Source organism: Molothrus aeneus, chromosome 6 (genome assembly GCF_037042795.1).
Source record: "Molothrus aeneus isolate 106 chromosome 6, BPBGC_Maene_1.0, whole genome shotgun sequence".
NCBI lineage: Eukaryota > Metazoa > Chordata > Aves > Passeriformes > Icteridae > Molothrus > Molothrus aeneus.
This window is the reverse complement of record NC_089651.1, coordinates 46,432,781-46,693,561: the sequence shown is the minus strand read 5'-3', so window position 1 is coordinate 46,693,561 and position 260,781 is coordinate 46,432,781. Positions and strand designations below refer to the sequence as shown.

The following is a 260,781-nucleotide window of genomic DNA, read 5'->3' as shown; positions in this document are numbered from 1 at the left end:
AATCGGGCATTATATCCTGCTTCCTACAGAAGATGGCTTTGCATAGCAGTGCTTCCTATGAAGGGTTGTTTATTCATTTCCTTTCTTACATCTGTTTTCAGATGAGCCAGTTTCCTTTCGGGCATTCAAAGCACCAGGTTGACGTTTAATACATAAATGTATCAATACAAATAGAAATAAGAGAAATGAGAATCTGAGGCAGGATCACAGGGGATCACACCCAAGGGTAGATGAGCACTTCGTTTCTGGATGTTGTAGATGGCATGGCAGGTTCTGTGCCAAGCACAAAAGGCAAAGCTTCAGTGGTTGGGCTTTGTGAGTATATACCAGCCAGTTTGGATTTAAATAAAAGTGTGTATTAGGGAGAAATTTTTAGCCATCTTTTCCTCAAAGAGTTCATTTGTGATCACTTTCTGAGGTTGTGTTTTTATTATGTATTTGAGATGTCTGTGATAGGGCAATTCTCAGCACTTTTACAGAGGTGAGGAGTTATGCGCATGGTCACTACAGGATTAAACACAATTCGCTGCTGCAGGCTGAGTCCCCATCCTGTTGTAACAAACTGTCTGAAATTTAATTTTTGCAGCTTTGGTGTCAGAGCAGACATTGTGACAAGGAAAGCTGCAATTTTGCAGGTTTTCTTAATTAGTCAGAACCTAAATCCAGCTCAAGATGTCAAACTTTTCTTGAGCATAAAGCTCTCAAAATACATCCATACAGTCATCTGCAAGTCTTGCAGGCTCTGTCTCAGGAAATCATTCTTCTGAGTTGGTCAAAGGAGCACTTTTGTTAAAGACTTTTTCTGTTCCTTTAGCAACTGAGTGCTTGAATCTTGTGATGTTTGATGCTGCAGTCTTCCAGACTTCCAGATACTTTCATAATACTTGTAAGAATCTTGGATTTTGAAACATTACTTTAAACAGAAGTATTATGCTGAAGTTACTGGTCTTGGTCAAAATAATAATGAAATCAGGAACTTTTTGAAATTTTTATATTTTTATATTTTTATGAAGCTCTAAAAGGCTGGTAAAACATTAGTCTGCACATCTTTTAATGCTGTCTGACTTGTGGTTGGATGGTTAGTTGTCTTCCCGGTTATCTAATGCTCATAGCCTGACACGACGTGTCTGCACTGACATAACATATTCATGGAGTTTGGAAGTAGATGAATGGTGGGTATACTCTTGCACAGTGATGTTCACTTTTGTATTTCTGGAAATCTTGAAATGTATTTTAGGGGAAAAAACATACTAGGATTGCAAGAAGTGATGGATAATTTTTTTTAAGAGTGGGTTTGAGTTTATAGGTGGAAGAAATAATGTTAGGAAACAGTACCTGTTCTAGATCATTCTTTGGGCTGATTTTTAAAACCATTTGTCCTTAATCCCAAGAGACCTACATGTATGTTGTACTAAGCACGGCTCAGTCAGCTTAATTGCTTTTTAACTGTGCCCTGAAGTATGGTTTACAGGGCAAACCCTTCAGTACTTACAGGCAAGAGCAGGGTGTTTAAATCATCCATACAGACCCCTCTGTTCCTTCAGTGGCTGAAAGACTTGATGCTGATTCCTTGGGTTAACTTCCAAGCTTTGAGCCTAGACTTACTGGGAATACTAGACAGAATGTATATGAACTACCTGGTCCCTCAAAGAACCCACACACTAATGAAAGAAATTCCACATGATCTGGAATATTTCCAGATTTTCTTCTAATGTGTGCAGAGTGTGGCTTCATTCAGGTTAACAGTGCACATCAGCACAAAAGAGATCTCCTGTATCGTGAAGGTGAAAGGATCTTAAACCTGGTGTATCTAAACAGTGACTTGTCTCTAGAATGTGCTATCTGTAATGTGCCTGCTTGGCAACAAAGATCAGGCTATTCACTCATCCATCTGTCCTAGCCCACCCAGGTGAGGCATCATGTTCTCATGGAATGAAGTGCCAAGTAGGCCCAATCCTTTTAATGTGCTGAGGATGGAACTGTTCAGATCAGGTTTGCCTGTGGTTTTGCATCCCTGCAGAGATGTTTAATTGGAGCAGTGGTGGGGCTCTGTTCTCATGTTGCTGCTGTGGTGCTGTTAGGCAGGCAGCTGCCTTTGCAGCCCAGCACAATGGCATTGGTTGCCTTGCTAACTGATGTTTCCTGGCATCTGCAGAGTGGCCACCCAAGTTCAGCCTTACCCCTCACAACCATTCTACAGCTGCAGAGGCATCCTGGAGCAGTGCTGTGGATGCCAGAGCAGCACTGCAGTTCCCCTGCCAGAGCAGCACTGCCGTTCCCCTGCCTTGAGAACATCAACTCCCGTTCCAGGTAAGTTGTGAAAGCAGGAGATGAGATGGGTCACCCACAGCCTACGTGTAAAACTGAGCAAACGTTCAAAGAAGAGAAGTTGTCCATGTGCATGTTCTCCACTACTTTGTCTTTTTGGAGTCCAGAAGAAATTAAGGAATATACAGCTCATAGTTCATCTCAGAAAGGAGCATGTGGGCATGCTGCAGATAAAGGAAAACCTCCTGTGGGAGGGCCTGTAATGCCCACCTTCAGTCAGAGCCATAATTGAATGTCTTAATCCATGTGAGAGAGACATAACTTACTGTACTTTAGGTTTGTTTTGTACAGAGCCAGAAGCTGGATTCAACTCTTGTGGGTCCCTTCCAACCTGTGATATTCTGTGGTTCTGTTCTATGATTCTCTCCTATGATTTTCATCAGTGCCTGCCTACCTGATGAGCTGGTAGATTTGATTTGATACTGCTTTAGTTGCAACCACATTCTCTGGAGTATGAATCTTACGAGGGTTTAATATAAATTAATAGAACAATTGAAAGCTGAAATGAACCCTTGTGGACTGCTGGAAAAAAAGAAGGCAATTAAAAGAGGGAGGGGGAAGATGCCATCTTCTGTATGCCAACTGTATTTATGAACAATGTAAAAATAATATATAAACCAGTGGGTAATGTTAAAAAAGCAAAACGCTACTGGCAAATGTTTGAAATAGCCACTGATTTACAGTGACCTCAGATCTATACCCGTGGCCTTGCTGTGCACTGTAGAACGTAGAGTATAAAGACAGGTAGGAGATATGAATAGCTAAGTTAAAAAATGGAGTTGAACAGTATTGTCACCACAGGAGAGTCCTTGTGTGCTCTGCAGTGAGTCTGCAGTCACTCTAGCATCTGTGAAATACCAGTGTTACAATGCAAATAACAATTCTCTAAAGCATCTGTAATTAAAAAAGTCTCACTTCTAAGGGAGTAAGTCAAGTCCATGTGATTTAAAGTCAGTTTCTGCCCACACTGACCTTCTCTAAATAACATTTTTATAAAATTCAGCTAGAATTAAAGGCACCTTCTGTATTTCTGCACATTAAGTCAGTGCACATGATACATAAAGTACTGACCACCAGTTTTTACCATAATCTTGTCAAACAACTATATCTATCACTGGACAACCTTAGTTTTGTGCCTTCTGTCACAGCCCCTCAAAACTGGAGTCTTTCATTAGTTCCTCAAATTCTTTTTCCCAAATCTGTGGCTCTTGCACACAGAAGTGTGTTTGGGGTGCTATTTGAGCAGGCAGCAGGGACACCGATTTCCTCTGTGCCATATTGTTCACTGTTCCAAGAAATGGCTCTGCCTTTAGTAGGTATCAGAGGTGGTGGTCCCAGCCCTGCTGCCATCCATCTCCCTGCTGAGGCTTTGTTAACTTCTCCCTGGAGTGTTTTTCTTCCTTTGAATTTATACTTTCCTTCAACTCCAGCCAGCCTAAGTATTTCCCAAAGCTGCTTATAAAACTTTTGGCTGTGCTCGCCTATTATTTTTACCTCACCCCCAGTGTCATCAATATAGATACTGATACACTCTTGTAAACTAAAGTGGCAAAACAGCTGTCTGAAAACCTAAAATTCCCAGAAGTGCTGGACCTTCAAAATCACATTCTGTTTTTATAAGGACATTTGCTAGTTATCATTGATAGGAATTGGTACTTATAATTTCAAATATTTTTCATATTAATAAAACATTTCTTCTCTCTTCTTGCAGGCCCATGGGCATTCCTCCACGGCTGTGACACTCATTGCCTCTCTGAAGGGTTCAAGTCAAGGAGGTTATGTCACCATTTTGTGTTCGCCTGGGATGTTGAGTACTCCTACCTTCCTTTAAGTTCATGCAAAGAGCCATAAACTGCTGGTGCCCCTTCATCTCCTCCCCATATCTTTTGCTTGTATTAACTTTATTGTTTGCCTTGTCTATTTGAGTCTCTATTTATTTTCTATGGACTCAGAAGTTTATGAGATATTTATTCTGCCTAAACTCACTCTCTTTGTATTTTAGATTCTGTATTATGTTAGTCTCTTCAGGAGCCTAAGCAGCTGGCTTATATTTCAGCACTGAACAAACATGTGCTGAAGGTTAATTCTAGGGTTTTTTTCTGATAATTTCTCTCTGAATGCTTCAGATACCAGCCATAGACTGTAAATCACTGGAATCCCGCCCCCCCCCACCCCCGGCCCCGCATTCAGATTGATCCAAGGCTCCAAGGCACATTAGCAAATACTTCTAGGGTTTTATTTGTGTTTTGGTGGCACCTACAGATTTGTGTCTTTTTATTCTCATTTAAATTTCTTTATTGCTTTTCTCTAAACAAAACAAACAACATTGAAAACAGCATTTCAGAATCGAATATTTTGAGGACCAAAGCTACCTTCTGACCACCTTCTTTTTCTCCTGGCACACATTATTTTACAGCTCCAGAGTCTACTTAAAGCAAACTTGCTCCGTAGCTGAGAAGTTGGTTCATGAACAGTCAAGTCATATTTACAAGAAAGCTGCTTAACGACAGTCCCAAGCAAAGGAGGAGAAAAAGCTCTTTCCTGATTACCATGAGTTTAACTCCTGTATTGTAACCTCATGAATTCTGTTATTCCCATCCCTCAGCAACTTACACTTCAGACAACAGATGAATGGTGGAGCTTTGTTGATGGTTGTACTCGTTGCTAGGGGACAGTCTGAGGGGGGTGAATCACGCAATTTACAGTCAGCCTAAAGGAACATTTGGAAATGTTTGAGCTTAGAAAGTTCCCTCTGTAGTCTGTCCTTGGAAATCGAGTGCTTTGTGGCTGTGAAAACTGCTTTAGAAACAGACATGATGATGACGAAGGCATTAAACACACTGGTGTCTTTAGTAGCTTGTACCTATGTCGGTATCTTAAATCACAGTTCTGGTGCTTTTTAATTGTTTGATAATTATGTTCTTAGTTAAAAGCTGATCATGTGAAATGGTATCAAATCAAAATTACTGCAAGTCACATTAAAATTAAATACTACAAATTTTCATCATTGCTCTACTGTAAGAAGCATGATTTCTAAATGCAATTGCTTGTACATGTCTGGATCTGAACTTTCTTGGATATATTCATTGGTATTTGTTTTATTTTAGCTGCTCTGGAAAGGCGGCAGCTTCAGGTACCATCAGAAAGGAGAACTTGTCCTGTAGTAGGTGGGTGAGGTTTAACAAGATACATCTCCGGTGGAACACAGGTGGGTGAATAAAAGTGCTCCCACTATAAATGCTAAGGCACAGTTTGGAGAGGACGTGGAGGAAGCGCACACCCAGCTGGGGCTGACAGGTATGGCACAGAATTACCGAGGGGAAACCCCTCCGCACGCATTCTGGGGCTCGTAGCCAGGGTAAGTGTTTTGCCCAAGGCGGGCAGCCTGCCCTCCGCAACCCCGCGCCCAGGGCTGCTCTCGGCGGAGCTCTGGGCAAGCCTGGGCTTGTTGTGCCCGGGGCAGCGGCGCTCCCCGCCTGCGCCGTGCGGCTCGGGGGGTGCGGGAGGCTCGCAGCCACTCAGCATCTCCCAGCGTGCGTCCCCGCGGCCTGCAGCCCTTCGCAACAGCGCATCCCGCTTGCCCCGTGCGTGTTGAAGCAGTTCATCAGTATTTGCCGGACTACATCAGCGCTCCCAGCGCGTTTCAAAGCGAGCCAAGTGTTCCTGCCCGCGGCTGCTTCGCTTTCGGCATCCGAGCGGAGCGCGCAGCCGCTTCCGCCGCCAGAGGGCGCCCGGCCCCCGCCCGCCGCGGCCGAGCCGGCGGCATCCGCGTCCCCGAACCCATCCCCGACCCGTTCCGGACCTCATCCCCGACAGAATTCCCGACCCCGTTCCCCATCCCATCCCCGATCCCGTTCCCGACCCCCTTCCCGACCCCATCCCCGTCCCGCTGCTGCGGCTGCACCTCCAGCACCCGCCTCCATACTGCCCCAGGCCAAATGTTTCCTGTAACGCAGGCAGTCACCTTGAATAACGCGCGAGCATGTGGCAGCTAACAGCATCCCCAGGAACGTTTCCTGGATAGGAAATTTGGGGTTTATGACCGTGCTCCATGATGCGCCCTCCCTTTCAATTGTCTTACTACTGCAGCTGTTGCTTCTTTTCAGGAGTCTGTCCTACAAATGAGTTGCATCCGAGTTGTGAAAAGTGGGGAGGCATTCTTGCATCTGTCTTCTGTGAATAGCTCTACATAGTTTTCAAATGCTAAGGTGTTTTGCTTTTGATTCTATTGATTAACACTCACATCTGTCGTAAGCACTGCAGTAAATGCTTTGAAAAATTATTTAATAAAATCTTTCCACAAGACAGAAAATCAAAAGGCTTTAAGAAATCAAAGTACGGCAGTCCATGTCTCTGAAGTGTTGAGAAACTATCAACCATTCTTTTTCTCTCCAAGGCTGTTACACTTGAAAGCATACTTTTTTCTCCATCCATCTACAACAGATGGTTTGCTTGCAAAACTTCCTTCTTTTCAGGTCCCGAAATGACTGGAGTACATGACTCACATAGTAAAGGGTTAATTTAACCACTTGCGCCCTCCTGGTACATCCTCTCAAGAAACTGAAAACAAGTTGCAATTCACAGGAGAGGGAGTTATCTGTCCTTGTCTACAGGGCTGCCTAAAATGAGGATCCGCATGAAGCAGATCATTAAACCTGATCTTTAGTGGCACAAACAGGCCTCTGCAATGAACACCAGTGTCTATCATTTAGTAATCATTTGCTTGCAAACTTCTCTGGTCCCTCAGGCACAACAACAGATGTCTCTCCCTCAGTCGATGCACAAGAACACATGTACCCAACCCCTTACCAAAAATATGAGTTGAAGGTAGGTGGTTAATAATAACCAGAACTTCCGATGTCTCGCCTGACTGTGCAAGATCCAAAATTTATTTCGTGAGTTCAGTATGATCGAACAAGAAACAGGCAGAATGCACGAAGAAGTGGCTGATGCACAGACTGATAAATACCAGAGACAAACGATTACATTTGTGAAAAGTAGAGCAAACTGTCAAACAGAAACCCTGACACAACCAAGCCCCACTGTGTCACACCCTGCCTTACACTGTTCAGCTTCACGGCTAAATTATTCCTCTTCAAGTTCTGAGCCTGCGATAAATAAAGCAGCAATCATCCAGATTACCTGGCATTGCTTATCTTCCTAACTAAAGACGGGATAAATTCTGGCAGCCGGTGGGCGCTGTGGCAGACAGACGGACGGACGGACGGACGGACGGGGCTGTTGGCCGGGCTCACCGGGCTCCTGTCCCGGCGCGGGCGGGAGCGCCCTCACGGGCACCTGCTGCCGCTTCCTTCCGAGCGGGAGCGCAACAGGCTGTGCCGCTCGCCCTGCTCCGAGCTTCCCTCTTACTTCTTTGAGTTGCACTAAGGGCTTTACACTGCACGTCTGGAAGCGCTCCTGTGATGATTCTCCTTGGTGGGGAATTTCGTGCTTTTTAAAGCGTAAACTTCGCACCCGCGCGCTCCCGCTCGGCGCTGGCGCCGTTCCCAGCGGAGGAAGGCGCGGAGCCGGGTGGCTCCCGGCAGGTACAGCCGCCCCCAGCGCGGCCCCGCGGGTGAGTTTGCTGGCGAAGCCGCGCATCACCCCGGTTACAGCCGGAATGAGGCGCAGCCGCGGCCACCCCCGGGGCCGCCCACGCCGGGCGGGCAGAGGCCGCGGCCGCTCTCGCTGCCGCGTGCGGACGATGCCTCGACCCCACACCGCGGCCCGCCCCCGAGGCCGCCCGGGACTGTCGCCCATTGGCCGGCGCCGTGCTCCTCCGCCCGTCCCATTGGCCGCGGCCGCTGCCCGTCACGCCGCCGCCGCCGCCCGGGTCTAATTGCCGGGGCACGGGCGCGCCCCGCCACAGGTACCGGGGCGGCCGGAGCGGAGCGGCTCCGGGGCCGCTCGGAGCTGTCCCGTCAGAGCTCCACGCCTTTGCTCCCGGCCCTCGGGCGTTCGCCGTGGCGGCTGGGTTGAGCTCTCTCCCGGCGTGGCTCGCTCTTGCCTGGGGAACCTCTTCTGTAGCCGCGGAGCGAGCTCGGCGGGGAAGACCGGCCTGTTGCCGTCGGGAGGAGGGATCGCGGCGAGCGGCCCCGCGTGTGCCCCCGGCGCGGGGCGGGGGAGCGATGGGCCGCGCATTGTTTGCCCTGTAGGCAGCGCCCGGCGGGCAGCGGGGCGGCGGGCCATGGGCTCCGCGCCTTTGTCTCCCGAGTGAGCCAGCCCCGCGCCCGCAGCCTCCCGCCGCCGCCCGAGCCCCGGCGACATGGACGTGACCGTCTCCGAGCTCCTGGAGCTCTTCCTGCAGAGCCCCTTGGTGACATGGGTGAGCAGAGCGGGGCGGCGGGGAGCGAGGGGGCAGCCCTGTCCTGCCGGGGGTGGCTGGGTCCGGCCGCCATCCCCCAACCCTGCTGTCCTTCCTCCGGCAGGTGAAAACCTTCGGGGACCTGGGGAGCGAGGACCAGGACAACCTCGGCGTCTACATGGACCTGGTGGATGGCGTGGTCCTGAACAAGATCATGTTGCAGATGTGAGTGGGGTCGGGGGGCAGCAGACGTGAGGGGGCAGCGCCCTGGCCCTCCCGCGGATGCCGGGCTCCGGCCCAGAGCTTTCCTCAGGCGCGGGGGCGGCCTGGGGCCGGAGCGCTTTTCGTTGTGCTTGCTCTTTGAAATTAACAGAAAACAGTGGGGGGGAAAAAGCCCCGAACTAATCCAGGTCCAGTGTTCTTTAACTTGTTTTCCTAATATTTTTTTGCGTGGTATGTGTGTGGTTTTCATATTCTTTTCCTTTTTTTCCTCCTAATTATCTTAGTCAGTGTTACAGTGGAAGGTGTGTGGCAGTAAAAAGAAGGAAATGAAAGTACAGTATCAAATAAAGCTTTACTGGGAGGGTTTCATCTGAACTTTGTCTGCTCTTGTGTAAACTTCGATACTGAATACATAATTTGGAAAAACCTTTTAGTGCTACCTCTTTCCGGCGGCACTGTAAGGCCATGTGTTGAGGGGAACTTAAAAACTGGTTAAAAGATGGAGTGTTGAAAATACCCTGACACCGAATTGAATTGTCGTTAGGACTTGTGCTGTTTTTAACCACATCCTTTCCTGTTGCTGATCTACTATGCTGTGTGCAGAGCCTGACTGTTTTTACTGTATTTTATTTTAAATATTCTGAAATACATCTGAGAGAGAGTTTGTAGGGACAAGTGTCTGGCTTTCAGGGGAGGAGAGTTTGGAAGTCACTCAGTTTTGGCAGTGTGCTCTCTTAAGTGACTGAAATCAATTGAAGCTCGGCCAGTGGTTTCTAGTGCTACTCCAAGCATTTAAATGAAGAATTCCTGTTAGAAGCCTTTAAAATCTTGAGAAATAACATTGAATCTGGCAATCAGTGCCTCGCCCACTCAGATTGTGAAATTTTGTTACCTTCTGGTACCTGGCTGCTCCAGGTGAGAAGGTAATAAAATTTTCTTTTGATTTGATGTTACCAGGAGTGAAAATTGTGAACTGAAGCTTAAACAGTGAAGCTGGTGAAAATCCACGATTCAGAACAGAATGCAGATCAGCCAGCACATGGAGATAACATAAAAAACTAGTGGTGTAAACTAGCAGGGATAGAAGCCTCTTGTAAAGAGAAGGCATAATTTCTAGAATCTTGAAAGGAATAATTACACTTCAAAAAGATTCTTTTCTGCAAATTAGAGCCTCAAGTATGAACGTTTAGGTCCATGCTTGTAGCTTTCCAAGACGTGAGAAGTTAAATTTTGTTAAAAGAAGTTAAATGGTCAGTAAAACACTGACCATTGTGTTTGGCACAGTGATGACCAACGTAACTGTCAAAGAACAGCAGCTGAGTTGGCTGCAGGTTTAACTAAACAGCACTGTTATCTAATACATTTATAAAATTATAGGTGCATTAGTAATCTTATTTCAAAACAAGAAAAATTCACCAAGTTGTAGTTAATAATGAATTTATGAAGTGATGTGGCTTTTGAATGACTGTGGCATTGTTAGGAGAGTTTTATTAGGTGGTGTGTGCAAACTTAAATATTTGTAATTGGCCATTGAACTATGTCTGAGGAGTTAAGAGTTGGTAAACTCTTGTTTGTTAAACTCGAGGGAGCCACTGAACAATGGTCTGGGGACAAGGGGACAATTCTAAGATCTCATGGAAATAAGGAAGAGAAGCATACAGGCTGAGTGCAGTGACACTAGTTGGCATTTTGTCCGATCTCCTGTGATTGTGAGAGGTGCCCTGGCATGTTCACGAGTTTTAAGCTGTCAGGTGAATAAGTTGGTGAGGATTTGGTTTTTCTTTCTTTGCATTTTTCCTCAACAAACATCTCTGGCAATGTTGTCTCAGAAAGTGAAGTGTTGGAGTCTTTTAGGCAGCTTTAGCAGTGCTTCTAATGGTGACTAAAGAGCTTGAAACCAAAAGCTTTGTACTGAGACCCCAAGATTGTTTAATATAGGAAGGATGGCAGTTTTATTTAGGTCAGTGTATCCTGACCTAGCAAGGCACTCAGGAGAGGTGCTGACTGACCTTTACTTTTCCTTGACTTTAACTTTTGAAATTGCAATGCAATTACTGCTTACATGTAAGTCAGGCAAGTCTTGCAAGGCATGTTTCTGCCCCACAAAGCTTTCAAAATAAAAAAAAAGTGTTTTTAAAAATTCTTACTCATCATTTTTTTTAAATCCTGGTTCCTGAAGATGGCTTTCAGTGCTTGGCTGGAGATATCTTCCTGCTAAAAGCCTTTTAATGAGAGCCTTTGATAAACCTGGAATTGGATTTGCCATGCCATGATAGTGTTGATTGCTTGAAAGCACAGATGCAGGCACGCACACACATGTAGAGAGTAGGGGGAGGCAGGGTGAAGGAGCTGGGCTCCTCATATGGGCAGCTGCCTCATCACTTGTGTGTTGTTTCACTTGGAATTTTTTTTGTCCTGCTTGCCTGATTATGGGAACAGAAATAAGAGTGGCATGTGATCTTGCATCTAAACACCAGGTGTGATGCAGTGCTTTGCTGCAAGTCAAGCTGTTTCTTTCAGTGAAGATTTTGAAAGCCAGATTCTTGGGAAATTCATTACTAAAAATACAACATTTCTGCCCTGCAGCAAAGCAGATTTTAATTCAGGAGACAAAGACAGGTGGATCTGTGAAGAAATCCAGATACACCTGTTGAGTGGAGATTGCTGAATGAAAGTAAGGCTTTAGCTGCTTGAGTCGTGGGGGTGCTGTAGGAGTTCAGTCAGCCCCTAATTTCTGCTGTAATACTTCAGGTTTTTCCAAAACGCTGTCTGGCAGCTTTGGGTGGAGAAGATCCCAGCTGCTTTGTGTTGCAGTGTCAATGTTTTTTCGGTGGTGGGTTCATCTCAGCAAGGCAGCTGTGTCACCAGAGATATGTGACAGCTATATACTGCTTTTCCAGCCTGCCAGGTCCCTGCTGGCTTTGTGACAGGAGGTGAAAATAGGGCTGTTCCTTGACTTCATCCTCTTCAGAAATGAACTGCCCCTGGGAATGCCAGCCCAGAATAAAATGGGGTCTGCTCAGGCTTGCCAAATGTAGCTATGGCACAAGGGCAGAGGGGGGGAACCTGGCCTGGGCTTTGGCAGCCTGTAGTCTGTAGGACACCAGCTGTTGGGCTTGGCTGGTGATCCCTTTGCTTACTAGTGATCTCTAAAACAAGCAAGACTGTTTCTAAGAAAACTGAGCATTGTTTTTTCCCAGTAGGGGCACCTAGGTGTTAAATGTGTAAATTTAGTAGCAAGAGTCAGCAGTGTTTGACTTCCCAAAACTTATTAGAATTTAAAACAAGATAAATGATTTTTCAAATAATTCTGTTGTAAATGAATGGTTTCCTTTGCCTGTGTCCTGCTCAAGTGTATATCCTAACCTGATTGTGCATGAAGGACAATGTTGATTTTTGCAGACTTGCACTACTGGCTGAATGCATGCAAAAATGTTAATCTTCAAAGTGGAAATGCTGTGTTTCAAGCTTGCGTTGCTGATGGATTTATGTGTACCAGGTCAATGATATTTTCTGCAGACATACTTTAAAGAACTTTTTACAGATGTCTGTGTGTCACTTCCTGGTATGGAATTAGCACGTGGTGGCACTGCAATGACTGCCTTCAGTGTTACAGTTGCAGCTGTGGCATAATATCTACGAGCATAAGCAAATATTTGCCTCACTTCCCAAATAAAACTTCCTGTAAGAAATTACATAGAGGTTTAAGCAGGCACATAAGTGTTTTCACTTTGGCTTGTTCTAATTATTCTAATTGAAAATAGACTGCTCTCCTGTCAAAACATTTAGCAAACAGGAATGTGTGTTAGGAATACTGCTTTGTGTTAAAATCCTGTTATAACAATGCACAATAATAGGTTTCTCCATTTCAATTGCTGTCATGGTTTGTGGTACCATTGATCTGTTGTCTTTAGACCACGTGACAGGAGCAGCCACATTGTGAGTGCCTGCTCCTCGTGGTTTGTAGCAAATGGCACAAATACCAGAAGATGTGTTAGAGATGTGCATCTGCTTAATTTAAAAATCTAGAATACTATGTAGAGGTGCATTCTTCCATTTTCTTGGCAATTTGGGAACCTGCCAGCCTTGGTAGCATCGTCTCATTTGACAGAGGAAGGAGTTAGACTAGCCCTGCTGTGGGTGCATTTTTGGTTAGGCCTTGCCTGCAGAGTGAAGTGCCACAGGATGCTGGGCCACTCAGTTCCTTCTGGCATCTCATAACCCTTGGGCCTGGCTTGAGGGCTTTCCCCTTGCTCCTCAAAATGGCTCGTCAGAAATTGTAGGAATGGGATTGTCATTTTGGATTTTAAAATTTAATTTTTTTTTAATGGTTAGTTTTATGACTTCAGGGATTGCATTATTGTGCACTTGTGTTGGTGGCCCCACACCTGCTGAACTTGTTACTTGATCTGTGTCTCCTGACCCTTTCTTTCCTCTCTGTTCCTAGAAGAATTGAGCATGTACAAACCAGACAACTTCTTTAAAATGTTCGGGTATATAGTGAGGTTTGAGATTTTTTCTGTTTATTTGGCTTGGGTAGGTTTTTACTGGTTTGTGGAGTACTTCCCTAAGTCACACCTCAGCCATGCTGTCTCAGTCTTATTTAGGTTACTTTTTTGATCTTGAGAAGTAGGTGGTTTTAAAAAAAAGAAAGAAGAAATGTAGTTTTCATTATATTTGTGTGTAAGGGAAAGACCAGACATCAAAGGACTGAAAAGGCATCTGAGGTGGTGTTTGGGGATTTTTTCAGATAAATCCAAACATGAATTTGTTTGGGTTACCTCATTAGTATTGCCAAAAAAAAAAAAAAACCAAAAAAAAAAACCAAAAAACCAACAACAAAAACAAACAAAAAAAACACCCCTCGCTTTAATTTTCAGTGTGATCCTTAGAGTTTCTTTCTAGAAAATTCTTGATGAACAAATTTCACCATACAGGCAAGGGCTATAATGTTCAAAGTGTAGTACCAACAGCCCTGTCTTCTTTAGGGTAGGATTGTCTTTAAGCACAGAAAGAAGAAACGGGATCTGGCTTGTTGAGGAGGCATTGTTCCATTTTCCTGTGAAGACAATAAGCTGTGGCAGTTTGAAGTGTAGGCTGCACTGGATTTCCACATCTTGTCAGAGGGTCCTCTCTGAAGTAAGCTGGGGTGCTTTGTGAAACTGGTTACTCAAAGTGTTCAGAAAACACGTTTTTGAGCTACATTCTATTTTCAGAAAAGCTTTTAACTTTCTTGTGATGGAGGAGTGCCAGAGCTGTGCTGTGCTGCAGCTTGGCTGGAGGTTAAGAGGACCCTGAGGTCAGTGGCATTAAGGGCTCTTGGAGCAATCAATTACCCTTAACGAAGATGATAGGATAAAAGCTCTGGAATTGCTCCTGAGGGCCTGATCCTGCTGGTGCTTATGTTCTTGTAACACAGTCTCCACTGTGGAAGAATGAGCAGGTCTTGCCTAGGAAGCAGCTGTTCTGTGTCTTATGTGCCTTTGAAAACATCATCCAAGTCCTGCAGTTCCACTGCTGCAGCTGTTGAAGAAATAGCCTCTGCTTTCCTGTGGCTGGTGTCCTGCGTTTTGTGCATTTTTGACCCATTTTTTGCAGGTCTGGGAAGGATTGTAGAGTAGTGACTGCTAACCAGTCAAAGATGTCAATTCCTGGCTACAAAGCTGGGAACACTGCCAGACAGTGCCCAGTGGCGTGGCAGTGTACTCAATTCCATGAGCTTTCACATGGAAATGAAAACTGTAGCTTGACCCTTCTGTTTGGCCAGCTTCTCTTTACTGAGTGCTTCTTCCCTTTTAGCTTCCCACTTTGTTGTCATGGCCTTGCCTAAAAAAGCTGTGTCCAGCCTCCTTTGGGGTACAGCATCTGCTCAGAGTGCACTGAAGGCAGGCTGCTGTCTGAGCTCAGGCCCAGGTGGCATTTATTCTTCTCCCTCAACCAGGACCCATCCTGTCAAACTGTTACCAGTATGGCTTCTGCACTCCTCTGTCTGAGCAGCAGTAACATGGAATACTTACTACAGATTTTACTTTAAAAGCTTGTTGCAATTGCCTCTTTTTGTTCTTTCATAATTTATTATAGTATAAATGTGTATACAAAGTCTTTTGTTGCTGGAAAGGCTGTGTAGTGTCTTGCTAGTTTATGCCAATATTGGATGTCTGCTTAAATGCACATACATAAATACCATGTCAGATGTTTCCTGCTGTCAAGGCAGTTTTCTCTCATCTCTGGAATATCTATGTATTTTTTTCATACTTATTCACATAGCACTGCTTTCACTCGAGGTGCTCTGGACTGGTCGTGCATTTTAAAAAAAGTAAACATATTTATGTAAACTCTTTGATATACTTATGTAAACGTTGGCAGATATATTTTAAAAATAAATATTGGATCAGTTCCTCTTTTATTTCCTTGTCAACGCCTGAGTTCAATAGTTGGCCCTGGAAGAGCTGTTAATGGCTTAATTAACAGCCAGAGCAGAGCTCTGGGAGGCAGGTGTTTGGATTGTGTAGGAGTCTGCTGATAAGAGTCATCATTAGTGGACAAACATAAATCTTTGATCTGTGCTATTGGCAGATAAAGATTTTTGGGTTCCTTTTTTTTCCAGAATCGTAGAGTGAGTGTATGGAGATGATCCAAAGATGCACGTTTGTATGAAATAGTTCGCAGCTTTTTTCCTGTCTTACTTTTTATTTTAGAAATAAAATTCCTTCAGGTACAATTTTGATTTGTTTTTAAAATCAAACAAAAAACATAGCATGTATATTAGAGATCTAGTAAGATGGTATGGGGGGTAATAAATGCAGTATTTTTTTTCCCTTCAGTTTAGGATACATCTGGTCTTTGAAGTTTTTACAGTGATCACCAATCAAGTATTAATACCCTTTTCTTGTCATAGAACACCAAAGCCAAGGAAGGCATGATAGTATTTCCTAGACTTGCCTTTATTTGGATAAGGAAAACCCCATCTTATCTGAGACAGCTTTGATCTAGCTTGCACAAACTAGATATGCTCTTTTTTCAGGGCAATATGGGTAAGAAGGGAAGCTGACCTGAAATCCTGTGTGGGTTGCAGTGTAGGGTACTTTGTGACTCACAGGAAATATTTCCAGCTTACACATAGGTGCAGAGATAATGAGCTTATTCTATCATGAATTAATGCTTATGTACCCTGTATAACTCAGTGTATTTAATTAATAAACTTAAATGTGCTATTGAGGTGTTAAGTCTTAACACCAGCTTAATAATATTTTATTTTCTTCCTTTTTAATAGAGATCCTCGACCAACCAACCAACGTGTCAACAAGCATGTAAATAATGATACCTATCTTCGGGTTCAAAACCTCACCATCTTGATCAGAAACATTAAGACTTACTATCAGGTGAGATTTCTGCTCTCTGCTCATTAATCTGTGGTGACTGCTGTACTGTTTTAGCTTGTGCAGGGGCTGGGGGCTCAAAGAAGCTTGATACAGGAAATGGAGAGGAAATTGTGTTTGTGTAAAGTACTTTCAGCCCTGCTTATTCTTCTGAAAATGACAATACGGTTATCTTCATCTATTCCTTATGGCCAGAGGCTGCTTCCTTGCCTTCATCTTTTTTTTTGAAGAAGTTGTTGTCCTCAAAGACTGTCAGCATTTGGAGATGTATGTACTAAAAGGGCTGTTTTGTGGTAGGGTTGTGTATGTGAAGGGGTTTGCTGAAATGGAAGTAGTGTTTCTAGGCATAAGACTTCTTTAAAACAGGAAACCATTTCTTAAAAGGCTGCTAGAAAATAGAATATTGATGAAGAAATGTTTTTAACACTAGACTATAAATCTTGATAGGAAAAATAAAGTTTTTGCTTAGCTTGAAGGTAGACTTCTTACACTGTACTTCGGTGTTCAAGCAGCTGTTTGTTCAGAACTCCTCTAAGAGAGCCAAGTGCAGGAATGACTGCAGAGTCTCACACTGCACTTGTTGGATGTCATTCTTGAGCTGTCAGTGTTCCTCTACTGTAACAGTGCTCCCCTAAAACCAGGCTGGTGACAGCTGAGCACTTTTGCAGAGTTACAAGCATGTTGGCTGCTGCTGGAGAGCCATAGCATGAACTCAGTTTCTCTAAATAGAATTTCTGTATGCTCACTGTTGCGTGTATTTGGACTTCTTAGTGAGGAGGTAACTGTTCTACTGTTTCCTTCTACATGTCTTTTGCCAGATTTGAATGCTGTACGGTATATAAACCAGGCTGAAACCACTTAGGATTGTAAAAATGCTTCTGTGTGTCTCAATCATATAATGAACAAGCCAGCTAAAAACTGTAGGAGTTTATGCCAGTGTGTTTACCCAGGACACTTCATCTTTTCTCTATATATAGAAGGGACTGTGTATTGGTTTTGTCGTCAAAATACAGAAGATATGTAGAGTAGTGCCTTTCCATGCCGTTCTCTTCCAAAGTTGCCCACTGCTCTTTCATGTGATTGCCACAACTCTGCTCCTGGATTTGCCTAGGGAAGTCTGAAAGAGAGGCTCATGTGAAAAATGACAGAGTCAGATGTGCTGTGTGACTCATCTGTGCAAGTTCCAGCAGCCTGCTGGGAAAACAAAGTAACTCAGGTTTGAGATGGTGTAGGGGAGGATATAATCTATTTCTGAAGATAACTGATCTGTGTCTCTTGCTGAGATCTGGAGATGCTGATGCAATGTGATGTCATTCCTGAGACTTGTGATTTCTAAGGGGAAATTCCATTTGATCATGACTAGAGGCTGAAATTTGGGGTTTAGTGGGTGCTTTTTTGGTTTGTCTTCTTGTTGCTGTTTGTTTCTGTAATTCGGTAAATAGTTTAAATGTATATGGAGTCTACAAGAGAGACTAGTCCTAACCTTCTTTCTCCTTGCCCCCACAAGATTTGCTGTCTGATAGTCTGGTCCTTCAGGTGTTGAAGCTTTCATGCACTAGCTTTTTTTTCTTTTTTCTCTTTTTTTTTTTTTTTCTTCTTTCTTGAAGCTGATACTCTGACCTCTTTTAAAAGTACCTGGAGCAAGATCAGAGTCAGGAGAAAAGTGATTCAAAGTCATGTGTTATGTTGCTTGTTGACCTAGCTGTTGAGCTAATCCAATAAAGCTAGTAACAAGTAAAATAGGTTAGACACAGAATTTTCAATGGAAACAGTAGCTGAGGCTTGCACTAGCAGCTGTGACAGTGATGTTCCTATTGTAGTCCAGAAATTAAATACTGTGAATCTTGCTGCCTGAGGACTGTATATACAGTATGTAAACAAAGCAGTTGTGAGAGAGAGCTCATCAGTCTTTGTATTTGGTCCTGAAAATGTAATTACAACAAAGTTTACAATAAAATAACTTTTTTGTGGCAATAAGATTATATAAGAAACTTATTTTTCCTTGACACAATCATATCTTCAGGGCAAGTCCAAGGTCTTGATGCTAATCTGAGATTCCCTTTGATGTGGTGTGTGCAGCCTGCAACTCTCCATCAGTCTGGGGGTAACTGAGGCCATCTATGCTGTAATTGACCTCTGTGTGAGATTGATGTGGAGTATAATGTTGCATCTCTACTCATGTCTCTGTCAGATGTTTGGAGGTTTTCTTGTCATTTAGTACATGATTTAAGTAGGTTTTACTAGGGTTTTTTATTACATGCAACCACATAGGTGCTTTGGGATATTAAATATTCTTAAAAATTAAATGTTATGCTACTTCTCTCCTGAATAGTAGAGATTTTTTAAATAGGCTGAAGTTATGGGCATTGTTTAATGAAGCAGTATAAAAACATTAGCCTAAGTTAAAGTGAGGGTAGTGTCTTACTGGCTGGAAACATGTTTGCAGACTGTGAGGGAGAAGTTCCTGACAAACAACAGGAACAAAATTTTCTGCTTGCTCAAGAGAAACAAAAACTCCTAAAAACATGATATTGGACTTGACATTTTACATTCCTCTTCACTTAATGGACCAAAGTCAAGTTTATGGCATAATTGCTGAATTTGGAAGATCAGATCATCTAGAATGAAGTGGTATTTTCCTCCTCCTTTTTTGAAGGACATTGGTATGAAAGAATACTTGCCCTTCTCTGTACTGGGCAGGAGCAACCAAGAGTGTGACATAAATTCAATGGTACTGTAAACAGTATCTGAGGAAGGTGACATAAGTGCCTACTAAAATTAATGCTGATATTCAGAAGGTAGTTGACATTTCAGATCATGTAATTGTCTAGTCTGTTGATGTCTAATATCAGATTTCTCTGTACAGCTGTATTGCTGATCTCTTCATTAAAGCAAAATTCTCATTAATACAGATAATGCTACTTCAGAAAACAAGGACAGGTCTGTTCCAGAAGCATAATTCCAAATATTGCAATGTTTTTTCAGCACTTTCCTGATCTCATAAGCTGAGAGTTTCTGCTGGAGATACGTATAAGCAAGCCAGGTTATTGGTGGAATTTGGGTTTGAGTTAAGCTTTAAAGATCAGCCCCTGTATGTGCTTCACCAGACACAACTTGTGAGGGGTTAGTGCAATGAAGAGACCTTTTTTTCTGTTTGAATAACCTCTCTATTTTAGAAATTTGCTAACTGAATTTGTTCATTTGCAATTTTCTGAAAAGGTGCCGTCTTGCAGCTTTCAACTGCATGAGAAGTTTCAGTTGCTGGTGGCTACTAAGAAAGTGTCAGGACTCTTAAAATGGAGGGCAACACTGGTTGTTGCTGGCTTTGGTGATTTTTAAATTTATTTGTTGTCTATGTAATACATGTTATCAGTGGTACCATGCAACATCTTTGCATTTCCAACTTCCTCAACATTTGTACCTTTGCAGGTTTTATTGACTTGAGAGGGCACCTCTTTTGAAACAGAGCATGTGACTCATTTTGCTGTGGGATTTTATGAGCTTTCAAGAGAATGTCATTAATTGCATTTAATAACAGTTATACTGCTGGTTCACTAGAGAAATGGCTGATCATAAAACTTCTGGAATTGGTGCCATATCTTGGAAAAGGCTGAACACAGCAGAAAGTTTGCTCATAGTGCAAAGTTTATGTGACTTTTTGCTCTGAATTCTAATGCTTGTCTGTCTTTAGACTGAAAGCAGATGGAAGAATGCTAGAAAATCTGAAGAGTATTAGCCTCTCCCTTTGCTGTGTTGTAGGGAATATTTAAATAGGTAGGTGCTGCTACTTGAAGATTCCATGTAAGAGAAGCACCTGATTTCTGCAATGCTTGGATAATATGCTCATACCTGTGGAGTTTTGGAAGAAGCCTAAGGCAGGCTGGCAGGCGAAGCTTGAACTGGCTTTATTGAACTTCTTCTGCTCATGTGTCAATCTTTGGTTTAGTGTTTTTTCTAAGGAACAAAAAATCACTTTGATACCAGTAAATAAAACAGTTTTATGAAAGGGTCTGTTTTGAAAACAACTAGCTTCCTAATCTTCAAAAATGCAGTAATCGCTCCAACAGTATATAATGCTCTCTCAAGCAAAAATTACTTGCATTTACATGAAAAACTTGAAGCTGACAAAGAAAAGAATGTGATCATCCCTTGGCTGTGCCTGGATGGGTATTATGGTCACATCTGGAGTATGTGGATGATAAATGCTGTTGGAAGAAATGCTAGTATGGTCATGGCTGTATTTTTGTTGCCTCTATTCCCTGCAGTTGTGGCTACTAAATACCTGACAGATTACCTCGTGTTTCTAAAAGGTTGGAAATATCTCTTAATTAAATAAGTTGTACTGAGGCACAATTCTGACAAGAGTTGTGACTGTGTGGCATGTGCAACTTCAGTAAGAAACTCATAAAAACCCTAAGTGTTCTCATTAAAGTGAGGAGGATGGGTAAAGGGAAGCAATTCACTGCATTTTAGAGACTGTTACCACAAATCCTCCTGTCCCCACCTAAATCACTTAGCTGGGCCCAGAGATCATGGAGGGCAAGGATACCTTACTTTTAAGGCATATTTCTTCAGACACGTGTCCTCCTTTTGCTTCACTGCTCCATACTTGTGTAAAACAGGTGGCAAGCAGCAGAGTTTTTATCAGGTGTGTTAAAGGATGTTAGCTGCCCATGAGTTGCTGAGGCTGTTTCTAACCTTTGGAATAGATAGGAATTTGTTTTCAGGCTGAGGCAAATGCAGTTTTTCCCTGTGGATCAGTGAAGGTCTTGCAATACCAATAGCTTCCAGATCAGTAAACAACTCCCACTTCTGTAGTTGAAGCACTGAGTCAGGTTTAGAGCTCTTAACTGAACTGCAAAGAGAAATTCCAACTTGGAGCTCCAGATTTGGGCACAGCTTAGGGACTGGTGACTGTACTCAAGCTATAAATAAAGTTCTGGAAGTAGCAGTGTCCTTTTTTCTGAGCTGGCATCTTTCCCCACTAGGCAGGCTACTTCTAGTGGGCTAGTGATCTAGTCCTTAGCAAAGTAAACAGCAAAACGTTAGAAATGCACATAAATGCACACACCCTGGAGCCAAAAAAAAATTTTTCTGTTCTTAGGGGAAAGTTTGTACCTGCAGTGGCCTGCTGAAATGGAGTAAAACTGAATTTCTGTTTGCTAGCTTTGTCAGTTTGATGGGTTAAGCTATACTGTGCCTGAGTGACTGCTTTCATTTCCTGTTCCCTAAGGAACTGTTTTGGCTTAGGGCCAACCTTTCTTCATCTTGAGCTTTAAATTCCAAAATTATTAACCGAGTGTCAACTTTCTCATGAACAAAGATATCCATACAAAGGTATCCAAAGCTTCAGCAGAAACTTTTTGATTCAAATGCTTTGCTGATGTCATGCACTCCTAAGTTCAGTTCTCTCCCTTTTCTGTACAGCTGAGTGGGCTGTGTTCATAGAGTCTCCACTATTTTCTGCACTGGGAGTTGTGCTGCTCCACCTACCAGAGGCAGTGTGCATGTTCTTGTGGCCTGAAGTTCCAGCTGCACAAAGCAACAACAGGGAGCAGCCATGAAGCCTCTGTTTTTCACAACTCTACAATAAATAAACCAACTCCTGTGAGAAATAATGATTTGTAAGGTGCTGTTGTAGGGATGGCCTGTGTTTCAGTAAGGCAGTGGGCTTTCAGGACTTGAGATTCTGCCACTGGCACGACCTGGAGTGGAACCTTATTAGCTGTGTGTTTGCTTCTGCTTCTGTTCATTTGACTTCTAGCTAGTTTAAACTTGCTACAGGCACAGACTGTCTACATGTATTTATGCAGTACTTAGCTTAATGAAGCTTTCTTGGTTCTGCAGTGACAAAAATGTTTTGAGTTAGGCTTTCTCTTCTGCAGGAGCATGATCATGAGACATGTAGGTTGCATGTAAGACTGGTATTGTCCACAGTGAATTGTGAAGACATTCACTTACTGTAGTGCTGTGTGCAGGGCAAGGGAGTGACTGACCTTGGTGCTGCCATTTGGGAAATGCTGAACCAGTGATGTTAGTCTCTGTTTTAGTTCTTCAGCTGAAAATGGGTACCCACTCTGCTGCAGTGGAACAAGCACAAGAATCACAAAAATCATTATCATTTTGTATAGGTTCTGTAATCAGGTATTTCAGTGGGAAAGAGACAGACAAGTGACTCATCACTAGCAGCCAGACTGTCTGATGCTTTGTTAGTGAAAATGGTCTTGATCATTTCCAGAAGAACTAAACAAACATTGCTGCTTCAGAGTTGAAATAAGTTTCTGCAGAGGTCAGTTTTAAAAGTGTTCCCAGGCTGGTGAGAGGTACCATTCCAAGTGACTTAGTAGCATGCTGTTGGCCACCTGATTGAGATTACTGGGTTTGATTCCAGGATGCATTTTGGCTGATAGATTGAGTTCTATCTGGAAGTTCAAGGGAGGACTGATTTTAGAGACCTGTTTTTTTTCCTTGAGGCTCTATGTGCTTTTGAATGCAGAATAAAATGGTGACCTCAAAGAGATGGAAGAGAATGGTTTGATTTTTAAACTACTTTTCTCCTGGAGCTAGAACAGGGGAAAGGGCAGAATAACCTGACATATGTCTGCAATCATGTCTTTGTTTTGCCTAATAGGCTAGAGGGGTGTGAATGTATTGTGCAGACAAATGAAGAAACTGAGCTAAGAGAGGAGCAGTGTCCTAACATACAGTGGCAGATGGAGGAGACCTGTAAAATTTTACAGTATGGAATAGCTGTTTGGTTCCCACACAGCAGCATTTACTTAACCTCTGACATGTTAATTGAGAGCAATTCTTGGGATGTCTGAACTGCAGAACACACTCACAGTGTCCTTTGTATGGCTTAAAAAGAGTTATGTGAGAGTGTGTGTGACTTTCCTTAACCAAAGCCAAGGCCTGATGTTAATCTCCTTGACTGTTGCTGTTATTACCAATGCTAAAGCCACAGAATATTTCAGTCCTCTACCACTTATGTATTTTTGGATATTAGGTTTGAGATGTAAGTTGCTGTTCAGAGAGCCATGTTCACTCCTGCTGCCTCAGCTTAGGGCAAGTGTTCTATTTTTGTTAGCTGAAATTTTGCTAAGGGGTGAATTAAGTTTTGTAGAGCCTACCAATTTTGGGTAAGTTAGAAAACAGCCTGTGTGCTACTTACAGCTGCAAATAGCTTTGAGGTTCATTTTTTGAAATAAAAAATAAAAGCTAAAGATAACTTTATTGCCCGTTTCTGTAATGAGCTCCATATTATTAAAAACTTTTCGTTAAAGTCTTTAAAGAGAGAAAATGAATTCCACAAATGTATAAAGTATGATTTCCAAACAGTCCCCTAATTGCATACCAGTTCCCAAAGCAAATAACTTCTTCTTTTTAATGGCAGGTAATAAAGGAAATTATTTACATTCTAATTTTATTGGCATGCTCTGCCTGTAAAAGTGTTATTTAATCCAGTGTCACTTTCATTGAGGTTATTGTCACATTCTGTATTGTGATACACAGGGTTCAGTCCACAGCTTTGATTTCACAGAGGTTTGGTGTCCAGGCTTGTTCCAGGCAGTGATCTGTGGAGCAGGCAAAGGTGTCTCTTTGTGCCTGTAACTCAGCTGGCCTTGGCTTTCCACTCAACAGCATCCCAGTTCAGCTGTTGATACGAAGCTCTGGAATGAACTTCTACCTTTCTGTACACTGTTCTTTTTAGTGGCTTATTAGACCTGTAAGCAATTCTTCCACAGTTCATTTCCATCTCAGACAGGTATTTGAGGTGTCTTTTAAGCAATGCTTCGCTGTCCTTTTGAAGGAGTATTGGGTTTCAGAACTGTGTGGGAGATCACGGATCTAAAGCAGAGTTTTATTTACTTCTGAAAGCTTTTGTGGTTTGTGTTGTAGAGGTCTGCTTGAGTTTATGTTGACCTTCCATTTTTTTGGCAAATGTGAGTGTTCTTGGGCCAAGAAATGGTGTGAAAGTTGTGGAGACACCTATCCTGGCTAAGAATGATGGGATTTATCCTGCTGAGCAGGTTGCTGAACCAGAGAAAGTCACAGACCTGGGGACAGGAGGGAGTTTTAGTGTGCTAATTTCTTTGCTAAAGATAGCTCACAGGAAGGGGTATATTTCCTACTTTACATGGTGCATGGACTTTACACCAATGCAAGTTAAGAAAGGCACCTGCTCATGAATGCACAGAAATTGAAATGCTGTCACTTCCTCATGCATGCATGCATCTCCTATTTGCACATGTTGGTTTTTGAAGAGAAGGATTTATAAAATGAGCAAACTCGAAGGAGCAAATAAAGCAGAAAATTAAAGTGTGTGCACATTGTACTTTGAGTAAGCAGAATGACTTTTTGAAATAGCTGTTCAGATGGGCTGTTTGAATATAAGCTGTGTGAGCTTGTGCCTCTGTTTTCCATTATGATTAAGACATGGAGTTGAAGTGTTTAAATTCTGCTGGGTCCTCATATGGCCAGTAAAAGTGCCTAAATAAAAATCTGCTCAGCAGACAGAAATGGCCCCTGTGGAGTTGCCACTGTCTGTTCTCTTTCATAATTAGCACTATTAAAAGTCTCTAGATGTTTATTTAATTTGTTTTTTAGACTTAAAATGACATCATTTTGTGTGTGTTAGGTGATCAAGATAACAGTGATAGACATCTGCTCCTTTGGGAGCTTGTAGGAAAGACTTGTCTTGGCGCAAAGGAAAAGTACTGTATTTGTATCCATTTTCACAGGACAGGAAGACATTTATTTAGTGGGTTATTAATATTTTTAAACTACAGTAGGTGATGCTTTTTCTCTAAAGAACTTGCTTTTATTTACCTTACATAAACAAACTGATTTCAAAAATGTCTAAGTTGTTTGCTGTATGTTTAAGAAGCAAAAGAAACGTTCCTTTTGGAACCTTAGGTTCTTGGGTGTCTTGCTTTGGGTTTTTTTTGGTGGGTTTTTTTGTTTGTTTTTTTAATGGTGCTCCTATTGTAATATATCCACTGGAACAGTATTTGCAAGGGAGTGGAGCATCAAAATTATATCACAATAAGACCTGTTAGGTGTGCAGTGTGTGTTATAGGGGAGGGGAGGTTGGTGCTGAGTTTAATGCCTGGTTGATTTTGGAGCAGCTGTGTTACAGTAAAGCTAAATTACTGGGGTCCCTAGGAAGGCATGGGCATTTACTCATAGAAACTGGAAGGAGGTAAATTTCTTTCAGAATTTTTTGATACTATGGGCAGAGCTAAGTCTGTTAAAATGGTCATTTGTCAAGATGAAGTTTCTGAAGAAACAGTGTCAGTCCCAAGAAGCAGTTACTCTAAAAGTAAAATACACTTCACTTAAAAAAAACCTAAGCCAATCAAGCATTAAAAAAAAATCAAAAATTATAAAGAACCCCAAGCAAAACCAACCAACCAAAAACCAACAACAACAAAAACAATCCATCAAAAACTGCGGTCACCAAAAAACCCCTAGAGTCAAAGCTCTTCTAGTTTGACTAGTAACCTGTTTGAGGTTGGAGTTAGTTGGAGTCTCTCAAGACTGTGTAGTTACTTCAAAGCAAAACAACAATTCATCTACAAGGAGCTGCCCCTTTAAGGTAATAAGTGTCTTAAGGCCAGTTCTTCATTGTTGATATTTTAAAAAGTGAAAGAAACCCCCAACAACCAAACCAGAAAAGCCCCACTCTCTGTGTGTTTGTTCTGTGTTTTCCTGAATATTCAAAAGCTGTGTGTCAGTATTGAAAGCTTTCTCTTTGTTTTCTGAGTTTGTGGCAAATGCTTATCTGAACAGCATGTGGATGTATTTTTACAGTTTTACATGCAGAAGGAATGATCTGTAGTAGAGGACCACAAAAGCTGCCATTATTAGAAGCCTTGCTTACACTTCAGTGCTCTGGCACTTAAGCTAGCTCCCGGCTTCCAGTCATGCAGAAGGAACTAAACCAGAGTGCTCTAATTCTCAAACTTGGTAGAGCTGTCTCACATTTCTTCCAGTATGCATTTTCTTTGTAGCCTGAGCCAAAATCTTGATTGCAGAGGTGATTTTCAAGCCCCTTTTTTCACTTAGCCCATTCTCTTTTTATGAATTGCTAGGTCCAAATTCTGTGCAATTGAGGGATTCAGATTTCAAAACATTTGCTGTTGCTTGAAGATTTGTCTTCCCTTAGGTGCAGCTGCAGTTTGGCCTTTTGTTTCCTAAAGCATTTCAGTTAACTTTCAATTGTCCTTTCTTTGTATGGCATACGACCTGATTTTAAGTGACACTGACTTGATGGACTAGAGGTGCTGAGCATCTTGCATAGTAGGGCCTTCAAACAGTTTTGTTTTGAAACCCTTGGATATTGTGCTGTCTGCCAGATCATTATTTGTTTTGGTTCTTCTTGACATATTGCAGCATATTGCAGCTTTTACCAGTGTTGAGGTATGTATCACACTTGATCAGCACTTGGAGGTTTTGTAGTGTTTATGGCAGCTGCTTGAGTATCCAAAGAAGATAAACTGCCTTGCTTTCCCAGTCTTGAGCTTAGCAGGACACCTCATTTTGGGGGCTTTGAATGCTCTGCCAAACCTGCTGTAAGAGAGACACACTGAGATGGGAGTGCTGAGTTGGCATGAGAGAGTAAAAAGCAGTTGTTTTTATAACCCAGTAAATTGCTGTGCTCTTCTAGCACACAGCCCTTGCAGTCAGGCTTGTACTGTCACCCATTTGTAAAGGACAACTCATTTAAAGCTTCTTTTCAGTAGGCTTTTAAACAAGTAGAAAATATTACCAATAACTCTATATCTACTTAGTTACAACTCTTGAGATTGTAAAGGAATAACCTTAAATACCAAATACATTAAAAACTTCAGCAACAACAAAAAAAAAAAAACCCAAACCCACAAGCCACTTTGATCTTACTGATACTCATGCAAGTCTCTCCCTTCAGGGTGCATTAATCTTAATTCCCCTAAGTATTTTGTAAGTTAAGTAAGTTAATGGTGAAGAGTGATTTATTTTTAGTTGGTTAAATGCTTCTGAATGGTGCTTAAAACACAAAGTTCCTGAACAGTTGCTTTTTCTGTAATAGGTAGCATATAATTCCCAGCTCAAAACTTGAGCAGTAACTCAAGTAAAATACTTCAGTCACTTCTACCAGCTATGTTTAATATGCAAAGGAGGTGAGAAGCAGATTGGCCTTCAGCACATTTATTTTAAATAAGCTTTTCTATGTGTGATAATTTTGAATCAGTGAATCTGGGATTTTAAAGCAGCTGTCTGACTAGTGTGCCGAAGGAGGTTACCAGGTCAACACTAGATTTAAGTCATTATAGTGGTGGGTGTTTTCTGTGTGTGGGGTTTTTGTTTTTGTTCTGTGTGGGATGTTTGTCTGTTTGCTTTGTTTTTGATATATAGTGTTGCAGTTTGAGTAGTTTGTGTAACTGGTAAAGAGGTGCTGAAAGATATATCTGCATAGGCAGAGGCTGGGAAATACTCAGTCCTTGTTTATCATCCCCAAAATGAAGCCATATTGAAAATGAAATCTCTCTCACACACACTCCTCCCTGCCCATAAATTTACAACAAAGACTAGCTTTCTGAATTGTGCATTTGTGTGTGTAGTTTTTGGGGTAGTTGGCTTTGGTTTTAGTTGGTAGTTGGAGTAAATGCACACTGCTGGTATGTGCTGTGACCTTGCAGTTGGCTCCCTGTTTATCCTCTTTGGTGCCTGTGGTGGGGAGTGTTTGCCACAGTGTCCTTTTGTTGGGATGTGTGCAACCTTTGTCTTTCCTTTGCTGAGATGATAAGGAATGGGTCCTGCCTAACCTGGTACCAACAAATTGTGAAAGGGACAAGTGTACAGGTCTGAAGATACATACCTGGAACTCCTTTCTCTCTAGAAATGGAGTTTTCTGGTACTGTCAAGTTAGTCTGAGAGTTACAAGGAAGGGTGCTTGAATGTAATAAAGGGAGGTTAAACTGCAAAAATGTACTGTTTGAAATTTCATACTGGTCAGTTCAGATGTGTTTGAGGTGTTAAATGTAACACTTGTTTAGTATTTCAAACATCTCTTTCATTCTACAGCAACAAAAATAATGTATGAGTACATAGGATGGATTTTAAAACTATTTTCATGCAGTGTAATAATTTTGTTTTCATTGTTGTCTTACTCCACTTTCAACTAGGGCTCTGTCTTTTATTTAAAAAAAACCCTTTCCTACTTTCTTAGCCATCAGATGAAAGTTTAACTTGCCCCAAATGAAAGATTTCAGGCTGCTTGTAAGAAAAGAGGTAGTTTCACAAAATGAGAAAAATGGGTATTAAAGTACCTCTGTGTGACTCAGGTGAGAAGTTAAGAATGTGAAATAAATTAAATGGAGCAGTGGTCAGAGGAGAAGACCCCAGAATATCTGCCCTCTAGATATTGATAGATTTACCTGGGAGAAGGGGGGCATCTGAGATACAATGCCATTTGTTGGATTTGAACTTTGAAATCTTTGCTTTATTACCAGGTAGATGTGCTGGTGTTGGTGGTGATTTTGACTTCCTTAAAGCATGAATCTGTACAGACTGAAGGTACAGCTTCCCACATTCTGAGACTTTGCAGCACAAGTCTTCTGTCAGATAAATGCCATGTTCTAAGGACTGGTTTTCTGTCTGTTGGGTGTGTTGTGACTGTGGTGGGCAGAAAGCCTTTCCAGCTGGGCTCATGTGGGGTAGGGGACAAGACCTCAGGCACAGGGACCGTGCCTGGAAGCAGAGGTACCAGTGAGGTACAGGGAGCTCAGTTTGTGTGTGTTCCCTTGGAGTGCTGACACCCACATACCTCTAGAAACCACAGCTTTGCCATCTTGCAATACAAAAGGAAGTTCTCACTGAATAGATTCCCCCCCCCCCCCCCCCAAGTACAATGGTTGAGAATTGCAGCCATGGACAGCTGCTTCAACAAGGCATCTCCTCCCCACAAACACTCATAAGCCTCAATTTGTTTATCTCAGAATAATCTGTCCCTTTGGTATCAGGCTGGCTGGCATAAGGCATGTAATTAATTAACTCCCTGTCCATGTGAAGCAGCATTCAAATGTCATGATAGATAGTAGTGCAGTGCTTTTTGGTTGGTGTTCCAAGGAGCCTCCTAGAAGCATATTCTGGACTCCTTCTGCTAGTCTTAAATTAGGAAAGGATTTAAAAATTTTTGTAAGCTGTGATGCAAATCTTAAGGCCTTAGGGAAGCTGTGTGTTAATAAAAAGTTAGAATTTGGCTCTTAGTGTTAACTGAGATCAGCTCACTGCTCTTGCTGGGGGAGATGAAGGTTTTTGCACTATTAGTCAGTTTAAGCACTTCCAGTTTGTTTAATCATCTTTCTCTCTGTGTGTGATACAGGCCCTTTTGAGTTCCACATATTTGGCACACACTGCTGCTGTATCAGAGAAATGATGAATTAAGTGAACTGGTTTCCTGGCACTTGGGAAGCCATCAAAGTTTGTGCTTAACAGAGCAACCATACTGGGTAATGTAATACAATATTAAATACACAGGCACCTAAAATAATTTGTTTGCAGAGTGGGGGCAAGCCTTTTTTGTTTATTTTTTAGCATATCATCAAAACAACTATTAAAAGGGAAAAATAATTTTTTTTTAATTATTGTCCTTCCAAGGAACCAGCTAGAAGAGGGTAGTGTTTAACTACTACCTCTCACCTTTTTAATGACAAGTCATTAATTTTTCTTTGATATTCAGAGCAAGTCTGTTCCAGTTCCCAAAACATAGGCTGTATGCCCTTGAGGAGTAAAGCAATTAAGAATTACAAGGAGTATTATGCATTGCAGATTTAAGCAACCTGCTGAAATAGTAACCTGCCATGTGCTCCTAAGTCTGTCTGTATGAATCAGGGCTTTAAAGTGGTGACTGATACATGAGGAATATGTCATCTTTGAGATTAACAAGACAGCTGCACTTGAGAGGAGGAACACGTTTTCATGTTCTGTAACACTGACCTTCCTTCATGCAGGAAGATTCAGGCTTGAGTAACCACTGAAACTGCTGCCACAATCCTTGAGATAATATTGCTCTTCTGGTGAGACAAAGCAGGCTACAGATTTAGCTGCACATACTTCATTACACTGTAGCTCTAGCACCACAAACTCTCACAAACTCTCATTTCCTGACTGCATTAACTGCCTGGCATTCTTTCTGAGACTTCCTCCATTGCAGAAATAGGCCATTTAAACTAGTCTTGCTTTCTTGGGTAACTGGTCTCTGCAATGTTTTCTCTAGCTTTCTCTCAGTTGGATAAGTAACCCTGGTTCTTAAGATGTTTTAATACCCCATGGTATAGCAGTACCTCCTGGTATGGAGTAGCGTCTCATTCTTGGCCACTGGATTTTATGCAGACTGGTTTGGGAAGAGCTTGGGAAGGCAGTAATTCACTTTGAAGAACTGCTGTGGATCTGTGTTCCATGTCTGTCTGGACTCAGGAATTCAAACACTGTCTTCTGTATTAACCACTGGATTGCTGTCTTCCTCAATTACATGTGAAGAGCAGAACACTTGACGAGGCAGATGCACTGGAAACACATCAAAGTTTATTAAAACACACATCAACATTTAATAAAAAAAATTGCCTAGTGAAAAAAGTTAGTGTTAATTAAAGAATTTGTGAGTATTAAGAGTTCAGAATTTCAAGTTCTTGTTGCTTGGCTGTCAAATCTCACAAAAATAAATTCTATGAAATGTCCAAAGAGTAAGAGTTTATGCATCTGGCTCTCTATAACTGAGATATTTTTAATCCATAATGAGGAGTGGTGTGTTACAAAACAGTGGAAAGCACTTTGCATTGTGTGCATTCATAAGGAGCTGCTCATTAAAAATGCACTTTTAGTCACCACCTGTTATTTGTTTAATTTGGTGCTTTACTGCAATGCTGTATTATTTTTGTCATCCTTCTTTTCTGAAGCACATTATTCATCGCTTTGAACCATATGGCCAGAAATATATTCTGAACATCTGATTTCTGTACTGGCCATTCCCTAAGGAAAAACCCTCGTGTCCATGTTTATGACCAACCAGCCAAGCCTTTCCTGTCATCTTTTCATGAGCATTTCTTACCTTTTGCATACTAAAGATGCAATTAGGAGACTCACAGCTGTGATACTGCAAGGCAGCAAGGGGGTTGCACTTGATTAGACAGAAAAGGCCTCTTTGCTCAAATTCATAAATAAAAACCAAGTATGATGGGAACAAGGGAGAGCTTTTTACAGATCCTATGTCTTCCTCTTCCCTTGCTGTTTCCCCATGGCACCAGGCACACATGGCTGGGGGTGGGGTGTGTGCAGCGAGGTGTGCAATGACCTGGCTGCTGCTTGCTATGGCAGCCTTTGCTCTTTCCTTGCCTGGGGTGATACCCAAGGGTCTCCCCGGGAAAAATTTCACAGAAACCTGTACAAGTTTGATTCCTCTGCATTGGTGTCATAAAAACCAATATGAAAGATGCCTGTGGAATTGTTATAGTTCCTTTTCCTTGTCTACTCCAAATGTTCTGTAATGTGCAAGCATAACTGGGGATAAAGAGCCCTATTAAATGTGCTGCAGCCCTGCATTTCAGCACTCTGGCTTTATTGACTGTGCATATCTCCTCTGTTTGGAGATAAGATGTTGGCATGGTGCTGTCTCCCACTTATCTTTTCTGATAGCAGTGTGTCCAGTAATGCTTGCATGAGTTATGCACTCTGAACAGGGCATGTGTACAGTGTACTACAGTGAATTTTCCTTTAAATGGAGGGCAAGGGAATGAATAGATGGTGAAGTGTCCTTTTCTTTCAGTCTGGTGTGAAATCTTGTATTTAACATGACTAGTGGGCAGGTTTCATTCTTATTCTTCTGTCCTGAGCACATATCAAAAACCTGCCATACAACCTGGTGTAATCAGCAGTCTGCTCACAGGAGGCCCTAAGTTTGAAACAGCAGGAGTTTTGCAGCTTGGAGCTGAATGGTGTTGGCAGAGCTGTTTGAAGAAGTTTGCTTAGTTCCTGCCTGCATTGTGCTGAGCCAATTTCAAAGGGCCTGTTCCCTCTACCTCGTGAGAATGACTTCCAGTCAAAATTCACAAGGAATCATGTATCTACTAGTCTGAAATGCAGCAAATGCTCTTTTTAGTTTCAGTTGTGCCTGCTTTTGTATTGCTGCTTAAAAAGTAACATCAGTGAATACAAATTTAACCTGGGGGAAATTCTGGTCTTTACTACAGTGTGTTAATCTTCAATTTAGCAGATCATCTGCATATTTCCACTGTCAAAACAAATTGCCTCGTTTGGAGGTTCAAACTAAAATGCCTGATTTTAGCACCCTGTATTTACTGGGTATCTTAATGTTGTGAAAATACAAACTGTGTTTTCTGAGATTTAAAGGAACAGTGGATTTGGGTACTGCAACTGAGGTGCCAGAGTACCTAGACTTGTGTTAAGGTACTGTATTATAACTGCTGGATTTCTCTAATTGCTTCCTCCAGGAAGTAAGCATCTATTTATCCCTTTATAATTTGTGGGAGCTGCATGTTTTCTGAGCAGTGTGAAGTAAGACCATTAGTTTGGATGCCCAGCTTCAAAATGCAGACCATTACTATAGGTTTGAATTTGTTTTACTGTAACATTCTTTTGGTGAGTGACTGCGCCAGTTCCCATAGGGCTCCAGTTTCTGATGGGCCATTCATCACTGAACTAATTCATGCTACTCTGAGACAAACTGGTTTGTCAGAGTAATTCGATGCCTCCACTGAAGTATGTTTAAACAATGATGCAGAGCCATTTTAATAAGTTTTTTGAAAAGCTGCTACTAAACTAGGGGATGATAGTCCTTATTCCAGCACTTAACATCATTGTCATTCCAGAGTTTGCAGTGGAGCTTGCATGGCTCCTTTTTATGTTTTATAGTGGAACTCCTTGCCAAGGTCTTGTACTTTACTGAGGTGAAGGGTGTAAACACTGTCTTTGTAGATAAAATACTGCTCGTGCTGCATTTTTCTGATTGTAGTGTCCCTGAAAATTTCATTGGAAGCTACTTCTAGGGATCAGGCTTCTTCCAGACCACTGAGGATGTTTCAGCATGCTTTGAGTGCTGCTAGGCTTAGATCTGGTACTCAGTAGATGCAACAACAATATAAACATTTTTATAACCTATATCATCTGAAATACTAATAATCTTTATTTCTACAGAGCAGTGCAGCCCAGATGTGCTGGATAGGAGGTGTTGCTGTTCTTTGCAGCCTGAGGCTTGAATTTCTCTTGCCTGGAGCAATTTTTTTGGGGAGTTACTGTCCCCTCCTCTGCTTCCAGCTCATAAGGTTGCACTGCTGTTGTTTTGTGATCTGGTTGATAGGGAGCTCCAAGTCACTTGATACTTCATATTGGGTTTCCCTCCATTATGTTGCTTAAATAATAAACCTGAGCTCTGCTGGTGGAGGTAAGGGATATGAGCCACATGTGAGGCAGCTTGGAAATTGCTGAGAACCATACATGCCTGCCACCTTTGTGTGCCCTTCAAGGACACTGAAAATTAAGTAGCATGATTTAAAAAATTATGCTAGAAATAACGAAAGGGGTTGGTAGTATGCATAGTTCTGCTTTTTCTACCTATAGCCAAGGCATCTCCTTGTGTTTGGGGACCCTTGCTGACTTTAAATTTTTGTGACCATTTTTTAAGGTTTTCCTCTGTAAATACAAGGTCTTGAAAGTTGCTTTTTCTTTCAGCTATAAATGAGGCTTTTGTATGAACATATGATAGATTAGCATTTTCCTGAGAGAGGATGTCAAACATCACAGCTTAGAAGGAAACTGCATTTTGTTGAAAAAAAAATCAGTGGTCAGAAGCCTAAAAACTGGCATAGTAGTGTTAGAAGTTACTTTATCTGAAATGTTAGTAATAACACAGTGACACAGCTTTTGTCTATTTCTGTCACAGATAGCATAAAATAGGATTTTCTGGGATGCAGCAGTATCCTTTACGTTTTTTCTTTTATCATGGGTATTTCCACGGTGTTGTATGCTTTGAGTGTGAGCTGTAACTACTGATCAGTAATGAAGAAGTATTATAAAATGTGGGGAAAAGTCTTCTCTTAAACCAGTGTCATTACTTTACTGAGTTTTCTGATACAGAAGCTGCCTGCTAGGGCTGTAGTGAAAGAATGCTTAAATTGAGCTCTGTGCTATGAGGCTGGTGGGGGAGCAAGAAGGGTAAAGCTCTGCTGAGTTAATTAATGTTAACAGTTATGAGTTATCTGCAAGATTCACAGTAGATTACACAGATTGTATTAAGCAGGGTTAATCAGTCCTTTCAGATACTTAAAGGAGCACTGTTAAGCTCTGGCAAGACTGAAAGTTCTTCTTGAGAGAATGTTTGCATGAGCAAGTATGCATATGTGTGTGAATGCATAGTCTGGATTACCATTGATAAGTAAATTTTGCCTAGCAGCTACCACCCAGGGATATTGGCTATTTCCTGTTCTGTGTATAGGTGAAATTGTGGCAGCTGTTGGAAGGGACTTTTTCCTTTTACCTATTTTTGGTCATAACTCTCTTTTTGTGAAGTATTTCCCCCGCTGTGCAGTAAGGAGATCTTTGCTATCCTGTGATACTAACTGCTCTTTGAGTTGTGGACTCAGTGTGGCTTCATGGCTTTTCAGCATTAACTTTTGATGGTTTTCTCTTGCACATCTGTGGAATAGAATGTGGAAGGTGAGTGGGGTTTGTAAGTGTGTAGGGGGTGAATTCCTCATAAAGAAGACTTTGATAATTGCAGATATAAAGTCTTGATGTACCACAGCACCTTGTGCTATGATTTTCCATATTTGTTCAAAGTGTTTGTGTGTTCATTTTTTAAAGCAAGTGTTAAAGCAATTATTTTTGGTGTAAATTCTCAGACTTGAGGTAAGTTGGATAACTGACCTGACCATGAAAGACTGACGTTAAATTTTATCAAGTATACAACGTGTCACAGTGTTTTTTCAGCCTTTTAGCAGCCTTTTCAGTGCTGTGTTTAGGAAGCCACCTTGTTGCTGCTGTGTGGTGTGGGGTAAGACTCCTGATGCTCTTGCTGTTGAGCTGTGGGGACTCCAAATGATTGAATGTGGGGGACACTCTTGCATACAACAAATCCCATGGGGCTTCCAGGAGGATTTTGCCTGTTTCTGGTCTGAGCAGTTAGAATAATACCGGAGTAGTCGGTGGGACAAATAGCAGAAACGCATATACACAAAACTCAGTATGTGTACATGTATACAGATATATATATGTATATTTAGAGGACGGTATTTCTGTTACTCTGGGGTGCCCAGAGGGCAGGGACAGCAAGTGAACTTCCGTGAGATGGGGATGGCACGGCAGAGGGCAAGTCCCCCAGTGTCCTGGGATGGATGTCCTGGAGCTGCCCCAGGTCCCCTCCTGGACCCGCTCGCTTCGGGTGGGTGCGGAGCACTCAGCATCGTGAAGCGCCATCGCTTTTTGCCCTGGCAGCCCCAGGCTGGCAGTTTACGAAGGGATCAGATGCCAGCGAGGGGTCTCCGTGGGCTGGGACTGAGGACGAGCCCCTGTGTCACCTCCCCGCTGGCAGCGCGTTGGGTCAGTCAGGGAGGCTGTGCTCGGCAGCTTGACCCGGCGGTTGCCTCCGTTTTGCGCCTGACCTGGCTTTGCCGAGGTGCAAATTGCTGGCAGTAAACTGTGAATACCCAGCGTCAACTGCAAATAACTGTGTTTCCTCTCCGTAGGTACCCGTACCCCCCTCCGAGGGGGACGCAGTAACTTTCCAGATGGAAAGGTTGTTTGCCTTTGAAAACAAATGAACATAGAAAATCTAGAAAGGGAACGAATAGCCTAGAGGCTGTTTTGAGGACATGGCTTCCTTTTCCTTCCCTCTCATTTTATTCACTGCTAGATTCCGTGGTGGTCATCTTTCTTTTTCTCCTTTATTTCTTCTATTGTAACTGCAGTTCAGTGCTAATGGTAAAACCGATGATTATCACAGTAAATGCTGGGAGTGTTTTCCTTCCAAAGGTTGCTTGGGTTACCTTGAGAAAGTCCCGTGAAATTTATTGCAGCTTCTCCGCCTGTACAGTGGAAGAAGTGTTGATGGTCTTGAAAATTCTCTGCGTGTTCCCTACCTGGGGCAATCTGCTAGCTATAAAGAGAAACACCACTGTACATTTGTGCATGGGAGACCCATCTGATCTGCCTTGAAGCTTCTCCCTTAACTTAAGAAAAAAATTGAGACTGTTGCTGCAGTGGCAAAGCACCTGGCAAGGGATGTGTGGGTGTTTGTTGAACTTGTTAATATTGGGTAAATTAAATGATAGTGATAATGCAGTAATGCACTGAAGTAATGGTGTGTTGGATATAAATTCTGTTTCAGAGTAGTTGGAAAGCTTGTAACATTAACCTGCAATAATACCTGTTAGAGGTTTTTTAGGAGTATTTGAGAGGGGCATGCCTGAACTGCAAGGACTCTCTCTCTGCATTAATGGTACTTAAGTTTTTAGTGCCCTTGGTAACTGGTTGGTAATGGGAGTTTGCCTACAAGAGGCCATCAGGTGGTTGTAGCAGAAAGCACCTAACACAATCAAATGTTTAGCAAGTATGGACTCTTTTGTTTCAACTTACACACCTTCCCAAAAAAAAACTTCCCCAATCACCTCATTTGTCCCATAGCACTGTACTGTTGGATCAGGCATCCTTGTAGGGTAGAACAGCTTGCTCCCTGTACCCTCTCCTCTTCAGACCAGTTGGAAACTTTCCTCTTCTGTAAATCCAACGTGGATTTTTGCATGGTCATCTGCAAATGCCTCAAGGACCCATCTTGCCCAGGCTGCATTCTCTGTTGCAGTTAGATAATAAGCTGATGGCACAGTGACTGTGTGCATGCTTCCTGAAACATTAATTTGTTGTCCAATACTAGGTTGCATGTAAGCTGCCCAAACACAAGTTTCAAGCTTGTGTGGAGACTCATGGTTAAAAATCTTTAAATTAGCTTTTGGAAATTAGTTGGTTTAATTTAAACTTAATTGATTTTTTTTCCCTTCATATTTATAAACATGCTGGGTGGAAAAAGTAGGACAAGTGCTGACACACCAGTTGCTCAGTTCTCTAACAGGTATTCTTCAAGCACTGTCACAACTGTTTTCTTCACTGGAAGAAAAAAATTGTTCTGGAAACACTGAGTTTCCTGAGTTAGAGACAAAGATTTTCATGCATTTCAAAGTGATCTTAGCAATAACCTAAATGTTTATCCCATAAAATTCCTGTTGGTCATCACTTCGTGAATAGTGTCCATGTATTTACAGTTTGTCAGTTTCTAGGTGTCATTTTCTGTGTTGCTCCAGCGCTACCCATTTGGGTCTCTGAAAATGGTTTACCAGTGTAACGTTAATTAAATCTTGTTTGTTCAGGGACCATTATCCTGGGAAGACCAAGCATGTTTGTGCTTGTTTCTGAGCCTTTAACTGCCTTATATTTGAGCAGCTCTGAGGATGTTTGGATGTAGTGAAGGCAAAGCATGGAGCCTTTTGCTAACGAGAAATATTTTTCTCTGTGAGCTCTGACCCCATGGCAGTCAAGATGGCTGAGAAAGTAGGATGTTACTCAGCATTAGTAAGAGTGGCAGGGTAAAGCAGCTTGTTTTGTTTGGTGACTGAGAGGTAGATCAAAGGTTGTCATGAGTTCCTGCTTCAACCAGGACATAAGAGTATCAGATTGGTAACAGTCAACTTTGATGTTTGTTTTACTTCTATTACCCTTAGTCACTGATGAAATTTGACTCATGCATTCACATTAAAGTATTTGCATCTGTTAGGCCTTCTGTTTGCTAAAATATTTTTCATAATTCTAGAAATCATGAAATTATCCCATTTTTTGTCCCCTCTCTGCTTTATTAATTTTTTCTAGTTTGACAGATTTGTTTTCATATTTAAACTTCAGCTTTGATTTGGCTTTTCAATATTTGTACTAGAGAAACCTCAAAATTATTCCTGTTGCACATGCCCCTTTACCCTCACAGGATTAACAGTTTGTTTTAGAGTTTTCCCCAAGAAAACACATTCTTTTTAAAGCAATATTTGTACTAATAAATTACAAAAAGTATGCATTTGTGCTTCCAACCCCCTGCTCATTATTCATCTTTGGGAAAGTAGTATTGCTATAATGTGTAGCTAGTATTCCTATATCTTCCCATCTTTGACTCCTTTTTTCCTCTACTTTTGGCTGCTGCTTTTTCAGGAATTGTGTCATAATTGTCAGTCTGGTGGTCTCCTGCTTCTTAAGAGTCTTAGCACATTGTCAGAGCCTGGACCCCCACTGCAGTGTTGGAATTGCAATACAGATCTTAAGTTCTGAACCTCTATAAGTAAGCCTTACAACTTGCCATGCACTTGCCTTGGGTTAATGAAGTTTGGTCCTCTTCATGACATACAGCAATTGTGTTAAGAAATTCAGTGTATTTTATGTGGACTGGTATCATGTGCCCAGTTAGGTGTTTGCTGTGTATGTTTCATATAAACACATAAGCCCCCCAAGTTTTAGAAGTGGTTGTAATAGGAGAAATGGTAAAAAACAGATCTTGCACACAGTCTTCCTTAGAGAAGCTTTTATTGTGTTGGTGTTTGTTGCTTGATAACAAGCTGTATTTTAATATAATTGTTTTCACTCCAGTGATCAAGGGCAGTGGAGCAGAGTTTGTACCTCAGAGCTCTGCATGGCTAATGTGTTTTGGTATCAGGCTTCAGTGTTAAGCTTAAATACAGTTGCTCAGTTTTAGAGTTTGATGTGAAATTTTTTGATTATGCCAGTAAAATATGCCCAGTGTATGGGGAAAAACTGACTTCCTTTTAAAACAAGTGAGTGTGCTTGGTGCTGAGTTTCAGGGAATTCAGTGGTGCTTTAAGTCTATTCTGATGGCCTGTGGTGTTTTTTTTACTGTGTTAAGGTGAATTTGGTCCTTAGAGACCACTGTAGATTAGCTGGGAGTGTGTTCAACAGATGGGTTGCATTTTAGCTGGTTAGATTTGTAATGTCAAGTGACAAGCCTTTAACACAGAACATTGCATACTCCCAGTTACTGCATAAACCACCTCAGGACAAATCTAAGATGAAATAAAATACAAGTCAAGAGTAATTTGTCAGGACACTATTACAAACATGTGTAGTCACTTGCACATGATTTGAAAAGAGAAGTTGAGGATAAATCAAATAGGCTGTTTATTTGCAGCAAAAGTAGATAAATTAGTCAAAGGTGCTGTTGGCAATAAAAGCAGGAAAACACAGCGCTCCACAATTGGATTTTCTACTCTCTGGGTCAAATCAATATTGCCACAACCGTAGGGCTGTATGTTTTATTAACAGAGATGATTCAACCTGGAGTTAGTGAAACTAGGATAAAAAATCCACTGCTATACATGTCATTGTTCAGAAGTAAATGTACACTTTTGTATATAGATTGATTAAAAAATAAAATTTGTGTGACTGATGTGTCAGCTTCTTCATTATTTATTCCACTAAACTAGAAGTAAAACTAATTGTGTGCTATAAAAGTACCTTTATTTAAGTACACATAGGGGTTTTTTTGTGATGTGAACAATGTGCATTGTGAACAATTTCATCGTAAAGCAAAATGTGTTTATCAGGACTTGTTTTGGTTCCCATACCCTCTGATATTTGGAGAGATGTAGTTCCCTCCAGCCAGTTCATAAAGCAGTAAGAATGTACATGGCCAATCATATTATAGCCACAGAATCTTATTTTCATTTCCTTCCTCCATTGCTTGTTACTTTTTTCCCCCCCTTGTTAGTAGTTTACTGATACTTGGGTATATATAAAAAGTTCTTTGTTCCAGGGATGCCTCACTGTTTCTACAGCTCCAGTGAATCAGATTTTGCTCCTGGATGAGACCTCTGCACTACTTGAATACAAATAACAAAAACCTGAGCAATGAATTGGGTGGATGGTTATGCCTGGGTCCTTCTGGGTATTTTGAGAGGTTTTATATTATGGTCTATTATATGCCATCCAAATTTCATATGTGTAATTTTTTAAAATAAAATCTGTTCTTACATGGTGTACTTACACACTGATAACAGTTTTGTCATTTGTTTGGTTGTCTGCACCTTGCACAGACTGAGCACAATTAAGACTAGGTATGATTCCTTCACATCCCCTCCCACTGAGATTCCAGTCTACAATTGTCAGAACAGATTATTTTCAGCAGATGAGGCCACAGTTATTTTAGTGGCTTTTGGGTTTCCACTTGAAGGGTCTTTAGAAATGTGCTTTGTAATTTGCTGGTTTTCAGAAGGAAAAAAAATCCATTTAAAGACAGCTAATCCTCTAGTCCATCACATAATGAGTACAATTGTTGCAGAGATGAGCAAAGTTCTTAATCAAATTTTGTCATGTATATAATGTGTTGGCAGGGAAACAGTACTGAGTCACATACATGGTGTCATCAGGCGTGCTTGCATGGTAAGATGTACATGAAAAACATGTCAAGAAACCATTTGTGTTTCACTTCCTTGTAATTTCTGGCAACAACTTGTTTCATCTTGTCTAATCTTCCCTAAGACCCTGCCATACAGCTCACAGAATCTTGCTGTGATTTCTCTGTCACCATTAATAACTCTTCAGATAATTACAGCAACCCCCCAACCTTTATGAAGTTTATATCTACTGGAAGACAAATATATTTTTTTATCTAAAATATAACCTCTTTGTAGGCTGCAAAATAGCTTTTCATTATTATTTTTATACAAAACTGGGAACTTTGAAAGAAAATACTTAAAAAAACAATCCCTGTGTCACAAATTGCTATTTAAAATGTGTTTTATTTTAAAGTTTGTACATTAGCATGTTTGCTCTTCCTTTGAATTCTGATTCCAGAAAAATTTAGGTTTGATTGTCCCTTGGAGTGCACTTTGCCTGGGAAATGCAGCTCCCAGCCTGTCTTTGTGGCAGCATCCCAAAGGGCCCTTAAAATGTGTAGGGGCAAAGCTGGCACCCCATCCTGCTGCTAGGAGGTGTTGGGCTGGTGCAGGTGGCCACTGACTCCTGCTGAGACCATCTCTAAGGATTCAGTGTTTCACCAAATGTTTGTGAGATCAGATCCATACTGAGGTTATCAGAGGAAGGTGTTGCCTGTGCTGCACAGATAGGACTCTTCTTTGCTCCTTTGTTGGCCTGAGTTGCAGATAAAATGTAAGCCAAATTCCCTGGCTAGGTACTGTTTGCTTTTGCTGGTATAAATAAAGCTGATGATGGTTTTTCCTCATGGGCATTTTAAGTAGGAAAGCACCATTTGGCTCCCAGTCAGCTGGGCAATTAGCATTTTATAGCTAAGCAATATACTTAAATGGAATTGCTTGGCTTGAGCATTGAATTACAATGACTGTTAGACTGCCTCTCTCCTTACATAATTTATTTAGTACTCCCTTCTTGTTTAGGATTCAGGCAGAGGTTAATTTAATTCTGCATGAGAAACTAGTAGTTACTCTACATTAATGCTGTGCTGTATGGTAATGCAGGGAAAGGTTTTTGTGTAAAGCTTGTGTTTGCTGGGTCTCTCAGCCATGAAAAGGATAATTTTACCTACTCCTTTCCTAGCAATTCATTCATTGCAAGAGCTGTTGGCACACTTAAATTGGGACTAAAAAAGTGCATCCAAGAATAATACCTTAAGACCATTTTATTCCATGCTGTTGTTGCATGTGTATTTTTAAGAAGCAAATACGTATTGAAGTATAGTATGGACCAAGGAGACTTTGTTCCTACAAAATTACAAGAGGCCCACTCTATCCTGTTACAGGTAAATAGAATGTTAATATGTGACCATGGAGATTGAGGCAGAGCTTCTGCTGCATCTCTGCTGAGGATCTGAGGCAAAGAGCAAACATCCCGTGTGGGTGATCTTGGAGGGATAAAAAGAGGATGTAGAATATGCCTCAGCACTCCAAGAATGATTAGAAACTTTCAGATGGAGGGAATGAATGTGTTTATTCATGCATTTAGTAAGCCTAAATGCTTAATTTGGTGCTTAGAATTTTATCCTTAATCTTGTATGGGTCTTGATTTTTCCTAAGGCCCTTGACTGTCTGAATCAATGTGGAGGAATTTTGGCTTTATTTTGTCTTAAGCTTCTTTTTAAAAAAGTGATTGCAAAGAGCTTTCAAATGTCAAGCAAGTTCATAGCAGGGGCTTAGACACCAGAAGGCTGCTGAGAGAAACAGAGCATTTATATTTATGTTTACCTTAGGATTTCTAGGTAACTCACTGATGTTTCTTGGTGTACCAGCCCTTGGTGCTTTCAGCAAAGCTTACCTCTGACTTGACAGTGTCCCTCTTGTTGCTGGGGCACCACGATTGTCCCAGCCAGCTTCAGGCTCCACATCTGTGTGAGCAAGCACAGCAGTCGAGGTCTGAACACCCAGTGTGACCTTCACTTGAAAAGCTCATGAGAATGGAGAGAAAAATACATTCATGAAAAAATATAGGGTCATGTAACTGCTTACTCAAACCTTTGTGGTCTTTATCTACTGAGTTTGAGTGCCTGGCTCAAGGAGTCTGAGACTTGGCTGCTGATCCTTATATTTTGTGATCATGGTGTTGGATGTACTACCTAGAAGTCTCCGGTTTTGCAACTGTTACTGCTGTCAAAAGACATTGGACAAACCTCCTCAAGCTTAAAATATCCTGATCTTTGGGTGAGGAGCATTTCAGAAACCTACAGGCACTGCACTGAGCACTGACAGGGCTTTGTTTTGATTCCTTAAATAACACTTCTGATACCAATATTATTTTTTCACAAACTGTAGTCTGAGGGAAGGTTGCTGACTTGCAGTAGCTGGCTTCTGAGTTGGTTAAGCTGTAAATCTGGCAACTCAGTTTCTAATGGTTTTAATAATCTGGGAAATTTTTACCATGTGTTGTTGTCCTAACCTTTACTGTTTTAACCAAGCTTTAGTTGTGCTGTAAAAATGATTCAAAGGCTTCTCACTGGAGGAATTAGACTTTTTGCTTGTACAGTTGCTCTCCAGGGTACTCTGGGTTGCTGTGGGCTATTTAAAATGTTTGAAAACCCTGCTTCCCTCTCCAGCAGCTCCTGCCTGGTTGTGTTGCCCCTAGCCATGCTGGTTGCTTGAGGCAGAAGGATATGCACACACCATGTCTGCCTCTGCTGCTGAGTCTTACAGCTGTGTTTGATTTCAAGCATAACATTTATATGTCATACAATAATGCAGCTTGCTGCTCCTGTGGGGAAATGGGTCATTTTATCTCCTATTTCTTTTTTTGTCCAGGTTAAGCCAATGCCCAGAGTAGCTGCATCCTGGGAGATGGTTGGGTCCACGGGGCCCTTTGGCTCTTAGTGCCAGCTCACAGGCTGGAAACAGCCCAGCTCCCTGCCTGAAGCCAGAGTTTGGCTTCATGTGGTCTTCAAGGAGGAATGATAAGATCTGAGGGGAGCTGAGAGGCCAGGCTGAAGCACAGCATTTTACTTGTGTAAAATGTTTTTATTGTGTAATAATCTGTGTTATTGCTGCTTCAGAGAAGGAAAACAAGAAAACATTGATAAATTATAGAAGTTGAAGAATTCCTGATTTGCTTTTAGGTGAGGACGATGTTAGTTCTATTTCCAGATGTGGGATTTTGGGCAATCAATCTGACACATGGTCACATTATCCCTGTCAGTCACTGAGTATCAGCTGAGTTTCACTAACTTTCTGGGATTTCAGTCTGGACAAAATCTGAGCTAAATTCATCAGTGTGGAGCTTTCCCTTGACATGTTTTATCTCATGCTTGTGGTTGTGTGAGTGGATGATTGGTTCACAGATGATAGTTTATTAAACTCAAGTAACTCTGTTTTTCTCACTTGCTTTCCTGAGCTTGAAAATGAAGAGCAGGGGCATTGACCTTCCTTTATAAAGTGTTGAGCTCTGCTGGTGAGCTGCACTGTAAGTTAGGTGTTATCATCACAGGCCCTAATCTGAAGGCAGAAGCTTTTAGAGTAATACAGATAATTATCTGTTTAAATATTTTACTTTAAAAATAAACAGGTCAGAGTATCACCTCTTGCAACAATCAGAATCTTTCAATCTGAATTAACAAATCACTCTTCCAGGCTTGGGGCCATTTCAGCTTCTATTCAGTGACTGTCAGATTCTTGCCAGAAGATACTGAGCTCAGACAATTACGAGAGAGTTCAGTCATGGTTGTGTCGGGTGGTATACTCAAATAATTTTGCGGGAGGAGCTCATGGGAATGTTAACAGCATAAAGGTTAGCAGTAATGTCTTTAGTTAAAAAGCTAGCGATCTGATGGTTACACAAAGACAATGCAAATTCCTTATGCATTCCTGCCTCAGTGCTGCTCCACGTGCTGGGTGACTGGAAGCAGAATTCTTTCTCTTTTTTGCCATGGAAATTGCTGGTTAAAGCTCAATACTTCAATATATGCAAAGTCTGATTTTTTTTGTTTAAAGCCTCAGTGCCATGCTGTGTTGTCATAGCACATGTTGCAGTCCAGCCATGTGTTCTTACATCCAATAGATTTTGCACCTGTTACAGTAAACAAAGTTTGTTTAATGTGTCTCAAATGCCCAAAATAGAAAATGCATTTGGCTAATGACTCAGTGAATGTTTGGTCTGCGGTAGCCAAGCTTCACATTACATAAAGGACTATAGAATCTTTTTCCTTAACAGCTCCAGAAATCCTATTAGCTGTGACACAGATATTTCTACTTTTTCCAACAAGGAGTGTGTTTTGGTATGGATCAGAAGAAAAAAATGAAATGTGTTCTGTCCAAAACATTTTTTAAAATATGCACTCTGATTGCTTATCAAAGGCTGCAGGCTCTCTGAATTATTTCCTCCTTCAATCAGGCTTAATTTTCCTCCTGTGGTATAACTTTAAAAGCAGAGAAATAACAATAGGTAGCGGGGAGGGGAAGTGTCTGGGTGAATGGGTGATTGTTTCAGGAAGTGTGTTACTTTGCTGCGCTGTGGTGCTTTTCCCCCTGGTCTGAATGCTTTGCAAGTATCAATGCATGTGCCCTTCCACTGGCCTGGGGGTAGTCTGGGAAGTGGAGACAAGCCGGAAAAAGGCACCTGCCAAACATTTGGTTGAGTTGTATCTGTGAGCTTTTGTTTCCTGAATCCCAGCACAGTGTTTCAGTAATACAACTGTTTTCCTCCCCATCTTTTTATGTGAAATAAAAACCCACCAGCAAAATGTTTTATCCAGATCATCACAAGTGGGGGTGCTGGAAACTGCAAGTCAAAGCTAACAACTGTACTGCTCTCCTCTTTGTTTCTGGGCTGCATGGCTGATTGTATTACTGTACAGAATCCCTTTTGCAATGTATTTATTTGAACAACTTCAAACATTTTGCCTGCCCCAGGGCTTGTAGCCTTTCTTCCCCCTTTAAGCCATTCTGTGATTTCAGAGCAGCTTCAGACAGATGATCATTAAAATGTTGAACCTGATGTACATCCCCTTTCTATCATCTCCCCCAAAATAAAATGACCCTTAAGTATGTAATGAACATAATTTAATTCTGTTTTACTCCTGATTAAAAACAATGCAAATAAATCTAGAACTTTATATCCAGCTTCTCTGGGCAGTGCCAGATGCCTGGTCAAGTGCTTTTCCCTACACCCACTTCCCCAGCCCATCCTTAAATTTTCAGACCCATGAAATAATTTCAGCAATTATTTGAGTTACTCAGACTTCACAGAGTGGCTTAGGTATGTTTGAACCAGCTGCATTTGTATGCCCTGAACCATGGCAGCAGCTGTATGCTGCACATCAGATGAATACAGGTCATGCCTGGGGTAGAGGCATGAATGATTGGTGTGCCTGGCATGGTCATGCATTTATCCTGATTAGTGCCATGGGACCCTTTAAGTTCCATATTAGCCATTGTTAAAAGAAGTGATTAGTGTATGTTAGCTGTGCAACCTGATGCTATCTTCAAATAGTGATGCTTCTCTCAAGTGGGGCTTCCTTTTGTGACCTCTGACCTAGCAGTATGTTAAAAGCTTTGTAACTGATGGAGCTTTGTATTCTTTGTGGTGGGATTGATTTGGATTCCTTCACACTGAAGTTTGTCTGTTGTTCTCTTTTGTTTAGGAGGTCCTTCAGCAGCTGATTGTAATGAATTTACCAAATGTTTTAATGATTGGCAAAGATCCTCTTTCTGGTGAGTAGTTCATTGGGTTGAGTTCTCCGTCCTCCTCCTCTGTAATACTAAATAAAGTCTGGTTTTTTGGGGTTTTTTTGTCTTCCTAAACAATGCTGTAATTCTGTTCTAATTTAGTAGGAAAACGCTTTAAAGAGTCCAGCCCTTAACACTAAACTATGTCCCTAAGCACCACAAATGTGTCTTTCAAATACTTCCAGTGATGGTGACTCAACCACTTCCCCAGGCATCCTGTTCCAATCCTTGACCACTGTTTCAGTTAGGAATTTTTCCTAGTATCCATAAGAGTATTCTTAAGCCTCCCCTGGTGCAACTTGAGGCCATTTCCTCTTGACCTATTGGTTGTTATATGGGAGAAGAAACCAACCCCCACCTTGCTACAACATCCTTTCAGGTAGTTGTAGAGAGCAATAATGTCCCTCAGAGCTTCCTTTTCTCCAGGCTAAACACCCCCAGCTCCCTCAGCAGCTCTGTGTCAGACTAATGCTCCAGACCCTTCCCCAGCTCCATTGCCCTTGTCTGGACACACTTCAGCCCCTCAATGTCTTTCTTGTGGTGAGGGGCCCAGAACTGAACACAGGATTTGAGGTGTGGCCTCAGCAGGGCCAAGGTGGTGTACAAGTACAGGGGGACAATCCCTGCCCTGGCTCTGCTGGCCACACCATTGCTGGCACAGGCCAGGATGCCATTGGCCTTCTTGGCCACCTGGGTACAGCTGGCTCATGTTCAGCTGCTGTCAGAGGGCACCCCCAGGTCCTTTTGCACAAGGGCCACTTTTAACCACTCTGTCCCCATCCTGTAGCAATGCCTGGGATTGCTGTTGATCCAAGGGCAGGACCTTTACTGCTTGGAACCTCATACCACTGGCCTCAGCCCATGGATCCAGCCTGTCCAGATCCCTCTGCAGAGCCTTTCTGCCCTCCAGCAGATCAACACTCCCACCCAGTTTGGTGCCATCTGCAAACTGACTGATGGTGGCCTTGATTCCCTTGTCCAGATCATTGATAAAGACATTAAACAGGACTGGCCTCAATACTGGGCACTGGAGAATCCCACTTGTGATTGGCCACCAGCTGAATTTAATTTTTTGGACTGAGAGTTGCTCCTAAGGGACTCTGGCAACCAGTCTCCTAAGCAGGCCATAATGCAAACATGATTTTTAGTAAATTGTATGTATTTGTAGGCAAACTACAAGTATTTGAGCATCTCTGAATCTCATAACTTTATGTATCTAGGATGTAACACTGAGGTATTTATATACCTGTACATTTAAATATACATGTGCATTTGCATGATGCATATGTAGGTGTGATGAGTGAGTTCTTGCCAAAGCCAGAAGAGCAGCTGTTTGTTTGTTTGAAAGTTGTGTCTCTTCACCCCTTACTGCAAGTGGCCCAGGATGCAGTCTGCTGTAGCACAAAGATGTGTTGTCCTCCAGGTGTTCTATGTGCCTGTATAATGAGTTTAGTTCTTGCTATATGCACACACCAGAGTCTTGCAGAATTGCCATAAGGTGTGAAGGAACTGTTGCAAATGACATGTGAGAAGAAATATAAATGAGAATGGAAAGAAAAATACATACATGAAAAAACCAGGAAGAAGTGAGGAAGAGAATGGACAAAAAGAAAAACATTTTTGTCTGACCATGTTGTTTAGACAGTGATATCTGTTGCACAAAGCATCACATCAGAAGTAGGGTGGAAGCCAGTAAGTTCATGTCCAGAGTCCAGTGCTTTTGGTGAGACAAAAGAAAGCCATTTAACCTGAAAATTGAGTTGACTTCTTTGAAACGCTTATCTGAAATGGAAAGTTTTGTTGCTGTGTTTCTTACTTTTTTTCTCTTTTTCCATGCCCATTCTATCTCTCCCTAAGTCCAGTGCTAGTGCCAAGGACATTGTATTTGTTTTTACCAAAGAAGGTAAACTGAATGAACCCTGTCAGCACTGATGGGGAATCACATGCTAATTAGCATCTCCAGAATAAACAAATGGCAGAAACCTTGGCAGAAGATTCTATTTTGCTGCTCTTAGGAGCTGACAAGTGCATATGTACAGAAAAGCATTTGTCAGAAAAGAATATTAGCCAATGTTGAATCACTGAATCTCATAGTCTTGGCACTTCTGTGTTAAAATCAAACTGAGAGTAAAAAATCCACTTCTTCATCAAGAGTTAATTGGGCTGTACAGGCTACTGTTATGGGGAAGGAAGAAAGTCAAAAGACAGGAGCTTTGTTCTTGTCCATCATAAGGGCAGTGGGCTCCTTAGCATCAGGAGTGCTTCTGAATAAAGTGTCTGGGCCAGCAAGGCAGTATCTCTGCTGGCTAATGTCAGTGGGAAAGGCTGGCTGGTTTCTTGTCACAGCCATTCCTGAGTGACAGCTGGCAGGAGACTCATAATGTGGTAAATACAGTTTTGGTTCCTGGGAAAATGCACATTTGAAAGCTGTCCTGTATTCAGCTATAATTTGCTATCATTGGCCTGCTGGCTTTTGTCAGCACCTCAGATCTCTCTTTGAGGAAAGTACCTGTGTCTCTTGTAGGGAAGACACTTGGTCATACATGTGTTGCTGTCTTCTAGATTCTTTAATTACAACCAAAAACGTTTCTTCTCTTTCTGAGATCTTTTAAAGAGTGGTGGTTTGGGGTTGTTTTTTTGTTTGGTTTTTTTGTGTTTTTTTTTTTTTTTGTTTGTTTGTTTTTTTGTTTTGGTTTTTTTTTTTTAGGGGGGTGTGTTTGGTTTTATTTTTAATGTGATCTTTCAAAATTGATTTTCCCCATTGCTGACTTACCACTGGCTTTATTTGGACAGAACATGAGAAGAAAGGATTAAAAAATATAAAAGTGTAACTTCTGGATTGTAATGTCTAAAACTGGTAGGTTATGTGTACCAAAAAAACCCAAATTTCCTGTCATATTATATAACAATTGTGGAGAACCAGTCCCAGCTTAGACACAACAGACTAGGTGGTGAGCAAAGGAAGACTCCAGATGTATGTGCTTTAAAGAATGTACTTAAGGAGGAGAGTGTCTGAAAAGCTCATCTTAATTTTAGTGTTGGTCAGGCATTCACTGGTAAGATGTGCAGGGGAAATGGTTAGAGAAGTGGAGAACTGGAACTTCCCTCAGGAAGAACCTGGCTGAGAGTTGATGGGAAGCTCAGAAAGGGGGAACAGGAATGAGATGGCTGAGGCAGAGGCAGTAAAGCTGATGCAAAAAGCTGAATGGAGGAATAGGCTGTGATGAGCAGTGTGAGTGATCACCAGGTGATGATGTCTTGGTTACTGTCTGTGCAGAGAGGAGTCAGAGGAAGGCAGGAACACTTGGGAGGGGAAAAACAAGGAAAACAAAGATATTCTCTCTCTCTTAGTGAGGCAGTGATGAAACCCCAGTTTTGCCTTCCTCATCCTGTAGCTAAGTTATCTCACTGAAAGGTCCCTCTTGATCAGAGGAAGAAGAATCAATTCCACGGTCACATTCCTGGAACAAATCCAGTATTGCTTTGTACTGTTTCAGCTGGGAAGGCTCTTAGTGACTGTATTGTCTCCACAGGTCCAAGACCAGAGAGCCATTAGATGTGATGCACTGTGTACAATTTCAGTGACTTATTTCTTGTAACAAGCCCATGTGATGTTTTGTTATGCATGCTTTTCAGGAATTTTACTTTTGCCTTCTAAAATACAGCCAAAAGGGTGTTACAGGCATTAAATGATAAACTGAACAGCTCTGAGGCTGTGAATGCTGTTCTTGCTATTTAGCTTCCATTTGGCACTCACCAGTTGGGACTGCTGAGGGCTTCTGCAGCTCTGCTTTGAACATGAGATTATTGGAAAAACAGAACTACCATTACAAAAAATGCAGTAGCACTTGGGCTTTTGCATAGGAAAAGGTACATGTCTGCTGGGTTTATGAGCTTTATTTACTTGCTTTCATGTCCTCTAAACAGTTCCAGGTCATGGCAAATTTGCCTACTTTATTTGTCTAAGAGCATAAAAATAGCAGAAATATTTGTTAGAAGATGAAGGCTTGACTCTAGAATATAGGGAGCTAAAAATAAACTTGGAAGTTTAATTAAAGGATTTAAAAAATTTTCCCAGGAATTTGACTTGCAGAATGATGCAGCTGATGTCAGAGGATTTATTCTCTTCACTGCACTGTGTGGTAGACAGCTATTACCATTAAATTTCCTCTTTTGAGTTTCTGTCTCTTCTCAATTCTTTTTCTTGCTGAACAGCTTTTTCAATTCATTACTGCACCACAAATCCCCCTGTGTTCAATAAGAGAATCATCAGCCTACTTATCATCTATGACATTACTGTAATCACTTTTTCATATTATGTCTGGTTTTAGCATGCCTTATAAATGGCCACTCATTCATGTGGCCACATGGGGAATATATCAGTAATGGTTGGGAACCTCCATTTTGATGCATTTTAAAATTTCTCCATTTCTAGACATTCTTAGTTTTACACAGCTAGTGAGTGTACTTGGAAATGTATGGCAGTTAATCTTTTGGAACAGACATAATCATGAGGGTAGAGAGATTTTAGCTTGTTTAAGATCAAGGATGGAAATGAGGTTTTACTTGCCTAAAATAGTCTCATTTCTGTCCCTTCAGACAACTTTGCTATTTATATACGCTTTTCAAATCACATGTTAAGTTTGTGAATGGGAGGACCCCGAAGTCCCTGCTAACAAGTGCCTATAGAAATCTAGTTTTCATTAAAATTGTAAAAGTCTACTCTCACTTGGGTATGTTTCATGTATGGTTTCCTTCCTCATTTTGTTTCACAGTCCTCCAGAGGCACAACGGTTCATAAAATACCACGTTTATAACAAAACACTGCCTCAATAGTGTAAATTTAGCATTCAAACTTTTCTCACTGAGAATCTTGCTGGAGTGGGGAAAAACAGCACTTGCATATTTCACCCTCCCCACATTCTCTGCACACCCTCCAGCTGTATGTGTGGCACTCCCTTTCCTGTGCTGGATGGAGTAACATCAGAGTAGAAATATGGAGAAACTGGAAGCACATGCCCAAAATTGCACTTACTCAGACCCTCTTGTTCCTATTTCCTCTGATTATCTTCCTATCCCCCCCCATTTTTATCATTGTTTGTGTTCTCTCTGTACCTTGATCCTCCTGTTTTTGTTGTTGCATCTCCTAATCCTTGTGCCCGCCTTCTCCCTGAGTGCTGCCATCTGTTTCCCAGCCTCCAGCCCCATGAGAGCAGAGGGATCTTCTGGCTCTGGCACAGGGAGGCTCCCAGGCTGCACAAGTGGTGTCTGGGCTTTCCCTGCCTTTATTTTCCAGGAAACCTGCTGGCCCTCTCTCATGGCTGGGAGCAGATGGGCTTTCTGCAAATGCTCCAGGTGCCTGGCTGGCTCCCTTGCAGCACAAACACGGGGCCTGAGAGATCTGCCCTGGAATTTTAAGAAAAGGAATAATAATAAAAAAATGTTTATTTCTTAATTAGCACTTTTCTGTTTAAGAGATAGTTTGACTCTTGTCCGTTTTTCTTGTGGATACCTCTCTGCAAGGAACTACCCTAGACTGAAATGTTTGTGTCCCAGGTCTCAGGAGGACAGTGTCTTGGTAAGATCAGCTGATAAGCATGAGGACACTCAGCAGACTTTCTTCCCAGCTGTCTGGGAAGGATTTGTGGCATCCCAGCGAGCCAGCACAGGGGAGACAGCACATTCCTGCTTATGAGATTGCACAAGGAACTTTACCATCTTATAAATAGGCACAAATCAAGCTTTTTGAAAAATATGAGAACTGTTTAGAAGGCATGATTGAATCAGGGATGAAGGTCACTTGCCTTTCTTTAGCATTCATTGTAGGACAGAGGCACTGTCTGGAATGTAGAACTTCACTCCAGCACTCTGTAGTACTCCTAGAAGTACTTCTGACTCACTTTGTCAACCTGGGCATTCCACTCAAGTGTGTGGTAGCTCAGCTCTCCTGTGGGTGAGATGAAAGGGCAGAGGAGTAATTAATTCCTTCCTGGCTTGTTTTGAAGTTTAATTGAAAACTCTCTCTGAAGCACTTTAGGTTGGTAGAGAGGTTTTTCATACTCGTACCCTGTTTTTGCTAACAATCTTCTGTAAATAGTGTTATTCTACAAGGCTTTAAAATGTCCTTCAAACCTAGCTTGAGAATGAGTGATCTGGGAGTGCCTTTATGTCAACAAACTGTCTCCTCCCCATGGGAAACAACTTCTGAATGAAAGCCCAAGGAATGGAACTTTCAATCACACATGATCTTCTGAAACACTTGTGTGGCCTTAGAAGTGCTTCTAGTGGGTAGTACAGACTCACTTTTATTACATGATGTAGCTTGTCTGCAAGCATAGAAAAATTTATTGAAAAGGAGACCTTGGAATAATCCTGACTGCTAAATTTTCTCTGCAAGCTGCCAGGGGAGAGAGAGCAGACTGCCAAATGCTCTGTTTAAAGCATTAAGAAACTAGTAATTAATGATAATCTCAAGTCTTAACTTCTCACTCTTTTCTATAAAAGAGCTTGTCCAAGCTTTCCAGATTGTCCATCCCTGCTATGGATTGCCATGTCTGCCTCCACTTCACTTCCTCATGGGAGGACTGGAGTGGGGTAAGGTCTCACTCAAAGTGACTTCACTATTTCCAGGCAAGGTCAGTCCCTGTTGGGGTACCAGGGCTGACCTTGGTAAGTTACTTTGCTGTAATAGCCAAAGGTGTTTCACATCACAGGGTCATGCAGCAACACCAATGCCCATCTTTACCTCACTGAGAAAATAGCAGAGCCTTGGTGCAGAGAGGTAGGATGTGGTTTGAATGGCTTTAAGTAGCTCACTTGTCTTTAGGATGGTATAGGTGCTGTCACAGTTGGGAAGTTGCCCTGGTGTTTCCTAAAAAGAGTAATTTCATGTCATTGTGCTCACCCCAAGGAGAATTGGGATGCTGTGGTGCACACATTGGAATTTATGGTTGACAGATGAAGGTGCCCAGAGCACCCAAGGGTTAGATCTTGTGTCTGGCATGATCCAGAGCAAGCAGTCTGACTCCTTCAATCTCTCCATGGAGATGTTCTGCCTCAGTAAGTTTAGGTCAATGAGAGACATGCTCACATCGCTTGGTCTCCATAACTTAATGACTGGATTTTGTATCCCACAGGCATGCTCTGTATTTAGTACCTGGTCTGTATTGCTTCAAAGCTGATGTAGAATGAAACTCAGTGCTGAAATTACTGAGAACTCAGTTTCTTTAAAAAATACCTTCTGACCAAAGTAATAGTCTCCCAGTAGGGCCCTCAAAGGAATTGTTCATGAAGTAACAGATTTTTTTTTTTTTTTTTGCTGTTGGTGAAGGATTTGTGTCATTGTCTATGCTTAAGATTCTGTTATTGAGATTCCTACAGAACAATCAGACTTTCACAGACTGAAATGGAATTTGTAAATTAAATTGTAACTTTTCAGGAAAGAGGAGGCCTTGTGTGCTGCTGCATACGGGGAGAAGAGTAAGAATGATTATATGTCTTTCAAAACCAGTTTTCAAATATTCTGCAGGGGAATAAGCTCATATTTGCAGGGTGAAGTGTGAGCTAGCATGTCTTAAAGATGGCTGTTTCTATTGAGGAGAAGAATTTCTGCTTGCAAAATCTTAATGGTTACTAATGCAGGACCTGGATATTGAGAATTGTAGTGTTCATGCATACAGTCTACTGATGATTTTTGTAGGGCATTCTTGAGACATTATAAAGATGAACATATGTAAAAGTTGTTGAAAATTTTGTAGGTATGTTTAAAGACTGGTTTAGGACGTTTGTGTGCCCGGAAATCAGGAAACAAGTTACTTCCTAAGCTGCCTGCACGTGGCTGTGCTGGCTTGCAAGGTTGTGGGAATGGCAGAGCCCCTGTGGTAATTTAGGTCAGTGCCTTTGTGCAGCTGTGGGGCTGTGGCAGCTTAATTGATGAGTCAGATTAACTCCCCTTCCCTGGCCTTGGGTCCTGCACATGCCTCTGACTTTCTGCCAGGGCAGCCTCACAAGGGCATGGTGTTGGTGGAGGAGCACAGTTGCACTCAGAAATTAGTATCTATTTAGTGATAGGAGCAATTGAGTACCCAATTAAATCAGGGTATAAAATGACATGTTAGTCCCACAATTACACACTCAAAAAGAATGCAAATATGTAGGGATGAGAGAAATGTGTATGTGGCCTGTTTTGTTTCTTTGTTTCTCTTTCCTCATCTTCCCCCAGTATGGATGAGGACAGGCTTTTCCTGAACCTAGCTCTGTAAAGATGTTTTATTTTCTCATTGAAACTCCTTGCCTTCCTTTTGCCCTCTTTGTCTTGCCCTTTCTCTAACCTTGACATAGATAATTTCCTTCACCATCCAACAATCCACATAAATTTTGTTGAAACAAGCTGGTTCTAAGCTGCACCCGTTCCCCTTGAGGAACTTGAGGCTTTCCCTCTGCTAACAGTGGGGAATGGCAGGCAGGGCTGCTGCTCACAGCAGGATTCCCTGCAGCAGCAGCAGGGCTGTGTCTCCTCTCCCCAGGGCTCCCAGCATATGGTCAGTGTCCCTCAGCCATCCCTCATTCTCTGCCCTCTTACCACATGGGGTTTAGCTTCAAAGTGTGAACAGGCTTTGATGCACAACAGGCAGAACTTATTTGCTGCAACGTCTATCTCAGAGAGAATTCATATGCACAGAATGGTATTCAGCTTTGGGAAGTCTGACTGGCAACTGTTTTACAGAAGAATTTAGGGCAAGTTCTTTGTGAGTAACCCTCCTTTGCCTCGCCCATGATGTTTTTGTTTTATTTTAATGGGGTTTTTTGGAAGGGGGAGAGCTGTTGGTGGTTTGCTGGTGTTTTTTGCACCCTTATTAATCACAACACAAGAGACAAGTACTGGTCATATGCATTGAACTATTTAAAGTAATTTTTTTGTGATGTATTGATCAGAAAAGCCCTAGAAAATTATAGGTTAGGATAGCATATCAAGTGAAAAAATGTCTTGCTGGATTTGGGATTTTAAACTAATCTATGACTGTACTGTTGAATAGAAAATATGGTAACTTTATAACAGGCATATATATATATATATATATATATTGTTCAGGCACTTGTTCAAAGGTCTTTTTGTTTTAGGCACGTATTTTGGAGAGGATCACTTGCAAGTACTTATCTGTTATACATATGTACTGATGACTTTTTTTCCTCTCCAGGTAAAAGTATGGATGAAATCAAGAAGCTGCTGTTGTTGGTTCTGGGATGTGCTGTGCAGGTGATAATTCATGGAAATTAAGATTTTTTTGAATCTGTTTTTTTTTCCTGGAATGAGAAAATCTGCCCAAAGATCAGTGCTGTATGAACAAATCTTGAGCTCAAGGCAGCTCATGAGCTAAATTGTGAGAAACACAGTATGTGAAGGAAAGAAATGCAGGGGAGAGGAAGCACATTGTGTGATAGCAGTAGCCTCAATTTGTTGCCAGTGCTTAATCAGACACAGGATGTGTACTTTTAAACTTCCATAGCACAGTGGGACGAGATAAGTTTTGAACAGTGTTCTTGATATCAAGATTATTGTTGGTTTATTTTCTTATTCTTTTAAAATATAAAGTGGAACAGTACATGTTAATGCCAAACAAATAGTTTAACAAGTCTAAACATTTGTTTAATGAATCATAATTTTATTTGCACAATATTTTGATATAATATTATGTGTTGAAAAGACCAGATTAATAGATACTTTGTATATTAGTGTGGGGATCTTGATGTGACATTTGTTTAAATAAATAGAGAGACAATGTATATGGCAAACTCTGGAGAAATGCACAGCAGTTACCAGATAAAGAAATCAGTGTTCTGCCCACCAAACCTCTGAGGCAGTAAACAATGGCCTTGTTGCAGGCAGGCCTTTGCTGATAATTGACCTTGTTTGTAGATCTGTCTTGTGGGTTTGCCCTGCCTTGGGACACTTACCCTGCTCAGCTATGTCAGCTCAATTATGTCAGGGTAAAGCTGTCTATGTATTGCTGCTCTGACCTATGTTAGTGTTGCATGGCAGCACAAAGAATTATTTTGGCTGCTGAGCATCCTCAGTCCTCATTTGCTGGTCTGAGGTTCTTCCCAAGGAAATAAATGGTTGAGTCTCAGAACCAGGCCCAGAAGGACACTGTAAATGAGTTTAAAAGCACCCTTTAAAATACTGCTTAAGTTCTTCACAGTGCAGTGTTGTTACTAGGAGGCAATAACGTTCTTAGTGCACAATCACAGATAGAGAGATAGCAGATGTCTGCCTCTTCTAAAGCCTTAAGTAAAAGATTTACTAAAATCTGTTTGTCTGAAATGTCACTCATTTTTATCCAGAATGTTTCTTGTTTTTTATCTAAAGCATATGTTGATTTATTCCAACAAACAAAACTGAATGTTGATGTAAATAGTATCTAAAGTGATGCATCTCTTTTCATTGCCAAAATCAAACAAAATGCAAACAACAAGGCAGACAGGTTAAATGACGCAGTGTAAATGAAGGTTTACATTTGTGCAGCTCCATTAATGAAGCTGTGATGATTTCCTCTGGCTGTTTCCCCACCTCTTGATGACATTGCATGTTGAACTTGTTTTTAAGAGCAAAATCAGCCATTTAACTTAGCCTTGATTGTACTGACTAAAAAGTTTAAATAATTTAATGCATAATTTGGTTCATGTTCCATATGGAGCAGTGAAGTGTTATACGTTCTAGTGTGACAAAGTGTAGATCTTGAACAGTTTTTTATTGGCAATGTAGGTTGTTTGAGTTCAGTGTTTTTTAAAAATTTAAATGAAAAATGAAGCAGTAAGTTTTAGGGTATGTAGCACTGTTTCAGGGTATGCTTTCTTTTAACAGTGTGAAAGAAAAGAAGAGTTTATTGACAGAATAAAACAACTGGATATTGAAACCCAAGCTGCCATTGTGTCACACATTCAAGAGGTAGGATTCTTAGTATTGTCTATTTTGGTGTTGTATCTCTCTCTCCCTTGACTTAGCAGGATTTTTTTTGCTATAAATTGTTAATGCTTGGAGTTTCACAATGGATACATAAATTTCCCAAAAAAGAAAATTAAATATGCTGCTGCACTCAAACTGTAAGATGAAAATTATTAGTGTTGGGATCATTGCTTGGCTCAGTGGTCTTTTAAAGAGATGCAGTGGTAAATGCCTTGCTTGCTACTTATAGGTTATGCAGAAGGAGTTGTTGTAAGGATCCATGTGCAATAGTGACAAAATCTATGTGTGTCTTAGAAAGCTGCACATTCCCCAAGCCCTGTGGGAGGTGACACAGCCTGCCTAGTGACTTCCTTCAGACAGTGGCCTCTGAGCTAGATGGTCTTGAAGAGGTGAAATTGGACATATGCTCTGTGTAAAAAGGTGTTTGATCCAATGACAAACACTCTTGGGTTTCTAAGGCTTCAGAAGAAGGCATGACTTACTAAAGAATACAGAAAGTTTCTTATTTTGGTGAGCCAAGTGGAAGTGGCCCTCACTGGGAATATATGCTGACTGTTCCCAGGTGTCAGTGCATGCAGGTGTAGAAAGCCTGGTACACTCAAATTTGAGGAACAAATAGGGAAAGTCTTAAGACAGGAACTTTTTTCTTAACATTTAAAAAATAGTTCATTTTTTAGGAAAGAAAAGAAATCGTGATGAGTTAAGCACATGGTTGTAACAAAAGCTGGAACAGTCATTAACTGAGCTTGAGAGATGTGCCTGATGTTTCTGCTAAACGATTCAGATTAAATCAATTTAGGTAGGGTAGCAGTTGAAAGATACACTGCTGGCAGCAACCAGAGGTTTTTCTGCAGCTGATATAGCTCCTCCCAGCTGTATCAGCTGCAAATTGCAAATGCATTGATATCAGGGGTTCTTCTCAGTAATGCTCAGTGTGGGATTAGTCCCCTAATTAGTCCCCTCTGTGTGGAAATCACCTCTGGGTCAATAAGACAGCTGCACACTTCTAATATGTGAGTGCACATACCATTGATCATAATATTTATCTTTCAGAAATCAGACATAATAATTATTAAAAATGGAAATACCAAAAATTTCTGGGTAGTGCTAGAGTTACAGTAGTTGCATTTATTATTTGCAGCCTGGATTTGGTAAAAAGAATATGTTTTTTAATTTATGGGTAGAAGAAATGGGGGGATGATGCAGATACGGTGAACAAATTTTCAACTCAACCAGTGGAAAGACATACTTTTTTGTTCCTACTCCTAGGTGACTCACAATCAGGAGAATGTCTTTGACTTGCAGTGGCTGGAGCTCCCAGATATGGCCCCAGAAGAACTAGAGTCTCTCTCCAGGAATATGGTTTTCCACCTCAGGAGGCTCATTGATGAGAGAGATGAATGCACAGAAGTATGAGGACATATCTCTCCCATACAGAGCTCATGAGAAGCAACAGTTGTGGGCTCCATTCCTTCTCTTGTGTCTTGTTTGTGCACTAGGTTTCTATTTCTTCTGGACCTTTCTACTACACCTCTGAAAATTTGTAGAAAGATTTTGACTTTTCCATTGATTGTTGTGTAAGCACTAAGATGTGGTGAAATGATTGGTAAAGAGCAGTTGAGCAGTGTCTCCATGAAGTGGAGACCAAATGTCTCTGCATGCCTGTCCAGTCATTCAGGCAGTGCTTGCTAGTCTCTCCATTGGCATCTAGCCATTGGGCTCCATTGTCTTCTCTAGGTTTTGTGATTCATCAATTCCTTTCCCTTCAGATCTCTGGAGAAACCTTGTCCTCTTCTTTAGGCTGTTAATCTTCTGTCATGCTTTTGACTGCAATTGTGTTAGTTAAAACTGTTAGTTGTTACAGGTTTGTATGAATTCTTCAAGGGAAACAGACTACTTATTTTGAGCATTGGAAGGGGAATGTTTTAGTGGTTGGAGCATAGTGGAGATTCCTTTCCTCTTCTGTGAAACCTTTACTCCTGGCTGTCTCTTGAATTCTGTATCATGCCAGATGAGTAATTTCCCAAATAATTTTTAGGTATTTTTAAAACAATGTATAAATACACCATTTATCTCTTGGAACAACATAGTTTTCTGTATTTCCAGGTCATTGTAGATCTCACTCAAGAAAGAGATTATCTGCAGTCTCAGCAACCACCAAGCCCTCTGAAAGTACCAAGTCCAGATTCTTCACCAAACCCTGCAAACCCTCTTTCTAATGAAGAAAAGCAGCACCTTGCAGTTGAGCTGGCAGACACAAAGGCTAAATTGAGAAGAATCCGTCAGGAGCTGTAAGTCACCATTATTTTGTGCTTCTAGAGAGACGTGCATATTAAGTCTTGTATATCCTGAAAGTGCAGGAGCTTGTTGGCTCCAATACACTGGCTTCCATAGGAGCTCTCAGAATCACACCTTTCAAATCAGAGCAGTAGGAAAGTAGTAGTGTGTTCCATCTTTTCTTCTTTCATAATTGGCCTTTAAATGTAGAGTGATGGCTACTTCCATTCTTCTTTTTGTGTCTCATCTCTCTCTTCCCCCCTTCAAAATACCAGCTGCTAGCTCTGCTTTTTAACTTGAAGTGGAAGCTATCTATGACAGCCTGTGTACCAATGAGATTTGAACACAGAAACTTAGTATAAAAACAGGGTTGCAAATTTGGATCCATGATATGTGTATAGTATCATGAGAAAATGATGAAGCTGTCATAACAAAGAATATGTTAGGAGATTTTTCTCTTCCTTTACAGATTCCTGGCAGTGTCCATATAATCAATATTGTTTTAGGAAAGAAAAAAAAATTACTAAGATTTTTCTAATCCTTTTCAGGGAAGAGAAGTCTGAGCAGCTTGCAGATTCTAAACATGAAGTTGAGCAGCTCACCCTAGAGCTGCAAAAAATAAAGCAAGAGGTGAGATGGGCTCTTTTTATTGTGACAATTTTCCCTATTAAAAAAAAAAGCCTGTTTCAATGTGAGGCTAAAATTACTACTATGCCTGTTTTATAATGAGGAAATCAACTTAGTCCAGAAAGCTGTTTAAAGATTATGGTTGTGGCATAGCAGTGCTATGCTTCCCACTTAACTGGTGAGAGCAGTCTCATCTGTTCAGCTTGCAAATAGCCTAGTAGCGCCTGAAGCTTATGCAGCATCAGGCATGCTGCATCAGGCATAGTAATGTCAGAGGTCCAACAGGCTGAAGAACCTCTCTGTCTTGTAAAGAATTTACTGGCTACTAGGAGAATTCTTACTCCTTAACCAGAGGAATACTGTTTGTTTATGCTTACAATCAGTAAGTAAATACAAAAAATAACGTTCCAAGTACACGCTTAAAAGTATTTAGATTTTTCTCCCTGCTTATCCTTCACAGAACATGCACCTTGCCTCAGATGCTCGCTCTGCCCGAGCCTACAGGGATGAGCTGGATTCCCTGAGAGAGAGGGCAAACCGTGTGGAGAGACTGGAGATGGAGCTGGTTCGGTGCAAAGAGAAACTTCACGATGTGGAGTTCTACAAAGCCCGTATGGAGGCAAGTGAAAATTCAGAGAAAGATTTGCGGAGTAATTCTTAATGTTTGGCTTTTGTTGTGTTACTGGTTCATGTGTCATTTGTCATTGAGCTGACTGTAGCAGAACATCAGAGCAGGTAGAAGTTTCTTAACACACATTGTAGCTATTGACTGAGCATTATTAAAACTTCTTTCAGTAGAGGAAGTACTTGGTGCACACAAAATAAATGCCCTTAGTTTTAAAGAACTCTGCTTAGTTCAGCATTATGTGGCTAAACAGGACAGACCTTTTCTGGAGTCCAGATCTTTAGTTTAGCTCTAGGTAAATTCTCTCTGTTCCAAAGTTGTTCCTTGGACAAACATTTTAAATAGCATTTCTACGTTAGTTTAGTGAATGTCTGGGTGTTTTTCCTTAGGGTTTTGGAGCAGATGCAACTGTTAAGATTTTTAAGGATGACCTCAGATGACAAATTCTAGCAACCCCTTTTTGCAACTGTTACTTGTAGTAGAAAGGAGAAAAAATTTGGATCCTCCCTAGTGTCATAAGTGGGGTATGTCAATGAGAAGTGTGTGGTTTTGTTCCAGTAGTAATGTCAGTTGCTTAGTCACCTGCAGCTATGCCCATCCTGGAATTATTAATTGAATTAGGTTGCAAAAGACCTTGGAGATCATCTGGCCAAACTCATTGGCTCAGCATGGCTGATGTTAAATTTAGGTAGGACCGCTCTTACTTTCTGTTCTTTCAGTTCTTTGAGGAATTCACACCAAAACTCCCAGTAATCCACATACAAAACACTTCAGCCAAGGTCAAATAAATGTCCAGGCTGCTGAACCAAATGGAGGTTCAGTAATTGACAGCCTCACTATAATTAGGTAAAATTCCATGTCTGAGGTAAAGAGTAATGTTGCCAGGCCTCTGGCTGAGAGCACAGACCTTATTTTTCTGCTCTATAAACTCTACTTTGTAGGTTATTTTTTTCCCCTTCTTTAACCTAAGGGGGCAACTAGCTGCTGCTTCTTATGAATAGGTTCACTAAAATGGATGGTTATTAAATGTAGTAATAGACTACAAAAGCCTGTCCTGCCTCTCAGTAATTCCCAGTTTGCATTAGGAAGAGTGAAGCTCTGCCTCTCTCTGTTTTCCTCCCTCAGGCTGGCAAATCAGTCATGCTCTGCCCTGGCACACTGGCTATCAGTGAGCCATCCTGGTGTTCCCCTTCTGGCTGTGCACTGGAGGTGCTTAGCTGTGCCTGCTGCTCAGATCATTTACCTGGAGCTCGGAGAGGAGATGTTGTGTCCCCTCATTTGAGATCAAGGGAGTAGCTTTCCTGATTGTCCCAGAGCCAGCAGTTTCCTGGACTGCTGTGTTCATGTCCTGCACTGCTAATCTTGCTTAACATAGCATTCAGTTAAGAGACCTTCACATTAGTTTCAAATTTCTTCTAACTCTCCTTGCTCTCTCTTCCATCCTGTCAGTTTTTGGTGGAACTGCAGAATGTCAGAGATTAGTGCTGGCTCTCCAGGGATACGTACCTCCCTGCATTACTGTCATGGTTTAATGCCAGCCAGCAGCCAAGCCCCTTGCAGCCACTAACTCACTCCCCACCAGTGAGATCAGAGGGTGACTTGGAAGGGTAAATGCTGGAGAACTCATGGGTTTAGATAAAGATGGTTTGGTAGGGAAAGCAAAAAGCACACCAAGGAATTAATTCACTGCTTCCCATGATGGGCAGGCAAGTGTTCAGCCATCTCCAGGAGAGCAGAGCCCCATCACATGTAATGGTGACTTGGAAAGTGAAACACAATCACTCCAAATGTCCTCCCCTTCCTTCTTCCCACTTTATATACTGATGCATGATGCCATATGGTCTGGAATATCCCTTTGGTCAGTTTGAGTCACCTGTCCTGGCTGTGTCTCCTCCCAGTTTCCCATGCACCCCCAACTGCCTTGCCATCATGGCAGCACAGAAAGCAAAAGAGGCCTTTGCTCTGTGTGAGCTCTACTCAAAAATGACAAAAACATCTCAATTAACACTGTGTTCAGCCAAATGTAAAACACAGCCCCATAGTAGCCATTTGGCCTACCCCAGCCAAAACCAGCACAAATACAGTAGTGAGACCAGGAGTGTTTCCCATTGATCCAGCACATGTCTAATTTGGAGCCACAGTGTGGCCTTTAGCAAAAGTCACTTTTGTAGGAGCTGAGCTTTTCTAACAGGCAACAGGATTGCACAGCTGTGTGCAGGGTGCTGTGTGGTTTAGAATAGACATCAAGTTTCACATTCTCACCACTCCCTCTGGCATCATTGATCAAGTTTTGAATCCAACCATGGACTGACAGCATTGAGCAGCAGGCAAACTCCACTGGTCACAGGCTGGTGCATTCAGAGGATTCCACAGGGCCCTGTTGTGTATTTTTATGGTCACAGACTAGCATAAAGACTGTTCATACTAGCCAGTATCCAGCTTTCCACGGGGCTTCAGTTTTCTGTCAAATCTGACTCAAGTCCTCTGCCTCTCTGAAAGAAGAATTAATGTCTGGGGTCAGTATAGTCTCTGCTTAGATTTGTTCAGGGATATAACATGGTAGAGATTTTTACCTCTAGACAGTACAGTGATTATTCATTTCATGGCATTTACTGGTTGCCAATGGCTTGCTAAGCTCTAACCCTTAAGACCTGAACAAATCATCCAGAGCACACAGTGAAAATGTAGGTGTGTTCAGCCTCAGCTGCTTTTCTGTGGTAATGTGATACCTTAGGGCTCATAGGGTCTTGACAGGGTTGTTAATAAGCAGTGCCAGATTGGTAGGTGAGAAGAAAAAGAGGATTTAATGTTGTGCATCAATGCAGAAAGCTATTAAATGAGCCCTTAAAAATCTTTTCCTTCCTGCTATTGCAGGAGGAGTGCAAAAGGTTGAAATCTGTATGCCAATGTAACACATTTAAGGCTTGTGTGGTGTTCTCCTTCTCTCTATGTCTTGGCAAATTATTCAGGAGTGACATTTTAATTGAACAATCATTCAAGGAACATGAATGTCCTCTGGAGCCTTCCTGCTGGGGTTGCTTAACGAGGTCACAACTGTGAATGTGAAGGAGCAGCTCAGTGCTGGGTTTCCTCCATGGAGTTGCTTCTCTGCAGTGCAGAGCTCCCTTCCAGGATCATCTCCACTGAACCTTTTGTTGTTCCATGAGATGAGATTATTTTCTACGGCCAAGCAGTACGCCTTGCCCAGTTTTTCTTCTTCTCATCATAATCAAATTTCTATGCAGGATGATGGGAGAAGTCTCTTGTCAATTAAAAAAAAAAAGGCAAAAGCATGTCTTGTGTCTTGTATGTTGTCATATAAGTGTTCAATGTTTGATTGTCACAAGATGTTAACTGTTATGGCTCAGCAGCAACAGCTTCTGAACTGCCTGAAGGCAAGGGTTTGAATTGGGCCAGATGCATGTGAAAATTCTTTTTTTTTCAGATTTAAACAATCTCATTGCTACTTTAGTTTCTGAAAATGTTTCCCAGTGACTAACACACCCTGATTGTGCAACCACTTATCCGCAGAGTTAATTGTAACCATCTGAATGCACAGTGCACATTGTTAAAGCTATTTCAAGTTACAGTTGATAGGGCATCAGACCACAATATGTAATTCATTTTAGAAAGTGCAAAAGCTGAGTTATACCCAGTGTATTCAACAACAAAAAAAAATCCACAGCCAAATGTTTTTGTTGCTGATTTTAAATTAACCTTATAGTTTTAAAATAATGTTGGTTGTTTTTTATATTTGAATTATATATTTGGTTATTTTTGTATTTGAATTTGTTAATTTGATTAAAAATGAACTTCAATTCCAGTGGAAGCAGCACCACCCCATGACCACCACCTGCTGACTGTCTAACAAGTGTGATTTGTAGCCAGTTAGATTTTTAGGTCAGCTGTGTTATTCCAGCAACTTCTGGGAGATGTTAGTGCTGACATGTGTTAGTTAGGACAGCTTTTCTTCCCATGGAAAGCTTCCATGGACTAATTATTTAAATTATATGAACTTTTCAGTATTAAGACAACCTCAGATCTGAGAGTGAGCAATGTCTACCTCATCACAGCAAGCATTTCCACCTGGTTATTAATTTAATATTTCATCAGAACTACTTTGAACTGGCATGACTGCCCATCCTGGGTGCTCAATGGAAAGTGCTTCAGTTTTCCATATAGTGCAGCTCCCACTGGTTTGTGGTTTGTACCAGAGCCTGCATATGTGTATGTACTTGGCACATAGTTTGGCTCTTGATGAGACACTAAAATAACTGGTTCTTGCTTGGTAGGCAATTTTAAGGATAGTTATGAGGTCATGTCTTTGAGGTCAGACACCACTTCAGTTCTTAGGGCTGTGGTCCAGATTGAGTGTGGTGATCTAGCAAAGTAAACTCTTGGCACATTGCTGTTTCATTACAGATATTCTGGCAGCTTCCATAACACCCAGCAGTTTTTGTGCCATGTACTTCTTCTGGTCTGTCATCTGTTCAGTGTCAACCTTTTAAGTTTGCCCACCCTGAAGTGACCCTGTTAGATCAGACTTGGCCCAAAATGCAGGTTCTGTAACCTTAGTGTTTCAGTATTGTTATTTTAGTTACTAGCATACTCAGACATTTTAATTGAAGATGAACCTCTTCACAAACACTGACATACTTGTCCTTTTAATGCTACTATAGTAGGGAAATTTTTTCTCTCATGATTTGCAAGTTGGTAGCTGACCCACTGAGAGATCAAGGGCAGTATGGTACTGCATAAGGTAGACTTTCCATATTATACCATATACAGTCAAGCTGCAACAAACAACTATGATTATGAAAGGTCTTTAAATGATGGCCCCCTGTAGTACCAAAAGGCAGGGGGAGTGGCTGTCATCAGACACTCTTAACTCATTCTTTACATCTGTCTTTTTTTCCTTCTTTTCTGTTTGCTTTTTAAATAAAAGAGCTTATATAAGGCTTCTTAAGGCTGATTACACCCCAAAAATGAGAAGATAGTAACTGATTAAGTTGTGAAAGTGATTTGCTCATGCCTCGTGATCTTTCAGGAATCTACTTGGTTTGGATGTTTGTGGTCTGAGAGACCAGACATGAACACTGTGTCAGCAGAGACATCACATTTGAAGTCAGTTATCCAGGAATAAACTTGTCTAGCAGTTTGTCCTGTTTGCACATTTTCTGGTTTTGTATATTTCATTGGAACAGCAGAGTGGATGGGGAGAGAATGATGAAGTTTCTGTAGAGATTCAGTCTGCTTCTTGCCCAGTTGTAACTCATCTGGGGAAAATTCCTTACTATATCCATTTAATCTTGAAATGCTGATGAATTCCTGCCATAGAACATGCGTCTTGGATTCAAGACTTATCTGAGGATCAACTAAAGTAAAAGCTAGCAGTGAGGTATTATAGCTTAAAATGAGACATTTTTGATAAATGTGTTTAAAACATGACCAACATTTCATGGCCAGATTTAGTGCTTTGGCTATTTCATGTTTCCAGAATAAGATACTTGAATGAGCAGAGTTTCATTTGATTTGCTGTTTGCAAGGAGCAGTTGCAGTGCAGTATAATTCACCTGTTTCTAATGCTGTGGCTACAACAAAGGAATAAATTAAACTTCTACTCAGTAAAACCAGATCCAGAAGCTGTAATGAGTAAGTGTCATGGCTTGTGCAGTTCATGCTCATGTGTTTAGTGGGGAAGTGGCAGGGAGTGTTAAGTGATAAAGTGTTAAGTATAAAACAACTTCTGCTGTTCAAGTGAATTAAAATTCTGTTCATGAGAGAGAGAGATAAACTTTATTTAACAGACATTTGCACATGAGTGTACTGAAACAGGAATGTGGATCTTGAATGTGTTGATGGATACTGTACCCCATCCCTTGAAAGTAAATAATCTGTTTTGAAGCTGGGAAAACAAGGAACTATGATGAATTGGCAAAGGAATTATAACAGTGGAATTGAACAGTTGCTCTTTTCTGTGCACCTTTTGATCTAGCCTCATATAAAGCAAAGAAACTGTCAAGCTTGTAAAATTCAGGAAAAAACTCTAAGAAATATTAGATTTACTTGTATAGTGACTCAAAGGTAATAAAAAATACTATCATCTCTCATTAAAATATTAAGTAAAAGTCTTTCTACGAAACAAACATGTCAGATTTCCTTCTTGTTTTTTTGCAATGTCACTTCATTAAAATCACTTGGTCCATGAAAAGTCAGTAAGAAATTAATAATGTTACTTTTTTTCCCTAGGAATTAAGAGAAGACAACATTGTATTAATTGAAACAAAAGCCATGCTAGAAGAACAGCTAACCATGGCAAGAGCTCGTGGTGATAAGTTGCATGAATTAGAGAAGGAAAATCTGCAGTTGAAATCCAAACTTCATGATGTAGAGCTGGTATGCACTTTTTCATTATGCTAATTTTTTAAACTTCCATTTTTATCTTTACATTACAAAATCAAGTCACAGAAACTGGTAGATGCAGGCAAATAAATCAATAGTGCTTTTGAAGAGGTTTTTAGATTGAACTTTCTGCACATGAATTCTTGAAATAGTGCAATGTTAACAGTGTAGTTATTGCCAATGCTACATTGTATGAGACTGAAGGTTTTTTATGCAGAAGGTATATCACAATTTTATAGTAAGGTCTGCTTTCACACATTTTGCTAATGGAGATATTAAAATCTGTTTAAGTAGAAGTTTCTTAGATTAGGAAATTATATCTACTGTAGTTAATAGTCTTTCTTGTTTGAAACAAAATCCCCAGCCATTGCAGAGTCTTTAAGAATCCATTACCACTGTAAAAGACACAAAATTCTAGAATTGCTTTATGTGTAAATCAGAGATACGTTTTATTGCTTCATAAATAAGGAAAGGTAGTAAGTAGAAGACTATTGCCTACAAACAAAAAGCAACATTGGACTTCATAAACCCACTAGAAATAATAAGTACTCTTTTATCTCTTGTATTTTACTTAACAGTCCTCCTCTTATCCCATCATGATTTGAATTCTTGGAGTTTATCTATAGAGGATTTTCAACTGGTTCTGTTGGAAATAAAAATGTGGAGGATGCTGTATGGGATGACTAAATCTTGATGTACATCAGTGACAAGGGGTGTCCCTCAGGGATCCATACTGGGACCAGTGTTACCTAATATCTCTGTCATTTATGACATTGTCAAAGCGGTCAAGTGCACTGTCAGTGGATTTGCAGGTGACACCAAGCAGAGTGGTGTGGTTGACACATCTGAAGGATGGGGTGGCCACCCAGAGGGACCTGGACAAGCTCAAGCAGTGGGCCCATGGGGATCTCATGTGGTTGGTTGAACAAGATCTAGTTCAAGGTGCAGCACCTGGGTCAGGCAACCCCCGGTATCAACACAGGGTGGGGATGAACAGATCAGAGCAGCTCTGCTGATAAGGACTTGGGGGTGCTGCTGGGTGAGAGGTTGGTCATGACCCAACCATGGGCACTCACAGCCCAAAGAACCAAATGTGTCCTGGGCTGCATCCAAAGCAGCATGATCAGCAGGGTGAGGGAGGAGATTCTGCCCCTCCATTCTGCTCTGCTGAGACCCCCCTGGAGTGCTGCATCCAGCTCTGGGGTCCCAGCACAGGAAGGACATGGACCTATTGGAACAAGTCCAGAGGAGGGTCTCCAAGATGATCAGAGGGATGGGGCACCTGTCCTGTGAGGAAAGGCGGAGAGAATTGGGATTTTGCAGCCTGGAGAAGAGGGGGCTCCAGGGTGACCTAATTGCTGCCTTGCAGTACCTGGAGGGAGCCTAAAGCAGGATGGTGGAAGACATTTTACAGAGGCATGTGGTGATAGGACAAGAGAGAATGGCTTCAAACTAAGAGAGAGTAGGTTTAGATTAGATAATAGGAAGAAGAAATTCTTTAATGTGAGGGTGTTGAGGCACTGAAAGAGGTTTCCCAGAGAAGTTGTGGGTGCTTCATCCCTAGAAGTGTTAAAGGCCAGGTTGGATGGGGCTTTGAGCAACCTGGTCTAGTGGGAAGTGTCCCTTCCCTTGGTAAGAGCTGCACAACCTTTAGTGTCCCTTCCATCCCAAACCATTTTATGATTCTATGATTCAGGATATTATAAAGATCATGTAATGCTCAGCTTCTCCAAAGTTGCTGGAGATTTTGCATACTTTTCTGGTGACTTGATAAAATTTTGAGTTTTGGTTTCTGAAAAGCTGAGAACCACTGAGGCAGCATTTCAGTTCCCACAAAAGCAAGTGGCCCAAATAGTCACAAGAAGCAGCAGTAGATTCATTCTCCAGGTCTGTTTTCAGGAGTTAGGATTCAAATTATGAGGCAGGTGTTACTTGCTTATCTATATGACTGTGTCCAAGTTTGATGTGATGAGTTGAAGCTCTGCAGAATTCAAGGTTCTATCTGAAGAACTTCCAGTGTGTCAGAGCATGATGATGCATGTTTTTGAAGAGCTTAGCTCTGGAGACATCTTGAATCCGGTCTGCCATACTAGTCCTGGCTTGCAGTGGCCCTGTCATCACCCAGTGAGTTCTCACTGCCATTCCCCTCTCTCCAAATGTATCATGGACCAGAGCTGGTGCTAAACGGGGCCAGTTGGGCTTTGCTTTCTGTGGCTCATACAGGTAGCCCACTGCAGACACGTAGTGCTGAAGATGTATTTCATTATAAAACCCCAGTGTTTAAGGAGATTCTTGTACCCTCAGCATACACTGTGCTTGCAGCAGCTCAGCCTGCAATGTTAGAGATCACACTTTCATTCACGTGTGTCTTGCACAGGACCGGGACACAGACAAGAAGAGAATTGAGGAGCTGCTGGAGGAGAACATGGTCTTGGAGATTGCACAGAAACAGAGCATGAACGAGTCTGCACACCTAGGCTGGGAACTAGAACAGCTGTCTAAAAGCACTGATCTTGCAGATAGTGAGTACCACCTGTGGTAGCTGTGGTGTTTGTGATCTGTTTCAGAATAAACAGATTGGTTCACTGGGAACAGAAGTTGAATCCAAGATTGGAAAGCTTCTCTCATTCAGACACTTGACTTTGACCTTCCTTTTTTGAACTTTTAAAATGTATTCCTCTTCCTTTGACTCTCTTTTGAAAGCATCAAAATGTTTTCCTTTTGTTATGTTCATCACTGAGAGAATGACTTTTAAGTATTACACTTTAATAAAAATTAAAAAATAAAGAAAGCTTTGCAAACGACACAGCAGAAATGTCACATTGAATATTTCTAACTGAATGGTTGGGTGGAGTCTGTGATCTTTAGTATTCTTTAGTACAGTTAATACAGACAGTTATGTGGTCTTTTAAGTCCCAGGAAGTAATGTATGCTGAAGTCATTTATTTTTACAAGATACTGAAAAATGTGTGCAGTTAAAATAACTGGCTGATTTTTTTTTTTGGAGTGGTTGATTTGATTTCCGTAGCTATCACAAACAGCTTATTCTTTCTTCACTGGACAGGTTTTAGCATTGGTTCCTGTGTTTAGCATTTCTTCTGTCTATTACAGCAGCCTAAATAACAATTCTAAGTGGAACTTGGGAAATATAAGCTATTTCTTCTAATTCAACATGCAGCTTTGAGTATTGAGTATTCACCTTATTTTGCTAAGATTTGCATATTTGGCTTTGTGAGCCAGGAACAGTTGAACTTGAAAACAAAGGAATAAATTAGAGTGAGCAGATGTTAAGTTTTCAGTGAAACTATCTAGAATAGCTTTGTTTTGTAAAACAGCTGCGTGTGTGGCTTACACCAATTGTGAAATCTTCTTGCTGTCTAGGATCTGAGTTCTCTTCACTAAGATTAATGACTAGTTAATTGTTACTTCTAAATAATAATCTTGCAAAGCAGATTATGTTAGCATGAGAAATGAATGTCACTCTATTATTCCTTCTGTGTAATCAACAACATTGCTCATTGTGTTAGTGGGGGGAAAAACACAGTTCTCTCCAAACTTAAAAATTTTCATCAAGAGTATTTCAGGAAAATATAAAAATATCTAAATTTTATGGCCCGTTTAAAATACCAAGTTTTCTTCCCTTCCTGATTTGCTTTCACTGTTGATGTAATCAAAGGAGGAATGCTAGTTACCTCTTATTAACTAATTTCTATCAAACATAACTTTAAAAATTTGCTTGAGTGATTTAGCACTGCACTGATGTGTAGCATTTTAGCACTGGAGCTTCAGAAGCTCTCTGATTAACCAAAGAAAAAGAATGAGGAACTGAGAGCATTCATAAATTTGTATTCAGTAGGAAAATAAAATGGTGAAGGAAGTGGATTTTTTTTTTTTTTTAAAGAACACATAACTTTGGACTTTGATTTAATGGAAGTGCTGTTCTGACTTTACAATAATTCTCTGTAAGAAGTTTTATTTCAATCCATGTTGCTGTTCTGAATGCAGCTTTTTTGTACAAATAGAGTCAGACTGCAAAACTCTTCTAGAAAATCTCATTCCTGGCTATCAAGTAGAGTCTGCAAAGGTGGCAGATAGAAGATTTTACCAGCTAATTTGGTATTTTTTTATTAAAAATAATTTAAAAAATAAGCATGAGAAAAAGTAATTTAGGTGGACTTCACTTCAGAACAGAACTCAACTGGAGTATTTAGTTAGTAAAAGTTAAGTATTTGAGTCTTCACTTGACCAAAGCTTTCCAGGTGGTGCTCTGCAAAAGAGACAAACAGAATTTTACCAATCTCAGAAAGTTGCCAGCTTAAAGTACTCAGTATGCCATAGTGCTTATTTAGAAGGAGTTACTAATTTTCTTAGGTTTAAAGACAGTGTTAAAGTCAATTTCATGTGAAATGTGATTTTGAGGTGATGGGTAGCAATTATTTCATGTGTACAAGAAGGTTGCTCTTGTAATTATTCAAATGCTGGGCAGAGAAATTAAGAGAGCAGTGAGGCTCAGGTGACGGATTTGAGGCTGAGAGGTAGTGAGACTTTTGATCTACAAGCATTGAGTAAAACAACAACTCTGTTTTAAGACTTGAATAAATTTAGTTCTGAGATTTCAACTTCAGACACTTCTCAGATCAGCATTATGATGGGTGTCCCGTGCCTGGATACCTAGTAGTAAATTATTCTCTGTGCTTCAGCATACTCTTGATGAAGAAGCTATAAAGATAAGCACTGGAATTCTCTTTTGTAAGAATCTTTTCTATAACTGAATGTGATTGAATACCTGAGTTTTCACTAGCTCTTGTAAGTGCACCACCTTGCTATTTTAGCAAGAACTTAGCAGGGGTTTACTTTCTGCCTCAATTTATTTCTATGATGAAAGTATGAGATAGTATCACAGTATATTTTGTTACTAATATTAGACATGCTCCCTACATGACTAAAGCAAATTTAAGATGAATTAAGAAAGTAAGCAACTTTTTAAATGGCTGGCTGTTCAGATAGTACTCTATTTATTGAAGGTGTTAATGGTTGTCTGTGATAATGAGTTCTGTTTTTAACCAAGTATTTACTTAGCAGTCAAGCTGAAATTGTAAGACTGACAGCAATAATCTTCATCCAAGTGGATCTTGTGCACCTCAGAAGGAGACATTGGTGAATTGATTAGTGCCACCTTCTGCTTCTCATGTTTCAACAGCCAGAAAGTCCTTTGTGTTTGAGTTGAATGAATGTGCTTCGAGTCGAATACTGAAGCTGGAGAAGGATAATCAGAGCTTGCAGAACACAATCCAAGAGCTGAGAGATGCCTCCTTGACCTCCAGAGAGAGCAGCCTAAAGTTTGTGGAACTGGAAAAGGAAAATCAGCAGCTTAGCAAAAAGGTAATTTGCTCACAGGAGCAAATGGAGCTCTCAGATTTTTTAAACACAGTGCACAAAGGGCTGTGCAGCATTCCTGAATGATGAGAGTTTTCAGGGAGTTCACTCATGATCCCCATAAGACTGACCATGATTTTGGTCCTGTCTATTTAATTGCATTCTAATGCAATTAAATTCTAATAATTTTATTTAATGCCTTCTACTTCACTGCCTGCTTATGTGCGTCATAGTAAGAAAAAGTGACTGTTCCTGTTAAATAAAAGCTGGTTTTTAGTGCCTGTTTGCCCCTGTCAGATTGTACTGTTGATTGTGTCCCTCTCTGTTGTCTCACAGAAAGGAAGCCATGGTCACATTGAACTATTTTTGTTTTTTGAAAGTTAAATAATTTTTACATGTAAATCAAATCAATTACACAGATGAATTCAGGTTAGTATATTTTAAATGTCTTTCTTGCTGTCCAGAGTCCTGGGCCGGTTTTTCTTGTCCTCTTAGCTGTTACAAATTCTTTAGTGTTTCTCTCTGTCTGTAAAGACCTCAGCTCTTTCCATCTTTGTAACAAGCATGTAGGTCATCATTTTTTAATTTTACTTACATGTACATGTGTTGCACTCTGTTATTAACTTTGATTACCTTTAGCTCAAATGCCACTTCAGTCCTTGTCCTTGTGAAATACACTGCTCCAGTTCACCTCCAACTACCAGCCTTATTTTTGTCTGACTAGTTACTTGATTCCTCAGGTCTGATGAATTGAGCCAACTGCTGCTGGGAAAAAAAGGATGCTTCCTACTCTACAGTATAAAACATTTACATGTTGGATTTTTCCACATTCCTACCATTCATAAATTATCCACAATATAAGGCTCATTTCTCCTTTTTCCATTACTTCTGTAACCTGTGTGTGTGAGACATTGATGCAATGATTTCAGTTCTGTTTGGCTTGCCTGTGAGCTAGCTGAATCCTTTAAAGAACAAGGGAGGGAAGCACCTACATAAGAAATACTGCTTGTGGATTCCTAGATTGTAACAAGCCCATTTCTCTGCTAGGGAAGGCAGTATCCAGCACTGGATCATTCCATCTTCTGCAGAGATTCATTTTCTAAGCTGAGATCAGTTCTGCTTTTTTTTTTTTTCTTTCTTTTGTGAAAAAGGAATACTGCAAAGATTCTGTTTACTCTAATTTTCCTTCCACACTTCTATTTATGACCTGTTCTGTATAAGTAATTCAATCCAGCTCTAATTTACATGCCTAAAACTGGAGATGGAGGCATAGAAAGCACTCAGCAGATACCTGTGGTGTACTGCAATTTAAGTCACTTGAACAACTGTGATCAGCCTCTGGCTTTGTCCCAGGCAAATTCCTGTGGCACCTCCTGTTATGGCACTGTATTGGTGCTAACAGTTGTGATTCCCTTCAATTAGAATACAGTGAGGTGTGCCAGGGGAAATAATAGGCCAAGTCTCAGATTTGTTGCAAAATGTTTGCTACAGTGGGCAGGGGAGAGTGCAAGACCTCTGGAGGAGTGTTAAAGTCAAGCATGTGTAAGTCAGAGGGCAAGAGATGAAGAAGAATTTTTCTCAAATGTTTTATGTCTTTGGGGTTCTTTTGGTAAATTTCCTGAGATATCCATAGTAAAATCCTGTCTCCCTAAAGTTGTTTAACTGAGCTGAGATTTCATCCATTGTCTGAGACTTTCAAAAATTGTTGTTTGATTATGCTTGTTTATCTGCTGATCTAGTGGTTGGTGGGATCATGTAACTGAAGCAAGATTATTCAAGTAGCACCAGAGGAGATGCTATAAAAAGTAGTTATGTACATTTTTTTTTCCCTTTTTTACAAGGTTTTCAGAGGAGCTGGTAGTAGAAAACCCTCCTTTCGGGCACACTCAAGTAGTAGCAGTCAAAGTACCTGTCTTTTGTCTCTGCCTTTCTGACTTACTGAAAAGAGCTGTAAATAGTAATGTCTTACTTGCCTCCAGTTTTCTGGGAAGTGCAGATGCCGATCAGCTATTGGTGAGCTACTGAGTTTGTTGCTGCTTTCTGTGAACAGCTCCTTTCAGACCAATGAACCTCCACATGGTTACATTTCTGGCTGCTGAGCCCTCCTTATCTCCAATCTGGGCAGCCCCTGCTTGTTTAAACACTTCCTGTAATGAGGGGCATGTTGACATAGGCAGAGCCCAGCCTCCAGCTATTTCCCACTTGGAAGAATTAGGTTTAATACCCCTTTCATTGACATTTTCACTCTTGGCAGAGTTGATAATACCAAAACAAAAATGAGCTGATACTTGTGCAGAGCTGTAGGTGCTCACAGTACTTTGCAAGTTTAAAAAGGAATTATTTCCTGGCTTGGGGAGTACAGTTCCCAGAACCTCTTGGTTCTAAGTACTGAAGAGCTACTGCTTTTCTGCTTCTCATGCATTACAAGTACAGCTTTCAAAATGAATAATAAGAAAACTTTATTTGTTGTAGGACTGGAGCCTTATTCACAAATCTTTCAAATGGAGTATTTTCACCTGCTGGGGAAGAGAGAACACAGAACAGAACACAGGGAGTGGGAGCATGAACTTGGTCACCCAAGTGCTTTAGTGTTTTTCCTCTCTTCCTGTTTTAGGTTGGAGTTTTGGTCTTTTAGTGCTGTTGCTCACTGAAGTGTCTTAATAACTGCCTGCATTAACTGGTACAGTAAGACCATCAGTGATGGAGAGGCTAGGAGGAGGCAAGTTCCTCAGGAAGGGGAGCACCAGAAACTTAATTCCTGTTGACAGGGGCACAATGGGGCATTCAGCGGGCAGGTGAACTAAACATTTCTTACTGCTGTGCCTTATATGCTCTGATCTTTAAAGGCATGAAGAAGATTCTTAGCACTGTGAGAAAAACAAGACAGTCCATTTTCTCCTCTGAGACTGGTAACTGCAGGAGAGAGGGATTTAATCTTTTAGCCATAGTCCCCATCTCATTTCTCTCAGGTCTTCAAAATGACTTAAAATGCAGACAGTCCTTGTGTCCAGCTGTGGTTGATGTGTTTTGGTGTGTTCTCTTCACACAGATTGAGAAGTTGCAAAATCAAATTGAAAAAGAGAAGCAAAGCAATCAAGATTTGGAAACCTTGAGTGAAGAGCTGATAAAAGATAAAGAGCAGCTGCAAGTTGTCATGGAGACTCTAAAAGCTGACAAAGACAGACAGGTGCGAATTTCTCAAATGTAATATAACAACATGTGCTCAGTAATGGTAATTCAGTGATGCCATTTACAGCCTCTGGTTCTCTCAGGGACATAAGGCAAATTGAGAGCTATTAAGTGCAGGTTGAACTTGTTCAAATCTAGGTTAAAATCTTCTGCAAGTGAAAAGCCCAGCATGTTTTGCTGATTCCTGCTCTTGTTACCATAAGGGGATCTTTAGGCTATTATATGAACAGACATTCCCCCTTGAGTGAAAAAAGCCCTTGGATCTTACTAAATGGAATACCAACTGGTTTCAGGATGTGCAGATAAATCCCCATTTTGTTGCTGAAGGTTGATCTTCTACCACCTGTATGGCATGATTGGTTTGGTTGAGGTTATTTAGCCACTCAGCCTTTTTGCTCTATTTAAAAGAGATGCTGAGAAAGTATTTATATTTTCTAGATTGACGTTTTAGTTGCCCTTCAGCTTTAACCACTGTGCTGCAGTTCATGTGCAATGCTTGAAAACTCTCCTATTACAGGTTTGTGCAAGTATCATCTGCACTGATTTGACAAATTAAAAAAATACAGACACAGATCATTAGAGACTGGTCTGAATATTCTCAATCTGTATTAAAATCTACTCTTAAGTTTTTGTGAGGTGAAAATTAAATAGCAAAATGTCTAATTTGTGTAGTTCATTTCAGCTTGAAGAATTTTTACCCAGACTTCTCCCTAGGAAAATGCACTTTACAACAAAGTCTTATATTTTATTTAGAACAAATACAGACTCTTTGTGGCAGGAATTAATAGATGGTTTGAAAGTAGGGCAGGAAGTGAAACCGGAAATATTCCCAGTTGTTAAAAAAGAGTAGTTTGTGGTTTTTTTCAGGTCTAGGCCTGATTTGTGTGGATGTTGTCTAGTATAAAAATCAAATGCAAATTGCAGTCTAAATTACAATTGCATCAGCTGAAATTTGACCAGTGGGGTAAGTGTACTGTCCTTACAGGAAGTGTGTCTTTAATGACATCTGTAACTGCTCTACATTTTCAAGTATTGTGAGGTTCCTGGCACCTTACCAGAGATAATTTCAGTCTTCAGGTCCCCAAGATGAAGAGAAACCTAGATTGAAAGATACCCTCTATTAATAATGATTTGTAACAAAGCATCTTCTCCAAGGTGTTCTCTGAAGGTCCTCTGTCTGCTTTCTCCTTCTGCCCCTGCCTTCTTGGATGGTAGCAGGAATGTAGCACAGTTTTTAATTTATTAAAATAAATTTTTTAAGAGTTTGGGTTCTTGGTTACCAAGTCAATAATTTGCTGAGAAATTTGTCTTGGATTAAATTGATTTTGATATGATATGATTTGTTAACAGTCATCTCTCTGCTTTAGGACTAATTTGTACCACACTTGTAAGTAGATAAGTAACATTTGCACAAATGTTTATGTAGATAAAGGACCTTAAACAAGAAAATGATCACCTTAATCAAGTTGTCCTATCCCTGAGACAAAGATCACAAGTGAGCAGCGAGGCAAGAGTGAAAGATATTGAAAAAGAGAACAAAATCCTTCATGAAACGGTAACTGAGACAAGTAGCAAACTGAGCAAGCTGGAATTTGAGAAGAAACAATTGCAAAAAGATTTTGACCAGGTTAGAGAAAAAGTGGAAAGAGTGGAAGAAATGGAAAAAGAGCTCCACCGGCTGGAGAGGGAAAATGAACAGCTCACAAAAAAGGCAGCAGTGATGAAAATAGTGACAGAAAAAGTGGAAGTTCTTGAGCAAGAGAATGGTGATCTGGAAGTGGAAAATAGGAAATTAAGAAAATCCTTGGACACATTACAAAATATTTCCATCCGTCTTAGTGACCTGGAAAGGGACAACAAGCAATTGGATGAAGAAAATCTGGAGCTTAGAAGAGTGGTAGAGACCATGAGATTTACTAGCACAAAAATGGCACAAATAGAAGCAGAAAATAAAGATTTGGAGAGGGAGAAAGAGGACTTAAGAAAGAATGTGGAAATGTTAAAAGCAATGAACAAGAAATCAGAGAGGCTGGAGCTAAGCTATCAGAGTATCAGTTCTGAAAACCAGAGACTTCAGCAAATTGTGGAGAACAGCAGTAAAAAGATCCAGGAATTAGAAAAAGAAATTCAAGGAATGGAGAGTGAAAATCAGGTCCTCCAGAGGAACCTTGAAGAGCTAAAGGTTTCTGCCAAACGGCTAGAGAGCTTAGAAAAGGAAAATAAAGCCCTAGAACAAGGAATGTCTCAGCTAGAAAAAGACAAAAAAATGCTAGAGAAAGAAACCAAACGGCTTTGGCAGCAAGTGGAGCTGAAAGATGCTATTTTGGATGACAGTACAGTAAAGCTAGCAGTCGCTGAGAAGGAAAACAAGACACTAGAAAAGGAAATTGCTCGATTCAGAGAGTCATCTTGTAAACTGAAAGAGTTTGAAAAGGACAATAAAGACCTCCTAAAGCAAGTTACAATTGATAAGAGAACACTAGCTACACTGAGAGAGGTAAGCAAGTTAATTCTACTGGGTTCTATGCTGCTGTTTTTTGTTTTTTCAGCTCAGTGAACTACTAAAGGGATATATCTCTGTCCCACAGGAGATCTTCACAGCCTTAACACAGCCTTCACAGTCATTTGAAAGTGTTGCCTTGGAAAGTGGAACAGGCCAAGAACTGCACTTGGTGCAGTTGTGCAGTGTCCACTTTGTGTCCACAATACAGTCTCTAAATTACATCTTTTTTTCATGCAGAATAAAATTTTACAACAGCTCTTATGTGGTGCCTGTTAACCAAAGACTTTGATACTTTCCTCTAACCGTGGCTACAAAATTTTTTGCTAACTTGAGAGCTCCACTGGGGGAGATTGACTCTCAGGCCTAGAAATGTCTAGCACTTGTTGAGGACACAGAGACATCCCTCTTCCCTCTTCTGAGACAAAACCATCCCAAATGAGCAACCTAAACCAGCTGCACCAAGATTTTGCTTTACAGCTACCTTACAGCATCTTTCCCCAAATGTTTCCCTGCTGGATGAGAGCGTGCCTAAGCAGCAGCGATCTCTCCCTGTGCCAGGCATTAGGACATGGGCAATCTGAGGATGTGTGTGCTAGAGCCTGGCGCTCTTACAAGTGGCCTATGAGCAGATTCAGATTATTGCAGCTTGCTCTCATTGCCTGTCCTGGCTGCTGTTGTCCTGCCAGCACCAGGTTTCCTGTGAAGGACTATTAAAATGAAAAAGGGTTGTGCTACAGTAGCTCAGTGAAATAGATAAGTTTAGCAAGATTAATATAGTAAGCAATTGCTTACTTCAAGGTTTAGTTTTATTTCAATTTTGAAGCATTAATGTAATTTTGAGGAGGAGAAAAAAAGTCTGTCAGAAACACTTGACACAGTCCCAAGTTATGTTTCTATCCAACTTTCCTTAAAAATTATTAAAACAATATAATTTCTGAGAAGGCTCCTCTATAATCTTTCCATTCTCAGATTTTGCAGATTTCCAGTGGTGCACACCCATATAATAGCCCATCTTCTTTTCTTTAGTTATTTTCTATAGATCCTGCAGAAGGATGGATGTTAAAGGGACCTCTTTACAGATCACTGGACTGGCACTGACCTCAACCATATTTTTTACCTTGCCGTGTGAATGAATTCATGGCTAAATTTGTGATGTCAGAGGACTATTGAATACCTACAGTTTGACAAAGTATTTTTATAAAATTTTATTCTTGATTCTGTTAGACATTCAGGATAATTTTTTTTAATTTAAAGTTCTTCAGTAGCTTTTTTGTTCTTCATGTGTTGTTTAAGAAAACTTTTAGCAGAAACACAAGCAATGTAGATCTCTATGGTGCATTTGTATTTCAGAGAATTTTGAGTGGTAGGGATCTTCATATCTAGCTATGCACCAAAAATAATCTGTCCTTTTTAGAAGTGCTGGTGGCACTACATCTACCCAGGCCATTTCCACACAGACCACTTTACTGGCACAACAGCAAAGCATTTACCATATGTGAGAAACTCAGTGCATTATTCACTGCTGACCCTGTTACCACAACCCTTGGTAATAACATAGCTACAGTACCTCAGGAGACTCCCATACTGAAGTCCTTTTGCTCCTGAGTGTGCACCGGTGCTGGCAGGGCTTTTTGTCCTAGCTGAGAGATGGAAACTCCCCCTGCTGGTGTCCCCTGCCCTGCACAGTCCTTGTGTGGCACAGAGATGGGGTGGTGTCTCCTGGCCTGCACATCCCCTCCTTCAGCAGGCAGGCACAAAGCCAGTGTTGGCAGAAGTAGTTCAGTACAGTGAGTGAAACAAAGGCCAAAAGAAGCATTCTGCAGATTTATTTCAAGTGACCTATAAATAAAACCAATCAGTTTAATTCTGCACTGAGCTGTCACTGAGGAAGAATTTTAACTGACCTACTTGAAACTAGGATTTTATCCAATGAATTTTTCAGTACACTTAAAAACATGTATAGTGCTGGATAATTATCACCATCCTTTGCATAGCAAGTAATTGTGTTAATGCTGTTTCAGGATTTGGTCCTGGAGAAGCTGAAGAGTCAAAAGTTGTCTAGTGAGCTGGACAAACTGAGCCAGGAACTGGAGAAGATGGGATTGAACAAAGAGCTGCTGCTGGAGGATGATAATGGCAATGATGACACGTAAGGAAACAGAGCTCTTCCAGTCCTTCTTTTGACTCAGCCTAACTGAAGCCCTTTGTCTTTCTTTTTGGTTCTCATCTGCCTCCTTGCCATTACCCTTAACAGTTTTGGACATAAACCACATTTTTATGAGGCAAGCTTGGCAGGATACTGTAAGTTTTGCAAAACATTTTCTTGGGTGGAAGGAAGAAATGCCACTTTGTCCCCAAGCTAGCAGTGTTACTGCAGTTCCTCTGTACTCCCCAGCAGAGTAGCTGAGTAGCTATTTCAGTGTGTATTTCTCTTCATGTAGAATGTCTGTTAAACAGTGTCTGTCATTACTTCATGTAATTGATGGTCTAGATACCTGTTTATATAAACATAGATGTTGCCTAAGAAATATCTGATGGCAAGGATTTCCTTTGTGAGTCCTATAGTAATGAACAGACAATCCCAACAACCTGTGTGTATATTGGCTTCTTGGTAAGACCTACTTAGAGAAACCTACCCATCTTGTAGGAATCTTTAAACTGTGGATCTTCCTCCTTGTTAAGAATCTACAAAAGAGCCATATGAAGAGTTTTCTGTAGTGTAATTATGGGGAAAAGAGAGAAACTTATTTTCTTTCAAGTTTTGTAACTCTTTGATATTTCTGTAGAACCATGCTGGAATTAATCTCTGTTAAAATTGACTGGATTTTCCACAAGTGAATTCCCTAGTTATAATATTATCAGTAGTAATCTGCAGCAGTAGAGGAAATAATTTTCCTGAAGAAGCAGGCATGTATAATTTAAGATGTAGTGAGATTGGGAACAGGTGAAGGTGAAGTCTGCTGTTTAGATGGTGGCTCATATCCTAGTGGCAGACATCAGAAAGCTATTACCATGTTTTTCAGAAAATACAAGGTTCTGGAAAGCAAGACTGAATCAGCACTAAAATCAACTCTAGCTGTGAAAGAGGAGAAGATTGCAATGCTGGAAGCTCAAGTGAAAGACTTTCTGAACTTGAACCAGCAGTTACAGAATGATCTAAATATGGTAAGACCTTAAGTGAATTTTAATTTTTCACATTGCAGTTCTGCACATTCACATGTTTGGGGATTTTTCGGTTTGAGGTTAGATTTTTTTTTTTAATTGAAGAGCAGGTTTGTTCTTCTTGTTGCCCCTCCCTATACACATCCTTTCTAAGAACCTTTTCTTCACTAGACTGCCTTTTTTGTCCCTTTGTAATGACACAAAATTCGTTAAAAAAATTTTGGGTTAGGAGCACATCAGGAGGGGTTTTCTTGGATAACTGCTCTTTGTAGATCTGTTTTCCCATGTTTTTTTTTCATTAGCATAGCTGTGTTTTTCTGCCTTGTTTAGTGGAAACATGGGCTGAGGAAGACTGCAGTTGAAACATCTCCCCTAAGAATAGCCTGTTTGTTAGGTGACTGTGAGCTTGAGTCTAAAGGCACCTGACATGAGGGCAAGAGATGTGGATTCTTCCACCTGTCTGTGTCTCAGCTTCCCTGTCTGTGAAGTGGGGTAATGGTTGTTGAGTCTCTGAAAGTCAGTGCAAGAGAGGAGTGACATATCCCATCATTATTAATGCATTATTCCAGTTCCTTCAGTGTTGAAGGATTGTTGCTTGTTGATTGTGTAGGTGAAGAAGGACTTTGATGCACTCAAGCAGACTCAGCAGGACGGGCAGTATGCTCAGAAGTCACTGAGGAATTCAGCAGAGAAGCTCATTGCCAACCAGCAAATGAATGAGAAATTGGAAGCAGGGCACCAAGAGGCCACCACAGAGCTGCTGAAACTGAAGGACAGGGCCATTGAACTGGAAAGGAATGTAAGCCTTCTTCTGTTTCCTCTTAGCTCATAGACTTCTCTTGTGCTCTTGAGTGGGTTGGTGGAAACTGGATTTTTGAGCTTAAAGGAATCTGATAGGTTTTCTGGGGCACCCAAGTCTACCAGATTTCTTGGGTGTCTCTTAGGACTGTGTGGGACTTAAGTGCTTCATGTATCTTGTGTCCATCTTGTCCCATCTTTGCAGGGATTGATCCTGTGTGTTAACATCTGTCCTACCTTCGTTTAATGCTGCAAAGAGGTTTTTTTTATGCCTTTGTTGCAGAATGATCATCACTAATTGGTTCTCATCTGTGATCAGACTCCAGATAATTGGGACAGCTGTTTCTTTTCTTCCTGTCACCCCTTCAATGCCATCTCTCTTTCAGAATGCAGCCCTGCATACTGAGAAGCAGCTGCTTAAGGAACAGCTAAAGCATTTGGAAACACAGAATGTCTCCTTCAACAATCAGATCCTGACACTACAGAAGCAAAATGTCTTCCTTCAAGAGCATAACACTGCCCTGCAGACACAGACAGCCAAACTCCAGGTCAGAACATCCTTCTGCCTCTGTGCCAGGAGGTTGGATTTGATTACATACTGTGGAGCAGATGACAGCCAATAATGAAACGTTTGTGTTGATAGGCTGATGTAATGATGGAAAGATGAAGCCTAGGAGGTGGAGCCTTCGTTTGGGGTCTGAATTTCTCCAAGCTAGAAGGGAAATTGGGTCTGTAGCTAATGTCTGGTAGCTACCTTCAGCAATAAGGTGGTTATTTAGAAAGAATAAATTAAAATTAATACAGCAAAATCCAGATGTGTTATTCCAGAAGCTACACTTCTGAAATAAAAAAAAGCTTTTCTTTTTTGTGTTAATGCTGTGCCTGTGAAAGAGCTCAGCAGAAATGGAAAGAGGACACAAGTCAGCTTCCCTTAGGTGTTGTAGCAATGAGCTCCAATCACAGTTTTCAGACTTTCAGACAAAATGTCAAAGTTGCCAGTGGAAAAGATACTCTTAAAAATTGCTTGATTTAAAAAAAAAAAAACTTACTTTGAGAAGAAGGCCAGTTTCAAAGGACAACATTGGATTAACTCTGTTTCTCTTGCATGACTTTCGCCTTTCAAGGTCTTCCTCTTGCACGTTCAGAGATGGAGAGATGGGTTTCTTTGTTCTCATTAATTGTTTCCCATCTCTAATTGATTTACATAAAATCAGTGCACCATCCTCTACTGAAACCAGACTTGTTAGGAGTACTGCTCACATACACAGTGTTAGGAGTGTTGTTCACATACAGTGGTGCAGTTAATGTTTCTGAGTTTTGGTGAACTGGAGTTTCATTACTTATACACAAATGCAGGGTAACTTTTAACTCTGATCATGATTGTCAGAGATGCAGTTGAGTTGTGAGTATTCCAGATCATCTTGGGCTCAAGAGCTTCTGGTAAAGCAGTGTATTTTCAGTTTAGAGGTTATTGTGATCATTTTCTTACTGCTGACAGCATAGCTTTATGTGGTGCATACTGCCAGCAGTAATCCCAAAATAATGCCAAATTGTACATAGATGTCTTAAGTCAACAAGGAAGCGTAGGCATTCTTGACTAACTTTATATGGGTGTAAGCTGGTACAAAATGTTGTTGTATGTACCAGTAGATGTGGATAAGTAATACTTACTTTTTACTTGCAAAACTTTAGGTAGAAAATTCAACTCTCAGCTCCCAGAGTGCTTCACTGACGGCCCAGAATGCTTTACTGCAAAATCAGCAGACAGCCAAGGAGAACGAGAATGAAAATCTACTGAAACAGAAGGAGCAGCTGAAAGCTGAGTATGAGTCATTGCTTCAGGACCATGAACACCTTGCTTCACTGCATGAACGACAGTCTGCAGAGTATGAAAGGCTGATAAATCAGCACAGCTGCCTGAAAACATTACATAAAACCCTGGATCTGGAGCACAAAGGTCTGCGTGAGAGGTACGCTCACTGCTCGGGGTATTGTGTAGTGAGAATGTGCCTATGTTACAATTTTAGCTTCAAGTGTTGTCTCCAATTACAAACAGAAATTACAAAGTTGTTGCCCTGAAAAAGTGCCTAGTCATTCCTATTGTCATTGGGACATTAGATGAAAATATTTGCAAAGCTCTAGATTTTAGATCTCTAAAGGTGGCAGAACAGAGGTGACTCTGGTGATACTCAGCAAACATGGGCTTGGATCTTGGATGCTTTGTCAGATGTAACTTAAATGCTTCTACTGCATTTAAGGATTTGTGGTATATCATCATCCAGCCTTAAAAACATTCTCCAGTTCTACTGTGTGGAGCTCTTTTCAAACCATAAAGTCTGCAGGTCACCTATATGTGAGTAATGTGTATCTTGAGAAATTTCAATCATTGAACCTTGTGGCATCTGTGTCATATCAAAGGAGGCTCTCTGAAGGAAGCTATATTGACCTAACTATGAGATAATGATGTATTAATAATTTTCTTGTAGTTCTCATGATCTAAAGTTTTTGCTTCAGGCCCTTCAGTTGAATTGTGAAATCAGTAAAATGTTGATTGTTTAGTCTTTAGTCACTGTCATTTTCTGACAATTGTGCATGGATTGAACAATACACATAATGTACTACTACAAAAATGCTGCTCTGCCTACCTCTCAGACGTCTCTTATATTTTTCAGAGATTTTCCTCAAACCACTTTTATTTAGATTTAATTTCTGTACAAGATCATGAGTTGGGTTCAGAGCAGCTTAGTGGTGATCCTTGATGGTGGACTGCAAACTGGTGCTAAACTTTTCTTCCCAAAAGACTAAGGAGCTGGCAAATACAATGTGGGGTAGATTTTTATGAAGTACAGAAGTAAACTATTGTGATTAAAATATCCACTGGGGCTGTGTGACAGGACAGCTGCTTGGCTATCAACTAAATGAGCTGTAAGTGATTACACAGACACTGTTCCTGCTTACCAAGTCTTTCTCAGACTGATTAATGGCTCTCATTGATTCAGGCTTTGCTGAGATTACTACACTGCAGTGTGTTAAGGCAATTTGCTGTGTTCTTTCTTTGCTTGATGAGTACCAAACACTAAGCAGCTCTAGCCTAAGGAAAAAGTGTTTTTCAAAGAATAGGTTATCTATAGAGGGTCACCACTGTAATCATTAACAGTTTGGACTCTCTTTCTGAGATGTGACTCCCAGTGAGAGGTGTTGCAGGGGAGCAGATGGTGGCCTTCTCTATACTCAAAACAAGTTGAGTTTGGCAGTACTAAGTGTGCAGTATCCTCCTCAGCAAATCAGTCTTAAAAGATACTTATCAAGGTGATTTGTCCAAGGACTCCATTTGGTTGTCAGGAAAAAAGCCACAAGCTACTTTTTTAGTGCATATTTTGTTCTCCCTCCATCATGTGCTGCTGAGGGAGCAGAAGGGAGAAAGAGTAGCATAAAAAGAGTTTTCTTACACCTCTTGTTTTTAACTAAGGTCTGTGACTGCTAAGATGGAATATTTCACTTTCAAGTTCAGCTAGAATGCACCACCTGCTAAGTTTTCCCCAGAGCAGCTCAGTGCAACCAAGAAGTTTTCTTGTGTGGTGTTTAGGAGATGGGCTTTGCACGTCACAACTCCAAGGTGATTGGTTTTCCTCAGCTGTTGGCAGCACTGTAATCAGAATTCTGTTGCTTAAGGCAGGATTACACTTCCACACAAACCTATGATTGCAGCTGGTCTAGGAAGATCCACAGCAACTTCAGTTAGCTTGTGCACATCCAACAACATGTACAGCCATGGTCCCAAAGGTTTGTGTAGTTCACTCTGCAGCATTCTAACCACGGAATATTTTCTGCACCTAAGCAAACTTAATTAAACCGCTTTTGGTTCTTTCTGCACATATTAACACTGCAGTGGGGATTTAATAATGGGTTGTTTGTAACTGCAGTGAAATGGCCTGTCATAGCCCAGGAAACCACAGTTGTGTGGGTTTGGCTCAGCAAGAAGAGAATTAGTATGTTAGGGTCATTTACCATTAATAGCAGTTTTTTGACTTTGAGGTGTCTGTCTGATGGTCTCAGTGAACACACAGGCTGGCTTCTTCTGCATTTTTGAAACTGCTTTACATATTGCATATTACTAAGGGAAGGTAATAATTTTGTAGCTACAGATGATTAACAGATCCCTGAGCATTTCTTTGTGGCTTAGTTTGGAGAAGTCTAATCCTGCAAGACACAGTGGGAAAAGAATCCCTGCTTTGTAGGGTTACATATAGCAGGGAGTTGTATTATTATGTTACCAGTGCTGCCTGGTAGTTATTTTTCTGGGTTCCTTATTCACACTTTTTATCATAGCTGAGTGTTTTCAAAACTGTCTCATTCACAAATATCTATCCATAGTATTTCTCCTCAAAAAGCAGCAGAAAGAATAAAAGAATAAAAGCCAAAAGGAGTAAAGAGGACTACATTTCCTCAGTCCTAGGAATAGATTGTGTCAGAGCCAAAATGAATTCTATACGCATGTATGAGAAAATCTTTTTGAAACTCTTCTAAGAGCCTGATGCTTTAAAAAGTGAAATGAACATGAGTGTTGAATAGTCTCCAGGAAGGGTAACCTGGTCCCTGGTGGTAGAGCTTGTCAGGTTGCACAGATTGTGCTCAAATTGTAGACTCCAGGCTGAATCTCTATTACAAGAAGATTTTGCCTGAGGATTTCATTAGGGCTCCGGACATGAACAGTCATTTCCATTTTTGCAGACAGTCTCTCTCCTCTTTCTTACCTTTCACCTAACAACTAGGGGAGCAGCTGTGGCCTGCCTCAGGCACAATGTGGCAGCCTGTGGTGCTGTGCCTGGCTGGTAATGCTGGACCAGTATCCTGCTTCTCTCTTAAGGAGCCCTCTTTAAAACATAGAGGGCATGGATAAAAATGAACAGAGTAGCCCTATCATACGGAGACAGCAAAAGAATTTACAGTGCAATTTCTGCAGAGACAGCCATGGTATTCTCTGCCAAAGGACTGACTGGAGTTTGTGTTCTCAGACTCTGCATTGGCACACAGTTTGTCTAAAATGCTTCTTGGAGCTGGATGTGAAACCTTCCTCTGCTTTCAGGTTCTTCCATTTGTTGTATGGACATTGAATTTGAAATGTCCCAGAACTGAATGGAGCAAGAAAACAAATAAATAAGGTTAATTAAACTCTACTGCTGTTAGTGGGAATGAGTAGTATAAAGCAGCTTTTGTCTGGGAGACAGGTACTTTCCTGTGTGGCCCTTCAATGGACTGGAATTTGGGACAGGCTGTAATTTGACCCTGGGATGAATGGAATGGTAGCCTGAAAGAAAAACAAGTTGGCAGGAGTCACTGTTTGGTGCTGTCTGCTGGTTTTGGTTTTGTTTTGAAGTTTTCATGACTGCAGAGTAACTGTGCTCTGCATTCATCTCTGCTGGCATGAGAGTCACAGAAAGATGCTTGTTCTCTTTAGCTTTTTAAGCAATGCTGCATCTTCCACTTAGATTCTCTTTTAAAAGTGCTTGGAAGAGTATTTCTCCATTTTTGACACAGATGTATGTGATAGTTTGGGGCAATACCCTTTTATTACAGTGACCAAAATTGTGCTGATGACTTTTGACATTGACTGCACCAATGGCCCCAGTGGCCTCTGCTGGTGTTGTGTGGCCACAGATTCTGACAGAATCCACCAGAGGGGAAAAAAGATCTGGGAACAGCTTGCTGCCTTGTGAAGTTTTGTCAGTCCACCCCGTTCTTCTCAGTTTTCTGGATGCAGGTGGCGTAGCACCTCAGGGAGGCTGAGCCTGCCTAATCTATGTGCCAAATATCAGGGAAGTTGTTCCACACCTCGGTTACTTTAGCATTCCAGAGATCAAAATTAAAGAGAGGGCTGATGCCATCAGCCCTCTCTCTCTCCCCATCTCCCTGCCCTGAATGGTTTATGCACAAATTATATAAACCAAATAATAGTGGAAGCCTGGATGTGAACACTGGTGTTATAAATGATCAAATCAGTAGCCAAATTTCTAATAAAAATTTAACAAAGATTTATTAGATCGATAACAAAAAATAGAATTTCGAAAAACTACCACAGCCAAGACAGCATCAGCCCCGGGTGCAGGCGCTGGGTGAACCGAGATCCGACTGACAAAGTGCCAGCGTTTCCCCAGTGGTTCACCCCGAATGCCTCAAGCAGTCAGCTTATGTACAGTTTATTCTGCCTGAGGCAGGGATGACCGAATGTTTCTTTGTGTCTCTTCACATGTAGAACTGGGGCCATACATGTGCAGGAATAGACAAAGGTAGGTCCAGGGGTCCAGACGGATGTCTGAGCACCTCTGAGCACCTCGGCAGAGTCTGTATTCGTATGTAGCAGAGTGAGGCTGGTTCTTGAGAACGGTAGATGCAATCTTCCCAGGTGCAGGTCCCCTCTTCCCAGGTGCAGGTCCCCGTGAGTGATTTAGACATTCCAAGGAAACTGGCAGTCATGGCCCAGGAAGGTTTCTTTCATACATTAACGGACTTGATATTATCTCAACGTTGTCCGGGAACTAATTGAATAAGCATAAGACTCTGCTCCCAGCCAGGGTGGTCACAGACATATCTTAGATTCTACAATATTTTATACACATATATAGCAGGAATTATCTCTACCATATACTACACTGGTTTTGCTCTTGGTTTTTTCACTGATGAAAACTCAAGCAGGTGAGTCAGCCTCTGCTTAAAGGTGTTTTGCTGTCAACTCATTGATACCTCGTCATCTGTCAGGAATATGCAGGAGATTAGTAGATGTGCAGGATGCTATTACCTATGCATATAACTTAATATGGATTAGGTGGCTCCCTAACAAACTCTTGCTCATTGCACTGTTTTTCTTTTGCTTTTTGGGAGCTACTTTCTAGTCAGGTTTTTAACTCTTGCCACTCTCAATTATTTGTAACTGGGATTCCGGTTTAGTGGTGCAGTTTCCACTCATTCTGCAGAATCTCATGCTTTTACTAAATGACCAGAATTTGAAATTGAAATTAGATTCTGGCAGTTGTGTTCCTGTTTCCTTAAAAAATGCTTTGCTTTTTCTTTCTCTTTTCCTAAAGTCTTCTCTGCTGACTGGTATACTAAGTTGAATTTTCATGCATAGTGTTGAATTTTTCAGCTTTGGTAGAAGTTCAACCACATAAATGTGGATGAAAGAAATAAAGCCAGAAAAAAAATGCTTTCTAATCATTGTGGTATTACCTATTAAAAATATTAATCCAGAGGAAGAAAAATATTTCAATGAAAGCTGAGTGTATGCTGTTCTTCCTTTTGCAGATACAATAGTTTAACGAAACACAAAGCAGAATTGGAAGAGTTGGAATTAGTTTTAAAAAATGAGAGAGAGGTTCTGCAACAAGAGAGAAGATCAAATGCAATAACCACTGGGGAAAATCAGAAGCTGAGGGAGGAACTGGATAGGTATGGTTCCTTTGCTAAATTGTTAAATATATCAATTAAAAGTCAATTAGGCAAAACATGGATGTGTTGCATTAGCTCTGAAGTACCTTCATATAATGTGTCTGTTCTTTTTTCTCTATTTTGTATTGTTAATTTGGTAATTTTTACTTGTTAAAGATTGTCAGCTTCATGAATACTGTCAACTGATACTGTTATTTGGTGCTTCAGACCTGGGACCTTTGCTCATACAACATAAACTTCCACATGTGGTTGGTTCAGTTCAAAAGCATTTTCTGCAGTGAATTGTTTCCAAGCACTTGCCTTTAGGCAGAACTACAAATGCCAAGGCCCCAAATTATACTGGCTTTTTTCCCCTTGAGGAGTACTGATCTGTGGTTTTTACATAATATGATTTTAGCTCTAGGAGTTACCACTGTTTATTTTCTGCTGCCCAGAGAAGATTGCCATTCCTGTTATTAAAAGCAGTCTTAGAGACTGTTGATCAGTGGGTAGCTGTTAACTTAGGGCAGAGCCCCTTTTGAGACCCACAAACCTCCCTGTAGCCTTGTTCATACTACAAAGGTGTTCTGAGAATCTGTTTGGTGCAAATGAGGGGCCAAGACCACATCAAGTTAAAGCAATGTCAGGTTGAATCATATTTAAAAATCACATTTTAAGTTGAGCTACAATTGTATGAGTGTACTTTAGAGCAGTACAGAGCTCTTGAGAGGTTTTCTCAAGTTTGCTGTTCCTAATTCATTTTCTTAGGGACAAAGATGTTGCATAATGTTGATTGCAGGGCTGGCAGAACCAGGCTTATCTGTCAGCAGATACAGAACTTAATCTGTTCATCTAGTTATTTAATGTTGTGCCTTCCTGATTTGTAGACATTTTTAGATTTACCTAAAAGTGTAAAAGAATGCCACAGTATCTTCTTACAACACCACAGTGTTTCACACTTAAATGTTCATATTTCATGCATTAGGATAAAAAAGCAACATGTGAGTTTTCTTTATTTGTGCCAAATAGATCTGCCTTTATATCCCAATGCTCTTAAATACATTGTGCCTCAGAAATTTGTGGTGTGTTTCTTATGTATTGAAGAAATAGCAGTTTTATTTTTCATGTATTTTCCTTTCAGTTATTTTATAATTTGAAATTTTTTGTAATATTACCACTGCTTCTTAAAATTCTATTAAATGCTTAGAATAAAAATGTCCTTAGGAGTTACTCTTTGGAACTATGTTTGATTTAGTGAGAGCTGTGAACTGATGGTGTGGTCTTTTAATGTGAGGTCCTTTCTGTGAAGTGTCCGTCATAAGCATCCTCTCTTCTTCCTGTTTAGGGTGAATTTCTTGCACAACCAGCTAAAGGCAGAGTATGAAGGGCTCCATTCACACACTAAAGAGCTGAAAACTTCCTTGAACAACTCTCAGCTGGAGTTGAATCGTTGGCAAGCTCGCTATGATGAGCTGAAAGAACAGCACCAATCCATGGATATCTCTCTGACCAAGCTGGATAACCACTGTGAGGTGAGTAGCTGTGAATACCCAGCTACTGCTGCTTTTGGGTTAGAGAGCTGCCATACATGGTGTGAAGCTTTGGACATGCTGTATATAGAAGGTTAAACTATGAAACAACACCCCCACATAGTTTGAAGTGTATAGTTTTTATCTTAGGATACCGTGCTGTTGTGTTATCTTGATTATGGTGCACTCCAGGGAAGCCAGATGAAGAGGAAAGATTAATTTGTCTTGTTTAATAGCTCCTGTCCCGTCTAAAGGGAAATCTGGAAGAAGAAAACCATCATCTCCTGAGCCAGATTCAGATGCTGAGCCAGCAGAATCAGATGTTATTGGAGCAGAACATGGAGAGCAAGGAGCAGTATCATGAAGAACAGAAACAGTACATGTAAGAAAAAAGAGATTTGAATTGTGAAACCTTAAGTAATCTAGACAAATGCAGAATACAAATAATCTATCAGGACTAGAAGAGCAGGCAGTGAAATGATAATTCTTGTTGATAGCTGTTTGGTAGGGGATAAGTGTAATAGGAGAAAGCACAAAATGTTTCTACATTGCCTTACTGCAAAGGGTTGTTCACAAAACACCTGGGCTAACACAGCTCTTTTCAAATAATACAGATGAACCTATGTGGAAAATACAGTTAGAAAAGATGGAATGCTAAACCCAGTGGTACTTCTCAAAGAAGAGGAGGTTGGGAAAGGGTTTTAAGGTTTTGGAAAACAGCCAAGTTGCAACAAAAATATAGTCTTATGAGAGTTATTTTGTATTTAGGTTCCTGAAGAATAGTAAATATTCATACTCCTCTTGCTTTTTTCATTTGCATTTCAAGAAATACCTGCTTTGATGTTGTTTTTAAGGATACAGACATCAACATATGTTGCTGTGTCCTTCATGCCCAGGTTGACACATTGAAGTGAAATACCCTGTTTAAAGATACTTTGTGTTTACAAAGAATCCTGTTTTCACTGCAGTGAATTTCTCTTATAGGTATGAAAGAAGGAAGAAAAATGTTCTTAATCCCAAGAATTTTAGTTTAGACACATCAGGATGATGTGGGAGTTACTGAGTTGAGTTTTATAGCAGTACTGGCTTATATGGTTGAAGTGTTAGAAATTGCTGAAATAGGTTGAATACAGTTCAGATGTCCTCTGATCTGTTTATCCTGGTGTCTGACTGTTCTATGATGGAGGTGCATTTGCCTTACTACTTGAATGAAAATAAGATTTGCCAATTTCCCTGTGGAGGTTAACAAAACACTCAATAAAAACCACAGTTAGTCTTAACACTCACCAAACAAAATCTGCCTGAGATATTAGTTAGTAATCTTGCACCACCATCTACTGTTGTTCTTTCACCTTTCATGCTTTATTGCACAAAAATCACCCATCAGCATGGTTGGTAGGCTTTTGCATTGGCCCTCTCCAAACAGACTTTGAATCCTGAAGGTTCAGGATAGGAATATATTTCAGTCTCCTTCTCTTGGTGGCTTCTGGTCTTCAGTTTTTCGATTATGCTTAATTTCATACAGATGACTCAGAATATGTTTTCCCCCCTCACAGTGATAAATTGAATGCCTTAAGAAGACATAAGGAAAAACTTGAAGAGAAGATAATGGACCAGTACAAGTTCTATGATCCTGCTCCAAAAAAGTAAGTTCCACATGGATTCAGTTCTGCTGCACAGATCAGTGAGGGCAAGAAAGGGCTTTCCATAACTGGGGATAACAGAAAATTCATCTGAATTATGGGTGGTGTCATCTCCACTTGTCTCTTCCCTCTCACTCTGCAAGATACTCCCTGAAGCAGCAGGTTGAGTTAATGTAGAGTACAGGGCCTCATGTGGGGCCCTCTGTATTAATACAAGAATCTGAAACTCCCAAAATAATTGGGAAAGAACCACTTTGCTCCCAGTATGGTGACTAATCAGCACTAGGAGCTTTCAGAGCTGCTCTTTCAAAGCAAGGGATAACCAGTCTGTTAGAGAGAAGGACTTAAAAATTATACTAAAAACAACAAAAAAGAGCCAAATTAATTCCACTATACATAGTTCTGGCTGATAACCTTAGCAAAGAGGCTTCAAAGCAGCTTTCATTTTTCTTCTTCAGTCTGTTCCTGTAGTGGAGTTTGTCACGCTGTAAGAATTCTTATGTGGCCCATATGTGTAGTTTAGATTTCTAGCAGAGGGAACAGTTGTCTTTCTCACATTTCTCATGCTGAAGAAATATTTCTGTAAAAGTAATTTTGACTTCAGTAGGGAAATGGATCTCAAGTGCTGTGAAATTCATGGTGCATTTTTTGAACCAATTCATGACGGTAAACAAAAAATGTAGGATGGCTTGATGGCTTTAGCACAGCTGTAAATTTCTTTGGGGAGTATTTCTTGTAGCATTTTCTGAAATCCATTCACAAAACCTGCTTTATCAGGAAAAACCCCTGGATTGGAGCCAGAGCCTTAGTCAAATTTATCAAGCCAAAGAAGGAGACCCCAAGGGAGCGGTTGAAACCAGCAGCAGAAAGCTCCACATGGCATTCTGAATCTCCAGAGATGGTAAACTCTCCATCTGCCTCCCAAAAATTGAAACATCAACATGAGGCTCAGGATAATACCTCTCAAGGGTCAAACCCTGTAGAAGAGAGAGAGGGCCCTGGGTGTTCTTCAAACAAAGGTAAGGAATGTCCAGCCTAAATTCATGAGCTGAATTTTTTTTTTTTATATTTAATATATAGGATATATTAATGCCCAATCACATTATATTTCATGTCCTTTTTTGTTTGTTTTAGGGTTTTTTGGTGGTTTTTTCTTGGTTAGTTGGTTTCGGGTTGTTTGTTTGGATTTTTTTTTAGTACAATAGAATTTTTAGTATGCTAGAAATTTGAGTAAACTCTAGAAGATCATAGGTTTGTTTTTGTTTTAGTTTGCTTTCTTCCTTTTATCTACTACTTCTTCCCTTCAGCCTCTGTTTGCCCAGATGTATTGCATAATACATTGTTACTGAATAAGTTTGTTCTAATACCTCATTTACTGGGGTTTTGCAGCAAAGCATTTAAAGCTGGATTATGGAATAGTGTGTGGTTCAGGCTCTTTGAGGGGTATGAGCTGGCTGACAGCCACTGCCAGCAGGTGGTGCACGTGCAGAACAAATAACCCGTTTTTTGTAAATAACCAATTCATCGTAATGTAATTATGGAGACAATACGATGTTTTGATTTAGAATTAAACTAGGAATTTTTTCATGTAAAATGATGAAATTATTTTTTTAACACTAAGGAATATGTAAGGAAGATGGAATGATTTTCTGTTAAGTTAGTTTATACAGTAAATCAGATGTTCCTAATTATGGGAAATTTAAAAGAAAGTTTCTCAAAATAAATACTCTTCATCCTTATTAAAGGTAATATATTATGTCCCAAGCTCTGTTTATTCCATTGAGATAATTTCTGTCAGCTTCTATATATAGATTTTTATACTCCAGAAATACTTTCCAAGAAGCAATCTTGAAATTGAAATTTGAATAATAATTCCTGTCTTCCACCTGTGGGGGGTGGGAGACAGAAGGGGAGTAGCTGAGAAAAGAACTCTTATAAACTACTACAAGTATCTGTCTGTCTGAAGCTTTTGTTTTGATTGAGTAAAACCCTTTCTCTACTCTAATTCTTTGAGGTCATTTATTCACTTAAAGTAAAAAGAGATGTTTTATGGAATAAGATCATCCATATGATTCTAGGTGTTAAACGTGCATCCCAAGTTCAGCATGGGAAGTTGGGCTTGGGTTGCCACGGAACAAGGCCCTTGTAGAGTGCCAGAGACAGCAGGAGGTCTCTGGGGCTTCATTCATTTTCATGTTACGTGAAACACTTAAGTGGAGACGAGGCTCACCAGTACTAAAGCCTAGGAGACATATAGGAAATTTGAGAGTGTTATCACTGAGTAACATGTACACCAATTTAATTTTATATTACAAAGGAAAAACATTTTGAATGATCTAACAGTAATTTCTCAGTGGACTTGCTTAAATATTATGTGTATGTGTTAATCTATGCCTTAATCCGAGTCAGATTAGATGTGTTTAGCTATGCATTCATGCATTCATCAGTCCTCCATTATAGGTGTTAGTCATTGTTTTAGCCTTTTCTGTTTTTACTGGTTGTGTAGTCTTTAGTCTGTGTTAAGTCATTTTAAGTTTCATTTATAAGGCTTTTTTTTTTTACTTTTTTTTTTTTTCTTCTTTTTTTCGGGATACCTGGGTGATAACAATTTAGCTGCACAGCGCAAAAAGATTGCCTTTTTGAGAAGCAAAAGCAAGGATAAAGAAAAGTCTCCTAAGTCTCCATCGAATCATCAGTCTTTCTCTAATCGGCTCCGGTTCTGGTCTTCTTCCGACATCCCATCCTCTCCTAATGAAATTCTTTCTTTCCCGGAACTGGGAGTTTTCTAACACCTTCTCTGTAACATTTATCTTCATTTATTTCTGACAAATATTAAAAAAAAAAAAAAATTTAAAAAAAAATCCCACATGCCATAAAAGAACACGCACATTGATAGGGACACTCAGCATGTCTATACAATACTCTAAATACAAGCAAAGATTAGTGAACGTGGACTTAATTTTTCCTGTAGAAGATGAATCACTATTGCACACTGTGGATCATTTCTTCAATGCAGCACACGTTAGGGGACCCCATGGCATACAGTTTGCGTATGTATATTGGCTGTGGTGCATGTTGTCAGTAAGTGAAGTTGCTATTCGCTTCAGTATTTTCTTGCAGTCATGTACTTGCATTGTGTCCAGTTAAAGTGTTGAACTGGTTTGCTGTTGCTATGCTTTCTATAGTGTGGTAGTCCTACTAAAATGAAAATACAGTCTCAAGCTCCAGAGATTTTTCCAATAGTCTGTGCTACTAAATGATTTTAAAAAGGAAGGTTTTGTAACACCTTTTTCTGCTTTTGAGTAGTCTAGCTTTGAATGGAAGCTACTGGAAAAATTATTCTCAGCCAAGTGTCTTGATGCTCACATTCAGACCTGATATTTAGCAAGGTTTTGTACTTCTAATTAAGAAAATTCATCTTGAATTGAGCTGACGTTTCAGTTTCTTCTGCTTCAGTTTCAACAGATTTTTTTGGAAGAAGAATGTAGATTTGTTCTCTTAAGGCTGGGAATAACCTTCATTAATCCATTGCCCAGAATTCTTGTTGCCTAATATTCATGACTTAGTGGCTTCTGAAATGAATGTGCAGGTCCAGTCCCCACCTGTTAGAGAATTGGATGCAGCACGGGCAGTGTGCTACTGGGGGCTCAGCAGAGAGGCCAGAAGATCTTGTTTCCTGTCTCACTCTGAGAACTGTCCCCAGTGGCACAATCAGGGACTCTGGCGGAGAAGCCTGGTTTTTGTTGCCCATCTGGGGATTTGTGGAGAATCTTAGTCTCCAGGGCAATTAATTTTTTTGGCATCCATGAAAGGTGTTAAGTGTATCTAGGAAGTCAATTAGAAATACAGATCTGCATGTGAACCTTTAGCCAGTAGTTGCCCCTGCAGGCCTGGCATATGTTTCAATTCTGAGAGCAAGTGCTGGCCCAGTCTGTGGAGCCCATGCAGACCTAGGGAGAAAATACTGTTCCTGAATGAAGTCAGCTTCCAGGGGCCCCCTAAGATGACAGCACATTGGTCCATTTCTCTAATACCACTTCACAGTTGCTCTGTGCTTTGAACTGTCTGTCCATTGTCTCTGCAAGTTGCTTATTTTGACTGCTGCACTCTGCTGCATTTTCAACATTTAGTTTCTCTTACTTAATCAAGTATTCCATAGAAATATATAAAATCTAGAATCTTGGATCTCATTAGGTGTGTTTTCTGCAGAAAATAATTTTAAATTTTGTTCTATGTGTGCCTTGAAGCATTACATTGACATGACAAGAAATTAATTAACCTGCTTTATCAGTAGAAAATAATTTTTCAGATTCTTAATCTAAATGATATTCTAGCAGAGTTTTTGTTGTTCTCCTGCTAAGATCCCAGGAACTTCACTTAAAAATCATTGCACCGGACATTGTAAGAGCAGTTTCAACCTTGTAAAGACTGAGCTCTTATCCACAGCAAAGATATAAACCTGAAAGCAGTTAGCTTAGTGCACGGATCATGATAGATAATTTTCAAATCAGCATTATTTTTCTTTGAGTAAGAGCATGACTACTGTCATTCTTTCCCTATTCTATTTTATTACTGAAGTAAGTTCTTATGAAATGCACCTACGAGAAATAATGTTATGGGAATTTCACACCTCACTTATCTTTTCTGAATTCATGTCTTTACTCCTTTTCTTCCTCCTTTCACAGTAATTGTTGCATGTATAATATCAACCCTCCCACTGGTACTAAGCAGCCCTTGTCACTCCCACACTTTATAGAGAGTACACATGATTGACAAGCTGGTGGCAGAAATTTCCTATCCACTATTGCACTGTTTATGGAAAAGCTTGCCAAATTAGCGCCTTTGTTGTGCAGTTTTTTTGTGCCTGTTTGTCATGTTTGTATGGGCAGATAAATACAAATCCCCTAATGCTATTTTTCATTGAGTCTTATTCATTTACTTCTCTCCCCACCAGTGCTAATGGACCTAAAGCAAAAAAGGAATTCCCATCATGGAGGCAGCAATGATAATGCTGAAATATCAGCAGACTCTGCAGCAAAAGCCAGCTGTGTGGAAATGGGTCCCAGGACTTACTCAACCTCAGCCATTCATGTGCACACTTCCACCCCCATCTCCCGGCTCCAGAGCAGGCCAAAAGGTGTGTGTGCATTTGGTACAGCAGCTGGTAGTGCCAGGCAGGCTGCTTCACAGTTCCTGCCAGGCTACTAGTGGCATTCAAGTACAAGAGCAGAGCACTGATATTTTCACTCCTGCTTTATCTGCTGAATGGTTTAATTGATGAGGTGTGGGGTTTACTCACTCTTGTAGTGTCATCAACTTGGCAGAGCATATTTAAGAGTCAGTTCTTCAGTGGTTCCCTGCGCAGTGCTTAGAAGATGGGCCTATAAAACCCTCTTGATCACCTCAGTCTTCTACACAGCTAGAATGTGTTGGGACAGACCTGAAGGATTAACCTTTCTATGTTCAATTGGCCTTTTAAGTTTTATGTTCTTTTCCAGGCTATAATTCAGAAGATAACCTGTGTGAGCAGTCCCCAGAGGTGGAGTTTGCAAGCACCAGACGGCACGGTAAGCTTGTAACGTGTGAGTGCTCCAAACATCTGCATTAAGACTTGTTTCATTGCATCCACATGAGCTGTCCTGGAGTGGTTTAGTTGCATTTATATTACAGAAGGAGGTGTAGTAATTCAGCACCATTTTGGGAATGGGATTCTAACTGCTTCTGGTTTTCTGTTGAAGCTTTTTATGGATATTTTGCCAAAATGAATTTTCAAAGCAATGCTGGCATTGAGGCAAGTTGCCTTCCACCACCAACAGACCTTTTAATGCATGTCCTACAGGTTAGTTGTTGATTTTTCTGGAGAATGTTTAATTCCTTAAGGGAGTGAATCAGCAGTAAGAGAAATTCGGTGTGGGGCTTGTGGATGCAGAGTGGGAATGCTGTTGAAGCAACAGCACTGCCTGCTTAGAGAAAACTGAATTTGCAGAAAACTGAATTTGCAAGCTGGCCACCAGCTCCTTCCAAAGAAAACTGAAAAAGAGACAACAACTTAATGTTGAACTTCTTCAATATCTGCATTATTTATAGTTACTGTAAAAACCCAGAATGTGTTTCTTTGTGCAAAAAATGAGATGAACAAGATGGATCCTAAACAACTTGAAAAATGAAGATGTTTTCTACTCTGTCCTGATCTTGGCATCCTGTGTTTATTATGTTGTTAATGTTTTCAAAGTGACTTAGTTGCACAGGTCCTATTTTCAGAAGGGAGACTGTAGCCAAGTCTTTTAGAGAATCAAAGGAACTTAAGATCTGTTTGTTCAATGCTTGATTTGTGTTTTTCAGTGTCCAGGCCAAACAGTTTAGAGAGCAGTAGGAACGCTTCCAGCAGTAGTTCACCTCTCAATTTGAAAGGTAAAGCTTTTACAGCTGAGTTGTGACAAACAGGAAGTGAAATTCCATGAAACTGTGTGTAAAATGCCATTTTCCTTCCAATTAATTTTGAAGACTTGTTTTGAAATGGTAATGATTATGCAGTCTGGACATGGCTGTCTTGGGAATCAAAACTGCTGGCAAGAAGTGCTTTTCTAAGATTGATTCTGGCAAGGGGTGGCTTTTAAGGCAGACGGTCGAGTTTTGCTTCAGTCTGACTGGCATCTTATTGTGGGAAATATCAGGACACTCTTAGACTCTAACAAGAGATCTCTGTGGTTCTTACTCTGCACACAGCTTGTGCATGGAATCAGGGTGCTCTCGAGATTTGCTTTTGCAAACTGTGCATCCTTCAAGGATGCCAAGAGACCTGATACTGGGGAAAAATCCGCTTTCTGCTTTTCCACTGTCAGGTTCTAACTCTCAGATCACACAGCCAAGACTGAGAGATGGTTCAATGACACACAGCTTGTAAAGAGGCACCCCAACATTATCTTACTAATATAAGGCTTTTATTCTATTCCCAGTGCTATTTTTATTTTCTGGTGAAGTAATTGTGCTTGTTTAAGGTGCTGTAAGATATTTAGTAGTCCTGGATTTTTCAAAGCTCTGATTGCTTTGAGCTTCTGTAGGAGAAAAAATGAAGGTAAAAAATGCTACCCAGTCTGTGTGGAAACAGCCCTGGATGATAAGTTCCCACCTGAGTGTGAAATCTACTGAAATTATGTCAGAGCAGTGTCATTAATGGTATTTATGCTTCTCCTCAGGTTCCTTAGACCATATCCATGGTAGAACTGAGAGCCTCAGCAGTGAAGATATGGTGCCAAGCAGAGAGGCACCAGTCTTGCTCCGAGATACGTATTCCCTTCACTCTGCTGCTGCTTTCTTAAGCTCTGGCAGCAGGCATGAGTCCTCCTCCCACAGGAATGGTTTGATGTCCTGTGATACACCACAGAGGAGCAATCCATCCCAGTCTCACACAGGCAGGCAGCGATCTGCCTCGCCTGGCAGTGAGATGGTAACTTTGGAAGAGTTCTTGGAAGAGAGCAACAGGCTGTCTCTACCAAGTGTAAGTAAATAGAGGTAGATAGCCCATTTCAGATGTCAAAAAACTGTTCAAAGCTGATTTAGGAGGATGAGGGCATAGGGAAACAGAGAGAGACAAGATGATCCTTGTTCATATACATAAGTACTATCAAATCTTGCAAAACAAATGAGACGGTTTCAATAACTAAGATAAAATTAGCTTTCATATAGCACTCCGCTAATTTATTTTTGTTTATCAGCTATGGCAAATCAGATAATTCACTGCAAGTACTTTTGCTAGCAAATAATTGTGGTCAAGGTTTCGTATCATCAGTTCTCAGCTCCAGGTATCTTTATTTATAAATTGGTACGTTTTCTGTGTAATTTTCAGCTGCTAAATCTAAAATTAGTAATGAAACCTAGAATAATTTTCAGTTAAAGTGCGAAATACGCAGTTGTTAAAACCATCTCATAATCTGAAAATATCAGTGTGTTTGAGAAGGGCTCTTCTAGCAGAAGGAAGTTTTTGATACTTTCACCATGTTTGTGCGTTGACTGACACTGCCCTGTTGGTTCAATGACTGCAAGAATTTGTCACTCATTGAAGTGCTTTTTTCAAGAACTAAATGTTTGTTTTCAAGATGGCATTTGTCTTTCACTGCTCAGACATGCTGTACAATAGTGAGGCAGTGCACTATTGAACAGGTTAGTATCTTAAAAACAGTTCATTGATAGTGTAAGTGAATGGAGATTTCTGGTTTATGAATGCCTTGGTAAAAGAATTGAAATCAGCAGAGCTGTGCCATTTTGTGGCATCAGTAAATTCTGGTCCTTGAATTTTCACAGTAATGTTGAAATATACCTCCTACTCCCTCATTACCCTAAGTACAATTCTTAGCTTTTAGAGATGTTTAAAATTATTACTTTTGTGTGTCTGTAACTACCTGACCATGTCCATTTTCATTCTTTCTGTCATCCTGTTCCTTTCCAGCATCGGCGCAGTTTAAATGAGAGTGAAATGATTTCATTACACCAATTTCTGTTAGAAGCTGATGCACTGTATCCCTCTTGCTACTCCCTATGTCCTTCCATTCATCAGGAACATTCGCAGTCTCTTGAATCGGTCCTCAGTGTTTCATATCCCAGCAGCATGAGGCACAGAACAGGCAGGGGAAATAGGAGATCTGCTTCATTCTATATCCCCAGGGTATCCATTGTTCTTATTATGAAGGCAACAGCTCCTGACTTACCACAGCTTTTGCTAGCATATTAATACCTACAGAAGCATACTGTAACTCCTAGTTGTTACTTTAAAGGCTGCCAGTTCACTTGCATTAATTGCTCATGAAGTATTTGCAGCGTTTGTTCTTACACATGCCTGCTTTCGGAGGACTCGTCATTCTGCAATGCTAATGTCCATAACAGCTGTTTAAATAAAGTTAAAAATAACTTTAACACTTTAACACTTAGTTGAGCTTAGAAATTTTCACACTGCACTATTGCCATTGATGGTGTTTGCTTATGGAAAATGAGTTTTTTGACTGGAAGAAATATTTGGAACACTAGTGAAATAAGTGTATTAAGCTTTAAACATGCTCCCTAGAGAAGAGTAAAGAAGTAAATTTCATTAGCTTGTTTATCATTGTTGTTTGTAATGACAGCATGTCCCTTAACTGTTCTGAGCATGTCTTTTACTAGTAGTACAATGGCAGCTGTTCAAGCATCACCATTTTTTGATTGCATGGACCATCCCCATGAAATACTCTTTTACTGCCAGGTTAATTGTCTGACTTGAAATTTGTAAGTTCATTGTAGGCAAACAATTTTTATAATGATTTTTGTTTATTTCATTGTATGGTACATGCAGCTCTTAACATACATTGTATATTGAATGGGAGAGGGGAAGGGAATCAATGAAGAAGGAATGAAATTTTTTTGTAATGCTAGCACATCTCCCCAAGGTATTGACTTCTGTTACATTCCTGAAGTTACAGTAGAGTTATCCAGATGAACTGTATTCTGGAATATGACAGATATAATTGATATCTGCTGATACCAATGTCTGATGTCATCAATATGATATTGATGTTAAAGTGACAGTGGCTGATGTGAAAGGAAGCAAAAGAGCTGCTGTCCAGGTTGCAACCAAAATTATTTTAAAATTATGACAATTAACCTGGCAAGCAAGTTGTCACAATCTAATTACAATAAGCACATTATTCCTTGAGTTAGATTTATACCCATTTTAAACATTCTTCTGTTTCCACTATGTAAAAATCTATTATTGTGTTTGGTTTAAATTAAGTAGGAAGGAAGATTTTGTGAATACAGTGTTCTGCATGATTCTTTAAACAAAATGTGTTGTCTTTAATGTGACATGCATATTTTCTCACACCAGGACACCTCCACAAACAGAGATGACTTGCTTGGTGATTATTTTAGGAAAGCAAATGAGCCTTCAGCTGCTGGAAACTTGCTGGTTCAGCCATCCAGAAAGGAGGCTGCTAAGATGCCCACTAGTCTTGTTGCTCCAACTGTGAAGATGGCTGTGGCTGGTGAAGAAGGAAGAACGGCTAAGCCTGACAATTACATGAAGCCAAACCTCAGACAAGTTGAACCTGATGCTCTGGCAAACCCCCACGCGGCGCATCAGCAGTGTGCCAGCGGGGTGCGGCAAATGGCACAGCCTCAGCAGCCTGGAACCGCGAGCAGGAGGAGCACGTCACTGAACAGGGCATTCAGCTTGGCCTCTGCAGACCTCCTCAGGGCTGCTGGCCCAGAGGCCTACAGGCAGGAGAGCCCTCAGAAGTCAGGAGCAGAGATGCACGGGGGCAAGGACACTGTCTGCCAGAGCGCCAGGGCCTCTGTGCCAACGAGCTCCCAGGCACCCTTAAGGGAGAGGCCGCAGTCCGCAAAGGTGGCGGGTTCCGTGCAAGCTGTCGATTCCCGCTGTCGGCAGCTCGAAGCGAGGCGCCTTTCCCTGCTCCCACCAAAAGATGAGAGGCCGCTCTCCTTCCATCAGTTCTCTGCCTCACCCACTGCATCCAGCAGCAGTCTGAATGTCCAGCAGCAAGAGCGTGTGAACGCCGGGCAACACTACTCCTCTGCATCCCATACTCCCTCCAAAGTCAAACCCAAGTCAGCACCTTGTACTGAGGAGGTGGCCACAGTGGCTCCTGCCAGAGCTGTTTGCAGCAGCACTGAGGCAAATACTTCCCCAGGACAAGGCCAGGGTGATGCCCTACTTACCAAGTGCCGGGGTAAGCTGTTGGAAAGCAGCTCTGGGGCTGTGGAGGAGCCTGTGAGAGGAAACAGCTCCAACAGCACTCCTGGGTCTCCTGACCCCCAGGGGGATCAGCAGACAGTTTGGTATGAGTATGGCTGTGTGTAAGCCACAGTGTAGCTGTAACATGTGTGTTTGGTATGGCTGATGTCCAGGTACCATTTATCTAGACAGTCAGGTCTTAAAAGGCATCACCTGTAGGTTGCTCTGAGTTTTCTCTGGGTACTGTTTCCTGGTTGGACAAAGTGTGATGAAGAGAGTCAAGGAGCAAAACCGCCATCCTTCTGACACTGTTGTGCCTAAAACAAAGTGGAAGCCTGACCTAATCTCACAGCAAACTTGGCACCTGATTCTCACAGGTTCTAAGCATTCCCCAGTCCAGCAGAAACTTAGCAGGGTCTCATGTCATTGCTGCACTGTGCACCCCTTCTGCATGCATTAAAGAAAAGTTTCACAGGTCCTGTGTGTGCTAAATTCAGCCCCACCATTGATAAATAACCATACTGAAAAGATCATATGAAAGCCAGACTTCTCCCCCAAAGACATAAGCTACTTAAGTAGCATAGAACAGATGAAGAGCAAAAGTGTGTGGCTTTAGCCATGGATCTGGTAAAATCTGTTTTTCTAGCCACAGACACATTTTGTAGAAGGTATTGTATATACTTCAAGGGTCATATCTCAACCTTTCCCACTTGGGCTGTGTAAACACAGAAGCCAGCAGAATTAACCCACTGCCTTCACTATAGCTGCAGCTCAGTGGATCCTTTACTCTGCAGAGTGGTGCTGCCTTTTGAAACTTGTTTTATCTTTTATACAAACACTGGAACTAATGCAGCCTTTCAGGGGAGGTGCCATTCCAATTGCAAAGGTGGCATCTCGTGTACAAAAGTGTCTTGTAAGTATGTATATAAGAAGCTCAAGTACTGTATAAGAATGCTGTGTAAATTGTATTATTACATTCTTTTGTGCATGACAGCCCACATCCTGTGTGGGCTTTTGTCTCTTAGAAGTCCTTGTTTGTCTCCAAGAACTTTTCTCAGTATAGAAGCAAAATAATTTTGTACACATGTGAAAGAAATATTCTTTAAAAAATCTATTTATGTGCAAAGAAGTTCTTTGTATGTTTCTGTCCAGAGTGTCATCAGCTGCTTATGTATATATGATCAAATGTGTATCTTTAATTCCATGTTTGTAAAGCTGTTCTTCCAATAGACTAAATCCTTAAAAAAATACTTCTTTTGCTGGTTCTGATTTAATTTAGTAAAAGAAAACTGATTCATTTGATGTTTTTGTTATCTAATATGTAGCAATCCCATTCTGAAAACTACAGAATTGTTTATAATAAAGACTAAAATAACACAGATTGATGTTCTACTTTTTGTCCTTGGAAAAATAAAAACCCCCAAAAATGTGATTGACTGTGCTGGAGGTCTGTCTGCAACAGCTCTTCACAAGCCTTAGTATTGATTTTCATGTCTATGTGGTGAAGTTGGGTTTGTTTATATAACGTAGAAGGTGTACCAGGAGTCTTTTTGTTCGATTGTCACCTTCTTACTGAAGACTACAGGAGGGTTGAATATACAATAATAAGTGAGTTACAATTCACTCTAGAATTGGACTGTTTGATTTTTATGCTTCTCCAACCACTTTGGACAAGGGCAAACATGCTGTCAATTTTGCCCAAGCTTGCATCTTATATAGTCTGTTTGGTACTTAACTCTCAGGATGCCATATGAAAATGAGAAATTATTCATCTTTCAACATGGAGAGAATGGCAAAAACCCCTTTCTGCCTTCTCTACTATTTTAATTGCAAACTATAGTTTTGCAACGAATTTAAAATTAATGGGTGCTATATGGCAATTTTAGAACATAGTGAATGTTCTTAGTAAACTGAAATTCTTCTATAAATTTTACCTCAAAATGGATTCTTGGCCAGACCACTAAAGGTTTGAGACTGGTCTTTCTCCCATGTTTCATCTCCTTTTTGGAGGACACCTGCAGGCTGGGCTGCTGAGGAAGTGATCGGTGACTTGTTAGTTACTGTAGATCTGCTTTTGCTATAAATACCTGCCCAGTGGCACTCCTTAGTTGACAGTTTCTGAGTTATTTACAATTATTTCTCAGTTCTACTGAGCTTGAATTAAAAAGTACTGAATACCTTTGCAGTACCATTCAGATGTGGGATAATTCCAAATACAGAGGTTATCCCGTGGAACAGCTGTTGAAGCACACAGTGCTGTCTGTGGCCCTCGGGCCTCTCTGGGAATGTTAAGGTTGGTTTTGGTAGCGGTGCCTGCCCTGCCGTGGCAGGTGCGGTGATTTTGCCATCTGCTCGATTCATCGATGCTCAGCTGTTCCCGGGCCTGCCCTCAGCCCCGGGGCTGCTGCGCTTCGGCCTCCTCAGGCACCCGGAGTGGCATAAAACGCGCTTTGGTGCCTGAGGGGGAGAAAGCGATTGTGTTTACAGAGACACAGATCGGCAAACCCTCCGGAGTTGTGCGGGTGGAGGTGCCGTGAGGCACCAGCTTGCGTGAGGTGGCGGAACTGTGGGGAGAGGTGTTCTGGGGGGGTAAAGGATGGCGCGGAGCTGCGCGACCCTGGCTCGATGCCTCCCAAGAAGTGCGGATGAAATGGCAGCAGTTTCAGTCTGCAGCTTGTGCGGCCCGGCCCGGCTGCCTGAGGCGGCCGCAGCTGCCGCCGCCGCCTCTTGGACAGCGGGAAAGGATCTCCAGGCGCCACAGGCTGCGGCACGCTGGCTTTGCTGATGTTTCCTGACAGGAGGGAAGGGTGTGCTCTCCGAAGGTTGCTAATTGTGTGCTAAGTGCTGCCGCGAATGGTTCTGGATTCAACGCTTCAAGCCGTTCAGTGGTTAATTCTCGAGATGGAGTTTTCATTAAAGGAGGGGTTTTTGAGGGGGATCCATCCCGAGGAGGGAGCTGAGCTGGCAGCAGTTTCCCAAGAAAGCCGAAGGGCTGTGACTTTGGCAGCGCCCGCTCCCTGCAGTGGGCCCAGACTCTGAGGTCAGTGAAGCTGTTTGACTCGAGGAAACAAATGATGGTGTGTGTTTGAAGTGAAATAAATGGCTGCTGTGGGAATAGGTGCCCGGGCTGCGTGCTCTGCAGTGACAGAATATCCTTTGCCAGAAATCTGAGGTCATTTGCAGTGGTAGCGTGTCACGAAACCTTTTTCCCATTAAATATTCTTCCACTGTTCTTGGACTTGGGACCTGATTGTGAAGTGAGCAGACCTTTTCTGATTTCAGTTAATTGAGTTCAGAAATTAAAACCACCAGAAGAAGAATTTGAAAAAATAGAATTTACTTTTTTTCTTTCTATAAGTGTTAAGGATATTGTAAAAATAACTAGTGCTTAGCTTAGGAAAACCGTGCATCAGCATGTGGTCAGAAATTATTTCTGATTGTCCAGACATTCGGGGACATACTAGCTCAGCTACAGGTAAATGACTTTTAAGACAGACCATGGAAGACATTTACACATAAATTGTTAGTTCATGTGAAAGGATTACAGCCTGGATATTAAATGGATGTACAAAGAACAACACAATTTCATTTCTTTTTCTGGTTGGACATGAACCCAGCTGTCCAGAGAGCATTTGATTATGGTTTTGCATTTTTATATGAAGGGGAAAGTGGAGTGTGGAATCAGTTGTGGATTTCACATAAAAAAATTGTCCTAAAATTTGCTTCCCTGCCCATCATGTTCATGGAATATCAGATCCCAACAGCACTGGAAACGTTCAAGACAAGGTGGGAAATTTGTGGATATTTTTACAAATCGCCAGTACCAGGCAGAATTAACCTGATGTAACAGTGCAGAGTGAGATAATTCAGTTACTGGAAATAACAAATGAAGTTATTGTTTTGAAGAGCTGCTAGACTGGGGAATTAGGCTGGGCTGTGAAGGTCTTTCTTGAAGGTTGATGCTAGAGGCTGCCATATGAACTAGGAGAGAATGGCATCAGGTGGAAAAGGGTGAAAAAAATTATGATTTAATAGAGTACTGACAGGAGTTTAAAGTTACTGGGAGAAGCTATGGCAAGTCTTGCAAAACTAAATGGTGTTTTTCCAGTTACAAGGAATTTTTCAAAAGTATGAAGAGAACAGTAGAAAATAAAGGGCTGCTGTTCAGTAGCTTCTCAAATAGGAGAGTCCTTAAAAGGCTAACCTGTGCCCTAAAGACAGAAATGTGAGTTGGTGAAGTGTAGCAGAAAGCTGAGGTTAGTTCAGATTTGAAGGATTGTGAAGAATCCCATTAAAGGGAACATGGATGAGTAAGGGGCCCCAGTGGAAGAGTACTTGTGCTTCTCTCAGCTGAAACATGGAAGAGACACTTTATTTATTGACTCTTGTGGGGGGTTAGGGTGTCATGGTAGGGAAGCAAAACTGGTTTTCTCCTGGGAAAAGGATGATGAAAATGTGGCCATTCTACAGAAACTAGGAATGTAAAACATGTCCAAAACATAACACAGAATTCCATGGAAGCTGTCAGCTCATCATTCTCAGATGTTCTAATCAGTTCTTGTTAAAATACTTGAACATTTTTGTCCTAAGATTATCATAACTGAAGATTATGTGGCTCTGATGGTGAGACCATGCCAAAGTGTGTGATGTGTGTGTTGCATACCAGAACGAAATAGGGCAGCATATCTGAGCATTGACACCAGCCTGTGAAAAGCTGGATTGCATGAGGGTAACCAAAAGCAGCCCAGCTCCCTCTGCAGTGAGTGACACCCTATGGTTGATCTGAAACTCTGCTAAAGGAGAGAGTGCTTAGGAAAGGGAAAATGAGGCTGTTGGTGAGAATCATTGTACCAGGCTCTAATGAAATGAAATAGATTAATAGAATATCATAGTGTTATAATGATTTTGATTTATCATATAAGAGAGCTTAACAGCCTCTGCTTTAAGAAAACATCATCAGATAAAAGTATAAAATCCTCCTGCTTCCTCTCCAACATCATGTGCTGGCTGCCTTTGAATTCCACACTTGGAACAGAAAGCAAGCTCTCCATGTGAAAAACCCTGAAATTTACAAGTCAGACATCACCTCACTTTTTGCAGTTGTTGAGTGGTCTGGAAGTGCAAGATGCACTAATGGCAAGAAAAGCACAGTTTTTGTTTGGGAACACACTGCTAAGGAAGAGCATGAGAGTTTGAGAAGGATATTCCAGATGGAGAAGCACAACTTGCCAGTGGACTGCTGAGGGATCTCTAGAGACTTGGATTGGAGGGAAGAGGGAGTTTTCTGCAAGAAGTGGAAAAGTATGTCTGAAGAACTGAGGTCAGTGTTTCACAGGGCTACTACTGTGATTGTTTTACCATTTGGCAGGGTATTTTGGAGGTTTTATGATTTGGAAGCCTATGTTCCCTTATCTCTAACCAAAATTATCCCATTCTTGTGAAACCCACGAAACATTTCTTCCTTGCACCTTTGCAAGACAATTTTTTTTCTCTAGATATGCAAAACTTGGACTTGCATTTGTGTGCACTGTGAGCCCACAAAATACCTAATCCACAGATAAGTGTGTTGTGGAGCTGCTGGGGGTGTTCAGCTACAGTATCTCAGCCTTCTACAGGATGGAAAACTTCCAATCCGTTTGAATGCCCCTGTAGGACCCTTATGGCCATTTATAAGTGAAAGTAGAAGAAATCATGCAAATCAGGGAAATTTATGTGAAGGAAAAATCTTGGGACCTGTTTTTTACACCTGCAATCCTCTGAACAAGGACTGCTTGCTCATTGGAGTGTAAAAGCCTGTCAGAGTTCAAGGAGCATCTGGATGATGCTCTTAGTCATGTGACTGAGTGTTAGATAGTCCTGCAAGGAGCAGGGAATTGCATGAAGTGCAATTCTTTGCATGAAGAAGGAGCCTTCTTGCTAGATCCTGTCCTACAGCTCACATAGTGCATCCAACTACAGTCTGGCCAAGCCCATTTCACTTCCAGCAAATTTCTTTCCTTTGTGACTTCTCCTTGCCAGCACCAGACATCTTTCTGTTCTTCACCCCAGAGTATTATCTTTATTCTCTGTGGGAACTAGCTAACACTTAAAAACACTCATAGAATTATACATTTAAGAAGATCCATGTCACTGTTTGCATATTGAGGCAACATTTTTTCTATTTAGTCTTCAGTATTTTTAACAGTACAAGTTTCCACATCATTTTCATTGTTTTAGAATTTCCTTCCTTGCTTATTTTGGCTTCTTTAATTGAAAAAAACTTGGAAATCCTGAAGCCCAGTTCTATTACCTACATTTAGCTCCCTTGAGCACAGATCCTTTTCCTTGTTTATTTAACCAGCCATATCAATGGTAACAGAGTCCCATTTGGCAGCTCCTGAATTCCCACCCTGCCCTATATGAACACGTGCTTGTTCTCTCCTTTGTAATGGAGCAAATCAATGAAAACAGATACCAACAAGACTTTATTGTATCAAATTTCATCCACATGAATTTTTATAAGTAAAATCAGAAGAAATGTTCCCTTCACATGTTCAACTCTCAGGTTATATCTGTTTCACAGGGTTTATCTGGAAAAGGACAATATGCTTAGAAGGGAATCTAAAACTGAATGTGAGAAGGAAAGCAAAAAGTGAACTCAGTGACCCCTTGTCTATTGTTTTTAGCACGATGTTGGTAGCAGTGTTTTATGGCAAACACCATTAGCTGAGGAACTATGAACATTCATACTTTGATAGAAGACTGGGGACTATTTTGTCTTTGAAGTACTGGTTGAAGGGCATTTAGGCCTCATCTTCCTCACTGCACTGGGGCACTGGTGTATGGACTACCTTATGACTACAGTTCTTCTCAAGCTAAAATTCCCAAATCCATGTTAATAGGGGGAAGAGAGCACAGGAGATCAAATCCACATGGCTGTCCCTCTTGGTGAACTCCACTTACCTGTGACCAGCCTTCTTTTCCACAGTTGAATGGAAGTTCATGCATACATTTATGGTGTACCAACACATCCAAAATCATCCATGGGTTCTTGTAACCAAAGCCTTTGTCCCTAGGGGCACCATAACTGGGGAAGAATTCATTCAGTCTGTTCTGTAGATAAGAAGTGCAGAGGTATTTTACCTGGATTCTGGAGTAGCTGTAATGGCTACCAATAATTTCACTGCCCTTGATTGATGCTGAGATTTTGAAAAACCTTTTTTATTCATTATTATTATATATTATATATTATTATTTTTTATTCATTCTGATAGTCTTGGCATAGAAATTTCTACATTCTTCACTTCCTTTGTGTCTGTGTCTGCGCTTTTGAGTGTTCTCAACAAAAACAGGCAGAGCTCCTGGATAGCTGTGTGATGCTCGTACCACCTCACTCCTCACTGCTCTGTAAGAGTGAGGCCTTTCTGCCTTTACAGGCAAAGGGAAGAACTGGGTGCTTGCAGCTGTACCACAGAGCACTCTAGGACAGGCCAGCTGGTCCTCTACAGGTCCTTAATCCTCTGCAGATGATGCCTGGTAATCCACATGTAGCCACCATACCTGGTATTGGTTGCCAAGTTCACCCCTATGAAGCCCATTTCTAGTGTGCAAAATGAAGTTTCTATGTTGGATATTTGCAGTCTAGGTGCAAAAGATTGTTAAATTGCATTTTCAGTGTCAATGAAACATGTAGAGAGGCATATGTTACCTGGCAAAAAACCCCAACCCTGTGGCTATGGCTTGCTGTCTCTATCCAGCTTATTGAGTCCTTTGCTGCCCCTCCAGGCTCCTGCCTCTGCTGAGGTGGCCAAAAGTAGGACATTTTGAGTGCTTTGGAATTTAAACTTTCAAGGAGCTTGGAAAACACCAGCATAAGGAGGACAGAAAGAATTATCTGCTGGTCACATATTCCTGTGAACAACCTGTTACCCTTCTAACTTTTGGGAAAGGTTAAAAATAACACATTGGTGCAATGCAGATGGGAACAGAAGCAAAGGGAAATAGGAGAAGAACAGCTGGATAAAGCAAGATACCTGGCTGCAGTGAAACCTCTGAAACAAGTGAGGCTTCTGCTGCACGGCCACCCCACCAGGCAGTGTAAAAGCTGGCCCAGCAGTGATTCTAGGGTGGCACCAGGAGGAGCATTAGCAAGTTCTTGTTACTCAGCTGTAGAAAACGGGAATGGCTCTGTGGCTTGTCACTGCAGAAGAGAGAAGTTACTTGTTTTCCTCTTTTCCTAACCAAAATGAGTGCTTGAAAGGATTTAAAGCAAATTTCATCAGAAAGTTGACCCTCGTAGGCAAGGCATAGATCAGGCACTTGGAATCAATGCTGACACTGCCAGAAAGGGCCTCTTGCTAGAATGTGCTTAAGGAGGAATGCTGGTGACTGGAAATGAGACCAGTGTAGGTGAGCAGAGGCCTGGAAAACGTGATCTACAAAAAACACTGGAAAAGCTTTTGGGTTGCTTAATCTGCAAAAATCTAAGAGGGACAGCATGATTAATCCTCAGACATTTAAATGATTGATACTAAGAAAGGTAGCAATAGTCTGTTTTTCATGTACATTCATAGAAGGGTAATAAAAGGATAAAATAATTGGAAACATGGAAGGTAAAGATTTTTATATTAGCTTCTTAAGAACAGCCCTGGACATGGAATGGAGACATTGCAAGAGGTAAGGCAGAATCTTCCTTCATGGCAATTTAAAAGAATCTGAAGCTCTAGAGGAGCTAGTCTAGCTTTCCTCAGTGGGTAAGGAAATGGTCTAGATTACCTCCTTCCTGCTGCATTTCCATGACATTTATACCAGTTTAGCTCCATTCTTTTTGAATCTTGCTGCTTCTGGTTTTGACATACACAAGCCAGGAGCAATTCAATCCAACAGTGTTACTTAATGATTACACACATTAAAATGATTTGACCAAAGTGAGTGAAAAGCTGGAATTGCTACTTGCAGCGAGTAATAGCTGTTTGTCAGCCTTAATAACTACTGTATAATTCATGGACATAAAAGGCTACAAAAAATGTTATTTCTTTTCATTTTGAGAGTTTTAAATATTGCCAACATGCAGTGGCTGTGTGTGATGGAGGAGGCAGCACATGGCTCTGCCTCCTTGGAAGTGATGAGGGCAGACAGCCCAAGCCCCTAAATCCCATTATTTTAGTTACCTGCTTTGCAGCATCTGCATGCTGAGACAAAGAAAATAGAATGTCTGGATGAAAAAGAAATAAACCCAGGATTTTTCTGGAGTTTATTTTCTTCTGTCATTTTCTGAGAGGGATGTTTGTGGAAGTCATTGTTTCTGCTCCACTTGCAAGGTGTATTTACCAGCTACATGGGTCAGGTGCTGCCTTTTAGCCTGCTCTGATAGACCTGTATTGTGTCTGATGAGCAAGGTCCAGGCAGTGCTTTCTGGATATTCTGCCCACCTGTATCCAGCATTGATGTAACACATCTTTGAGCATGTACACACATCAGCATGACAAGACAACTGCAGCCAAGGAGGGAACCAGGAAAGAGATACTGCCCACAATCTGCCAATATCTCTGCTTTCCCTGGCACCCAAAGGGTAATAATCACTGTCTGTGGGTCTTCTCAGGGCTTGTTCCCTACCTGCAGCCTGGACCCTGCAGAAGGTGGAATTCTTTCCCTGCAGCCACCAGTGAGAACTGGGTACCACATGAGCTCTGCCCTAGACAGCCTCTCAGGGAAGGCCAGCAGCCCAGTATAATGCCCTGTTGCTTTTTACTGAAGAACAGCGCACATACTTCTAAGGAAGTTACTGCATTTCATTTTCTTAATACCATCTTTTATAAATTCTTCAATAAAAGTGTTGCAGTATCCAAGGGGACATAATTTTGGATTGAGAGGTATTGAAAAAAATGTTTTGTTTCACTTCCTGAAAGGTCCCAGTCTGGGTGATTTTCTTAATAAATGTTATATATGTATTTAAAAATAAATGATAAATATTAAATGTGTACAAAATAAAAAAAATAAACCACAAACAACAACAAGTAATCAGAAGGGGGAGTATTCCCAGTAGTCCTAATAAATTTGACACCAACCATTCATATTTCTTAATATTGCAGAGGGTGTGCAGCCTCTGGCTGTGCCTTGCCTGTTCACCAGGTGAGCTGCCTCTGACATCCTCCAAGCAGCATGGTGAGCCTGCAGAGGACAGTTCTCTGCTTGCTGCAGCCTTTCATGACCATATCCAAGAACTTCCTATTTTCTTTTGCTCCTTCCCTCCTCAGAAACTCAGAGGGGTTTCTTAACCCTACAGGTAATTTTGGATCTCTGATCTGCCAGAGTCCCTGACAGAGGAAGGGCTCTGCTGTTTGGTAGCCTGTTGTACCTGAAGAGCCAACCTGTGTTTGGAATGAGGAGTTATTTTTGATACTGTTTCTGATGTTAGCCATGGGTACTCCTGGAGTATTTCCAAGTTTTCTAAATATTCTTGTGTCTTCTCCCTGTTTTGGTTAATTTTTTCTGATTTTTTTCTGTGCTTATGTCACTCTGCTTTCCACCAGGTTGGACATGGACAACACGTCTTGGAGTTGCCTGTACAAGATTCTGTTCCCAGGTTCTGTGTCTGGCTGTCCTCAGAGCACTGTTGCCCGTTGCAGTGAGCAGAAGGCAGCTTGGTTGGGTGCTGCTCTGACCGTGCAGTGCCACTGGTGTCCCTACAGCTGCATGGCAGAGCGCTGCATCAGGTGAGTTACACACCAGTTTAGAGCCTGAGCTTGTAGCAGCTTTTGTTTCCAGCTTCAATGGTGTAATTTGTATTTATCTGTGTTTTTAAAAGTAGTGTGTTTCAGTTTGAGTGAGACAATTTAAACATATCCCACAGAGCAGCTTTCACTGCTGTGGGAGTAGGGGTGTGAGTTAGCAGGAGGTCAGCTTTTTCATCTGCTACACTCTTCCTGGAAGACCTTGGGCAACCTCTTCAGTCTGTTTATGCCTCTGTAGTCTGTCTGGCTGTGTAGACAAGAGGAAGGCACTGCCCCCCCTCACAGCCCTTGCTCTTTCACAGTGAGAGGAGATACTTCCTTGTGCAGTAATCACCTTCTGCTGTGTTTGGATGTAATGGACTGATCTCCTCGAGCTCTAGAAACCTGAAGTTCCTGTAAATGATACCAATAACAACACTAACACTGTGTACTTTTCAATAGCCTGCATGAGGCAACATCTGGGTGTGTTTAGATAAGCTGGAAGCAGCTGGATTTGGCCTCTGCACCAGCTGCTGTGATCACAGTGCAGCTCTGCTGGTCAGTGTGTGCCGGTGCGGATGGCTGGGAACACCACTCATACTTTGCAATCTCTGTATTCAGTGCCTGCTTTTGCCACTCTCATCTCTGTCTCTTATGAATGAGTGGGTGAGGGAGGAGAGGGCTGGGCTGGGCTGACTCCTTCACAGATGAACCATAAAGAGCACGGGAGCTGAAACACAATCTCCTCCTCCTTTCCTGCGCTGTTTCACGGACAGGCTTGCTCACAGCTGGGAGGAGGACAAGCTTCACCAGCAGCCTGAGCAGGAGTGAGGAGAGGGGAAGTTTTGTGCTCTTCACATTGCAGGCAAAACCTCTTTGCGTGAACTCTGCTAACAGGTGAGTTTCATTTTAATGTATTCATTCTTGAAAGCAAGTTAATTTTCCATCACTGAGCAGGTCTCACCTCTGGAGAGGTGGTGAGATTTTTCTAGCTGACTTGTTAAAGCAAAACAACGAGGTGCTCCAAGGACTCAACCAAAGCACTGTGTCCAAAAAATTTCACAACTTCAAAATTAATTTCCTTGGCAAAGTTCCTACTAAGAACTTTGAATAAAAAAAAATTTCTTGAGTTCCAATTAGGCACAAGAGAACTGAATGTTCAAGTTGTATTGATGAAAGGAAATTGTTAAGATAAACTGAGAAACTGTATGTTTGCAGCAAGAAATCAGAGCAGTAGCGTGTAGATAAAAGTTCCTGGAGTAATTTTCAGAGCACTTACTAGTACTGTGTAAGTTGAATAGATACAAGATATTTTGAAGGACTAGTAAGTGACTTTATTTCCCCTGAGAACACAAGCCAAAAATTACTTGAAACTGCTAAACCACATACCTTGATGTGTGGGTGCTCTGTGTACGCCTATATAGTTTTGTCTTTGTAACTCAAATGTATGTCATTACTATATTTTCCAAACACCAAGCCACTTTTCTTCCTGTTGTTCAGAATCTGGCTTGGAAAACTTGAAATGTGAGGGCTTGTTTAGAGAAGTGAAATCCATCAAGTGAGAAATTAATCTTTTTTTTTTCAATAGGATAAAAAACTTTTGTTCATGACTGTAGCTTGTCCTTGTTATGAGAACATTTTTCCTATTCTTACCAGTCTTTGTAAATAAACAAGAAAAGCAGTTCACTGAGTGATGCTTTCTTCTTTGTGTGTTGCATGGGGAGCAAAGCTGAGAAATAGAGAGTTTAGAAGAATATAACAGGACAATAAATTGTCCTGTTCTGCTCAAAACCCATACAGATATTTATTAATAAAAATATAAGGGAACTTAACAGTAAAGTAAGTAAAAATGGCTACACGTTGGCTCACAAGATGTGACAGCGTCACTGTGAGCATTATGGGACTTTCTGAGCAGACTGTTAGTCAGTACCCACTGTGACTTTTTCCACATTAGCACCCTGCATTCACACTGGTCCCAGAAGAGCAGAGTGTCTAACCACTTCTTCTTTCAAGTTTTCTTTAATCAAGAAACCAGTCAAAGGTAGTCAGTCCTGTGTATTTAACACCTACTCCTTCATTTCTTCTTTGAGGAAACAAAATTTTCTACTGTCCTTGCCCCTATCCTTTCTGCCTCCCCATCTTGCTGCTGCTATGTTATTGTTCCCCCATATCAGGCTGCTGCTGCACATGCATTTGTAAAGCCTTTCTGTTACATGAGTGAAGAGGCAGAAGAATGCTGTTTCCAGTTTATTTAACATTCAGTGCTACACAGCTGTAGGTAAGGTGATAACGTGGAAAGTACATGCCCAAAGTTTTAAAAGTCTTTACAGGGCCTAGGAAGAATACTGTAAGAAAATGTTGGGTTTATAGGATCAGACAAGTACGTTGTTCTGTGAGAGTAGAGGTGAAAATGTCTACATCACGGCATTGTGATTTGAATATCACAGTTTTAAATGAAGAAAGATTTGGTGGTTCCAGTATCTCATTAAAAAAACTTGTTTCACTTGACACCTTCAGTGAGAGGTATTTATTTCAATTGGTGGTTGGTGGACAAAAATTGGCTCCCTTTGCTCTGTATCTGAGGACTGGAAGCAATCTTATAGCAGTAGGAAAAGAGAGAAGTGGGATATGGGGGAAGAGAAGAGAAGGGAGGGAAGTGAGTCTCTGCAGAGCTAGGGGTACACAGGTGTCATTGATTAGGGTGAGCCTGAGGCTGCTTGTGAGGTCAGACAGACAGGAAGCCTCTTACTGTGGCTGAGTACAGTTGAACAGGGCCAGGTGTTCAAGGGTGGGGGCATTCAAGTAAATTTTCCTCTCCTAACCTGCCTTGTGGATGGTGTCACTCAGATTAACAAGCTGATGCTCTAAATGTGAGTTATTGTGGCATCCCAGTGAACAGTGCATGGAGAAGAAAATTTCTTCCCGTCCAGTTTTTCTAGTCCTGACCTGAGGGTGCATTCATGGTGCACTGGGGCTTCACTGCTGATGGCTGTATTGTGTCAGTGTGGTGGTAACTAAAGAAAGTTATGTCCCTTCATGAGGACATTTACACAACTTGGTAATTATTTCTAAGGGAAGAACTGTGGAAAGAGAACTCCAGACATGGCAGCCTTGTGAGACTCATTGCCTTATAACTAGCTGTTTGTCTCCTCTAATATGTTTGGTTTTTCTATAAACCTTATTCTGAGTGCTTTTATTGCTTGTTATGAATTATTCTGCCAGCTGAAGCATTTGCAGAACTGGTAACATGTAACTGGTAACTGACCCTGACAGCTGGTGGCAATTGTTTTTGAAAAGACATAGAACAGCCTTAATGTTTAGAAGAAACTGACCAATAATTTTAACTAAAGGTATTAGTAAGCAACAGCAGCTAAGAAAAAACATTGCAGTTTATTCTCTAAGGGATACATCCTTACTGTAACATTTTTTCTCCACTGGAAACACATTCTGAGCTCTGCTTAAAGGGTAGGAAAACAAGAGCTTTTTAGGCACTTTGTCTGGAAGCTGTAGCTAATTTTTCTGAAAAAGAGTAGACAATAGGTTTAAAACCCTGTTAGAGGGAGAGTGAGAAATAGGCTCACCTGTAAGTATATGCTCTGTTCCTCTCCATGGAGCCCTCTTGCCAGAAATTGTTTCTGTGGCAACAAACTTCTTTCTAGCTGGGTTGTCTTGGAGTTTGATCTGGGATTGCTTAGGCTCAGATCTGTCACCATGCCAGAATCAAATAGAAATGCAAAACTGATCTGACCTACGTGTAACAGAGAGGGCACTCTGCTGCTGTTCCTGTTGCTCCTCAGGAGCTGTCCTCCTGACATTCTCCACTTAGATATTGCTACAGACAGCTGGTGCTGCTGGGATGAGCCTGGACTTTCCTTTCTGAACATTGTGGCTTTAGTCAGCAAGGCTTCAAGCTTCCTTTCTCTTCTTGTGTCCTATGGGCCAGCAGTAAAGACACAAAGCCTTGAAGAGAGGTTGAGTTGCCAACAGAGGAAGAGGAGCTAAAAAACAAATTAATTACAAAAGCAAATGTAATTGAACTGTCAAAATTCAGTCACTTAAATGACACCTGAATAAAATGCTAAAATATCAGTAGGGAAGAATGGAAATATTTCAGAGATCTCTTGGTTTGGCTTTCTTTTAACTCAGTATTTTAGTACCATTAGAATGTTTTCATTTTATAACTGGAAACATTTCATCTTCCTTCTGCCAAGGAAGGAGAGCTTTTTCTCTGTGATGGATAATGATTTAGTGTCTACTCATATCTAATTAGAGGGTGTATCTGGTTTATGCTCCATGTTTAAGAACTGTTCAGTCATAGCTTTTAAAATAGCAAGTGTGTTTTAAATTTTTAAACTAAAATCCCTGAGACTATCATGTCAGAATATTATTATTTGGAATTTGAACTTATATCCAAATTTCAGAGCTGGTTTTACACCTCCACCCCAAAGCAGGACCTGGATTTCTGAACAGCTCTCAGTTTGGAATCTCACATCTCCTGTGCCAGCTTTTCCATCTCCTCATGAGCTCATCAGAGCTCCCATGTAACAAGCATTTGATTCTCTCCTTTTTCTCTGGTCAGAAGCATGTTTGGAAGTGTGAATGGTTTACAGCAAGGTTGTTGCTTTTGCTGTGAATTGCTTCTTTGATACTATTAAAGAAGGGGTGGTGTGGGTTGCATTTCTATGAGGTCATGCCTCTCCAACTATTTTCTCAGTTTTCAGGTTGAACCTCTTTTATTCAGAAATGGAAAATCAGGAAATGGTAATGTAAGCAAACCTGCAGATACAGATGCCAGCACTTTAAATAAAGTGATTAATCCACTGGGAACTAGGTTGTTGGAATCCTGTACCCTCAAATGAATAAAAAAAGGACTGACATTTTCAATAGTCATCTAGGGAGCAAGAACAGCAACAAGCGAAAGAGCACAGAGGAAAACCTTCTGTAAGGCACACTGCTTCTCGTGAGAACACTGAGAAATAACAATGGAGGAACATGTCTTCCATGTGAATATTGACTCAGTTCTACAGGAAACTTGGTTAACCTCCAGAAGGGAAACTAAAAAAAAGAGAAGAAATTTAATTAAAGATAGCAATAAGGGATAGTTCAGTAGAGTTGTGTTTATACCAACTAGATGGGTACTATTTGAAGACACGTACAAATATGCACACATATGCATAATGCACCCCACACACCACCCCTCCAATTCTGTATCCAAGGAATACAGAAATACAATACAAGAGCCAAAAAGACTCAATTGAGCCTAAAAGGAAATGAGCTTAGCTAAACAGAAGTGTGTGGAAGGGCGGATGGTGTGCTAGACAAGGAAGAATTGGATCTAGAACAGAAACATGTCTGAAGTGCAAAATGGTGATCAGTGTAAGCTGGAAACACAAACAGTACAAAGGTACAAAAGAATGATTTTAGTTTTTTAGATGGCAACAATGTTAGATGCTTCAGTTGAACAGGCTCCTATCCCATGATGAATTTATTCTCTTTGATTAAGATAAATCTAAGTGGAGGAAAAATAATTAAGTCAAAGAAAAATGAGGAGTGGAAGGGAAAAGTTTTCAAATATTGTAAGCAGCTTTTCATTTTACCATGTGTTAAAACTTTTGCAGTACAAAATGAATCATATACTGAATCATATATGCAGAAAATGACATTTTAAAAAGAGATTACTTTATTGAATGTATCATTATTTGCTGATGCATGAAATAATGAAAATGCTAACATTCTCCTTAAACGGGAGATCTGCTCAATCTCTTTAGACATGCCAGAGTTTCAAACACATTTCAGTTAGACCTAGCAATTTTTCTATCAGACAGCCTTTGCTGGTTGTCAAGTGCTATTAGTCAAGCATTGATTATGGATGTCCCAAGCTTATCAGCAGCACTGTGCAGTAAGTGCTGTCTGTTGAATTTTCAGCAAACGGGGAGAAAAAATTGTATAGATGGGTGTTTGGTTGCTTTCCAAATGACTTTTAGTTAATGAGATAGTTCTGTTTGGAGGGTATGATGTTCTGGTCCTTGTGTTCAGAGTGGCATTACAAAAGATGCAAGCAGAAAGATGATCTGGTCCCTGCTTCATTCTCTAATTTGCCAGTTTTTGAACAAGTTTTCCCTTGAGTGAAGCTAGGGAAGCTTGGCAGAAGGGACTGCCATGCAGGTTGCTGGCATTCCATTCCCTTTCTGGGTGAGCATGTGGGTACAGAGAGCAAATTGTTCTCAATACACTCAAGGTAGAGGCTGACAGCCAGTTCTTCACTCGACCTTGGTGGGTGCTCTGCCTAGGACGGGGTGCGCTGCCCAGGACGGGGTGCTGGCAGTGTGCTGTGGCCCATGGTATGTAATGGATGGCTCATGGTCAGGCAGCAGAGAAATCTGTGGGTGACTCCCATGGCTCCCTTTGGGTAGCCACTCTGAAACGGGCTGTGTGGCAGTCCTGGGGCTACAGGGACACACTGGCAATCCAAGAAAGGCAAAAGTCATTGAAATCCAGATATTGATTAAACACAGATATGAATTCAACCTGAAGTCACTGACTTCAGTGCAAGATATCTAGCATTGCCTGATGTAGCACTGTGCTGTTGTCAGAGCAGGCTGCAGCATCAAAAGAGGCAATAACACAGTTTAGGAAAATGAATCAGAAGGATGATTTTCTCCAAGGCTGTAAATGGTAAAATGAATCAGAGCTCATTTAACTCAGAAGGATGAAGTTCCTATATCTCGATCCTAGGCTACAACAGTTGGTCTAGTTGTTGTTCCTTAATAATATTGTATATTGATCATGGCTTTTGTGGCTTCAATAAGCAAGACCTGTGTAATCTTGTCTTTTCTTGCATTGTCCTGTTCAATGAGGATCACTGTACATGTTTGGAATTATAAGCAGTTCTGTTGTCTATGTCTGATTATTACTTGCCTGCTGCTTCTTCAACGGAGGAAGGATGGCTTTTTGGCTTTAGTGTCAAGGAGGATTGTGGGTGAGAGGGACACTGACTTGGTTGAAATTTTATTTCAGGGGAAAGGAAGATTTGGAGTTTTTTCTCTGAGTAATAGAGTGATTTAAGATGTCTGCAGGAAGTGGTGTGATGTGTTTTCCTCCACCCACTGTTCTGTACTTGAGCAAGTCATACCCGAAGCTTCAACATGTGCCCTGTGGGTAGGATCTAGTCATAGTAACTCAGCAGTGAAATACTTGGAGGGTCATGTCGTCCACTTGGTTGATCTTTAACAGCAGGAAGTGGGGGGCAAATGAGGGTCATTTTTTAAAGCTTTGAGGCAGCTATAGCATGACTAATTTCAGCTGTGATTCACCTCCCTGATACTACTTGGACTGCTTGCCTGAAATTACACATTGCATGAACTTCTTATTACCATAAATAGGGATTTTCCAAAGATTTTTTTCCAGCACTTTCTTGTTCTCAACCACTTGTTTAGACCTCACATGAGGTAAAAAGACCCTAATCCTAGATAAAGAATAAGTAGTAGTGTGAGATAGAGTCAGTAGTCTGAGGGAACAGGCAGATGTATTTGCCAAGCTGCTGTCCATGATACTTGAGAAGTCGTGGCAGTCAGAATTCCCATGTGACTGGAAAAACAGAAACATTGTACCCATCTTTTAAAAGAATAGAATGGCAGACCCTGGGTACTACCCAGCTGTTAGCATCCTCTCTGCGTCTGGGGAGGATCACAGGACAGACCCTCTGCTAGGGCACATCAGGGACAGGGAGGTGATTTGGGACAGCCAGCAGAGCTTTACCAAGGGCAAGTCCTGCCTCATCAGCCTATGGCCTTCTATGATGGAGTGACTGCATCAGAGGGTAAGGGAAGGGTCACAGATGTCATTTATCTGGACTTCTCTAGAGCCTTTGACATGGTTCCCCACAACACCCTTCTCTCTAAATTGGGGAGAGATGGATTTGATGGGTGGACTGTTAGGTGCATAAGTAATTGGTGGAACACTTGTGTGCAGAGGGTCATGGTCAATAGCTCAGAGTCCTAAAGGACCTCAGTGACAAGTGGTATCCCTCAGGGATCCAGACTGGGACCAGTTTTATTTAGCATTTTCATTAATGACATAGATGAAGGGATTGAGGGCAGCCTCAGCAGATTTGTAGATTTGTATATGACACCAAAGAGAGGAGTGATGCACCTAAAGGATGGGAAGCCATCCAGAGGGACCTGGACAAGCTCAAGAAGTGAGTGCACGGGAATCTCAGGAGGTTTAACGAGACCCAAGTGCAATGTGCTGCACTGGGGCTGGGGCAACCCCTGGTATCAACACAGGCTGGGGGATGAACAGATTGGAACAGCTCTGCTGGGAAGGACCTGGGGGTGCTGGTGGATGAGAGGCTGGACAGGAACACTTGGAGCCCAGAGAGCCAAACATGTCCTGGGCTGCATCCAAAGCAGCATGATCAGCAGGGTGAGGGAGGGGATTCTGCCCCTCCATTCTGCTCTGCTGAGACCCCCCTGGAGTGCTGCATCCAGCTCTGGGGTCCCAGCACAGGAAGGACATGGACCTATTGGAACAAGTCCAGAGGAGGGTCTCCAAGATGATCAGAGGGATGGGGCACCTGTCCTGTGAGGAAAGGCGGAGAGAATTGGGATTTTGCAGCCTGGAGAAGAGGGGGCTCCAGGGTGACCTAATTGCTGCCTTGCAGTACCTGGAGGGAGCCTAGAAGCAGGATGGTGGAAGACATTTTACAGGGGCATGTGGTGATAGGACAAGAGAGAATGGCTTCAAACTAAGAGAGAGTAGGTTTAGATTAGATAATAGGAAGAAGAAATTCTTTACTGAGGGTGTTGAGGCACTGAAAGAGGTTTCCCCGATAAGCTGGATGCCCCATCCCTAAATGTTCAAGGCCAAGCTGGATGGGGCTTTGAGCAACCTGATCTAGTGGAAGCTGTTCCTGCCCATGGTTGGAACTATATGATTTTTAAGGTCCCTTCCACCCCAAACCATTCTATGATTCTGTGATATTGGACTAACTGTGCTAATTATCCCACCTGCCTCCCATGCCCTTCATCTCAAGTTGTCCTTTATAAGTGCAAGCATAAACAAAGAAGTCCAAAGTCATAAAAACCTGAAATGGAAAGGTATAGAAACAGAATATGGAATTCTCAAAATATCAGAAATGGTGCAAATGGAATGATTTACTCAAGACTGTAAAAATTGGATGTCTGTATTAGGAAAAATTGGACATTGATGACTAATTAGTCTTTTGTTTATGTGGCTTCTGAAAAAAATGTTGCCGACTTCCTTCTTTGATAATTGGTTTATAAGACCAGTCATCTGATAATGACAAAAGTAATTTGTATTTACAGAACACTTTTACAGTTCCCGTCACCAGAAACAGATATACAGAGTAATAATTATTATAGTCAGAGGCTCATATTAGAAAAATCCAGTTGCAAGTTACAAACACTGAATGGATTTTGCATAGATGTAAATTACTTTAGTTTAGAAGCTCAATTTGACTCCTCTTTTTCACAAAACATAGTGTTATGTCTGTTTTACCCTAATTTGTCATAATTTCTGAAACATTACTAGCAATAATTCACAAATTGCTGTAACTAAATCCCCTGGAGTGCACATAGTTTTTTAAAATACCTGCTAGCCTTTGCTGATCTATCCTCCTCTATGCCGCCATCCTATTGTTAAAAATAATTTTGTTAGATGCTGGTTAACAATTCTGTTTCCAAAGACTGGAATAAAAAACAACAGCAAATATTTCAGCTTTATATTTATATAACTCATATACCATATAAACATATAAATTATATCTTATATATTATATATAAAATATATATAACATATATATGTTATACATATTATATAATATAGGTACTATTATATATTATTATAATATTATCATATATTAAATTCTGTAAATTCTATATTATAAAAACAAATATATATATTTGTGTTTGTGCTTCATATGTACTTGTCTTTCTTTTCCTTTACTTATTTTGTGTTAATAAAAATGTTAATGTTTCATTGCCTTTAATGGCTCTTTCTACTTGATATCTTTCTAGAATCAGAATGGTCTGGTTTGGAAGGGGCCTTTAAAGGCCCTCTAGTCCAACTCTCCTGCAATAACCAGGGGCATCTTCAACTAGACCAGTTTGCTTAGAGCCCCATCAAACCTGACCCTGAATGTTTCCAGGGTTGGGGCATCCATCATTTGTCTGGGCAACCTGGGCTAATGTTTTATCACCCTTATCATAAAAATATTCATCCTTGTATGTAGTCTGACTCTACCCTCTTGTAATTAGGACCATTGTCCCTTGTCCTGTTGCTACAAGTCCTGATTAAAAAGTCTGTCCCCATGTTTCTTTTAAGTCCCCTTTAGATACTGAAAGGCTGCAACAAGGTTTTTCCAGAGCCTTCTCTTCTCCAGGCTGAACTACTCCAAATTTCTCATCCTTTCCTCATAGGAGAAGTGCTCCACCCCTCGTCTTGTTTCTGTGCTCCAACAGATGTATCTTTTACACCATAATTCTTCTGATTAAACCCAAATATCATTGTGCTTATTCTTCATTCTTGGTGGTGGACCCAAATTTCTGCTTTCCTCTCCTTCTTTTTTCCCCTCAAACTTGCTCTAAGGGTATTATGCCTTTCCTTCCTATTTTATGTTGTTTGACCAGTCCCTCGTCTCTTCTGCTGCTCATCGCTTCCCTGCCTTCTTATCTGACCTTGTGCTTCCAGGCTTTGTGAAACAGGATCAAACAATCTGACAAACCTGCAAGTGTTGAAGGAAGCTTAGCATGTGAATTTTAGGGCTGGTATTTGTGTAGATAATGACCTGAACCAAATGCTAAACTGAAGCCATCCCAGGTTTCTGATTCCAAGATTTGCAGGACAGTTGAAGTCCTGCAATGACATCCAAGTGTCTCAGGCCTGTCTGCACTGTATGACAGGTGCAAGGACAGATTAAATAGCAAGAGACCATGCAGGCACACAAGGATGCTACACTCCCTGTTAATGGAAGTGGGTGCTTTGTGGATGAGACAAGCTGGGTGCACAGTGGTTGCAAATTCCAGCAAGGAAATTCTTTGGTTCAGTCCCATTTGTCTCTGCCAAAAATATTTAGGCCTAGTTGCAGACAGATTTCTTACAATGAAAATTGTAGCAGTGTTCACTGAAATTGAAAAGACCCATGGGCTCCATGCTCCTACTTGGTCCAAGGTGAAGAGGCTCTTGCTGCCAGTGGCTCTGGTTGCTTTCTGTGCCATTGCCAGCAGGCAGCACTTGGCATGTGAGCTGCCCCATGGTTCATGGTGCAGGGGCAAGTCATGTGTTTGTTAACAGCTAAGGCACACAGGAGTTGGGAAAGAAAAGAACTGTTGTTGAACTCTCCAGTGAGTAATAAAGTTGGCTTGTTTAAACCATGAAAAAGTGAGGCTTTCTGAAGCTCTTGGCTTTGTTTCTAATCGAGGAACAAGAGAATTGTTTGGAGCTTGTGTAGATGGAGAGAGTCTTCTAATTTACTGCCAAGACTTAGGCTTAGATGGGTATCATCTAAAAGATGTGGGCATATAGAAGAGAGAAATATTGCCTGGAAATGACTGCAGACTCGTGATAATGAAGGTGTTACATAAACTATGATTAAAAAAAAGTCACACAGCTGCACTATATCTGTATTAGAGCTAAAAGAAATGCCTATGTGTTCCTGTTCATAACTGCTTTCAGCTTAATGATTGTCTGCACCCCAGATGTTTTTCATAGAGCAACTTATTAAATTTTTCACTTCCCTCTTAACAGAAGTGGCCAATAAGTAATGAGAGACCTATTTGTCTTTTCTCTTCTATACCCTGCATCACCTTTCCTTCTGATCCACTTTTTCAGACAGCTTGTAAAGTATTGTGTCACATCTTCTTAATGACAGAGTGGGCTCTTGCACACCCATTTGTTTAAACCTGCAGGTCCATTCTTTTGATACCAGGTTTGTTGAGAAAATCCTACAGTTTCACTCCCTGGCTGGTGCAGAGCTATATTTAGTGTGCCTGGTGCTGGGGAAAAGTTGAACTGCCTCTGTATTTCCATTTGGCTGCTGAGTCTGTCCTTAGCCAGGCATGAGTGGTCATAGGGTACAAGGGCAGCCCAGAGCCCACACACTGAGGAGGCCGAAACAAGGGAAGGATTTCCTGGCTCGCTGTTGCCACTGACCAGAACAGCAGTATAAGACAGCTATTGCACAAGAATCTGGACCTTTCTTTTTCATCCCCATCTTTGAAACTGGGGAGGGATTGATAGCACAAGGCAAAGAGATTTGTTACAGCCAACCTTCTCTTCCTGCCCCTTCGAACACCCCAATCCAGCATTTCCTCCAGGAGCAGGAAATGTTGCTGTAATCATAAGTGTATATTATATTACCATAATATTGTATCAATAAGACTTTTGTTGCCTCCTTCACATTCTGCGTTCTGGCAAGACTTTTAAACTAAGCAGAAATGATTTTACTTATTACAGAGAATTATATTCTCTGTATGAAAACATAATTTGATAAAAACATTTCGAGTTCTTAGAGGAAAAGAAACATTTTCAAAAAACACTGCAGCTGTAGAGTACATCTGCTTTTCCTCATACTGTGATCCATAATGACTCACTGGGTAACACTGAATGAAACTCAGTGCTAGACATATAAAGACAGTTCTGAATTTTCAAAACTCTCAACAGCTTTTGAATTACTATTTGGCCCTATTGACAGGAGCTGGACACTGGCTGGGCACTGTGCTGGTAGATATGATGACAGGTCTCAGATTTTAGGTATTTTAGAGAATAAGTAAGGTGTGCCAATCATCCTGTGCAGGCAAACCCTTACATGTAAAAGTCACCAAATCATTATACAGAAATGCTATGAAATACAAACTCAGGCCTGGAGCTCTGGATTGAAAAGGTGGGTTGGGGTAAGAAGGTTATTAAACCTGCCTCAGCAAAGAGTCTGTGCACTGCCCTTGTCTGCAGATGGAAGAGATATGTGGTGGTTATGAAGCCTTGGAGAAACTGCATAGTGTTACAGGGGAGCTAATGGCCTCTAGGTATCAGTGTTTGGGGAAATTTGTACTTAACTTTAGTGATTGATTTCTGCTGTACATGTCAGCACTGCTAACATTGTCATGTTTATTCCAGGGGAAGGTTATGGCAATCTCCTGGAGCAAACTTCAAACTGAAGCACAGGTACCTGTGCCTGGGTCCCCTCACAGCATTTCTCCTGCTGAGCTTGACAAATGAACTCTACCTATTGTGACAGCCACAGTGGGGAGTGTGAGTCTCTTAAACCCCAAAGGAGCTGTTGAGTCTGAGAGGTGGAGGAGAGCAGAGTGCCAGACTTGAGCACTCTTTCACACAAATTGCAATGGACAGTGTAGTTGAAAGTTTTGAGGGAGATGAACTTACCTTGGCCTGTTGTTTCATGACTGAGAGTTTCTGAGCTCTCAAGGCTATTTCCGCCAAAATCAGGGCTGATGTTCCCTCTGTTGGAAAGCAAAAGTAAAGGGATGAAAACCACATCCCAATTCTTATTTCTGTGTGTTTGCCGTGAATTCTGTGGAACTACGCTGGTTGAAGCTAAAAAATGAAATTCTTTGCAAGTTTGATCACTTATGTCAGCCAGGCAATTCTTTTCTGGCTTAAAGCAAATGACTTTTTTTCAGTTTCTACAGGAGTAAAGCCTATCTATCACTATTTTAAAGAAAACCCATATGTATTAAAAAAAATATTTGACAGTAACATCCTCAAATGCTAAAGCTGACAGTAATTTTACTGTAGAGTGGTCATGTTTTTGTAAGCATTGCCTTGGAAGAAATTTTTTGTTCCTAGATGGGACAGAAGATGTCCACAAAAATGCAAATTAGCATAGCAAACAGGAAAAAGCAGCAAGGCCTTATCTTTAGCTAGTGCTTCTTTTGAATCCATAGTATCTGAAGCTGTGAAAGGAGTACACAAGAGTACACATTGTTACCTTACAAAGGTGTACCCAACATCCCTGAATCTTCTGAGGAGAGATTGAAAGAAATACAGTCTTGCTGTTCTGCACCACCAGGTACAGCATGCATTCCCTTCAGACTAGGCACAGTTTGCCCTGCTGTTCTCCAGTGCTGAGCATCTGTGCCCACGTGAGTATACCATGAGGTGATAAAATGCTGGCTGGGGCATTTCATTGTTCAGTTGAGGGTTTCATCACTGTGAGCTGGGTCCAGGCTTGACCTAGTAGAACTGAGTTCAAATCCACTGTCAGCAGTGGTTTTGGTGCATTAAATTGTTATAGTATAGTTCAGTATAGTATAGCACAGCATAGCAACAGCTTCTATGGGTACGTGCTTGGATTATACCAGATTCTTCAGGTGAAAATAATTACATTCATATTCAGTGAAGATGAAAGGGAAATATACAAATGTGTAAGTCATAAATGTGTGGGTTTTGGAGCTGATGGCAAATAAGGAATATTTAATAGCATATCCTGTAGAACTGAGACTATGGAGATGCCCTGTACCAGAGTTTCACCATGTCCTTCCAACAGAGGAAGAGTTTGTTTTCAGGATTGTTTTTTACAAGTAACTGTAAAAGAAAGTGCTAAAAATTCCCCTTTTTTTTTACATCCTGCTTAATTGATCTGCATATTACAAGGTATCTTGTATGTAAAGGGAAATTTAAGACATGGGAATTAATAATCAAGAGTTTTGTGCACCCTACATCCTCTGAGGAAGTCTGTGTGGACTGCTGGTTTACCAGAGACACCTTTTCCATCACAGTCAAATCTGATTACTGCTTTTCTGCCCCATCTGTAAACCAGAGATGATATTTCTTCACATTTTAGATACCTCCAAAGCTAAAACAACAAATATTTGTAACTTGCTTTGTAATTCTGAATCACATAATTTTATGGCACTTTTCTGTTATGTACTAGGAGTTATGTGAATCTTGATTTCCCAGAGAGGCTTTATCAAAGATTTAGAGCTAGGGAAAGGCAGCTTTCTGAAAAGTGTACTATATATTTAACAACTGTATCCCTTCTAAAGATTTCCTTGTGTTTTATCTTCAGGTTATTAACATCCTGCAGCAAGTCATCACTTCAGCCTAAAGGTTTGTGGAAGAAATAAACTCTACATGAAAACTGAATGTAATTAAGTCTTACATTCAGGACCCTGATGAGTGATACACAGGGAGAAGTAGAAGATGGTGAATTTCACAGAGAATGTGACTGAGAAGTGCAATATTAATCATGAAATCCACGAGACATTATCCCCTGTGGTGTACATATTTGTGTTCATATTAGGCTTGCCAGCTAACTGCCTGTCCCTGTACTATGGCTATTTACAGATCAAGGCTAAAAATGAATTAGGTATCTACCTTTGCAATTTGACTATAGCAGACCTGCTGTACATATTTTCTTTGCCTTTTTGGCTACAGTATGCTTTACAGCATGACAACTGGACCTACGATGAGCTGCTGTGCAAGGTGTGTGGCATCATCCTGTACGAGAACATCTACATCAGCGTGGGCTTCCTGTGCTGCATCTCCATCGACCGCTACCTGGCCGTGGTGCACCCCTTCCGCTTCCAGCGCTTTCGCACCATGAGGGCTGCTGCCATCGTCAGCAGCATCATCTGGGCCAAAGAAATCATCACATGCTGCTTTGTCTTCACACACGGAGAGATCAGCATGGATGCTGAGAGCCACTTGGTGTGCTTTGAGCATTACCCCATCAAGAAATGGGAGCACAATGTCAATTACTACCGCTTCTCTGCTGGCTTCCTTTTCCCCTTCTTTCTGCTGGCCTTCTCCTACTGTGGGATTTTACGAGTTGTCCACAAGAGTCCTGGCACCCAAAAGAAGAAGAAAATCCAAATTAAAAGACTGGTATCAAGCACTGTTTTCATATTTTTAGTCTGCTTTGGACCATACCACATCCTACTTGTAGTTCGTAGCTTGTTGGAGAACAACTGCTCATTTGCTGAGAAAATATTTAATGTTTACCATATTTCTCTCCTGTTAACCACTTTTAACTGTGTTGCTGACCCAGTATTGTACTGTTTTTCCAGTGAAAGCACTTACCAGAACTTTGTCAAGATGAGAGACTCTTGTCTAACATGTTTAGGCCATCTGAGTACTGAGACGAAGGAATCCTATCCACTAAACACTACTGACACTCCCAACAGAAAACAGCATGAACAACAACCAGAGTTACTACAAATACCACTTGATGGTGCTGGGATGAAGGACTGCTTCACAACTAATGCAGACAGCCTATAGCATTAATCAAAAGGACCTTAATCCTGCACCTGCAGCTCTAGCCGTGTTTGTGGATCTGTCTGAATTATTCATGGATTACAACAGCGTGACCTCCCAAAGGCTTATGAGCAATGCTGTACAGCAAAGCTGTTTCTAGAGGTGCTTGGACCCTGGCAATAGTGAGGAAAGTATGGGCTAAGTCAGTTTAGTTATGCTACCACTGTTGTGCTGCCACTTAAAACCTGTTTGTCTTGGTGACTGCACTGACTGGAATAAGCCAGTACTCACGGTGTGCAGTTCTGGTGAACTCATCTTTAGCTGCTTCTGTTTGCCCTGTAGCATCTAGAGAAAGTAATTCTCTACAAGCTGTCATCATCTGTTGAAAAGGTCAGAGACAAAAAAATTTAATGTCCCCATACATACTTTTAAAAAGAAAAATCCCAACAAAACACTTCTGCAACATCTCTGTAACTCTCTGGAATAAATTCTCCTTCTGCAAGTTTCAAAGCCTGCAGAGACCATGGCAGAACACAGGTTCCTAAAACAATCAGTCTGATAGTGTGAGGCATTATGGGAGAACATGCAAAGGAACTCAGCACCTGCTGAGACCTTCAGGCTCTTATTTCACTGTTGAGCCTCAGACTGCTAAACCTCATGGTAAGGCTCCTAGAAACTTCTGGAAGTAGGAGACTCTGGGCTCCAGTGGGTGTCAATAACTTGGTTTGTTGACTCAGAAGAGAACAAGAAATTGGTACAAGAACAAGAAATGTGAGGCACTTTGATCCCACGTGCTTCTCTGAGTCATAGTGTTCAAGAATATTTATTTGCATCTAAATTCTGCTACACCTTGCTAAGGTTTTGATTGTGTCCTCTGCAATTTGTATGTATTGTGCAGCACAGACCATGCAGGCATTTAAATAACAATGCATTTGTCAGGGAAACTGTTGAATGAATTCTGTGTAAACCATGTTTTTGCCCACAGATAAGATAGTTTAGGGTTTGGTCATTGTTCAGCAATTACAGTATCAGAAATATGATGTATGATCTGCGTCCTGGTTTAGACAGAAACAAGATATACGAGTAAGTGGTGAATAATGGCTTTTAAAGACCTGGGAGTTGTGCTCCACAGTATTGTTTCTACCACTGCCTTCTCTCTGTGTTTCTTAGGGTTTTTTGGTTACACTAATGATTCCTGTGTGAATCTTCTTTGTGATCTGCTCATCACACCTCCTTTTACCTGCAGCTGTTACACCATGAATATTGCGTTATCCTTTCAATTCTCTGATTTCAAACCTTCCTTGAAAAACCTCTTTTGTCTGCAACCCAGAGCTGATAACTTCCAGCAGTATAATCAGTTTTGTTTCTTTGGTTTGCTTTTGAGTTAAAAGATTGTCTAGACAGATGGTCTACTCCTGCTATCTGAATATGTCATTGTAACACAGCCTTGCTTGTCATCAGATTCCAAAAGGAATGTATTCTAACAGTTTTCTGGAAACCACCTTGAGGTATTGGATATAATTGGATATAATTAGTGGATGTGTTTAATAAAGAATGTTTTTATAATTTCCTTTTCATATTTTTTCACGCCATATTTGAAATAACTATCTTTAACTTTGGTGCACAGTTTCTATTTGTGAGACTATAGATCCTCTTCTCCCTCCTCTTGCAGAAAGGATTCACGTCCCCAGTCCCAAGAGGGGATTAGGTTTGCTTAGGTTAACATTTTTGGTTTGTTTAATTATTTTACATTTCTTTATACTTTGACCATTCAGCCGGATTAATTACCTTACATCTGCATTTTTTTCTCCTGACTATTAGCACTGTTTAGCTTTATTTTCTCCTGCTGTGTATTCCAAGGGGGTTGCAAGGCAGGGACTCCCTGCCTGGAGTGCTGAGCTTTACATTGTTAAGCACCAACTCCTTGGACCCCCACGACTGTCGGGCTGCAAGACACACATGGTTTGTTCTAGGATTAAATATTTGTTGTTGTGTTTATGTGTTGCTCCTTTGCAGTTCCCCATGCTGTTTAAATTAGACAGCTGGAATGCAGAGCATGCTGTACTACATGGAATTGTCATCTGAGGGATTAAGGCTCATTCGAGATGGAACTTTGATGTGGTCAGCTTTGGTCAGCTGCTGCAGTTTAAAATCAGATGGAAACTTGTGGAACACAGTCCAGCATTCTGCTCCAGTTCTCAGCACTTAACCTGCTAACCCAGAACAGAAAGGAGGGGTTTTTCTTCTTTTCTCCTTTTTTTCTTGAGGCCAATATTTTATCAATTCTTTCTGTGTTGTAACTGTTTGGCTTAGGCTGCAGAACTGTAACCAATAGAGCAGGAAGGTAAATCCCACTCAGAGCTTTTCCTTCCCTCTCAGTCAAAAGACATTCACTCATGGGTCCTGCTAAGGTTGCTAGAGACATGCTACACATGCTACTGAAGTAAATGCCATGCTTGGGACTGCACACAAGAAGGTATTCTAAAAGCATACACTTGAGAAAAAGAGAAAAAAGTTATTAGACTTTGTATTTCTTAATGAAAACTGACTGTTAAGACTTGTATTTTGGGGTGAAAAAAGAGCAAAAGCTTACAAAATGAAATTTTTTTGAGAAAAATTAGTGCTTGAAAATATCCATTGCACCTGTTAGTGTAACATGTCAGTAGCATAGAAAGAATAAAATCAGCTGTTTCTTTTAAAATGATGCAAATTTCATTCTGTGAGTTCTGTGCAGCAGTGAACATATGCCATCCTGCAGGGTTACTGGCTTTGGCAAAAAGTTCGAGCATTCATATGAATTTTACTTAATACTTCTAGTTAGGAGAGTTTGGAGACTTCTAAAGGAGATATTTTCTAATTGTGAAACTTCCAAGATACTTTTCTAGAACATCCTTTAGGAAGTTTTTAGATAAAATGAATCTAAAAAAAGAAGACTGATCTAGAAAATAACCATTGGGATCTTTGGTGAACCTGAATGTCTAGCAGAAGTCTGGCATTAAGATTTCTTTCTGTCATGTGTTCTACTATTTTATCTCTTTAAAGGCCCTGTATCTTCAGGGACTTCAGGAGATTAATGTCCCATATATGCTGGTGTTTGTGGTATGACATTATTTTTCTCATTCTGAACACGTTATTTGTCTTGCATCAAAGAAGGAAAATAAAACTCACCTGCCAGGAAGGAAAAGAGATAGAAAGTGTTGCTCCCTGCTGAAAGTCCAACTAAAGGCAACTTCCATTTTGTGACAGGTAAAGCACCAGTGCTCTAGGGGTGGTGTCAAATGTACGCTCCTCTCTCTGCTGGCAGGGCTGACAGCCAGCAGAACTGTAGTCCTGCCATTTACCTGGAGTTAAGGTAAAATTACAGCTTTGAATGACAAAAGCTGGGCCCAGTTCACAACCATTTGTCATGTACTGCTTCAGTGTTAGTAATCTTATGGGATAGAATTCAATGTTACCTCACTTGGTCTTGTCAGGAGCTGAACTTCTACAACAAGAATTCATGCAAAAGTTTATTAACATAATGTTGTATTCAATGCAAATGTTTATTCATTCAGAATCATACTTTAATTTATAATAATTAATTTTAATCATTATTTTTGTATTCAATTAATTTCCTTGTAACAACAGGACACTCTGAAATGTCTACAACTTTTCTCTATTATCCATAAAGTGGCAAAATATGTAAGTGGCAAATTACTAATATGACAGGGGGTAATGGCACAGCCAACCCTTTACACAGAAGATCTGCAATGCTGCTCTTATTTTCATTAGCTCAGTTAAAATTTTCTCCTTCTCTCCTCACACTTCCACAAACTATCCCCCACCATAAGAACACAGTGCTAGAGGGGGGCTACAGGAAGTGTGCAGTGGAGCTCTCACTACTGTAACACTGCAGTTTGGTTTTGAATCTTCCCTCTCTACTGTAGCTGTTTTCCTCACCACAAGTATTTTTAAAGCCAAGTTGCTATGAGAGTTACTTCCTGTTGCAGTTATGAGGTTAGTAAAACAAGAACAGCAGTGCAATAATATCTCATTGTAATTTTGTGCTTTCTTTGTAAAAGCCAGATCACCTCTTTATTATATAATATCATTTAATATTAATTTTCCATTATAAAATTATGACATTACAAAATTCCATTTTCCATTATAAAATTCAAGAAAAGAAAGGTAAACCAAGTGGATGATGATATCCTCTTCTTGTTTCACAGCGATGTTGGAAGGATAACAATGAAAGGCTCTGTGTGATCAAGACACCAGAGATGAAAAGCCATCTTTTTCTGATCTTTTACACCTTGAGAGAGCCTCAAAAATAAGGAAATGACATGGGAGCAACTCTTCATGTAGAAGTCACTACACTAGGGGCAGTCAGTGCTGTGCTTCCTGCAGCAGCTTTTCAATCATGAGTGAGTGGGTGCTGTAGAAGGGCAGCCCATCCACCTCCATCTCCAGACTGGCAGTTTTGCCACTGCGGACCCCGAGCCGCACAAGTGCTTTCAGAAGCTTTTCCTCCTTGAAAATCAAAGAAACAGAGTATAATTAAAATTCTGAATCAGACAAGGGCAGTCATCAAGATCTTTGTTTTAATTCTGGGAGAGACTGACCATATCCTTAATATTTATTTTGCCATCCACTTGCAAGTACTATCTTGTCCCAAAGAATATGTTTAGCAGCTGGAGCTCAGGAAGTGTCAGATGGTTTATAATCTTGACTGATACTTAACCACTGAATATTATTTTTCTCCACACTGCCTCCAACAGAACATTAGTGTCAATTCAGAAACACCATTTTTTGCTTGGTTTCAAGTTCCTATGTTGCACAAATCAGAATGCGAGGAACCTCCACTCAAAGTATCTCAAAAATCCATCTGTGGTTTCCCCAGCCAGGCAGCTGGCTGCAGCTGCATTTTTATAGAAAAAGACAGAAGGGAAGGAGGGTGCACCAGGAAAAAAGGGTACAGAGAGCACCTGGAAGGGCTGCACACTCACTTTCCTTTCCTGCAGCTTCTCTGATCTCTCTGTGCCTTTGGCACTCTCTTCCCTTTTCATTTTTGATTTTATGAGAATTCTGGTTGCTTAGGGAAGGAGTGGGGAGAAAACAACCTCTGAAATTGTGCTTCCTTGGCATGCTCTGAACTAGCATATGATTTGTTTAGAACTACAGTCATTTTCTTGCTTAACTAATATAAGCAGATAACAAAGCATGCTCCAAGTTGAACTGTAAAAGTACACAGAGGGAACAAAATCCTTTTTTTGTGAGCTATGGGCCAGTTAGCATTGTGAGATGAAAAGATGGAATAAAATGAGCTCTAAAAAACCACAGGGAACTGTGAAATTTGAAGATCTGGTTTCAAGTGAATGTATGTCTGGCATAAACTGCTCTGCTTTTCATTTGCCATGAAATGGACACAGTAAAACTTCCTATTTTTAGCATTTACTATAGTGAGAATTTATTCCTTGAATTCTGTTAATAAAAGTCTAAGAAAACAAAAAACCTGGTCACTTTTTAGCTTTCCCCATGCCAACCCTGTGATAGGTTCTATAAGACCTTGAAACACTCACCTATCTATCTGTTCCTCTCTTTTCCTTTTCCTTCCTCTTTTCCTCTCTTTCTGTACTAGGAATGCCCTTTCTGAGCCTTGCCTACTGTGCCATTTCCATTTCCATGCAAATTGCTACTGCAACAATCCTACCAGTGTCCTTGACAAAGAGCTCTCTGGATTTTAACACTTCAGATTTGACATTACCACACAATAACCTAGCAGAAGTTCTTTATCTCCTGCACACACATGAATGATGAAAAAAAAAAGTAACCTTAAAATATCTAATTTTCTCTTATCAAATGCTAGCATTTTTTCTAGGAACACTTCTAAACCACAAAGAATACAGTCGCTGTGGATCTGAATTGAGACACAATATAGTTGTATTTTACCTAATGGTAAAATGGCCAAAATATAATCATTTCTGAATGAAGCAAAGCATGCCCTGCATGATCAATTCAGTTTCATTTTGTAACCTGCTCTCTGAATGCACTTTCTAAAGATCTGTCTTTTATTTCCTGGTAAATTATCCTAATTCTTAGCTGCAATAAAATTAAATGAGGCTCTGGTTTTCTACTAAAGGAAAAATATGCATAGTTACATGGTGTCAGCAGTGACACAGCTATTTAAGGAAATTATCTGGATACACTAGTAGCATAAATTTGCTACTTTATAATTAATAAAAATTATAAATGCACATCAGTTTATATCATATGAATGATCATATACATAAATGCAAATATATACAACTGATCTTTCTGCACAACAGATGTTTCTCTTAGCACTGAGTGTATCTAAAAGGGCAAAGGAGATCTCTCCTGTCACAAAAGAGGCACCTAAATTGGATACACAAAATGTAATCTCTAATATGAATCGTTTGTGCTACATATTTACATATTAGAGCTCTCTGATCTGCTTATATGAGGTAAAAAAGTTTGCTTGCTTAATATTACATAACTATGCCTGATAAACCATAGTCTGCCATAAAATAGCTGTACAGTGCTGCAATTTGACCACAGCTTTCTCTTTACTAAATAATTATGTTGGAAGTGGGGCAACTGGAAAAAATAATCATATTAATAGAAAATATCTCATTAGTTTGTGCTTTACACAAGGGGGAAAACTTCCTTAGACAAAGCTAATTAAGCACACTAAAAATATGTCACACCTTTATATATTTATAATATAATTCATATCCTTATAGGTCATAATTTAAAAATAATACTATACAGCTAATATGTTGCCATTAATAAACAGTTCAGTAAAAGAACAAATGCTTGATATATTAACCTGTTTGTGAGATGCAATGAAATGCAGAGTTGACTGTAGGATGTTTAGCATTAGCTACATTTGGATATGTATGAATGAATGAATTTCATTACAGTCACTTTGGTGTAAAAGCACTATGAACATCTGAAAAACCAAGCCGATTCCATAATCAAATTATTAGGTAAGCAAAGGTAAAGGTAAGCAAAGATTGTTTAGGTCCAGTTGTTTCCTGCTCCTGCAGTTCTCAGCACAGAACAAATGCTTTGCAGCATCTCTCACTACATTGTGTGGAAAGGCTCACCCATGAACTCAGAGCAATCTCAGTTTGCTGCTCAGTGGGAAGGGAGAGCTCTGCAGTTCAGGGGTTTGGCAGTGCAATCCTGACACTGTTTGAACACCAGCCTGAAGGGAAATAATGTTGGTGTTTCAGGGGAAGTCTTCACTTAGTGATTATGACCTACAGCATTCATGGAAGTGCCATTTTTTGAAGAAAAATACAACACATTATAAGAAAGCTGCCTGGTGCTAAGGGACTCCTTCTAATGTCCTCTTTCCAGCTACAATCACAAATACAAACACCGAGATGGGTCTGTGTGGTGTTGCTCTTTATCTCGTTAGGGTAATTATTATAGCATTAAATGAAGCTGAATTTTGCAGAAAGTGGCCAGATAAACAGAAATGGTCTGATTTTTTATACTAATGGAGTATGTGAACACTAATGTATTCAATCTTCTGCACTGTTCATTGTTGTGTGATTTATAATTAAAGACATCATATTTTCTCGTCAGACATTTTGTCATTTTCTCTCCTCCACAGAACTGTTTCCATTAATTTTATCTCAACAGATTTTAGTGTTGCACTTTCAGTAGCCCATTATTGGATCATTAATATTCCCAGCTGTATAGCTTAGTAAAACAAAAACAAGGTTTTCCTGTACACAATATAACATTTAATTACAGTATCTCATTACCAGGAATTTTGATCACAGTCATTTTAGGATGCATTAATTTAAAGGTCAAAAATCAGTAGATGCAACTGGAAAAAACACTGAAAACTGAAAAATAATTAATCTGTTTTATAAAAAAGACTGCTGAAAAGGGCCATATAAGCTTTGTTAAGCTATATGGCTATGCCAAGTGTTGGGATCAGTTTCAGTTTTATGACCTTTAGATGAAAAACTAAGAGAGCAAGAATTAAAAAAAAAATTAGTGGGATCTACTCAAAAATACTTAAAATGTGCTTTGTTGGAATTTCATGCAGAATGTCCCATCATCTCAGGAGAAAAACTTCTTTGTTTTGGGCAGTAGCTATGGTAGATGGATTGCATTTTGCTTAGCATTCTTGGACATCACACAGTTAATGGGTTTGTCCAAATCTCTGCTAATAAAGCTGAATCTTGAAATCTTGAAGCTCCTAATTTATTGCAAAGTTGTGGAACCAATCTTATTTAATCATTAGGGGTGTCTGTATGTGTATAGACAGATTTTTTTTTAACCACTGTCAAGTTAAAAATAGAGGCACGTGCTTCACAGGATGAGCACAGATCAGAGTCATTTCTCACCCCTCTCAGTTATTTTACTTTTTCTCAGTCTGAAACCTTTGCAGTCCCAGAATATCACACTGTACAGAGCTGCATTAGTCAAAACACATTTAAAAATATTCATGTACAAGTTTTTCTCCAATTTAGAAACATTCAAAACTAATTGTAGAAAGGCTCCAGCAAACTAGAAAAGGGGGAAGGTACAAAGATCAGAAGTATGGAGTGGCTACTGCATAAGAACTGTGGCTTTTGATTTTGGAAGCAGACATCTAAAGGACACTACAACAGAGGGTTATAAAATCATGAAATGATACTAAGGAAGCAAACAGGGAATTTTAATCACTGTATCTCTTGCATTGCCCATAAAATTGTAGCACTGTCTTCTGCTTGAAGCTACAAGACATGAACACATTCATACTGCAGGATTTTTATTTGCAACCTGTCTCCTTTGTGCAAAACAGTCTAAGCACAGTGAGGCTGCTCCTTCCCAAGGAATCCCCAGAAGCACCCAAAGACCCTGTGAAGGTGAGGCACTGAAGCAGCCCAGGCAGGATTCAGCAGCTGCTGTCCACCTCCCTCTCCCTGTCCCAGCAGCCCCAGCCCTGGCCACAGGAGGTACCTTGGGGACGGAGGGCAGCGCTGGCAGCCAGGGCCGCTGGCTCGGGGTGCGCGGGCAGCCGAGGGCGCGGCGCAGGTACCGCTCGTGGGTGTCACAGCAGCGCAGCACGTGCAGGGCACAGGCAATGGCATAGCCACCCCAGTTAGAGACACCTGCCAGGAGGGACACTGTGAAACCAACCTGCACCAATTGCCTGCTGAGTGCCCAGAGTGTGCCAGAGACACCTGGGTTAGAACGGAGAAAGCTGAGCCCAAGGACAATTCAGAGCATCCAGTTCAGAAGTTGGTCCGTGCTGACCATCCCTCTCTCACTGTGAATTTTATTTCATGCTGGTGTAAAACAGAATTTTAACTATAACATTCAACTTTTGAACATCAAGAACATACATTTGTCCTTGAGTGATTATTGAAAGAACTTATCTCTTTGTAAAGGGGCCATATGGCTAATTTATGCCTGATAGAGGCATACTCTAAACAGAAGTTTATAAATTATACTGAAAATTTGTATATGCACAGACATTTTAATTCCCACACAGATAATTTCTGCAGTCTTCCTTATTAATATTTGTTATTGAGTAACCTGGTCTAGTGAAAGGTTTCCTGCGCATGGCAGGGGGAGTAGGAACTGGATGATCTTCAAGGTCCTTTCCAACCCAAACCATTCTAGGATTCTATGATTTTATATAATGTGTGATTTTTCAAAAATATGCAGGATTTTCCCAACTATTTTCAATTAAGTGCACTTTGTTCATGGAACATTCTCAATTTTCAGTCAGTTCTTCTGAAGCAACATGTGCTTAACTCTTCAGAAAAAAACTCTTCAGAAAAATGTCCATAATACAGAGATAGATCCTCAGTTTGCTGAGGATGAATTGGAAAGGGCCAATAAAAATTACTTGGAAAGACAAATGCTTACTTGTCAGTTCCATTCTCAAACATCAGCTACTCTCCCACCCCACCAAAAATCCCTTACCAGCTACAATAGTGAAATCAGCTTCAACATCACAAGCTATAATATCTCCATTTTTTATGTGCTTCTTCACAGCATCTTTTACTTTGCCCATTCCTAGTTCATTTCCTCCATCTCCAACACCTTTATAAAAGGAAAAAGACAAAATTAGTATGAACACAGCATATAACTGACAATCCCTTTAGAAAACATCCAGTTTCTTCCCCACATTTGCTGTGATAGTTCATAGCTCCATATGAGATGGTTTATCCTTTTTCATCCACAGCACCTAAAAACAGAAGACTGTGAATGAAATAGCTGAAAGAATCATCTATTACATGCCAGCCTCAAAGTTTATCATGCAATGTACACTGTACATTGCGTGCATGCAAAAGAAATCACAGTTATCAAGTGGTTGTGAACTGCAGACAGAATCAAGACAGTGAACTTTGCTTATGGAAGGCCTTACATGAGTGTTCTGTATAATGTGTTATCACAAGTACATCAGTACAAATAAAGAAAGAACATAGAAAATTAAACCCAAATCAAGCTGAGAAATCAGCCAACAAATATATGATAAAGCAAGCATAGAAAACCTTGGCTTGTTACAAGCTTTAATTAGAAAAAACCAGAATATAAATAACAATTATTGCAGAAAGACAAGCAAAAATATACATAAGGATTTGGGCAGAAGCAGGCCTGACTGCACTGCCCACCTGTTTGATACAGATCCCTAACATGCTGCAGTACACAAAGAGCCCAGTTCCATATACTATTACTATTTTCATTTTCCACAGTCACTTACCAAAAAAATAGCTAGTCTTTATTTATTTTAATTTTCTTATATACTGATGTGGGACCTTGATTTTTGTTGCACAAATATAAATATCGTATATTTGTCTTACTGCTTTTAGTGAAATCAGTGGGATCTGTGCAAATCAGGAAAATTCTAGGCAACCTGATATTCAGGACATAAAGATGTCATTTAGATACCTGGAGGTGAGGGTAACATATAAACTAGCAGTTCACATAAAAGCTGGATAGTACCTCTAGTCTCTTACCAATATATTAAAAAACATACTAAAATTATTATTTCTAATTATTAATAAATTATTATTACTATTGAGTTGGAAATTCAAATTTCTCTTTCATCTGTGAGTCTGAATGGCATCTTTTTCAATTTGAAGATGTTACAGAAAAAATCCCTGACCATGTCTGTGAAACAGAACAGTGAAGAGCTCCAAGTCCTCACTGCAATGTATCAGATTTGAATTTGAAATGTGACTGTGCTCTAATGCATAGTATGTGTTATAGCAGAGAAATTACAATATTTATAATTTACACTTCAAGGCCTGAAAACTGGTAAATTTAACACTTTTAGTAACTGCATAAATATCTCATGTGTCTGTAGCAAATTTCTTCTTTAAGTGAAATGTAAAGTTATTTCTCAGCAGCAATTTTTATTTGATTCCTTAAGTCTATCCAGTCAAGCAGGGCGTAACTGAGTGACACATAGCTTACATAAAAGGATTTGCCATGGAACAGCTACTCTTTTTTGTCTGCTTTAATAATCTGCTCACATTTATTTCACCATTGGGAGTTAATGGTGCTTTCAAAAATCTCTTTATTGGTAGTACTTTTCAAACAGGTATTGCTATACTCCTGGTGCTTCTATCCTCATATAGAAATAGGGAAGCTCTACTACTTTGTAAGAATCACACACAATGTTCTGCTTTTTCTTATACTCAAAATTAAAATTCTTGCTCTTAATATTCTTTAAGAGGGCTGAGATGAATTCTTGTCCCATGAAAATAACCAACAGTTTATTTAACTGAAATATATTGCTCCATTGCTCAGGGCTTTTCCATCAGCCCTGCTTTGCTTTTCCTGTCTTTGTGGGAGCCCTGTCACCAGGATGGCTGCACAATGAGTAGATCTATTGCTGTGGATGGATCCCATTTGTGTGACACTGGAAGGAAAAGAACACCCCACTGAAAAGTCTCCTCTCCCATCTGTTTTCTTCTTCCTCCACACATTGCCAGAGAACTGTACTGTAGAACTCCAGGGTGAAATTCACCTGTGCAACACAGCCATCCATACACAAGCCAGCTTTGCTGCTTTTAAAGTCAGCAGAAAGAAACACTCCCTTCACACATTCAGTTCATCTCACCCCAAGGCAGACATCTCAAATATAGATGTCTGAAAATAGGCAAGATGAGTCCTCTTCTAAAGGCCCAATTTCTTTCCAGGCAAAGGAAAAATAGTTCTGCTGGATCTTCCATGCAAGTTCCCACTGACTACATTGTTTTCTGAAACTACATTCATGAAATATGCAGGAGATATGAGTCTTCTGTGCTAAAAATCTTTTGTATGAAAGGAAAATTGTGACCCCATTTTTTCATGATGTACTTTGGAAGGCTTTTAGTTAGCTCATATATAAATAGCATATAGCTATGTCAGTTGTATGACAGCTGAAAAAAATACTATGTGGTTCCAGTAACATTTCTTAATCTTTTCTTTCAAACTTATGTGGAAAATGAGTCCCTTCCAAACTCAGCCTTTCATGCCTTCTTACTCTGTGAATTCCTCGAGGCTGCTCCTCACTCCCTGAGTTTTTAGGATGTCAGACCCATACAATTCAGGCATTGCTCATGCTTTGTCTGTGGTCAAACTACCAGATCAGATTTTTTTTTTAAAAAAACACAGATCCTGTTTTAAATGCAACACTTGACAGCAATTAATCAGCATGTAACAAATGTTCTAACATTTCCCCTCTCCACCTACTGACACAGTGCTTCTTGCCACAGAGCACACTATAAAAAGAATTTCTGTAGGTTGAAAACTTGATCTTTCTGGTATTCTAGCCTATAAGGTTATTCAAGTGCTCCACCCTAATTCTGTACAATATTTGCATTTATTCTGGAACTAGTCATATGCCTCCAAATTCCTACTGACCACAAAGAAAGTTGAAGACAGCCCCACCAGAAAAAAAATTTATCCTCATCAGTAGCAACACATTGCTATCAGTAATGGGAGACAAAACACAAAGGCCACAGTGACCAAGTTAAACTACAATTGGCAGAAAGACATTGAAAAACCCAACATCCAACCCAAGAAATTGTTACCCAATTAAAACAACAGACACAAAAAACTAATGTGATAAGCAAAACAAGAAATGTTAACTGGATAACAGACAATGCAAGAAAAAATTACATTGCTTTCTTACAGACACCCAGATAGTTCTTCAGAGCAGAATATCCACTTACACAAATGCCATGGGAGAACAGAGCAGATCCCTTCATTGTCCTTTAAAGCCTCTGACTTCTTAAACCCTTTTCTATGCAGAAATCTCTTTAGATAAAGTTCACAGCACTGAGACATAGCAAATCTGAATAACTGCTTTTCTTCTTTTCCACAAGCCTGTGGTATTTTTTATTAATGACATTTCATAGTATATTTGAATATTTAGAGAATTTTTGAAACAAACTACATTCTGCCGAACAGATTCAAATTCTCAGCTGGCAGAACATTCTAAACTCCAGTAAATGAATAATATAACTTTGAGCTGCTGTGGGAGATATTTGAAGAGATTAGGGTATTTTTACTAAAGAAATCAGGTTGTGATGTTATGTAAGTAGCTGAAGAGATCAAATTCTTTTATCAACAACGTAAAATCAGGGACAGGAGTTGAAACTAACAGCAGCAGATGAAGCTCTGAGGCAATTGCTAGACATCTTTACAAAACAGAACTTTTCCTATGTAATACTTATAATACTTATTCAGTCAATCTTTGTCCTCTGTTGAGACTGCCAAGACAGTGCCATCTAGAGTGCTTCCTTTTGAATGTTGGAAGGTACATCTTATGAAGAGGAAAAAACCCTGAATTAAATCTAAATACAAAGTATTGCAAATTTTACAATAATAACACGTATCAGTGAAGTCCTCTGCTACACAGCTTTTAAATGATACCAATAGAGTGAAATCAGACTATGCATTATCTCTGCAGAAGCTCTCTAAATCCTGCGGAAACATTTGAAAAACAGCAAAACAGAGAAGCCAAAGTTCCCATGCTTTTGGTAGTACTTGGGAGTGAGTCCACAGCACTGTAAGAAGAAAGAAAGCTAAATCAGCAGATATGTTCTGAAGTGACAGAAATCAGTCTGGCATGGGTACTTATTTCTAATTTGATTTTAATATTTACAGAGATTATATATCTCCAAAACTCTCATTTGGGCCACACATGGTAGCAGGAAGCATTTGATTGTACAAGGATATTGTACTATGGTCTATGGTATATTTTTTCCAAACCAGATATAAATAAGTTTTCAAGAAAAAAAAGTTTGTTGCCTAAAGAGAAGAGCAGAATGTTGACCAAAGCATTCTCATTCTAAGTATTAGCAAAGGCCAGTGCTATTTTGGTGGGAAGGACAAAGCATTCCTTTCAAGATTCTTGCTGTATTCATGGATTTTGTTGGAGAAGGCACTATTTTAATCATGCAAATATGTAATCCCTGCTTAAAGGAATGTACTGTTAAAGACAATATAAACAAAGACTATCCAGACTGCTGTTTTAACTTGGGTGCAACAATCATAAAACCAGTACTCTAAAAAACAATGTTACCATCCAACAACCATTTATGTTCTATGTTGCCTTCAACACAAAAAATACAGAATAAAGTCACCATCAAAAACTGCACTTAGAGTGTGTGTACATAGACTTGTGTATAGGTAATACATCTGGGCTTGCTTTTTTTTCTTTTTCGTCCTTAAATAACTTTGAAATAAAATCCTTTTTTTTCTGGCTGTGAGAATCCTTCAATAGAAACCTGTAATTTTTCTCCAGCAACAGTGTCTTCAAATCCAGTCCCAACTAACAGCTGTAGCCTGAAAGCAGCCACTCAGCACCTGCCTCCTGCTCCTCTTCAATACCGTAGGAGTTCCTGCTCTGTGCTTCTCTTGCTTCTGAGAACATCACACAAACTCACACTTACCTGTTGTTGTGATTCCTGGAATGGTTTGTGCAGCTAAAAATAGTTCATCTATGGGATCCACGAGATGTTTAATGTTAACTTTCCTGGCATTGTAATAATTGCCATCAGCAGCCATCCCAGCACGCTCTATTGCTACCAGGTGATCAAATCTGGTTAGAGGTGAGTGAAAAAACAGAGGGAAGAAGTCAAAGCTGTGATTTTCACATGACAAATACTTCTGTTGGCTGCTTGTGCTTGGTTTTACTTTTTGACCATTTGGGATTCAAGGTAAAACTTGGACACTGTTTTGTTATTTCTGAATGTAGTTGTCTATGTGTTTTTTCCCCAAAGGTTAATTTAGGGTTTTTTAAATAGCTTTGCTGCAGCTCCCCCAAACCACATTTGCTACCAAGAAATTGAGAAGTTCCTGCAATCCTCCTAGCCAGCAACCCTTTGGGTCAGCCATCTGGCCTGGCTCTGTTTCACATTAAAGCAGACAGTATCTTCTAAAATATTAGTCTCTGTAAGTGCATTCAAAGAAAGCAAAAAAGTGGAAAATTAATGATCATCTAAATCCTTATTAGTGCAAATATATTCTCTGCTTAAAGTACATTTCTTGGCAAATATTCATCTGTTTCTAGTTAGGCAATGTTTGAGTCTTTAGATTTGGAGGATTTATTTTAAGTCCATGGCTGTTTTGGTGGTTATGAAAGTAGACAGATGTACTGCAGCTGTCCTACATTTTAAGTAGAACTATAGTACTCAGTTCTGCCACTGTATGTTAGAATTAAGTTATTTTCCTTCTGTTTCTCTGATTTTACTGTTAAGAGGTTACTAATTCTGCTGAATTACTTAATGTTCTTGTGGGTGGGTATCTACAGGGATTCCAGAGACCTTTAGCAGGTCTTTAGACCTTTACTTAAAAAAAATACTTACTTCAGCCTTTTGGGACTAAGGGACCAATTTAAATATAATATGCCTGTACTTTATTTAAGCTTAGCTATAAAAGACATTTTTAAAACAACACATGAAAAATAAAGACAGTATCATGCATACTGTTACAGTACCCACTAACCCGTGGAAAGTGATGGGAATTCAATAAGTTAATGAAGCAAATACCAGGGTGAAAGACCTTTTCATTAAAGAATGCAAACTGAGGGCAACTATATTAAAATACTTTACAAGGAAAGATCAATAAAAATGAGCAATGTAAACCTACTTCAAGGACATATAAGTTGCATGCTAATGAAATGAGCATGCAGCTACTTGGCAAATTCTCCAGTGCATTTACCCTAATCACACCATTACAAACACATGACATTTTATTAAGTCAGATCAGATTCCCTAGCTGTCAGACTAGAGCTAAAGCTCTAGAAAATGCACACATTCCACAGCACTTTCCTTAGCTCTTTCACTGACTTTGATATAATAATTTTTGATCTTCTCACTGATTTAAAAAATGGTAAAATAATATATAGTGTGTGCATATATATTTATTAATAACAGCTGAAAATATTTAGAAACTTTCTGAAAGAAAAGAACTATTGATATATGAAGAATTGTTTATTTTTTGTACTCCAGAAGTGCATAATTGCAGAGTAATGTGGAATTCTGTACTCAGTGTATGCTTCAATAACAGTGTTTGGATTCAAAGTTTGTTCTGTGCAGTCGGTCTTAAGGATTTACTTGCAGCCATTGTGCCTTCTTAGACCATGGTCCTTATTTTTATTATAATTTTGCATAGTAGAGGTGTGACCCATTCTCAAAAACTGAATGCACATACCTAGGTCTTCCAGGATTCCCATTCTCACACAAAAACATCAAAGCTGAATTGGCATTTTCCTTTTGATAACTCAATAAAGGGATGGGCTTCTTCAGGATTCCTACAGGAAAGCAAAATGAAATTCAGATACTACATATTTTTTTAACATATCTTTGAGTAACTTAAAAAAAAAAGGAAAGCAAAATTGCTAGAATAGTAAGAATTCAAGGTCTTTACACAGCTCTTGATGAGCTCCCTATATCCTTACTTTAATTTAAACTTGTTTAGATGTAAATGCTGTTAAATGGGACCTTGAAGTAGGAAAGAGGTTTACAAGAATAAGAACAGACATCCTCAATTTATCACATCCAGAATCAGTAGTCAGCTTTGTACACATTAACTTGATGCCAGCTAGGTTAACAAAATGTCATCATAGCAATGATGAGCAGAGCTTAGAGGATGAATTCTGATTCATTCTCTGGGGAAAAAAAAAGGGTCCTGGACTAAGTGACAGATTAAAACTGAACCAAACCTTGGCTGAGATTAGCAAGATCAAAAACTGAAAAACCTATGTCTCTTACCTAGCTGAACAGCTTCTTCAATAATCTTTTTATTCAGCTCCACGGCTCTGTGATCGGTAACTATGGCAACCTGTTTCTCCAGGGCCTGCAGCATGGCAGCGATGGCCAGGGCCCCCGGGGGCCCGTCGTTCTCCTCGGGGGGCTGCTGGCTGTAGTGCGTGGGGAATCCCGTGGTCAGCAGCACCGAGCCCGCCTGCGACATGGCCAGGCAGGCCCCCAGCAGCTCTCCCTGCCGCCGCAGGTGCCCGATGCCCCGCTCGCCTGCACGGGAGGGTTTAAAGAGAGCAGGACACTTCAACGGGTCACTCGCCTTTTGAAGTTGCCCTCTGGGTGAAAGTACATACTTTAGTGACATAAAATGGGTTAAAAAAGTAAAAGAGAGAAGCCTCTGGTCAAGGCAGGAATTGGGGTAATTTCCTCAGGAAACCTAAGAGATCTAGGATATGAGTAATGAAGATAATGGGCCGTGCTTCCAGGTTAAGAATGTCAGCTTTTGAAAATTATTATACCTAGCTTTTCTAGGTATAAGTGTACATAGCTTTTTCTGAGAGCTTATTGCATATTGTTTCCCTTCCTTAGGCCCTCTGTTTTCCTTTGACAGTCCTGCTAGATCATATTTAGCTACTGAAGCTGGATTGCAACTCAAGCATCCCATCCCTTACAGAAGTTCTGATGCAGACTTCAGATGTATGAACTGATCCTTGGTCTCTATTTAACTCTGTCCCCTTTGGGAAGAGCTAATTCCCAAATCAATTTCACTTAATGAAATTATTAACCTCAGAAGTGAGGTTTCAGAGACATTGTGAGTTTCCTGGGGACTTCATAAACTCAGTTAATACAGTGGTATCCAGGTGACTACTAGAAGTTCTTGTAACACTTCATGTAGCAGAGAACCAGATTATCAGACCTTGAGAAATAGGTGAATATTAACAGAAGTCTCTTCTCACGGGTCAGTCCCTAAATAGGGAACACTATTATCTGGGTATGGCTTTCACTGTTCTAACACTTCCTACCCCATGTTCCTTCCTTGCTAGTACTCAAGAAAAGCATGAGTACCAGCATGATGGGCTTATAGAGGTAAGCCTTCACTGGTATTTTCCAGTCTCCTCACAGATTCATCCTTCTTGCTCCCCTGACCCCCACATTTCCCTCTTTTTGTCCTCGATTTCCCCTTTGGCATTTCTCCTTCTGTTTCTCCTAAATAACACACAGGCAATACACAGATAATGTGACAGAGAAAAAAGTTCAGAAAACTTAAAGTTAACATAAGCAGAATACAAGTCTCTGGGAAGTGGGGTATATTAACTGAGACAAAGTACTGTACTCTCCCTTAGCAATAAAATGAGCTAACTTTTAAGTTAGGAACTGTATTTCTGCAGAGCATGGCATCATGCCAAGCCAGCTCCAGAGAGTGGGAAAGGAGAGGCCTTGTGAGTAAAAATAAACAGACCCAAATGTATGCACACAGCCCAAACCCAGAGCTTGGGAGTACTGGGTGTAAGCTGTTTTCCACTACTGCCTACAGAGGATTTCAGAAAATTTATGGCACACTGAGCTCAGACTTTACAGCAGCCAGAGGGGACTAGCTCAGTGTGTATTTTAGGAATGGTTGCACTACTCAGTGTGCCTTTACTTCCCTCCCTTCCTTGCACACACAGGCAGCCCCGCCACTCAACCTTCTGTGGTGACCTGGTCACTTTGGTCCATCATACAACACCTCAATGATGGATATGTCAGCAGAAATTAATATAATTCCACTGTCAGAGAGTGGTGTCTGAAAAACACATGCAACTACTGGAATTCTCTGGTAGGAGCACAGTAGGCATGAATATATGTAAAGAAATGTGCTATTTACTCCACAGGGAACACCCATGTAGCTGTTACCAGCAAGCTGAGGCACTCTGTACTTCACATACCAATTTCAGTTTTACTCAGTTCTTATTCCCTGTGGACTCTCCAGCCTGCTTCTGTGTACTTTGGGAGCATACAGTCATCAAGATCCGACACTCCATTGTCCACAATGGATTAATTTGGCCAGACTCTGATATTAACTACAGTAACAGAAAATATAAGACCTAGTTATATAAACTCACTGTATTCCATAAAGAATTCTCAAAATCCTCTTTAGATTCTTACTGTGTTCTTGAATTTAAAATATCTAAAAAGGCCAGATAGGTGGTATCTACCCCATAACAAACCCATTAAAGGGAGAAAGGTTTTGTTTATACCTGGATCTATTCCAATGAGGGTCTCTAGAGTATTTATCTTTTGGGCTGCTTCTGCTGACACAATGCTGAAATGCAGAGGCTCTCGAGAGATGCAGTGGACCTGTGGGGCTTCTCCTGAGGATCTGACATTACCTTTCTCTAGGTCGGTAATGAATGTGCAATCAGGAGAATTGGTAAAAGCCAACGGAGCTCCTAAAATGAATGAAAAACTTCAGTTAAATGTTATTATTGCAATGTAACAAATTATAGGCATGATAAAATTTCAAAAAGCCACTTAATATAACAACAGAGTCCCTGCCTGGTGACACTTACAAAAACAGGTTATATTTTAAGTTACATTGGAGCAATTAATACACTTTGAGAAAGAAATTTACACATGTACATCTGAAATTTTTTTCACTTTTAAAAAGCTCATGTGGGTTGAGATCAGTTTTTTCCACAATGTCCTCTTTGGTCTAAACTTGAAGCAACCTAAGAATGGAACTCTGGTACCCTTCCAAAAGATGTGTTGTGATGGCATTTGTTTTCCCAAGTCACCATGACCTGTGATGGGGCCCTGCTCTCCTGGAGATGGCTGAACACCTGCCTGCCCATGGGAAGCAGTGAATTAATTCCCTATTTTGCTCTCTTTGCATGCATGGTTTTTGCTTTCCCTACAAAACTGTCTTTATCGCAATGCATGAGTTTTCCAGTTCTTACTTTTCCAATTCTCTCCCTGATCCATGTCTGGGGTTACACCATGGCAATTTAAACTGGCAAGGAGCAATGACAAAAGTGGACCAGTAAGCATTAGCAAAGGAAATACGAGTAGCCTCTAAAACCCTGGAGAAAAATAAGCTTCTTTAGACCTGACATAGCATACTACCTTCCTAAACTGAAAATATTTCCTGTCTTTATACTGGCTCCAAAAGTCTGAATCTAGGTAACACTTGACTTGCCAAAATTGGTACATTGTGAGGTAAATCATAGCTGGTAGACTTAAGCAAGCAAAACTTTCTTTGTTAGGAGGGTGAAAGTGGAGAAGATGTTTCTTTACTAAGTACCTATGTACTTGGTTGGAGCTACATCTGTTGGGACTCTATGGCCAGCAGTTTAAAGCACCTGGGGAACATGGTTGTTGAAGTTTACTCTACCTCACCAAACACTGTGAGCAGACAGTTTTTTGTGACCAGGTAGCAGATTCATCTAAAGTATGGGTAAAGGTGGTGTGGCAGATTTTAAATGTCCTAGCTGAGAAAGTAGCACAGCAAGATAAAATCTATCCAAAAATTTCCTGGAATGTACTAATGACAACTGGTTTTAATATAGAAAATGGAGAAATAAATGAAAGTGAAAAGTCTGTTCCAGGCAAGGGCAGGATAGACAGCCACGTGTGCAATAGATAGGAGAGACATTGGCAAATTTTTTCTCTCTTTTCCCTACAACAAGGATGCATAAGGAAGATGAATAGGTTTGCTGAAGAACCCAGGAAAGAGTAGGATTTTCAGCATGAATTTGGGACTGGAAAAAAGAGATTGTTTGTAAGAAAGAGCAAGAAGACTCTTCTTAGAGCTGAACATATTAGAGCAGGTGTTGGGAGACGTTCAGATAAATATCTATAAGAAACCACAAGGATTCTTGCAGGGAAGAGAAGGACAAAGCAGATGATCTCCCAGGGTTCTCCCAAATACATTGTCTATGATTTTTAAGCTTCTTTACGGTATTACATTTCACACTAGTGACTTAGAGAAGTATTTAATACTGCTACTATGGTTTTGTTGCATTTTCTTGCCCTTGGTGCTCATACATGCATAAATGACTGCACACAGTGCAGAAAAACTGTACAGAAAAAAAAGTTTCACTTATGTAAAATGTGTCACATTTACTTAATTTTGGAGAAAACTAAAAGCTCAACATTCTCCATGAGACACTTCAGAACCCTTTTCCATGTCAATCAATTTGCTAGCTCTTGACAACATTTTGGAAAGATTTCTGGCTTCTCTCTTTTTATTCCTTCTTTTTATTTTTTTCTTTTTCCTTTACTATTGCTTTACTTAAATGTAGTACAAAATAATATTTTAAAAGGAAGAAGCTTAAAAATTAATGCCTTTAAACTTCTTGCTTTTTATAATGCTAAAAAAGATGTTTTGATGCTGCCAGAACTGTAGATTTAAACATTTAAAATACACAAAAGTGATGAAATTTCTGTAAGAATTTTCTTTAAAGTAGACCTGTATTTCACAACAAAAACTCTCCTGCCAAAGGTTTTTTGTTGTTTGGGGTGTTTTTTATCTTCCCCTAAAATCAAGACTTCTAATCAGCCAATTGAGTATCCTTTTAAAAAACATAAAATCAAACAGAGAGAGAGAGAGAAGAGATTGAGGGATAATTTAAAGAGAGTCTCCCAGCAGCACATACGGCTGTTGATAATTGCTTCTACTCCTGTTACTCCTGAAGCCCAAAACACTGGAATGTCACCAGGGTGAAGGTGAACTGGATCTCCATAGTCTGGTTTAGAAAGATCTTGTATTCCCAGCAGACCTGGAATTGATCAAAAATGAAATCATAAGTGATTCTAATTAAGCAGTAACATAGCAAAGCTGGGGGGTGGACCCCAAACATCATTCAATGACACTGAGTTGAGAGTTCAAGAGTGTCAAGTCCCCCTAAAGTGGAGCATTTAGTTTGCCTTTGAGTGCACATCCTCAGAGCCTGAGCTGACTTGATTTCCCTTTTTTTGTACTTGATAACACCAGTAAGAATATATTTACCTTATTTCTGCAACAAAATGCAGTTTAGGCATCTATGCTGAGTTTCCAAGATAATATAAATCTTCTGGTTCAACAGAAGAACTCTATTCATAGCACTGGCAAACAAGAATAAATTATTTCAATGCAAAATGAGTTCTTTCTAGAACACATTTTCTACTGTGTTAACTTCCTACATTCTTTTGCTAGAGAAATGATCAATCTCTCTTTTCCTCTCTGTCTTAGATAAATACATCTCACTCTTAGCTGCCTTTCATTAAATTGTCTTTTGCTTTATTCTAACACCTACTTGTAATAATCTGGGTCATTCTAAACACATCCTATCTTGCCTTGGTTTTAAATTCTTCAGATGCTTTAACATACCACTCTCTTTTCTGAAATTAGTTTATATAATCTGTATATATGTTAATTTACTGTTTTGTAATGACTTATTACTAGTTTGTCAGGCTTAGGTACTCAGATTTGTTACTCAAGTACATTACTAGAGTGTTGTGTTAACCAATGACATCTCCTTCCATGGCCTGCAGTGTGATCCTTCTGTGTGTGTAGCCAATGATTACCAAACTTCTGACAGCAGGGGGGAAATTATTGCAATCTATCTTCAGATTACAGGTGTTTGTTTGGTTTTGTTCTTTTTCAAACAGCCTCCTCTCTTAACTTTTTCATTTTTGTTCAAACTAGATTGAAAAAAACATCTTGTCATATTTCTATTCATTTTGTCTTAAGTGTTTTGCTCATTGTATGCTATTTCAGTATTTTTTAAAATAATGCAGTATTTACTTTCACATTCAACCACTAAGACACAAGATGCCTCCACACATACTTCTCCCCATGCTGTCAGTCATTGCTATCCTGTCACTGGAATCTCTGACAACAAGAAAGTATTCACATATAAATGAAACTGCACACATTTCAGAAAAATGTGATTATACTTCTTACCAAAACCAGCCCTGCCAGATAACTTATCTACATCTGACAACTATCTTTTATCTAAGAAATCTGTGTGTTCAGCTCACTCAAAACCTTCTTTTTTCTTTTTTTCTTTCTTCCTTTTTCCTTTTATATTCAGGTTTGTGACCATTAGAAAGAATTAAAACAGATTAAGTGGTGCAGGTATTTCAGTCCTACCACTTCCCATGCTTTCCCCCCTCACTTGTATAAAGTCAGGTGCATGCAGAATGAGAAATGAAAAGCACTGACCAGGGTCACCTATGTGAATTGGTGCTCCATGGGCTTCTTTTAATCCAGATGTTGCTAGCACAGCTGCTCCCAACTTGCTTTCAGGAATGGGTCTCATTGTGACTACTAAGTTGCAGTGAAACATAGAAATGCTGTTGCAAGGCACAGATGTCTGGCAGTTCAAAAGAATCCAGGGTTAGCAGGAATATTGAACAATGCTTTTAAAATGTCAGAATAAATAAAACTAAATCTTTGTGCTGCACTTGAGTTTAGAAAGACTGCATTCTAACACTCATTTTAAATCCTTTTGAAAAGAAATTCTTGGGATAAAGTATTTTTTTCCTTTAAGATTCCATCATTTAGCTGCATCATATAGATCACTAAAATTTTCAACTTAATGCATTCCTTCTTTTGGTGCACACAACAAGATGAGCTCAGTATGTTGAATATTAGCTGAGAACAATGGTGTGTTCCCCCTACAGAAGGTGAAAAAGCTAACAGAAAATTATGGCACACCTACAAATCTACTTAGTCTGACTCTACCCTCTGTAGTTGAATACAGAGCCCAGTAACATGGCAGGGTCAGCAACTGCTGATGGCAGTACCCTCTTGTACAGAAACTGCATGACAGTTCCATACATACAAATAGTTCATGCCTCTACAAAGGCTCTGTGGAATTCATCATCCTCACCAACTGGGAGGCTGAGGCACCTTTTCTATTTAGAAAGCAAGCAGGTCAGCTTTTTAGGAAAAAATGTCAGATTTCTGAGTTGCAGTTGAACATAAACAAGACATCCAGAGAGCTGGAGCTGTCGACAAAACATTAATTTAAAGCCTTTATAATGATAATAATAATCACACCTGTCACTGAAGAAACAGTGTGCAGTTCTTCACAGCATTAATGTGCTATAAACTATAAAATATTCCTAATTCTGAAATTCTAGAAGCAGATACATAGTTGTATTTTTTTTTCTTTAAGCTTGGTAGAAAGACTCACATATGAGATATGCTTGCACTTTTGTTTTGACCAGGAGCATAGCATAGATTGTGTACTGATAACACTGAAAATAACAATAACCTTTCTCCAGTAGCACAGCATCTGAACTAAATGAAAAAGGCATGCAGATGCATACTTCAGTGTTCTTAGTATTAAAGGGTTTATTTACAGGAGACAGAATTATTCTAAGTCTTCTGTTACCATTAAAATGTATACCACAAACTTTTTGAGCACAGTCATAATTTTCAGTGCTATGGTAGACACCTCAAGTCTTTGGGAACATCTTGTGGCCCAGAGGCCTGGGTGTGTAGTAAATGTGCAGTTTAAAGGCTCTACTGTCACAGGAAAAATCCAGAATGTGGCTGTCACACAAAAGAAACCACAATTGTCATGGTTTATAAAATGAATACTCCAACTGCAAACAGGAGCTGGTATGGAGAGCAGGACACACCTAAAGAACAGAACAGTGGTCAGAACAGTGGTGGATCACTGGGTGAAACAGAGAGAGCAAACCAGAACAGAATCCACATGAAATGGCTGCCACAGGAAACAGGGAAAGCTTTGTCATGAAAAATGAATAAAAAAGGAGATTGGCCTTACACTGAACTGAGGCTGGGAATGTTTTACCCTGTATTTTCAGCACTAGCACATGCCTTAAGTTACTGTGTAGGTACAGAAAAAAAGTTCTGATTTGAACAATATATGCACCTAATCTGAATATGGGCAAAACTCACAGGCAAAATTACAACAAAGATTATGTGTGTGTGTGTGCATATACTTACTTTGTACGTGCTTGCATTACATTTTTGCTCAATGTTTCTGATAGGAATGCCAGCTTTTTGGATTGCTTTTTCAGAAGAGAAGCTGCAGCCCAAATAAAAAGTCACCATGTCCTTGAGTTGTTCAGAATACTCCTTAAGGCTTTTCAGTGATCCAGTACAAGCTCCATGCTCATATTTTCTGTACTGTAGGCAGTCAGGTCTAGTGAAATAAGAAGTTATCACAGCTTTGTCACATTTTTTAAAAACGAGGTGAATTGGTTGAATTGACATAAACCCAGTGTGAAACCACACAATACAGCCTGCTTTATCCATTTTGTTCTTTCTGACTAATAACGAAAGAAACACAGGCAAAACCCCCAGAACATCTTATTCTGCATAAAACCAAGCTGACAGACAGAATGTTAGAGTTTGAGATTTTTTAGGTTTTATAGGTAAAGGCCCCTTATGCATATCTTGTCTCAGGCTTTCAAAAATTAGGGAGCTGGTTTAAACTTGTTTTTAGTGTTTACCATAGGAGTACATATTTCAAATTTCAGAGACTCTACAAGTATCATGCAGACACCATGACCATGTTTCTAGTAAATAAAACAAATATAAAACCCTATTATTGAATTCTGCAGGCTCAGACTGCAAAATATTTTAAAATTACACAAAATTTCACCTTTGGATTAGAGAAATAACTTGTAATACTGACAATTATCATAATATGTGGCTCAAGAATAAGATAATCAGGCTATTATACATGGTTTTCACTCAAAAGTATAACTCCAAGAAAAGAATGTTGTTCAAACTCTTCAACAGTGTAACCAGGCTGTTTCCTCAAATTCTCCTAATCACCACCAGCATTCACTTCAGAATATTGGCCAGAAGAGTTGCTCTGTAGTTACCTGATACCAGAATCACTTCTCAGGGAAGGACATTTCCAGTCACCTGGTTGACTTCTGTACAGCAGTGGCAGGGCTCCATTGTTTGCATGACAGAACTTCTCAAAGTCATCAGCCAGGGACTTGTGCAAAATCACAATATTGGCCTGTTTATAGCCTTAAATGGTGGAAGATAGGAATAGCTGGTTATTAATTCAGCTTTTTGTTCATGAAACAATAACTTTTCTGTATCAATTTCTTTAGATGGTTTATGAATTACCTAAAGGAAATTTTTGATTCAGAACTTTGTAATTAGATCAAACTTCTTGAAATGCTTTAAAAATCATAGCTATGCCTACTCTATATGAGAAGTCATTCACAGCTAAAACAGTTGGCAAACATGGGTAGTAGCAGAATATGAAGACACCATAATTAAAAAACATTTCTATTCATTTATATATAAACATAATTTCCTTTCTAACTGTGGACATTAGAATATAGGAAATGCTCTATTGGCAAATGCTAACTCAGAGCCAAAGAAAGGCTATCACACACCACACTTTCACAATTATTTTTCACCACACCAAGATATAAATCAACCCAAAAGTAAACTCCTGGTATCTTGATGTTTTAGCACATTCTTTAAAATTTCTTGGCTAGGGAATTTTAATGTGGGCTGCAATTAAACAGATATGATTACAGCTCAGGAATAAACTCTTGACTGTCCACTGAATCTCAGTAATTTCTAATTGAAGTTCTGATTTAAATTCTTATTTAAAAAAACCCAAACTAAAACGGAACTGCTACACTTTCTTCACTTGGAAACAACTTTGATTTAAAAGGTTCTTGATTACTACTATGAAATAGCTTCTAAAGGCATTAACATTTTTGCAATGAGTACCACTGAAGAAAGGTCCCATTGAGCAAAAATTTATTTTCTTAACAGTAGTAGCTAATACCAATGCCATTTAAACTCTCTTGCATGGAAATATCAACTGTTCAAATAATGGGGGGAAATCTGGAGTATAACAGGTCTGGGGTGTATAAATCCAGCAATTAACAATCCCTAAATTCCGTACCAATTCTCTCTTGAAGAGTTATTACTGTCTGATATCAGGCAGGTGAGTAGGAGGCTGCACAGAAGCACTCACTTTCTTAAATACTGCAGTAGTCTGTCATCAAAGAGGCAATAATTTAGTTGAAATCAATGAGCTGCTTTCAAAGGCTGTAGAAAATGAGCCAAACCTTACTCTTGACTAAAGCTAACAAAGACATCCAAAGAGCATTCTATTCCTGATGGAAAAATGCAAAGCAAAGGCTGAGGTAAGCATGCATTTGCATACTGAATTTGTCCACAAACTGCTCTCTTGGGAGTAGTCAGTATAAAAATTCTTTTTATTACTAGCAAAAGTTACTAAATACAGAACAAGATTCTTGCTAAATACAGAAAAATATTTTTGCTAAATAAACATACTACATTAACCACTGAATAAAACATTAAGTTTGGTTACCCCTCAATTTCATTCCCTGCCATCCATGAGAAATCCACAGGCACTTTCTGCTTTGCTGGTTATATTAATGAGTTCTTAAAATTATGGGTTTAGTCAGGGTACTCAACTGAGAACACTGAATTTCACATACTAGTTACAGATGAGAGGCTGAATCTTCAGGCAAATACTCGATAAACTCAGGCAGCTTCATTGTAATACTTTGAGAACTTTATTGCTCCTCCTGATAGCTATCCTTACTTTTTGTACACAACCCATATCTCCTGATGGACTCACTTGCATTATGGAGCCATCATTATGAATGTATTCACAAGCAATGGGAGTGGAGCTGGATGTGTTGACCAACCCAGGCAGTAATGCAACACACTTATGTCCAAGTTCAGAGAAGTTTAGAAAGAGCTTTTAACTTCTATGGTGAATTACAATGAGGGCAGTAAGAAAGAATTGGTTAACAACAGCATAAGACAATTTGTTACAATGGTTCTTTTTGTATAATGAAACTGTTTGTTCATCAACTTGTTTTATATGTCAACAATACTTCTAAAAATGTTAGAACTAATACATTTAAAACTACTGAAGCAAAAAATTCACTTTAAAAATTTGGCTGGGGCAAACTGCAAATTATAAACATTATAAAATGTCTTCCATTAGTATTTTTCAACTTAGGAACTGATAGAAAAGAAAACTACAATTTCAAGACTCACTACAGTTCTAAAATATGACCTTTAACATATTTTATAGTATTACTACTATTGTACACACAGCTTTGTTGATCAGGTATTTGCCATGGTATTTTTGTTTATGTTAGTTTTGAAAGTTGATCAGAACAATGACAGACTTCTCTGCTTCTGTAAAAGTCCAGCTATGAAAGTCAAGACAGGAATAAATTTTCCAGATAATTCCGTTATCTGAGTATAAAACTAATTTTTCCCTCCCCCTTATAATTCCCAGCCTTGCTGACCCAGTAATCTTCACCTTCTGCAAAAAATGAAGCAGAAAACCACTTCTGTAACAATAACTCTTCCCAAAGCATATCTAATGTGCTAAGTAAAGCAAGGTCTCTGTGAAGAACATAGTGAAGAACATCTTACAAATGTGATAATAACATGCAAGAAAACCCAGATTTGGTTAAAGATTTTTCAAATATTTTCTACATCCATCATTTCTCAATGGCAATTGGAAGCTGAGGGATGCACTGCAGACACTGAAAACAAAATCCATGTACATTACTCAGGTAGGATAGTGCATTTCCTCTGATATATCTTTACAATTTAAAAAACAGAGTCAGGTGCTTACAGTATGATTTCAAACACACCCAAGAACATAACATTTTCTTCTGTTTTACTTTGGTGCTTTTGATATTTCTTCAATCCTTTACAAACAAAAACAACGTAGTTATGAATCTAAAATAGAATCACTTTGCACAGAGAGCTGTTAGGTTTACTTACCTTCTGCCATTCCAGAAGTATTACTAATACTGAGTCTGTTGCATCTAATTATTCTTCTTAACACATGAGGAAGGAGAGATTTCAACCCTCCTGTCCAAAGCATATTTTCCACCTAAACAGAAAGATAATTATAAATTTAAACACAAAGGACCTCCCCCCCGCCTCTCCCCCCATTATAAATTCTGATTTTCTGGAGAACTTAGCTTACATTTCCTCCTTGTATTCCACCAAAGTTATTATCACTGGGAAATTCTAAGTTGTAGCTCAAAAGGGAGATCAAATTCAAAAGGTTATTTTACTGACATTCTATGACTATATGCTATTGAATCTTTCAATAAATTAGCTGGAGACATGCATTTTATTATTGGGATAAAACACAAAATTTTGCTGCCCTATAATGTAAAAAACATTTATTTCCTTCCTGATAAATATTAATTTTCTAGAGTATGCAGTTTTCAAAAAGTCATTGTAAATTTAAAATTGCAAAAGCACAAGTGGATTAACCTACCAGGTTATAATCTACCAGGTTATATTACTTCTCTGATCAAAAACTTTTAGGCAATTAGCAAGGTAGCCTTGTGGTAAAGAGAGAACTATATTCAGAAAGTGTCCTGTAATTCATTTCACATGTATTATGGTTTTCAAATATTAATTATGCAGAAGTGAATACTCCTGTGGCTATTCTTCCACTGGGAAAGCACACATAGAGATGTTTAAGTCACTTGTCACACAATCTGGTCTAGGTACAGAAATAAGTTTCCTAATTACAATCAATAACTGCCTCTTTTTTCTTCTTTTGAAGATTTAAAATGTCATTTTCCTGTAACCCAGACAAAGTTCCCAAAAAGTTTTTCTCTCAACCTGAAATACTAATAACTAAAAAGGATTTATTACATCACTATTAGGAAAAAGTAAGAGTTAAGTTTTATTATTTCTGGCTGAAATAATAACTTGGCTGCATATGATATTAACCTTGGTTACTTTCAAGTAAAGAAACTGAACTATCCTCCAGTTAATTCAATTACCAACTTCCAAGTTTTTCTTTAAATCAGAACAAGCCATTCTTGATGTCATTCAAAAGAAATAATAAATATGAGAGAAGCTGTGCTGCTCTTTTTAAAAGTTGTTGCTAAATTAATATATAATGAGATGTTACATCCTTCTAGCAAAAGTTAACTTTTCTGTTAAAGGTCCTCAGTTTTTTGTTCTGTAACTATGATAATACAAAGTTTCACTCTCACAACTGGAGAGTGGAGTGGAATAGTGTGAAAATTTATACCTCTGAGCAATCATTCTGTATTTAACTTGAAGAGTAGTGATATGTTTTGACTGAAATGATACTTTTATCCTAGTCTGTCCAAAATGTTTCCCAGAGTTTGCAGAGCTCTGAAATGTTAAGTTGGGTGCACTGAAATTTAAAGTAAACTTTGTTTCTATTCTTAATTCTGAAATCTTTATATAACATTGTCAGCCAAAAGAAAACAGTCTTTTTTCTGAACTCCAACTTACTACTTTCTAGATCTTGTTTGCTGCTTTTACATTATCACTCTGTATGCTGTACAAAAATAGTCTTCATTACAAAATCATGAACAATTCCAAACACACACTTTAAAGATAACAAGAAGTTGGATATGGAGATGTCACTGAGCACTAATTCAGGCCTATAAGTATCAATTTAAGATACCCTATTCTTACTGTAAAGAGAATTTCTAACATGTCTGGAATGATTAATGCAAGACATTTCAAACTAAATACAATGATCCTAATAAAACATTCCAGATGTGTTAATTAGATTCTTTCAGATAATACTTCTTTATTTCTGAGGATCTTTAAAACCATCTAAATTATCTGCAGGATTGATGGCCTGCTACTGATGAACTACTAGTTCACTTGGACTTGAAAAACAGTCTGAAGTCCAGAAAATTAGTCTGGAACAAAAGCTGTCTTTAGCTAAGTATTTTGTCACAAATGCCCTGTTCCAATGTTGAGAAAGCCTGATTGTCCTCTTATAAAGTGTGTACCCAGCAGCAGAAATGAAAGTACCTAGGAGATTTTATCAGCAAACATTTAGGCCCCTAAAAGTTTTTAGTTCATTTGACAGCAAGTGGCTAACAAGCAACAGGACTTTGAATATCAGTAATGCTGAAATGTCAGCTGTAGATACCATACAGAAGCACTTGGGCCTGTTGCTCCTACTTGTGAATAAACATATACTATTGATGATGACTGGTTAGAAAGTGAATAATTTAAACATTAACTTTGTATAAGCACAGTGAGACAAGACTCACCTTCCCAGGGCAATTTTATATAGTAACAGGAAAAACTCAATTTGATTAACGTTCTGAGTTTTAACTTTAGATCACTGTATTTGCCATAAAATATCTGTAAAAGATTGTGCTGTTATTTTGTTTATTAATTACTAAATTAATATTGGATAGACAATAAAACCAGTGAGATGCTCACAGTAAAACCCAACTTTTGCTATATGACTTGCCCACAAACAGTTGGAAATGCAGTGTGCTATTTCTCTAAGCTAGAGAAATAGTCAGGTTTAAATTCCCCAACTATCTCTAGAACTTCCTGAAAAATCCTTGGAGCTGTCATGACCATGGCATGTTTGGAATGACTGGGGAAAAGTATGGAGGTTATTAGGATCTTAAAGCATCTTTTCTGGTTTTTTTCTTTTAGGATGCCTAATAAAATGCACAGACTGACTTCATAGGGGCCTCATGCACCACTCTAAGTAAAAAGTGTGAGACAGTGGTTAATCAGTTAGCAGGATCTGTGCCTTGGCAGAGGTTTCTTAATTCCTTTACTCTGTTCTGAGACAGTTTCAGATAATGATAGTATCAGTTACCTCATGGGGGTATGTTGGATCATGACACAAGATAACATGCAGGGTGTTAAAAAGGCCTTAAGAGAAGAGGCTGACAGAGCTTATAAGATGGCTGTTGTGCCTGAAGGTATCCTATGTGGTGTCTGCCCAAAGAGCTCCTAAGATCTGGCTTTCCAGTGTGTTCTCTTTAATGGAATGAACATTTAAAGCAGACCAGATAGAATCCTGTGTAAACAGCGTTTGAAAGTCAAGTCATTGACTGGCTGCATAATGACAAATTTCATACTTAAAAAAGACCTTGTTCTAAGTCATGCTGCTCACATCAGACTTCCTGACTTTCAACACCAACGATCAATATAGTAAAGCTTCACAGCACTGAAGCATCAAGTTTGTTCTTGAGGAGCATTTTCTTAAATATCTGCTTCCACATTAGAAGCACAATAAACACTTTTCTTTTCAGAGTTTTCATGAAGGTTCAATGTATTTTGTGTGTAGCTTGAGTTTTACATACTGAATTAAATGGCTAAGTATTAAAATACATTGCTGTCTGAGACATTAAGATGGCACTTACCCACTACTGATTTGTGGGCCCTACCATATCCTGAGCTGCACTTCCAGATCTTGACAAGGATGATGAAACTTCAAAGCTGGAAAAAGATGAAAATTATGTAGGGAGCTGTGTGATCAGGCAGTGAGGACAGTTTAGCTTATGCCAGATCAGTAGTTCAGAATAATGAATCAATTTGTAAGGAACAGTATTGTATTGAAATGACATTATATTATAAATCTTTATAATATAAAGATTCAAGAAAATAAGAAAATATAAATATTCAAAAAAACCTCTTTGCATCACAGTGGCAGTCAGGAAGTACAGTTTGGTGAAAGTTCTAAACAGATCTTGGATCTGGCTTTAATAAGTAACATAAAATTGTTAGTTGACATCTTCATTCAGTAAATACTTGTGCAGCACCACTTCAGTGGAATTAAGCAGTTACCACTATCTGATTAATTTGGCCCAGATGATTTTCAAAATACCTCATTACCAAGACAATAACAATTTCCAAGAAAGCCATATTTGGAGGGTAAGTATTTTTTCATTAGAAATTGTGCTCCCTGGTTGCCATATGAAGCTGTAAGTCATTAACCTCTAAGTCATTTCTACATGCTGTTCTCAGAGCACTAGTTGAATACAGGTGACTGCAATGCTGTGCTGATCTTTGCTGAGATGACTGGAATGGGACTGGTTCTAAGCCTCATATTTGTAACTGATTGTAAAGAATACGCTCTACTTCCCCAAAAATCCACAACTCATGCAAGGAAAAAAGCATGTTGAGAGGAAGACATGAAGCAAGAAAAATGTAGTTCCAGACAAGATTTAAAAAAAGAGATTGCCCTGCATTTTAGATTACTTGCATGATGGACAGAGTAGCCTCTTTGCATCTTCCAGGCTATTCCTCATTTTCTTCCACTTTTTCTACAGTATGCCTTTATCTCTGCATCTTTTCCTCCCTGAGCTCAGACCCCCATCTCCATAACTCCAAGCTGGGCTGACCTTTGTAGCACTTGCTTCCTTGGTTTGTCTGACTGCATTCTCTGGCAATATGGGAATTTTAATGCCTTCTCTCCTCTCACTGGCTCTTTTTAATTCATATAGTTGATGTTTCTCTCAGTTGTACCTTAGCACCTCAATTTTTAATCTTAAACGAGCTTTTTCTGTTCCTAGTGTGAGACAAAATAGTCTAACATTAGAACTCATAATACACATAAATAAATAAATAAATTCACAAATGTTTTCCCAGACTTAGATTTAAGATTGAGACTCCTCTGACCCCACCTATACTCATAGGTGAATATATATCTATATCTATATATCCCTTTTAATATTACAGACAGGCTTGGCTTAAGCATAGTTTTTCTATTTAATTCTTAATTTTTCTATTTAATTCTTAATTTCTGACAGTGGAACCACGAACTGCCTTACAAAGTTATATATCTTACAAGCTACAGTTTATTAAGTGTTTTTGCAATCTGCAAAACAAAAGCTCTTTATGGAAAAAGAAGGAAGGCCAGTACGTGAAACATTTTCTATTATCTTAGAGCTTTCAAAATGAAAAAGGGAATCTGTAAATTTTGCAGATATTTAAATATGAACATAGATTCTTTACAGGCCCACATTGTAAATTATTCATCATCCAAGAAAATGGAAAAATGTCATTTAAGTGTCAGAGAGATTACACTTTGAGATGCAGTGGGTGGGTCCATACTGGTGTGCTAAACTACACCAGATAAAAACGAATCAAGAAATTATGTAATAAAACAAAGGATTAAAACATTCTTCAGAAGTGTCAGTGTGACTGCTTTGCCTTCACACATATCAAGTGAATTAATGAAATAGAAGTAAAAAAATAGCATTTCTGGGGTTTTAAAATGGAACACATGAGAATTCACAGCCTGTAAAAAGTATGGGTGGTAAGGGTAATAAACAGATTTGAACACTGCAAAGTAGTTAACACCAATTTCTGGTGTTATGAATTACAGGTCTGTTTCTCCAGTGGCACTGATAGACTAGTAAGAATATGGTTTGATGCAGCATAATCTAGAGACTTGCTTGCAAGGAGCCCAAAGACTCTTACGAAATATAACCTTGCATTGCTCATATCACTTTTGTCCTACTTTCAGTTTAAAGTTTGATAATAAGAATGGGTGGTGGCATGTATGGGATCACGGGCCAAAAAAGTGCAAGGGTCAGTACTTAAAACTGCTGGGCAGGGTTTTTAGATATTGTCACACAGATACCTTACCCAGAGCTACTGCAGCAGAGTAACCTGAAACATGAGCCAGCCCATGGGCTGCCTTTACCAATACATAATGGAAAGTAATCTAAACTAATTATAATCTAACAAACACTTTGTGTACTTTGCCTTGCCCTAGTATGAATATGGTTACAGAGGATTGTTAACGTAAACACGCTTTAAATGACCTGCTGTTTAATCATCAAGCTGATTTGAAATTCTGCCAGCAGACTTCTGTGAAAAGCACAAGCTTCTCTGGAAATTTAGTTAATTTGATTTTCCAACAGGATCTCTCAGTTACACTTGTGATCTTTTATTTGAAGAATCAATTAATGATCCTTTTTCTTCCCATCTGCTATGAATCATTTCAAAGCAGAGAAGATCTTTGTGTATCATTCCAAAAGGGGAGTGTGTTGTGTATTTTCAGACAGCAGCTCATCCAGCAAATTATTATTTAACTTTACATTTGAAATATAGGGCATTTGTGTTTGAAGTTTATGCACCTCTAAATGAGGGCTGCAAATCGAAATTTAAATTAGCTTCCATTAGTGTTCTGTCTGCTGCTTAAAGCAGCCAGCCTATACTTGAGATCCTGCAGATTATGTCAGGACGAGAAATTGATAGGATCAATATGTCTTTGATGCAATCTTGTTTATTTGCAAAAAAGGTACACAACATCTAGTTTCTCTCAGTATATTAAGAAAAAATAACAGAAAGCAATTACCAGTTTCAAAGCAGCCATTTCAGACAGCACCGTATGCTGCTGCAACCACTGCATTGGTATAACTTTACACTCAGCTTCTGCTCTGGAACAAAACAAATTGTTTCTGAGGTGGAGAAATATGGGCAGAGACTAGAGAATAGTTCACATTGGGCCCTGCCCTTGCATGGGCACAAGCTATGCAAGATCCCAGTTGTTCAGGGTTTTTTATCCTGCAAAGGACGAGCCCTCATGACTTCACACACCCTTCCAACCCCTTGAGTCATACCCTAATACCCACTTTCCTGCCTCATCACCTTACAAATACATACAACCAACAAGTTTTAGAACAGCCACCTCACTTACATGCACCTTTGGCAAGATGCAGCATACACCTAAGAGGAGACTAAGAATTCATTACGATTTAAAGCTGCTACATTCATGCCTTGGACTTTGCTGGCAGGAATACTCACCAGTAGCAAGAAGAGGCTGCAAATGATCCACTGAAGGTTGTTTTCATATAAGATGACAAGAGTTGCTTATTCAACTTCAAGAAATTGAAAAAAACATAAGGGTATGAGGATAGTATTTAAATACTGTTTCTCAATCTATGCTGAGCTACAGATTTTAAGAGTTGCTCCACAATTTTCTGGGCTAGGTCCAGATACTATTTCTCTATCTTGGCCTCTTCTGGCACCAAGACAGCGCAAGAGTGCAGGGAGACCTTGCTGCAGACCACCAGTGCCAGCCTCTCCTAAGCCCCTGTGGCAGCACTGGGCAGCTAACGCTGCACACAGCAAAGGTGATGGGCATTGGCTGGACAAAAACTCCTAAAGCGAGGGAATTTTTTCTTTCCAGTCTTACCCAGAAGGAGAGAAAATGGAGTCCATAGGACAAAGTACAATTACTTGTACTGCTTTGTTGTCAAGGCAGCAGCCACAGGTGCTTGTTTTGATAAGAACATATGTCACCACCTAGGTTACACCCAGTCACATCATGCACGGTTACAGGGCTGATGGGGTGCTCATTCCTACCAAGGAATTCCATCTGAAGGCAAGCAGGTAAGTGATGTTCTGCTACCTACACATCATAAAAATAGAACCATGCTCCCAAAAAACGTGCCATGCTCTTGCTGTCAGGTCTTTCAGGCTACATCCAGGATTATGCCATTCCTTTTTTGTTCACATGTCTGCCAGCAGATGCTGTCACTGCACCCACCACTGCTCACCAAGCAATTCTCCTCAGCGATGGTCAGTAAAATTATTCCAGCCCATGTGTTTACACAAAGTTAGTGTCCTTGAGATGTGGGTGTCTCAGCAGGCTGTGTGTGGGGAACTTCCAGGGAATTGTACCTCTCCAAGCTACCAAGAATAAATATCTCCATCTCCACACATACCCGTGATGAAGAGATATTAACTTTCATTGTTCCACTGCTTCCTTCAACTCCTAGACCAAGAAGTACTGGGAACAGCTCAAAAGGACAGAGCATAATTTCCCTGACGAACCTCCAGGCTTAAGTAGTGCTATATGGATGATCAGATGAATCTGTGGCAGGGTCTCCAAGAATATCTCACTGCAACTTTCAGGAGTAAGTATAGGTAAATTGCTGTTAGCAACTGTACTATGTGATAGTAAGTGGTCTGCATTTGGACTGCTATTTTGTCTTGGAGCATCCACACTGTCCCCCCATAATAAATGCTAATTTGCATCAAGGATAACTGGACAGCTCTGTTCTGCAGCATCCATTCTAACTCGAAGGATTCCAAGTTACAGACAAATTATGGCTGCATTACTATGCTTTCATTAATGCGTACTTGGCAACTGTGGTATTATGTGGTGACTACAGTTGTCATGATGATCTGGAAACTGCCCTCAGTGGTCTGTTTGGTGCAGCCAGGCACCTGCAGACACATTTGTCCTCTATCTGCAAGAGCTCAGGGAGTGTTTGACCAACACTTAGTACAGCAGGATGATGAGAAGGAATAGCAACAAGCAGTGCTATCAGTAATTAGACATATACTCTAAGGCTGACAATACCACAGTCCTTTTGGAGAAGAGAGTGCTGCTTTGTCACTAGTGAAGATGCCCAAGCTCTGAAAAACCACAGATGTTACATACTTATTTGGTAGACTGCATCACAGAATCCATATATAATCAACGATAATCGCCACCATCCCCAAACTTGTGAACAAGAATGTGTAGAATGAATGAGTTATAATCCTGAACAGTCAAAGGTCCTTGTGGTGGGCTCGAATGAAGATCTCGACATCATTCCTAACTCTTCTTCCCCTGCCTATACAGAGAAAGTATGAAACTCTACAGCATGTGAACTTTTTAGGATCTCAGCTGTACGGTAATGTGACTGATGGAAGACCTGGATGATGAGGCAGCTCAACCAAGCTACACTGACCTGATTGTCCAGTCATCCACAGGAACCAGGAATGAATTAATTTTATAGGCAAGTGGCAACCATGATGACCATGAGAAGAGACCTCCTGCAAGTGGTGCGTTGGTGCTGCAGAGTGTCAACAGTTCCCCTCACCATTTCTGAACTCAAAACAGTCATTCAAGAACAGTATATGATGTAATGACTCTGGGCAACTGTCCTCATCCACCACAGTAACCCTTGACAAAGCAGAGAATGTTATGCCATAGCTAGAGGCTGCCATAGTGCCTACTGCATAGGAGAAAGGTGGGCTTGAAGTGAAGCATTGTTCTGAAAAGAAAATTCCCAATTACCTTACTTTTAAGGGCCTGAAAGGATACAGGCCCTTATTGAACTGTCCTGGGCAGCCTGATTGCACAGCAAGTGGGTGTTCCTGATGCAGTCACTCTGTCATGGCACCCTTGGGGCATCACCGCTGGTGGCAGCAGCACCATCCATGGCTGTGCAGAAAGTGCAAGGGAGTGTGACAGCTACAGTGACAAATGCAACAGGGGAGCAGCTCAGGAGCTCTGCTCTGCTGTTGGTCCCAGCACAGGCCACGTGAAGAATTTCACATCTAAGTTCCTGCTGACAGATTAGATCAGGTATCGGTTGACTAAACGCTCTCACTCTGTCGCTATTCAGTGCCTTACGCAATTATGTACGATACACCACTGTGTCCAGTTACAGCAGGCAGACTCAACATCTCAAACCACTGTGTTCATGAGCAGTATCAGCAAAGAGCTCAAGATGTTGAAAAATGAAGCTACATTTCTAGCTCATAGAGTTAATCCTGAACTTTTGCTGCTTTTCCCTATGGTCCATGAATAGAATAAGATCTGTACACGTATCACCCTCAAACCTTTTCTCACCATTATTTTTTTTAAAAAAGCAGTTTGGTGTTAAAAGACATGACTCATAATGCTGCAGCATCAGTTAGTTGGCTTGAAAGGGATGCTGATGTCATAATTTTGATTTTCATTACCAAAGAATATGAAAGGGCTGAAAATGTTTTACACTTCTATCACCTCATTTTATATTTTAAAGATATAAATAAGCTATAATTGGTGTGCTATATGGTGTATATATATATATATTTAGTGTACTCTAATTCAGAAATTGAGCCTATATTTTGTATAGAAGCAGCACAAAAGTTTAAGCTTTTACTATAATTAATTTTTTTTAGAGTTTTGTTCCCAGATATAGTAGATGTAAATATGCCTAAAACCTTACCACAGAGCTTACAGTTTAAGGACTCAAACCTCTAGTACTTCTATGAATATAAGTAAAAGAGATAAGCAGATAATTAGTCCCACTGAGCTCATGGACAGATGAAGTGCTTAAACATTTGCTGTATTGTACTTCAGCTGCATACATGTTTTCATACAAGCCATATCCTATATGCAGAGCTACATAGAGAAAGACATGACGGAAAAGTAAGAATAAAGACAGAAAAATATATAAGCAATACACTCGCTTTTTATAAACATGTATATGAAACAAGATAACAACCTTGATATAAGAACCTTGATATAACTAGTACTGATGAACCATACAGTTCAGAAATAAGGTTTAGCTCTGGTTTTGTCTACAACCATTAGCAACCATTAACAACCATTGATCCTTTTTCCTGGTTTCTCTATACATGCCAGATAGGAAATTGTAATAACATACCTCAAAATTCCATATCCCAATTTGGAATTTGATAGGACAAAGGGTTGTATCTTTAAACTGAAAGAGGGTAGGGTTGGGTTAGATATTGAAAAGAAATACTTTCCTGAGAGGGTGGTGAAGCACTTACCCAGGCAGCCCATCTCTGGAAGTGCTCAAGGCCAGTTTGAAAGGGGAGAAAGCCCCTTGATCTAGTGGAAGGTGTCCCTTCCCTCCCCATGGAAGAGAGATTGGAACTATATGACTTTCCAGGTCCCTTCCAACCCAAACCATTCTCTGATATTCCTATTTAGGAGGCTCTTTTAAAGAGTCCTTTTTTGTTCTTGGACTTTTTTTTACATATCTTATTATAAATCCTAAGTATGGGGAGTGTGCTAAGTTTTGGTTTATTTTATTTTCAAATGAGAAAAGACTCTTGGCTTGTTTGAGCATTAGTTTTTGATCTGGCTGAATTTTCCCCCTCCTCTGAAATGGATTTTCAATTGACATTACATCATAGAGACTGAATAGTTTCATGGTACAGTTAATATATACATAAAGTCCAAATAATTCAAAATATTATTAAAACACTATTCTTCAGAAGATAGAATTACAGCTACATCTAGCCCAGTATCCTGACTTTGATAGGGATCAATAATGCACAGCCTAAAGAAGAGCTCAAAAGCAGAGAAAACATTCACAAAACCTAACTGGTTTATCCTTCCAGTGTTTCATGACCTCTGGTTCAGAAACTTTGGAGCTAAGGGACATTTTTATGTTTATAGAAGTTAATGTAAGATCTGATATCCAAGTGGACTTTACCCATACAACTGCAGCTTGCAGCATTTCATATGGATTTCACCAGCTACCTTCTAAATTACTTTACTTGGAAAACTAGATGCAACTGCTAAGAATTATGCATGGACTGTTTCATTAGGATTCCATTTTCAAAGCCAATATATTTAAAAGTAACAAAACTGTCTTTGTATTAGAATGCAATCTACAAACACAGACATTCCTTTGATCCTTATTCCATAAATATATTTCCTCTTGAGACAAGCATCTTGCACGAGTCTTCCAGCAATTTTCAGCAGTATCTCCTCTCAAAGAAGGGTCAGACTACATGGTATATGCAGAGGCAAAAGACAAGACAAATTAATAGCACTCAGCAGCTTGCATTAATGTGCTCCAAGTCTAAATGTACAATTAAAATAAAGCATTCACATTTGAAAAGCAACTCTAAAAAGCTGTGGGGTTTGTCTCCAAAAGATTAGTCAAATGTGTGTGATTTTGATCGTGGGGGAAGGGAGCAATGAGTTTAGTTCAAACCTAGACCTATTTAGGTAGCTTCTCTTTTAATATAGTTAGTATAAAGACACATTTTTGGGACCACCTGGAATTTTGAAGATGGAGTATATATAGGAACATCATTTCTGGAGAGAAAAAAATAAAACTACAGAATGGATAGCTGTTCAGCTACTTGGAAATATAACCAAACCAAAATCATATAGAGCAAGGTGTATTTTGTCATATATTGCTGTATCCTAACTACCAGGAAGTATTTTTAATAATATGCAAAGATAGAAGAACTGATTTGAATTTTATTCCTGATTTGAATACAGGACCAAGGCGTTTCTCATTACAGTTTGAAATGAGAAGATTTTAATCAGTCAAAAGGAAGATGAACAGGCATCAGCTACTAGAAACTGCTGTGATTTCCAGTCACACTGATGGAGCACTAAGGAGACTGGTATTAAAAAAAAAATTACTACAACTAAAACATTTGAAGAGATGATGGTACCTAATGACTTTCAAACTCCATCCTCTACTGACAGATTTCCCTAATGGAAATTTCTTTCCTATTCTCATAATACTTGTCTTTATAAATTAGCTGAGTTTGACATAGAAAGCTTGCTATACAAGGCTGATTTTGAATCTATTAAGCACTTCAAACTGCAGATGTATGAGAGATACAATCATTGTGTCCATGGGAAAATTGTCAGAAGTAATGCAAGCTCACCGACGCATTCAATTATAAGACTGGAATGAAGTGAGACTTTCTTGCTAGACATCAGAGATACCAGAAGTTTACCAGAAGGCACATAAAAGAATTTGAAACCATATATAAAAATAAACAAATCAGTGTCCTTTGCATCAAACAACAAACATGGTTCTCTCCCCACCCCTCCCCCATTCAGTGGAAAGTTTAAAAAGAAGCATTCTGAGTAGATCCAGCTTCAGTTTGGATATATTACACAGTATTTTCCACTCCTTTTGAAGGAGGAAAATATTGTGATCTCTACTTGGTTTCAAAATCTAGGCAAAAAAAAAAAAGTATATATATGTTTATAAAAACTATAGATGCATTATATATAAGTATATATATTCATTCCATGGTTGATTACATAAAGCAAACGGTTCCAAATTAAAAACTTATTTCAAGACTGAATAATTTAACAGAATAAAAGTCCAAAATGCGTAACCTATAATTCAAAGAATAGAATGATCAGTATGTGACTTTTCCACAGTTACTAAGTGTACAAATTAAAATATGTGAAATAAAGTGCATTAAGTGGGCATTGTTTAGGATATAAACGATGTAAATGAAAAATAGCTAAGAATATTAACAGAAATGCATCTAACTTCAGCGACCTTGTGTTCAAGAGCTCTGCAGAAGTCAACCATCTCAAATGCTTTTCTTAAAAATAAACAGGAATAGAGAAGATATCACACTTATAGATTGCTGATTTTTGTATCTGATAGACACATACTTCTGATGGACAGCCAATTTTTGACCTTTATAGTATTTATCAGCTTCAGAGAAAAAGTAATTTTCCCAGTTTACAGTTGTCTCCTAAAGGTTTTCATCATAGCACATTAAAAAGAAATTTTGGGGGGCAGCTGTTTATTGTGAGTCTGCATCTTGCTGAGCATGAAGTCTGTATCTTCCCCAGCTATAGTAAGGGCTCTTCAGTATTATTGCATGGTGATGTAATCTCTCACCTGCACTGAACACTTGTCCTGTTGGTAAAGCTGTATATTTTCAATTAGAGATTGAAACTTTTGCTGAAAATAGCCTCGATACCATCTATAAAATAACATTTTGAATCAATTCATTAGATCTTTTTGTAATAAATCAGAATACATTCATGGCTTCTTTGAAACAACTTATGAATATTGGGGGTAATTTGATGGCTGGAATATTTTATTGCATTAATATGTTGAGTTAATAGGTAGATGTAAGACAAGCAAATAATCAGGAAAGACAAGGGATAAGTTTCTCCACAGTAAATAGATGAGGATTAGTGATGATTATTCTACAAACAAGGGATGGTATGATTATTAAAATGGATAGGCAGACTTTCTTTAAATGTTTTGGTTTTATGGTTATTCTAGAAAAGGCTGTGTTTTAATAAGAGTAAATGACTTCTATATTAGTCACATTTTAGAATTCCAACAGGAATAAAATTTACAAAACCAAACAGAACCACCAAATCCATAAGGCCAAAACAGATTAAATTGTAGCCCAAAGCTTCAACTCTCTAAGAGGATGCACTGTGAAGCTTCAACATAGAGGGGTAAAAGCAACAATAGGAAGAGACAAGTGATGATGTGAGAGACACTTAACGTCACCTTCAGCTGTGACAACAACATCCTTAAGTCTGTAATTAAAGGCAAATGGATGTCGCAGAGGCAGGGAGCGGGGGGAAGGCTGCTCTCCTGGGGTGTGTGGGTGGTGTGAAGGCATTACCTCTGCAGACAAAGAGAGGCACTGGAAAGATTAGGCAACTGCTGTCTTAGAGGAGGCATGATTACTTTTACATGGCATATCTGAAGTCCGAAAGGGTACATAAAAGGCTAAAGAAAACACGGGTACGGTCTGCCTTGAGACACAAGATTACATAAGGGATTAACACTTGCTGTTTGTCAAAGCACTGAGGCTCTGATGATTTCCTCAGAAATCCTCTCCATCTCCTCCTTAAATATCCATCAAAGGATAGTTCAGGGACTTCAGTGGGTTCCTGTCCAAACTCAAATGATTTATAGTTCTGTTGTTTTGGTACTTGTTATCCAAAAGTAATTATTTTATCTTATGCATAAACCAAACCAGTACTTCCACTAATCACAGTTATTTCTAAAGAAAAATACTGTCACACAGTGGAACAGTTTAATCAACTTGTTATCTAAAGAAGCAGGAAAATAATGGCAAGCATCTCACAACTCACTACTGCCAAAACCAAATTCTTGGGTGGGAAGACATTAGGCCAAGATATAAGGCAACACCACATTATAGAAACATGTTTCTGTGCTGGTGTGAGAGACTGGATGCAATGCTGGCTCAGAACTTTTTGTGTGTGTGGAAGAGGCAGAACAGGCCTTTCCCTGCTGAGGCAGCGCCCTGCTCCATGCACCCCCTGGGCCTTTATCCCAGCCCTGCAGCAGCCACCAATCCCCAACACATCAGAGGCAGTGCTCCACACCTGCCCCTGGAGCTCCCAGCCCAGCTCCTGAGTGGCCAAATGACCAAAGTCCCACCTGGGGAAAGGGCCCAGCAAGGCCAAGGGGTATTTAAGGCCAAACACGAGACAAGAATTTCTTGACCTTCCTCCTCTTGGAATTTCTATTACTTGAATGCTGCTGGAATTCAGGAGTTGGTAGCTATATTTGTTATTTTCATTATCTTTTCTCTCTTTCTTCTGATTCCTTCTTGTTAGAATTCTGAGTAACTTAAAATGGAATGGGCTTTGAGTTTGCTAAATTGAATGGGTGAAACTAATACTTTAACAAGTGGTTTATGTTGACTGAATGCTGCTACAAACTTTTTGTCAAAGTTATTTGATTTTCTAGAGTTGACAGTAAAGTTTTCTTTGTTGATCTCTTGAGAATATCTTGTCAATATTTCTCCCATGAATCTAATTCAAAGTGCATGAACAACTGTAAGCCCTGTTAAAAGTCTCACCAAGTGAGTTGTTTGGGGCCTTACAACTGGTTTTGGCTGGGGTAGAGTCAATTTTCTTCACAGTGGCTGGTATGGGGCTGTGTTCTGGATTTGACTGAACACAGTGATGGCAATAGAGATGGTTTTGTTATTGCTGAGTAGGGCTTGCATAAAGCAAAGGCCTTTTTCACTCTTCCTACTGCCATGCTGCAAAGGAAATTAGAAGTGCATGGGAGGCTGGGGGCAGACACAGCCAGGGACAAATGACCCAAACTGACCAAAGGGATATTCCAGACCTTATGGCATCATGTTCAGTATATAAAGTGGGTGAAAGAAGGAGGAAGGCAGGACACATTTGGCATGACAGATTTCATCTTCCCAAGGCACCATTACTTGTGATGGGGGTCTGCTCTGGTGGAGATGGCTGAACACCTGCTTGCCCATAGGAGGCATCCTTCTTTTGCTTTGCTCATATTTGTGGCTTCTGCTTTCTCTATTACGCTGTCTTTATCTCAACCTATGAGTTTTTCAGCTTTTACCTTTCCAATTCTCTCCCCGAACGTGCTGGCGGAATAGTGAGCAAGCAGGTGGTTGGGCTTGGCTGGGGTTAAAGCAAGGCAGTGACTGAGAGAAGAAGTGATTTAATCAAATTTATATACTAACTTCTCTGCATATTGCAAGTAATTCTAAGAATCTGTGGCATTTGCCCTATCTGACTTCCAGTTTGAAGATGCATCTCACTAGAGCTGCAGGAAGGCAACGCTGAGTTGAATGGGAAGCAAATAATTGACAACAGTTTCTGTAATCAGTGTTTGGTCTGGAATAAAATCTGGTTGAATAGAATGCGTTCTTTTAAAAATGGAGAGAGATGTGTTACTAGTATAAATCTTTATTAAAGCTCAAAAATGCTCGGGAGTGAGAGGGTTGAAATACCTCAGAGTTAATGGAGTTATTTACAATGTCAATAATCTGCATTGCTGTCATGCTTCCCATCAATACATTAAGAAGCAGTCACAACAGAAAAGTAAGCTTGAATATGACATGTTGTAAGAAGGAGGATGCCATACCTCACTCTTAGCCAGGCCTAATAAATGACAGCCAAAGAAAAATTGCTTAATGGGGCACTTATTTGCATAGAAGTCTTTAACACTTCAGAGAAAATGCAAATCCCAAGGAATTTACAAAAGGAGTGTAAAATGCCTTCTGACCAACTGGAGTTTGACATCCTCTTCAAAGACTGTCACAGCAAACATTTTACATTAAAAAAGAAAAAAGATTAATAAAACGGAGTGTTCTAACATTTAAATAACCTAGGTTTCACCTAGTAGTCCTCTACTTAAGAAAAATGAAAGAAATGAGGCTGTGCATGGATTACTGAAAGCTCAAAGAACTCCAAGTGCCTGGTGCATAACCTCTAGAGCAGATTATCTACAGTAAATATTTTACTGGATATTTTTAGGTGGTGAAGTTACTGCTTCATATTCTGGGCTTGCCTATGAAATAGGCAATAGGAACAGATGCAACAAAATCATGGAAGAAATAAAAGGTAACAATTCTTCACACTCTTTTGTAACTAAATCATTATGGGTCATCAGATGAAATTAGCAAATGGCAAAGTCAAAGCAAGCAAATGGACATCTTTATTTAGGAACTGCATTGTTAAACCACAGACTCTCATGACACTATGCAGCTGCTCCTGGCCAGCACTGGAGACAGCAATGCTGAGCTAGAGATACCCTACTTTGCATCCTGTATCTAAATAAATCAGTATGGGATGAAAAAATTAAGAAAAACAGTAATGAAATTATAGAACTGCTTCAATACCAGTTACCTGTTAGCTCTAGTCCCAAGTCACACAGTTTACAGTAAGAGTGTCAATTATGCAGGTGAAGTTAGAAATCCCCATCTTTTGGATGTATTGAAAATTTGTAATTCACTCTCATAGTTTTTGCTACTCGATTTTTCACAATAGTATTTTATATCTAGGCCATGTTAACAGAAACATATTTATCTACTGGTTTTCTAACACCTTTTAGTTTCTTTTTGTTCTTTAAGGGTAATCTTTCAAATCTTTCATCAAAATATTTTCCTGGTCCTTTTAAAGGTGTTTTTAGTTGTAATGTAATGCTGATTATATTAAATCTTATTGTATTATAAAATATTATAATACTCTATGTTAAGAGGTGCCTTCTAGTCACCTAATATAGTACTTGAAACTAATGGGAGTTTTCATATTGTTTCTGAGGAGCTCCAAGCTCCTTTCAAAATCCAGGCGATACACCAGCTGAGTTTGAAACATATTATCTTAATTTATCCATTTGTTTACAGATTTTCTGTTCCATTATTTCAATTCATGGAGCCATCTTATTTTTTTAAGTTTCAAAGAATAGGCTCAAAATCAATAATCAGACAGCTTTTCTCAATACAAAGGGAAAGGAACCTCTATAATAATTGTTCACTTCATTAAATCTCTTTTTGCTCATTGGTAATTTAATAGATGCAATACCTTTAAATACATCATTAGAAGAAAACTTGTGGAAATTAATTCATTATTTTTCATTTATGCTTTTCAAAAATTGTCCTTCCCCCTTCATTTTATGTGGCACTTCTTTTCACTCTTTATCTGCAGGCTCTCTTTAAAAACTACAATGCACAGCTTTAAGTTCTGCCATTTAAACCCTTTTTTCCTCATATTTATGCTTCCTTGTCTGGGGTAGGAAAACAGAACCATAAGTTCTGCAACTGTCAGAATGTACTCACAGTCTTCACGATGAGTTATAAGTTTTAATTTCATCATCACTAGCTTTCAGGTCACCTTGATTAACTTCTCCTTTCTAAGGTCACCTTCTCCAAAGTTGACAGTAAATTTTCAAAATAGTGAGAATTCACATGCAGGTCTTTTGAAAAGGACTTTGAGTTTACACAGGGAGTATTACTGAGGTTTAATGACAACATTATGTAGAACAGTCCTCTGTGTTTCCTCCAACAAATCTGAAAAAAATTCAAACTATTGTGAGTAAGGATTGGGATTCAAAAGTCAATTATTTTTATTAAACAGAAATTCTATTTTTGCCTACCTTAAGAAGCTTTAGCAGTTCAAAAAGTGAAATAAACCCCTATCTCTGTGTCAATGGCTAGTGCTGCTTTCTGTCCCCTGTCGACAGCATTCATTCTCCTCTTACTCATCAGAAACGGAGAGACATGACAATTTTTCCCCCTCTTTTATAACCAGGTAGATTTTTCATAATTAAACTTTTGAAAGTGCTGCCTGTAATATAATGGTAGTTGCAACTGTACGATGACTGAAGAAAAAAATAAACCAACCACTTTTCAGTGAAGAAATGAATACTAACTGAAACAGGACCCCTGAAGCAGTAATGCTTAAATGCACTCTTTCAAGAAATGATCCACTTCCTGACAGAGTTGTACCGCTTCCGTTAAGAGAATTATTAGACTTGGATGCTTAGCATAACTTCTCCTTTCATGGTAAAAACATTAAGTGGTTTTAGAGAGATAAAACTGTTGCCCAGAGAAGTTTCATAAAAAATACTTTTAACAACAAATATACCTACCCAGTCTACTTTTCTGACAGTTATCAAGCACAGAGAGTTCAATTAAAGGTTCAGATTAAACAAAAGATAAAAATCACAGAGAAGATATGCAAACTAAAAACTAGAACTAATACTAAACTAAAATTTCTCACAAAAGCTGTTTCATGTCATGTTTGTCTTTCACAGTGAGTCCTTCCCTAAATTAATTTTGTGGTTTCCAAAATTTTATCCTTTTTTTCTTCTGCTGTGCAAATGTTCTCCATGGAGTGATGAAGGGGAACATTTTGTATCATCTAGCCTTCCGAAATTTGTCCTTTGAAAATAACACCTATTTCTGTAACAATTCAATGACCATAAGAAAGCACCAAACACCTTCAACTTTAGCTCCATAGAAATTACAATTTCCATAAGCAGCTCCCCTTCAGAAACAAAGTAAATTAAATACCTCAAAACTGGTGAGGCCCTGGCACCCTGGAAATATGCAGCTCTAGCACTCGTGTTCTTCTTTTTCTCTCTCATTTCCTCTCAGATGTCTGTACACTGAGCATTTCAATTTCACCTCAGCCCTCAAACCAGCTTGGCACACCACCTCTTTTAGAACCAAAAATAAAATATTGTGACACTTGTTCTTTAATGAAGCTCAATAATATCTTTCCATGTGGGAATTTCCCACAGCATTTTTTTCCTCCCTCTTTTCCCAATTAGGAATGACAAGTTAATACACATATTTTTGAACAGTTGTGTTGTGGGGTAGAGAAGGGACATCTATCTTTAGAATGGTGTTACTCCAAATTCCCAAACTTGCAGCACATGCTCAGCCCAAACACTGAACTGTTGGCTGACTGACCTGTCGGGTTGTGCACATGAATATGAAAATGCTGCTTAAAAAACAAAAACCATTGACACTATGGATCATGAGTAGCTCTGCACTGCCCCATAGCTTTTAATAATTTAAACATCAAATATTTTTCCTTTTATACCAGAGGGGTAATTTATTGTATGCACATCATACAAACAGTAGGTTTTTTTCAGTGTTGCAGCATACACACAAATGTATTTAAATGCAAGTAACAATTTCAGTCAGTTAAACTGCACTTCTAAAAGCACAGTTAAGATAACAATGGTGGTTTTACTTCTCCCAACTAACAAAAAAACTCTTACAGACCAGTCTGTACTCCCTCTGGGTCTAAGCCCATCACTCTTCCTGGACTTTCTCATGCTGCTTTGGCTGCAGGCTTGAGCCAAATTTCCTCCCTCATCTGACTCTGTGACAGTGCAGTGACTTAAACAGGACAAAGGCCCAATCCGTGCTGGCACCTGACTATCCATACTTCTGACTGCTGGCATGCTTCCAGGAATGGTTGGGTCCCTGGCCAGTATTCTTCCAGGCAATGTCTTTGTACATCCAAGCTGGAGGCTAGCACAGCTCAGTAATGGTGTGCTGTCTCGACACATCCAGGAGGCAGTGAAAAAAAGGCCACTCTTTTGAAGGGGAAAGAATTTAGCTGCACCATGCTATGTCATGCCCTTCCTGACACCTACAGAATGAGTCCTAATCAGTTTTATTTTCTGGTATAGATGCAGCCTGTATATTTCCACTTATCTGTAATTCCAATCTATCCTTAAGGGAGGCAGAACTCTGTCCTTTAAAGCCACCCACAAAGCCATGTGATACTGCTGTATGATGGAGGCATGTCACCAGCCCACTATGCCTGGACCATTCTGCTCAAGGTAGATCTACTCTCATGTCAAGTACACAACCAAGTCTAACCCTCCACTGCTCCCAAAGTTGAAAGGAAAACTTGACCACAGTCTTGCATTCATGGACTCCTGACAGGAGGTTTAGGATTTCAGTGCAAGTATAGCTCTTTTGTCTGTCAAAAGGTGGGATTCTTTCCAAGCATTCAGCAGGGCTGCTTTGCTGTTTCTGGACATGACACAAGAATCCCACTGCGAAAACATTTTAACACTGGAGAAACTGTTATGTAAAAAAATCTTAACTTTTTTTTAATTGGAATGACCATGTTTCAAGCACATCAGGGGATCCTTCAGTAATAATAAAGAACTTTCAGTTCAGGCAGTAGTACTTTGCAAGGCCAGTCACATCTTAAACTGAAATATACACAATAATCACTGTGTTTTATTATATGCATTGTCAGCATGGATCAGTATTCTTGGTTTGGTATTTTAGCGTTATTGCCTCATTTTTTAAAGCTGTTTTAGCTGAGAGAAATTTTCAGCCTGGGACAAATAAGCAGATACAGCCTGTCAAGCTATGGACATCTGAAACCAAGACTATTAACAACTACTGGACTCAATGCCAGCACGCCTCACATTTCAGCTTTTCAGGAGTCAGATTTCAGCTTCTCTCCTCTGAGGCTGCCCGGGACAGTTAGTCCAAGAGTAGGCTAGTAGAGCCACTGGATGAAATATAGCACCAGGCTCTTTAAAATCTAGTATCTGGGACATGGAATAATCAGAAGTGGTTATTACACCTTGTAATGAGTAAGTAAATCTCACAGTCCCCACCAGAGAGCCATCAGGAGCCATTAGTTACAAAGATGCAAAAACTTATTAATTTAATAAGTTAATTAATAAATAATTTAATCAGTTTACTATTTCCATTTTCCCTTTTATTGTTTAATACTATACTTTTATATAATACTTACTCTCTCTGCAATAGCAATGCTTCTAAAAACAAGTGACAAAAGTTAGGGAATCAAGTATTTTCCAGTTTGAAAACATCTCCCATGTTCAGACTTTTTATTTTTATAGTCTTGATATAATTCTGGTGGAAAGGCAGTAACTGGATGGACATTTTTGGAGGAGTTATGCGTGTACCATACATCCTGTGGCGTATGGTTGAGATACCTCAACAGAACAGGTGCAGTGCTTGGTGGGAAACACCTTCAAAAGTTTTACCAAAAATACTATGAAACTCTTAGGTAGTATTATTAATTTCTGGGATGACAACTGCATAGGCACCCTAAACCTGAGGTCTGGTATATAAACAATTACGAAACCGAAAATCTCACCGACTTTAAATAGCAAAACTCAATCTCTCCATAGGAAACTGTAGAAACGGATACATGTACATGCATTTTTACATATATGTGTACAAACACACAAATATTTAATACTGGAGTGTGAATAATGGATTAACAGAAGACATTTTATTTCATTGATCTTTGAGGTAATTTAATTAGAACCTGTGTGAACACTACTGCTGAGACATGGCATTGTGAATTAGCAGCTTGTGTGTAAGGATAGAAGCAGTGGCAGAGCAACCAGTCAGAAATTACTGTAAATAAGAAATAAAGAGAAAAGTCATTTGAGTTATCTGTTGCAAGGAAATGAGGACAGCTTTAGAAACACCAGCTTGCCTCCAAAACGTAACAGACCGAGCGGCTTAACTGAGATGAACAGATCCGATGTGTTTTGAACCGTATGTCCCCCAACAACGCTATCAAAGCCTCTGCGAGGACAGTGTCTCCCTCGCAGCTGAAGGGACCAGATGAAGGCGGCCCAGGCAAGGCAAGGTGAACCGGGCACATGGATGTACGGCCCCAGCACGCTCGCCCACTCCTATCTTGCGACCAGCAAGCCCTTGCCAGGCACCTCCTGAGCTGCGATAACCCTGCAGGCCGTGCGCCCTTCCAGCGATCACCAAGGCTGGTTTCACTTCAGTACAGGCGGCCTCTTCCACCTCCCAAGAGGCCACTACGCTCTCCGCCCGTTCCAGGCCCCGACCGAGGGGAAGGCGGCACCAGGCGGGGCCCCTGCGTGCACCGGGGGCCGCGCCACCCGCGCCGTGGGCCCCTGAGCCCGGTGACCGGAGCGTACGGCCGCGGGCTGCAGGCGGTGTGTGTGCCGCGGCCGCCGCCGCGAGCCCGCACGCACCGCCCGCGCCTCCCGTGCGGGACGGCTGGGACTCAACGGGCGGGCGGCCGGGGCCCTGCGGGAATCTCTCCGTCCCCGGCCGTGCCTCGCTGCTCCCTGCCCCGCCGCATCCCCGCGCTAGGCTGGAGCCCGGCTCCCCCCGGCCGCCACTGCGAGTGGGTCAGCCCACGGCCGCTCCCCCCTTCGAGTACGGTGGAACCCGCCGTAAGGCGAGGAAGGGCGCCATGGCCCCTCCCTCAGGTGATTGCCAGCTCCAGTGGTCAATCAGCGCCGTTCCTTACCTCTCGGCAGCCCAGCGCCCGCCCTCCCGCGGGGGTCGGGGGTCAGCGGGAGAGGCGGGCGGGAATGTTTACAAACAAGATCGGGGAGTAGAGGGGCCGGGGGGAAGGCGGGGGGCGGAGCCGGCGGTTGGCGCAGCCGCCGAGCCAATGGGGGCGCGCGGCTCTCGGCGGAAGGGCGGGGGCGGCGCGCGGGGAACGCTCTCTGCCCGACGGCCGCCGGGGCTCGCGGGCGCGCGCGGCCAATGAGCGCCCGGCCTGGGGAGGGAGGGGGCGCGCGCGCGCCTGAGTAGGAGCCGCTCCCCGCGGCGCTCCCACCTCCTCCCCCCCGCGCCGCTCAGCCTATCCCGGCCGCGCTCCGCTCCGCTCCGCTCCCCGCTGTCGGGCGGGGAGGGCGGCCGGAGCCCGGGGGAGGGGAGGCGCAAGGACATGGGCTGGTTCTGAGCGCCTGGGGAGGGAAGCTGTCGTGCGTGTGCCTCCCTAGATTTTAATAACTGTTTGTTGTTGGGCGGTGTAGGTTTGGGGTTTTCTGCCCCAACCTCCGCCCCACCTCCCACCCCGTCTTCCAAGAAGGCGGAGGGGACAGCGGCAGACCCCAGCGCGCCTGCATGGCTCCTGTGCCCCGGAGCGCCCCTGGAAAATAGAAGCCGTCTCGGGCCAGGTGACATCCCCCCGCCGCCGCGCTCGCGGGAGCGGCAGGGGCGGGGGAGCCGCCCGTGAGGACATGGAGGGAGCCTCGGGGGAAGCGGAGCTGCCGCTCCTCACGGTGAAGCACGAGCTGAGGAACGGTGAGCGGGCGGGCCCGGGGGTCGCGCGGGGGCGGAGGGGCACGGGCGGCCCGCGCCGAGGAGAGCACGGCTGAGCAGGGAGCGAACAGAGTTGGTGGGGCCGGTGGGGAAGTCTCAGTGGCGGGGGGAAAAAAGAGGATGAGCTGGGATATAAGGGCAGGAGCGCGTACGATGGGGGCGGGGAGGGGGCCTTCTCTTATTTCTGAAAAAAGTAGTTCACTTCGACTTCTGCTCCATGCCTGGCTTCCCTGTCCCACTTCCTGGTGGTATTGGACGCTTTTGAAGGAGATGAAGGGTAGCCACGCTCTCTTATAAACGTTATTTTTTTGTAAGTTGTGTGTTTGATCGACTTCTATAGCTATGCTGGGGGGGCCGTTTGTTCGAGTCCTAAATGAAGTCGTTTTATGTGACAGCTTTTCTCTGACCTCGGTGAAATGCCGGAATTGTAGGGTGGGGAATGTGCCAACACGTAACCACAGAGTTATCTGGGTTTTCAGTCTATGGATTTCTTGTAGCTCGGTAGTTACTTGACGACCCTCTGGAGAAGTAGTTCAACATGTGAAATATGTATGACCTTTAAAGATCCAACAGAAATCCTCCGTTGTAGGTTGCTGTGTTGGGGAAGAGCTTTATTTCTTTTTAGTAGGGATTCTCTGCTTCTCAGAAGTTTCCAGGCAACTTGAACACTGCAGTAAATCTAAATTTTAACGTCAATTAAGAAGAGCGTGTAAAACACAATCAGAACGTATATTCTCTGTATTGATTAACAATGAAGGTGCTTTTAACTCGTGTCCTTCATTCCTTTTCTGTCCTCATCTTTTTCTCCATGATGAAGTGAGAGGGAGCATATGATGCCGTTCACTGCAAAAGTTTGGGAGGGTTAATGTATTTGACATTCTCGAGTGGGCCGATGCAAAGGCAGGTGGTGGTGCTGGCTCCCCTCGGTGGCGTTCTGCCTCCGCTTCCCTCGGCCCTGGGGTCCGGGGAGCTGCCCCAGAGGAGCACGGCTGTCACCGCTGCTCGGCGGGGCGAGGAGGAGGAGGGGGGTAGGAAAAAAAAAAGGCGGTCTCTTGATAGCTACCGAAATCGAAGGGACCGTAGTTTCCTTCTTTCAGGGAGGAGCTGCTGGAAAACATAGTTGTCTCGATAGGTGTTGCTACATTGAAGTGTGGAAAAGGTAAGGGGAAAGGAAATGGGACGCATTTATTCAATATATTTACATAACTACGTCTCTTTTTTTTTTTTTCTATATTTGTTTTGTAGAGGTTGAGAACATGTATCCCTGAGGGTTGTTATTTAAAGATAGTTTGAGGAGTAAACAATGTAGCATAATAAGCAACTTTGATTTTAATCCTGATCACATATATAGCTGTATGAAGTACCAGCTCTCATTTTTATTTTAAAAATTCTCAACCTTGCTTGTCTTCTAAGCTTCTGAAATTCAATTTAGTAGGAATAAGTTGCTACTCCCCTCCTTGTTCTCTTCTCCATATTCAGTTTAGAATACTCTGCTTTCTGAAAAATGCTTTCTAGCAATGACTTGTCTATTTCTGGAGCACTAGGGTGGAGGAGGGAGCTGCTCTGTCATGTACTCCTGGGAGACTCCTACTCCTGAAGGTGTCAATAGTGTCATTGCTATGCAAGACGTATGGAGATACTGGTTCAGGACTTCTCTATACAATGCACAGAGATACAATAATTTGAGGAGAAACATTATGGTCAGCTTCTGTTGATACAGAAATACATAAAGGTATAGGATACTTTGGATGTTCAAAGGTTTTTTTTGTACTGGGTCTGGTTGTGTGGATGCTTAGCTGCTGACTAGGGTCAACCCACCACATCTTTAAAGCATATACAGGATGATAATTTAATTTTGCTTCATTTTGGGAAACAGAGTGAGAGGACAGGCAAGAACTGGAATTTGGAGCAAGCGGATCTTTGTTGTTCCTAAATATATTCTATATAATGCATATCCTTTATTGTGCAATTTGTTTAGATTCCAGTGTTTCCCTCGTCTCTGTGCTCTTTCTTTGATGCTGCTAGCTCTGTGACTAATTTAATATTTTAGAATTACAGATTGAAAGTAGCTGTCAGTTGGCAGATGAAAAAGAGGTCAGTCTCCAGAGTGCTCTGAAAGAATTTACTATTGTAGCCGAAATAGTGGCTTCTTTGAGAAGGGAGTATCTGTTCATATTTTGGAAGATGTTACTTGAACCCCACGGTAACAAGCTGACTAATTCAAATCAGCTGAATGCAGGTAAACCCACAGTTGCACTTTGCATTTGCAATTACATGGTCTTGGATTGCTTTAAAAGTGTTAAATGACTTAGGGACAGGCTTTTATTATGGTCAAGTGAGTAAGTGAACATACTTTAGAATTTGAATTTAAGATGAAATAAGGATCTTAAAGAATGAAACAGATGATTGTTGTTAGCTCCAAGCAAGTATGGAGGCATATGAAAATGCATTAAGTTAGAGCATATGCAGTGCTGTTTCTGCATAGACCAGCTGATTGTTAACCCTATCATACCATAGCTTGACTTCTTTTAAACTTTGAAATTACAATGCTGGCTTTGATATGTAAGGTCAGGTTTAATTTTAGCTTTTTATCTCATGGACTTAGAGCCCTGAAATTCCTCTGTTGTATGACCAAAAAGTAATTGCTGGAAAAACATCACTTGATAGGCATGGAGATTGGGTCTGTGATAGGGAAGGAACTCTTGAGTGCCTCTGTATGATAGCATGTGATGTGTGCTCTGTTACAAATGCTGGGCACTGCTCGGTGTGTATATATATGATGTTTTGCAGATAAGACAGAGCAGTGACTTGTAGGACTCATATAATTTAATAATTATATTCTTCTAATTGTGTTTGTTAAGTTTTTTATTTTCCTAACACCAAAACATTTTTGTTCTTAATAGAAGGCTCATAATTCAGAATAGTCACTGTCTTACTTGTCTCACTTTGGGAAGGAAAATGAGTCTTTGGGGAAAGTGGAATCTCTTTTCAGGAAGTAGAAGCAAAAATATGCCAAAGTTGAAATAGTAGGAAGTGGTGACTCTCTCTGATTCTCACTGAATCACTTCAGTGAAAATAATAAGAAAATGACGTTTTCTTTAGCATTTATTTCTGGAATCTTGTAAAGGGAAAGGTTTTATTTTTTGAGGGCTAACTTTCAGAGTTAATGCAACTTTTAATCTTTTTGCAGTCCTTAGAAAATACATATTGTTTACACTGAAAAAAGAACATTGTTGCATCTTAACATTTCTGTTGCTTGGTAATGCTTCAGAACTGAACAATGGCAAACATAAGGCCTATCAGAGGAAACGTTTTACATGATAGTGAAGGATATGGAAAGAGAAGAAAAGGCTTGTGATATCAGAAGATAAAAAGGAAACAGAGCAGTTAAGAGTGAGATTTCCTCCCCTTCTCTTGTTTCTGCAAAAAAGGATCAAAGGATCCTATACCTCAAGTGTGTGTGAGTGAGTGGCAGGAGGTTGCCCGTCTTGTGGCATGCTTTTGAACTCCCTGCTTTGCCCAGGGAGAGGCAGAGATTCCCAAAACTGGGATCTTGAAGGGAGCTTGAGACATTCTGTGAATGTATGGGCAGTAAATGCATTGTTTGTTTTGCTTTACAATAGCTAAGTCTCATTCTTTTCCTTTTAGCAAGACTGTTTTGAAGAGGATACTGGATTTGTTTTAATGTTATCACAATCTTTAGGCTAAAGAACTTGCTTTAGTTTGCAGTTTGCCAGACATGCATGAGAAAAGGCACGTATGGACCAGAAGTTCATGTAGCAACAGCCTGCAGAACTCCAAAGGCACAAGAATTTGGAACTCCCCCTTGAGTCAAACTTATAATTCAGGATGAAACTATAAAAGGCTTCAGAAAATAAATATGTGGATTATCTATAGTGTTTAATATTGCAAATTTTTGGTTATACCTTCTAGAATGGGATCTTCAATTAGAATGGATTTATTTGTAAACTAGAAGGTTCATGTTACATTCTAGGGAACTGTGAAAATTCCTATGACTAAAAAACATGATGGATCATGCACTGAATTGTGAATTCAGCCTTCACTGTGGAGGTACATCTGGCACCTGTACAGTACTTTATTTTTTCTTTTTAAAAGGAAACTTTATGAGACTTAAAATATATTTTTAAAATCAAATTTTCTGTAAGACAGATTTTTTTTTTGTTTTACTTACAATATATAGATGTAATATTTTATTACATACTAAACAATATATTTTATATAATAAAATAATATTATAAAATATATAAATAATAACAATAATTTTGTATATTGTTTAGGGATCAGGAGGTACTAATAGTTAGCTATTTCAAAGTTTGGATTGCTTTTGCTTCTACTTTTCTCTTTTGAGCACTAAAATATATGTTTTCTTGGATTGTGGGAACTACAAAGAGTATTTTAAGTTTATTAATCATCTTTAATACCACTTCAATCTCTGGATTTTACTCTTTACACAATCAATATGTTCTAAAAATTCATTGTAGTCTAGGAATTTATTGTTATTTATCTTCTGGTAGCCTTGATTATGAAGAAGGACAGCTATTGATCTTTCCTGGGTTGTGTTTGTGGCTTTTTCTTTGTTTTTGTTGAGTGGGTTTTTTTTGTTTGCTTGCTTTTCTCCCACCAGGCTTTGGAATTCAACAAACCTGGCTAAAATGATCTGTCCAAGGGTCTGGTACAACTGATCGTTTTGCTGTCTTGTTTCAGTGATATTCTGTAAAATGTGTAATATAAATGAGGACTAATAGATGCAGTCTTCATTGTCAGCCTGTTTATTAGCTCTGATCCAACATATTCTAAATGTGATGGTTTAAAAGCTCATGCTTGATTCCACAAAACAAACAGGAGTCTTACATGCCATGTTAATACATCTTAGAATTTTATTCAGAAGGCAGTTCAAAGAACACTTGCTGAATTTCCTTAACCATATGACAAGGCTTGGGTATCTGAGGATGTTTTTCCAATATATTTTTCAAGTAAATATTTCTGTTGTATCCCCATCATTACATATTTTGGTATCTTATGGTAAACATACTCTCTGTCTCCTCCCCCCTACAGAATCCCAACAACAAGGTGCAAGTTCTACTGAGATTTCTTTGCTTGTGACTCAGTCTGTAGATACAGTCTGGTTTGTGAAAAACTCATGTTACATGCAGTCAGTTTATTTGGGTTTATGGTTTGTTTTGGGATCTATTGTGGCTGTTTCCTCTTCTCGTTTTCCTGGACAGCTGTAAATATTTTAGGCTGTCTTGGATAGATGGTTATAAAAGCTTTACCTGGGAGAGGATAATTCTTAAGTTTTCTTGTTAATGTCTGCGTAACCAAATATGTAAATACCTTCCATCAACATGTAAGTTATCAGTTGCTCTTTTTTTGTTGATAAATTAATTTGTATTCTCTTACTTTTGATACTGTGTCCAAGGTGCCTGTGACTGAATTTCTATAAATTATTTCGTTCATTACTAATGATAGAGAAAACTGAAGTTGATTCGTGTCTTGTACTTAGATATAATTTTTTGTTTGAGAGGATATGCGCAATCTTTAGATATCTGATTGTTTCAACTCTCTTCAGCATTAGATTATCTGTAGCAATTTTATTCATTAGCATCTTGTCTAATTACTTTTTGGTTTTTTTTGGTGTTTTTTTTTTTGCAATTATGTGACGTAGAGTGTTGCTACACATTAAGTTTCTAGCTGACCATGGAGGTGCCTCAGGGTTCAGTCTTGGTGACCTCATAGTGATTCAGCTCACAGTAATGATAAAACCTCATGAAGTCACCTCTGTAAGAGAAAAAGGGCTGCTGCTGAATGCAAATGGATCTTAACATGGAGCAGTTTCCAGTCCAGACTACCGAGTTTGTGTCATTAATCTCAGATGTCTGGACTTTTATATTTATTTCAGCTTTCTATATGCAAGTAATATCTTTGGTGAGATAGTCTTCTATCTTCTGTTTTCATGATGGTAGTGACAGTTTCTTATTGTGTTTTCCACTGCATTTTATGCTTCTGAATTTCCACATACTGTATTCCATGCAGTACACATGTATGCTGTTATACATACATGTACATACACACATGTATACATATTGTATTAGCTGGTAATTCAGAGGTCTTTGTCATCTTTGACTGTGTAAAGTTTGGCTTCCAAGCCTTCTAGAATAGGATCAGCAGCTTTGTGAGAGCTTGAATTTTTTCCAAATGTTTTTCAAATTTTTAAATTTTTTTTTTCTCAGCTCAGGTGGTCTTACCCTTAAGCATCTAATATTCTCGAGAATCAGCAGTTACCTGCCCAGTTACCTCAACTGATACCCTGAAGTTCAGAGCGACATGAACTGTATATTCTTTTCTTTTACATGAGTTCAGAACTCTGTGTGTTTTACATTTGCTCTACATTCTTTCTTTTGCCTAAGAAAAATATTCTTAAGATGTTACGGTTTTTAAATTCCACTTAAGGCTTGTAAGATAGTACCCTGAGCTGATTAAATGGTGCTCTTGTTCAATGACCTGACACTTACTCGGTGGCAATGGTCTCTCAGATTACAAGGACTTCAGGATACTTTTACTTCCTTCAGAAATAGTTCTAGTTGCTGTAACCAGTAACAAAGTATAACTCTATGTAGCAGATAACAGATAACATATGCATTTTCTTCAGTGTCTAATAAATAATAGTTGCATAGTTTCTGTTGCATGGTGTCAGGGTTTTTTTTCCCCCCAAAAGGAGTGTGCACACTCTCTCCACTCTGAGTAAGGCATTAACATACAAGTTATAAAGCAACATCTGTTCTTTGATGCTGTGACCTCAGTAGATCTGTTAGGTGAGTGGGGATGGGCCATTCTCTGAAGTAACAGTTTAAGATCAAGTTGATACTGATACTAGACATTGCAACCTAATATTTGGAGTATTGCAGAATGTCTTCTTGTTTTATTTTCCTTCTTGTTTTCTCTGTTCTTAAAATTGCCTGAGGTTTATTGTTCTGCTCAATGAAACTGAAGAATTGGTCTTATGTTGCAGGGACAAGTCTCAACTTTCAGGCAGAGATCAATCTAGTTCAGTAGAGGAAGCTCTAGCTTTGTTTGTCTGCTTCAAGACCTGTAGGCAGTGGGGTCCAGAAGCAGAGGACAGAGCACATTTTAACTTGAAAACAAACACTGTTGAAATGTTATTTCTCAAGATCTTAGAAGTGCAATTAAAAGCTTACAGAATCATTGCACAGTACCAACTTGCACAGTTCTTAGTTCCCTTGTGGCCTTCTCAAAGTTCAGGTGTAGTGCAGATGGCAGTCATGTTTCTTACATCATCTGGAGATCCTCCATCAAGGAGAGCTGGCAGTCTGGATAGACAGGCTGCCCTGTTTCCAGGGGACTGAAAACGACAGCACTGGTCTTTGTGCACTGGTGTCCCTGCATGTAGAGGGAGGCTTGTCTTTGCAGTGGTAGTATTTCAGGATATTTCCTTTCTTCCTGCTTTCAGAGGTGATGATGGTGACTAGTTCTCTATTTTCTCTTTATGGGGCTATGATGTCCTGGCCTTTCCATTTGCTATTTTTTTCTGAGTTGATATATTTCTTGCTGTTGCCCTCAGCTGCATATTCTCTTTAACCATGTTGGTTCAATGCTGATTGGTGTGGACTACAGTAGAATATTAGTAAATGCAGGATTCTTCTAATTTGGAGATTAGCCAGTATGTAGTGAGCTAATCTCCAAGGGGATTTGTTAGCTTTTTTCCTTCCCATTATGTACAACCATCCCTTTTTATTGTCATGTGTAGCTTCATATTATTTGTGGAGAAACTCTCATCTTGTTGACTTGGGCAGTGCTTCTCTTCCTGTCCAAATTTTGTTCCATTCCTTGGTGCACTTCTTAAGCTGATGTGTCCAGACACTTGAAGGAAAAAGTGCATGGAGAAGTAAATTTTCTGGTTTTGAAACTGCTTTCTGTTCACCAATGTACATCCCATTGCAGTCTTTACAGACAGGCTGTGCATTTTGCAAATTGTTGGATTGGGTTCTGACACCATTTCCAGCACAGTGATGTCTGTGGGGTGTGAGAAGCCTTCCACTGTTCTGTCAGTCCTAGTAGTAGTAGTGGTCTCATTGCAACCCTTTAAAATCCTCAGTTTTGAAACAGTTTTGTAACTGCAGAGAGCATCCCTGGTGAAAGGTCCTCAAGAAATGGCCATTCAGCTTCCTGGGAGTGAGTGGTGAATAGAATAATTGATCTTTTGAGATTTATGCTTCTGAAAGCAGGTTGAAGGAAATGTTGGAATGACAGCTTTTATCCTGGAGAAACTGCACTTCATCTCTGTTAAAGTGTCAAAGTGCTGCACCTGCTTTCAGCAGATGAAGGCAAAGGACTGCTCTAGGGGAGTTATTAGAAAATGGCAGAAACAGGCTCTTCAGCTTGCTTTTTTTGCAGTATGACTTCAGAGATGGACTGAGCACTACAACTGAACCTCTTGGAGCAAAACCATTGCCATGTGGCAACATTGGGAGGAGCACTTTCTGGGAATTGTTCATCTTTTCTTAGAGCTTTGAAGATTTGTTTTAAATGAAGGATAATTTTACTTCTTGCTTTATGGGGAGTAATTGTGAGAGAGTTTGTCTCAAGTGTCCTGTCATACTTGTGTGTGTTATGCAGCATCCTTTAGCTGTCTTGTGGGATGGCTTTTTTCCTCAGTATAATGTAAAAAGAATGAGGTGGGTCTTATTTTGCAGTTACCATATGCTTATTTGTGGTGTCATTTTCTCCTTTTATTATGAAAATAATATTATAGTAACCTTCAAGATTTTTTTTAGGATAAGGCCATTAAGCATCCTGAGTGGAAGTAAAAATGGAATTAAGGGGAAAGTGCAAAATTACAGCTCACATTGAAACAAGTCCATAATAATTCAAACTAGATAGCACTCAGCTTTTTATTGTGCAGCCTCATGAAAGTGGAGAAGGTTTTACTAATGTTATTGAATGTGAGTTTATGGTACAGTTTAGATGAATAGATTGAGTTTTAAGGCTTAATCTCATTTTAGGATTGCAGCCAGCACTGCAAATCTTCAGCATGTTACTGGAGAAGCAGCATTTCTCTGTGTTCCACTCTTCCTATAACTTCCTTAATCCTACCATATTCAGTTCCAAGAATATGGTAGGATTAAGTGACTGTTTTACTTTGTAGAAGGGTGTTTAGGTGAAAAGCTTTCTGCTGACACTCTTAAAGGATGTGAGAGAACCTTTCTGGAGTAGTCTATTGTGGAAGATCCAAATCAGTGGATTTTGAAGTGAAAACTTCCTTCCCACCCTGAGTTCAGCACTTACTTAGCTGGTGTCCAGAGAAGTTCTGTGACCTGAATCTCTTCAGTGATGTTCACTCCTTCATTGAAAAATGGATACTGTAGTCCTGGTCTCTGTAGAATAGCCTGTGACTTCTGATGTCCCTGGCAGGAAAGACTATGTTTTAAAACTGTCTATGTTGAGTACCATTTTCAGTACTTGTTAAGAAGAGTAATATGTAATATTAAATTGTAATATTAAATATTAAATTTACCTTCTGTGACAGAAGATACCCTAATTGTACAGACACTAACTCAGTTTGTCTTGCTATAACTCCTTTACTGGCACATGAGAGTGGCCTCCTTACTGCTGTCTTCTTACTACTGTGATGTAGCTCGAGCAGGAGTATTTGTTCTGTTTGCTATCAGGAGCAGTACAGTGAGCTCCATTCAGCTCCTGTGGTGCATATTGACTCACTTGCTACTTAGTTGTGCTTATGAAGCTGCTCAGTAAAGTGGATCAGGGAACTGAACTTGTACATGAATCATCAAGCTTAGTTACTTTATTGTCTTGCTGTTTTTTAGCCTGGATCATTTCAGTGAGGGCTTTTGCTGAATGGTTTGTAGTCATGTTGATGCAAATTGATGCATAATAGTATGACAGGAATCAAAGATGGAAAAAATGGGAACTGCATAAGGCTTTCTTATAGGAGCTTAGGAAATGAAAAAAAAAAAAGTAAACAAGAAACTAACCCTGCACAATCCCTTTTTTCAAACAGAGGTCTTTACATCCCTGCTTAGAAAAATGTACATTAGACAAAATAAGTACCCAAAGTGGTATAGATTTTTATAAACATAGAACCTCCTGCTTCCAGACTGTGCAACAAATGACATCACTTTGTAGCAGCTTAGATTTTTTTCCATACTTATGAGTTATGTAGACTTAAGGTAATTTCTACTTGATACTAATGGAGAGTCTTTAACAATCCTGTGTTAAATGCATGAACAGCTGTTGGAACTCTGATTGTCATTCCATAGACTATATAATCCAAAAAGATTAAAACCCAAAAAGAATAAAGAGTATTCAGGGTGCTAGGGCTAAGAGATAGTCCAGTTCCACCTTGTCTGTAATCTCCAATCACATAGGTATAGACAGCAAGCATGCTATTTTCAGAGGTGCCCAGTGATACCCTGGAAGGTGATGTATACAGACTAGATGGGCTTCAATTACTGTTCTGGGATTTTATACCTTTGAGTACACTGATGGCAGCAAGAAAATTGCTTTCCCTTGCTTTTCAAGTTGAATACAGTATGAAATTGGGGTGTCTTCTTAGCACAGCTTATTTAATTCAACTGCTAACTTGGTTTTACTGGGGCTGTAGTAAGATGTCAGAGTGATCTTTTGGTGTACTACATATCTGATGTAATTTTTTCTTTTTTCCCTTCAGCAAATTTGACAGGCCATGCAGAGAAAGTTGGCATTGAAAACTTTGAACTCCTGAAAGTTCTTGGAACAGGGGGTAAGATGCACTATTTTTAAGTTAAATGTTGGAAGCATTACTCTTATGTATGATTTTGTTTTCTTGCTGAGGTTTTGGTAATTGGAACATTCTTTAGGAAGATACCACTTTTGTATTGCATAGCATATTTTTTTCAATTTTTATTTCCACAGATATGCAAAATTGGAGGTCACATGCTGTAACACAGCATTTTTTTGGAAAAAAGAAAACATATGGTTGAAAATTTGTGACAATTTAATATAGCTTGTGAAAAACTTAATCTGTGTTAAGACATGGTTTTGATAATCATGTTGAGTTTACAGAGTGTGTTTGGGGGGGAAAAACCCAGTAATTTTGATACATTATTAAATAAGATGCTCCATTTTTTAACTAATCTGTTGTAGGGTTGCTGTTGGCTCCATAACTCTGTCCTAGTTATATCCTAGTATTTTTTAAGATGAATAATGTTCATTGTGGTATTGTGGGTTTCAGCACAATGTTGGAGATTTCTGACATGTTGTAGCATTACTGACTGTAATGAAAAAAAACTTTCTTCTATTGCTAAAGGGATACACAGCCCCATATACAGACAAGACTAATGGCTTTTATTCTTTTTAGGGTGTTTATGCTTTTTTATTTTTTGGTCAGTATTAAGTTAGATGCATTGTTGAGTAGACGGGGATAATTGTGAATGTGAACTGTCATCAAGGTCTGCAGGATTTTTATGCTGGTTAAATGATATTAAATTTTTGGGTATTATCAGCCATTAATAGCTGGCAGCGAGGCTGTAATTCATATAGATTCTTCTAGAAATTAATTAAGCCGTTAAATCACTTGAGAGGATATTTTTCTGTTTCTGAAGTAAAGTTTTTAGAGTTTAAATTTAACTGGCTAAAAAATTGAAACCTTGCTGTTAAGTTTAAATAGTTAGATGTAGATACAAGGAAGCATTAATATTCATAGATAAATGTTGCATATTCCTAGGTAGAAGCAATCACGATTTTCTGAAATGGTCAGTGTGGATCTGAGAGGGGTTGACAAAAATGAAATTATAAACAATTATGCATTTACGTGAGGATGTTTTTCTCTCCTGTTGATGGAAACATGGGCTGGATTTGTAAATTTTTTGAATTTTATTACATTTGCCATTGGTCTGAGATCACGCTAGTGTTACAGCTCTTGCATTTGGGGTACAAAGTAAATTTGTGGTTTCATAAGGGTCAGTCTTCAAGTTCAGACTAGTTGTGGCCTGACCTCCTCTTGTCTTTAAGGCAGTACCTCTGAAATAACCTGTCTTACTGTTAAACTGTTGTCAGTCATTCATTGCTACTTCTCATGCCCTCTTTTCTTTGTGAACAGATTGGCCAAATCTTTCTTGGCCTGGAATACTCTTAACCATAGCAGGTAATTGTTAGGCTTGCAGTGCAAAGCTATTCTATTCACTCAGGTTAGCAGGATAATTTTTGAGGGACCCCTTTCAGAAAAGGCTACTTCAGTGGGTTGACAATGGGGTTGACTCTGTGTATGTGTGTGAAGTAAAAAAAGAAGTTGAGTAAGCATGCCTGTCTGACTTCATCCTGCTCTTGTAGTCTTGCTGCTCCAGAAATGTCTTTTGTCTAAGATAATCTAATCTTTGTCTAATATAAAAGATTCCTCAAGCTTTAGGAATCCAAGGATTCCTTGGGTATCCTGGAATGGCATTTGTAGGAGGAGTAGTTGGTGTTTGTTGTGGTGTTTGGTTTTTTGGGTTTTTTTTCCCACTTTTTTGATAGGCAGTTTTGCTCATAGCCTGAGGTTTTTTGCTTCAGAAGTCTAGACTGTCAGGACAGTCAAAAAGCTTTGTTCAGTCTCAAGACTATGATAGCTGAGACTCAGGCACTAGATGTGTCAGAGGTTGCTGCTTGCTAATTACTGGATTTCATTAAATGCCAGTGACCTGATCAGAAGGGAGCTAGTTCCTTTTGCTTTTGGTAAGTGACCATCTGTCAGCTGGCAATGTTTGCTGCCACATGGAGTTGCTGAAAACAGGATTCTGAGGAGGTCAGACCTCAAAGAGGTCCCTTAATTGCTTGGGCCAAGACACAGTCAGTTATACCTGCATCACCCCAGTAGTGATTCATTCTGAAAAGCCTCCAGTAGCAGAGATTCTGCAACCTTCCTAAGATGTTTTGCTGATGAAGTTTAATTTCCTAACTTGAAAAACATTCTGGTCATTGCTATAAGCAAATAGAGACAAGCCACCTTTACTCTGGCAGTGAAAGCTTTATCCTGGTGTGAGCTTTTAGGTCACATAACTAATGCTCAATAAAAATGTGATGCTGTTTAAAATGCTTCACTGTGGAATTATGCAGCATGCAGTGTTTTCAAACCAATGCAAGGGAGAATGTGTTGAAACCTCAGTTACATTAAGTGATGACTGTAGATGCTGTTGAAACTAATTACAATATTTTAAATACAACATTCTGCCATGAAACAACTGGAATAACCACAGAAGATACTTAAAACATGTTAAATTAAATGATACTTTGCTTAAGGATATGTAATTGTGGTAGTTTCTTACAGACTCAGAGGTGATTCTTTTCAGGTAACAGCAGTGAAGATTTATTTAAATCTTCATTTTTAAGCTTTATGTTTTAAAAATACAAACATTTAAGATTATTAGAAATAGTATCTGTGTGTGCTGAGTTTTCTCCTGTGGAAGCCATTTTTTGTCATAACTTTTCATGCTGTGGCTTAGCATAATTTCATACTTACTATTTTCTTTATTTGAATTGCTTTCTTACATTCTTTTGTCTGCTTTCTTCTAATATATGCACTCAATTGGAAGCATGCTTGTTATATTTTGCTTTTTGGTATAAAATTGTATCATACATAAAATTGTATCATATATGCTTTCTTCTTTTGACCTGAGTCTCAGTGGGAAGACAAGAAAGCAAAAGTCTGAGTTGGATCCTTTTATGTTGTGTTAGGGGGTAATAATAGAATAAACTGATTGATTGAAGAAATCAGTAGCACTTTACATCAGTGAAATGAAAGATATGACACTGTTAATGAAGCTATTAATAGTGTACTTGTTGCTTTGGGAACAAACTCTTACTGGCTTACTTCTGACTGGCCCATGTTCTGGTCAGTGTACTGAGTAGTATATTGAAATGGGATAAATCCTTTTCTCTTTCTGTTACTGTTATAGGCTTGCTAATATGGAATTTTCAGATTTCCTGTCCATGTTTGTGTATCCAGCTTGTCCCTCCTATTCAGTTAAAGCTTTTCTCCTTGTAATGGGGAAAACTAGAGTCTATTCTATAGAAGAAGGTTACTTTTCAGCAAAGAAATCTAATTACTTCCCAAAGCCAGGAAAGGAACAACAGGAGAAGGTGGCTGTGTTGATTTATGCACGCCTACTTGGCTTATTTGCTTCATTCTTTGAAAGTGTGTTTTCAACCACTTGGCTTATTTGCTTCATTCTTTGAAAATGTGTTTTTAAAATAAGAAAGTGAAACCAGAGTGCCTTCTGGTTTATACATTTTTCTACCAATGGATTATTCCTTTTTTTATGCTGAACTTAAATAAATGCCACTTTTGTTCACTCTTTCAGCTGTGGTTAAAAAGAAAGAATACAATTGGTTCTTGAGCATGTGCACTTATAATCCGTTCTACCTTTTGAACTGCAGTCCACTAATGAAGACTAACAATAATGAGAAACAAGAATCTAACTACTGTATTTGAGAGAATGTTTTATATGTGCTCTTGTGGATTTAAGTGCTCATGTGGGCAGGATAGTCACCTTATATGTGGAAGATCTTAGCATCTGAAGGATTTATTCATATGAAGGGAACAAAATTAGTGGGATGAATGTCAGATTTAAATAACCATCTCAAAAATCTTGTTATACAAGAAAATATAATGAAGTTTCATCTAAGAGGTCAGAAGGTATTTTGATAAAGTTAAGACTGTGAAATAAAGTTAATTCTTTCAAAGCATATTGAAGAAAATGTAAAATATTCTCTCATAAGATGAGGAAAAAGAAAGAAATGGGGGTACTGTGCTCAGGAGAGTGAGACAGAATTAGGGAGTGTCTAAAAATAATTCCAAACTCCAATTTAATATTTTACTTCAGTTTCTGCTGAGGACAGCTAGAATGTATACTGAATGGTAGGTGGGATGGCTAATTGGAGACAGGGCTTGGAAATGGAAAATTGGTTTTCTGCATGAAGAACAGACTGAAAAGAGGGGGCTGTGTTCAATCTAAGAACCTGGGCAAATTTTTCCTTTTCATACACCAGAGAATTCTGAAAGAATCTGTACATTAATTTGGAGATCAATAGCGAAGATTCTTATTGGAACTAATGTCAGAGGGAATAGCAAAACCAGCCTTACATTTAAGAAGGAAAGGAGGAAGTAAGATGATGATCCCAGGCAGCTCTTGGTTGTTCTGATTTCATCAAACTTCAGTGGAGTGCAGTGCCTTTAAAAAAAATTTTGAAGAAAATTATTTACCTTAATTTTTTTAATAATTAAAAACTAATAGTATCCATATCCAGTGGTAGATTGTCTTGCATTTGAGAGCTGCCTTCTAAAAACTGACATCCTTTAAAAATGAACGAAAAAAAAGTTAGGCATGTATTGTCTACAATAACTATTTACTGTAATAAATACTGTAATAAATTTATCTTTAAAAAAAAGGTAAAAAACAAAATCAAAATGCTGACATAAAGTACATCTTAAGATGCAACTTACCCTTTTCTGTCACTTTTTGCCTTTCATATTAATCATCACTCCCTTGTTTAATGGGAGAGGAAATTTATTCTTGGAGTAAATAATCATGTTGAAAAAATTCTGTTAATGATTCTTGCCTATCTGATGTCTAAGGAAAGATGACAGAGAATGCCCTGTTTTTAACAGTTTGGTCATAGACAATAAATTGGAAATATTTAGAATGCTATTATTTGAGGTTTGTTAAGGTTTCTGTTTGGCTTTCCCCCCCATTTTTAGCCGCTAGAGCTATATGCTTTTCTAACTTTGTCAATCCCCATTTTTAATTCATATGGACTGATATTAGCACAGTAAGAATTCTGCCTCCAAATTCCTTACGCAGACTAAATCTAAATCCATATTGCAGAGCAAAGATATCATTAGGCATATATCGTGCAAAACTACAATGAAATTTATTCAAATCCTTAAATATTTTGTACCTCTGAGCCTTTTCCTTTGTAGTCTCGTGATTATTCTTACACTGACAGTAGAAAAAAGTGCTTTAATAAAGAGGTGTAGTTTATATCAGCACTTAAAAAGATTAATTTAAAAATTATGGATGCAAGTGTAAAGTTTTGATGACTTCAGGAGTCCACAGAAACCATCCAGTGTGCTATAAACAATAAGAATTGTGCTCCTTTTTCTCTGTAAGAATCAGCTGCTGTGATGCAATGCCTTAATGTGCTTGCATTTGTACAGAAATAAGAAAGAAACAAAGAACATTTCATAGTTTTAACTCATTGTCTTTCAGCAAGTGTGTATTTTAGACTATTCTAATGACCTGCTGAATTGTTACTTAGAATGAGATGTATTACTATGAATATAAATATTTTTATATATAATTATGTTTAAGTATACTTATATGTATGCTTATATATTATGATATATTACTATGAATTTGTATTAATGGGAAGGGCAGTAGTAAAAGGGAAGTTTTAGCACCTAATTATATTTTTCTATCTCACTAATTGAGTGCAAATTTGGTATAAATTGCTGGTGAAATCTCTTAGTCATCATAAAGGCTGATAACCATTCTTTAAATTTTTATTTTATTTCTCTTAAGCTGTCAGGTCAGTCTAACAAAATTTGTGTCTGTGTATGTAGTTTTTCTATCACTTAATATATTTTCAATGAATTTGGGAGGTGGATATTTGGTGATTGTGTGTGTTTTATTATGGGGCATATATTGCTGGCTGAATACTTCTGCCTGGGCAGTAGATCAGATGTGCATGAGAATGAACATTATGAGAATTAACAGTAAAATGTTGCTCTTTGAGAAATTAAAAAAGCTTTACTGAAGTGCAATTTTCAGGTGAGAGTATTGCAATTAGCTTATGTGCTCTCTTCTTGCTGCCACTCAAATAAATAGCTTTTGCAGTGTTGTCTTTTAAGTAGATTTCTTGTGGTGCTATCAGAGATTCTGGTGTTGGATATATTATGAGTCATTTGATTAAAATAGTGCTACTTAAGATTTATTCTCATAAAAAATGCTGAGAATCGTCATCATTCTGTCAGTCCTTGTCAGATTCCTGAAGAAACAATTTGTACCATGGCAAAGTTCTATGTTGCAAAGTCTTTTATGGCAATAAAAGTATAGTTTCTAGAGATTCTTACAGTTATTACACTAACCAGATTATTTTCTCTGATACTGCATGAAAAGCTGTAGTAGGTACTGCATTCTCTCACCTAAGATGTGTTATTATATGTTTTTATAAAATGTGATTGAAGATACAGGTAACTGAGTGTTACTGTCATGAGCCTTTTGTTCATTTTGGTTTAACTTAATGTTCTCCAACATTTGTGATAAAATTCCTGTTCCCTGGTCATGAGTAGCTGATGACCATTCAGTCTGGCTTACATATGCTCGAGATGTCATAACTGCAAAGTCGGAGAATGCAATACAAAATACAAAATCTTGAAAGAGATTGTCCTGCATATCTCACAAAATAGAAAGATGTCACCTATTCTGACTCTATAATTGCCATTCTTGAGAGATATGTTATGAAAACTTATTTTATGAGAGCTCTTTTTGCAGATGAGTTCTGTAAAGAAGGGAAGCATGATTCCTTAGGGTACAATGAGTCAGGTAAAGAACTCCTTAAAAAGAATTGTTCAGTATATGAGCAGAATCAGTTCTGTATACTCACTGAAGTAGAACTCAGATCTAGGAAAAAAGCTCACATGTCATTTGGTAGTTAAAAACTCTAAATTACCCATCTGGAAAAAAATCCAGAAAGAAATCTGGAGTTACACGTGATGCTTATTGGGAGCTCTGTATGCTGTAGCTTTTTTAAGGGCCACCTAAATTTGAGTGTCTCACGTCAGGACTGTATACACTTGTCCAGTGTATTTTCAGGTTTGAGATATTTGAGCATTCTCTTTGAGAAAGTAGTGTGAAGGTAATTACAAGGGTTGGACAAAACAATGAGCTGGTTAGTGTTTCTGTCTCATGATGGCTTAAGGAGAGGCTTACAGTGATGGTTTCCTTAGTGAGCTGGTAGCAACCTACACTTTGGGGTCTGCCTGAGCCAGAGATTCTCTTTAGAGTTTGGCAACACTTTATGTGCTTTCCTCTCCCTCAGGGATTTATGTAATCTTAAAATTCATCTGCATTTTTGACAGCTGCAGTATCATGTAACAGTAGTTCCACAGCTTAACTGCATACTTGTTTGTGTGCTTTGCATAGTTTTTAATGCTGATACCTAATGATTTAATTTGTTGCCTTAGTTATTTTGTTTCTAAAAATAATGCAAATTTGTTCTTTACCAAGTTTTTCTTTTTTTTTCTTCTTTAATTCTCTGTAAGAATCTTAAGTACTCTACTTCCTCAGGCTAAATAAAACATGTCAGTATGTTTAGTGCCATTCCTGTTTAGAAGAGTTGTTTTATACTTTCCTAATGTTTTACACTTTTTTTTTTCTGATGGGAGCAAGCTAGTTGGGGACAGAAGAGAGAAGGTACCAAAACAGTGTGCTTCATTCAAGATAGGAGCACACAAAGATTTCTACTACAGCATAAGGGATTACTGGGTTTGTGTTGAAGGTGTGGGTATGCTTGTGTAATTTCTTCAGTACTTTCCTTGAAGTTTATAACATTCTCTTTGGGATGGTCTTTGGTAACTTCAGCTGTTTTTCTCTCCTCAGTTCTAACACTATGTGCTATTATGATATTTCACATGGATTGTGTGTTTACTATTTGAAATTTTCTCTGCCATTTTATTTTTTCATCTACTTGGCATTTTGATACTGTGGTAGAGTTTTTAGCAGTCAGCTTCAATTTCTGTTGCATTAGATAATTTACTAAAACAAGCAAATTCTTTTCCTCACTTGTTCATATATGACTGAATCAGGCAGGATGAATTCTAGTGGTGACTTGCTTTCTCTGAAAAAGCTGAATATTTGTTTTTAACCTTTTAGCTTTTTGTCTTCTAATAGCTCTCAATTTTTGAGAGGATTCCTCCCTTTGCACTCATAACCTTTTAATGTTTTAAAGACCTTTTTTGTAAGAGAACTTGACCTTGATCAAAATAAGTCAATGATTTCATAGTTCCTTTCTCCTGATTCTTTGAGCAATGACTATTGCCATCTACAAAAGTAACACTCATTCTTTCACAGAATGTCCTGTTGTGTCTACTACAGAATCACAGGATGGTTGGGGTTGGAAGGGACCACTGGAGGCCACCTGGTCCAGCCCCTTTGCTAAAGCAGGCTAACCCATGCATGGAATTGTGTGCAGGTGGGTTTTGAATGGCTCCAGAGTTGGATATTCCACAGCCTTTCCAGGTAGCCCATTCCAGTGTTGTGTCACCCTCAAAGAAGTTTGTCCTCTTATTCTTACAGAGCTTCATGTTTCCAGTTTTTGTGGGTTGCTTCTTACCCTGTTGCTGGGTACTACTGAAAGGAGTGTGGCCCCATCCTCTTGACACCTGTCCATAAGATATTTGTACACATTGATGAGATTCTCCTCTGTCTTCTCCAGGCTAAAGAGAAGAAATAAGCTTCTTCTTATTTCATGTAGGAAATACTCCAGTTCTCTAATCATCTTTATATCTCATTCTTCATAGAAGGATGCCAGATTTTTCAAGCATGATTTCCCCTTGGTGCATCCATGTTTGCTATTCCTGATAACCTTCTTTTCCTCCACATGCATACATAGATGTTCCATCACCTTTCCAGAGATGAAGGTGAGGCTGCTTGGCCATGGTTTCCTTGATCTTCTTTCTTGCCCTTTTTGAAGACTGGTGTGGTATTGGCTTTTCTTCAGTCCTCAGGAGCCTTTCCTGTTCTCCATGACCTTTCAAAGATGATGGAGAATGGTACATCTGCTAAATCCCTCAGCACTCATGGGTGAATCCCTCCAGGGCTCGTGAATTTGTGGGTGTCAAGTTTGCCTAACCCTATCTTCAACCAAGGGAAAGCCCCCAGGGCCTGGGATTCCTGAGGGCCAGCCTTAGCAGTGAGTAAAAAGCAAAGGTGTTCAGTAACTCTGCTTTCTCTGTAGCTTTTGTCACCAGGGCACCTACTTCATTGGGCACTGGGCCCACATTTGCCCAAGTCTTCCTTTTGCTACTGATGTCCTTGAAGAAGCCCCTCTTGTCCTTGGTATCCTTTGCCAGATTTAATTCCAAGTGGACCTTTGCTTTCCCTGACACATAGCTGCCATACTCTGACAATATTCCTGTATTCTTCCTAAGTAGCCTGACCCTTTTTCCACCTTCTGTAAACTTCCTTATTCTGTCTGATTTTTGCCAGAAGTGCCCTGCCCATCCATTCAGGTCTCCAGCCCCTCCCTTTGCTTAATGTCTTATTCACAGGGATGTCCTGATCTTAAACATAGAGGGAAATACTATTTGAATATTCAGCATCTCTCTTGGACCCGCCCTACCTTCTAGAGACCTAACCTATGAGATTCCTCCAAGCAGGCCCTTGAAGACTGGTGCCAGAGTTATTTTTCCTGAAGTCCAGAGCTATAATCCTACTTACTGCCACGCTTCTTCCATGCAGAATCCTCAACTTCACCATCTCATGGACACTGCAGTCAAGGCTGCCTCCAGCCATTGCATCCCCAACCAGTCCATTTTTGTTTCTTAAAACAAAGTCCAGCAACACATCTCTCCCTGTGGGCTTCCCCACCACCTATGTCAAAATTACCAGTGCTCTGCAGGAACCTCCTGGGCTCCTGCATGCCAAGCTATGATGCCTTTCCAGCAGCTGTAGGGGTGCTTATGAGAACTGTGGGCCTGTGATGGTGACAGCTGTGACAGCTGTCTGTGAAAGGCCTCATCTACTTCCTCTAACTAATCAATTGGCCTGTAGTAAACACCCATAACAGTAACACCCTTTTTAGCCTATCCCTGAATTCTTATCCATAAATTCTTGGCTCCTCCTTCATCCACTCCTAGGCAAAGCTTGATACATTTTGGTTGCTTGATACATTTTGCTTACATAAAGAGAACTCCACCACCTTGCCTGTCTGGCCTCTTTCCTAAAAAGTCTGTAGCCATCCATGACAGTATTCCAGTTATGCAAGATACCCCACCATATCTCTGTAATTGCAGTGAGATCATGGCCCAGGAACTGCACACTAATTCTAACCTTTACTGTTTCTACAGGTTTGCCTGGTAAAGATAAAAAATTTATTTATGTAGAATTCCCAGGAGTTCTTTAAAGTCCAGTATGAGAGCCTCAGAAAGCTCCTGTGTATGAAATACTGATGGGAAGAATTCATTGGCTTTTCTATGGGTTTTTGTAACTTCAGTGTTATAAAACCAGTAATGAAAGTATATAAGTTGTGCAAATATGAGCAGACCATTTTAGAACAAAAAATAGCATCTCTTACTTGGAAGTCTTGCTTAATTCTAGGTATGAATGTTTTAGGTTATTACAAAGGACGAAATCATCAGCTTTTAAAATTGTTTTTAAATACTGAAAAAGTTCAATTGCTTTTCCCAGTCTTGCAGTGTTCACTTATGAAGCTGATTTGTTTGAAATTCTGCTCGGGAGGGGTCAATCTGAAAGAGGAAAAGTGTTTTAGTAGATTTTTAGCTTAAGTGATTACTGTCTGCCATAACAATGAGTATTTGAAAGCAATAATGGCATTGGCCAGATCTGTAGTACAAGCAGGTAACTTGTGGTTTTTGTCTCTTTTTTTCTTTCTTTTCTTTGTTTTTGGGATTTTTTTTCTCCCCAATTTTTAAGCCTATGGAAAAGTATTCCTAGTGAGGAAAGTAAGCGGCCATGATGCTGGGAAACTGTATGCCATGAAAGTATTGAAGAAAGCAACCATAGTTCAAAAAGCCAAAACAACTGAGCACACGAGGACAGAACGACAAGTCCTGGAGCACATTAGGCAATCACCGTTTTTGGTCACCTTACATTATGCCTTCCAGACAGATACAAAGCTTCATCTCATTTTAGGTGAGTACTCTTCAGGATTCAAATTCTATGAAAAAAAAAAAAAGCCCTTTTATCTCAACGTTTTGTAAGGTTTTTTTAATGTGGTCTAAAGTACAGTGTCTTTGGAGATTGCATGAGAAAGCATAGGAAGTAAAATACTGTTCATCTTTAACAGTGTCTGTGTTTGTGGTTTTCCTGTTTGAGCTTGAGTGTGCTACTTTGACTTGGAGAGGATAGTGGTTATCTGTGACTTATATGCAGCAAAAAATATAAGTTTGAGTATTCATCAATCATCCGGAAGCATTTGCTTTTGTTAAGTGTCTTGTTATGAGATAATTAGACCTTTGAGTATTGAGATACCTGCATATTTCAATTTTTGGGTGCTAAGAGACAGTCCAAAATCACACATTTCTGTGCTGAAAGTGGAGCTTGTTCATAAGGTTTGGTACTACTCTAATTTTAGAAATTTCTGCCTTTCAGATCAGCTGCAAATTTTAGTATTTGGTGTATGAGGTCTATTTGTAAGAAAATTGTCAGCAATTTTAAAAACCTTCTTACATAGAGTATTTTAAAAGAATTGTAAAATGAATCATTAATTTAAGGCTTGGTTTCATAATATGCTTCTCTAGTGAAATGTTTGAGGAAGTAAATTGTCTTTTAATTGAAGTGCAAGTTTTGCATTCCTTTTTATCCATAACTTCAATTTTTTAATCTTTGTTAGTCTGATTTATATCAGATTAGCAAAATTTTTTTAACATTAAATGAATATACACCTCTAGCTGTCAATTCTTAGAAAGTTCTATGCACATACCTTAGTTTCATATACTATTGTGAAATAATAAATATGTATAACTGAAATGGAGTGTTCACTAAACTCCTTTTGAAAATGAGTTGAAAATTGTAATACAGTTTCTTGCAAATTCTTCTGACTAGGATTTTCAAGAAATAAATAGAAGATTGTCACAAATAAGTTGAAATATATTGATAGCTTTGTGATTCCTTGATAGTAACTGTTAAAAATTAAGGTTTTGAAATTTATATTGGATTTAAAGTTACCAACTAACAATTTGGAAAAAATTGAAGTATTAAATGAGAGAAAATGTGGACATTTATTATAAATATTATGGAACCATTCTTTAAGTCCAGGTAATTTTGCTAAAATGCACCTTAGATCCCATAAGAAATATTAAAAAAAAAAAAAAGAGGGGAAACCCAAACAAAAAACCCCCTCAAACCTGAGATAGATGTAGTTGCCTAAAAGTAAGTACATAGTAGGGGGGGAAGTTTAGGTGGTAAACATAATTAGAAGGCTATAAAAGCCTCTTGTATGAAAGAAAATTAAAATCTTGATATTATATTCTCATAGGAGTCAAAAAGAGCAAGCCCAGTAGTTCTGAAGAAGGCTGTGTAGCAGACAGTGCAGACAGGGCACGCATCCACTGTATAGCAATGTTGAGGTGATGGTTGAAGCAAGAAGTTCATAACTAAGAAATAATTACAGTCTTTTGTTTTGATTTTTTTCTTTTTTGTCCATTCTCAGCATATCTGTTTGGGCCAGAAAGGTCCTTTTTTCCTTAATTTTCAGCAGAAAGTAGGAATGATTAGTTAAACTTCTTTTAATGAGGTTCTATAACAGGGAAAATTTCTCCTCCTAAATGTGGTGTAAAGCTACTTTATAAATCAACTGGGCTTCACACCCTCCCTGACAGGAAAAAACCCAAACTATTTGTTAAAACTTTTTTGTGTCTTATGTAAGTCTGTGTAAATCTCTTTAATTTAGTTTAGGAATTAAAGTGTTTCAGAGGCTTCTGGATTTTGGGGGAAACCAGTATTTGTCTTATTTTTGTTCTTGGCTGAATTTAGTGTGCGAGCTACCTGCCATTTTAGTTCTTAGAGGTTTTAGAATTGGAGCCTCAGTGCAATATTTAGTACAGTTCTTCATGCTGTCAGATTACATAGCTGTATGAATTTAGACTGAATCAAGTACAGACATGCAGCTGCATTTCTGCCAGATTTCCAGAAAACACAGTTGGGAGTTGATTCCAATTTTTATGTTGGCTTTAAACTATATGGAACGAACCAAGTTGTTGTATCCATGTGAGTACCATCAATTCTATACAGAACTTGTCACACAAGGTTAAACATCTAATCCTTTAAAAAATAGCTAAATAATCTGAACTGTCAGGTGGAGTTTATCTGAAGTAACCAGGATTTTTTTTTCTATTATGCCAGTGATGCATTTGATCTTGCACCAATAATTCGAAGGCTGTTTGTTTAATTGGGCTGTGGTTAGTGTTACAGCCTGGATAGAATTTAGCCTGTTGTGCCACTCCTTGTGGCAGCTTTGGTTTGGATGTGTCACAGTCCTTAGAATAATTTAATGGCAATTCAATGCTTCCCTTCTACTCAGTTAGCAGATCTGGCTAGAAATATTTTAAAAACTTGTTTTCTGTTACCTTTTTCTATGTGTTGAAGTTTTTTTAGAAGAAGGAAGCAATTCGAAAATGTAGATTATTTATACTTCATTCAGTCTTTCTCATTTGCTTGCTGGTCTAGATAAATAATCCTTCTCATGTTGTTTGATTCCACTAATATTCCTTTTCAAAGAGAGATCTGGAGAACTGAAAAGTGGAGAGAGATCAGAATATGTACAATTTGTATATATGCTTTCTCCTTCCAACTATTAACTTAAAAAAGGATCGGATGCCTTTTATGGATTTGTGTTTTATACCAACAAATCTACAGAAACAATATTCAAGAAAATACTGAGGAAGATTTTGTGGGGCATGTTCCCTGCTCTGTGTATGTAGACCTCAAATACAGTAATGGGGGCTGTGAGGTTTCAAATTAATGGCTGTAATGTACACTGCTATCATAAACAGCTCTACATTCTAAAATATGTTTGTGTTACAGTGGAGCTCTGTTGTAATAATTTTTTTCCTCTCCCTTACTGTGGGAAAATCCTTATGTCATAGCCTGCAAAGAATGAAAGTGTGGTTTCCATGAGGGAGTGTATGTGGAAATAATCTCCTGCAGTAAGTTTTGCCATCAAGGTTTCCCTTGTGAAGGGAAAATTTTGTAATTGTCCGTCAATAAATTGATTATTTCCCCTAATACCTGTTTTCTGAATTGCTTTTCTTTGTGTCAGGCTGCCTTGTTGCTCATCAGAGTATTTCATAAGAGTCTACAGGGGTTCTGTTTGTAGATATGATTTGTGCTTCTTTCTTTTCATATTCCTAAATAACTAAAAGACTGATTTTGTGGAAAAACCTATCTTTATAATTTAGGAATTGTTGAGGCTTATTTTATGGTTTTGATGCTTATTTAGGAGTGGGTCTTGTTCTTCTTTCAGTTCTCTAAGAAAGAAATTGAATATTGTACAGCATGATGAAATACTTGTGAATTACAATTAAGGAAAAGCATCTGATATAGAATGTGTTACTAAATAGCTTACAAAGTACCTAGTAATATTTCAATAAGAAAATAAAATTGTCAGAAAGTGAAATTATAAGGTTCTTTGCTCTATTTTTAGACTATATAAATGGAGGAGAACTGTTTACTCATCTTTCACACAGAGAGAGATTCTCAGAAAATGAGGTGCAAATTTACATTGGAGAAATCGTTTTGGCACTTGAACATCTCCACAAGGTAAAATAACTTTACTCTGGTGCTGATTTTGAGGACTTACAGCTGTATTCTTTTTGTATCATATAAATTGAATAAGGAGTACTATTGTTTTAGATAGTTTTAAAATGAAAGTAACTTTGTCTAGCAATGGGACATTAGTTGTATAATTAGAAATAACCCCCAATGAAGTATCCTCCTTGTGCACTAGATTAAGGCCACAATTTTTTGCCTGCAAGGTGAAGAGTAATGTTACTGACAAATGATTTGTTCATTTCTAGTAATCCTTGTGAACCAGTGTTTGTCACCAAAGCTAATTTGTAGTGAACATGAACAAGTTTTGGGTTGAAATAGTTGGTTTTCCTTGTTTCTACACAACTGAATAGTAGAGTTCTAGCACAGCTGTAGACATGAAAAGTGTTACAGTTCTCAGAAGTAATAAGCAGATTTGTAGACTATTACAAAGCATGCATGTATGTGTGGTCTATGTCTAGACTGTATAACAGAAGGATCCATTTTCATTCTTAATGAAAGGAGAACTGAATTTTGCACTCAACAGCAAGTATTTGGTCACTTTTGAGATTCAAGGGGTATACAGTATGTCTTTGAAATTTTAAGACATTAGTGCACAGTGTAATTTCTAAGATTTTAAATGTAATTTTAGTTATTTCTTCAAGGGCTTTTAAAAATTGGCTTTTTTGAGGTGCAACTTTCATGTGTCAGATTACCTTAATAATGTGAATTTTGATACCTTTATATTTAAAAACATTCAGCGATATCTTCTTGATGTGGTGACACTATTTTGAGATACTTTTTCTTATATTCTGTTTGCAGTTGGGGATTATATATCGGGATATAAAACTTGAGAATATTCTCCTTGATTCTGATGGCCATGTGGTGCTGACAGACTTTGGTCTAAGTAAGGAGTTTCTTACTGATGAGGTGAGTATTTGGCTCTCCAGTAAGTGTGGACAGAATTTAGCAAGATGACAAAGTCTTGTTGAAATACTAAGCACATTTAAAAAGGATGGAAATCCTGCATTCCAGACTCCTACATCATAGAACAAAATCTAGTTGTCTCTGTTACTAGGTTTTGAGCTTTCAGTTTATTGGTTTTAGGCCTGCCAGTGTTGTCATACATCTTTGTTCTAGTTTCCCCTGAAAAGCTTTCATACTTTCTTCTTCTGCCCTTGACATGAAAAGGGAAAGACCTGCATAAGTCTGAAAAGTCACTTACATTTTCATTTTCAGATGCCTTTTTAAAAAAAAGCTTTTCTGTGCTTATTCATTGGAATGACTAGGCAAATGGTATGCTATGACTCTTCCTTATGCTAATAATAATTAATGTATTATTATCTTGTCTTTTTCTCGTCTCTTTGTGTCACTTTTAATAAGCTTAATTGCAAGCTTTTAGGATAAAAGCTTATTTCTTACTAAGTAAGTACATAGTACCTAACAGTGATCTCTGACTATTGATGTTAGCTGTTAATTATTTGTAAGGTACAGTTCTATCTCCAAATAAGCTTTTTAGATTTCAGAGAGTCAAAAGTGTGCAGGATTTTACTTCTGAGAAAATTTTAAAATGGATGTTTTTGGCTTTCACATTAGGTTTCACAGGTATTGAAATCTGGGACTGCAGATCTAAAAGTCTTTGTTAGAAGCAGCAGAAGGATTTTCTAAAAATAGATGGCTGGTAGTTTCCTCTAGAATATTTGCATTTCAAATGGAGTGTGGTAGGATTTAGGAGGGACCATTTAAAAAGATATTAAATTTTACTTTCTGAAGCAGGGAAGTAATAGAGATAATGTCAGAATATTCCTTCTAAGTTACAGCACAAAAGCAAGAGGAAGTTCCACTGGTGTGAGAAGGGATTAGCAGCAGATTGCCACAGCAGTGCCAGAGAGTAAGTGCAGAGAGATGCAATTTTCATCAGGAAAGAATGATAGTGAAAGGTGTGGTAGAGAGAGTGGCACCTGTTAGAGCTGTGACAAGAACTCTGCTAGGCACCAGAGACAGAGTCAGGTACTGGTATTACTGCACTGAGGGGTGAGAAAAGGAGCAGTATCCCAGCCTCTGATCCAGAGCTGAACGAAGCCTAAATCTTCACTGTGTTAGCAATGTTAGAATGAATCAGAACCTTTAAGTCTCAAACCAGGTTTTTTTAAGAAGCACATCTCATCTGTGCTCACCTTTGGCACATCATTTACAAGCAGTGCAAGGAAACAGGAGAACTTAGATAGGCATCAGAGATATGTTTGCTTTATCCACACTCTGAATTGGATTCTTCTTTCTCCAGTCATTAAATAAAGCCATCTTGCTCCTTGGAAATTTAATGTTGGTTCTTCTGACTCTAATCCATTCTGTTTTCAGTATATATCTTAAGTGTGTTCATTTAACTATATTTTTTCTTTTATTCTCTTTCACATTTTATATTTGTTCTTCCTGTAAAAAATCTCAACAGTTCTCATGTTTCTTTTAACAAGAAAAGTAATTGCAATTGTGTTGTTTGCTTTCAAAATCTAAGAAATTGTCTGTATTTGAATTAAGTTTTCATCTGTGCTATTGTGATTTAACTACTGAATTGAAACGTGATTAAAATGACCTATTTACACATAGAAATTGACATTTCATATTGTATTTTTTGTAGATATTCAAGCTACTACTAGAGCACTTAAAATTCATTATAATAGATACTTTAACTTAAACTTCTGAACCAATGTACTTACAGCAGGTAGAATTTGCCTGTATAGTGTTTTCATGCTCACTAGGGTAACACTTCTAAATAAAATTACAACTGTGTAAGTCAGATAAAGGTGTAGCATTTGCAGTTTAGTCAAAGCAGTGTACTTTCATTTGTCTCCCTTTCTTCACATGTCTTTCCTGGTCCACCTGCTTCTTGCAAGACTTTTGCCATTAGAAATGCATACTTAAGCAAGTGGAGTTTATTCTAGTAACCTTTTCTTTGGACTGATTATCTGACACAAGTTTTATTTAGGTTATTAAAAAGGGATAAAAATTATCATAGTAGAGATGTGCTCTATATTTAGAGTTCTTATTAGAGAGAAATACTTCACCATGTATTTATGAAGTTTGGATAGTTTTGTAGTTAGTGATGCTTGCTAGAAAACATCATGATTCAGTATTTTCATTATCTCTGCTATAATCTGATGACTGTTAAAGATTTCCACATACCTGGGCACCTAATGAATCAAACAGGACTACAATAATTACAGCAGATTGACTGTTCTGCAGTGGAGAGGTGGGAAGCTGTTTTTCCTTAAGCACTGTTTGAGTGAAAGGAAGCAAATGCCTGTGACTTGTAGAAAAACAGAAACCTATTGATTTCTGCCATGCTGCTACTGAAGCATGTGTGAAGAGTGCATTGTCAAGTGTTCTCTCTGTTTCAGTTATCATGTGAAAATAACATGTGAGAATTAAACATCCCAGTTAAAGAAGGGCAGCTTTAAGAGCTTTAAAGTATTTTATGGTATTGCTTTGCTGAAACCTGAAATTTGTCTTTTACAACTGAATCAACAGGGATGTTGCCTTTGTTTTTCTTTAAAATGAAGCAATATGCTCTTACTTATATGCAAAAAGAAGAAATTACCTGACTGGGATAAAGTAGTTCAATAAAAAGGAATTTTCCCATAGGGTAGGTCACTATCATAAAGTATTTAAGTCTGAAATTACTTTTGATACAAACTTTATTTAAAAGCTCATGAAGACCTACAGTTTTATAGCCTAACCAAATAATGGGATTAGGTAAGAGGTTCAGTATTGCTTTTTATGGCATTTGCATCCTTAATCCTGTGATGAATTTAAGGCTAGTATATAAGATTTTTAAATCTCAATTGAATTGTAAACAAAATTGGGGTAAAAAATACATCAGGACTAAAGTGCTACTTCAAAAGTCCTGATGTTTTCATGCATCTCAGTCTAGTGTTTGTCTAACTGGGTCTCAAAGTACATTTGCATGTGACACTAATATAAGTTATTATTGGGGACACAGAGAATTGGTAGAAATTGAAACTTCTACAGCGCTATTTTGTTCATTGCACAAGTGAAATCACTTCAGTGGGGCTTTTTTGTTTGTTTGTTTTTTCTTTTTTGTTTTCTCAGGTCTTGTAATACATTTATCTTTAAAAACCCCAGATTTCTTAAGTTGTTGTTTTGGGGTCTTTTTCCATTGTGTTTGTGTGTTATCTTTATCTGGTGGACTGTAGCTTATATCTTTTTAACTCATTAATAGCTCCACTTCTATGCTGGACTTGTTTTGATTTGGTCAATGTCAGCTTAACCTAATCATCAGGTCTGGTCTTAATTTTGATGTGTATTGCTAAAGTGCTACTTCATTTTTTAAAGTCCTTTTACAATCTTATTTTAGTATACATGGAGATCTTTCTCTTAAGCAAAATAATATGAACACATGCATTGAATTACTGTGAAAATGATCTATTTGACCATGCAATTGTTTTTCTTCTTAATTAAATCCGGTAAAGAACACTTTCTTCCAGAGTGTAGTGAATTGCTCAATTCTGCATTGGTACACGTCTTCTGCATTAGCTTAAGTTTTTTTCTGAAGCTTTTGTGTTTGCTTAATGAAGTTTAAAAAAATAGATAGTAAATACTGAATGCTGTCAGTCTTCAAACAGTGTGTCTGTGAGCATACAAATGCCTTAGTAAAATGGGTAAATAAAAATGGGTATTCAGTATGAGGGATGGTTGAATTGAAGCCTAAGACAGTTGGGTGGATGTCTGTGTACTTCTATCTGATGTGTAGAATGAATGATTCCTATAGATTGTTGTTTCTTCTTCTGAAAATCTCTTGATGAGAGTTGCAAATTTAGTTATAACTCAAATGCTTTTCACTATTGAATTTTGTTTTCATTTATTTGATGATAGAGTGAACATTCTGTTCTGGAAAGAAAAGTAGTATGTATTTTTAAATATTTTAAAGCACATTCCATTGGAGGAAAACTGATTGGAGGCTAGTCCACTATGGGTTTTGGTAGATGAACTAGGAAGAGATTTGTGCACATTCTTAGTGCAGTTTAAAGGTAGTTCAGAACAGAAGGAAGTGACTACAACTTGACTCATTTAATGCTTTAGGAACTGTAGTAACCTTATAGATTAGTTATGCATTTAACTTTAAAAGACCCTTTATAATTGTCCAATTAAAGTGATAATGTCTTATCATTGCAATTAGACAGTGCATCCTCCAACACTGAGCAATCTCTTGCAAAAATGAGTAAAATTATCTGTGCTTTAGATGACTTGCTACATATGCTTGTGTTTTAGTTAAAGGATTGTTCAGTGATGTCAACACAAGAAACAATTATAAGAAGTAGATTTACATCTCTTTAAAGAGAAAAAAGTCAGAGTAAACTGAATAGTGAAATTAGTCCACAGAAGTTAACATTGGTTATAGATCTGTCTGGATAATTAGTTTTGGAAAAATAAATGAAATAGTGGCAAAAACTTTTTGCTTTGTTTGGTGTACTTCAGTTGGCTTAGTTTAAATGTCCTGAAAATGAATAATAAGAACATATTAAACACTCTAAAGACACATCACTGAGCTGGACTAATTTAATTGCAAAAGCAGGTCATCAGTGAGTTGACTGTTTGAGCCTTTACTCAAGAGGTTTCCCTTTTCAGTGCTAATCACAATGAAGATTGTGCTTTTCCAGCATGGACCAGTAATGCAGAGGACCAGAGCATAAAGTAGTTTCTCTCCAGATTTTGATGTCAAAATATTAAAGTCCTGTTAAGAATTTTTGCAAGACAGATCATGATTTCTTACAATGACTGCTTCAAGGATGCTGTTTTCTTATTGTAATATACCATTAAAAAAAAAAGAAAGCTGTTTTGAAGGGAAACATCATCTGTGTTAAGTAGGCTGTTATCCAATCTTCTATTGGATATTAGGTTGCTAGTCAACTCAGAAAAATTCTGATTCTGTTTTTGAAGGGAAAAAAGTAATTTTCTGAGGGCAAACACTCCCATTGTCATTAATCCATTCTTGTCATAGATTTTTTTCTTTTGAATAACTGTGAATAATACCTTACTTCCATGAAACTTGGTCAGCCAGGTGAAAAACTTTGAAAAACTTAAGTGACCAGAGATTCACAGCCAAATGTAAATGAATTTAGAACCAGATGGATTGCATTGGAGCAAAATTGTCCACTCCTTTACCTATTACATCTGGATCTCTCTGAAACTATAGATATTTAAATGACATGTTCTATATGATTTTCTTCATTAAAAGAAAAAATTAACTACTGAAGACTTGTAGTAACAGCTAGCAGAATTTGTCCCAGAATTAGTACTCTTCTATATCTTACAGTTTTGCTTATATTTGAAGAAATATGAGTTTTCAGGTTTTGCTTTGTATGCTGTTCTTTCTTGATACTACTGCCTCTCTCTTCTCAAAAAGACAATGATTTTGAGAAGAACCTAGTACAAAATATTCATCCAAGTTGACAGTGGTACATACTTGCATTCCTCCCAGACAATAATTTGTTTCTGGATTTTTTTCTTGTCTGCAGAATTGAGACTTTTGTTTTCTTTACTCTTAGTTGTTTGCTTTAAAATCCAATATCAGCAACTGGTTTAAATAATTGCTTGTAGATTTGCAATTGAACTGCACTGTGAAAGCAAACACAGGTATTGTAAAAGTCTGTGAAAACAGTTCTTGAATCTCCACTTGACATTAGATGAAAGTGTGGCCTTCCCTTGGCTTTTGTTCTGGGGTCACAGAGGTAGAGGTCGCAGATTTCATGCTTAATGCAGTTCAAGGTTTAGCTGCCCTTGCTGTCCCCTTTAATTGCCTGTTCTGATGGCATCTGCTGGCAGGCAAATCTCATTCTTGCTTGAAAAATTCAGTAGCATTGTTCCATGTGTGTTTTGGAAGCAGAAATCATCAGTCTTGATGCTGTGGCAAAAGGCATAGTAACCAATATGGTATTTTGACTTAACTGGCTCCTTCCAGTTGGAACAGCCACCAGGAGAGGATGTTCAGTTAATTTCCCTATCCTCTTCAAAAAATTCTTCATATGATGACATTGCAAACTAGTGGACCTTGATCTGCCCTATTGCAACCATTCTTGCCCTCGTCTATAAACTTTCATTTCTATGTTACAGCCTGCATTAAGATTTTGTTATATGCAGCAGAGCAGTCTAACTAGTGTACCACTGAACTGTTTTTTGCTTGTCTTTGACCTTTGCAGGAGACAAATGAGGAATAACATAGTTTTGGTTGTGAATAGGAGTTTACAGCTACAGAAGCAACAGTCTTCAGCTGATAGATTCTTTGGTTGAAGTAATACTTTCTAGTATGGACAGCTTAATTATTCAGGGTTAAATCTGGATATTATCACCAATAAGTTTCCCAAAATAATTGAAACTTAAAAAAAAAAGGTGAATAAAAAGAAGAAACCAGTCAGTATGGCAAGGACCTTGTTAAGCAAGATTCCTCCCCCCCCCCCCCCCATTTGCCACCATTTGAAACCTATATCACATCTTTGAACTGTGAGAGGTCTCTCTGTCAATTTTCATATGTCTTCCTGAATTAAGACTGTAATTATTGTTATTCTGGGCTATTAAGTGACAGTGAAAGATGTCACAGATATAATTTCTATGGAAATTAGTTTTTTCCTTGGTGCATTTTTATTTTTGAGGTAAATATCTATGAGGTAGGATCACCCCTAAGGCTTGCTGAAGGTACAGGTCCTATTTCTGCCAAGAATTCAGGCTTTTCAGTCTTTACTTGTAATTTCCCTGAAATGCAAAATCCATTCAGCAGGGCAGCTTGTTAGAACAACCCCTGCTATGTGGCCTTTACATATTACAACTAATTTTCAGTTATGATAATGTTCTTTTGATTGATCCTATCGTCCTGGTTTTCTTTTTAAGCTTACCAAGGGAGCTCTAATACTTGATCAGTAGCTTGTGGCCAGTTTGCTGATAGTTAATAAATGAGATATTCTGTGTGATACTGCTGAACTCTTCAAACACCTAAATTCTTCCGTCCTGTAAGCTGTTCCTGGAGGAACTGTGATTCTGGGTTAGGTTCTTCCTGCTTTGTCAGGAAGCAGCAGAATGGGGAGACTGCTCCCTGCATTAGTGTGAGCCAAGGGTGACCACAGCAAGTATGGATCTATGTGCTCACTGACCAGTGGTGCAAGAAGATCAGAAGAAGTTTAGTGCCAGAAAAACAGGCTTGGGCAACAGTCCAGTGGTTATCAGAAAAGTCTGTTGTGAGGAGAGAGGCTTGAGCACAAGTCAGGATTTGAATTTGATGGATCGGCATCAGCAAGATACCCAGCCAAGTACAGACTTACCTACAGCACAGCTGATGCAGGAGCCTGAACTCCGGCTCCCAGCTGAAAGTGGAAGAGGCCCTTGATGAGCTTCTACACAGGTCACTCAGCTGCATTTTGTCAGAATTGGTCTTAAGTGAAGATGCCTTAACACCCAGGATTGGTGAAAGATGTTGTGGAGCCTGTTGATAAGCTCAGGGCCCTGACATTGGTATCCTGGGAAAGTTTTCACTGTTTATGCTTGTAGCAAAGCTGCAAGTTATGACTTTCAGGACTGATTATATAAACTCACACCTGTATGAAAAAGGAGCAATGATGATAACTGATTTCTGTATTCTAGAAATGTTGGTGTATCTTTTCTTTCTAATGGGTGCTGTTCAAAACACTACTGATAGAGCCCAGAGAGGCTCTAATTGATGCAGGCTGGAACTTTGAAGTACCTTTAACAAAGGAAGAAAGGCAACTTTGAGCAGTTGCGAGACTTAATAACTGTCAGAGCTACCCTTGCATATGTTGTAAAAAATATGAAATTGAATTTGTATTATTGTAAGCTAGGATGTCCTCTAAAGGACACACATCCTTTTGTGGCAGTAGTGACTGTTTCTCCATCAGTCAGGCCTTTCCTGTAGACATGGTGAATGTGATTAGTCTCTGCAGCAAAATGGAGTTTGATCCTTTTGCTTTTTTGTTGCTGTTAATGTGCTTTTTTCTTATTTGTTGAAGGAGGTCATTAGATAACTGAAAGCATAAGACCTCTCTGTCTTTGAGGAGAAATGCTTTCTACATTTTTCAGGTAGTTTCAAAGACAAAAAAATTCTTAAGCTCAAGTATTTGCAAGATGTGCATGTTCAGTGAGCATTCACCTGTAGGTAATCCAAGTTCAGTTGTTTTTTAAGAATATCCTTTCTTGTCTTACATCTCATAACATGGAAGTGTTAATAATGTGGCTTTTGGAGTTTGGATTTATGTTATACAGTTGAATGAAATGTAAATTTGGAGGGCGTACAAAATAAGACTTGGCTGTGGTTTCAAAATGAATGTTGAAATACAGCTTACAGTGGCATTTTGTGACAGAATCACAGAGTGGAAGGGATTGCTGGAAGTCAGCTTGTCCAATTCTTGGCACAAATACAGTTACCTAGAGCTGGTTGCCCAGAAGAAGCCTTTTGAACATCTCCAAGGAGAGATACTCCACAGCCTTCATGGCCAGCCTGTGAGCCAGTGCTCGGTCACAGTAAAAAGGTGTTTCCTCCTCTGGTCCTGTCACTGGGCACCACTGAAAAGAGCCTTGCTCCCTCTTTTTTTGCATGCTTTCTTCAGGCATTTTTGTACATTGATGAAATCTCCCTGAGCTGTCAGGTTTACCTCTTCAGGTGAAACAGTCCCAGCTTTATCAGCCTTTTCTCATAGGTTCCCTTAATCATATTTATGGTTCTTTGCTGGATGCTCTCTGCTATATCCATGTCTCTCATGTACCCAGGAGACCAGAAAATGACAGAAAATAAAACTGTTATTTGAGATAACATTCTTTGAAAATGGTTGTAAACCCACGTGTAAACCCATAACAGCAGGAACTATTAGTGGCTTCCTGGAAGAGGCATATTTAACAGTGACAGATTTACCTAAGTGTGCCTAAAGAAACTTCATACTCTAAAACCTGAGTTCAAGTAACAGCTAGATGTAATTGATGAAGCTTATAACTTAATAAACCACAGCATAAACAAAGGTTTCTGACAAAGAAGTATCTGGATTTTGACTTCAGCTGTTTTGAAGTCAGAACATTCTACAGCATCTTATGAAGGTGAATCTGTGTCAATCTATAGTTGAAGTCAGAGTACTTTCCTTTCAGACAGTTGTCTTGATATCTCACTTTGGCTGCATTATCTTTACTCTTTGGAGAGGTAGCAAGTGAAAAGAGCAGTTTCTTTCTGTGTTTTCCACTCCCCTTCCTTTTCCTTTTCACCCTTCTTCCTCCCTCCCTCCCTCCTACCCTCCCAGCTGAAGGAAAAAAGAACAGAGATTGAATAGGTTTAGATTCTGATGGAGGGCTAGGAATTTCTGACATTTTTCTTTGTTTGTGCTTTCTATCACACTATATTTCTTTAAGATAACAGGTACTAGAAAAGATTATCAAACAGAAACAATAGTTGTGTCAAAAGAAAGTGGAATCATGAAAAGCTCATTATTATATGGTTTTGTCTCAGAAGTTAATATTTCAAGTTAATACTTAAACAAAATGAGGCCTTTTAACTATTCTGAACTCAGAATATTACCCCAAAAAACCAGTCACAGTATATGTATTTTAAGAAATACAGTTAATTAATATGCTGCTGGACTGTTTAATTTTTATGCCTTAGGGTAGCACAGAGCACTATTTCTACTTTTAGAAGCTTCTTCTCATTAGTGTAGTCTCTTATATAGCACCTGTTTTAAACTCCAAACCTGAATCTACAAATGTAAAACCTGACTTTTGAAATATTTGCTTTTTTGAACACTCTTCTTTAAAGGACCTATCAGGATCTCTCCCCAAAATGCTAGAAGCATGAAGGATAAGGGAGGAACAATGTTGCATGGCCCAAACACATGTGCTTTCGTCATTAGCAAGGTACAGCATGACCTCATGTTGACCTCAAAGGTAAATGGCTACCAGGGAACAATTATACATGCCTGTGAAAGCAGCTTAGTTTTGAACAAGAGAATAATTCAGTGTATAGAATAAAATTAAATTTACAACACTGTCTGCCTTTCCCCTTCTCTGTCTTGTCTCTCTCCAAGTCTCTTCTTGAGAGAATGTTGTTTCTTATATATGTGTTTGTTGCGAGAGAAAACAACTTTTCTAGAGGTCATAATGAATTCCTAAATATGGGGAACTCAAAGGATCTTGTATCCAATTTAGTCCAATTGTACATCTTACAAGTAATTCCCTTTTTAATGAAAAGTTTCATTTGTTATCTAGAGTATTGGTATTGCAGCCTTCAAAACGTATATCTGTGTTAGTTGGGGAATCTTGCGAAGTTCTGAAACGTGTAGATCATTTAGACTTATGGGAGAGTTTTTCTAAATATTAGTAGATTAATTTTTGTGTGCTTATCTTAGACTGCAACACAAACTTATGACATTTTATTTTTTCATAGAAGACTAAATATTCTGTAGCATTATGTGATACGTCACTACAAATGATGGAATGATGGAATATTATTTAGCTAGCAGTTCTGAGCTATTTGGAGAAGAATTGCTGCCAGCATCTCGGAACTGTTAGCCATATCTATCCCATATTATTTGTATAATATAATTGTTTGATGTAATTCTTTTTTTCCTAGAACGAGAGAGCATATTCCTTCTGTGGAACAATAGAATATATGGCTCCAGATATTGTAAGAGGAGGAGACACAGGACATGATAAGGTATGTTCTAAGTTTATTACTGAAAATAAACTAATTCTTCAGTCAACATATTGCTCATCTTCAGGGGTTTTTGTAAAATATGACATGTTATCTTATTTAAGTATCTGTTATTTAAGGTCGTCCTAAGATAGATTGTTTCCTGTGTCTTCAATTTTATGTTGATGTATTTTCCTCTTCTGATCTGAAGTAAAAGGCATATTTATAAAGATATTGAGGCTTATTTGTGTTCTGTTCAAAATTTGTTCTAAATATGCTGTGGGACATAGTTAACACTTATTTGCCTTTGCATAAAAAACTAGTTCAGAATGGAAAATGGTTTGTGGCTAATTCTGATATACATTTTAAACTGGACATTATAGAAATCTATTATCTTTATTGAGGTATGGGATAGGTCATTAATGTTGTAAGTGTTCTCATATTGTAAAATTGTGTGGCCTGTGACTCAAGTTTTATTGCACAATAAAGTGTCAGTAAGTGATAGAAAAGATCAAGACAGCAATAATTAACAGATGATTTTTGAAACAAAAAAACTACTCTCTGAAATAATTCTGCAATATTCCTAGGTAACTTATTCTGATTGCTCACTATAATGGGAAGTTTTGGAGACTGTTTGATCTCTGTGGTTTTTTGCTGTAGGCTGAGTTGAGTTGTCTTTGTTGTGGATCATGGAATGTAGTTGATTGTGGTTCCTTTTATAGCAGCCCTCTGTAAGAACTGGAAGAGTCTGACTTTTGCCTGAGAAAGTTCTTTCTTTTCCTTCTCTGTGCATTCTGTGTCTCTTTGGTCTGAATTTACCTTCAGTTAGGGAGCACTGTAGTGGGCACAGCTGGGATCTGGCAGTTTGAAGTAGAGCAGAATAACCTCCCTGATTATTCTACTACACATAAAATAGTGTGCTTTTTCTTTTCACTTAGTCATTGTCTCACACCTACCATGAATTCCACTATAATCTCTTTGTCTTTTTCTACTGTACTGCTTGCCCAGTTGCTATTAAAAATGGAATTTAAAAAACTTACAAATTGAAGCTCTTTCCTGCGCTCTCTTAGTTTAGTCATGCCACCCCCAGAGCATCTCTCTAATTTCTCAGTCACCTTGAATTATGATTCTGGCTTCTCAGAGCTTAAAAATTCAGTCTTGTTGCTGACTTAAAGAGGAAACTCTGTTCTGTTATCTTTGGTTCTGTCTGATACTTTCATCAGATGTCGTGCAGAGTCATACAGTGCTCTATAAGGAGTAACTTCTCCATTTGATAGTGACTGTTTGCTGATCAACGGGGAGATTTTGCAGTTATGTATGTTATGTTAGTTGTTTACACCACACACTCACTACCTTCCCATTCACAATGTCGTGCATGGTAATTTTAGAAGATTTTTAGTGTATTTCATATCTGCTGCATATCTAACAACTCAAAGACCTTACAAAAAAAAGAAAACGAGATGCTTTAGTGTGCTGTGCTCTCATTATTTATCTCTTCTAGATGATTGCAGTGTTTGTCATAAGGACTTGCTGTAGTATTTCAGTATTTATTTTTTTAAAGTTGGATTTCTGATTCTGCAGATCCTCCTTTTCTTTTGGAAAAACACATGTCAAGAAGAAATTCTTTGGTATTTTCTGTGAGAATTATTTATTTGCAAAGATAATCAGTAACAGTACAGAAACTTCAGCAGGTAGTTCTTCTAGATACTCTTGGCTGAATAGACAAGACATCAGATTCTGTGTGTTTTGAAGGAAATCCAAGTAAAATACGTGGACAAATTGTTAGGATTTCACTAGTTGTCTTCCTGTATTGTATTAATATTGCCAATGTAAGTAAAGCAGAAGTTTCATTGATTTTCATATTGTCCTTCATGGGAGAGTGTTGGAACAAGGTGGAATTTAAGGTCCTTTCCAATCCAAACCATTCTATGATTTCATAGCATTTTCAGGTGCCTGGATAAACTGTGGACTGTGATCTTAAATTCTGCTTTTTGAACAGTCCTTAATTTCATTCTCAAGCTCATAAAACTTCAAGTTCCACTGCTTCTTAGCAAGCCTTAGGTTCCTCTGTTAGAGTGTGTATTAGAATTCATATCACATCACAATGGTAAAAATCAAAATTAATTCTGTTGGGAAAACAAAAGAAAATTTAGTAGTTAGTAGAAAGCTTGAGAAATTATTTGAAGAAGCTAAATGGAGAGACTTCAGTATAAAATTAATAGAAAATTTTAACAGAAAATACCTTAAACCTTGTTTATGCTTCGTTGTATCCCATTTTGCCTTTGTAGTTGTATATAGGTAGGTTCTTCCTATGCTAGTTGCTTTCTATATGGATTGTTCTGTTTCTTCTTTTGTTAACAATTTTACTTCAGTGTATAACAACATACATAATTACTGTTGTTCTCTAGGCTGTTGATTGGTGGAGTGTTGGTGTTCTTATGTATGAATTATTAACTGGAGCATCACCATTTACAGTTGATGGAGAGAAGAATTCCCAAGCAGAGATTTCTAGGTAAGATTCAAAGCAGTGAAGTATATGTGCTTGCTAACATGATTATTTGCCATAATGTATGTTTTGTGAGAGTTTGTTAATTTAAAATTTAGGAAGAAAGTGCTGCCATGGTAACATTTTGTGTGCTCCAGTTCTGTTCACTAGAATGACATCGGAAAGTAGATAGCTTTTATTAGCTAGTAGAATTGACTTTACAAAAGGCCTGTTTTGTTTAAACTACAGTGGAGCCACAGCCTTGTAGACACATAGCCCTGTTGCATGTTTACTGTTGAAAAGGAACTCAAATGAAATACCAAAGTATATGTAAATAGAATTATCACATTCCAGATCTTAATACATTAGAGATATCTTTAGCTAGTGATACTTTATCAGCTCTTGCTAGGTTGTTCTGGCAGGCTGCACATTTAAAGTGTCAGAATGTACCCTACTCCCACCTTTTTCTTACAAATTATGTTTATTTTATTAGTGTATAGTATGAAACAAAAATCTTTTCTAGCCCATTTGCATATCTGAGAAGAAATGAATGTGATACAGAAATGAAATAAACTATACCATTCTTATCTTTTACATATAAACTTGTTGTTACATTCAGTAATCTCCACGCTTTAAAGGTTTGTTTTCAGTACCTGTGTAAAAGCACTGGAGCATTTTTAAAAGACAAAGCAATAAGCTTCTCCAAAACGTGTTACTGAAATCTCCCCCAAAACAAAAATTTCCTTTTATTGGATTTCTTTTGGAGCAGGAAGTTGAGGTCTTAAATTGCTCAAATTACTAACTGCTGTCAAAATGAGCTTGTAAGTCCAGTCCCCAAGCTAAGAATAGTCTTGCTTCTGTTGGAAGGTATTGTCCTGGTTCTGACCCTCACCTGAAATCACTTGATATTTAAGGTTGTAATGGATGGTAGAATATACCTCAATTGTTTAGAGAATTTATTTTACTTACGTTATAAATTCAGGCAATTTCTTGGGAGATTAAAGCCTGTTTATTGGTTTTTACTTTTCTACTACAGCAAACAGGAAACTTGGACGGTCAGTAGAAAAAATACAGGGGAGAGAGGAGTCCATTAACGAAAGAAAATTCAGGACTTCACCTGCTTGGTTATTATATTGCAGTTAAAACTTCACTTATCTCTTTCTGCCCTATTTAAGGTTAGAAGTTTGGTTGACTGATTACTTATGCCGTGGCTGAATTTGGTAATTTTGATTCCCAAGATTTACTAGCTGGGACTCAGAAGGAGTAACAATTTTTTTTTTTTTAGAGAGAGAACCTTAAACTGAACTTTACCGGCATTGTTTCCCAAAAAGTGGGAAACTTTTTAGTTATGTATTCTACAGGACTTGACTTTCTTTTGGTAGGCCCTTTGGTGCTTTTTAAGATAATAATATTTCTGATAATTTGAATGAGTACATGGTTGTTAACATCTGTGCTCTGACAGCTAATTACTTACTTTTTTTAGTTGTGGCAAGTTTACTGAGTTGCTCTTTAGTCTATGTTCTGGTGGATGTTTATGCTATGCATTTACAGACAGTCCTATGGTATTTCAGTTTTTATTTTGATAAATTTAGAAGCTAAATTCTTACAGTTTCCTATAGTGAAGATGTTCCCTAGTCTTCCTGTTTCCTGAAAAAACCTTTTCTTAACTTAGCTTCTGTTGTTCTTTCTTACATATGGACAATTTATTCATGTTGATGTTTCAAGCAGATCTTGGTTAACGGAAGGGATAATTTACCATCTGAACAAAAAAATACTTCTTCCTTTTTCTTGGGTTCCTCTTGTTGATGCCAGTGCTGGTCTGATCTAACTCCTTTTCTTCTTCTGTCACTTTCAAGAGATAACTCTCTGGTTTGTAGTTCTTCCTCCCAGCCATAGAGCTGAAATCTTCTTATTCCTGGTTATATGATTGCGTTTCAGACTAGATTTCATCTCTTTTGTGTTACTTCTATACTCATAAGACCCAGTGGTTTATAAATCCTTTCCACTGATAGCAATTTCTTTTTTGGATCATTTCAGTGTTCTGTGTCTGCAGTTTATGTCATGAATGTTATGATCCTTTTAAGAACATAGGAGAGCATTGCTGCTGCCCTGGCTGCTGCACTGAGCTGTGTGGAACCTTCTGGGCTATGGTGACTGCTGCATGCCTTGGGAGAACAGGAGTGTGTTTGGAGCTTTCCCTGAGGGCAGTGAAGAGCAGGCAAACAGAAACCAAATAGTAACAGCTGCCCCTGATAATGAAATTACTGGCACAGAGATAGGAGTTGGTACAAACTTCTTTCTTGATAGCAAGGTTTTTCTAACCAGAAATTACATTGGTTAACCTAAATATGCTTAAACTTGCCAATTGCAGCAGACTTGTGAGCAAGTAAAAAAAATGAATTCTCTATCCGTTGAAAGCATGGTTTTATTTTTCTGAGTTTAGGGGGAAAAATAGTCGTCTTTTAAATGGATCCAGGTCCTTCTTTTATTTTACCTAGATAGGAAGTAATCTTAGATATTTTTAGATAATTTTACTCCCTCATGTGGCACAATGGTTGTGTGGTGTTAAATTTGAGAATGAAACTTTGTTCTAAAATATCTCTCCAAGGGAGAGTTCTATTCTTGTATTGGAAACAGTGTATAGTTTCTATTTTTTTTTTTCTCTTTATGATGAGAAATTGTGTTGTTCTTCTATAATGATCTTTTTGGCAACACTGTCGACTTCTTTTATGGAAAATGCAAGTTAAGTAGGTGCAAATGTTGCCTTTTATCACTGGCTCTGAAGGCTTCTCATTCACATGCTTTATGTATGGGTTATTAAACTCAATTAAATAAAAAAAGTCACATAACTACTCCAATATCTCTCCTTTTCTAGTGCACCCTCTCCCCTTTCTTTTCCTTGTTCCTGAATTTTCCTTTCATTTTTGAGAATTCTGAACTTTTATTGCTGCAGAGCCAGGGATAAGAGCCATCCTGCAATAGCATAGGCAAGGGCTGGGACTGACCACACAGCCAGTATTTTCACTTTGACTACAAGTAGTTTGTAGTGCTGAATTAAAAGGCAGACAAATCCATTTTAGGGAGCTGACTTTTGAGGGTCCTGTCATGTAGAAGATATAAAATGAGCAGGAAGGTTTTGGAGTACTAGTTTTACTAGTTAGTACTAGTACTAACTGCAACTGTGCAGCAGTTTAAAAAAATCTTACCAGCTTTAGGATTATGAATAGATAGAAACTTTTTTTAAGTGCATAGATACATCTATAAAATAATCTATAGAAGCATATGATGCCATATTAGCATACTAACACCAGTAGCAGCCCGTAGTCTTTATTTGACATAGTTGGTTAGACTTTAAATAAACTTCATGGAGGACAGCGAAATCTGACAGTCTGTTGGATGCTGTGGAGATACTTCATCTATGATCCTGCAAGAAACCTTTTCTTCATAGAGCTGTTGGGAAGACACATAACAGCTGTGTACTGGGATGCCCTTCTTTATTGATTTCCTTCTTAAATCAGTGACTCACTCTAGTGATTGCTAGATCTTTTAAAGGATGGAACAGTCATTAAATCCAACTTCTAATTTGCATGATTTCTTCTAGGTATTTGTCCTAGAGCTTTTAGCTGCCTATCTATAAGGTAAAGCATTTTATGTTTAGATGCACCTCAGAGTGCATGAGTGAGTTTGCCTATAGATTTGTTCAACCATTCAGTAAAGCAGATGGTTTAAAGGAAGTTTTAGGTACTGTAGCACAGTTTCTAACTTGTGTAGAACCAGGGTTATGCATACGTATCTGACTGCTCCAAGATGGAACAAAAGAACAAGAGAGTTCAGTTCAGAACAAGAGGTGACAGGGTCATTCTCAAGTATGAGGGTAAAAACTCTGCTTTGGAAGGCTTGTACATTTGCCCTTTAACAGAGTTACAGCTGGGGGTTGCTTTCTCTTATTCCCTGTACATCCAGATGGATATGTATCTTTTTGATGGTGCTTATAACATAATGTCTCAATTTAGAGACAAGTTTAGGAATGAGTTGCTTCCCCTAAAAAGGGTTCCAACAATCCCTTTCCACCAATAGGAAATGTATACTAGTGGATGAAAGTGAAAAAGCCTTTTCCGATGGTTATTTGACAGAATTCCCAAAAGGCACAGGAAAAAGGCAAATAAATGCTAAAGATAAAACTGTCAGACCTTACCCTCTCTCCCCCCTGCAGTGGAACAAAAACCCAGAATGCCAGGGAAAGAAAAAAAAACCAAAACAAAAATCCATACATATCCCACCAGCTTACCACATGGTAGGCAGAAGATAGTGGCTCCTCTCTCAGGGGAAAAAACCCAGAAAGCTGAACAGGAGATTCAAACAGCAGTTTGGGCAAACAGATCAGAAGTCTTTGATGTTGATCCCTTCTTCACAGCAGATGAAGCAGGTCTGCTTTTTCTGTAGGGCCAAGATGGAGCAGCCCCTCTACTCCTGCTGGTCCTGACCAACTCCTGCCTTGCAGGTCCCTTTTTCTCTGGTCTCAGAATTAAACAAACTGTCCAGTTTATGAAAGAAAAGTTGCTGAAGGATTGCTGCTGCAGCTTCTCCAAGGCCGGGAGAAGGGAAAAAAATTTCTTGCCTGGGCTAACAAAAAAATCAAGCTAGCCAAGCAAAAAACCACACCTCCTCAGCACCCTAGGCACCTGGGGAGTGAGGCTTTGAAAAAAATCTGCCAAGGAGCTCAAGGTTCAACCCCCCACCCTGACCCCCACCTTAAACATACCACACCCATTTTTGGGCATAAAGCAGAGGGTCAGGGAATAGACTCATCATAAGACATGCAGTTCTCAAGGTACTGTAGAATTAGATTGGGCATCCCCTTCTCTTCCTTATCATCCATTATTGTGTCCTTTGCATTATCATATGTGTTTTTGGTCTGTAGTTTTTATGGGGAAAACTCATCAGAGGCCAAGTTGCTGAAAAACAATACCAGTGGGGTTGCTCCTAGTTCTGCATACTCTGCCATAGAGATGGGTAAGATGGAAATGATTCATGTAGAGTTAAACTTCTTGACATATGCAAGGGGAGGTTTCTCTGAGTGTTCAGTACAGCCAGAGTTCTCTCATCAGCAGGGTAATCTCAACTTGCCCAGCTCAGAGGGCTTATACCAGGCCAGGAAAAGCAATGAATACAGCAGAGCATTCCTTCAGCTTTCCCAATTGCCACTTGGGAAACTTAATTCTTCTTGCTTGTGTCTGTCACTGTTTCTGGATCACTGCCATAAACAATGTGGACAACCCCATAAACATGAAATGTACAAAAAGATGGTAGTGATTGAGAAAAGGAAAGGATTATTAATGCTAAAGGCCATAGCATCTTTACAGAAGCACACATGTTCCAAAAAGGATTTTGATACATGCAGCTTCCTTCCTCTGAACACTGTATGGGCTACTGTTAGAGCCTTGAGTAACCTCCAGTACAGCACTTGAGTAGTGCTGAACTAGTGAAACCAGGCCCTCTTCACTTGATCAAGCTGCTCCACAAATTTCTGCTCTCTCACATGTTGATCCAATCTGGTCTTGCTTTTCTGGCAGCTTGATTTCCATCCTAATTAATGTGATTGCAGCTTCACATACTTCAATTCCATGATAATTTTATGTGGTTCCTGGAACTTCTAAAGAAGGTAGCTTTGGTCTTCACTACTTCTGTAATATGGTTCTGTGAACCAATCCAGAGCATCATCAGTGTTTTCCAGTATCAGTCAACCTCAAAAGTATTTTTGAATTAAAGCCACTGGCAATTTATGTGACTCTCCTTGTAATGGAACATGGCAAAATGCTGCCTTTTCTGCAGTGGGTTCTAGGATGGTCAAGAGATGGAAGATACTTCTCAATATAAAACTTACTGTACATCTGTTGGAATTACAGTACAGTAGATAGGAAACAGTTTAGGAGGTTCCTGGAGTGTGTGGAAGAGAATTTGCTCTAGAATTTCCCTCTTGATTATTAAGGACATCACAGGGTTTCAATCTCATTGCTTTAGAAATCAATTTCAAAAAGTACAGATTGGAGGGGTTTTCTTTTCTTCTGAGAGCCCAAAGAGAACTTGTTGTTTTCCAGAATCTTTGTTACATAACTTTCTGATTTCTTTTTGATCAGAAAGGTTGATAAAGAAGCTTCTTCAGACTTATCTAACTGCAGTGATTTTCAAACTATGAAAACATTGTCCCTCCTGTAAGTAAAGTAATTTTTCTATCAAGGTGTCCTGTCTTCTGTCTTTACAACAGGAAGGTTTTCTTACTTCCTTACCTGCTTCCCCTTTCTGAAACTGGGTGATTTCAGAAGAGACTGAATCTTTACTTCTCCACCACTCCTGCAGTGTAAGAATACTCTTGTTTAGTGATGTTTAAATTTGGTATTAACATCCCTAATTAAAAAAATCAGTTGATAATGTGCTTTCTTCTCCTGTTCTGTAACATGAAATGTGTCCAGAAGTTGAAGAGAAGTTTTATGGTTGCTGTTACTTCTGCTAGCCGCAAGGCTGTGATTTAGACCCTTACTGGCAGATATATATCATTTAAAAAAAACAATCCTAGACCTTTACACCATCTTAAAACTCAGACTGTGTTTTCCTAACTCCTTTCAGCAAGGAGATACTACTTAAACCAAGAGGTTAGCTTGCTTTGTCTTTTTGTTTGCGTGAAATTGGATACTATGTCTGTAGAAGCTACCCCTGGGATATGCACATTTTGAACTTGGTTTTGTTCTTCCACACTGCCAGAACAGGATTATTTAGGAAGCAATCTGTTTGCATTTATTTTTGGACTAATCCAAGAAGCTAGATATTTCAAGATAAAAATTTTCTCATGGGATAACTGACCCTAAGGATGTGTCATGCAGTAACTCTGAACAAAATTTAGGAATGTCCTGCAGCGATCAACTTAAGCTCTGGTGGAAACATACAATAGTTGAGATCTTAGTATTGCCACAAATTCATGTCATTTCAGCCTCAGTCTCTCATGGCTTCAAAACTTTTCAGTTTGTGTTTAGTGGAGGCACTGTAAGCCCTACTATGAAGTCCCCACAGTGAGAGTATGCATCAGGCTATGTAGACACCAGGCTGTACCTGAGCCAGCAATGTGGCCTTGTGGCAAGGCAGCAAATGGTATCCTGGGCTGCATTACACAAAGTATCATCAGCTTAGGGATATGATCCTTCCTATCTACTCAGCACTGCTGAGGCCACATCTGGACTTCCATTTCTAGTCTCTCCAGTGAGTGCATGAGAGTGATATATTGGACATATTGGAGAGAGTCCAGCAAAGGGCTGATGACAATATGAGGAAAGGCTGGGAAGGCTGTCACTCTTCCACCTGGAGAAGGGAAGGCTTAGGGACACCTTGTCAATGTGCATGAATGCCTGAAGAGAGTGTGCAAAGAGGGAACCAGGCTCTTTCAGTGGTGTTTGGTGACAGGACTAGAGATAGGGCCCACAAATTGAAACACTGGAGGTTCCCTTCAAGCACTAGGAAACACCTTTTTACTGCAAGTGTGACCGAGTACTGACATAGGCTTCCCAAAGGAGGAGGTGAAGTCTCTCTCCTTAGGGATACTCAAAGGGTTTCTGACCATGGTGGTGAACAGCTGGCTCTAGGTAACTGTTTGAGCAGGAGGAGTTGGACCAGATGACCTCCAGAGATCATTCCAACCTCAACTCTTCTGTGATTCTGTATGCTGAAAGGTTTTTTGTGTCTTTATTTTAAACCTGCTCATGTGTCTTTGGATGTGTTACTTTCCTTTAGAGTCCTTAGCTTCAGTATTTAGATTTGGAGTAACTGAAGGAAAACTTTCCTACCTGTTTGTATAGAACTGTGGGGACTGCAGATATAAAAGATAGGAACTGAAATGTGATTCTACTTAGGCTTCCAAAGTTTTGACTTCCACTGGCACAAGGTGATGGTTTCTAGTTCTTGTATTGAAAAAGTGGTGGGGTCTCTGTTTACTTTCTCTTTACTGTTTTTTCTGCCCAGCTCCCTTGAGTCATCTTTTCAGTAACCTAGACAGTCCTAGCCTTTTTATAAAACTTTCTATAAAACACATTCTATGTCTGATTGGTCTTATTACTGTTCTCTAAAACTTTTCCAGTTATAGTGCCTTCATTTGAGACCAGGGCATGAGTGCTGCACACAACACAGAGGGTGAAGGCAATCCTTGAATGGCCCAAATATGTTTTTTTTTTATTTATTTTCTAATACATTTTAATGTTGGAGTAATTTGAATTATTTTCTGTTTGACTACTATTAGGCATCAAGTTGATTTCTTTGTGGAGCTATCTGTTTCAACTATGTGATTTCTTTTAAATAGTAAGCTCAGTATGTGAAATGAGGATTGTTCTCCTTTTGTGTATTGAGTTACATAATTTATCTCTTCAGATGTTCTGTTTCATGTCAACAATTCCTTAAACCTTTAAAAAATTTGGTTTCATATTTGTCATCCTCCTGCTTTTGGGTACAATAGAAGTTTAAGTGAAATGTTAATGCTTCCGTTAGTATGGTAACTCTTTAACTCCCAACATTTTTAGTAACTTCCACATTGTTATTTTGTTTGTTTTAAAGGAGAATATTAAAAAGTGAGCCACCTTATCCACAAGAAATGAGTGCTCTGTCTAAGGATATAATTCAGCGTCTTTTAATGAAAGACCCCAAGAAGAGGCTAGGTTGCGGTCCCACTGATGCTGATGAAATCAAACAGCATCCCTTTTTCCAGGTAAAGCAAACAACAAAACTCACCAGATCCCATTTATTCTGCATCAGTGCCTGTGAAATCAAAGTCTGAGGAAATTTTGTTGTTCTGTTAACAGAACAACTTAGAGACCTCTTAGTTGCATGAATAATTGCATTGAAGTTAGTAAAAATAGCCATGTGTTTGTAGGTATGGATTTTGTGCTTATTAGAAGGGTATGCTAGATTTTTAATATATTCTGTCTGTATCTATCAGTTACTTGAAGAAGCCAGAGGAAACACTGCTGAAATCAGAAGGTTTCATGTAAAACACTGAAATTGTGTTGTGTTGTCTGTTGGGTTTTTGTTTGAAAGGATTTTTTTAAAGATTGCCACTAGAATTATTAGTAAAAATTTTAATATTAATAAAATTCACCAAACTCCTCTATTTACTTTAGCCTAATTGAATCTTTTGTCTTGTACAGTAAATTTTAATTTTGTTCAGATTTCAGTGTATTAACATTTGCTTTCAAACCATGAAGAAGATTGGATTTGCATACAATATCTGTATTAAATGTGGTTAAAATTGTGTGCTTTCTTTGAAAAAACAAATAATGTATTTATGGTGCTTCTGAAGCTAAGTAGAGTTAAACAGAGTTAAGCTTCCTTAATTTACTGTTTGTTTTGGGAGATGCATTTTCCGTCATGTAACACTTTCTATTCTTTACTTAATTTCAGTTTCACTCCTTTACAGTAACAGGGCAGTTTGCTCCTATCTGCTATTTCTATGCTTCCTCTTTCTAGTTGTGCCTGCAAATAAGAATTTGGAGGTTTATGCTCTCAGGGCTCTAAAAGCTGACATCAGTAATAAAGCATAGAAATTGGCAATGAGAACTTGAAGATACTGCATGCATGCGCTGTGGCTAATGAAAATATAAACATTGCTTATTCTGAAATAGAGGAAGAAATTCAGGGACCATCACGCTAATTGTTTGGCACATCTCCACTGTTAAATTATGTTGAATTTCTTTTTGGATTCTGTCTGCATACAAATAGCTTTGGCTTTAACTAAACAAATTAGTAGAGCATAATTTGAATGTTTTTCATCAGCCTGTGGAAAATGGCAAAGGGAGTTAGACTTGTGTTGTGACAAGACTCTCTTTCCAATATCTTTCTGTAAAATTTTCATTTAATTAAATTAATTTTCCTATTTTTTGTTTAGAATATGAATTGGGAGGACTTAGCTGCCAAAAAAATACCAGCTCCATTTAAACCAGTAATCAGAGATGAATTGGATGTCAGTAATTTTGCAGAAGAGTTTACAGAAATGGATCCAACATACTCTCCTGCAGCAACCCCTCAGACTTCTGAAAGAATATTTCAGGTATTTTCAAAACTCAGTTTTTTAAAGAAAATTATTTTAAATTATTTTTTAACAATTCCTAATGTATAAATAGCTTTTTTTTTTCACCTCCTGCCTGTTAAGCTTTTGGAATTAATTGTGTACCTTCTAATCCCAGTTCCCAGGGCTTTTTGCTCAATTATTGCAAAATGAGAAAGGTGGAAACAGTCCTACTGCAAATATGAAATTCCTTGTTTCTCCATTCCCAGCTGAATGTCCTACTTATTGGACTAAAGTCAGTCTGTTCTTTATTGATTTTTCGTACATTATGAGTCTTGTCATCTTGACTCCATCAGCCTGAGCTGCCAGCTTTGACAAGAGCAATTTAGTTCACCATTTCCACATTATGTGCTAGTTGAAGTAATCATTTGGAAAGTGGGAGCTGAAACTCCACGTTTTGTAGGAGCACTGTAGTTACTCAGCTGATGTTTCCAGATGAGTACAAAGCTTTCCTTACTGTTCCTTCTGTGCTATTAAAGAATGATCCCTTCTTGACTACACAGTCTGGATGTCAAACAGGCAGACACAGCTCATGTGCAACCAACTTGGTACCAAAACTGCAGAGGTGAACAGCAGTTTGGATTGCTTTCTCTTTCCCCTTGTTGTACTTTGTTGTTTTTTATTGTCTGTTTTTGAGCAGCTTAATCCTCAGGATAGAGGAATGTAGTGTCATATTTTGGATCTTGTTAGATTCAGAGTGACTGTAGCAAGCAGGTTATGTGTGTCTTAATAACATCTGATTCACCCTGCAGTGGTAGTCACAGCTGTTATTATGATACTCAAACTGGGCACATCATTGCCCACACACATTGACATGAATTTTATCCATTTAAAATTGTTCGATGCTTACATCACAATACAAACTATTTCATGCCTTTTCATGCCTTAACTTTAAGGTGTCATGGGAAGCTGGCTAGTTTGAAGACCAAGCCTTTATCACTATTGTAAAGCAATTGTAGCTGAGCCAGATTAACATTAATTAGAATTCTTGTAGTATTATTGTTTTGTCTCTAAGTGTGGAGGATCATATAACTAATTCCAGGAAGATACCTATTCATATTGAGCAGAGTAAGTCACAATTTCTCTATTATGATAGAAAAATTCTGATTTATTGAAAAATTCTTCTGAAACTTCTGTTGTTTCATATGTATTATGGTAGTTTATGTGCAACAGTATCAAGCTGTACCCTTCTCTGATGTTCTGATTTCATAGGGATATTCTTTCGTTGCACCATCTATTTTGTTTAAACGCAATGCAGCTACAGTAGATCCCTTCCAGTTTTATGTGGGGGATGAGAGACCTGGAATGACAACTATTGCCAGAAGTGCTATGTTGAAGGTAATAATAATATCAAGACTTAAATTAATTTGGTTAAATTAAAACTGTGTATAACTTCCCAAGCAGCAGTCATAAGCTAGGCTATGGATTACAAAATAATCATCATTCATTTATTAACTCTCTGTAATGGCTCCTCAGATGATTCAAGCATCTGATGATCCATCACATCTTGCATGTGATACTATTAAGAAATGGTTGAAGTTTAATCTGAAAGATGAGATGATTGTCTAGTTTTCCAGAAGTATAGTAGTAGTAATAATAATAATACCCCTGATAGTTCTTATTCAGCCAAACACTGTAGATATTTCTGAAGCTACTTTATTATGTAATAATTCCATCTATGTTATATTTACCCAAAAAAATATATAGTTGTGTGAAGCCTTATAAGAGCACATGCTATTGTGATGTCCTCAAATGAGCACATAGTTTTGTGGATAAATGTATATATGACCACCTTTGATCCTGTTTATTTGAATATTTTGTATCTTCAATTGTTATAGTAGTAATGATTTATTTAGTGATTGTTTGTTTAATGTAATGTAAGCTTTACTCTTTGATTGTTAGAATAATGTTTATGCATTTTATTCAGTAAAATTTGATTATATTTTAATAAAAAGAGAGCTCTTTTGCAGTTTTAAATATAGATGAAAAATTCTCATGAAATTTTACTCTTTGTCTTTGACTGTGTATACTAAAAGTATTCTGCAAAACTAAATACAGACAGTTTCCTAACAGGACTCTCCATTTTATCATCATTATGAACTGGATCTGAAAGAGAAACCATTGGGAGAAGGAAGTTTTTCCATTTGTCGAAAATGCTTACACAAGAAAACTAGCCAAGAGTATGCAGTAAAAATAATTAGCAAAAGGTATAAATATTCTATAAAACAATAAAAATATTTTCTTTGCTTACTGTCACCCATGGAGTAGAATAATGTTCACTACATTTTTGGAAATAGAAAAGTAGCTTTAAAATTATTTCCTGTTCTATGAATCTACAGAAACTTATTGTAACCTTTTGACCTTTAAAAGATTCTGAGAGTCTTTTGAAATAAAATGTTATTCTAGTTGGGACACAAGAAGAAACCTAGAGAGTACTTTTGTGGTTCCTAGATGTATTCTATAATTATTTCCCCTAATTTTGTTCCTAACAAATAAAGGTATGAGGTTCTTTTATCTTGACACTTAGGTGAACTGAATGTAGGCTTAAGCTAGCTCCCTCTCTTTAGCAGCCCAACTGATTGCCTAGGATACTGCTTTTAGGAATAGTTTGCAGTGTGGGTTGCCTCAGATCTGTGTGTGTGTGTATGTGTATAAAATGTAATTAGACTATGGAATTGTAAGTTGTATCTTGTTTCCTGGATGTTCTGAAGAGAACACCACAATGGAAGCAGCTGACTTGCTTCGTACACGGGTACCATCTGGTTCTCTTCCAGAATGGATTTCTCTGTGAGTTTCTGCTCAGAGAAGAATAAAGATAAGGGATTCTTTGAGTAGCAGATGGATTTTTGCCTTCATTTTGCAGAGTTCATTAGTAAGTACATCCCTAGTGTGTTGCAGAATGCTGGCAGGCGAGTAGAAATGTTCTGCTGTCAGAGTGATAGTTCAGTGATCTCTTGCCCAAGACATTTGGCTGTACCTCTGTTTTTCCAGACTCTAGAAGAAGCTGTCTGCCAGACCTAAGTGTCTGTCATTTCATCATATGCTTTTTGAATAGGACGAGTTCAAGAACAAGAAGCTGAAGTGCAGGTGTCTGAGTTAGTTTTCTGAAGTCTGCTGAATTAATGGAAGCCTACCTAAAGCTGTCTTGCACTAGAAGTGGGATTCAGTAACTTAAACATAGACATCTACATAGGGCCATTTTAGCATCTCTTGGTGTCTTCTCTGTCCTCTGGTTCCCATCAGTCTTGTGACTGCTACCTTTTTGTAGATGTCTTCATGGCTGATGTCATCTTCCAGGCTCTTCTTCCTATGCTTAGGCCACTGAATCCTACTCTAGGTATGTATGTTACAGTGAACCAGTTCACCCTATAAGATGGATTCATGGGAATTTCACTCATTATAATGAGACCCTAAGTGGTGTATGGTAGACACCTACATTGGGTATTTTAGTGTGGAGATCTCTTCCATGTGTCTACACTCAGAAGTTTTTTCTCTGGTACCAGCAGAACTGTAGGTTAGTGCTCCCATCTCTTTTTAACATAATGTGCATTTTGTTTCTGGATAACTGAGCAGACCAGTATTGACTTTTCCCCTGGAACTTAAGTTCTAGAAATTATGTCCCTGAATTATATTACTCATGAGGTTTTTTTTGCTCTTTCTTCTTCATCTTGGTGGCTCAGGCTAAATGAAGCTAAAATCTCTGTATACAGAAATTTATGAAATTTTTTTTTAGCATTGCAGGGTGTGAGCAGACTCAGCATGTTTGTACAGTATTTAGAGTTAGCAGTAAACCCACACTCTGAACAGTTGGCCAAAACCCAACTCAAATTAGAATCTGTAAGTAATATTGCTCTGAGGATCACGCCACTAAATCTTACTAAAAGGAAAAGTATAATAAATTTATAGGAACTTCTTTGCCTCAAAGTCAGTCTTTCACTCCTACTGGGCAAACGTGCTCAAAAAGGAAATCTTACATCTAGGGAAACCTTTTCATGATACTTGAGGTGAAAGCTCAGATGAACAGTTCCTCTGCTTTTTTAATAGTGCTGGACGTGCCCCCAGCCAACAATTTTAGGTTTCTCTGTATGTCTGATGACCACTGAAACAAAGTAAACCTGCTTGAGTTACTGTTTCAGAGCATCCCATTTGTTTCTCACACGGTTGCTTAAAATCTGACATGGTAACTATTTATGGAGGGGAAATATTCAGAAAAGTCCACATACAAATTTCAAAGATTTGTGCTCATGATACTGAACCTTTTTCATCTGTTTCCAAGATCTGCATCCTTCTGGTAGTAGTTTAGGGGTAAAGGCTGTGAGTCAGGTTTTTTAATTCCTTAAAGGACTAGAAGTCATTTTCAGTTAAAAAATTTCAGCAGCAGAGATGCAGGTGAACAGCTTAGTTTACTTGTTGATTATATGAAGCCTACAGAAATACAGAATTCTCTTGCACAGAATTCTCACTATAGTTCTCATCCTCATTAGGAAAAACAAAAGCAACCAGAAATAAAGAAAATATGTGGTGAAAGATTCTATCTGTGTCTGTTGCCTGTAAAGCCATTCTCTAGATCATTACAGGATTTGCCTTTCTCGGAGAGAGTTTTGGCAGAAATTTTCAGGCAGTATTTGCCAAAAGTAAATCAGTATATCTAACTAGCAGAAAAAAATGTTCTGCTCTGCCACCATTCATGTAGTTTTTATAACACTCACCATTTTCACTTTTTATGGCTATAGATTTCAGTACTTGAAAGGGAATTTATGCAACGATTTTTCTCTGGAAATAATCTCTTATCTCTTCCATTTCAAATTTTTACAATGCTCTGTTTAGGGTTTTTTTGAATAACACATTTCATATATAGATGATGTTACTTTTTCTAGTAGAGTTCATAGTTTCTATATAATTTTGGAAGTACTTGTCCCCATTAAGAATGGAAAAAAGATTGGGCCAAGATAAAGGTGAACTAACAAATATTGGTAGTAACAAAGGGAAAGTCAAATTGCTCTGCACTAAGGGCATGGTTTGTTTTAGATTGAAACTATTCTATATCACATCAGCTTTTGCTCTAGGAAGTTGCAGTTGCATTAAAAACATTGTTTGAATTGGGTGTGGGTTTTTTAATGGACTAAATTGCAGGGTTATGAGGAAAGTTTTTCTCCACTTAATTTTAATATGCATTTAATTGTGTTCAAGTGGTTGTAATAGTAAAAAAATATGGATTGCAAACAGTTAAAAAATAACGCTTGGAATGTGCAATTTGCTCAGTAAAATTGGTACAAGATGACTGCTCAATTTTTCCAGAATGGAAGCCAACACCCAGAGAGAAATAACAGCTCTGAGGCTCTGCGAGGGACATCCAAATGTAGTGAAGTTACATGAAGTTTTTCATGACCAGGTATTTTGAAGAAACTGTAATCAACACCTACCAAACATACTGCCATGTGTTTTCCCAAGAACTTTTTGGACTTAAGCATTCTGTAACTGTTGAGGCAACTTTTTTCCTAGGGCTTTTGTCTAGTCAGTATAGAAAATGAAGCAGAAATTGTGCATTCTAACAATCTTGCAGTTACTCTAGCAAATCAAAACAGTATGTGAAAAAATTAGGGGCTTGAATTCTGCTCATTGTTCTGTCTTTGTTTGCCATCATACAATGTGTTCATGGCCCAATTTCTGTATCTATGATACTGAAATGTGTTATCACCTTTCCCTCAGAATCATTATAAATCTTACAACATTATTTGTGAATTAATTTAGAAATGTTGTATATGAAGATTATATATCTAGTATCTTTTCCTACACATTAGTAACTTAATGGAGATAACCAAATAACTTGCCAGATTACTAAATGCAAAAGTAGAGCTTCTATTTGAAAATCTATTAAGATCAGTTAACTTAGGTACCTTAACTGTCTTTTTCCTTTAATGTAATACAGACTCCACAGCATGGAATAAACAATAGTTTGATTTGAATTGGAAGTTGGCCCTGGTTTGAGCTGGGGTTTTGGACCAGATGTCCTGTACAGCTCTCTTCCAACCTAGACTAGTCTGTTGTTCTGTGTTGGTCTATAGATTTTGTAGTGGAACAAGCGGTCTCTTACCTCTCCACATATCCCAGTCTGTCCCCCTCCTGCTGTTTGTACTGGGACCAGCAGAGAGCTCATGTAGAGCACCCCAGAATTTACTGAGAGGATACATTGTCTGTACTGTAATTTTTAATGACAAGAAAACCCTTTTTTTACTTATATGCACAGTATGAGTGTAGAACAGGACATTTCTTTCAGTTTCTTTTGAGTAAAATGAATATACTAAATCTAAAAAAATGGTTCTCCAGACTGCTGTTCCACTGAATAGACTGCTCTAAACCAACCAACCCACTGTATTTTTAGCTACTTCTGGTAGCTCCCAGGCGTTACCTTTCAGATTACTTGTGCACAATATTCTGAAGACCAAAACTGGAAGGAATTTTCTAGTTTTGACCTTTCTGAAGTTTGTCTTAATAAAAAGAAGTTCCAGTTTTTAACTTGCTCTGATAGCAGTCTGTTCAAATTCCATATTAGTATTCCAACTGTATAATATTGGGCTGCAGTCTCTTGGTGAGCCAGAAGTTTTCTAGTGAAAAAAGTATTTTTATCCTTTTTAACTTCCCTGTCAGATATTCCCAAGGCATAAAGAAGATTTGCAGGAGAGGAGATCATTCAAGCACTAGTGTATACCTTGGCTGTTCTAAGTGTTACTGTTTTCTGTCCACATAGCTCTGCTTCTGTTCTTTGGTATATAAAGTGTGCACCTTCTTGACTATTGCTTTGAATTCCATTTTTTGGCTACTTCTCAGAACTTTTTTGCTGTGCTTGCAAATACTACTTTTGTTACTGTCATTCAGGGGAGGGAAGGGCTAGAAGCCATGGCATGCCTACATCCATTGCCTTTTGAGAATGCTGACTTTACTTCCTTGTTCTGAGAAGTCTGCTGTTTGTTTAATGGCAAGATATTTGAATTGCAGTTGAGTGTGTGCCAATGTTGTCTAAGCCCCTGCTTATTTATTGCCTTCTAAAAACTCATTGCTTTTTTAATTTAAAAAAATGCTCTTTAAATTTTGGGAAGATATCTATTGTAATTGTAATGATAGAGTAGTTTTGGCTACTACTCTGTAGGGGATAAAATCACAAGTTCTAGATAATTTTTTATTTCAGAGGTTAAGTTTCAGGGTGCTTTTAAAGGATTTTGTAACATTTAAGTCCTTACGCATTTTGATAGATACATGTCCTTATATCAGAACAGGCTTAAGCAGCAAAAGTTTCAGTTTTTCCAGCTTTACTTGTTAAACTAAGTAAAGCCATTTCATCTCCCTACAAATGTGTACATTTAGCTGATGGCATTGCATTTTTGTTAATAAATATGGGTGCACATGGGAACACATTATTCTTCAGTCTCATCAAGACTGATGGGAAAAATGCCATCTGAGATTTGGTGCTTTTTTTTTGGTCTTCCAAATTACTACAAGCAGCAATGCTATTTCTTCAAACATTGAGAACCTGTCAGAATGGCACCTAACTCCTGAGTGAATGTTGGTTTGGAATGTTAAATTTCTAACATGCTGTATTTTTATTGTTTCAGCTTCACACATTCCTGGTAATGGAATTGCTGAAGGGAGGAGAATTGCTTGAACGTATTCAGAAGAAGAAACATTTCAGTGAGACGGAAGCCAGTCACATTATGCGCAGACTTGTTTCAGCAGTGAGCCATATGCACGATGTGGGAGTAGTCCACAGAGATCTGAAACCTGAGGTACAGTGACACGTGTGTGTGTGTATATAAATATATATGTTTAGACAATGAGTTATTAAATGTCTGGAATGTAATGTGTCTCTGTTTCTCCAGCCTTTGTTACAGAGTTTTCTACTTCTGTATTTTTAATTAGATGTTACCACTTTTACTTAACAAATTCTGTTGATATTTTTCTGTTTGTAGGTAACAGTAACTGTAAGCAATCTCTACTCTTAACTTGTTCAAAAACATTCTTTGCCTATATGGGGACATTTTTTACTAGCATGTATTTATTGTGTCAAACAGTTCATAAGCAGAGCTAGGTTGCTTGGGTATTTTGCCTGTACATTTCCATCTTTTGTTTGATCATAATTTCCCTGGTAGGGCTTCTTTTCCAGTTAAGTACAAAATGAGCACTAAGAGAGATTGTGATGTGAGTTCAGTGAGTTCAGTGAGTTCAGTAGTTTCCCAAAAGAAACAATTTATTAATATCTATTTTTCAGTAACTGCTTTTCTGATATTTTTGTTGTGCAGCAGCATCATGGCTTCTAGACCATTCAGTTTACTATTATAAGATTGACCACTGGCTTTGTTCTGCTTCCTGGAGTGTTTTCTTGGGTGCTTTTGCCAGCAATGGGTTGGGATGTATGTTTTCTTGAGCCTGAAAATAGTGTAGATTAATGTTGATTCATCCAGTAAGGATGTTTATTGTAGGGTGATGACAGCCATCATCATACCCCAGGAAATAGCTGTTCCTTTTGTAGCTGGAGTTAAAAAATAATCCACCGTTCCTACTGATGTTTTATCCTACTGTAACATACTTTCTATAATATGAAAGACTTGGTATTTTATAATAATTCCAATTCAACTGGTGAAGAAGTCTTCTAGGTGTTGCTAGTTGTTTATGAAAGCCAATCCAAAGTATATGAGTTTGAAAGAAACTCTGTCCTGGGCTCCTGTTGTAAGTAAACAGCTAAAGAAGGGACTACTTTGAAATTCTAATGTGTGAGTTGGAAAAGTCGTCAGAGAAACTTTTTCCAAGAGTCACATCGCCAGGGTAAGAAAACCATTTTTGAAACAAGTAATAATTAAAAGGATTAAACCAACCCCTCTTTCTTCTATTCTTATCATCTTAGTCTTACTTCCACTTTGAATATAATCCACAGTAAAGCAGAGCTTCAGCTGTAAGGTAAATTAGGCAGTCTTCAATTCTACATTATGTTCAAGAACAGAAGTCTGGAAAGTCAAGTAATGAAGGCTTAGCAAACAGCTTGCAGAATCCATTGCCTCCACAAAGTTGGACTTAAGCTGTTTGTCTCCTTCCTGCTTGTGTTGAAAGTTACTATTTTAGGTTCTGACATGAACTTAGTATGGGATATGCAAGTTTCCCAGTATAGATATGGTTAGTGCATTTCTCTGTAAAAAGATATATAGGAAATTCTTCCTGCTTTTCTAAGAAGTCCAGTCAGATGTTTTTGCTGCTCAGCTTTGCAATCTAATGTGCTACTGATAATTGTTTTTTTTAAAGTCTGGCTGGTTAAATGTAACTAAGAGTGAGACTTTGAATTTCATGGACTGGAAGACTTCTGTTTATCAGTACTAATTAGATCACATATGTTGGTCTACAAAACAGAGGAAAAGTACTGGATAGAAAATAGAGAATTCATAGGAATAAAGAGTTTGTATAGCATATGTGACTGTATTTGGAGCTTCTCAGTAGAGGATTTGAGGACTGTTTCTGTGATCATTAATCTGTGAACTGAGTTCTAAAGGTATTACAACAAACCATAAGTGTGCGAGAATGTTGTTTATATATCCTAAAATAAATGTGAAATGTAGCTGTAAATATTTGGGGGATTGGAGAGTTCTGAAACACGCTCTATTTGCCTCATTAACGGAAATACCTGAACCCGGTGTAGGATTCTTGGACTGTACCATTCTTTCCATGCATAACCAATTTAATTTTTATCGTAAGAAAGGTATTTTTAAACCAATGTTATTAATTCATTATTTACTTGTAGACTATATAACATCACCATAGAAAAAAGGCTATTATATTAATCACTTATCCTTGTATGAATATTTTTGCTGAAATTAGGCTTCCTGTAGATCCATTTACACAACAATTTAAAACTGCCTTCTCTGAATGTGCATTAAACTATATCAGCAGTACAGAAAGCAAAAATACCAAAATACTATTTTGTAGCAGCTATTTTCTATGGTCCATAATGAATGGTCTCAGGTTCTCCTTATTGATCTGCTGGCAGTCTAGCAATCATTTTTACCCTTGTTAATGAGTTTGAAATTAATTATTTTGTGTGAATCATCATTCACCTTTTGTATTACAAGGTTAGATAAGACTATAGGATTTCTAATATTGAGATTTTTTCTAGCATTCATAAATTGAGCAATAAGGCAGTAGCAAAATGATGCTCTACTCTCAGAAGATGAAGGGAAGAGTAGAATTAGCTTATGATACATCTTGGCCTCAGACAGTTTTTCTGTGACTTAGCTTCCCTCTTGTATCTTTCTTGGCAAATACAAATACTCAGGGCAGAAAAAAGAAGCAGATTGCCTTATATTTTCCAAACTGATAATAGCTTGTCTGTCCTCAAGTCCAAAGTGCCACATTCCAGTGTGTAAAGCTGGAATTCTCAGGGACTGCTGTACTAATGTCTCTGCCTTGGTGTAAGGAGTAGGTTTGTGGTGGGACTGTTACCTTCAGTGCTTGAATGCTGTCGGTCCCAGGTTTCTGTCAGAACACATATCCATCCGAACTGGCTTTGCCACCCATGGCAGACAGCTCTCAGTGAAACCTCTGAGCTATTGGTGCACTTCTTAGCACCATTTCACGCAAGGTGCACCTTTTTATCACCATCCTCCTCTTTCAAATTACTCTTGTGCACTGTTGTCCTCATGGCAATGCTGTGGTACCACTTGAGTACCAAAAACTGTTCAGTCACAAGACAGAAGGAGCAGTGGGAATCCCCCACACAAGAAAGTTGTTGTTCACAACATGCCAGAAGGAAGTGGAAGCTTAAGAAAATGTACTTTTGTTTGAGGAAGAAGGCAATTCTCCCATCTCCAAACATGTTGATGTCTTAGGGTTTTTTTCTTGTCAAAGTTCCCAGAATTCTCTTCTCTACTGTTCTGTGCCATGTATCCATTTTCATTAATAATTTCAGAACTGCCCTGACTTGTAGATATGCAGGGGCAGGTAAACATGTCATGTTTCTTACAATCCAGAGTATTGTTATTTCTGTTTTTCTCTTCTGTCAGTGTCTCGCAGTTCACCTTTCCTCTAGATAATGGAAAATTTTCTGAAGTGATAGATGTAGCAAAATAATTTTAACCAGTTTTGTACCCAGTGCTAATATTGATTTTTGTCTTTGCTTTTCAGAATTTACTATTTACAGATGAAACTGATAATTCAGAAATAAAAATAATTGATTTTGGCTTTGCTCGTTTAAAACCACCTGATAATCAGCCTCTTAAGACTCCGTGTTTTACCCTTCATTATGCTGCCCCAGAGCTCTTGAATCACAATGGTTATGATGAGTCTTGTGATCTGTGGAGTTTGGGGGTCATTTTGGTGAGTGATTGAGGTTTTTAACTATAATTTTATTGCATGTATTTCTTTTGTGTTAAAATGCAAGGGACTTGAGATGATTTCATACATAAATTGGTACATGCTGAATTCAAGGGAGGTGGAAGTACTTCTGCACAAATAATATGTTCCAAAGACAGATCTTTTCCAGAAGCAGAATTTTTTTTAGCAAGTAGGAAATAAAATTTAGCATTTTTGGGAATGGAAAAATTACTTGATACAGTCAGCTTCTCAAAAAGATATAGTCTTGTTAGGAGATTTTACAGGCATCCATATAATCTTCTGACACCTTCAATTCAGAGAAGGAATCAACCTGTATTCTGATCTACAGAAAATTAGTTTCATTTGATATAAATGGGTTAGAAATATATTTTCTTCATGTCTTCCTGGAATAGATGAATGTTTTTTCTAACAAGGACTCCAGAGAAAGTCTTCTATATTTAAATAGTCAATAGCTTCAAAGTTATGTTTAGGCCAAGTTTTATTGTGTAGCATTGGTGATGCAAACAACAGCCCCTCATATTTACCAGCAGAGTTGCCTATAAATACACTGTGTTTCCTAAGGCTGCTTTTGTTCTTGTGGCAGTACACGATGCTGTCAGGGCAGGTACCGTTTCAGTCTCAAGACAGAAGTTTAACATGTACCAGCGCGTTGGAAATTATGAAGAAAATAAAAAAGGGAGAATTTTCCTTTGAAGGAGAGGCTTGGAAAAATGTTTCTGAAGAGGCTAAAGAGCTAATTCGAGGTATGTATTTACAAGTATTTAAGGTACATTATGTTTTTATTTAAAAAGTAGAATTTGGAGAACCAAATTCTACAATATCTGGATGCTCCAAAGTGTCTCATCTGACAGAGCAATATGCACAGCTTGAGCTGTGTACTGACCTCTAATACAAGCTATGAGTGGCAATGGACACATCAGAATGTATTACAAATTTCTTGTACACCTAGCAGAGTTTTCTAATGTGGTAAGATGCTGACAAGGTTAGTGGGGTTACAAGGAACTGAAGAGCTTCAGAAAAAGTGAACTCACTCTTATAACATGTTTAAAAGCAGAGTTTTTTATTATGTTATTTTTGCTTTTCTAAGAAACCAAAACAGCTTATGAGATAGAATAGAGATTCTCTTAAAAGCTGAGCTTTTGTAGAGAATGGATTTATTACTATTTCTTTTCTGCTGGCTATTTTTTAATTCCTGTACAAAGACTACTTACTGTATTTCTGAGCTGCTTCATTGACATTTGCTTTGGTTCCCGTGCTTTGGTTCCCTTAAGCTTTAGAGCATCTAATTATGTTTTCATCATGAGCTAGACACCTACCTTAATGCTTCTTAGACGGAGTTCTGAATTTCTGTAGAAGCAGATTTGTAAGGAATTTTTCTGCCAAAAATGTAGGGATTTCCAGATTCAGACTTGAGTGAATTATGCAGGGAACCTGAGGCTTACTCTTTTGAACTTTATCCTAGACAGGTTATAAGTGAAGAAATATTTTGGTGGTTCTGAGTTTTTGTGAAGAGATATGTGAGTTATCAAACAGTTTAATATAATTTTTTGCCTTTAAGATTCTTCTGGAGAGGATGATAGTATAACATTGTGTAAGCCTTATCTAGGATAAATATTGGCATACCTAGGATAAATATTGACATTAGTTACTTATCAAAGCAATGCATGAGATTTTATTAAGAAATATTTGCATTTTCTATTGACCAAAGATAAATAGCTGACAGTTTTAAAGAATGTAATGTGTTTCTATTAGGACTTCTCACAGTGGATCCAAACAAAAGGATTAAAATGTCCAGCCTGAGATACAATGAGTGGCTTCAGGATGGCAGCCAGCTCTCATCTAACCCTCTAATGACACCTGATAACTTAGGCTCTTCAGGAGCTGCAGTGCACACATATGTCAAAGCTACTTTCCATGTAAGTTCTGAGAAATTTTTTGTCATGTGCTATATTTTGTAATGTGTCATCTGGATTTGTGTGTTTTCTCTTAACAACTATACATATCTCTCCTTATAATTCAGTACATCCTTATAGCTCAATTTTTTTTTTCCTCAATAACATTTCCTCATAACATCTCTGATGGAGTACACAAAAATAGGAATGATGAAGCAAGCATAAATTTCTTAGAGATATTTATTTTCATTAGGATTTGGACCTTGAGTGCTGTTCTGGAAACAGCAATTAAAAGTATTCTATGTCCTAGAGAAATCTATTAAAAGGTCTTCAAACTTTTATGTAAAAAAACCCAAAATTTTATATTTAACCGAAGTAACTGTTTGACATTTGTCCTTAGGGTTACTAAATTGAGGTAGAATTTCTGGAATGTATGTAGTTCATGTTTTTTATATAATGGGTGCAGTTTTAGTGGCCTTGCTTGTCTACTATTGTATATTTATTAAGATAATTTGAACTGCAACTGTATTTTACAAACATAGTGTTGATTCTCATGATACCCTCTACAGAGAATAAATCAAAATTGAGCAGATCTATGCTGAAATGCTTGTGGGTGCTTTTTAGGAAGGAGAGAAGAACAAAGTAATTGTTTTTAGAGAGGTCCTGACAAGCAACATAATTTGGGCTGAAAGAAAAATTGTAATTTAGCAGTGTCCTCTCTGAAAATGTAGTGTTAAATAGTTAAAGGCTAAGTAAAAAATGCTTCTAAACTAAAAAGAACAAGGAGAGGAAGATGCCAATCAATAATGTTATTTATTGGCTCTTATGTACCTGCAAAGGCTGGTAAAGTCATTGTTACAGCTACAATAGGAATTAGTCAAGAAATTACGTTTTAGCTTGTGATGTACCATGGACCATTCACAATAAGTTATAAAATGTGTTAAATATCTTTAAAAACTTAGAATTGCCTTTTATTTTGAAACAGGCCTTTAACAAGTACAAAAGGGAAGGATTTTGTCTCCAGAATGTGGACAAGGCACCTCTTGCAAAAAGAAGGAAAATGAAAAAAACAAGTACAAGCACAGAGACACGTAGCAGCTCCAGTGAAAGTTCCCATTCTTCTTCCTCTCATTCTCATGGTAAAACTACCCCCACAAAGACATTGCAGCCCACAAACCCTACAGACAGCAATAACCCAGAAACCATCTTCCAGTTCTCCGACTGAGCAGCAGAATGTCCTGTCTCGAGGAGCTAAATGGTTACAGACTTGGCAGTACCTGTATTGTCTTCTCCTGCCCTTCCTCCTGTGGCTTACAGGCTGCTACAGGAAGACTTCTGTTGCTTTAGAAATGTATTTTAGTCATATCTTTTTAGCTCTGTATTTCCATACATTTCCTTCTAGAGTTGTATGGTATCACTGGATATAGTGTAATACTGTTATACAGCCAACATTGTATTCTCTGAGGGCTACATTACTGGTGTGCAGCCAAGCTCCAGGTAAGTAGCTGTGCTGCTCATGGTACTGCTTGGAAGAAGACTGTTCCTCAGTGTCACAATCTTCCTCCCAGTTCCTTCCCTACTGCTCAAAGAAAGGAAAGCTCTGTAACATATGTAGAACTTCAGGATCTTCTGCTCTTACCCAGCTCTGTGAAGAATATTGTAGAATTTGATTCTTCATGCATGTAAACAATCATTGGTACAACGCACCAAAGCAGTCTAGTAGTCTAAAGCCTTTTAAATTTATGGTTATGATCTGTCCCATTTTTTTGAATTTTAAGATCAAAATGAAGCACTATGGAGCTCCTACTTTGTTTAAAAATAATATCTTGTTCTAAACAAATGAGAATAGAAGTCTTAGATTTTTTTTTAATTTATTTATTTTTTTAAACACTTCTAGGGTAAAAGATATCTGATAAGGTGAGATGTCTAGTACTGTGATACAATAACTTTTATTTTTTTGAAGTTATTAGCTTCTAAAAGATTTTAAAGATTCTAAAATGTAATGCTATAAGAGAAAATTAAATTTCATATTTGATTCTTTGGAAAATGGCCACATATTAAAATACCTATTTCAAGATTTAATTTTAATTTATATTTTCTTTTTATAATTACACAATAATTTAAAAATACGAAGATTTTTTTAAAGATGAGAGAACTCCAGTTTCAGCATTTGTTATTATAGGGTCCATAAAAATGCATACCAAGTTATTGGAATTTTGCATTGTGCAAATATGGCAGTCTAACAGTGACTGTAAAATATTAGAATATATATGTTTTATTTTTTTGCACTTTATAACATCCAAAGGAGATGTTTTAGAATAAAGTGCACTCAGATCTCTCTTCCTAAAAGGTGCTGAGCACTGTTTTACTGGGCTGAATGATCTGAAATCCACCATATTTGGTGGTTGTGGTCATAGTGAAGGAGAATTCTGTACTTTGCAGGAGTAAATCCCTGTATATTACCCACTGTTTTCATTCCTTACTGTAAAATGCAAAGCTCTTTCTATCTTGCTTTTACATTGTATATAACAAATACTAGACCTGGGCACCTTGTGTAGTGTAGACGTTAACAACTTATGCACTGGGAATACTAAAGGGAAATTATATTGAACACTGTGCTTCACGACTTGTTCACTGTGGTGTTCTACAGTGAAGTATTTCCTACTGTGATAGTATAGTATGTACATAACTGTTTGGAATCATAAATGTGACTTAGAGAAACATCAGCATAAACTTTTAAATCAGTATATTTTATAAATTTATGGAGAGCTCTTTTATAGCTTGTATTCTCAATGACTAGGGGTAATTTAAGTGCTAAAAATGGCTCCAGTTTTGCAAATACTTACATGTGTAAGTTTCCACTGAAGTCAGAGAGGCTCCTTGTCATATGCCTAAATTTGTGTGATGGAAGACTAATTGACTAGAGGATTTTGTTAACAGCTGTCTCTATCCTAAAGTAACCTTAATCCAAACCCTATGCAAAAAAAAAAAAAGGTTATAGAAATTGTTTATATCAGTGGTTTTATTTATAGAATTATATCATATATCAGTATTTACAAATACAATAAATCCATGTTTACAGGGATTGTGTGTATCAAAACATGGCTTTGAAGCCCAACATGTTTGTTCTGTGTTTCTTTAATATTAATAATGGCATTCTGAGGTTTTGGAATTGCTCATGTGAAATAGTTTACTACTTTCTTGATGTGAATGTCAACAGTAATTGCAGCATTAATTTCAGGTTGATGTGAATATTGAGATTTGCACTGTTTATGTAGAAGTAGTATATTTAAAGATCAGTCTATGTGCTAATAACACAACCAATTTTAAGTGGCCTATGTTAAAGTATTGAAAAATAATTGTCAGTGTAATATATTCAGGTTTGCTTTCTGAATGCTCTCTTTGGAAGTAATCTCAATAGTGAACATGGCTCATTTGTAAAAGAATACTTTTTCTCTCCCAAATAAACTTGCTGTAAATACAACAAACAATCCACCATTAATACTTGTTATGCAGACAGTATAAGTGAATTTGGAGATTGGAGATCAGGTTGCTTATCAAGTTTGCACTTTGAGGAGTTCGTGGAACTTGTCTTCAGGATGAGGACAACAAAAAGCAATTTCAGTCTGATTTCATTTAAGTGTAAGAAACTGTTGGATACCAGGTGGATTTGGAATATTGTGACCCAGCTGAAAGAACTTAAATGTTAGGAACACGGGATGTTAGGAAATGTTGTTTCCCTGTTGGAAAATTTAAACTGTTTCTTGACAAACTGATGAAACAACAGGAATGTTTGCACAAGATACTAAATGCTAGAGATAATGGCTGTATTGTCAATCTTTTTTTCTACACAGGTTTTGAGAGACTGTTGTGAGACAGAAAGTTATTAGAATACATCACTTGTATCAAAGACAACTTTTATAGCTGAATATTTCTGTGTCCTCTTTGTGCTCTTGCGGTAGTTGTTTAATAAAAATTGAAACCCAGGGTATTTCTTTTGGGCAGGGCTAAGTACATTTAGGTGTCACCTTGTATTTGCTTTGAACCAGTTACCCAGGGTAGCTGAAATGTTTGACTGCCTGCTGCCTCCAGGTGACAGAGCTCTCGAGGAAGTGGATTTGACACTAAGCTGTCTGAATTTTTAGATTAGCATTACATAAACAACTGCTGATGTACATACACATTGATACATTGAAACTTGAGTTGCAGACTAGGCAGCTCGAGATTGGGTTTACTTCTTGTTCTAATGTCCCTGCAGGAGAGTATTTACTCTTGGCAGAACAATGTTTTAATCTGTTGACCAGCCTGGAACTCAAGGTCATATAAAGACCGTGGGCCATGTTTTTCTTACTCTGACCACTGTTTCAAATTTGAAGTGTACAAGTTAATCTTCATTAGTACTATAAATACTTTATATTGTCTTGGTGAAGAGATGCTACACTGTGAATTGTGTATACTCAGATTAAGTTTTCTTCACAGTGCTGCTATGCCTCAGTCAGCTTTAATGTCTGGTAATGAATCTGTCTGCTGTCAGAAATACAATGATGTCAGTGATGTTGTAGGCAGATTTGTGTGAAAAGTCAAATTTCTTATGAGTAAAGATTTCAGTTAGTGTGGGTTTTAATCTAATCTTCAAAGTACTCAGTGTCTGGTAAAGCCATTTCTTTGTAATACTTTTAGAAACACAAATACTAGTATAGCAGGTCATTCTGCTAAAGGATTTAGAGAAGTACAAAGAAAAGCACATAACTTGCAGTTCCTCTGGTTTAGTGAAATTTCTATACTTTGAGGAAAAGAATCAGTGTATTTGGCATATGCATTGTTTACTGCTATTAAGAAACCCCTATCAAGTACTTCATTAAACAGCTGGGGGTGATGGGGATCATGTACTGCATCAGAGACTGGATTGAGGCTTCAAATTGGCTCTGCTGATGGAGGTGTTTTCTCAGCCCTTTTCCATGGCTACTTTTCTGAACAAAATAACAATTCCTACACAGCTGTATCCCTTCTCAGTCATCTGAGAACAGAATAATTCTCAGCAGAAAATATGTTCATTGGTTATAATGAAATGTTGCACAAGCATTTTCTAATCTGTGCATGTGTTGTCTGCATGCATGTAGATACATGCTGTATTGCATGTCTAGATCTCAATTTAAAGTAATATGCCTTGATTAACAGAGCTTGTATTTTAAAAATTGGTTCTGGGCTCACACAGATTTGGAGGACTGGATAAGGCTGCCACAGAAGAGGAAGAAGGTTGTAGGAAGTCAAGAGGTGAGAAGCTTCTGGGCAAATATTTTCAGGGGCAATTTTTCCCCTGGCTATCTCCATGTGCATGTATTACTCAGTGACAATGAATTGCAAGCTTTCTTGCCAGTTATCCAACATAAACATATTTCCTACCTCTGCAGGTCCCCGAGTACATGTGTGTGTGTGTAGCTTTATAACATTTACTTCATCATATTGAATTTATTTATGTCTCAGGTATCATTCCAGGTGTTTTTACTAAATTAATGGTCTTTATTTCTTCCCCCATAAGTGACAGTCTTTTTCAAAATACTGTTTTTACATGGCAAAACATACTATTGCCTTCCTTCAGTTGAAATAGTTGACTGAATATTCTGGATCGAGAGATCAGAATATAACATGGGTATTTCAGCTGTAAAGAGATAAAAGTGCTTTGATCTTTGTCTGCTAGTGAGAAACACTTCTCAGTTTGGTCTTTTAAGCCCACAAGGCACTAGATTCTCTAAAAGTAGAAGAAATTTGGAGCTGTTCACTAGCTTTCATCTGCCATCACACATTTTTTGTATCACATATTAAATAGATTCTGAATCTTCAGAACACCTGTGTAGAAAAGAAAACTCAGACTGATTCCTGTAGTCTGCAGTAGAAAATGAAGTTATGGTTTCAATTACATAGAGTAGCTGAAACAGTCTCTTGTTTGTTGTACCCAGAAACTGCATAATGGAGAAATGCAAGAGACCTGCAGTAATGTAAATTTCAAGAAAACATGTATTTTGACAACCTTCATGTCCTGTGTGACAGAAATGGAAGACAGCAACTGGCTGGGAAACATTTTTCAATTTTGTAAGCATAGATGTTATGGGCTGGTCTGACTAATACTTTAATCAGTGGTAGAAAGGAATCCGTATTATTTGCATGTAAAATTGCTTTTAAAAATTGGCAACCAATCTAACTGTATTCACAAGAGTCATGGAGAAGTCTGCTAACTTCCTTTGAAATGCCAATAATAAAGGAAAGAAAAACAGAACTCTTTAATTGCTTCAGGAACTGCCAAAAACCCTAACAGATGAAAGTGCAAATTGATTGCAAACTTCTTACAGCTTTCTTAATACAGAGATCTTTGTCAACAAATCCAGCATCAAATCTTGAAATCGGTCTCATTTATGTTCACCTGATTTTCCCTAGTTGTTTTTTTATTTTGTTAAATATGTAGTTGTCCTAGTATGATTATGACCAAAAGTCTATTTGCATAAGAAGGAGAAAAAAAAAATCAAAGGATTTAGGATTAGGCCTTGTGAATAACCAAAATAAATCTGCTTGGAAAGGTAACCATTTCAAAACATGCATATATATTAATGGTATTTGCTGATAAAACTATGTCTTGCTAAGTACATTTAATCTAAGTTATGGATGTGATTTTGTGTGACATTCAGCTATGCTAAAAAAGCTTTCAGGTTTAAAGTCTTTGGAGTTTAGGAAAGTAAGAATAAAGGGGAAAATTTAAAGATGATGCTGCAGAGAGGGGGCAATGCTTGAAATTTGTCCATGAGTTACTTGAGGTGACTGCTTACAGAGGTATCATTGTATGGTCTGCAGAAGCTCACTCAATAGTTCATATGCTTCTCTTCCTATAAAATTAATATACAGTGGAGAAGAGAAATTCAATTCACAAAATCAGCAAATACCTCAAAGTTTTTCTCAGGTATCTCCTTAATGAGTTCTCATCCTTTAAGCAGATAACTCCACTGAACTTAGCAGTTACTCGTGTTGAAGCTACAGATGCTTGAGGGAACAGGATCCCACTCTCTGGCTCACTGTAGAGAGATGCTACAAATCAGAGCTCAAGGTGCTGTGTCCCTGCTGCTTTTAAGTTCAAGTGTTCATACAATTCTGCTTAGTATGTATCACCATGTCAGCCCCATTGGTATGCAGCTGTGGCTGGTCAGTTCAATTTTTTAGTGCTGTCAAATTAAAGGCAGACTTGAGATCTACGTCAGGACCAAAGTGATTCAAGGCTTTGAATCTTAACATGCATCTGGATTACAAAAATGAATTAAAGTTTGGCATTGGCTTTCAATCTTGATAGTCTTAAGATGTTTCTGCAGCAAATGTGTATGCCTACAGATATCTTTACAGTATTGATCTCTTTCACCTGCAGAGAAAGAAACCTGCAAAATTGTTTCTTGCCAGATAAAAACTTTTGCTGGAGTCCTAGTAGAAGAAATCATCCCTAATTTCTACCTTTACCTTTGAAGCTATAAAGGAAAAAAATGAATTGGTGACAGATTCTGACAGCTGGTTATAAAGGAGCAGGCTGTGTTAATTTGCAGTGAGAGGAACAGGGCGTTCTGTTTCATGTGTCAGTGTGGGCAGGGAGTGGGGAGAGGGAAAGAAATGGAAAGAAGGGAATGCTGAGTGCTTTGCCTCACTGTAATTTACAGGACATTCTGGTTGCACACCATTGCTTTTGAAGGACCAATTATTTCCATATTCAGTTAAAATCCTTTTGAATAAAAAAACCCCACACAGATTAATCTGACAACTTTTCTTCTTGGAAACAGTTCCATTTTCAAGTGGCAAATACAGCATTGTGGACATTGATTCCTTATTTCCTTAATGCCAGTTATCAACAGATTACAGTGGAATTTTCTTTCTGACAAATACACACCTCTCTCAGTTCTTTGTCATGCCAACATGCAAAACCTTGTGATAGAATTTCATAAAAAAGCAGAGAAAATTTTATAAAAAAGAGAATTAATTGAATTGGGGTTTTTTTTGCCCAACATTCAGAAATGAATGAGGATTCTTCAAGTGGGTCCAGAGGATTATTCTGAATTTGATGGGAAAAGTACTAGAAGAAAGGATAATTTTGTGAATACAGTGGTGAAGAAAATACAGGAAAGCTGTGCTCTAGAAGACAGCTCAGGACTTGTGGAACACTAGTGGAACCAGATGTCAGGTGAATGCTCCTGTCTCTAGAGCTGTTAAAGCATAACCATGCTTATTTGAAGGATGATAAGCCCATCCTGTTGCCCAGTCCTGTCAGAGCCACAGGATTTGTGCCATGACCTGTTCAAAGGCACATGATGAGCCCCAGGGGAGGCATTCTTTGTTTAAGACTATTTTGTACTAATTCTGGATCTGCTGATTTTTTTAAAGACTTCTCTCCAGTTATTAACATAATTGAAACATCTAATTTAAATGCATGATTTTTCATTCTTTCCAAACAGGACAAAAATAGTTGCTGAGCACTCTGTTGTCACCAATGTTTTTCTTGCCTCTGGATATAATGAACCGATGATGTTGCTGAAATTATTCGTTGTCCTCGGCAACTTTCTTAGCCATTTGTCATAGTATTCACACTAAACAGTATTATCTGTCAATGTTTTAAGGTACCTACAGGTTTAGAAATTTTCCGAAGTTGAATGTAGCTTTCGACTCCCTCTGGTGGTCTGGCAATGGAGCTGGCAAATAGTTTGTCTATCGCTGACTGCAACAAGCAAACGTTTGAATGCAGTATGACATTGTATTTTATTTTTACTCTTAAAATAGTCCCTTAAAATAGGAATAGTCAAAAATGATACATGGCTGGTTTTCTATTTTGAAAAGTAGAGGCTTAATAACGTGCAAAATCGTTGTATCTTTCTAAAAACATATAATTACTATTTTTAAAAAATCCATAATACTATTCTGGATGTTGTTTTCGTAAGTCAAAAGAATAGGAAAATGTCTTTGCCTCTGAGGTTCAATTTGCCTAGGAATATTTTCTTTTATGAGTTTAAGCTAGAGATTAAACTACAATCTGGATCACATCTAGAATTTAGCTGAACTGTGTCTGTAAGTTTTGTTACTGTGCAAGGACAGTGCAGGGTCCCTCTTCATCTATTTCCCTACAAGCAGTGTTGGACACCAGTTTGAAATAGAGCAGGAAAGAGGCTTACCATGAGAGTAGCACAATGAAAGATTCATTATTAGACCCTAACCTGGCTTTTCCCTGAATTTAAAGTAGCCAAAGCACTTACCTAAAATCCTTAGATCTTTGAACAAGACTGAAATGTTTTTCACTGGCACAATAAAAATGAGAAACAGCAAGCTATGGCATTTTTCTTCCCGTTTTCTCCCTGTTTCTTACTACATGGTAATATAGGATAGCAAATTTACTGACACCATACCATTGTAAAAATTCAGTTATGGAGCAAGTTGCAATTCAGATATAAATACGTTTATTCAGCCTCCGAAAAACAGTGTAGTGTGGATTCTTTAAATTCTGGGAGATGACTCTTTTTTTTGGTGTATGTGAATATTTGCATTTGTGGTGCAGAGGATATTTCCAGGCACAGTGTGGCAGGTTTAAAATGTAGTATGAAGCACTGAGCTGGAAGAATATGATTTTAGTAGATACTGGCAGTTGAGTGATGCTCTGTTGCCCTTTCACTGGCAATGCTGGCTCCCATTTCACGTGGGTGGGCTTAGAAAGGACCTCTTTTGGAGTCTTTTTTTTCAGCACATTTAGTAATTGAACTTTGGATTCAGACAATGACTGCTAGACCCTGTCATTTCTTAAAGACTGTGAATTAACATCAAGGGATTTCATAAAATAGTAAAAAATGTGTTTGCCTGATTGTACAGGCATACATTCAATTTTCAGTATCAGTTGCCCATTATCTCACAAGTGCAGTATGAATTGAATCACTTTGAAGGCAACAAACTACAAAATCAAAATCCATTGTGAAGAAAGCTTTTCAGGTTCCTAAGTTTTCTTGAATTGTTTTGTGTATGACATTAACTTTCAAACAGCCATAAGGGCTTAATGGTTTACAAAATAATGTACATTTGCAGATGTAACTATTCTAAGAAAATAAACTCATCTAAGTACAAAACCTTGAAATGTTGAAATAATTTGATAAAGTTTATTTCATTTTTTACATGGCTGTCTTCCTTGCTATGAGGCAGGGGTGGGAGGTTTTATAATGGGCTTTTTGTCAGACTTGATTTAGTGGATACTCTTCAGTCTCACTTCCCTTCAAAGAACATGTTTATACTCTCAAAAAGGAGACAAATGTCACTGTGAAATTCTTTCCTCAAAGAACTTTCATATGGTCTGTTCTCAATTTCATAGAGATTACTGACTTCAGTAGGAATGGAGAACTGTGTAGTTCCTCCTTCTGCCAACAGTGTTGCACTAACTGGAAAAAAGATGACTTGGGTTCCAGTAAAAGTTTTGCTTCCGTTAATGGTTATGAGCTGTGCTCTTCACTGTAGAGGAATTAATTATCCCACTAATGAGTTTTGGCCTGAGAATTTTTGCACTTCACATTCTACAAAATAGCAGACGGCAGTGGGAGTTGATTATGATTGCCTTAAAATACAAATAGTATTTGAATTGCATCTCTGATCACTTGCAGTAGGAATATATTAAACATTCTAATAAGCATTACAATGTTGATTTTAATTGAAAGACAAAAGATTGGTAAAATTAACATTTGTGGTGAGGAAAAGCTTTTTAATGTTTACTTTTTTGTTTTACTATGAATAAGAAAAAAGGGCTTTTATGTTGTCTTCTATAGCATCACATTTCCCTCAAAATTGTTTTCTTTCTCTGATGTGTGCTATAGGTAGAAAAATAATTTTAAGAGTCAGCATTATGACTAGCAGTTTCAGATGAACTTTTTTGGAAAAAAACAGCATACTACTGGTCAGTGTGCCAACTTAAAACCAGAGTAGTGGTAAACTTGCATATTAAACACTTTTTCTTTAAATAATGAAACAACACTGGCATTAAGCATCACTAACCTTTGACACAAGTTGGCTGTTAATCTTGGATTCTTCCTCACCACTTCAGGGATGGATAGTATTTGTCTAAGAAGCCAAAAAATACGGTCTGGAATAAAAAACCCATTGACCCTGTGAGTTTACTTGCAGGAGGTTTTTTCCTCTCTGGGTTTTGAGCAGTCTATTTTCATATGTTGCCTTTATAAATGCAAGAACTTTTTGAATTGAGTTTTCTGATTCCTTGTTAAAGAATGTTTAATATCTTAGCAGAGATTAAAGTGTTGCTTTATTTAAGTCAGTTTATATTCTCTCTAACGTTGTCATCAGTTTAAAGGCCCATCACACCTGTTTCTCATAGATCTGTGTGGAGTACTAGTGCAGAAAGTTTCTTTACCAGGTTTATTTTCAGGTTATGAGGAGTATGGGAGTACCATATCAGTGTGTGTATTGGGTTTGTGTGGCCAGGTTTTGGTAGTGGAGGGGACACTGCAGGAATGGTTTCTGTGAGCAGCTGCTGAGGCTTCCCTCACATCCAGCAAAGCCAGGGCCAGTTGACTTCAGGATGGACCCACCTCTGGCCAAGGCTGAGTTCATCAGAGATGATAATAAAGCCTCTGTGATAACGTATTTAAGAAGAAAAAAATGTTATTGCGCAGATGTAATTGTGACTAGGAAGAGAGGAATGAGAATATGTGAGAGGAACAATTCTGCAGACATTGAGGTCTGTCCAGGAGGGGCAGAAGCTCCTCCAGGCACCAGAGCCAAGATTCCCCTGCAGCCCATGATGAAGACCATGGTGAGGCAGCTGTGCCCCTGCAACCTGTGGAGGTCAAATCCATTGTGAAGAGGGGAGCAGAGATCCACCTGGAGCAGGTGGGTGCCCAGAGGAAGGCTGTGAACCCATGGGAACACGCTCCTGACCTGCAGACCTGTGGAGAGAGAAGCCCATGTAAGGGAGAGTTTGACTTGTGACCCCATGGGGGACCCACACTGGAGCAGTGGGTTCCTGAAGGATTGCATCCTGTGGAAAGGGACCCACACTGCAGCAGTTCATGCAGAACTGTAGCCCATGGCAAGGACTCACACTGGAGAAGTTCATGGAGAACTGTCTCTCATGGGAAGGAGATGAGAGCTTCCTCCCTGAGCAGTGGCAGAAACAACAGGTGATGGACTGACTGTAAGCCCTGTTCCCTGTCTGCCTGTGCTGCTGGGGGGGAGGAGGTAGTGCCCAGGAAAGAGGGAAGGGTGGGGGGAAGGTGTTTTCATTATTTAGTTTATTTCTTATCATCTTGCTCTGATTTTGCTTGGTAATAAATTCAATTAATATCTGCAAATTGAGTCTGTTTTGCCCATGACAGTAATCAGTGAGTGACTTCTGCCTGCCCTTATCTCAACTCATGAGCCTTCCGTTGTATTTTCTCTCCCTGATCACTCATGGGGGGCAATGATCAGGTGGCTTTGGGGAGTGTCTGGCACCCAGCCAGGCTCAAACCACCACAGTGTGTAGCTGTGTAGTGAAAGGCCCTGTTTCTTCATACCAAACTCATGAAATTGCACTGAACAATCCACTTCTCTTCCCCCTGTGTTTGGGAGGATTGGAGTGGGAGAGATGGCATAAGGCAAAATGATAGAATAGTACATCTTAGTTATTTTCCTGCATTTTGAATTTCCCTCCCTTTCACAAACCAGGTATCTCTATATTCGCTAGCCAGCAGCCTCACCTTAAAAGCAGACTCTTTCTAGCCAAGTACATGCATGCTTTGGTCTGCCCCAACAGTGTAATAAAGAGGCCATTTCCAGAAAAAAATACTTTATTTAAGGCTGAAAAAAAATAAGGGACATTTGACGAAATATGCAGGATTGTGCTTCTTTTCTCTCTTTTATGCTATCCATTCCAAATCCATTATTGAATTCCACTATGGGTCATCTACAATGGAATCTTCTCAGAGCAGTCTTGGGTGCATGGAAGTTTCATTAATGTTAAAGCAGATTTCCTAAGCATTTCAAAATGTGCTAATTCCTTTTGCATAGATGTCTCACTTCATAAATAGGAGCTGTTGAGATAATAAGCCTGATGAGCTGTAATGTAAATATTTTAATACTATTGCTGGTAGCTTTTAGTGAAATGATGTGATCAGTGCTAACAAAATGTGTTAGAATTATTGTGAATCAATATGAATAATCTTCATAGGCAAATTAACTCTTTTAGAAAGTTGAAATTTTAGTTTTCATAGTCTTATCTGTAAAAGAAATAGTAGTTGTAATACCAAACAATTTGAATTATCATTCTTCTCCTTTCTAATTTTTAACTTATCTTTTCTCCCCCATAAAAAAACCCCATGTTATAACCAGTTTGACATTCTCTGGCTCTTCTGAAAACTCATGTATGCAAAAAACGCTTTATTATTTATTTATCCTTTTGTTTTTGTTACATTATTAAATCCTCTCTCCAATCCTGCAGTACTCCTTTGTATTTTTAAGCACTGTTATGTTCTGCTACCATTTCATTTCACTTTTAAAACCTGAAGGATATTTTGTTTTAAATGGGGCTGTAACCTGAAGGTGCTATAAAAGCATCTTGACTAAAAGGCAAATTACGGTATCTGAATTTTGTGTTGTTGTGCTTCTAATAACACTGGGAATGAAAAGTAAATTTCTTGAAACACTGAACAAGATATTTTATGCCTGTCATAGAGTTGCAATAGTTGTGATGGTCTAAGGATGATGGAAGCAAAACAGGATTTGTTGGAGGTACTATTTATTACATTGAGGATATAGCTGGGAAACACACTAACAAGCTTTTAGTTGTGTAAGCCTGGGTCTGTTCCTGGTCAGTTCAATGGAAATTGCATCTCTTAAAAAAAATCCATGCTGTTTGTCATGTTTCAGCTGATGATCAAAACTAAGCAGAACTTCAGAAAGCACCTGTCTCTAGTATATGTGAACACACATGACACAGATAATTGTTTAGAAATTCTGTTATGTAAACAACTCTCCCAATGCCCACAGGCAATGTCATATTTGTATTTAACAGATCTATTTATAGAACAGCCAGTAGTTTTATGTTTGCCCAAATGTGACTTCTGACTCTGTGAACTTGTAATTTCTGAAGATTAACATGTGCTAGATACAGAGGAGTGCAATGCATGTAAAAGCAAAAATCCAGCCTGTTTTTTGAATCTTCATCATCATCTGTGACAGCCATC

The 260,781-nt window shown here is 39.1% G+C and overlaps 4 protein-coding genes across 7 annotated transcripts; 3 read left to right on the top strand and 1 right to left on the bottom strand.

Moving 5' to 3' along the window:
• Positions 1–8,551: 8,551 nt before the first annotated feature.
• On the top strand, positions 8,552–105,119 carry CCDC88C (coiled-coil domain containing 88C). Its single transcript, XM_066551852.1, has 31 exons — positions 8,552–8,653; positions 8,757–8,857; positions 16,128–16,236; positions 46,367–46,436; positions 55,649–55,707; positions 57,313–57,396; positions 58,684–58,824; positions 59,521–59,705; positions 60,240–60,321; positions 60,779–60,937; positions 67,193–67,339; positions 69,723–69,867; positions 72,546–72,727; positions 75,771–75,908; positions 77,337–78,407; positions 80,435–80,562; positions 81,437–81,578; positions 82,186–82,374; positions 82,760–82,921; positions 84,066–84,343; positions 89,673–89,816; positions 91,141–91,327; positions 91,561–91,706; positions 92,881–92,970; positions 93,745–93,986; positions 97,922–98,104; positions 98,466–98,534; positions 99,310–99,378; positions 100,164–100,465; positions 101,414–101,629; positions 102,821–105,119. Exons 1-31 carry the CDS (start codon positions 8,594–8,596, stop codon positions 103,811–103,813), a joined length of 6,273 nt encoding a protein of 2,090 aa, XP_066407949.1. The 5' UTR covers positions 8,552–8,593; the 3' UTR covers positions 103,814–105,119.
• Positions 105,120–129,479: 24,360 nt separating this feature from the next.
• Positions 129,480–130,635, top strand: GPR68 (G protein-coupled receptor 68). The gene has a single exon (XM_066552114.1). The coding sequence runs from the start codon at positions 129,559–129,561 to the stop codon at positions 130,633–130,635; it is 1,077 nt and encodes a 358-aa protein (XP_066408211.1). The 5' UTR covers positions 129,480–129,558.
• A 3,472-nt stretch (positions 130,636–134,107) lies between these two features.
• Positions 134,108–182,755, bottom strand: DGLUCY (D-glutamate cyclase). 3 transcript variants are annotated; one of them, XM_066552111.1, is made up of 14 exons: positions 182,663–182,755; positions 162,996–163,071; positions 159,589–159,700; positions 156,657–156,810; positions 155,770–155,968; positions 154,012–154,162; positions 152,462–152,584; positions 150,065–150,256; positions 147,837–148,097; positions 147,277–147,376; positions 145,515–145,663; positions 140,548–140,667; positions 139,576–139,727; positions 134,108–135,120 (listed from the first exon to the last, which is right to left on the bottom strand). In XM_066552111.1, the coding sequence occupies exons 3-14, from the start codon at positions 159,689–159,691 to the stop codon at positions 134,977–134,979; spliced, it is 1,848 nt and encodes a 615-aa protein (XP_066408208.1). In that variant the 5' UTR covers positions 159,692–159,700; positions 162,996–163,071; positions 182,663–182,755; the 3' UTR covers positions 134,108–134,976. The 3 variants fall into 3 exon arrangements, with proteins under 3 accessions (XP_066408208.1, XP_066408209.1, XP_066408210.1); XM_066552112.1 differs by lacking the exon at positions 182,663–182,755 and adding an exon at positions 165,941–166,017; XM_066552113.1 differs by lacking the exons at positions 134,108–135,120; positions 139,576–139,727; positions 140,548–140,667 and adding an exon at positions 143,916–144,626.
• A 368-nt stretch (positions 182,756–183,123) lies between these two features.
• Positions 183,124–256,683, top strand: RPS6KA5 (ribosomal protein S6 kinase A5). 2 transcript variants are annotated; one of them, XM_066551239.1, is made up of 17 exons: positions 183,124–183,447; positions 194,192–194,263; positions 205,191–205,409; positions 208,921–209,036; positions 209,847–209,954; positions 220,651–220,734; positions 223,119–223,222; positions 231,788–231,938; positions 233,115–233,276; positions 234,507–234,632; positions 235,368–235,501; positions 238,593–238,686; positions 240,905–241,075; positions 244,455–244,646; positions 245,248–245,407; positions 246,417–246,580; positions 247,542–256,683. In XM_066551239.1, exons 1-17 carry the CDS (start codon positions 183,384–183,386, stop codon positions 247,779–247,781), a joined length of 2,361 nt encoding a protein of 786 aa, XP_066407336.1. In that variant the 5' UTR covers positions 183,124–183,383; the 3' UTR covers positions 247,782–256,683. The 2 variants fall into 2 exon arrangements, with proteins under 2 accessions (XP_066407336.1, XP_066407337.1); XM_066551240.1 differs by lacking the exons at positions 183,124–183,447; positions 194,192–194,263; positions 205,191–205,409; positions 208,921–209,036; positions 209,847–209,954 and adding an exon at positions 219,892–219,965.
• Positions 256,684–260,781: the final 4,098 nt, after the last annotated feature.

What these genes read in the sequence shown, in the direction of transcription:
- DGLUCY (XM_066552111.1), bottom strand. Translation starts at nt 159,691, where the DNA reads ATGCTTTGGACAGGAGGGTTGAAATCTCTCCTTCCTCATGTGTTAAGA. An exon ending in TACTTCTGGAATGGCAGAAG is followed by an intron (nt 156,811 to 159,588) that starts GTAAGTAAACCT and finishes CCACCATTTAAG; the next exon opens with GCTATAAACAGGCCAATATT. An exon ending in TGATTTCACTATTGTAGCTG is followed by an intron (nt 139,728 to 140,547) that starts GTAAGGGATTTT and finishes CCCTCCTGGCAG; the next exon opens with GTGTCTCTAACTGGGGTGGC.
- CCDC88C (XM_066551852.1), top strand. Translation starts at nt 8,594, where the DNA reads ATGGACGTGACCGTCTCCGAGCTCCTGGAGCTCTTCCTGCAGAGCCCC. An exon ending in TGGCAAAGATCCTCTTTCTG is followed by an intron (nt 46,437 to 55,648) that starts GTGAGTAGTTCA and finishes TTTCCTCTCCAG; the next exon opens with GTAAAAGTATGGATGAAATC. An exon ending in AGAGAGATGAATGCACAGAA is followed by an intron (nt 58,825 to 59,520) that starts GTATGAGGACAT and finishes CTGTATTTCCAG; the next exon opens with GTCATTGTAGATCTCACTCA.
- RPS6KA5 (XM_066551239.1), top strand. Translation starts at nt 183,384, where the DNA reads ATGGAGGGAGCCTCGGGGGAAGCGGAGCTGCCGCTCCTCACGGTGAAG. An exon ending in GAAAGTTCTTGGAACAGGGG is followed by an intron (nt 194,264 to 205,190) that starts GTAAGATGCACT and finishes CCAATTTTTAAG; the next exon opens with CCTATGGAAAAGTATTCCTA. An exon ending in ATGTCAAAGCTACTTTCCAT is followed by an intron (nt 246,581 to 247,541) that starts GTAAGTTCTGAG and finishes ATTTTGAAACAG; the next exon opens with GCCTTTAACAAGTACAAAAG.
- GPR68 (XM_066552114.1), top strand. Translation starts at nt 129,559, where the DNA reads ATGGTGAATTTCACAGAGAATGTGACTGAGAAGTGCAATATTAATCAT.